This window comes from Rana temporaria, chromosome 3 (genome assembly GCF_905171775.1).
Source record: "Rana temporaria chromosome 3, aRanTem1.1, whole genome shotgun sequence".
NCBI lineage: Eukaryota > Metazoa > Chordata > Amphibia > Anura > Ranidae > Rana > Rana temporaria.
Genome location: NC_053491.1, coordinates 135,152,945 through 135,441,302, shown reverse-complemented (window position 1 = coordinate 135,441,302; position 288,358 = coordinate 135,152,945). Strand labels below are relative to the sequence as shown.

General features: G+C 41.8%; 1 protein-coding gene and 1 long non-coding RNA gene across 2 annotated transcripts; both read right to left on the bottom strand.

The window, feature by feature from the left end:
* Window positions 1-59,105: 59,105 nt before the first annotated feature.
* LOC120931737 lies at window positions 59,106-64,221 on the bottom strand. Its single transcript, XR_005747896.1, has 2 exons — window positions 59,258-64,221; window positions 59,106-59,176 (listed from the first exon to the last, which is right to left on the bottom strand). It is a non-coding gene; the product is annotated as an uncharacterized LOC120931737 (long non-coding RNA).
* Window positions 64,222-67,652: 3,431 nt separating this feature from the next.
* Window positions 67,653-274,264, bottom strand: SEMA3C (semaphorin 3C). Its single transcript, XM_040343452.1, has 18 exons — window positions 273,977-274,264; window positions 256,266-256,412; window positions 149,063-149,223; window positions 140,728-140,790; window positions 129,364-129,483; window positions 126,406-126,496; window positions 119,651-119,770; window positions 118,238-118,380; window positions 117,679-117,793; window positions 117,068-117,137; window positions 112,292-112,436; window positions 109,702-109,924; window positions 94,490-94,578; window positions 91,653-91,694; window positions 87,517-87,674; window positions 85,303-85,370; window positions 78,660-78,790; window positions 67,653-68,175 (listed from the first exon to the last, which is right to left on the bottom strand). Exons 2-18 carry the CDS (start codon window positions 256,366-256,368, stop codon window positions 67,765-67,767), a joined length of 2,253 nt encoding a protein of 750 aa, XP_040199386.1. The 5' UTR covers window positions 256,369-256,412; window positions 273,977-274,264; the 3' UTR covers window positions 67,653-67,764.
* Window positions 274,265-288,358: the final 14,094 nt, after the last annotated feature.

Genomic DNA, 288,358 nt, shown 5'->3' with positions numbered 1-288,358 from the left:
GGGGCCTATACAGCCAGCATAAAAAGGTACATTAACATAGATAGGTACTGAAATTGGTCCAAAAACAGGGTAGAGACCTAAAGGGGTCTTATGTCTAAGGACCGGAGGTATAGTTTACCTTGGTAGCCAGCAAAGAGCTTCAAATCCGGACCCAGGGGGAGCAAAGAGGGGGTGTGTTGTCTCTGTGTCGCACTTCCACGTGCAGCGACGGAACCGCAGAGTTTGTCGTCTAAAGAAGGCAGCGCCGCCGGAAGTGTGTCAGTACGGCTGGAAGTGACGTCAGCGCGTAGGGTCAGAGATTACCGCACATGCGCCAAAGGCATCAAAATGGCGGCACCCATGGCGTGATATGCCAGCTGGCGGACGTAAATCCATCCGCACCAGCGGCATAACCCCTATAGTGGTGGCGCGCAAAAGACGCAAATGCAAATAGGCGGCAAAAAACACGACAGTGAGAGCCCTAAAGAGGGGGGAGAGGGGAGAGAAGAAAAGGAAGAGGAGGGGGAAGGGGTGCAGGCGGCTGAACAACCATAACTGGCGCCATGCACGAGGAATAACCAGGCAGCAGGCAAACAAAATAAAATACAAAAGAGATGTAGATATGTATTAAAAAGATCACCAAATGGGGTGAATCTAGGATAAGGATAATTATACAATTAAGAGTCAACAGGGAATCTAAACGGAAAAAAAAAACTGATGATGAAATATTTGATAATGTAATAAACACATACTTAAAATAATACATCAAAGTAGATAACATAAGTAGGTAATAAATAGATAATGAACATCATAGATAGTGTGTATATAAATGTGTCCAAAGGCGGCCATATACTGAAAAAGTTTACCAGTACGTAGAAAAACCATCACATGGCCAACTGCAACCCAGATATCATAGACAGTGGTGATAAAGTGACAATAGTGCCCTCATGGGTAATTACATGTCACTAATAAAAGTGACGAGAAGGAAAGGGGGCAGGAAAATGAAAGATGTCAAAAAGAATTAAAAAAGTGAGAGGTGAGTAAAAAAGGGGATGGATGATAAACCTGAAAGGTTATATAGAATCAAGCTAAAGTGTAAAGTGTGTAACTTCTTAAGGTGCAGAAGAGCACCCATCAGTGGGTGAATGTCATAAAATATTCTATATTCTATATTTTATGAAATTCTCTCACTTTTTTCATTCTTTTTGACATCTTTCGTTTTCCTGCCCCCTTTCCTTCTCGTCACTTTTATTAGTGACATGTAATTACCCATGAGGGCACTATTGTCACTTTATCACCACTGTCTATGATATCTGGGTTGCAGTCGCCACGGAGCTGGGTCCTTTGCCACTTTGCCTCTTATGTTGGCCATGTGATGTTTTTTCTACGTACTGGTAAACTTTTTCAGTACATATCAAGACATACTGTTACATATATGGCTGCCTTTGGACACAGATGTTTGAGCCAACATTTATATACACACTATCTATGATGTTCATTATCTATTTATGACCTACTTATGTTATCTACTTTGATGTATTATTTTAAGTATGTTTATTACATTATCAAATATTTCATCATCAGTTTTTTTATTTTTTTTTGCGTTTAGATTCCCTGTTGACTCTTAATTGTATAATTATCCTTATCCTAGACTCACCCCATTTGGTGATCTTTTTAATACATATCTACATCTCTTTTGTATTTTATTTTGTTTGCCTGCTGCCTGGTTATTCCTTGTGCATGGCGCCAGTTATGGTTGTTCAGCCGCCCACACCCCTCTTTTTCCTTTTTTTTCTCTCTTTAGGGCTCTCACTGTCGTGTTTCTTGCCGCCTATTTGCATTTGCGTCTTTTGTGCACCACCACTATCCGGGTTATGCCGCTGGTGCGGGATGGATTTCAGTCCGCCAGCTGGCATATCACGCCATGGGTGCCGCCATTTTGACGCCTTTGGCGCATGTGCGGTAATCTCTGACCCTACACGCTGACGCCACTTCCGGTCGTACTGACACACTTCCGGCAGCGCTGCCTTCTTTAGATGGCAAACGCAGCGGTTCCGTCGCATACACGTGGAAGTGCGACACGGAAACAACACACCCCCTCTTTGCTCCCCCTGGGTCCGGATTCAAAGCTCTTTGATGGCTACCAAGGTAAACTATACCTCCGGTCCTTAGACATAAGACCCCTTTAGGTCTCTACCCTGTTTTTGGACCAATTTCAGTACCTATCTATGTTAATGTACCTTTTTATGCTGGCTGTATTGCCCCCCCCCCCAAAAAAAAAACTCCCCCCCTTTCTTTTAGGAGGGCAGGATGGGTTACCACCCTCTATATGCTAAGGGTGGAGTTTTTTTATTTGTTCGTTCTTTTTCTTCCACTATTATTTAGCCTACAAGCTATCCAGCTATTTGAGCCACAACAGAATCTGGGACTCAATTCAGGGACCCTAGTCGGAGTCTCCGTTGCCGTTCGCCAACTATTACCTTCACAAACCGTGCATTAGCCAGAAGTTTTCTACCTTCATATACTATGGTGAGCTCCTCTTTGTCTTGGTTTCACTCTTTGTGCCTTTCCTTTTGCATTCCATTCAATCTCCCTCTACACCTAGGATTACACCTAGTACTCTGACATGAGGGGAGGGATTGATGGTTGCATTATTGACCTAGATGGAAAAGTCATGGAGCTTGATTTTAGAGTTATTTAGTTTAAGGTAGTGGTGCAACATCCATGCAGATAAGTCGGTTAGTAATGCGAGAGGAGACTGAAGGAGTGAGGTGAGGAGCAGAGAGATAGATGTAGGTGTCACCGGCGTAGAGATGGTATTGAAAGTCGTGGGAGGTTATCAAGTGACCAAGGGAGGAGGTGAAGATAGAGAAGAGAGGGGTCCAAGAACAGAGCCTTGGGGGACCCCCTACAGAAAAAGAAATGGAGAGGAGGAGACAGAGTTGTATGTAATACTGAAGGAGTGTTGTGATAAGTAGGAGGAGAACCAGGATAGAGCAGAATCCTGAAGGCCAAGGGAACTGAGTTTATTGAGAAGAAGCCAGTGATCAAAAGCCTTGAAGGAGGAAGAAAGGTCAAGTAGTAAGAGTATGGAATAGTGGCTATTGGTTTTAGCAGTTAGTAAATCATTAATGAGTTTTAGTAGGGGGGTTTCTGTGGAATGGTTGTAGACTATGCATTATAAAGGTTAAGAGGCGAATGGGAAGCAATTAGATGGGTCTTAAGTTGTTCAGATGGGGGGGGGGTCCAGTGAGGGCTTTTTAAGTATGGGAGTGATCTGTGTATGCTTTAGAGGGGAGGGAAAGCTGCCAGTAGAGAAGGAGAGATTAAACATATGAGTGAGGAAGCATATGGTAGAATAAGAGGGTGACCGCTGTGCAGGAACAGGATCCAGGGACAATTGGTTAGGTGGGCATCTGAGAAATGTTTTGCAACCTCTCCAGTAGTAGCCAGTTCAAACGATGAAAGTGTTGACTGTGAAGTTAGACAAGGCAATTGGGAAAGATGTATGCACAGTGGAGGTGGCTTCACATATTGCATCAATCTTGTCTTTGAAGTGATTGGCAATCTTTTGGGCAGTGAGTGAGTAAGTGGGTAGAGGGGGTGGTGGATGAAGCAGAGGGTTAAAGGTAGAGAAGAGCCAACAGGTACTGGATGACAAGCATAGGTGTGCATCCGGGCTGTGCCTGGACACACCCTTATCACCCTGTGCTGCTCAGATTCCCCCTGATTGCAGAGAAAGACTGGGGAATCTCTGTCCTCAGTCCCCTTCTCTGTCTCAAAATTGAAACATCAGGGGTCTGTTTAGATCCTTGATATTTCACCAAAGCCCCCCAATGGGGCTCCTAAAAAAAAAAATGATTAAAAAAATATAAAAACAAAAAACTAATTAAAGTAAAGAGCAAATATTAAAAAAAAGAATTATAATAAACTACAGACACCAATCTATGCCCTACTGACACTGCCCACTGCTCTACTGGCACTGTCCATTGATATATATATATATTTTGTGACAGGACGTCAGGTAAATCTGTGGGTGTTGTCACAGACGGGAGATACATTTCTGCCTTGTTTAGACAATACACCAATTATTATCAGGTGTCGGCTGCAGAAGTAGCCAGAAAGATTTAAGGGAGTTGGAAAACTTCAGCTGTTCAGAATGAGGCAATTAAGGCCTCTATAAGTAATCCAGAGGATTACTACTGATTGCTGCATCCTGAGGCTTTTTGAGTGAAGGAGAGCAGTGAATAGAAATACTTCTGAAGATGTGAGGTGCTGTTGATTTTTCTGTGTGATAAAAATCAAAAAGACTATTTGTTTTTCTGCTGTATGACCAGCAGTGTCTGCTCAGCAGTAGGCTGTGCCAGACTCCATAGATAGGTTCCTGTGTGGTGAAGGTAGATGCCCCAAGTGGCCAGGGTTTATTTTATGTTTGATTTTGTTTATGCTGTTTGGATGCTTGCACTTGTTTCCAGCAAGATGGAAGAATAAACCAAATTCTTTGTTTTCAACCGTCTTCGGCTGTTTCTCTGTATCGTTCCGTGTGTAGTGAACCCATCCAGGGGGTCACACACCCCGCTACCGAGCTAACCCCTTACAATATATATATATATATATATATATATATATATGACGCATGTATGTTTGAGCTTTGGGGTGCACATCCTAATGCAATAGGCTGCTAACACCTATGATGTCAAGGTATTAAAAAAAGAGACAAAGTTGGTTTATTTGGCATCATAGAGGAAGGGATTGTATTTTAGGAGGGCAGATTTATATAGAGTGAAGTCCTTCCTGCAGAGATTTGGTTTTACACCACAGTTGTTCAAGAGCACGTCAATGTCTCTCGAGTTTGTGTTATTGTCGGTTTGCCAGGGTTGTAACATAATTATCAATTACACAACCACTTTCAGACATTTTGCAATACTTGACATGAAGTTGAAGTAGCCTGTCCTACCTGCCTATTTCTATTGTAATGACAACTTTAATTCAGTTAGTGCACAGGACAGAAAGTGGGTATTTAACTGTCTTTTGCAGTGTATATGTGAAAGAACAGCACATATACAAGTGCGTTTACATTTTGCTATGCACACAGAACTGGGCATTACTCTGAATTAGCACTGAAATTTGTGTCACATCAACAATTATATGTTACATAGTTGCATTGTTAATCTGGTTGAAAAAAAAAAGCCATCCAGTTCAACCAACACAGAAAAAAAACAGACACAAATAGAAAACCTCCATATACATTATCCTAGATGTGAATTCATAATTACTTTTTATTTAATGCAGTAGGTCGACATGTCACAATGCACCAATCGCCCCCCCCCCGTCCTTGCATCCAGCCCCCTATGGATCCCAATGGGGGAGGGGGGGTTTAAAGCATGTGATTTTAAGCCAGAGGCCTCTGATTGTCCAAAACGCCAGGCGATCCTTTTGGATGCCTAGCGCCTAGGAGGAAGAGAGAGGAGACTCTATCTGCCATGCTGGAGGAGAGGACACAGGAGCCACTGCCCGTAGCCCACCACCTAGATGGGGTAAGTGCTGTAGGTAGTGCCGCAGCTACCGGCCGCTCTGTGGTGGTGGTTGTTTGCCGCCCCCCCAAAAAAAAACACCAGCCACCACTGCTGTGCACATAAGACTGTGTTTTACTTCATTAGCAGGCTTGGTTATGTATAGAAGTATGTCGTCCGCATACGCGGCCACTTTATACTCCTCGTCCCCCACTCTGACCCCTCCTATATCCACATTTTTCCTTATTTTTTTCCAACAATGGTTCCAATGCGATTACATACAGGAGGGGTGATAGCGGGCAGCCCTGTCTTGTGCTGTTGAACATCTCAAACGTGGACGACTTCCATTCACCTTAACCCTAGCCGTAGGATGCTTATAAAGATTTTCAACCCATCTCATGAATCTTAAGCCCATGCTTCGTAGTTTATCCATCAAAATATATTCCATTAGTAATGACACTCTGTAACTGAGCTCTACCAGGACACAGAGATCCAAAATAGAAATACCTACAAATGAAAGTAATGTCTGAACTTGTTGTGTTGCTTTCCTCATAAAGCTATCCTATACTTATCAGCATATTGCCATATGCCCTGCAGCCTGCTTAAAGTAAAGTGGATATAAACAGGTGTATTAATATACAGGCACTATAATGCAGCTGTATGACAATGCTAATGAGTGGCCAATCGCTAATGAGGCTGAGGAGTGATGTCAGGGCACTATTACCATGGAGATCTCATTGGGGGAATGGGGGATACGTTACCAAAAGGAGATGGTGGAACTATTTTAATGGCATTTGCAACCCGGGAAACCCAGGGCACCGGGCAGGAAACCCAGGACATGTGTCTTAGGTAAAAGGACACAGTAATACCAATGCCTACTCAATTGGAAAAGTCTAACAAATGTGATCTTTGTACAAAAAGCGTTCATTATAAACTTGAAAGTAGCTCTTGAGAGCTGGTAGGTTAGTACTAATAACTGCAAGTGTGACAGTACTATGTCAGTCAGAATTTAAGAAGCTCCTTGGGGGTTGAACATACAAAACATTGATGGTGGTATTTATCATTTTATTTTTTTTGTTCCATAATATTATTTTTAGAAAGTAAGTACGTAACAGAAAAACAAAAGGACAAACAGAACAAAATGCCCCAGCGGGACTCCTTTGAGGTACTGGCACAGGTATAAAAGTCCTCTGGACAACCTACGGGGCGTCATCTGTCTAGTAAAATCAAACAGAAATATAGGGAGTCTCATTTTAAAACAATGCAGGCAGCATAAAAACCATGTCCACATGCAACTGAAATGGAACTAGTTATCCTTACAAACTATCTTTCCACTATGTCATCCGTAGTGGTGTGTTGTCAATCTTACATGTCTTGAAGAAACAGTATCTGGAGGAGTGGTTGTTTAGGCAACTTAGAGCAGTATGTTTATGGTCAGCCATATTCCACTGAGCAGACAGATGATACAAGAAAATGCAATAATGGTGTTATCAGGCTGGGTATGTAATGTGGCAAGGTTGTGAGAGGAACAAAAGTGTCTCAAAAGAATTACCAATATTTTCACTGCTGAAACAACTTATGAATATGTATTCCAATTGTACATTTACCTATATAACTGAAACACCCATTTAAATAGATACAAATGTAAAGGGATATTACATGTTGGGATGTATCAAAATATCTTTTGTTAGTAACAAAAATATCTTTACAATGGCACACTGGTGCTTAAATATATTATTCTTCACTGTTAGTGCAAAACGAATGTTGATAAAAATATAAATCAAAAATAGCAATACTGTACTTGAGTCTTGAGTACAGTAAAACCTTGGTTTGAGAGCATTTTTAATACATTTTGACTTGATATACAAGCAATGTCTTGGTATAGTAGTATATCATGTCACAACTGAGTATAAAAGAGAAGAGAGGCGCCTCTAGGTGTAGCAAGTGTAGTAATATGGTTATATTTAATGAAAGTACAACATTTAGCAACATATTGCTACACGTAAAGGCGCCTCTCTTCTCTTTAATACACTGTAGCTCCTGCTGCATTGTGCTTCTAATCCCCTTGTGGAGGCTTCCATTTGTGGATGGACATTTTATGATTACACAACCTGGTTGCTATAATCTTTTTATATGGACTATAAACTGAAGGACCTATGAATAAATGGTTGTGGAACTAATCATTTGAGTTTCCATTATTTCTTATGGGGAAATTTGCTTTGATATACAAGTGCTTTGGATTACAAGCATGTTTCTGGAATGAATTATGCTCGCAATCCAAGGTGTTACTGTTTATTAAAATATATTTAAACCCTAAATGAATAACATTGTGTATGATAGATCACCATGGTAACAAACTATTGCTATTGAAAAAAAAAATAGTTTTCACCTTTTTTTGCAATGTGTGTTAAATTGGACACTTGGGGCCAGATTCACATAGAATTGCCCTGGCGCAGCGTATCAGAGATACACTACGCCGCCGTATCTTACCTGCCGCATTTTCAAATCCAGGAAGATTTTGCGCCGTAAGTTACGGCGGCGTAGTGTATTTCTCGGTGCATATTTTAAATTGGGCGGGTAGGGGGCATGATTCATTTAAATGAAGCGCGTCCCCACGCCGATTTAAATGCGCATGCTCCGTTTCGAAATTTGGGCTCACCGACGTCATTTTTTGAACTTAGACGTGAGTTACGTCCTTTCCTATTCACGGACGACTTACGCAAAAAAAAAAATGCAAAATTTGGCGTGGGAACGACGGCCATACTTTAACATGGCAAGTCTATCTATACGCCACAAAATAGCAGCTTTAACTATACGCGGGAAAAGCCAACTAGCGACGACGTAAGAGAATGCGGCGGCCGCGCGTACCTTCGTGGATCGACGGAAAAAGCTAATTAGCATACCCGATGCGGAAAACGACGCAAACTCCACCCAGCGGGCGCCAAAGTATTGCACCTACGATCCGAAGGCGTACGAATGTCGGATCGAAGCCAGAAGCCGCTGTATCTTGGTTTGAGGATTCAAACTAAAGATACGACGCGGCAAATTTGAAAGTACGCCGGTGTATCAGTAGATACGCCGGCGTACTTGCTCTCAGAATCTGGCCCACGTAGTCTCCACTGGGGGCCTGTGTGTTGCAGGGGTACAATCGGATGACAAGGACAGAGCAATATCACCCTACATCAAAAAGTGCCTGAAGAAGGACATTTGTGACAGATATACTGTGTGTCATGTTAATGCAAGCAGCAAATGTATATGGTCTATAAACTGAAGGACCTATGTATAAATGGTTGTGCAATGAATCATTTGCGTTTCCATTATTTCTTATGGGGAAATTTGGTTTGATATACAAGTGCTTTAAATTAAAAGCATATTTCTGGAATGAATTGTGCTCGCAATCCAAGGTTTTACTGTATATTAAAATATATTGTATGTAAACCCTAAATGAATAACATTTTGTATGCTAGATCACCATGGTAACAAACTATTGCTATTGAAAAAAAAATTATATTTGTTTTCACCTTTTTTGCAATGTGTGTTAAATTGGACACTTGCAGTCTCCACTGGGTGCTGCAGGGGTACAATCAGGGGACAGGGACAGGGCAATATCACCCTACGTTACAAAGTGCCTGAAGAAGGACATTTGTGGCAGATATACTGTGTGGCATGTAAATGCAAGCAGCAAATTGAAATATTTTGAAAAAGACTCTTAAAATTACAAAAACGTGTTAAGGCTTATATGAGATTCTAGTGATTAGATTTACATATACTATAATGAATGCATGCATATTATGCAGATTATTCTAAAAATTGGTGACAATTTGCATGGTGAATCGCAGACTTGCTTCTTAAATTACTGTATGCATGTGTTTTTTTTCCTTGTTATCAATTTATTGCATACAGAACAAAAAACAACTTGCATCTGAAAGAGTTGTTGAATCAATGCCAGTGTCAGAGTACCTATAAAATAATTGATTATGCATCTTATCATTGGAGTCAAAGGCTGAGCTGATATCTAGAGATTGTCTTGTTTAGAGTCACATCATACTAACCTTGAATACCTCTGAAATCTTAGATAAGTATATTTGAGGTGAGTTTCAAAACATGCAATTAATTTCAATAGTAACTAAATAGATAACCGAACCCCTGAAACATTTAAGGTGAGAAACATGTAGACATATTCTTTGCAGTTTACTGTTCTGAGTAGCTAATCCAGTTTTGAGTAAAACACTTACTTAATCTAAAGTTGGGGAAATCCCAAATTTTGGCAGCAATAGAAAGAAAATCTTCCTGTAGGGACACTTTTTGGGGGGAACAACCCTCATTTTGGTTCCTGTTATTCCCTGTTGTGTCTAAAGGATAGGAGATGAGGGGAAATGTAAAAGAAAAACCTGCCAATGATTAGTCACTCTCTACTTTTCCAAAATAAAAAGCTTTGGCTGTAGATATACCGTATATACTCGAGTGTAAGCCGACCTGAATATAAGCCGAGGCACCTAATTTTACCACAAAAAATGGGAAAACGTAATGACTCGAGTATAAGCCTAGGGTGTTCATCTGCGTGCCTCACTGTGCCTGTGCCTCACTGTGCCTGTGCCTCACTGTGCCCATGCCTCACTGTGGCTCACTGTGCCCATGCCTCACTATGCCTCACTGTGCCCATGCCTCACTGTTCCTCACTGTGCCTCACTGTGTCCGTGCCTCACTGTGTCATTGCCTCACTGTGTCCATGCCTCACTGTGTCCATGCCTCACTGTGTCAATGCCTCACTGTGCCTCACTGTTCCTCACTGAGTCCATGCCTCACTGTGTCCATGCCCCACTGTGCCTCCCTGTGTCCATGCCTCACTGTGTCCATGCCTCACTGTGCCCATGCCTCAATGTGTCCATGACTAGACTTGCATTTAACATGGGAGTCTATGGAAGGGGTGTCCGGCTTTGAAAACTTTGCACACTTGTAGAGGAAAAGTGGGGCTATATGTATGCCAGTTTGGGGTCCAGGGGACCTACGGCCGACCGGTACCAGGTCCCCAAAGTCCAGGAGATCAGGCGCAAAAAGGTGACACAAGTATAAGCCAAGGGGGCATTTTCAGCACAAAAAAATGTGCTGAAAAACTCGGCCTATACTCGAGTATATACGGTAACACTATTATATAAAACATCCCTCCTTGCCTTTCCTGATCCTTTCTTGCCCTATCCACAGGTCACCCATCTGGGTTAGGGTCATTACACATAGCCCTTTATACAGTACCGGCCCAAGACATTGTGCTGCCTGGTACCAAGAATGAAATGCTGCCCCCCCCCAAAAAAAAAAAAAATTACGCCCACCAAAATGCCCCCACATCCATTATTTTGTATCATGATAACTAAAGTGGACCTATCATGGCTCTATACATGTATATAGGAGTATAAAAAGGACCTGTTATGGCTCTATTCATGCAATTAACCCCACAGTGGAGCGGAGAGTGGAACGGGAGGAGCGGTCGGGCGGCAATTAGCCCCACAGTGGAGTGGAGAGTGGAGCTGGTGGAATGGGATGGTGTGCAAGGCAGGCCTTTATACAAAATCATTATCGTGGAGCATCATTTCAAGTTATTGGTTTGGTCATTTTTAGCCCAGCCTTGCCTGTCTCATACTGCCTGTTTAAGAAAAATATGTTAATGACGATGAAGCTGAATATAGTAATGCTGCTAAGTATATAGAAGAAATGGTTTACAGGACACGTGTAAATGTTTATAATACTGATACACTATACTGTGCAATAACCACAAGGTATAGAGACAGTTTAGATTTTTTTGGAAGATTGAGGCTGTTGGACTTTAAAGGTACCGCAATAATAAGATACACAGTTTTATAAAACAAAGTCAGCTTTTATTAATCTAACATAGACACATTAAAACATATATTTCATACAATTATTGTATCTCTGTCTATTCAATCAAAAGAAAAAGGGGAAGAGCTGAGAAAGATGACAATACCAGTTCACCCTTTTCATTACTGTGCTCAACATGTTTCGTGAGTATTCACCCCTTCTTTAGGAGCTTGTTTTCAAATAACAGTTTTTTATTTTCGTAAAAGGTCAATACAGAATATAGCAGCATTTCAAGTGTAAGAGAAAAGAGGAGGTACAAAATTACAGCTTAGTGTACTTACACAGTGGCTTCATACTTGTTTATACGATCAGTAACATGTAAAACAACTAGAGATCAAAGAAGATGGAAAGAAGAAGGAGGGGATGGGGTGAGAAGAGGGAAATGGGAAAGAAGGAGAGGTGAGAAATAAAAAGGAAAAGAAGAGAAAGGAAAGGGGGGGCAGGCAGGAAGGTCGGGGGTAGTAATGTACCTTGTCGACCTGTCGTCGGCTCACGGCGGGTCCTCCTCCACATGCCACCTCTCCCAGACAAGATCATGATCCTCCAACCTGTCCCGGATCCTAGCCGTCATCTTTTCCATGAGCTCTACATCCTTGACCCTAGCATAGAGGGCTTCTTGGGATGGGGGCATTGGTTTCTTCCAATGAAGCGCTATCAAGCACCTCGCAGCTGTGGTAACGTGTCTTAACAGTTTCTTGTAGGGTTTAGTTATGCAAGGTTGGGATAGGCCCAGTAAAAATAGCTTCGGGGAGAGGGGTATAGGCGCCTCCAGGAGGCGAGACAGGAGCTCTCGTGTCTGAGTCCAAAACGGGACAATCAAGGGGCAAGTCCAGTATATATGGAACAGTGTGCCCTTGGCTTGGTTGCAACGCCAGCATCGGTCAGAGGTGCTTTAGGAGCTTGTATTGCATAATGTGAACAGAGACAATGTATAAGACTACAAAATTAAAAAAAAAGAAATGTGTCAGGTTAATCATAGTATAAACATGAGCAGTAAAGCATCGCAATAGGTGATCAAAATTGAGAAAGGCTGAATGTGGCATCCCCTCCCCAAAGCTTAACCCTTACCGGAAGCAGCAAACCGGACTGTAGAGAAAGAGAGTGGGTGTGCCCCAGTGGACAGGGGAGCCTCCCGCAGACAAGAGGGAAAGGCAGCTGGAGGTCAGTTATAAAGTAAAGGAATTGTAAATCTAAAATGAAATAAATATTTGTGGCCTTAAATGGCCATAGATGTACACTAATAGATAATAAGCCGTCATACAAAGATAAGTCAGGAGACGGCCAGTCTCCTGACTCCATTTGAGGCAACGAAGATTTATTTCATTTTAGATTTACAATTCCTTTACTTTATAACAGACCTCTAAAGAAATGTTGATGCTTTTCTTTTTGTCACCTACCTTATCAGATATTTTGGTGCTAGCATATATTTATTTTTCAAACTTAAGAGGGACCGGACAGTCGGAGTAGAAAAAGACCCAGCATCAGAGGGAGTAAACAATGCCCCAAGCTTGGTGGTCAGTGGGAGTTAAAAAATTATACAGTGCCTTTGGTAAGTAAAAGGAGAAATAATGCCCCACTATTGGTGTAAGTGGAAGGAATAGTGCCCATGATTGGTGTCAGTGGGGGTAATAGTGCTCCATCATTGGTGTCTGTGATGGATTTTGAATATCCCAGGTGGGCACATCCGCCAGACCTGTGTCTCCTGTGCTCCAAACGCACCCGCAGCCTGCAGATTCGCCATAACCAGCCCTTAACCCCTCAATCACGAGACAATCAACACAGGTGTTGAGGGTTAAACATGCAGAGCACAAACTGTTTATTAAATCCAAAGCATACAGTTTTACACACAGTTTGGGACAATCCCCTTAGCCTTGTCAAAGAGGGGAGGGGGTGAGGGACAAGAAACAACCAATGGGAACTGAACATTTGTACATTGAAACAGGCTACAGATAAACATAATGAGATTATGGTAAGCAGGCATCCTCTCAATACACATCCCCTGCGGAGAGACGCTTCTAGTCCAGACCATTGTCTATGTGACATGAATCAACAATTAGACACAGCAACAAGGGGGGGGGATGGGGGAGAAGAGATGTAGCATTACATTACATTATCTCAATGCCAGCTTGTCCCGGGTCTCCAGCCTCGTCTGGGCCATAGTTTGTGGGTCGGAGGCACGCGCACAGTCCCTTCCAAAACAAACAGTGACAGTGGGTTCTGTCACAGTGTCAATGGTATGAATAATGTCCCATATTGTCCCATCGATGGTGTCAGTGGGAGGAACATGTTTGGCCTCACTGTGGAGTCTCTAAGGTTAAAATACAAAACTTCTTAACCAACTCAATATCAGCATGTTGCATCACGATCCTTTCCAGGCTATTTTTCCTTTATCAATGCCAGTGGTGGCTGGTGTTTTTATTTTTGCCCCCCCCCTCGGATGGCCAGTGGCACTTAATCACCCGACCCCCTGCCCGCTCGCCCGCTCCCAATTGGTCCGGCACTTACACCATCTAGGTAGAGTGCAGCAGGCTTCGGGCAGCGACTCCTTTTCTCCTCGACTCCTGTTCTGTCTTCTCCTCCGTCACAGTGGCTTCCATGCTTCTCCTCCTCCTAGGTGCTAGGCGTCCAATAGGATTGCCTGTCCTTTCAGCCATTTGGGTGATGGGACTCAGACCCGCTTCTTGATTGACTATTGATTCACTATTCTAACACAACTGGGTGGGCTGTGAGCACACTCTCCGTGCCCTGAGTGCAGTTCAAGCTGGCGAGGTGGCAAGCACAAGTAGTGTCCCACTGCCACCAAGAAGAATACAAAGGCAGGCCCATTGTGCCCATAGTGCCCTTCCTGCAGAATTCGCAGGAAGGGCACTATGGCGCATACATACGGTCAAAATTTCCGACGGAGGCTTGCCCATGGAAAAGTCTGACCATGTGTACATGGCATAACTTTTTTTTGCGGGGGAATGACCCCATGCTTCGGCAAATATATATTTTAGGCACAGGCTGCGTTAATTTTTTTTAAATTTTTTACTGTTTTTTTTTGTATTTGCTTTGCAGGTATGGTATGGTAAAGTCTTACTGTTACACTGTAATGTTACTTTGTTTTAATGTTAACCATCATTTGCTTAGCAGGTATGCCATTCAGTTGCAGCGCGGATTTATTTATCTTGACAGCAACATCGTTTTCTCCCACGATACATAAAGCTGTGACTCCAACGCTGTAGGAGGTGATTTCACCACCACAGTTAAAAAAAGAGCATATATGCCGAAGCATAGGGGCAGCAGGGGCGGAGGAGCGATTTTGCTCCTAATGCCGCATACATACGGTCAAAATTCCGACGAAGGCTTGCCCATGGAAAAGTCAGACCGTGTGTATGCGGCATTACTTTTTTGCGGGAGGATGCTCCCATGCTTCGGCATATATAAATGGTGCATGTATGCTCATCATTAGATCCTAGTGGCTAATTAGCCTCTAGACTGCTTTTACAAGCAGTGGGAGAGAATGCCCCCCCAGGTTATAAACAGCGTTATTGGGAAATTGGGAAAGCATTTTATCGCACCGATCTTGGTGTGGTCAGATGCTTTGAGGGCAGAGGAGAGATCTAGGGTCTAATAGACTCCAATTTTTTTTAAACAAGAGTACCTGTCACTACCTATTGCTATCATAGGGGATATTTACATTCCCTGGGATAACAATAAAAATTATAAAAAATAAAACAAAAATGAAAGGAACAGTTTAAAAATAAAATAAAAAAGCAAAATAAATAATTAAAAAACAAAAAAACATCGGTCTGGCGTCATATGTAAACAGCAATTGCACCATGCATGTGAGGTATCACCGCGAAGGTCAGATCGAGGGCAGTAAGTTTAGCAGTAGACATCCTCTGTAAATCTAATGTGGTAACCTGTAAAGGCTTTTAAAGGCTTTTAAAAATGTATGTAGTTTGTGCGCAATTTTAAAGCATGTCATGTTTGGTATCCATGTACTGGGCCTAAGATCATCTTTTTTTTATTTCATCAAACACTTGGGCAATATAGTGTGTTTTAGTGCATTAAAATAAAAAAAGTTTATTTTTTCCCCAAGAAAACTTTTTGGGAACCTAGCCAGGTACGGGACCCCAAAAACCAAGCACCGCCTTCAGGCTTTCTAAGGGCGTACATTTTTGATTTCACTCCTCACTGCCTATCACAGTTTCGGAGGCCATGGAATGCCCAGATGGCACAAACCCACCCCCCCAAATGACCCCATTTTGAAAATTAGACACCCCAAGATATTTGCTGAGAGGTATGGTGAGTATTTTGCAGATCTCGCTTTTTGTCACAAAGTTTTGAAAATTGAAAAAATAAAAAATAAAAAAATAAATATTTTCTTTCTTCATTTTCAAAAACAAATGAGAGATGCAAAATACTCACTATACCCTAGTTTGTAGATGTTATAACTTTTGCGCAAACCTATATATACGCTTATTGACATTTTTTTTACTAAAGACATGTGGCTGAATACATTTTGGACTAAAATTTAGTTTATTAGATTTTTCTTATAACAAAAAGTAGAAAATATAATTTTTTTCGAAATTTTTGGTCTTTTTCCATTTATATCGCAAAAAATAAAAATCACAGAGGCAATTAAATACCATCAAAAGAAAGCTCTAATTGTGGGACAAAAAGGGCGCAAATTTTGTTTGGGTACAACATTGCACGACCTCACAATTACCAGTAAAAGCAGCGCAGTGCGAAATTGTAAAACAAACTCTGGTCCTTAGGCTGACAAATGATCCGGGGCTGAAGTGGTTAAATATTTGAATAAAAAAATATATTTTTTTACATACTGTTGCCAGTAGTATTCCTGACCAGTGGCGCCACTAGGGTTTGTGTCACCCGGTGCGGGAAAACATGGTGTCACCCCCCAGCCACCAACTGTAATCGCCCCTTAGTACAGACCCCCCCCCTCCATCAGTGCAGACCCCCCTCATGAAAAAACACCCCCTCCATCAGAGCAGACCCCCCCGGGGATAAACCAACCCCTCCATCAGTGAAGACCCCCTCAGGATAACTCTCATCAGTGCAGTTCCCCTCAGGATAACCCCCCCAATAAGTGCAGACCCCCTCAGGATAAACCCCCCAAATGAGTGCAGATCCCTCCTCAGGATAAACCCCCATAAGTGCAGACCCCCTCAGGATAAACCCCCCTCCCCAATAAGTGCAGACCCCCCAGGATAAACCACCCCCTCCATCAGTGCAGGCCCCTAAGGATAAACCCCCCCAATAAGTGCAGACCCCCCAGGATAAACCACCCCCCTCCATCAGTGCAGACCCCCACAGGATAAACCCCCCTCCCCAATAAGTGCAGAACCCACCAGCATAAAACACCCCCTCCATCAGTGCAGAACCCCCTCAGGAAATCCCCCCCCCCATCAGTGCAAACCCTCCTCAGGCTAAACACCCCTCCCCAATAAGTGCAGACCCCCCCAGGATAAACCACACCCTCCATCAGTGCAGACCCCCCTCAGGATAAGCCCCCCTCCCCAATAAGTGCAGACCCCCCAGGATAAATCCCTTCACTCCATCAGTGCAGACCCCCCCAGGATAATCCCCAATAAGTGCAGACCCCCCTCAGGTTAACCCCCCAATAAGTGAAGACCCCCCTTAGGTTAACCCCCAATAAGTGCAGACACCTTTCAGGTTACCCCCCCAATAAATGAAGACCCCCCTCAGGTTACCCCCCAATAAGTGCAGACCCCCCTCAGGTTAACCCCCCAATAAGTGCAGACCCCCCTCATGCACCTGGGCGGCAGGCAGAGAAGGCTTTCGTGTGCAGCTGCCCGGAGAGTTGCTTGTTCAGACTGTCACTCTCCGGGCGGCGTGCCTGTGTATAGTGATAGGAGGGAGCTGCAGCAGCAGCAGTCTCACTCAGGCAGGGATAGTGTGGCCTACAGGACCCTCCGCCACACTCGGGGTGGTGTCACCCCTCGGAGGGTTTCACCCGGGTGTGGGCCGCACCCTCCGCCCCCTGGCAATGCCACTGTCCCTGATCACCACCACACCAGTCACATAATGAAGCTGTACCATTCCCCATCAGGAAAACTCTCCTCCCTAATTCAGGAGCTTGCCCATTGCTTTCTATGGATTTCCTGGTTCCCATGTTGATTGCAACATAGCAGAGTATTTCTTTCCACTCTCTGGCTGCATATTATATTGCTGATCAAACTGACCACATTTTTATTTATTTTCCTTTGCCCTCTCTAGTTGTTTAATATGGACAATTTGTACATGTGTGTTCAACTCGGAGTGAGCTGCACATAGGACTCCTTAGTCAATAGAGTCAAGGCAATTTTTATCAGTTTTTCTGCAAAACAAATATGTAACTCATTGATCAAGATTGCTTCCACTGTAAAAAAGGATCATGGGACTAACAGTCTGAGCAAACTAATTGTGGAATATTAAAAAGCCTAACAATGTCAAAACAATATAGAGCAATAACATTTTGAATAGGCATTATATGGATTACTTTACAGCATCTTTATCAATTTATGTTATCTTTGGCCTCATTTATTACATATGAAATATAACACAAGAGAGGCAAAAGAGAGGTGTGTTTCAGGGGCAGCAAATCACAGGTGGAATTCAAGATCTATACTATGACTAATAAACAACTATGAAAACCAATGACTGTTACAAGTTAAAAAGATAAAACATGAACCATATGTTGTTTTCTGTGTAAAATAAATACAACTAAACATATTTACTATAATGTGCAGTGTGATCATAAATAGTGGTGTGCTAAGGACAAAAACTAACCATACACAGATAGCTTTCTTTAGGTAGGGGGTTAAAAGTGATCAAAACACTGATTTAAACTATAGGCACCATCATCCCTTATAGTAGACAAAAAAGAAAACCCATATTGGGAAATGTGGGACTTTATGGGTGCTTGTTACTACAAATGTATATACCACAATACATTTAGTAAAAAAATATATATTTTTATTACAGAAAAAATTGCGTTTCAAAAGTCACTTCCTTCATACAATTTTCCACGCAGTCGTTCTACATGTTTCATAAGGTATGTATTATAAAGGAAAAACTTGCGCACTACTATGTTCTAATTTTTAAATACATATAAACCATCAACCTTCAGTGAATATAGTGAAAATAAACTCAGAAAAAAAATATATATAGTACATGTATAGTGACCGTGAATTAGCTGCAACCACTTAGTAGTGTACTCAAAAGACACTGCGTAAGAAATGTAAAAGAAAAAGATGGGAATGAGGCACTTATTTAATAATGTGCCATAAAGTAACATACTCAAAGAAAAAATATGATGAGTATCCAAACATACAAATAAATAAATAAAGATGAATAAAGTCAAGTTAAAGCCCAATGGTAGGAGTTGGTTCATATAAAGGCAAAAATCTCATAGAGATAACTTGATAGAAGAAAAAAACAGATAAAACATCTATCCAAACATCGACTGTTAAATTTATGAATTGGCCGCTCACCTCCACCAATGACCCAAGGGTCAAACAAGGCTCATCAGATAGTCAGATAAGGAATCCTGCTGATGGATCTGTAAAGGCATCCAGGTTCCAGGTGAAGATGAAGAACTACGTTCCAAAACTTATTGGGTAATTTCACTTATAGAGGAAACAGCTTGCTCCGAGGAATGGCACTTCTTGTATAAATGGCGCTTAAAGAAAACAATGAACAGCCATAGTGCAATATTGTCAAATGAAAAAGAAATGTATTTAGTAAAAGAACTGCTTACATCAAGTAAGGATAAAAACCGCAGTAAAAAACAATGGGAGTAGTGACACACAGGCCTCCTCACCGTACTTCTGTTAAAACACCACCAGAACTGACATCACGAAAGTCCACCCGACGCGTTGCGTCACTGGTCACATGACTTCCTCCACATATTTCACCTTGCGGCTTCCTCAGGAAATGCGTGGACTTTGTTTCTAATTAATAGATACAAAAAACAGAAAAGTACACGTACAAAATAAAAAAATAATGAAAATAGCATCAAAAACATATATACATACATTTAATACATACTGTACATGGATGCATCCGCATAGATGGCAGGAGTTTCCCAACCAAAGGTCCTTGTCTCAATGTTTTGAGGACTCAAACAGGGTTTATAGTAGAAGGGTGAAGTCAGAGTGAAGTTCAGGACACAAACAATCCTGCCGACCACAACCTCTCAAATATGCTGGATCACCCGCATAGAGAGATATAAATCAATGACATATATATTTTAAAACAAGGTGTCCTGTGATTCAATCAGAATGTTAACCACTTAAGGACCGCCTCCTACACATTTACGTCGGCAGAATGGCACGGCTGGGCACATGTACGTACAGGTACGTGCTGTGCTGTGCTATTGTCCAGCCGTGGGTCGCGGACCCGATCGCCGCTGGAGTCCCGCGATCGGTCCCCGGAGCTGAAGAACGGGGACAGCTGTGTGTAAACACAGCTTCCCCGTTCTTCACTGTGGCGGCGTCATCGATCGTGTGATCCCTTTTATAGGGGGACACAATCGATGACGTCACACCTACAGCCACACCCCACTACAGTTGTAAACACACTTGAGGTCACACATAACCCCATCAGCGCCCCATGTGGTTAACTCCCAAACTGCAATTGTCATTTTCAGAATAAACAATGCATTTTAAATGCATTTTTTGCTGTGAAAATGACAATGGTCCCAAAAATGTGTCAAAAATTTGTCAAAATTGTCCGAAGTGTCGCTCTATTTTTGTTTATAGCGCAAAAAATAAAAACCGCAGAGGTGATCAAATACCACTCAAAGAAAGCTCTATTTGTGGGAAAAAAGGATTTTGTTTGGGAGCCACGTCGCACGGCCGCGCAATTGTCAGCTAAAGCATCGCAGTGCCGAATCGCAAAAAGGGACAAGGTCCTTTAGCGGCATTTTGGTCCGGGTCTTAAGTGGTTAATATGACATGCCAACCTTGGTGCATTTCTATATATAGACTTGAATAAGATACTAGGTCTTTCAAACAGAAGAGAAGTTGTGCTTTCAAAAAAAACGTATTTTTAATGGATAGCTGGGAGCCTATGATTTGCTGCTGACAACAGTGATTACCTGGCCTGTGTATGGCCAGAATCTGAACATTAGATAACATAGGGACGGCTTGCCTTCATGTACTATTTGATCCGTGGGTACAATGACTCCAGAGGAAAATGAGGCATAAATGTGACAGCTTTCCTTTGACCAATCTAGAGTGAATCTGACACTTCCTCTCTCTCCTCAGAATCATATGTTCCTATTGGCTCATGTTTCGATGGAACTTCAAATATTTCAAAGCAAAAAAAACGAGGGTGACAACAGCACACACGGACAATCAAGAACAGCGCTCTTTCCGAATAAGGACAAACGGTCACGTTCTCAGCGATCACAAAATCGCATGGTATTGGTCACACCTAATCCGAGTAATGCACTGAATAACACTTCCTTGTCACTTTCCACACCCACGGCCAGCATTAATTCAGTATCAATGCCAGCGGGTCCTCTAATACAACACACTCATGACTTTGCACTCAAGGACAAGGTCCCATATCTGATATCTGCACGGCACCTATATTTAATACTGGTGTCTCTATAGACCCTAGAAAAAAAGCCACAACTGCACCTACACCCTCACATTCATCAACTCAAATCCCAAAGTAGATGGTCCTGTCCTCTATTCCATTGGGGGCCAGGAAACATATAATATTCTAAATCTGTCCTTTGCCCTCTATTGGTTGACGAGTGCACAGTCTTGTGACTGGGCCTCACCTTCTGTCCAGATCAAGAGGCAAACCAATTCGAATTAGTCCAAGACTTGCACCTTTTCACTAGAAGATTAATGTATAAGGTTTTATATGACAAGAAACAGGACAACAAACTTCTTGCCTCTGACAACTCTGTATTGAAAGATATAACCTTTGAGGAACTCAGAGCCTTTCAGGACTTGATGGAGCTCTGGGATGAAAGTAATCCCGAGGAGGAAGGGTGGACTTTCAATGCACCAGGGGTGGCTTTCGGTGCATCCACCTATCCCTGCATACCTACCTTTGATCTGCCAAAATCAAACAAATCCAAATCTCAATCATTTCCCATCTTACAAGGGAACCCCAATATGTGGGCCTTTGTCATACAAGTGACAAAATAAATCACAAATTGGAAATCAGGACCTCTGCCCAACCTTCCACCTCACCTAAAACGAGCATTGAACTCTTTAAAAATGAATACGAGTATTGTTATTAAATCTTCTCATAAAGGAGGGAACATTGTTATTATAAGTACAGAAGGTTATGAGAAAATGTGTTACGACATTATCCATAACAGGAAATGGTATAGACCCATACCAGCATCATTTGTGATACAGAGTACAAAGCAGTGCAGGAACATTCTCATTCGAGCTCATAATAGGGGTCCCATTGACGTCAACACATTTACATTTTTAGACACTACTAACTCCCATATTCCAACATTTTATGCACTGCCCAACGTGGACAAAGGGGAGCTACCCCCACCTGGGTGTTCAATCATATCTGGCTGCCGCTCTCTGACTGGGAACGCCACCCAGATTATAGATGAGTACCTTTACCCACATGTAAAAAGCCTGTCCTCACACGTTAAAGACACGATTGAACTACTTAAAATTATCTATGGATGTCAGGTTCCAGAGGGAGTTTGGTTAGTTACTATTGACATTAAAGCACTATATAATTCCATCATACACAAGTGAGGAATATAGGTAATACATGGATTCCTCGATGAACGAGACTTAGGCCCCATACACACGATAGAATCCATCCGCAGATAAATCCCAGCAAATGGTTTTCTGCGGATAGATCCTATGGTGTGTACACGCCAGCGGATCTGTTTCCGCGGAGAAATCTCCTCTGGGATGGATTCCAGCAGATCGGATATTTGCTGACATGCACAACAAATCCATCTGCTGGAATCCATTCCAACGGATGGATCCGCTCGTCTGTACAGACTTACCGGATCCATCCGTCCAAAGGGATTCCCCGCACGCGTCGTAATGATTTGACGCATGCGTGGAATTCCTTATATGACAGCGTCGCGCCCGTCGCCGCGTCATAATAGCGGCGACGGCGCGACACGTCATCGCCAGAGGATTTCAGCGCGGATTTCAATGCGATGGTGTGTACACGCCATCGCATAGAAATCTTCTGAAATCCTCGAGAGGATTTATCTGCGGATACGGTCCGCTGGACCGTATCTGCGGATAAATCCTCTCGTGTGTATGGGGCCTTAGACTCTTGCAAATATAATGATTTCATAATAGAAAGATGCCCAGGTCTAAACAAGGGCATTAGCTACAAGCCGTCACATTTATGCCTCGTTTTCCTCTGGAGTCATTGTACCCATGGATAAACTAGTACATGAAAGCAAGCCGTCCTTATGTAAGCAGGAATCTTTGACCTTATTAAATCAATCAATAGGGGACTTTCCCGCAACCATAACCTTTCCTTATTTTCCAATGTTATCTCATTTTCAGATTCCGGCCATACACAAGCCAGGTAATCACTGTTGTCAGCAGCAAACCATAGGCTCCCAGCTAACCATTCAAAATAAGTTTTTTATGTAAGCACACCTCTTCTGGTTGAAAGACCTAGCATCTCAATCAAGTATATATATATATATATATATATATATATATATATATATATATATATATATATATATATATATATATATATATATATATAAATGCATCGAGGTTGACATGTCATATTAACACTCTGATTGATTCACAGGACGCACCGTTTTAAAATATATATACAAGTCATTGATTTAAATCTCTCTCTGCGGGTGATCCGGCATATTTTATTTGGGAGGTTTTGGTCTGTGGGATTGTTTGTGTCCTGAACTTCACTCTGACTTCACCTTTCTACTATAAACCTGGTTCTGAGTCCTCAAAACATTGAGGCAAGAACCTTTGATTGGGAAACTCCTGCCATCCATGCGGATGCATCCATGTATGTATTGATTTGTATGTATATATACAGTATGTTATTTAATGCTATTTTCATAATTGTTTTATTATGTACTTTTCTTTTTTATTTTTTTATTTGTCTTTGTATCAATTTATTAGAAACCAAGTCCACGCATTTCCTGAGGAAGCCGCAAATTGAAAGATGTAGAATGATTGCATGGAAAATTGTATGAAGGAAGTGACTTTTTTAACGCTATTTCTTTCTGTAATACATTTTTTTTTTTTTTTTTACTAAATTTATTGTGGTATATCTATTTGTAGTAACAAGCACCCATGAAGTCCCACATTTCCCAATATGTGTTTTCTTCTCAGGTTTCTTTAGTTGAGCCCCATACAGGCTGAATGAGAGCAATCACTTGACTCCTCCATACACGCTAAACAGTGTCAATGGAGGAATCTTCTTGATGGCTATTGTATTTTTACAGACACTGCCTCCCCCACAGCTGTAAGACTGTGCGCTCACCTTAACTGTGAGCACAAATTGTACAAATTATAACTTTTTTTATTTGGTTTTGTTTTTTATCCCTGAATATCCCATTCTAAATTCAGAAAATTAACTATAAGTCTACAGGAACTGTTAAGAGATGTCACAAGGCCATATTTCAATAGAGCACAAGACAGCTCTTTTCTTCCTCTTTCATTAACTTCTTGTTGCCCACTGACAGTACATTCACTGCAGACAGGCAGCACAGCCAGGTTAGATGACATACCTACTGGTATGTTGCCTAGCACATGCGCTCTAGCGTTCCACCTGTCGCGTGCAGTGGATTATGGTGCTTGGTACCCACTGTGAGTGGCCATGGTATTATGTTATAAGTGGTCATAGCGATCACATGATTACAATGTCAATAAAACACTGACTGAATTGTGATGCTGTGTTTGGAGCACAGCTATCACATGGTGCCTGGGCCAATCACAGCACCCCATACTATGGGATTAGCTCTAGCCAATCACAGCATGCTAACAATAATCAAGCTGTCATGAATGGAAAGTCATGACAGCTTGCTATTAATAGTGATCATCCCTGTTATAAGCAATAGCAGTGTAAAAATAAATCCCTGATCACCCCACTAGAATAGTACAATATCACTGAACGACTCTGATGAAAGTATGGAAAGATTTGTAAAAAAAATAACAAAATGTTAAAAAATTGAATAAAAATGCATTACATTTTTTTTTACATACTGTCACCAGTCAGTTCCCCTGATCATTGCCACGCCAGACATATGATATTGCAGTTCTGTGAAAATGTGAAAATAAAAACACATTTTTTTTATTTTTCAAAAAGAATTGTGACAAAAAATTACAACTTTAAAAAACTCACAATGCCTCTTACTAAATACCATGGACTGTCTTTTTTTCCAAAAAAGGGTAGTTTGGGGAGTATTGGTCCTAGCATTTTAGAGCCTCAAGAAATGCGGCAGTCAGTACATCCAGATTGATCAATTTTTAAAGATACAGTATATACCATAGTTTGTAAACTCTATAACTTTCACACAGACTAAATAATATATACTGATTTATGTTATTTTTACCAAAGAAATGTAGCAGCCTATATTTTGGCCTACATTTATTTAAAAAAGATTGTTTGCAGACATGTATAACAGAAAATGGTAAAAACGTTTTTTCTTTTTCAAATTTTCTGAATTTTTTCATTTACAAAAAAAACAAGTGGTGATCAAATACTACAAAAAAAAAATATTTGTGTGAAAAACAATAATTAAAATGTTATTTGCATACAGAGTTGCATGACTGTGAAATTGCCAGTTAAAGTGCTGAATAGTGAAAAATGCTCTGGTCACAAAGGGGGTAAAACCACTTTGGGGTTCTAGTAAGGGGTAGAAATTGACTAAAACATTTTTTTAGTCGAGTCGAGCTTTAATTACAGTTTTTGTTTAGTAGGGTAGTGTATTTGTGGAGACTGCATTTTGAAAGATGTGTGAGTACATGTACCTTTTCCTGTTTTGTAAACACTCCTCTGATAACGCTCTTTATAGTTTCTTATAGGAGTACAAATAGGATTTCATTGGTAGAATGATATAAATAAAATAATATTTTAAAAGTCTCAACAAATGTGAGCTTCCCCAGTTTTTTGGTGAATAATTTGCATCCCTTTTTTGAAAATAAACTTTACTTTTTATTTATTTAAATAAAAATGTTTCTAAAGCAGTATATGCATGTATTGATGGTCAGCAAGTTCAGCGTGAACCAGATGAATTTCAATGTGTGTAAATCCCTCTCAGTTGAATGGTCCTGCTGGAAAGCCAGCATTCAGTCAGTTGCTGTAGCCAATAGCTACAGAGCTAATCTGTGTATTCTGACAGGAGGAGGAGTCCACACTGTCAGAATACAATAGCACAGCAGGGAAGATCTCTGAATCCAAATTGCTTGTGTGGATACAGGGATCTGTGTTTTTTTTTTAAATCTTTCAACTCTTTGGTTGAACGAACAAAAAACGTTCAATGTATACCAAGCATACCACTGCCTGATTTCTGATGCTGAACAATTAAGCCTAGCGCTAAGATGGTGCAGCTTCAGGAATCGCATTATTACAGGTAAGCATATCAGTGAAATCAAATGACAGCAGAAAGAAAATCTTCCAATGTGGTAGCACTTGTGGCTGGAGAATAGTGAGGAAGAGCACAAGGCTGCATTAAAGTAGATGTAAACCCCATTTATGAAATTTGACCTATACACATATATCTGTAGTGTTTACCTATCTCTCTCTGCCCTAAGTCCTGTGTCTTTCGGCTGCTTCGTTCCTCTGTTATCAGAATGATAACTTCTGACAAGTTCTCCGACACATGAGATAAATGCAGCTGGAAATTTGTGTCGGGGAGATAACTTATAGGCAGATAAGCAGAGAGCTTGTCTTTTCACAGCACAGCTCTGCAAGTTTCTTTGTTCCTCTGCCTATGTGGAGGGGGGGTGTGTCCCTTTCTTCCAATCAGCTGTCACACAGTGTAAGCCCAGACTCCACACCCTCAGCTGGAAGAGGAAACAACATTTGTAACACGATCTGCACTTTCTAAAGAGTGTAGAAAGAGAAAGACAGCAGATTTACATGTAAAACTTACGTAGTGAGATTTGTTTCTTCCCTGTGTATCATTTGAGGCTGATGTGAGGGTTGTCCAAGGGAGGGGGCGAGCACAACACTCCACACCAGGGAGAAAGCCTTGCATTACTGTGTGGAGTTACAGACAGAAGAACAGGAAGTGAGGATTTCTCAGAAAAAATAAGGACATTTAACCCCTTAACGCCCGCCGCACGACTATTTACGTCCGCAAAATGGCACGGACAGGCAGAAGGGCGTATATATATGTCCTTGCCTTCTAGCGGGCGGGGGGTCCGATCGGGACCCCCCCCTGCTGCATGCGGTGGGCGGATTCCCGCGGGGAGCGATCCGGGACGACGGCGCGGCTATTCGTTTATAGCTGCTCCGTCGCGATCGCTCCCTTGAGCTGAAGAATGGGGAGAGCCGTGTGTAAACACGGCTTCCCCGTGCTTCACTGTGGCGCCGTATCGATCGAGTGATCCTTTTTATAGGGAGACTCGATCGATGACATCAGTCCTACAGCCACACCCCCCTACAGTTGTAAACACACACTAGGTGAACCCTAACTCCTACAGCACCCCCTGTGGTTAACTCCCAAACTGCAACTGTCATTTTCACAATAAACAATGCAATTTAAATGCATTTTTTGCCGTGAAAATGACAATGGTCCCAAAAATGTGTCAAAATTGTCTGAAGTGTCCGCCATAATGTTGCAGTCACCAAAAAAATCGCTGATCGCCGCCAATAGTAGTAAAAAAAAAAATAATTAATTAAAATGCAAAAAAACTACCCCCTATTTTGTAAACGCTATAAATTTTGCGCAAACCAATCAATAAACACTTATTGCGATTTTTTTTTAACAAAAATAGGCAGAAGAATACGTATCGGCCAAAACTGAGGAAAAAAATGTTTTTATATATGTTTTTGGGGGATATTTATTATAGCAAAAAGTAAAAAATATTGCATTTTTTTCAAAATTGTCGCTCTATTTTTGTTTATAGTGCAAAAAATAAAAACCGCAGAGGTGATCAAATACCACCAAAAGAAAGCTATATTTGTGGGGAAAAAAGGACGCCAATTTTGTTTGGGAGCCACGTCGCACGACCGCGCAATTGTCTGTTAAAGCGACGCAGTGCCGAATTGTAAAAACGCCTTTGGGCATTTAGCAGCATATTGGTCCGGGGCTTAAGTGGTTAAAAGCAAAATCGAAGGATGAGGTAAGTGAAGAAGGACTGCACTAAGGTAAAGGAAGCAATATAGTTTTATTTATTTTTTACCTTTACAACCCCTTTAACTTAGCTGTGCATCATTATTGTAATGATTTCCAAATTAACATATAATGCTGTATAAAAAAATGCATGTCTATAATTTACATTATGTTTCACAAATTAGAAACAGTATATGAAATGCATATGCAGCCAGCTGGTAAATCATTCAGAACAGCAATAATGTTAATTTAAAAAAAAATGGTTGGGTTGTATGTAATCATGATCTCGGTGTATGTACTTGCATTTTTAAAATTTTACTTTTTCAATATAACTAAGGCTAGCAAACCCCTAAAACACAAAGGTTTTGCAACTCAGGGTCTCTGTAACCTAAAGAAAAATCCCTATACTGTAGTCCTGCAGGATGTCAGCATTTGTTAGAGCAAAAGTTGGCCAAAAAGAAAGTTATGCAACTAAGATTATGGCTGTTTGCGTCACAGTCATCTAAGACTTATCAGATGCAGCAATATCAGGAGAAATGATGTCCTTGACCATTTCAAAATGCTTTGGAGATATCTAAGGCAATATAACTGATATGAAACATATTTTCTTAGCAGGTTCTGATAACATCCCTGTAACGACTAAAGTAAAATAATGGTGGCATACTGAAGAAGAAGGTTAATATATAAACATAGAATATAGATATGTTTGAGTATTTACAGCAGGGGTGACCCAGATGTGAATGATAATTGTCTGGGAATGTTTTATACTGTATGTACACAAACATAAATATACTCTATACCTTATACTGCAGGTTAGAACTGGGTGCACTACTTATAAAAATATAGTATGGGTATATATATATATATATATATATATATAAAAATATATATCACAGACTTATTCCTGCTGTATTTTGTCAGTTAACTGCCACATTTGGAGGACACCAAACATGGAATTACAGTGAAACATGTCTGTTATCATAAGTAAGAATAAGCCTAAAACCCCATACACATGGGCCGAATATTGGCTGAAATCAGCTGGTGGAGAAGATACCAGCCAAAATTTAAACCATGAGAACGGGTCCTTGTTTGACAGAAGTCAATCTCATGGATGGCTTTTGTTCAACAAGCTTGTTGGAAAACCAGCAGCCAATCAGCATCTGAGAAGCGTTCTCAGCCAATGACTGAGTGTGTTTTGGAGGGGGGGGGGGGCAGCCCCCCTGTCAAACTAGACTTGTGCATAACGGAAAAATTTGTTTAGTTTAGTTTCTTTTCGGTCCTTTTGATTCGTAATCATCCGTAATTTTGCTAAACGGGATATTCGTGTTCGGAATAATTTTTTGTTGAATCGGAATGATTCGTATTAATGAAAAGTAGAGTACATTGTGGTTCGTCGATTCTTATTTTCCGTGTCTCTAACTCTGTCACAATGGCGCTGCCTAACGTGCTTCAAATGGATTCGTAATTTTCTAAATACATAGCGGTTATTTGTAACGATTCAAAATCTCGTGTTTTACTTTCGTTTTTGACATGCGGCTATAGCCTCCGCACCTGTACACCATTTTGAGAGGAATTTCAGCACAGTGAGGGAGGATCAGAGAGCAGAGCAGAGAGTGTTATTGTTGGATGTGTGGATGTGTGTAAGCTCACTAGGAAATAAAACGAAATAAAACAAATCAATTTGAATTAACACAACAACGAATTATGCCGAATGTACGCACTTCCTGCCTAAATTTTCAGCTGACAGGTACTCTGATGGGCTGAGACAGGTACTCTGGGGCTGGTGACAAGTACTCTGATGCTGGTGACAGGTACTCTGATGGGCTGAGACAGGTACTCTGGGGCTGGTGACAGGTACTCTGATGGGCTGAGACAGGTACTCTGATGCTGGTGACAGGTACTCTGATGAGCTGCAACAGGTACTCTGGGGCTGAGGACAGGTACTCTGATGCTGGTGACAGATACTTTGGGGCTGGTGACAGGAACTCTGATGCTGGTGACAGTTACTTTGATGGGCTGTGACAGGTACTCTTGGGCTGATGACAGGTCCTCTTTATTTGTGGGGCAATCGGGGGTGGATTGCTGTACTGTTGCAATTTTTTTTCTTCCAGGTCTCCTTCTCACACACTAAGGAGGAGAACCGGAAATGGCACTACAGCCGTTTGTTGACATTTATGACCTTCTGTGATTGGACACAACCAGTCACGTGGTAATCCTGATTGGGGATGGGCTGTGTCTGAGTGCTGAATAGCAAATAATGCCCTGGTCACGAAGGGGGTAAAACTTTCTGGAGCTCAAATGGTTAAACAAAAAAGACTGACAGCATTTGCCTTCTACACTGAGCAGACTGAGAGCTGACTGATTATTCATGTGGTTGCTCTGCTCTCGGATTTAGAGTCGGGATAGGGCATCTGCAGTGTTAAAATGATGCTGCAGCATAAAGGTGAGTATGTATGCTTGTTTTTTCAGTAATCCAAAAGTATTCCTTAAAAGAAATGAACTGATTATTGGTCAGTTTGCAATTATAACATCCATTTTTTTACACCCTTCTTTTTCTGTATAATATACTTTTTCCTGTTACATAAAGGTAGCAAATGTAAATTAAACTGTGTAACTATGTAATAAAAACTTTTCGATAATATATGCAATAGAGTTACAAGTATTGGAGGAACTGGGGTTGATTTACTAAAGGAAAATAGACTGTGCACTTTTCAAGGTGCAGTTGCACTCTCCAGAGCTTAGTAAATGAGGTACACCTTCACTTTGCAAAGAAAACCCAATCACGTGCAATGGAAATAAAAAAAAAAAATGCATTATTGCTTGCACATGATTGGATGATGAAAATCAGTTAATTTATTAAACTTTGGTGCAACTGCACTTTGCAAAGGTCAGTCTAATTGCCTTTACTAAGTCAATCCCACTGTGTCTATTGGAAACAAGGTAATTGTGCATATATATTAACGTGTTCCCTATGCTCTGCTTTATTTACCTGTTATTTTGATGTTTTCCAGGGACTCTTTCAGAATGTTGTGCTTAGAGGTTCTTTGTATTAAACTGCATGCCAGTTCCTGTTAAGTAGACTTCAGAATATTGTGCAAAGAAATGATGCAAAGAGTTCTGATTGTCTTATTAGCTGTCAGTCCCTGATGAGTTTATCATCAGGGGTTTCACCTTGCTGTAACAAAACAGCTAAGCCCTGTCCTGGAAGGATCCTTGCTGGGGTCAATCCCTTGATACAGGGCTTGAAAAGTGCTTCAGTAATAAGTGACTTAATAATAAAGTGATCACAGTGCTGCAAGTAGATTGACAAAGTTGTGTACCTTAAGGATGGATACCTGATCGACTCCGATACTTTTATGAAAATCCTAAACAATATATAAAAAGTGATTGCAGTGCATGTACAAAAAATAAGTAAAATCCTGTGTCTCAAAGCTGGACAGCAAATCATAAACACATTAGAAATGTGTAAGCATGAAAAATGACCATTCCTTCTATCAAAAAGTCCTTCATAATCGGAATGCTTGTGCATGATCTATCCCTTCACCATTGAATGTGAAAGTCCATACCCCTGAAGAAGTCCAGTGACGGTGACGTAATGTGCAGGGTGCGAGTGGAGAAGTTCCGGAAGTGACTCTGCATAGGAACAAGTCCGGCACTTGTGGATTTTCACGGGTAGTACGATTTACTCATGGTAAAGGTCTACACCCAGGGTTCATAACAAAATAGACTCAAAACCATCAAGCAGGACTCTGTTGTGTTGTGGTAATGCACATGTTAATGCAATGGTCAGCAACACACATTGTTGATTGACACCAAATCATAAACACATTAGAAACGTAAAAGAAAAATCTGCATTTTTGCTTACACATGATTGGATGATGGAAGTCACCAGAGCTTTGGAGCAACTGCACTTGCAGAGTGCAACTGCACTTTGCAAAGTGCATAGTCTATGCATCTTTAGTAAATTAACCCCACTGCATTGTTCTGCACTGCAACGCACCACACATTACACCAGTGTTGTGGTGTGAATGGGGCACATAGTATAATTGTTTTATATAGTGCCTAGCAGTGACCAGCATTTCTCCAGTGTGAAAAAACACAGGTCACCACACATAGGGGGTTATTTACTAAAGGCAAATCCACTATGCACTACAAGTGCAAACTACAAGTGCAAAGTGCACTAGAAATTGCACTGAAAGTGCAGTTGGAAGTGCATTCGCTGTAGGTCCGATGGGGAACATGCAAGGAAAATACAAAACAGCATTTTAGCTTGCACATGATTGGATGATAAAATCAGCAGAGCTTCCCCTCATTTCAGATCTACCCCTCAGATTTACAGCGACTGCACTTCAAAGTGCACTTTCAGTGCAATTTCAAGTGCACTTTGCACTTGTAGTGCAAAGTGAATTTGCCTTTCGTAAATAACCCCCATAGTGTGAATCAGCGCCAAATCAAGTCAACAAGTTCACTAATTTGTCGTTAAAGAAAACTTGTACCAAGAGAAATATCTGGACTATCATAACAAACTTCTGTTCAAAGTGTAAGTTGCCTGGCTGTCATAATGATTTAAATAGCTTTATCAGAGTCACTGACCCAAAATAAGTATTTATCTTATACTTTAGCCACATGAAAGCTAAGCCTATCAGGTACCTAGAATTTTTAGAAGGTCTGCAATGAAAGCCTACTTACTTGTCTCACTTACAGTTTTTTTCTAATATCTTTTTCTATTTTTGCAGACATTTCTTTCAAGCCATAACTAATAGAGTACAGGGTTTTAGCCTCAGAAGGTACAATGTATCAGTAGATTTATTTAATAATTGCTATATCCTTGTGCTTATTTGTAAGTAAAGCAAGCCAAAGATCAATGTTGAGGTGCAAAGTGCAATAGTCCACAACAACAAAACACATTACAGCTTTAGAGGCCTTATTATAATAATAAGGGATAAATACTGATTTATTTTTATGATAGTTATCAGGGTTACCATCTGATCAGTATTTTAGCAGCCTAGCTGATAAAAATGGGACATGCTGCAACAGAAAAAAAAAGGAAAATAAAAACATTTTTAAAATAGGAAAGGCTGGTATGTTTCTTACAAAGCAAAGATAGAAGCTTTAAAAACTGAACACCAAGGACGGAGAGAGAAGACACTGCAGGAACTTGCAGCAGAGAAGCTTGTAATACAGCATACGAGTATACGGTTTACCAGATGAGTGTCCAGGGTGTCCGCTTTGGGTCCGAGGTCCATCCTACACAGTACACAAGCTAAAGGCCGCGGCTATGTCATAGCCGACTGTGCTTTTTGGCTTATTTTTGGTAAGCGGCCAATTTATCTACAGTGGTGGGCACTTCGGTTTGCAAGCACTGTGGTGTCACCTGATTGGACTTTTGGACTTGTACAATCTAAGGTCTTTCTGTGACTTTTTGCTTTTTATGATATATTGGCACCATTAGTCACTTTTGGGATTGCTACTTATTATCAGTTATTTTTTTCTTTCTTAAGCACTGATTCAAATAAATTTCTATTGGCGCAGCTCTTCTTTTATTTATGTACATTTTGTGTTTATCCCACTAGTGCTGCTGCCTTTGTTTTTTCCTTTTTCCTTTCATATGGGCAGACCGATCGGGTCCATCTGTCAGTTTTTTAGGCAGACCCGATCGGACCATCCATTGCCCTCTGTGGAACGGTGGGTGTCAACATCCATCTAGCGGATCCGATTGGATGGCCATTGGGTGTAAACAGACAGGCAGTCTATTCACATCCGACCTTCCATGGAGGACAGCAGGCTGTGTCTGCTCTGCATAAGCAGAGTAGACACAGACAAACTATCCGTCTGCTCAGTGGGGATCAGTGAACAGATCTCACACTGAACAGACATGTTTATGGGGCTTGAATTTTATTTCATCAGTTTGGCTTCTTACAGCTAGATTCACGTACAGCGGCGTATCTTTATGCCGGCGTAGTGCATCCCATTTGCACTACGCCGACGTAACTTAGTGAAGCAAGTACTGTATTCACAAAGCACTTGCCTCCTACGTTATGTCGGCGTAGCGCAAATGGCCCGGCGTAACCCCGCCTAATTCAAAAGGTAGGTAGGGGGCGTGTTGTATGTTAATGAATCGTGACCCCATGTAAATGAGGGCCGTTTGTACTGCGCATGCGCGCGCATGCTCAGAATCACGTCGCAAATACTCCTAGCTTTCGACGTGAACGTAACCGACGCCCATACCTTGCATGGGCTGCGCCATCTTTTTGGTGGTTTATCTTTACGCCTGAAAAACGCCTTACGTAAACAGCGTATCGGCGCAAGTACGTTCGTGAATAGGCGTATCTTGCTCATTTACATATTCTAGGCGTAAATCAACATACATGCCCCTAGCGGCCAGCGTAAATATGCAGCTAAGATACGACGAGGTAGGAGACTTACGCCGGTCGTATCTTAGCAACATTTAAGCGTATCTCAGTTTGAGAATACGCTTAAAGATACGACGGCGCGGATTCGGCGCGGATTCGGACTTACGCCGGCGTATCTACTGATACGCCATCGTAAGTAATACTGAATCCGGCTATTAGTGTTTTTCTAGTATACATTTCAGTCACTAAATGATCTTATTTGAGCAGCTTGGTCCTTTACAAGTGTATTTATAAATCCCCTAAAATGACACCAGACCTTTTGAGTCTGGTATTGTTTTTAAGGGAGTACCGCACACAAAACAAAAAAAGTGTGAGAGCCGTCTGTGGATGGGGGACTTTTCAGAATATGGAAGCCCTCATTATTAAAGGGGCACCTAGTATTCTGCAAACTCCATGTGATTAGGTATGAGGTTCACCAAAAAGTTTTAACCTAGAAATAAAGACACCCAAACGTTGACAAGTTCTTTATTAAACCAACCGCTGAATAGAAAAAAATGCTGTTGCTGAGAGATATCACACGCATTTGCTTGTCAGCTGCAAAATTAGCAACTACCTCAGTGACGTCACTGCCCATATATTGTCATGTCCATACATGGTGAATGACGTCACTTGACCCTGGGGTAATGTATCAATGCAAAAAAAGTTTTAAAAACTGGAATTTTTTCGGGAGCAGTGATTTTAATAATGCTTAAAGTGAAACAATAAAAGCAAAATATTCCTTTAAATTTCATACCTAGGGGGTACACCTGTGAAGTAGCGCTTGTTTCCCATGCATAGAGCAGTGATTTTAATAATGCCTAAAGTGAAACATTAAAAGTGAAATATTCCTTTAAATGTTGTACCTGGGGGGGGGGGGTGTATAGTATGCCTGTGAAGTAGCGCTTGTTTCCTGTGCTTAGAACTTTCCCTGCACAAAGTGTAATTTCTGAAGGAAAAAAAGTCATTTAAAATCACTCGCGGCTATAATGAATTGTCGACTCCTGGCAATACAGAAAAAAGTCATTCATAAAAAAAAACGTGGGGGTCCCCCAAATTCAATTACCAGGCCCTTTAGGTCTAATATAGATATAAAGGGGAACCCTGCATCAAATAAAAAAACCTTTGTCCAAGCATGCAACCTGGCAGGCCGCAGGAAAAGAGGGGGGGACGAGAGCGCCCCCCCCTCCTGAACCGTACCAGGCCACATGCCCTCAACATTGGCAGGATAATTTGGGGGGACCCCCAAGCTTTTTTTTTTTATGATTGACTTTTCTCTGTATTGCCAGGAGCCGACAATTCATTATAGCCGCGAGTGATTTTAAATGACTTTTTTTCCTTCAGAAATTACACTTTCTGCAGGGAAAGTTCTAAGCACAGGAAACAAGCGCTTCTTCACAGGCATACTATACCCCCCCCCCCCCAGGTACGACATTTAAAGGAATATTTCACTTTTAATGTTTCACTTTAGGCATTATTAAAATCACTGCTCCCGAAAAAACTGCCATTTTTAAAACTTTTTTTTGCATTGATACATGCAGGACCCGGTCCCCAAACACTTTTTAGGACAATAACTTGCATATTAGCCTTTAAAATTAGCACTTTAGATTTCAAACGTTTCAAACGTTCGAGTTCCATCGATTTTAACAGGGTTCTAAAGTTCACATAAACTTTTGGTCTGTTCGCAGGTTCTGATGCGAACCGAACGGGGGGATGTTCGGCTCATCCCTAACAGTCAGTCTCCTGCTACAGTCAACTACAGTCCGTCCCCTCTCCAACACCAGTCTTCCAAAGTCTGTTACAATAAGTCTTCTCTCCAGCTACAGTTTGCCAAAGTCTTGTTTCAGTCACTTACTAGTCCAACTACCATCTGCAACCTGTCCCCTTCAGTACTGTTCAGCTAATTAGCCTATGACCCAAACCACCCATCCACACTAGTCTACTTCCAGTGCAAGTTCTGAAAACAGTCTGCTACATCTCTGCTTCCTGTTTGCTGCCAGTAAATTCAATACATATTCTACCAGTGGCGGCTGGTGAAGTTTTAGGATGGGGGGGCGCAAGACCCCGCCCCTCCACATTTGGTACCTCCCACTTCTCATAAGCCACACCCCCTATAGAATACACCCACTTTGTCCCCTGAATTCCACTTGCTTCCACTCATAGTGTCAGGAGTATACAGCTCAGCATCACAGCACAGAGTATATAGCCCCAGCATCACAAATCATGGTATACAGCGCAGCCTTACAGATCGGCGCAAACAAACTAAAAAATTACACTGTTAGTTATGAAGGACTCTAAATGGGCATGAGATTATCAGAGACTGCGCACATACTGCACAAGATTACCAGAGACTGCGCACATACTGCACAAGATTACCAGAGACTGCGCACATACTGAACGAAATTACCAGAGACTGCGGACATACTGCACAAGATTACCAGAGACGGCAGACATACTGCACAAGATTACCAGAGACTGCGGTCACACAGCACAAGATTACCAGAGACTGCGGTCATACTGCACAAGATTACCAGAGACTGCAGACATACTGCATTACTTGTCCTGCGACTTGGGACTTCAACGTTGCATGACAAGTCGTACCCCATGATTTCCAATGAGAACCGTTCATATCTGTGCGACTTCAAGTCACAGCGACTCAAAGTAGTCCCTGCATTACTTTGGTCCCACTTTGATGCAACTTGAGGTCCATAGACCTCCAGAATACACAGGCATTGCTTTAAGTTGCATCAAACTTTCAGACTGTGTTAGCCTGAAAGTCGCAAGATTCTGCCACAATTTTTTGCGGCGATTTTGCAGCGACTTGAAGCAATGCCTGTGTATTCTGGAGGTCTATGGACCTCAAGTCACATCAAAGTGGGACAAAAGTAATGCAGGGACTACTTCGAAGTCGCTGTGACTTGAAGTTGCACAGATATGAACGGTTCTCATTGGGTCCGACTTATCCTGCAACTTTCCAGTCCCAAGTCGCAGGGCTCCTCTTTACATTATGGTACACCTTTACAATACAACCATAATATACAACACTGCCCCCTTTTACATGGCAGCCCCCCTTTATATTGCAGTCCCACTGTTTACATTACAGCCCTCATTCTAAATTACAGCTTTCTTTACATCACAGCACCCCCTTTTACATCACAGCCACCACTTTACTTTGCAGCCTCCTTTAAAATACATTATAGCACCTTCCTTTACATTAGTCCTGATTTGCATCACGCTCCCTCCATATACATCCCGTGCACTGCCTGATCCCCACCCATCCACCTCAGAGCCTGTTATTGTAGTTAAACTGCTGGGACTTGTAGTTCTCCATCTTCTCCTGGGGCTCATGGAGAAGATGGAGATTGGAGAACTACAAGTCCCAGCAGATTATACATACAATAAGGCTCTGAGGTGGATGGGTGTGGATTGCATGCACCTATCAATCCCCGGGGGGGCAGGATCGGATAACAGTGTTATCTGATCCTGCCCCCCCCCCCATGGGGATTGATAGGTGCATGCAATCCACCACACCCATCCACCTCAGAGCCTTATTGTATGTAAAACCTGCTGGGACTTGTAGTTCTCCAATCTGCATCTTCTCCATGAGCCCCAGGAGAAGATGGTGAACTACAAGTCCCAGCAGTTTAACTACAATAACAGGTCAGAGTGATCGGTATAAGGCAGCCATCCAATTGAATGGTCAGTCCGATGTGATTTAGTGCTGTGGTAGCTGCTGATATAAACTTCAACCGTCTCCAAAGTTCTATCAGTAAATTTTGCTGGTCAATGTGAGCCAGACAGGCAAACAGCTGAGCTATAAACACGCCTGCAAACAGCTATAAAACATCGAGAAAGACACAAAGTAACAAATGTGACAATATCATCCCACAACAGAAGTATCTGGATCAAACGTCTGTAAATCTAAACCCACCGAAATCTCCCTCAGGCTTTCTCTCTTTCTCCATCTGCTCAGCTCCGCTCCGCTCAGGCTGTGTAAAGTTGTGAGCTGCCGCGTGACGTCACTTCCGTTTTTCGTCTGTAAGACGAATGGCCGGAAGTAAGGCGCCCATAATAGCACTGGCACGGGAAGCTTATCAGCGCTTTCAAATGCGCTCAATAGGCGGGATAACAGCCCGCAAATGAAGCGCCATGTATGCAATCTTAAGATTGCATTGACGTGGCGCTTCATAGGGAAATAGTGGCCGGCGCTCAATATAATTTAAAGTAAAGGAATTTTTTTTTTTTTTAGTTTCTTAAAGGGGCCACTGAAAAAAAAAAAAAAAAAGACATATATATTTTTTTTTTTTGTGCCTACAGGAGGGGGGGCGGCGCCCGGGCGCCCCCTATGGGCGAGCCGCCACTGTATTCTACCTAGGTCACTTGCTACTGATACTATACAAATGCCTTTACAGCTCTTGGTTCACCTATTGTTCTCTGCAGCCATGAGAAGCTGTTGCAGTTAAGTCTAAATTCCTGTGAGGAGTTCCCTGGGGGCACACCAGCTATCTCTTAGACTCCAACCCCAGTGAAAGACGTTATGTTAAGATGACGTTCTATATCTTCAGTGCGATTTACTCAAGGTAAAGGTCTACACCCAGGGTTCATAACAAAAGAGACTCAAAACCATCAAGCAGGACTCACACTGTTGTGTTGTGGTAATGCACATGTTAATGCAATGGTCAGCAACACAGATTGTTGATTGACACCAAATCATAAACACATTGAAAACGTGTAAGCATGAAAAATGATCATTCCTTCTATCAAAAAGTCCTTAATAATCTGGATGATTGTGCATGATCTATCCCTTCACCATTGAATGTGAAAGTCCATATAATTAGGTGACTTAAAGGTGTTGTTTCACCATAATGCATCCTATGCATTAAGGTGAAATAACTTCTCAGTCACAGGCTCACCAGCCCCCCGTTTCACTTACCTGAGCCCTGGAATGTCCCACGCCAGTATACAATATGGCTCTGACACTTGGTTCTGCAGTTCTGGTCCAGAGCAGGTCGAAACCATCCAAGTGCCTGCTACAGTGTATTCAGGTGGCGCTGGCAGGGAACGGATCTGGAGGAGGCAGTGCCTGAGCGTGCCTGGAGCTGTCATGGTGCAAGGGAGCAGAGTAGCTGGAGCTTCGTGTGCAGGTCTGCGGGATGGAAGCAAGGATAGCTGGGAGTGAGACTGTCGGTGCTGTTTGGCCTGGAGTGGACTGAAGGGACCACCTGTTATGGACTGAGACTCAGAAGGGTACGTGTTGTGTCGGTGAGGTGTCATCATCCTCTGTTTTTCTGTGAGAGTCAATTTCATGTGTCTGCCTGTCCATTCTAATTTCTTGTCCTCCCGAGTCCTGTCCCTGAGCTACTTACTTACTATATCAAAAATAAAATAAGAAATATGTTTTTTGCCCTAATATCTACCTTAAATCACATTACTAGTTTGCATATTGTACTTGTTTGTAGCCTAAATACTGAAATTTGCACTTAACACTGTAATTTTGTAACTTTTGGAAATGGCAGTAAAAACTTGGCTGTGCCAGTAAATTGTGTGTGTCATGTCGATAAATTTCAATCTGGTAGGTTGTCAACACTGCTATGTGATACCTTAAAATAAAGTTTAAAAAAATAAATTAAGCGAAAGGGAAAGGTTCTGGGAGCAAAGAGCAATTGTGCTGACTTTGAATACCCAGTCAAGTACAATTTTAACATGATTTGATCAGTGATGTGAACATAGCATTGCATTATTTACTAAGCTAAGCAAGCTACCTTGAACATTATTTGCTCTATAAAAGCTTGCTTTAATCCTTCAGGAAATTATCCCCAAAGGATCAGCAGATGGCAGTGTAACACAGGCTTTAGGTCCCATCACGTCTGTTAAACCTTGAATTAGAAAGACATATGCTAACGAAAATATTCTCGATTTTCCATTGTCTAATTATTATCCAAATATTTAATTTATTTAATATTTAATATATATATTTTATTTCTGTATTTAAATCAAAGACCTCTCTCTCTCTCTCTCTCTCTCTCTCTCTCTCTCTCTCTCTCTCTATATATATATATATATATATATATATATATATATACAGTAAAACCTTGGATTGCGAGCATAATTCGTTCCAGAAACTTGCTTGTAATCCAAAGCACTTGTATATCAAAGCAAATTTCCCCATAAGAAATAATGGAAACTCAAATGATTCGTTCCACAACCATTTTTTTTTAGGTCCTTCAGTTTATAGTCCATATAAAAAGATCAGTGTTGGTTGTGTAACAATGTCCATTTACAAATGGCAGCCTCCACAAGGGGATTAGAAGCAAAATCCAGCGGGAGCTACAGAGTATGAAAGAGAAGAGAGGCACCTCTAAGTGTAGCAATATGTTGCTAAATGTTGTACCTTCATTGACCACTTAAGGACCGCCTCCTGCACATATACGTCGGCAGAATGGCACGGCTGGGCACATGTACGTACAGGTACGTCCTGTACTAGTACCCAGTTGTGGGTCGCGGGCGCACGCCCGCGGCTCGCTCCCGCGACCAGGTCCGAAGCTCCGTGAGCGGGACCACGGGACCCGCGGACCCAATCGCCGCTGGAGTCCCGCGATCGGTCCCCAGAGCTGAAGAACAGGGAGAGCCGTGTGTAAACATGGCTTCCCCGTTCTTCACTGTGGCGGCAGCATCGATCGTGTCATCCCTTTTATAGGGGGACACAATCGATGATGTCACACCTACAGCCACACCCCCATACAGTTGTAAACACACTTCAGGTCACATATAAACCCATCAGCGCCCCCTGTGGTTAACTCCCAAACTACAATTGTCATTTTCACAATAAACAATGCATTTTAAATGCATTTTTTGCTGTGAAAATGACAATGGTCCCAAAAATGTGTCAAAATTGTCCGAAGTGTCCGCCATAATGTCGCAGTCACGAAAAAAATCGCTGATCGCCGCCATTAGTAGTAAAACATTTTTTTTTTATAAAAATGCAATAAAACTATCCCCTATTTTGTAAACGCTATAAATTTTTTGTAAACCAACCGACAAACGCTTATTGCGATTTTTTTTACCAAAAATAGGTAGAAGAATACGTATTGGCCAAAACTGAGGAAAAAAAAAATTTATATATATTTTTGGGGATATTTTGTATAGCAAAAAGTAAAAAATATAGATTTTTTTTCAAAATTGTCGCTCTATTTTTGTTTATAGCGCAAAAAATAAAAACCGCAGAGGTGATCAAATACCACCAAAAGAAAGCTCTATTTGTGGGAAAAAAGGACGCCAATTTTGTTTGGGAGCCACGTCGCACGACCGCACAATTGTCAGTTAAAGCGACGCAGTGCCGAATCGGAAAAAGGGGCAAGGTCCTTTAGCTGCATTTTGGTCCGGGTCTTAAGTGGTTAAAGAGGAAGTAAACCCTATCTTAAAAAACAAAAACAAAAAAAAACCCTGCAACACAAAGGCATAATAAGCTAGTATTCATAGAATACTAGAGAACGAAGCCCCCGCAGCGGTCCTCAAACACCTCCTCCATCACCGGCATGATACCCCGGAGTGACTTCTGGGTATCCCTGCTCCGGCGCTGTGACTGGCCGGAGTAGCGATGACATCACATCATGAAGTCATGCGCGCAGGAACCGTGCTCCGGCGCTGTGACTATCCGAAGTAGCGATGACATCACATCATGGCGTCATGCGCGCGGGAACCGCCACTAATGGCATGATGCCAATAGTAGCGGCACGCTCAGTGCGCCTGCGCGCTGTTGTTTATGGCGCATGCATCGTAGACATCTGTGCCATCTTTCTTGGAAATATCTCCTTAACCGTGTAGGTTAAGGAGATATTTCTTGCGCCTACAGGTAAGCCTTAATCTAGGCTTGCCTGTAGGTCAAAGTAGTCTGTAAGGGTTTACAACCACTTTAAATGTAACCATATTGCTTCACTTAGAGGCGCCTCTCTTCTCTTTCATACTCATTTGTGACATGACGCTACTCGTATATCAAGACATCGCTTGTATATCAAGTCAAAATGTATTAAAATGTTTTGCTTGTCATGCAAAACGCTCTCAAACCAAGTTACTCTCAAACCAAGGTTTTACTGTATATTCAGTCCTGATCAAAAGTTTAAGACCACTTTAAAAATGGCAAAAAATCATATTTTACATTGTTGGATCTTAACAAGGTTCCAAGTAGAGCTTCAACATGCAACAAGAAGAAATGAGAGTGAGACAAAACATTTTTTGAGCATTCAATTTAATGAAAACAAAGAATAAACTGAAACAGGCTGTTTTTCAGCTGATCAAAAGTTTAGGACCACACCTCCAAAAAAAAACGAAACCCCCCCCAAAACAAAAATCCAACTTCCAAACATAAACTCAGTAATGAGTAGCTCCGCGGTTATTGTTGATCACTTCAAAAATATGTTTCGGCATGCTTGATGCAAGCGTTTCCATGAGGTGAGTGGGAACATTTCTCCAAGTGGTGAAGACAGCCACACGAAGGCCATCTACTGTCTGGAACTGTTGTCCATTTTTGTAAACTTCCCTTGCCATTCATCCCCAAAGGTTCTCAATTGGATTTAGATCAGGGAACACGCAGGATGGGCCAAAAGAGTGATGTTATTCTCCTGGAAGAAGTCCCTTGTCCTGCGGGCATTGTGTACTGTAGCGTTGTCCTGTTGAAAAATCCAGTCGTTACCACACAGACGAGGGCCCTCAGTCATGAGGAATGCTCTCTGCAACATCTGGACATAGCCAGCGGCCGTTTGACGCCCCTGCACTTCCTGAAGCTCCATTGTTCCACTGAAGGAAAAAGCACCCCAGTCCATTATGGCGCCCCCTCCACTGTGGCGTGTAGAAAACATCTCAGGTGGGATCTGCCAGTAACGTCAAAGAATAAAACTTTCTTCCACCTTTGAATGTCCCATGTTTGGTGCTCTCTTGCAAAGTCCAAACGAGCAGTTCTGTGGCGTTCAAGGAGACGAGGTTTTCGAAGACGTTTTTTGTTTTTGAAGCCCTTCAGTCTCAGAGGCCGTCTGATGGTTATGGGGCTGCATTCAGCACCAGTAAGGGCCTGAATTTGGGTTGAGGATCATCCAGTGTCTTGACGGACAGCCAATTGGATCCTCCGGCTCAGTGCTGGTGAAATTTTTGTTGGGTCTTCCACTTGACTTTTTTGTTCCATAACCCTCAGGATTATTTAAGAAATTCCAAATGACTGTCTTACTGCGTCCCACCACAGCAGCAATGGCGCGATGTGAGAGACCCTGCTTATGCAGTTCAGCAACCCGACCACGTTCAAAAAGGAGAGTTTTTTTGTCTTTGCCATCACAACGTGTGACTACCTGACAGAAAATGACAATGAATCCACATCTTTGCACAGATTTGGCCTTTTAAAGGCATGTGGTCCTAAACTTTTGATCAGCTGAAAAACAGCCTGTTTCAGTTTAATTGTTATTTTCAATTAATTGAATGCTCAAAAAATGTTTTGTCTCACTCTCATTTCTTCTTGTTACATGTTGAAGCTCTACTTGGAGCCTTGTTAAGATCCAACAATGTAAAATATGATTTTTTGCCATTTTTCAAGTGGTCTTAAACTTTTGATCAGGACTGTATATACTGTATATATTATAATGAAAAAAAAATTAAGGTTCATCTGCTATTACTTTATGTTCCTCCTTTGCACTTGTATATTTTTGGTAAATACATGTGAAATGCCACACAAAAGGATCTGTGCCATTATGTACAATAGTACTATTTCTTCATGCACTTTCAGTCCCATATCTCATTATGTTGTGTCACATGCGTGTAACTTTACCAAAAAGGCATCAGTATGAAAGCAGCCTTAAACTACAGGAAATTTCGAAGATAAAGTACAGAAGCGGCCCAATTGCCATTGATTATAATGGCAGAGTTAATTTTGTGTGTAGTTTATGTATGTGAACAAGGCCTAAGAATACTTGACCTCTGAGTTAATACCAATTTTATATGGCAAACCTATAAGTAAATGCCTTACCCACTGGGTTTTAAAAGCCTCCTAAAGCTTTTAACCTGCTTGGTTCTTTTTAAGAATTCTTGGCCTCGTCACCTAGATGTCTTATTCTCGTTCTTACTTCCTAGTGACTGACGGGAAGCATTGAAGTTTCAAGTAATTGATTTATGTGAAGGTTGTGTGGTTATTTTGTCTACTACAAATTAGCTGCACTTCATCACATGTCTTTATGTGTGATCTCACAATTTCGGGCAAATTTATAAAGCATCAAAGTTAAGATGTGTGAATGCAAAGTGTTATGTACAAAAGGCAGTCTGTTGGTGAATAAGTGGTTGATATACGTAGAACAGCTTTAGTTGCACAGAAAAGGAAAAAAAGGAAAAAAGGAAAAAAGGAAAATAAAATGATGTTATCGTTAACCAAAAAAAAATAGTGTCCAGCTTTCATCCAGTGGTATGTATAAATAACCACGGTTGTGTGGTGCTGTACCCCAAAAAAATGTATGTATTTTATTTCTCACAAATACAGCTTTCTTTTGGTGGTGTTTGATCACCTCTGTGGTTTTTATTTTTTGCGCTATACTGTAAACAAAAAAAGACAGACAGTTTTGAAAAAAGAAAAACAATATTTTTTATTTTCTGCTATAAAACATATCCAATAAAAAAAATAAAAATAAAAATCTTCTTAAATTTAGGCCAATATGTACTCTGCTACATATTTTTAGTAAATCAAAATTCCAATAAGCGCATTGCTTGATTCGCACAAAAATTATATTGTCTACAAACCATGGGATATTTTTATTTATTTATTTATTTATTACTAGTAATGGCGGTGATCAGTGACTTATAGTGGGACTGAGATATTGGGGCGGACAGTCGGACACTAACTGACACTTTTTGGAGACCAGTGACACTAATACAGTGATCAGTGCTAAAAAATATGCACTGTCACTGTACTAATGACAATGGCTGGAACAGGGTTAACATCAGGGATGATCAAAAGTTTAACTGTGTGCCTAGTCATTGCTTGTGTACTGTGTGGGAGGTGTTTTGACTAGGAGAATGCATTGTTGCATGCTCCTGCTTTGCAGGAACACAGGATCAATGCCTTTTCTACTGACAGAATGGTGATCTGCCTTGTTTACATAGGCAGATTGCCGTTTTGGCTCTCTGCCTAATGATCGATGGGTGCTGATGGACACGCAGTCCGCCGTACCCACATATCAGCTCCTGTTGTGTACGATCACAGAAGGAGCGGGTCGCAGGCCATGCGTATGCACACCCTAGACCCAGAAGCGTCAGATCACGTACTTGGTTAAGGATGTTGTAAAGAAAGAATGGAAGGTACAAGTGAAAACGTGACACATTTATGTTTATGTAAATATGTAGCTAAATAATTTTTTTGTATTTTTGGGGGATTTTGTAGGAAGCAGTGGGCTGTAGTCAGTCTGTCCCCCAGCAGGAGTGGTCTTTAAGCACAGATTATATTTTTTCTGCCACTTGCTGTTTGAGCTTACTGCAATATGATGTGCTAGAGAGAGGTGTCATGCCCAAATATATATTACTTATTCTGTGTGACGCTGTCTCCCGGAAGTTTGGCCCCCCTCCTCCTTCCTCTGCCTTCGAACCAATTAGAAAGCGCAGCGTGCTTCACGCATGCGCAGTAGAGAAATGGCTAGGAACCGGAAAGGCTTCATTGCTGGGATCCCTCACCAGAAATGGCAGCAGCTGCACCTGACAGTCAATCCAAAGATCGGCATCAGTGCCCACATCGCGGGCTCCCTAAAGCAGTAACACTTAACTCTGATTCTTAAGGCCCTCTAGCAATGGCTTTCCTCTCATCGGGGGTAATTTACTAAGGGGATAGAGACTGGTAACTTAGTAATACTTATAGCTACCCAGCATATCTTCTAAACCTGAACAGTTTAGGAGATATCCCGTCCCCTGCATGTGCCGATGTCATCGGCACATGCTCACTAAAGCACTGAAGCAATGACTTGTATGTGCCGTTGCTTCAGTCAGTTTGCCGTTGCAGGTGCGGGAGTGACGTCATTGCGACTCATAACAGAGCCGGAGCCCGCCATACCCGGAAGTCACTCTGGGAGAGATGACGCCCTGCGGAGGGGGGAACGAGGACCGCTGCAGGGGCTTCAATGTAAGGTAAGTAATGCATAATGGGCTAGTATGCTATGCACACTAGCTCATTATTCCTGTCTTGCAGGTTTTTTTTTTTTAATAGGGTTTACAACCACTTTCACTTCCATTACCCAATCATGTGCATGAAAATATATATTTTTTTAAGGTACATGATTAGGTATTCAAAGTGAATTCTACATCGCCTAAGCTCAATCAGCATCCACTTTATCCTAACAGCCTCGACTCCTTTTGTAAACCAAATATCCATTATTTCACCTGTGCTTCTATGCAGGGAACTGAAAAGTGTGCACTATTATCCACAAGAGAAATAGTTTCATTTAATATAGGGCTTTTTTTTAATGATCCAAGAATCTTTTTTTAATGGTTCCTGACTTTTTTTTATCTGATTACATTTTTATCAAAAGTCAAAAAAAAAAAGTCAGTAAACCTGTTAAGAAAAAGCTGCATTGATGGGTTGAAAAAAAATCATAGGGCCAGATTCTGATACATTTACGTTGCTCCACGGCAGCGTAATGTATCCCATTTACGTTACACGGCGGCAGGTTTACAGCGTAAGTGCCTGATTCACAAAGCTCTTACCTGTAAACTTGCTGCGGTGTAACGTAAATCCGTTCGGCGCAAGGCCGCCTAATTCAAATGGGGCGGGCACCATTTAAATTAGGCGCGTTCCCGCGCTGAACGTACTGCGCATGCTCCGTCGGGTAAATTACCCGACGTGCATTGCGCTAAATGACGTCGCACGGACGTCATTTGTTTAGACGTTAACGTAAATGGCGTCCAGCGCCATTCACGGACGACTTACGCAAACAACGTGATTTTTTAAATTTCGACGCGGGAACGACGGCCATACTTAACATGGCTTAGAACACCTAGGGCTCAGCCCTAATTTTACGCGGCGTATCTCGACGGAAACGACGTAAAGTTAGATCGACGGGCAGCGCGGACGTTCGGGAATCGCCGTAACTAGTCATTTGCATATTTTACGCCGACCGCAATGGCCTCGCCACCTAGCAGCCGGCCTAGAATTGCATCCTTAAGATCCGACAGTGTAATTCAATTACACCTGTCAGATCTTAGGGCTATCTATGCGTAACTGATTCTATGAATCAGCCGCATAGTTAGGACGGGCGGATCACAGAGATACGACGGCGTATCAGGAGATACGCCGTCGTATCTCTTTTGTGAATCTGGCCCATAATTCTGCAAGGTGTGCTTTATATCAGTTGTTTTTATTTTTATAATAGCAGGAATCTTTTTCTGTAAAAAGGTATTTGTGTAATTGTTACAGCACACTCGAAGGTATTAATGTGTGTCTCAACCTCTTTCAGTAGCACTTTTGCTGAACAGCGTGGTCTGTGTCCAAATTTGGAAAAAAAAATCATTTGAGGATTTCCAATGTTGAATACTATCATTACATGGGATAAGTCTATGCAGCTATCAGAATCAGGTCCGGATCTCTGCACAGCAAACACAGGCTGCGGCTATCAGTAACACATTCACGTGTTTTATACAAAGTTCTAGACTGCCTCCCCGCCTGCCAATGAATTCCGGCCAAGGCCTTATTGTTCCCATTGTTGTCATCTCTGCACTGTGAATTTTTATTGGTGAAATACTGTACTGTGCTGATAACAAGTGAAGAAAAGTTAATCATTTTATAAATTGAAATGATAAATTCTTCTTCTTCACCAACCAATTTATTTCTTTATTTCACTTTATCACTCACTCTATTTAGTAGATTTAGACAAAGCCAAACTTTTACACGTTCTTTTTGGATACACTGCAAGTGACAAATTAGCATTAAAATGAATGTGTCCACTGCACATGTTGGTGACATCATTTTGGCTCCATATGGCGTGTAGATGTTGTTCAAGTACACAGGATTTCCAAAACTAATACTTAAAGCTATGCAGCGTACAAGTGCCTGTCATCATCTCATTGTCAAATACACATCCTCTTGTGGTTTGTTTGTCTTTCCTCCAGGACAATAAACACGGCTGGAATGCAGAACTTGAGGAAAAGGATGAAAGAAGATGAGGTAAAAGGATAATTTCCCAACAACAGTTTGGGTGGATCTGATGCTCAGACATGGTTAGTGGTATCTCAGTAGGAGCTAGACATTGTCGCCTAGCCTTTGGTTTTTCAATGGCATTTATTGTCTTGTGAACTTCCTTATGGTGCGAATCAATTTTAGGCAGTGCTGTCTGAACCTATCTTGCTGTGACTGTTATGTTTGTATGTCTGCCTCTCCTCCGGCTTCTTGTTTCCTTCAGAGCATAGTGATATTCCACATCTAAAAACTCCAATAACAAGCCAAGTTTTAAAAGCAAATGAATCATAGATGTAGCAGTCAAAAAAACTTTGGGATCGATTTATTAAATGGATAAAAAGGTCACTTAGCTTAGTTAACCAGAATTCACTTCAAATATCCAACCTTATGCAGAAAAAAATATAAATAAAAAATGAAAAAATAATATATACGATTTTATCTTGCACCTGATGAGGGCCAAGGTCCAAAACTGTTTAAATAAGCATTTATTAATCTTCAACAAATTAAGTAAAATGTTTCTGAAAGTGGAGGTTCACCCAAAAAGTAAATTTTTAACATTAGATTGAGGCTCGTTTTGTCAAGGGGAATCGGGTGTTTTTTTAAAATCGAAGCAGTACTTACCGTTTTAGAGAGAGATCATCTCCGCTGCTTCCGGGTATGGGCTGCGGGACTGGGCATTCCTATTTGATTGACAGGCTTCCGACAGGCTTCCGACGGTCGCATACATCGCGTCACGATTTTCCGAAAGTAGCCGAACGTCGGTGCGCAGGTGCCGTATAGAGCCACACCGACGTTCGGCTTCTTTCGTCTACTCGTGACGCGATGTATGCGACCGTCGGAAGCCTGTCGGAAGCCTGTCAATCAAATAGGAACGCCCAGTCCTGAAGACCATACCCGGAAGCGGCGGAGAAGATCTATCTCTAAAACGGTAAGTACTGCTTCGATTTGAAAAAAAAAAACACCCGATTCCCCTTGACAAAATGAGCATCAATCTAATGTTAAAAAAAAAAATTCGGGTGAACTCCCGCTTTAAGTTGCATAGTAATTAGACAAATTATACATGCATACCCCACGTTTAGGTACACAATGGTGTTTAAATACTATAGCTGAAAATTGCAAAATCAGGCTCACTTCTGCATAGAAACCAATGAGCTTCCAGGTTTTATTACCAACGCTTAATTAAACAAGTTGGGGTTAGAAGCTCAATAGTTTCTATGCAGACGTGAGCCTGATTTCGCACTTTCCGGCTTTAGTAAATAAAACCCCATTGTGTACTTAAAAGTGGGGTAGTACACCAAACTACTGTATTTTTCGCTCCATAAGACGCACCTGACCATAAGACGCACCAAGGTTTTAGAGGAGGAAAACAAGAAAAAAACATTCTGAACCAAATGGTGTACTAAAATATTTACCAGTGCCCATAAATGCAGCCTTACCAGTCCCATAAATGCAGCCTTATCAGTTCTATAAATGCAGCCTTATCAGTCCCATAAATGTAGCCTTACCAGTCCCATAAATGCAGCATGACCTGACATCATCACATCCGCCTGACAGAAGACAGAGGAGCCTGAGCGGCTGCCAAGGCTGCACTCCATTCCATTCTCTACTCTGTCTTCTGTCTGAGTGACAGGGTCAGCTGGGAGATCGCCTGGCACTCGCAGGGGCTTGAGATGTCCGTCCTCCACTCTCCTGCCTCTCTTCTGCCGGTGCTATCATGGCAGCAGTGGCGGGGGGCGGTGCCTGGTCAATATTCGCTCCATGAGATGCAGAGACATTTTTCCCCATATGCTTGGGGGGAAAAAGTGCGTTGTATGAAGTGAAAAATACAGGATGTCTTCCAGAAACTGATATTTAAATTATATATGGAGCTTGATGGGTTGAATCACTTGCTTCATACTTTTATCTCTGCAGCTTTAAGATGTCTCTTCTCCTGTTCATGACTCGTGTTCCTGCTGCACCATGAAGTTTTGGATATTTCCACTCACCTTTACCTGTTCACAGGCTTCCTTTTATATTCTCTATTATATGAAATAAAGTGTAAAAAAAAAAGATAACAATTTACTTTTCTTATTTGACCCCTTGTGGTGTGTTATATACCATTGGAAGCATTTTGATGCAACCGTTTGATAAGTGTAAAAATACCTGATGCTTTTGTCATGAATTCATAGTTGTCCAGTGTTGTCTGCACACATCCTGTGATATCTCAAGGACCCTCCTCCAGCAACCAAGTTCTACTTTGTACTACATGTAGCGCCTGGTTACTTTGAAGAACCGGTGCTATTTAAATTTAAAGGGAGATCAGAGTGTATTTAAGCTCTGATCCAAATTGTTATGCTTAACCTCCCTGGCGGTATGATTATTTCAGAAAAAAGGTGCTGAAAGCGGTACCATTATTTGCAAGGAAATTTGGCGTTTTATACGGTAGGTCTGTAATTTTTAGGAATACCTCACTTAAATCTGACCAAACAAGAGACTAGGAGGCATCCCGGGTATGACATTTTTTTAAAAACAAAATTATAAATTATAATATAATAAATAATTATAAATAATTATAACAAGTAATAATATAATTATAATAAAAATTATTCAATAATGTAATCAACTCAAAATCACTGAAATTTGCTCAGTTGCAGAATTGTCGCTGTCATTACTTTTATTTTTTTATGACGAATTTCCCCACAAATCGCTATCGCACAATTCTGCAAGTGATTATAATTTATTATCGCTGTTTTCTAGCTGCTCTAAAACCCTTTTTGACATAAAGGGACACTTTTGGTTGCTATGGACAATCTACAGTTTGCAGGGAGAAAGAACCGTTTTTATTATATAAAAGTACATGTAGGGCACTGGGCAGACCACTAGGGACAAGGTGGGGTGTATTTTTTACATACAGTACTGTAATCTATAAGATTACAGTATACTGTATGTAATGTGTTTGTTTCCGCAGGGAACGGAGAGCGGCGGCACAGGAGGACACTGTGTGAATCGAGCGAGGTCCCGCTCGCTCACACAGCGCGGTGGCATCGCTGGATCCAGGGACAAGGTAAGTAACTTTGTCTGCTGCTGCAGTGAGGCAAGCCCGAGTCTGACTCGGGGCTACCGCTTTTGGTATGAAAATCTCACCCCGAGTCAGACTCGGGAATACCGCTAGGAGGGTTAAAACAGGGTATCTGTCTCAGCTTGGCTGTGCTGTGGGTTCATTCTGTGCAGTAGATGACAGCAGTGGAGTCAAGGTTTGGGTGCTCTTCCCCAGCAGCCAATCAGGAGGGTTTAGCCTTGCTGTGTATGCTGGGGGAGGGTATTTATGAGGCAGATGCCATTGGTTCTGGGTCTTCTTCGTCCAGTGTGGCACCCACCTTTAGGGTGGCCACATCACAGCACCCCGGCGTTATGGCCTACCTGGCCGGGGTGTGCGTGCCACGCAGTGTTCCTGGTTCCGGGGGCCATGTTGGCCCAGAACATCTGAGCAGCAAAGGGGATCCAGTAAGCGACTGGTTCCCACCTTTGAGGATCTCAAGTGGTATTGCTGTTCGGTGGGGAGTCTATCTGAGGAGCGCCAATGAGAGGCTGGCGATCCAAAAGGGTTTCGACAAACCACCGGGGATCAAGGTAGCTGGGCACTGAAGGATTTATCACCTGTCACTCAGTGTAACGCTATTGGCGTTATGTTGAGCAAAACGAGCGCAGCCTCACCTGAAATAGAGAGCTGCGCTCATCTCCCTGTCTCTGCAACGTCACTCCCTGTGCGCCGCGGCTTGCGTTCCACGCTGGAACGCGGAAGCGCGCCCCAGCGAGTTTCCTGGTTTCCCGCGTCGCACGGGCTATTTAAACGTGCAGCGATGACGGCAGGGTGTTCCGCTATTTTGTTGGACCCCTGCCGTCACCTGGGACCTTCTGCCTCACGCCACGGTCTGCTGCCAAGCACCCCTGATGCCTCTGAAGCTCAGTCTATGAGCCTCATTACCGGATCCTCACCGCCTAATAGAAACTGGACTTCCACCTTGCTACAGCGCTCCCAGCAAATCCTGCAAACTTCAGGAATTCCCTGCAAACATCATCTCCACTACTCGGAGTCCATACACCTACTCCAGGATTCATTCCAATCTTCTACAACCGCAGATTGCAACAGAACCGCAAGTATTCCTATATGAGCATAACATTACTAAGTTAATTCCTGCAGTACTCATCTATAGACTTTGTGCTTATTAACCCTTATGCTGCATACTTGGGACGCTAACTCTAACAACAGGATACCTTTAACATTGCTGCTGCTTCTGTGCTATTGCTAACCATAGACATTGCTGCTGTTTCTCTTGCTATTGCAAACCATAGACATTGCTGCTGTTTCTCTTACTATTGCAGACCTTAGACCTTTCTATTGCTTCCACACACACATATGATAGCTTATGCAGTAATAAGCTTGTTATACATTGTGATTCTCATATAGAGGTTGTGATGAATAAAACCCTAAACTCTTTGACCATATAAAAGAGTGAAGTAGTGGTTATATCAGAGAAACCTCCGCATTTGAGATCCTATTTCAATCAAATTAATCACAGGAGTGTTACAGTCAGTACCTGGGCGACATTAAGAAGGAGATCCAGGCGTATTTTACCTAAGGAGGATTAGCTCCGCAACTGCAACCAGAGAGGGCCTGTGGCAGAGGCGTCTCCCTGAGGTCCATTCATGAGGGTCTGAGGCAGAGACTTTATCCTACAAATGTTCGAGTGATACTCCGGTTGCCAGGTCAGTGAGAGGGGCCTGTACGGGTACACTAAACCCACTCAGGCAAGAGTGGTACGGAAAGTGTTACATATGGGAACAGGACTGTTCCAAATACTACTCCTGAATCTGCTGTTCTCCTTCTTCCTGCAAACTCTATCCCTTTCATCACCAGTTCATTGTTTTTACCCTGCTGGGTAATAAAGAGCACAGCAAAGACACTTGTTGCGGACATTCTTTTACTATTGCTATATGCACAATTCACCCCTAGGAATTCGGAAGAAGCACAAGGTAAATGTGTCACCAAAAACAACCAGCAGCTCCTCCTGGTTGTTTTCTACATAAAGATTAATTGACTTTTTTTTTAAGCTGGCCATAGATAGACCAAAATATGGCCGGTTCAGCAGAGACTTTCAGGGAATTTCTGTTGAAGGCACAAAGTTGGAAAACTTGTCTCAATCAGCTGCTTCAACCAATGTGGATGGAGCAATCAGCTTTTTTCCCTTCAGCCTGCTGGCATATATATATATATATATATATATATATATATATATATATATATATATATATATATATATATATATCACCTATAGCCAGAGATCAGATAATGGGAGTGAATAGTTTGATTAATTTAGCAAAAGACAACAGCAGGACTGACAAAGCTCAAGACGGACAAAAAGCTCTGTGCTATGAGTGCTCAGGTAAGTAAAAAGGGGGGAAGTTGAGGAAGGTTGCTGACACCTCAACAATTTTTTCCTTAATGCAAGGAATGCATTAAGGTAAAAAAGGTTTAGGGTTTACAACCACTTTAAGGATTCCTGAAGAGCCCTTTGGCTCAGAGTTGTTACCGGACCTTCCTATCATAAGTGGGTTATGGCTTTTTGGTAAGTCTTCCTGTATCCTATCTGGTGTTGGATTCCATATTTTATCTTCAGGTCACATTTATCACCTTCCTTACTTAGAATAGAATTAGGACTTAAGGAACCCCAAATCACGATGAAAGTGGAGGTCACGCAAGGCAGAGTCTTGACTAGTTTCGCGACTGAGTCGCTTCGTCAGGAGAATTCTAAAAATTATACATTTATAAGTAAGCCACACAGCGCTTGTTCCCCTAAGTATTCCTTTAATGTTTCTGTATATATTTTGATACTCCAATATTTGTTTGTTGACACTTGATTGGCCCATGCATGTTCATGTATATGTATATACAGCCCTATGTGCTAACAACTATGTATCATTTTTAGAATTCTCCTGACGAAGCGACTCAGTTGCCAAACTAGTCGAGACTCCGCCTTGCATGACCTCCACTTTCAGCGTGATCCTCCCCTTGGGGACTACTCTAGCCCGGTGATTTGTATGGCTGGTCTCGCTATATGTTCATTGTCCTGTATTATTGTTTTGATGTATTTTATGACTATGCTTGTCTTTTTGATACCATGTTAATAAATTGATATATATCTTTTACCTAACTACTCTCTGAGTTTACCTGTCTATACAGTACCGATATAGTCCTCTTGCCCCCTTCTCTTCTGGTCTTTTGGGTCTTTGGGGTCCCTTAAGTCCTAATTCTATTCTAACTGACTTTTAGGATTATGGTACTACTATTTCTTTATTTCTCATACCAAGAGGTTCTCATTTAAATCACCTTCCTTACTTGAGTGGACTGTGACTTCACAATCTTTTTGTTGGATTGTTATTCACATATTTGTCGCTATTGGGACTCTTTTTAAATTGCACTTGTTTTTATAATATATAACTGGATTAATATTCACATGTAATTTAGGCTAGCGCAACATGTTTTTCATACTCTAATGGCCTTTGTTAATATTGCATAATATGTTTGCTGCTTTCCCTTCTTACGCACTTTAAATTTCATCTTGCACCACAGCGTAGTTTACACTTTGCCTTTTTGTTAGTTATGAACTGATATGAGTTTAGTTAGTTGTCTCAAGCAAGAAGCAAATGTTTGTTTTTTATGTTATGTATTTGTTGTGCAATGCTTTCTTGCATTGAAACAATTTGTACTGCCTTGCATAATAAAAGTGCAAGACAAACCTACCTAGACTGTTATTGTGCATAGTTTACTGTTGCCAGCACCAGCTGAGCTTGTCCGCACTTGCAACATGGTGCTCAGATGTGGGCAGCGCTTTAAAGAAACAGACACTTGAATGAAATGGAGGAGCTTGTAAAAAATGGTTTTAAAGGCAATTGCTAACTAGCCACCAACTAATTAGCTACTGCAAGAGGTTACCCACCTAGCCACCTGACCGATGCAACAGCTGATTGAAGCCCACCAGGGCTTCCTTAAAGGGAAACAAGCAAGTGAGCCTCTCTATGCAGCAGCAGATACAGGCCCTATCAAAAAGGAAGAGATCTCCAGGATCCTTTCCAGTAATCCCTAAAAACAGGGAAATGTTGACCGCGGGGGACTGTTCCTCTTTATTATGCTCTTGGGAACTGGATACCCCCAGCTTGTTGGTAAGCGCTTAGACGCGAGTTTCACAACTCGCATTCGGCGCTCTATAAGTATTTATTCCAATCCAATCCAATCCAATCCAAGGAGTAATCTCCAAGGCCAAAACATGGCTCTTTTTTGAGAGAGACAATGCATCTAAGGTGCTGGCAGTGCCAAGGACTGGGACATGTGGCTGTCAACTGCCCCATATGAGCCTCTGGAATGTGACCTGGGGAGGCATCTATCACTATTTGCTAAGCCTGTTCTTGCAGCACACCTAAGAACTGGGACTTGGAGGCAGTAATGTCATAATGTCATCACCATAGAAGGACATCCCATGGATGCATTATTAGACTCTGGAAGCCTTGTTATATAGCCATTCTTCTGATGGACCATGTGACAGGGTTTACAGTCCAAATGTAATTGCTAAAAGACTACCCTACTGCTCTGTTCTCAGTGTGGATGGCTAGTGGAACTGTAAAGCATGTAATTGGTGTGGTTAAGAACTTGCTACACATTTTAAAACCTGGGATCTGTGAGGGGAAAAGCAGGTATCTAGTCCTTAAAGTGTGTCTAAAAAAATGTTGTTACAGTTTTGCTGAACTTGAGTGGGCAGTTGTTGGGGGAGATTCAACATCCCTATCAAGCTGTGTACAGTGTATATGTGACTCAAGTTTCTCATCAAAACATGGTAAACGGCTCCAGGGTTTGTAACCAATATAGCGAAAGCAGACATTTTATTTTCTTAGAATTTGAATACATCCTGGTCTGGGTCCTGTTGGCTTTGAAGAGCTTTGGGTGGAACAAAACCTCCATTCCTAGGTCAATATCCAATCTGGTATCCAGACCTCATTAATTTGTCTCAGCAGTCCACAGGTCTTGTTATGTAAGCTGACTGATGCTTAGGGCTCTCTATCTTTCTGCTGCGTAAAAAGGCTGTCTTCTGACAGAATACTAAAATGTAGGATGTTTGTTTTCAGGAACCCATTAGGAGGCAATGCTTTAGTCAGCAACTGACCGGAGCTTCGTTAATGGTTCATATGGGCAGATGTTCTGTTTGTTTTATGCTATGGAATTACTGTATAAAGCCCTTTTGCTTTAAAGTGGATGTAAAACTGAAAATGTTTATTTATTTTTTTGATGTCACAATGTAGAGCAGGGGTGCCCAACCAGTGGCCCGCGGAGCCTTCTGATGTGGCCCGCAGAGCCCTCTGATGTGGCACGCGACCTCCTGCTCTGGGATGGAATAGAATAGAATACTGTTATTAAAGGTCAGTTTATTACTAAAATCACAATGTATATATGGGCGTATCTGTTCACCAGTGGTTACTGGGCTACTTTCAAACTGACCCGCAGGTGCAGAGCAGTTTTCCTGCAGGTTCCTGCACTGAGTCATAGACTTCTGTTATTACCTGCGGGTTTGGTGTGCTTTCAAAAAGTGCAACACACCTGCAGGATATAATAGAAGTCTATTGCAAAGTGCAGGAAAGCCAAGGGTACACTGCGTTGCACCCGCGATGCGAGTAAACCACAACACATCAGTGTGAAAGGGGGGTCCGACCAATTGGACCCTCCATTCACCTCTAAGTAGTGGCAGACATAAACCGACTTGTGTCCTACCTCCAATCCGATCCGCTAAAAAAAATGTATAGCAGAGCAGACACAGACATGCCATTCACCCGCTCCGCTCATTGTGGCACGCGATCGGTTACCAAGTCACTTAAGTGGCTTGGTAAGTGGCTCTTCAAAAGGTTGGGCACCCCTGATGTAGAGTATACGATTTCCTATCACCTGTGCCCAGTCTTGCCACACAGAGTTAATTCAGCTCTGAGCAATCCTTTTTTATTGTTCAGTGAGATAAAATGGACTTACAGAGAAAAACCTTGGTCCATTCCGCCCCCTTGCTGTGAATGACAGGTTATTTACATATCCCTTGAAATAGCCTGCAGACAGGCATTATTTTTTAATTCCCACCCCCACTTCTTTTCTGAAGTTATGTGGTTACTTTTCTGGATTTTCACTGGATGTTAGTGATCATAGCAGAATTTAGTGTAAGGAATACACAGGAAAAAATGCATGTTGACAAGGGAAGTGTAGAGAAGGGAGGGGAGTCTACTGACATCACGACTCCACCCACAGAGCTCCAGACAACAGATCCACCCACAGAATCTGCAGTTTTAAGTTCTTATAACAGACAGAGGGGAGACATTTGACAGGTAAAGATACATGCAGGAGACATCTATATCCTTATAGATCAGCACCATGGCAGTAGTTTAGAAAGGATGAGAGTGGGTTTACATCCACTTTAAAATAGTTTGTGCTCCCTTACTGAATACTAATAAAGGAACTGCATAACCTGCTTGGACTGTTCCTGTGTGACCCTGTCTATGTCAAGGTTTACCTCTGCTGATAGAAACAAGTTTGTCCTTCATACATCTCTTATTTCAGGTTGGTGACTTAAAGTATTTCGGCTAAAAGTGGAAGAGAGGCCAGCGATAGCAGCCTCCATATTTTTCTAATCACAGATTTATTTTCAAATTTTATTTGTGAACTAAATTATTTCTGAAAAAAGAAGTACTGATAGAGAACAACATTCCCTAACTATTTTAACAAATGTGTCTTGCTTTGAGATAGAAAATATAAGTACCCAGTACTGTTTATAGTGTATGTTTATATATATATAAAAAAAAAATTGTAGTTCAGAAATACATAAGTTTATTGTATTGAAACAAGCTATGTATATAGCATGAAATAACTATTCAATTTGCTACTTGAACTTGTAAACACATTCATATTTACCATAATAACAGTTTCATCCTGCTATACATATCTGTTGTCTAGTTATATACAATATGAGGACACAGTGCAGACAGACTTTGTGGATCACACAGAACAAAATTAGTAAGTACCGACTGTAGAAAAAAACAAAAAAATTACATTGGCAGAATAATATGTGTGTTTGGCAGATATGTTAAAAGATATATAAAACAATCTATATACATCATTTCTGGAAGGGCTTAGGACTGACACATTAAATAGCACAAATACATTCTAACAATTATATTACAAAATTAAAGACATCTAAAACGATGAATCCACACAAAAGCAATATATTTAAGATTTTTTGATGGATGCTGAAAGAATGAAACTCCCAATGGCTTATATGTTTTAAGCAATATACAGGTGATATCTTCTACTTGCTTTCATGACTCTGCAGCTACTGTTACAAAGCCAAGCAAAGGAATCTTACTCTTCCTGCCTCCTACTTTATTAAGAATAAATGGAGATTATAGTGGCAAGAATCATAATCCTAGCAATGGCTGCAGGGAGTGAGGCATCTACAGCGTTATAAAGAGGATTTATAAAGAGAGAGATAAGAAACCAGTTAGAGGTTGACCCTACCTGCATTCATGTAACGTTAAATATCAGTTTTGGGTGGATTTAACTTTTAGGAAATACATTTATTAGTAGACAAACATATTCTTGTTTCTCAAATAATATTGGAGAAACCGTCAGTGACAAACCATAGCAAATTCTTTGCTTAAGCATTAGCTTATAATAATCGAGCTTACTGAAAATATGCATGGCACATGTACATTAAACAGAACATATCTACTATTAAGTAAACATCCTGCACAAGTACTACTAGGGGTTTGATATTATCTTTGTCAGCCCAAAAAATGTCCTTTGTATACCTACCAGATTTAGCTTCACTTAGTTACTAGGGGCTTGACTTTTCAGTATTATGGACTAAGCTCCATCTACCTGCATGGTTAGACTAGGAGCACCATCAAAGCAGAGAGAAAACCAATCCCTCTGGTCCTCAGTGATAGGGCTGGCAGCAACCTGCATATTATGGACCATCCACTACCCAATAAAAGTATTGTTAGAATGTTTTATTTTAACTGCGGTCACTCGCTTTGGGCAGGAAGGTGAAAGGTGGACTATGTTTATCTGATAGAAAAAAAAGCCAAGTCCCAAGTAACAAAGTGAAAATATATAAGGGGTACACAGAGGAAAGTTTTCAGGCTAATAAAGATAATAGCAGATACCTAGTCTTGGGCACAATTGTTTTAACAATTAAGATGGCCTTGCACGTTTTCTTAAATGCCGAGACTGTAGAACTAGTAAACTATTTTATGAAAGGCACCAGCAGGAGAACATGCCATCAAATTAGCCACACTGTACACATGATGCCCAATGGCAACTATTTTGAAAAGCCTTTATTCACAGGATAGTTTGGGTAGAGTGTAATGAGACAAAAATGCAAATCTACCCCCTATTTTCTAGACATAAAGATTTAACATACATTTTATGATCTATAATCCACAGTGTTCATGGTATATTCCCATGTCTGCGTGGCAGAGGACTACCATTGAGACAAATGGGTCTGACACACAAGCGGATCGGATTTCCATGGAAATCTCACAACATGGGTATTAAAAACAGGGCATAAATTGCTCAGCTTTTAGAATGTCAGAGTCTTAATATTTTTTTCTGATATATCTCACCAGAGTGTAAAACCCCCTGAAGATAACCATGACAGCATTGGTTGAAACGTGTCAGGGTATTTATATGGACACCAATTTCACAATTGTATACAATGTATTGTATTGTTAAACATTTGTTAATATTGATTGTACATCTTTTAAACTGTCTGTAACCAGAATAATTTTTTAAGAATTTAATAACAATTTGCATTTGCATTCGCTGCACAATAAAAGATCACATTATATTATTTTTAATCTCATTGACTATTACACCATATCGCTACAAAACCCCCTGGGGGAATTCTCCCGTTTTTGTAAATGCTCAGCTTTAAACCATCATGACCCAGCAAAAAAATAAATAAAAATCAATGGTTTTAGGTCATGGTCTTTTAAAAAAAATGAATTAAACTGTAGAGTTAAATGAAAAAATGAATTAGTAGTAGTAGTAATAGTATTCTTGTTCCTTACCTATGAATTATTTTTATACAGGTGTATACATTAGAAACAAGAATGTACTACACAATGCAGTCATAACTTGTATGCAGACTGCAAGATTTATCTAGCTTTGTGTTAGTAGTGATGTAATATATTTTTTCTAGTAATTCATATGGGGCACTGTGGTAAATTAAGAAGTCTGTTTGTAACTGAATTGCATGCAGAGTATAGAACAAAGCTATAGGAGAGCAACAGTTTTGAAGAAGAAGATTGCTTCTTTGGGGTGATATATATATATATATATATATATATATATATATATTATACTGTGTGCCCTAGCTCCTAGCTTTGAACAAATCTGTTTATGTTTTGTAGCTACTATGATGGGCTACTGCAGTGTAAAACCTCTCAAATGAGTGCTAGGTGGAATTTTTCTTTCTTTCGTAATCACAAGATCTGTCCCGTATTATAGCAAGAAACACTATATGCCTCTCACAACTGTAGACTTGCAAAAATAAATGTACAGATTAAACTTGTACAGCAATCAACTTGAGATAATTGCCAGTACTGTCATATTCCATGCAACACGTGCTGCCTGTAGATAGACTTAAGTTCCCTGCACACTTCTGTGAGGGTAGTGAGGCAATTACAGGAATAGGGAAGTAAGGATTCTTAGAAACCTTGTCAGCAAATTAGGAACAAGCTGTTGTTACAATAGCAAGATACACTGAAATGTTTGTAGTTATAGTAAATAATGCCAGCACTGATAACTATCAGTCAAATTCAACAGATAATATAGTAATATCTTGAAAAATGTTTAAGCAGACCTACAGTTTAAAGTGGGGTTTATGCAGTGTGTGCACCTTCTTCAGTTACAGTAGCAACTTAGAACAGCTTTCAGCACTTAATGCATATACCTCTAAGGGGGTGAAAGGACTCACACATTCATCACCGAATACCTAGACTCTAAAACCCAAGTATGAAGCCTATTGATTATGAGACTTGAGATTATGAGATTATGAGAAAATTAGGAAAATTCAAATGTGACTTCATGAAGTCAATAACTAGCTTAGTAAGTAAGACTTATTGTGCAAAAACATGAACCCCCAAAAGGTAATTCATAGCAAAATGCATTTTGTATTTACAAATAGGTGAAGCTAAAAGCAATTCAAAATATAGTTTGCTAGCACAGAAAGATGAAATAAATCCTGGTCATATTAAAGCCTAATGATACCTACAATGTTGGTCTGGGCTTTAACCAATCATGTTTACACTTTTTTTAGAGAATTAATATATATATAGGCTTTTCTCTGCATTAGTGTGGGATTAGTGGCTGATGGGTTCCCATTTTTAGGATCCTACTGTATATCGAGTTTGTTAAAATGGAGTTTGTTTTTGTCATACGTGTTGATTTGCCCCCACATTTCTGTTCCACAGCAAAAACAGGAAGTTACAGAAAATCCCTCCAAAGGGATCTCTGTTTGTCACCGGGGTCACCCCCCCCACCCCCCTTGGAAGATTTCCTCGTTATTCCTGTTTTCATGACAACTTAGGTGTTCTAATCCCTCTCCACTCTATCCTAACAAAATACAAGTTTTGCATTTAGTAATACACTAAGTAAGGCAACAATTGTTTATGTAGATCCAATATTAAAACCATACCTGGTCATACCTTTTCTTTTCATACCTTATTCAAATATAATGTAGCAAGACATACCTTTAAGGACTACATATTTTAACAATTATGCCCCGTACACACGATCTGAATTTCTAATGGAAAAAGTCAGATAGACATTTTCCATTGAAAATTCTGACTCAGTGTATGCCCCATCTGAGTTTTTCCATTGGATATTCCTAGGAATTCCATCAAAGTTTAGATAGAGAACATGTTCTCTTTTACTCCAATGGAATTCCGCCAGAATTCCGATGCGAGTTTGGCCGGGCGAAATTCCGATCATGTGTACAGGGCTTTAGGAGGATTAGCTACCACAAACAGGTACAAGGAATCAAAATATTTTCTAACACAATATCAAAAGTTGCAAATATTGTTGTGAAATAAGAAAAAAAAAATCTTCACACACATATATAACAACACCTAGAAACTCTTCATTGATGTCATGAAAATTGGGATGTGGTATAACATAAGCATTATATAGCATACAAATATCTCTAATCCAGACGTTACCCAGTTCCAATGTACAAACTGAAGAAAAGACCCAGTTAAAGGTCACCAAAGACATAACAAACTTGACATTCACTCTTATGTAGCTATATAAGGTCCTTTTTCAGACTTAACTGTTCACTGTGAAATAAATCATATTTCAGACAACTGTTGTAGCATTTAGCCTCATGCATGAAAGTGAACATTTTCTGATCTAAACTCCCAATACAAGAGGCTGCTGCAGGATTATCCTATGATACTTTATTAATTTAAGTGCAACTGCATAGCTCTTGTATTGCAGTGCTTGACTGCCATAGTGACTGTAGACTCCCAAGCACAAATAAAAAAGTGGGTTATATTTTACTTGTGTGGTGTGGGCATTGCTGATTTGAATCCCTGGCTCTCAAAAAGCTATGTCTCTTTTCTTCTGCTGTGTAATGGCTCCACATGTGGAGAATTCACATATGCATAAAAAAATAACCATTTTTGTCAACAGAAGGCAAAGACAGTAGTTGAAACATTAGCCATGTTGTGTATAACATAAATGGCATACCTTGGGAATGATTTATAAAAAATTGAGAAAACATAATTACAAAAATGGAGCTCTTACCAACAGCACATAAGCCCTGTTTTTTTTTTTTATTTACTTTTCTAAAAAGAAAGGATGCTACTGACACTAGCTCATATTTTGTTCTATCTACCATAACTCAGTTCTCACTTGCATACTGAATAATATGACCCTGTTCTCCTAATTTTACCGAAGGTCACGTATTTGCCTGGAGCCCACAACCAGCAGTGTATTGGGAATACTTTAAACAATATCATGTCGAAATAAGGTCTGTGCCTACATAAAGCATTTCAAGACAGATACACCCAAACTACTTCTTTGGTTTCGAGGGTCCATCAATTGATTGAGTGACCTGTCTAATTTTTCTTGATATCTCTTAGAAATTACAATGGCATGATTACCAAGGAAAGCAAAGGAGTTTCATTTTAAGGTAAAACCAGTAGAGAATACTGTGACCAGTGTCAGAATGGTTTGTTATGGCTTTAACAGGTGGGTGGAGCTAAAAAACCCATGCCTGTAAAGCACATCACCAGAGTTTCCTACAGATATAGGAAACATATGGATGATTCACCCGGTAATATTTATGGAAATTTGAAATTGGCAAACTAAATGGACCACTTGCTCTAGTTTTATGGTTATATAGTCAAAATAATGTTAAAAAGCAGCTATACAATGAAAAATGCTTAAAGTGGAATTCCAGCCTACAACTAACTAATCCTAAACTGTTTCCTCTTCCCCCTAACACATATGCCAACTAACCTGTGTAAGAAAGATATATACACTTGAGAAAGAGCAGACAACAGATGGGCTATTGAAGTCTATAGGTGAGGTTACTACTTCAGGCTTTAAAGTGTTAGTAAACCCACAAGAATAACATCAGTCTGTATATGCAGTAAAATATGCTTCTTATACTCACTGTGCAACCTAAGGGGCTAATCCTTTTGCGTTGTGTAAAAATTCTGTCTTCTCTGATCCACCCCTAGTTCCACAGTCCCCAAACTATCTCCTGATAGAAAAGAGCTGAGGGGGGGGGGGGGGGGTTCTTGGAAGTGTGCATGTGACCAGCACAGGCCAATCAGCCCTGTCCAGGCAGAGGGTCAAGGGTCCTGCAGCCTCATAAAATAATCAGGGTAGAATGAAAACTCCTCCTACAAACTTTAACCAAACATGATAGAAGTCAAAAGACTGCTCTAACTGCTGATGAGCAAAAGGTATTTAGCAGTTTATAATTACTAAAACTATTGCATTTTCATGTTTTGTGTAATGTGAAAGATCATATATAGTGAATGCAGGGTCCTGGGTTTGGTAACACTTTATAGCTGTTGTCACAGTACTTCCTACTCTCTCCTGCAGTCACCGCTGGCTGACAGAGGGAAAATCACATGACGGGACCTGAACAGCCTGAATATAGGCAAGTATATACATATTTTCTACATAAGTTAGTAAACATAGGTGTAATGAGAGGGAAGGGGACAGTTTTTAGGCTAGTTAGGTGTAAGCTGGAATTCTGTTATATAATGTAAAACACTGTTGAATACTGTTAAATAATGTATATCAGTGACCCAAAATGACACGTGAGACATCTAACTAAAATAAGACCTTAAATATGACATTCAAGTGAATGCATAGTGTTAGTTGTAAATCCCATTTGTTATGACAAACAATAATAATAACTACGAGTATTAGTTTTGGTGATACTGAAGTCGAGATAATCTTTTTACACAAAACAACTTAACATATCTCAAGAAAAGATAATTGAGGACATAAAGTACAAAGGGCAGCACCATTCTGTGTGTAGCAATACATTTTAAAACTATTTATTCTGTAAGTAATGCTCTCACTAGAAGGTAGTGGTATACAGGCACATCAGATGAAGTATATCAGATGATTGCAGAGTCCCAATCTTGCACGCAATTTTGCCTGATGAAGGAGCATGCATGCTCCGAATGCATGCACAATTCAGTCTTCCCCTCAGTGATTTCCTGCTGACGGCTTCTTTCTGCGCCTCTCACATTCAGCCCGGGACACCGGATACCACCGGCGCCACTGGGTGTGATGACAGCGTGCCTCCTCAATGCCTCCTGGGATCTCTGCAACCAACTTATATACTTCATCTGATGTGCTTGTATATCACTACCTTCTAGTGAGTGCATTACTTACAGAATAAATTGTTTTAAACTTTATTGCTACACTCAGAATGGCACTGCTCTTTGCCCTTTATTTTTATATCCTAGACTCTCTTCTGCCCTCCACTGTGCTGCAAAATAACTAATTTGCTACTCCAGTGGTTATACCCAGGTTGTATGGACTTTGCATGATATCTCTTGTAATACTCCAGTATCCACTATTTTATACCCTATAAACTATATCAATTTGCCCCTATCACCCATTTCCACTAGATAATTCTTGGGCCAAAAATAGAAATAGAGGTGTCTTTTGCTTTTGCTACAGATATACCTGGCGCAACATTTTTTATTGTTTTTATAATTGAGGACATACAAACTTAAATCAAATTCTGATTACTGGAGTATATCATAAAATAGAATCCTGGACATCAAAAGTACACATGCAGCCCTGACGACATATACCACATACCCACCAGCTGACAGCAATGATATCAGCAACTGGCACATTAAACTTTATTGGAAGTGTGTGTAGCAGCCACAGCAAGCTAAAAGCAAAGCTTTTCCTTATGTTTCATGGAAATGAACAGCAGGATTATTGTCCAGCATTGAAATGCTGCACAAAGGAGAGCTTTCATTACTTTCAGACAGTGATGAATGTTGTAGTAATGTGACGGAAACACTTTCCCTTCAAAGAAAATGTTCTTCTGTCAGCACTCCTGTAATCTAATAAGTCTATTATTTTTGTTATTATGTTTGCATGATTAATTTTACCTTTAAATATTATTACGATTTTTTTTGTAATATTTTCTCATTAACTGACATCTTTTTTGTCACCAGCCCTTTGTAACAATTTGAAGATTAAAAAAAAGACATCTTATCTTTACAATCTCTCCACAGTACTTCCTTATTCACACCAATGCATTTGCATTAATATTACAGTAGAGTTAACTGAGTTCTTGGACCAGTGAAAAGATACATGCATAAAAAACTGCCATTGATATCATTTGAGCAGCAAAAAGTAGTAAAACAGTTGGTGCTTTTTTGCAATTGTATCCCTTTTAACAGTAAAAACATTTGCTGCTCATGTTTATAACTTCCATCACTTTCAAACTTTGCTCCATCCATTTAACAAATATGCCTTATTTATTCCCATATTTGTGTATTTTTCCCACATTATGCTGGTAATGTTCCTGGTTGAACCCCTTCAAACAATACCTAGATCCCAATCCTGATTTTCCTGGGATCTGACATTCTGGAGGCCTAGGTCATCTCCTCATTCCTCCTAATCCTGTTCACTTTCTGCTCTCTCGAGTATGCTTCTGCTCCAGGGGTCAAGTCCTGGGGAAAAAAGTGTGGGAACTCCCACCCAAGATCCACTCCCCCACCAAAAAAATAAATGATATGCTTATATGCATAATTACTAAACCGCATGTTTTTTTAAGCAAGTTCTTTCTAAATCCCGCGATTACTCGCGGCAGACCTCCGCAATGTCTCCTCTGAACAATGACAAAAGCTCCCAAGAGACATTGCGGCATTGAGGAAGTGACGGAATACCCGCACACTACCTGATGAATCCATATACAGGAAGCGGCCAGTAACATAAAGGATTACTAAGGTTCGCCTGTCCCTGACATTGACTCGAGCTGGTCATCGCCACTTAGTGAAGGATTGGCTCGTGCGGCTCGGCTGCTCTCGGCTGTTCTAGTCCTGCAAAGGGAACTGTGTTCCTGCTGTGAAAAAAGTGCAGGGACTCCGTTCACACACGTTCCCGCAGGACTTGAGCCCTGTTCTGCTCTCAGTGTTTTATTACATGGCAGCCTGCTGATTTAAGTAAGAACATTTGGTCTACAGAAGAGTAAACAGCAGCAACGGATTTTACATTGTCCTCTCTTCCTGTTGGAAAGTATTCCTTCAAAAATGTAGCAGAATTACCTTTGAACATAACATAATATCTTAATATAAATTAATGCATTCATGCATGCTTAAAGCAAATGTATATAGTGACAAGTTAATTGTGTGTTTTTTTTTAACATTTTTTTCAAATGATCATTTTACTTCCATATGTATTCAACTTTCAGTATTTGAGAAATGCAAACGGTTTCCCAAAAAGTCTAATTTACATTAAAAGTGCCTTTCAATAACATGATGCAAAGACTGATGATGTGTTGCAGCCTATGATATTCACTTTTTTGCATTTGCCAACAGTAGTTAGACTAATACAATTAGATAACTGATAGTTTTCTAAGGATTGCAACCCAGTATTTCTATGCAACATTTGATAAGACAACAGTATAAACATAAACTCCTTAAGAGCTATCTTTTTTTTTTTTTTGCATACAGCAAATTGTCAACAAATTCAATTTATTTCCATGTTAATAAAAAAAAAAATCTAATAAATAAGGTGTAAAAAAAAAAAAACTTCAGTTTAAAAGAGCCCAAACAAAACTTAGGACTGAATCTTCTTTTGCTCTACCGAATATAAATAATCCTTGCATTTTTTAATTTTCATACTTTTTGCCTAGGTGACTTGTAACAACATTTTAAATTATTTGGCTGTAATCATAAGAAAAATGCTTAAGACCCAGGTAACTGATTTCTCCGATTTCTACTTTTTCTGGTATTCATGAGAACTTTTAATTTGCCGTAATCCCCTTTAAGTTTTGGGACTTCTGATACTTGGCTTTTTTTCTGTCTGCTTTCTTTGCAGTACTGGTTAATCATCTGCATCTCTGAGTGACTGAATGATCCAGTAAGGTCCTTGGGATGAAATTGCAGGCCACTCAATGTACTTGCCCAGATCCACTGAGATTTGTCAGTCATAAAACTCACAAGTTCCGGTTCTAAGATTTTCAAATTGATTTTGGCTACCGTTTGCTTAAAGCCATTTTCAGTTGCTATGCAGTGATACATTCCTATATCAGAGTCTTGAATGGAACGGATCAGAAGTCCCTGACCAGTTGAAATTAACCTTTCATTTAATTTCACCTGTGAATAAAAAATGAGGCTTTGTTTAAAATAAATAAAAACAATTATAACTAGAATAAATAACCTAAAATATAATTGTATCTTATGTGCATTTTACAAAGGGATATAGATTTCAGACATTAATGCACTTGTAAAATGGAATTAGACTTGTCTTATCCTACTAAAAAGAACATTTACATACATACCTGTGCAGAGCATGAACTGTGGGGTGGAAGCCATTTCTCTGCAGAGGTCCGCACACATCCTGCTCAGTCATAGTTAAAGTGTAACTAAAGGCAACACTTTATTTTTTTTAGTTTAGATAGAGTGGAGGGGGATTATAACACCTGTCAGTTTTTATTGCTGTCTATGTCCACATTAGGGAGAGTTACCCTCTCTATTTGTTTTGTTTACCATTATCATTGAAAGTGAATTTACAAGAATGATGAAGAAAAGGATGGCAGCACTTCCAGCATAAAATTATTATTTTATTGAAATTCTTTTAAAAACGATGACATGACATGACATGCAGCCAGCTCAAAAACTGAACTGAACTTTTTAAACTGGCTTCATGTCACGTCCTGTCCTTGTTTTTAATGGAATTTCAATAAAATAATTTTATGCTGGAAGTGCTGCCACCCTTTTCTTCATCATCCTACATCTTATGGCTCTGAACCAAGGCTGGCACCTGGATTGCTTTATGGCAGTGGAGACCTGATGATTTTCCTGGAGCGATACAATCTCTTTGTTTTACTGGAATTACAAGAACATTTCAAACTTTGGGTTGTCCCCAGAAAAGTAATAAAAGGGAAATCTTCCAATGGGGTCACTAGTTCTGGTGACTGGGGGGGTCCCCAAGGGATTCCCTTAATTTTCAGCGATTTCCTCTAACTTCCTGTTCTGGACTCTGGGGCAGGAAGTGAAGGGAAATCTCCCCAATGGGTCAAAAAAGGAAAAAAATAGCTGACAGGGGTTAAGACCCTCCCTTACTCTATCCAAAATGAAAATAAAATGCCTATAGTTCTATTTTAAGACCTCATGTACACTGCTGTTGGACATTTAGGAGCATTTGGGCATTTTTTTCAGCAGCCCCAGAACTCTCCCCAATATTATCCTATGGAAACATGTACACTCAGGCGTTCATTGTAGTCTAGAAGCAGTTGAGTTTAGAAGCATTTCTGTGAAAGCAAAAATTTGCGTTCAGGACAGAAGTTCAGGGGCTTTTGAAATGCCAAATGCTTGTCACAGTGTGTAAACGCGTCTAAACATGTTAACTCACATTTTCTGTATAGGTGTTTTCAATGAGGATCCATTTCTGACCATTTGCAATATTAAAAAAACAGCCTTCCCAGAACCCTTGTATATTGTGGACTGCAAAGGGGGGGAGAGAGAGAGAGAGAGCGAATGCGAGAGATAAAGAAAGTGTGAGAGAGAGAGAGAGATGCCTGCATTGTAGGCATTTGACTGCATTGTAGGCGTTTGGAAGGGTCTACTGATCTATAAAATATGTTATCTGTCAAAAAAGCTTCTAAGTGCAAATGCTCATGGACGCTGCAAAGTGTGCATAAACGCGGCATGTAAAAGTGGCAAAACTGACATTTTTAGGTTTCGGTTACTAGCTGTCAAGTTCCATCATTCAGAAGAGGTTTTCAAATGTCCAGTGTACATGAAGCCTGAAGCCTCGTACACACGTACGGGTTTCCCGGCGGACTTTTTACCACCTGAAAACCCAAGGGGAAAGCTGAGAACTTGCTCGGTCAGTCTTTCCCCCTACACACGGCCGGGTTTCTCGACAGGAAAACTGCCATGAGAGCTTTGGTCGAGAATCCCAGATGCGTGTATGCTCCCCGGCAGGCTTTCCCCATAGGAAAACTGCCGGGTTAAAAACCACCGGGAATACCGGTGGGGAAAAAAGGAGACATGTTCTAATTTTTCCCGCCGCGATTCCCGGCGGTTTTCCTGTCGGGAAAATTGCCATGGAGCAAACACACGCCCAGTTTTCCTGGCCAAAAGCTATCATGGCAATGGAAAAACTGGTCGTGTGTACAAGGCTAAAAGCTCTTCAATCAGCAAACCTCCTGCTTTCTGCTGACTGGAGAGATCTAACTCTCAGCAGGGAAGGAGTGTCAGCCCTCTACAGAGAGATCACAGGTTCCACACAGAGAGCAAGGTGTAGCATTCTGGCAGAGGCAGAATGTTCTACTCAGGCTGTGGTTGCCTTCTCCAAAAAACGAACTGTAAGGCCCCATACACACGGCCGAGGAACTCGACGTGCCAAACACATCGAGTTCCTCGGCCAGTTCAGCCCTGAAGCCGCCGAGGAGCTCGGCGGGCCGAGAGCTCCCATAGAACAACGAGGAAATAGAGAACATGTTCTCTATTTCCTCGCCGAGGTCCTCGTCGGCTTCCTCGGCCGAAAGTGTACACACGGCCGGGTTTCTCGGCAGAATTCAGCCAGAAACTCGGTCGGAAGCTGAATTCTGCCGAGGAAACTGGTCGTGTGTACGGGGCCTAAGACTTTGCACACACTTTGTTTTATTACACCTGTTATATATTTAGCTAATTTAAACTTAAATTGCAGTTGGACTTTATTTTTAAAATGGGTGTAGTGTAAAACTAGTTTCCAATAGCTGTTATGTTATGCTTGTTAAAAATATAATTTTAGGATAAATATCTTACTTTTAAAATAAAGCGTGCATTTTGACTATCAATTCCAACGTTTTTCCCCAATACATTCATATACAAGCTATTAAATGTTTAAAAATTCTAAACCAACAAAAATTCAATTTTAACAATATTACTTTTAGTAAATTTGACTGTATAAGCTAGAATGGTACATAACATAGTAAGAATACCTGTCAGCAGGTACTATTTAGTTTTATGGCTATGCTGTCTCCTGGGCTAAAAGTGAATATTAAACTTCTGGCAGCATGACTTCTACTAAAAAAAAATATGTCTATCGCTTTTTCTACAGTTATATATAAACTATTTCACTAAACTACATTAGTAACTTTTTTTTTTTACTATGAAAAATGCATTGAGTCTGATCAAGTAATTATTTTTGCAGGTCAGATTATTCACTGCAGATTACCATGCAGGGGTCAAGTCCTGGGGAAAAAAGTGTGGGAACTCCCACCCAAGATCCATTCCCCCACCAAAAAGAAAAAAAAATGATACACTTATATGCATAATTACTAAACCACATGTTTTTTTTCGATCCACTGTACCTTAGTAATCCTTTATGTTACTGGCCGCTTCCTGTATATGGATTTGACGGGTAGTGTGCGGGTATTCCGTCACTTCCTCAATGCCGCAATGTCTCCTGGGAGCTTTTGTCATTGTTCCCAGGAGACCTTCGCAATGAATCCGGATGAATCCATATACAGGAAGCAACCAGTAACATAAAGGATTACTAAGGTTCGCCTGCCCCTGACAGTGACTCGAGCTGGGCATCGCCGCTTAGTAAAGGATTGGCTCGGGCGGCTGCTCTGTCCTGCAAGGGGAACTGAGTTCCTGCTGTGAAAAAAGTGCAGGAACTCCATTCCCACGCGTTCATGCAGGACTTGAGCCCTGTTACCATGGATCACTGAAGTCCAGATAAGAGTAACTTTTTTATGATAATGTGGTGCAAGAATTGTTGTGCCCCAGGATGAATGAATGTTGAACCCCTTTACCAATTTCTGAGTGGTTCAAAAGTTTGGACAATCCAACATATTTTTTCATTTGTGACAAATTAATCTAAAATGTGATTTCTTGTTTTAGGTTAAGTTATTATTTAATTTGCCATACTGTTAAAGTAATCTGTATAATGGTAACTAAGCATAGTACACAAAATGTGAGAGTGGCCCATATGTAGTCTAAAGAAAAACTGTCTCTTTCTTCCTGCTAGCTTCTCAAATCCATGCTCTATATCCATCAAATGAAGACTGCTTTAGGCTGCTTTGGGCAACACAGACAGTCTTTCCTTCCACATACAAGAATCAAGAACTGCATTATATCAGAGATACGCTACGCCGGCCACAACAATGCGCCGATGTACGTGGATCTGCCCCTTAGTTTCTACATCATTTAGTCACTATCTAGCGCTACAACTTATATGTTTTATATATATATATATTTATATATATATATATATATATATATATATATATATATATATACAGGCATACCCCACTTATAAGTACACAATGGGTTTTATTTACTAAAGCTGGAAAGTGCAAAATCAGGCTCACTTCTGCATAGAAACCAATCCGCTTCCAGGTTTTATTACCAAAGCTTAATTGAACAAGCTGGGGTTAGAAGCTCATTGGTTTCTATGCAGAAGTGAGCCTGATTTTGCACTTTCCAGCTTTAGTAAATAAAACCCATTGTGTACTTATAAGTGGGGTATGCCTGTAGTTCAGTATAGTTCAAACCAGGGTTGCACCAATACCAAGTAATTGTCAATACCTGAAAAATGAGACCATGGTGCAGTTTGAGCCCATACAAAATGAATTGGCTAAAATCGCACAGCAAATAATCGCATGCGATTTGAACAGGACTGCAGTAAGATTCCTGTCTGAATCACATGCGGTTTCCCGCACCATTCCCGTGTAAACTAGGGCTTGTCAGTGATTTCAGCCTGGGTATTTCAGCGAAAGGTATCTGTACTCAGTATCGGTGAGTACTTGACCGAAAGTATCGGTACTCATGCTCACAGGTAAAAAAATGGTATCGGTGCAACCATAGTTCAAACACCTCTATAAGTAAACAATTCAATTGATACTTGAAAACTATTAATTACAAAAACAAGTTAAATAGTATACTAATCACATAAACATTAGATGCAACAGACAGAGTATTACAGTAGGCCTTAAAAATTTATGACAAAAGTAAAAAAAAAAATGGTACTGTACATGTTGAATTGGGTATTTTCTCTGAAAATAAATATGTAATACATGGTGTAAATTTGAAATGTATACATTTTATGTGATCATGGAAAAGTGTGCATTGCAGGATACGACTACTGACATAAGTGTGAATATCCTGACTGTATATATAGGATGATTTTATATTTGCGACCCTTCTGTACAAAGACCCCATTGTATGATAGAAAGGACTTATACGCTCAGTTTCATCACGTATTCCATCTGGTTCTAAATAATTCCCAATCTTAATGTTCACTCAGAAGATCGCAAAAAAATACTTGGACGGATTTCCCCCTGTAAAATAAGCCAGTAACATTTGTTTCTTGGCAATCAGAAGACTAATTTCCAGACAATGATGCTGACATTGTCTAGAAGGAAAGCGCAGCTGCTGATTTGGGTCATACAGTAAGGTTAACAGCTCTAAATTGTAGAAGTCCCCAAAAAAAAAACAGCTTCTATGGGAAATCAATAATAACATCAATTTAAAGCCCAATTAAACTCTCAGTGCAAATGATAGAATATTATCAGGGTGAAGCAAAATGGCTTTATACGTATTATAGGTCTCCTATTTATATAATGGTCATACCAACGTAATCTGTCCCCCCTTTCGTATGACATGAACCCCATTCATTGTTACAGTATATATCAAACTATAAAAGAAGGTGCAGTGAATGTGGCCTATTGTTGCACTTCCGGCGCCAGGTAGCTATATAACCCCTCAACCAAAGTGATAGTGAAGTGGTAAGCACTATTAGGCAGTATAAAGAAAATACCAGTGGTGTAGGTGGTATTGTTCTTAAAGTAGCTATTTAAGTTAAATGGAGAACCATCTAAAAGTATACAACCAAAGTTATCAATAAAACGTGAACTAATGTTCAAAAGATAAAAACAGCGCTGTGAGTGGATAAAACCAGCTCAAATGAAGTGATCCTGGAGGTCAGTGATGATGAGGTAGGTGATCAAAGAGTCGTATATGTGCACCAGATACCTAAAGATACACCATTAAAAGTGGATTACTCCCCCAATTGGGGTGCAGGCTTACCACAGCAAAAAAAATAATATTTTGCTCTCAGACCATCAGACTGCTTAGGCGGAGGTACTTGAAAAGCAAATATATAGAACTAACATAGTGTAATATTGCACAGTAAATAGCCCCGACCAAGTTAGATATAAAAAACACTAGTTAATATATTTGGTTTGTAAGTACCTCTGCCTAAGCAGTTGAACCCGTGCAATACCTGGATGGTCTGATGGTCTGAGAGCAAAATATTAATTTTTTTGCTGTGGTAAGCCTGCACCCCAATTGGGGGAGTAATCCACTTTTAATGGTGTATCTTTAGGTATCTGGTGCACATATACCACTCTTTGATCACCTACCTCATCATCACTGACCTCCAGGATCACTTCATTTGAGCTGTTTTTTTTTATCCACTCACAGCGCTGTTTTTATCTTTTGAACATTAGTTCACGTTTTATTGATAACTTTGGTTATATATCAAACTATACACATGGTCAATTTGTAAAACTTGAATTCATGTAGGTTTTATTTATATATATACAGGCATACCCCACTTATAAGTACACAATGGGTTTTATTTACTAAAGCTGGAAAGTGCAAAATCAGGCTCACTTCTGCATAGAAACCAATGAGCTTCTAACCCCAGCTTGTTCAATTAAGCTTTGGTAATAAAACCTGGAAGCGGATTGGTTTCTATGCAGAAGTGAGCCTGATTTTGCACTTTCCAGCTTTAGTAAATAAAACCCATTGTGTACTTATAAGTGGGGTATGCCTGTATATATATATATATATATATATATAAAACATATAAGTTGTAGCGCTAGATAGTGACTAAATGATGTAGAAACTAAGGGGCAGATCCACGTACATCGGCGCATTGTTGCGGCCGGCGTAGCGTATCTCTGATACACTACGCCGCTGTAACTTACAGCGTAATTTCCTTATCCTCAAAGAAGTTGCGCCGTAAGTTACGGCGGCGTAGTGTAATTTTGGCGGCGTAAGGGCGTGCAATTCAAATCAATGTGATGGGGGCGTGTTTTATGTAAATACGTCGTGACCCGACGTAAATGACGTTTTTTTTTAACTGTGCATGCGCCGTCCGTGGGGGTATCCCAGTGCGTATGCTCGAAATTAAACCGGAACAAGCCAATGTTTACGACGGTGACGTCATTCTACGCAAATCCCTATTCGCGAAAGACTTACGCAAACAACGTAAAAAATTAAAAATTCGAGGCGGGAACGATGGCCATACTTAACATTGAGTATGCCTCATATAGCAGGGGTAACTATACGACGGAAAAAGCCGAACGCAAACGACGTTAAAAAATGCGCCGGCCGGACGTACGTTCGTGGATCACCGTAACTAGCTAATTTGCATACTCGAAGCGGGATTCGACGGAAACACCACCTAGCGGCCGCCGGAAAATGCACCTAAGATCCGACGATGTACTAAGACGTACGCCTGTCGGATCGAGCCCAGATGCATATATAACAAATATAAATCACCAGATATGTGAGGTGCAATCAAAAGCAATAAAGAACAAATGTAAAAAGTCCAAAAGGTCATGTGTAAACTGGGTGAAACTTGAATGGTGATTTCAACTGGGTGAATAATTCTTGAGTGAGGAGAGACCATATGATGTTCCCACACTTTAAACGTGACACACACTTGTGACAGAACCACCACCGAATCCACAGAGGATTAGCAGACGTGTTGAACACTAAAAAGCATACGCTCAGAGGGTCAACAAAGCTTGATATAATCAATGGATGTATCAACACAAGATCCAATCTTCAACGACAATAACTGAAAAGTCCACCAATCAAATGGAGAAGATGTAGGATACTTGAAGATGATGACCCATAGACGGTCAAACCATGAACCCGATATGGTAGCAAAGAGTTGAACAGAAAACGCACATAGTGAAACACTGTAGGCAGTGAGTATTTAATAATAGATGGAAACACTTACATGAAAAGTGGAAAAAGACACTTTATCTAATGTGTGTGGCAGCAGTGGAGTCTCCTAACATGTTTTGCAATATGTTGCATCGTCGATAAGCCTATATAAATCGTTGCGCACCGCACACCCAGGATTAAATCGGGAGGGAGCGTTGAGTCAACATCGGAAGAAAAGAAAAGAAGGCAGAAGGCGGCAAAGAAGACCAGGCTGGCCGCCGCTATTAAGAGAGATTCAAAGAAGATAGCAGCGGCCAGCCCTGAAGAAGGCACCGGAGAGCGAGCGGGAGAAGATCCAGGGAGCGCCGAGACGACACCGGAGAGTGGAGAAGATGGAAGAAGACCCCCCGGAGAGCGGAGAAGACCCCCGGAGAGCCCCGGAGCTGACTAATCAATTATTTTATAACCCTGTGTTGTGTGTTCATTTTATTGACACTTTTCCTCCAGGTGAATGGGTAGGGGTACGATGTAATCCATACTCATTCACCTAGGGTGGGGGGCCGGTATCTGGGGGTCCCCTTATTAAAGGGGGCTCCAGATTCCGATAAGCTCCCCCCGCAGACCCCTACAACCAACGGCCAGGGTTGTCGGGAAAAGGCCCTGTCCTTATCAACATGGGGACAGGGTGCTTTGGGGTGGGGGGCCGCAGGGTGCCCCCCTGCCACAGAGCACCCGCGGCCTGGTATGCCTGGCACCCACGGCCCACGGCCTGGAATGCGGCCTGGTACGGCTCAGGGGGGGGGGGGTGCGCTCGCTCGTCCCCAATTCTTTTTCTGACCGGCCGGGCGGGGTGCCTGGATACGGGTCTGGTATGGATTGTGGGGGAACCCCCACGTCGTTTTTTCAGCATAGGGGTTCTCCTTACAATCCATACAAGACCTAAGGGCCTGGTATGCTCCCGAGGGGGAACCTATGCCCGGTTTTTGATGATTCGTACCAAACGCCACGGCTAGAATTGGCAGGAATACAAGTCGGATCCCCGTCGCTTCTATGTCGGCTTTTTCCCATCGCCGCAAACCGAGAAAGGGAGCAAGATTGACACAATATCCCGGTCACCTACTGTACCCTGGAATGTTTGGCCTTGGTACAGACACAGAAGGTGGCACACAAAGGCTAAAATGGCAATTAAAGGTTAATTTCCCACATTTGTGGCTTTTTAAATCACAATTACTGTCTGTGTATAAATAGTCAATGAGACCTGCGTAACAAGGTAAGGAAACTTTCCAAAGATGGAAAAGGATATAAAAAGATATCGCGAGCCTGGAGTGTTTCAGAGAGGTCACGGGTGGATCACCCACTGGTGGCATACAAAGCTCAGAGCTTCCAGCTGGTATGTCTTTACAGCGCCACTGATTAGCCATTTGCAATTTTTGTCAATGATTTTTATCTATATTACCGGGCTCCCACAATACATTACAGCCGCAAGCAGTTCTAAAGGAATTTTTTTCCTTTAGAAATCTCATTTTGTTGTGGTACTGTTATAAATATGGGAACAACGCACTACTTTACAGGCAGACTAAGGACACCCCCCATGCACAATATTTAAAGGAATATTACATTTTTATTGTTTCACTTTAAGCATTATTAAGATCACTGCTCCTAAAAAAAGTCAGCTTTTAAAACTTTTTTTGCATTGATACATTTCCCCTGGAGCAGGACCTGGGTTCCCAAACACTTTTTATGGCAAAAACACGCATGTAAGGCCGAGTACTCACGGCAGGACATGTCCGATGAAAACGGTCTGCAGACCGTTTCCATCGGACATGTCTGGCCGGGGACTTCTGTTCGATGGCTATACACACCATCGAACAGAAGACCGCGCGTAAACAATACGCGGGGCGTGTCCGCGGTGTCGACGCGTCGATGACGCGGTGTCGCCGCGACAATGACGCGCCGGCGTGGGCGGCCTGCCTTGAAAATGCTTCCACGCATGCGTCGAAGTCATTCGACGCATGCGAGGGATGGCGGGCGGCAGGACATGTACGGTAGGTCTGTACAGACGACCGTACATGTCCGGGCGGACAGGTTTCCAGCGGACTGTTTTAAAGCAAGTCCGGGAAACAGTTGTCTGCTCAGAAACGGTCTGTCAGACAATTGTTTGCTGGAATCCTGTCCGCGCGGCTGTACACACGAGGGAACATGTCTGCTGAAATTGGTCTGCCGACCAGTTTCAGCAGACATGTTTGGTCGTGAGTACGGGGCCTTAGCCTTTAAAATTAGCACTTTTGATTTTTCATCTTTGTGTCCCATAGACCTTAACGATGTTCACACAAATTTTTTGCCTGTTCGCCGGTGTTCGGCTCATCCCTAGTGGGGACCCAAACAGTCAGTAAAAGCCATGATGGGAAGTTAGCAACCACACAGAGTTGGCTTTCAAAAGGAGAACATTTACAGGGTTCAGGGCAGGTAACAAATACTGATAACAAAGATAAGACTTTTGCTTCCCCTGATTTACCTACTCTGCCCCCATTAGAATGTCTACAGCTGCCCCTCCTCTGGGAATGCTTGTGGTTAGCCTGTGAAATATTACTTTGACTTTATTTTTATTTGGTTGGAATATACTGAAACATTTATAAATTAGTCATCTTTGTTGAGCTGTATATTGCAGGACCATAACTCACCTCTTTCCTTCTGTCATTATCCTTCTGAAGCAGCCATCTGACAGAGGCCTGTGGAGATTTTGAACTGCACTCCAAGAAAGTTGTGTTATTTCTTACACCATACTGTACAATTTCTTCGGTGCTCCTGTAGCCTTATAAGAGTGAAAGAGAAGAAAACACTTCAAACCATGCCAGAAACATCAGTTTTTCCAAATCTGTTAAATATATTTAGCCATCTTGGACACAGCCAAAGGAAAAAATTAAATATAGCGCAGCCACATCATTGGGTGCAAACCATTATGAGCTGGACAGCACCTTGATCTGTGGGCATACATCATCAATTATTACTGAACCATGACTTTATTCTGCAATAAATGAAATGTAAAGTGAAAAGCCAGGGGATTGAAAATCGGAAACTATGCTTTCTATTTTCAGATTTTGTGGTGAACAACATTAACAACAGTAATATTTTCCTTTTTAAATTGAAACACTATCCAGTGAGTTGTAAAATAACGTAATTCCATAAAAAATGCCCAAAAAAAGTTTATATTTTTCATTAAACTGTTGAATATTTTGTGGATTTTGGAAATAGTATACTACAGTGGTTATTATGTCTTTTACAGTGGTTAGCAGTAGGATTATTGGCTTTTAGACTTTTGCATTGACTTACACTAAATATAGTAAGTGGCAACTGTACAGTCTACAAGCATTTGTATGCATTTCACTTGACCACATGAAGGAAACTATTCATGTGTACTAAGTTACACTTGCTTTATTTCTTATTTAGTATTGATGGCAAATTTGTGTTAGCAGTAAAATTGACAGCTTTAACTTACATTATAATTGACTGTAACTGCACATAAGCAAAGAGTACATGTGACATGTGACATGTCAGCTGCATCTTAAATTAGAATTCTAAAAATAAAAAGCAATTACTTATCTTGCTTTTCCGGCACACTGATTAGATATTTACTGCCACTGAAGTCATTCAACTTTAAGCAGACATATACTTAAAATCTAAAGTTTGGCTGTCTTTCAGAAAATCATTAACACGGTTTAATGTGCCAAAAAAAATCAGTAAAATGTACCTTTCACATATAATTCCCATTTATAAGCAGGAGAGAACTTCTGCACTTATAACAGTGCCAGACACTCTGTTTTCTGGCCTCACAGGAACCTATTAATGATATCATTGATGATGTCAGAAGGAACCAGGAATACTGCACATAGCCATAAAGTGCTGTGGAATGGATGAAAAAGTGGGCCTGAGCACAGAAAATGCCATATCACAACTGAGTTGCCGGGGTCTAGGTTCACTTTCAGTGTCTTGCTGCATCATACTTGATAAATTGGGGGAGATTTACAAAAACCGGTGCACTCAGAATCTTGTGTAACTGTGCATGGTAGCCAATCAGCTTCTAACTTCAGCTTCAGTACAATAAAACCCGGAAGCTGATTGGTTTCTATGCAGAGCTGAACTGGATTTTACACTATACAGTTTTAGTAAATAAACCCCACTGTTTGCGTATACACTATATTCTTTATAAATCCCTTTGTATGCACTTTGTTTCCACATAACTATATATATAAAAAAAATTTTTTTATAGTATTTGCAAACACGCAAAAAACAAGTTTTCTATTCTTTTCCTCCTAAATACCCAAGGCAGGGAGACATTTTCCATTATAATAGACAAATATTCTGGCTAAATGTTGAAAAAATTGCAATGTGGTATACCTAATTAAACGTAGTTAACCTGTGTTCACCAGGGGAGGTCAACTGGAGCTCTTGACATTACCAATGGTAACACATATTATCTTGGTAATCTGAGGCCACGTACACACGGTCAGTCCATCCGATGAGAATGGTCCGACGGACCGTTTTCATCGGCTCATCGCTGAAGCAGACTGATGGTCTGATGTGCGTACACACCATTGTTTCAAAAATCGATCGGGTCAGAACGCGGTGACGTAAAACACACGACGTGCTGAAAAAAACGAAGTTCAATGCTTCCAAGCATGCGTCGACTTGATTCTGAGCATGCGCAGGTTTTGATCCGATGCTTTTGTGTACTTACCATCGGTTTTGACCTATCTGTCAGCCGTCCATCGGTTAGATTTTAAAGCAAGTTCTCTTTTTTTGACCGAAGGACAACAGACCGATGGGGCGTACACACAGTCGGTTTGGACCGATGAAACTGAACTTCAGCCCGTTTTCATCGGTTTGGAGCGGTCGTGTGTACGCGGCATAATGCTACTGATGATTGTCAGAGACTGTACATATACGTACAACAGGAGAAAACTTTAAAAACTGTAGAATTGCGACAGAAGATTATATGAGATTGCTGAATTGCTACAGGAGATGGTCAGAGACGACAAGCATACAAGATGAGATAGAATAAAAAATAAAATGTATCCTTGCACTTGGTCTAAAACTACTGAGTGCATCAACTGAAAAAAACCTGAATACCAGACTTGAGTTTCCTTTCCTGAAGACGCCTACTATGGGGAAACGCGATGGGTGGAGCTGTATCTGTGACATCATCCCACACGCATACGCTGGCAGGTCTGTGCCTGGATATGTATATACCGCTTGTTGATTTCTTTATCATGTTAATGGAGCAGTAGTTTATTAAACGTTTTTATCTTACTGCACTATGAAGCTTCTCCAATTCTTTACTCTTTAATGGTACATACGCTTGAGAGTGAGACTTACGAGAGCTGGCTTTTGAATTTCCTTGTACTGACACCATTGCTGCAACCTGCCTGTGGGCTCATCTGCGTAGCTGGAAGCCTGATGATGGAAGCATCAGCTCTATGCATTGAAAAGCGCTTATGATCTCCTTAGGCCCCGTACACACGACCAGTTTCCTCGGCAGAATTCAGCTTCCGACCGAGTTTCTGGCTGAATTCTGCCGAGAAACCCGGCCGTGTGTACACTTTCGGCCGAGGAAGCCGACGAGGACCTCGGCGAGGAAATAGAGAACATGTTCTCTATTTCCTCGTTGTTCTATGGGAGCTCTCGGCCCGCCGAGGTCCTCGGCGGCTTCAGGGCTGAACTGGCCGAGGAACTCGATGTGTTTGGCACGTCGAGTTCCTCGGCCGTGTGTACGGGGCCATAGATTGAGATCATTCTTGTCCAGTAAGAGGCTCTGAATGTGGATAGTCCTTTGAACACAGGAGCACCTGCCTTTACAATTTTGGGAACTGAGCACTGTACATTTATGAACTTTCTTATTTTAAAATTTTGATACATAATTAAGGATTTTCATATGTTATGATCCACTATTAATTTGCAAGCATACAGTATATGCACTTATGTATTGCTGGAGTATTACTTCACTTGTATTGCTTATACATTTGTATTGATATTCTGATTATTTATATTTGAGTTGTTTCTGATGTTGATTTTGCCAAATATTTAAAGGGACATGCACACTTTTTCTTTTTTTTCATTTTATACTACATGAGATGTTCAGAGACTACAAAAATAGAACTGCAAACATAATGCTGGAGATGGTCACATACTAGAGAAATACTACAGGAGGTCATCAGAGACTGTGGATCTACTGTAAGAGACAGTAAAGGCTTAAGAAGTACTAGAGAAGGTAATTAGAAACTGCAGGCATATCTTTAGAACTGTAGATCACGGCCATCACTGCCCCTTTACTTCCATTCTGATTACTGACTACTGGGGTCAGAATGCCACACAGTTTTTATCAAAGAACTTCAAGGACACCATGAACATATACTAAGGGAACATTGTGTATTTGCTTTTTCACTAATAGGTGAACAAAGGCGTACACTCTGATATCAGCATGATATGTTCATGTCCGCTGTGCCAAGCTGAAATCTTTAGGGGGAAGTAACACAATGTTTTTTTTAATTAAGTTAACAGTTTAAGAAATAGCATAGCCTTAACAGCACTTCCATGGCTGTGCCAATTTAGACCTCACATCCTTAGCATACAAGGAAAATACAGTACAGTGCCTGATGCAGAATAACAGCAAAATCTGGGGTAGAGCGTCTTTTTTTAAATGTTTAGCCCCCATTCGCACCTTAGCTGAATGTTTTTCAGACAATTTTGAAGCATTTTTTTATGTGTGCAGACATCATCTTGCACATAAATGCACACTCAGACATTTTTGTTTGGGTGAACGAAAATCAGTTTAATCTGTGACATCATATGTAATTGTCTTCCTATATCTTCTCCCTGGTTTGTGATGTAGTGTTGTTTTCTTTTCTCAGAGCTCTTGAGCTATGGGCACTATTTCATGTGTTTTGGTAGCAGCTGCAGCTAACTGTGGTGTGCACCTCAATTATTTTCCTTAATTGGGCATCCTGGGCGGGAAGGGATGAGGAGGAGGAGCAGAGGAGAACAGTAGTTCAGATGCAAAAATGCTTGCGTTGCATGTTTACAGGAGCCTCCATTAATGTCTCTGGGGCCAGGAGTGAGACACACCCCAAAAAAAAACTAAATTTCAAGATTCAAGCTTCAAATCAGTGTAGAGATGTAAACAGCCACAATAGAAAATAATACGATATTTGATGTTAAGTGTTTTCATGTGCAAGGTAAATGCATGAAAAAGCACAACAAAATGCTCAGGGGGGAATAGGGGCTAAAATGTATGTTAAAGTGATATTAAAGCCTTGTTTTTGTTTAAAAAAAAAACATAACAATCATGGTATACTTACCTGCTCTGTGTAATGGTTTTGCACAGAGCAGCCCAGATCCTCCTCTTCTTGGGTCCCATGCTGGCGCTCCTGGCTCTTCCTTCCTGCTGGGTGCCCCTACAGTAAGCAGCTTGCCCTGGGGACACCCAAGCAGGCACGCTCCTGAGCCGTGGCTCTGTGTGTCTCCATTCACACATGCAGCTGTGGATCGGCCCTGCCCCATTCCCTTTGCAAAGGAAGTTGCACAATGGAAGGGAAAATTGCCTTAGCTTAGTGGATAAGGTAAAGCTTTTGCTGACATCCATCATCCTACCATATGCAAGCAAATATACAATTCTCTTGCATGTGATGGATATTCAATGCAAAGTAAAATATTTTGCTAACGTGAACACCTTATTTGCCTTGCACCCAAAAAGAATCAAAAAAAGTTAATGGTCAGGGTTCATATGCACATTAGGCTCACCTTGATTCATGTTTAAATTCACTTTCAATGTCCCAAAGGCCAAGTTTTTTTTTTATGGAACTCAATAAGAGTCAATGGTCAATGTAATTAATTGCCTCTATTGCTATTTTCTCTGTATTATTGTAGCTGTACCTTCAGCATTGTCTCAATAAGCGTTTAAAATTTAGCACTGTTGACCACATTGTCTGTACGCCCATCTGCAGTTTTTGGTGTGCAAAGAGGCAGAGTGTTGTTGGAGTACAGAGGCCTGTCTGTATTTCAGTTCATCCACCATCAGCCTTGTCTCCTACTCAGAGCTTTTTTTCTCAGAAAATAGCTGCAGGAACTCAACCGCGACCCGTTCAGATTTCAAAAACAGTAGAAGGGTCTTAAAGGGGCATTAAATACCAGAATTGCATTACATACAGAGTGCAGAGTTCAGGGGGTTACACACAGAGTGCAGAGCTGTCACTTGTAAACACAGAAACCAGACTTCTGTGTTTACAAGTGATTGTGGTGAGCAGGCACCAAAGGGTCTGAGCCAAAGGTGGTGGAACTGAGTTCCCCCAAGTTCCCCCAGAAAAAAAGCCCTGCTCCTACTATTCGGACCTCCACAGCGTCCAAAAGCAGCGGAAAGCATTCTCTAACTGTGCTGAACACTCCCTCTCTCATTGTCAGCACATGTCTACAGGAACAGAGCGTAGAAGGTGGCCTGGGAAATGTCATTCACTGCTCACATCGCCATACAAGTGCTGGTGACCTAGACCATTTGGCTGCCTCTGGCTTTTTTCACCATCCGTTGGTATTTATGGCTATCATGTTTAAGATGTGACTCGCAAAAGTTAGTGTTGTAAGTGAAGAAAAACTAGTAATAAACATTACATGTTATAGAAAAGTTGTGTAGACTAAATTACATTAGATACCGAAAAGTGCTTTGAAACTACAACTAAAGACTCGTACACATGTTCGGTTTACTTGGCAGGAAGCCGGCAAGAAAACTGCTGGCAGAGCTTTATTGCTGAGTATACCGAGCGTGTGTACGAGGCTTTCAGGTTTTGCCCAGAATCTAGACGAGAAAAATAGAGAACATGTTCTCTATTTTCTAGTTGTGAGATTCTCTGCAGTTTTCCTGCCGAGAAACCCAAGAGTGTGTATACTTACCTGGTCGCCATGGAAACCCGCGCATGCTTGAAATTACTTTGACGCATTCGTGGTAGCTTCCTAGGCATAGGTAGGGTGCAGCAAGATGGTGACGACGGCATCGAATGTGACGAGCGCATGCTCTTCGTATGCCATAATGTCACCGCGTTCTTGCCTTTCAAGAGAACCGCGGTTCTTTTGAAAATAGAGTTTGTACACTCGGTGCGGCAAGAGACTCTTGCCAAAAAAACAATGTTTTTTTTCCTGACGAAATTCTTGCCCGTGTGTACAGGGCTTAAGTCAGTAAACCTTGGTTGAGGTAGTGATTAGCTAACCAGTGGAAGTAATGTAAATTATTATTTCAACATAGAACAATTATAAAAAGACAAATGAAGACAATGTGTTATGCACCTTTCAAGTTATATCCACGGCACTGGGTAACTGGATTTCCATGTTTTATGTCCTGTCTTCTACTTCTTCTACAACACAGAAAAAAAAGGCAAGATTTATTTATATTCTATAAATATTTATTTTTTTGCAAAGTCACATGCAAACATAGTTACCAAACCTCAGTAAAACTTAAGGTACTTTTGTTGGCTTCCTATCACTTACAGCTACAGCCATTATGGTTAAACTTTAGTCACATGGCCACAGCTGGGAGCAATTATTGTGAATACTGATGCGTAAGCTGCTGTGGTATGATAGCCAAGCACAGTGGTACAAATTAATGGAGCAGCATGTTTTGGCCGTACAATGTGAAAACTGATATTTCGACACATATTCTCTGTTTTCTTGGTACAGGCTTCTTTAAAGGATTGGGGGCTTAAATGTAGGTGTCAAATATAGGGTTAAGGCTAGAAAGGGAGATAAAATAAAGTATTAGATTTAGGATAAGAATGCGTGTTAAGGGCTAGCCCAGTATGCATGTGTACCGCTGTTTGTTCAAGAGAAGCCGGTCTAACAACCAGCTTCTGTCGAACGGTCTTGTTGGAAAACCAGCATTCGATTAGAACTCTCAGGCAATGGCTGCAAGCACAGATCAGTGTATTGTGATGGGGGGGAGTCCAGGGAAGATCCATGCTTCACACAGCGTTGCGTTGGATGCAGGGATCTGTGAGTTTTTTTGTTTTGTTTTTTAAACCTGCTGTGCTGAGCACAACAATAAAAATTAAATTCCAGTGTATACCCAAGTTTAGGATAAAGTGGATGTCACAATGTAGAGAATAAGATTTCCTATCATCTGTGCCCAGTCTTGCCACACAGAGTTAATCCAGCTCTGAGCAATCCTCTTTTTATTGTTCAGGGAAATAAAACAGACTTCCAGATCAAAACCAAAGTCCTTGCTTGAGTGACAGTTTATTTACATATCTTGTGCACTGCTTGCAGACATATACAGCTTCTGTAAAAAGTGCTCAATTCACATCCCCCTCCCCTCTTCCCTCCAGCTCTATGTATATTCTGATGGCTGTTGCATTTTCTCATGGCACTGAACTGTGACTCACCCCATATTTTGAAAACATTTAATCAAAACACAGGGGAGGGGATGTGAATTGTGCACTTTTTTCAGAAGCAAGGACTTTGGTTTTTATCTGGAAGTCTGTTGTATTTCACTGAACAATAAAAGCTGATTGATCAGAGCTGGATTAACTCTGTGTGGCAAGACTGGGCACAGATGATAGGAAATCATATACTGTACATTGTGACATAAAAAATAAATAAAAAAATGTTTGGGTTTACATCCACTTTAAGTGTGGAGGATTAAAATTCTGGTTACAGCTTATTTTGAAATGATAGGTGACCAGGTAAATGGGTTCATGTAAAGATTAGAAGGTGGTAGAGTTAATGCTTTAGGAAAGGACTCATGTTTTAGTTAGGTGGCGGTTGGAGTGGAAAATGTGTGCTTGTATAGAAACTGAAGCTTGGTGCCAAGTGTACTTCACCACAGTCCTGGAATCAAAATGTAACATATTAAATATTCTTAGAAATTTTAAGAAATTAGCTGTTACTAGACATTTAGTCCCACTTCTCTATAGATACACACAATGAAACAGTACGGGGTCGATTTATATATAAAAAAAAATTCTCAACATTTGCGGAAGCATAAGAAATCATTTCCATTATGTTTGTAATATGTGTTTTAGTTTCCTTGTTGTGAATGTAACAACCCCTAACATTCCATCCCAGGAGAAAAGTAACTCATGAACATTTGAACATAAAAGTTGATAGGCTAAAAACATTTGACCAATTGCTTTATGATTAGTCTGAAAATGTAGATAATTCAGTAGAGGGGTAGATCCACCCAAATCTCTTAAAGACCCCATCTTTCCCCAAATCCATCATGAATAAGTACAATCATGTTATATAGTAATTAGAGAGAGTGCAGGTTAAGCAGCATGGTGTCTTCTTTTTTTACCCGCTACTTCTGGTTTCTCCATAGGAATACTTTAAGGTAACGGCAAAGAACCATCACAGCACTAGGTCTCAGACCGATGTTATAACTCCTTAATCTTATAAAACTGAGTTCATTGTTAAAACGGAATGATGATAATTTATGGAAACTGGGTTATACAATATTTACATTGATCATAATGTTGCTTAGGTGCATATTACCTTCCAGATTCTCACCTTTTCCCTGATGGATAAAATCTGGAACAATCTTTTCCATCCCAAGCACAGTAGGGATCCCTGGCAAGGCAGCAGTCGGCACATGCAGATCCATAGATATGGCAGCGATGTAAAGATACTTGGGTTACTCCCTCTTCTGAACTGACATATAGTTGTTGCTGTTAATAAATAAATTGGATTTTTAAGCAAACCTTGTTTTACTATGGCATATTAATAAAATATAGCTGTTATAGGACAGCTTGTTTCCATGTTCATCAGCCCTTATCAATTCATAAAAAAATAGATAACATTGTTCAGAGGTTTGTGTTAAAGGGACATCGGCACTGATAATCAGGGCAGTGTCTTGATTGTCAGTGCGGTCTCAACATTGCCCACCAGAACTGCCAATCAGTGCCCACCAGTGCTGCCAATCAGTGTTCATCTGTGCTGCCCATTGTGCCTCTTTTTTATTGGTGGAAGAAGGGTATTTATATATGTGTGTAATTTTTGATACGTTTCTCCCCTGGTAATATCTGGATGAACCGTGCGTTAAAGTAATTTTTGCTGTAATATTTGGCAAAGTCATTACTATATCTTTAGACAGGTCTGTTTTTTCGTGTTATAAAATAGCCACTGTCATTCTCTGATGTTCTTAAAAGCGTTACTCTGGTATTCATCTATCAAACCTTCAAATTGATGACACCCCTCTCCCAACAGCTCAAGTTCCACACCTTTGTAAGAATACTTGTCTATTCCTAATCCAATATTTGAGCCAAATGTATCTAAAAATAATTGTGAATAAGTAAAGTATTCCCACTACATATGACATATGTTCTAACAAGACCATTGTGATATGTATGTACATTGTATTATGTTTGGAGTGACAGTGAGATTTTTTTAAGCAAATTATGTATATGCTTGTATACAGGGGCAGACTGACAACTCATGGGGCCCCCGGGCAATAGAATATTATGGGGCCCCTGGGCTTACAGATGGCCACCATGCCAGGAGGCAGTGCAGAGGCGGGGCAGCTAAAATCTTGGGATTTTCACATCAAAAGCATGTCGGTTTCGGACATATCAGGGACAGATGTAAAAAAAAACACAGATTTTTACATACTGTCCCTGGTTTTACTGAGCCTGGCAACCCTGATGGGGCCCCCTAGTGGCATGGGGCCCTCGGATAGTGCCCGAGTGCCTCAATGGTCAGTCCGCCCCTGCTTGTATATATGCAAAAAATAAATATAGTTAACTACATGTAATGGGGTGGATTTACTAAAGGCACAGACAAAGGAGTTTGCAAGTGTGGTTACTCCAGAGCTTAGTAAATGAGGGTGATCTCTGCTTGCTTCCACCATCTAATCATGTACAAGCAAAAATTATTATTTTTTATTTTCCTTGCATGTGATTGGGTATTCTTTGTAAAGTAAAGTGAAGCTTTACCTCATTTACTAAGCTCTGGTGCAATTTGCAAATTGCACAGTCTATTTGCCTAAAGAACTATGAGCACAGCTATTTTTCCCGTCAGTTTTTTTTTTTTGCCATCTGCGTCCCATTGGAAGATGTATTCTACTACTTCCCTGTGGACAACCCAAAATTTGAAATTTTCTTTTATTTTTACTTTCAATGATAATGGTAAATAGGACAAATATAGAGGTTTAATCTCCCTAATGGTGGCACAGACAATAAAAACCTGACAGTATTCTAATCCACTTCTACATAAAAACTAAAACGAGTTTTTCCTTTAATTATAATTATACTAAGTAAATCAACCCCAATGATTTCCCTATCTCCATATTTAGCTTTCTATGCATTACTGTTCAGAGAACGGATCCAAAAAAACACAGACTACTCAAAATTGGAGATTATATTTTCACATTATTTTACTCCTTCATGCTGACCGTATGCAAATATGCAGCTTTGGCTTGAAGGGGTTGTACCGGGGTGTTGCCTGTAGCTTTTTTTGAGAAAACAGACGGCTTTCTTGGGATGGCAACCAATGCGGCTAGCAGCTGCTCAGCTGTTATCCCAAGGAGCCGGAGGGGACTCCTGCCACCTTGCGTAGCGCGCCTCCCACCGGGAGGCCCGAGCCACCAGCCGGAACAAGCCCAAGACCAGCCGGCTGGCCCAAGACCCGAACGAAGCTGGAATCGGCTTTGATCGGGTCTCGGATATAGTAACCCGGAAGTGATGTCATAACATCTTTTTTGGTTTATGGAAGACTTAAAGGAACCAAATTTAAAAAAAATGACAGCCTTCAAAACAGTCAAACTTGGCATTTTGAATGCTTTTAAGTGAAAAGGAGGGATTTGGGGTCTTATAGACCCCAGATCTCCCCATAGAGAGTACCTTTCACTGACTATTGCTGTCACAAGGGATGTCTATATTCCCTGTGACAGCAATAGAAATGATCACGCAGAAGCAAACACATACGTAAATGTTAACGGTTTTCAAACCACACATGTGAGGTATCGCCGCGATAGTAAGAGGAAGAGCAATAATTATAATTTTTAAATCGTAGTTTGCCGCCATTCCACGAGTGTGCACAATTTCAAAGCATGACATGTTATGTATCTATTTACTCAACATAACATCATCAATCACATTATACAAAAAAAAAAAATGGGCTAACTTTACTGTTCTTTTTTAAATTCATGAAATTATATTTTTTCCAAGAAAACTGCGTTTGAAAGACTACTACGCAAATACCTTGTGACATAAAATATTGTATTGTCTAGGTTCTCTGCTAAAAAAATACATATAATGTTTGGGGGTTCTAAGTAATTTTCTAGAAAATAATACAAGTTTTAACTTATCAACACATGTCAGAAAAAGGCTTAGGCATGAAGGGGTTCAATACTGCATACCTGGACCACTACTTAGTTGCTGCATGCATTTCATTATTTATTTCCTTTTATGCATTGGCTTTAACCCCTTTTCATGCTGTATTTACTGATAGTTTTGAGCGTTTTGTGGCAAATACCACAGTGAATTGACAGTTTCCGGGTCTCATGCGATATTTAGGGAAATGTGTCCGGACACCTAAATGCCACATGTGAGATGCTTTTGTGGATGGAGCCCAATATTCTTTATATAAATAGCCAGCAGGAACTAGTTCTCTATTCTGACAGTTCTTTCTCAAAGTATATATAGATAGCAGCTGTGGAAATGCAGTGTAAAAATGTACTTCCTTCACACCTTCTTTTTTTCCTATTGACTGAAACATTTTATTGATACACAGTATATTTTTACAGTATTTTAAGATAAAGAACAAATATGTTTTAACAAGTGAAAATTTAAAACTACTCTAGTAATCGTAACTGACACTAAGTTTTAAATGTGCCTAAAATGATATGTATATTTTCTATCAAAAGAGGAATCCAGCCTTCTGCTACCAAAAAACATCTCCTTGTCACTCCCAAACACCCTCCCTCCTGGTCTTTTTAATTTACAAATGTATCTTTTTTCCAATGTTCTAGCTGGTCCAGTGACCTCACAGTAGCTTTCCTTTCTTCCTGGTGGTGGCAATCATTCCTCTAGGACTGAGCAGCACTCATATAATAACATATTCTGGAGTACTGCAAGCCTAGCCAGCAAGATGGTGCTCCCCCTAGGGAGTGTCTAAAGAAAAGGCTGGGCATACAGCAAATAGGAACAAAAATATGGATCTTGTTCTGCCCCCAGAGGACTGCTGGAGCTGGGCCAAAATGGGAAAGCCAGGGACAGCGATGGGGTGTGGAGAGGTTAATTTAAACATGGCAATGCCTTTTTAATATGGGGTGAGGGAAGAAAAAGCCAAAAAATAATAATAATAATGTATTATAATATAGCTTAGGGAATTAATTATTTTCAAGCTCAAACTGTAATTATAGTCTTACAGTTATTGGCAAAATGGATTTAATCTGTCACTAGTCTTCATTAAATAAATAGAACCTTAGAGTTGTGTAACACTAAGCTTGTGGCTACAGCTCCCATTTCAAGCACATAAAATTAGATAAAGCTGTGCTGAGAAAGAGCCATACATGGAATTCAGAAACATCCAACATCAAGACAATTAATATGACTTTCATGCTACACAGTTCAGCTGCAAGTTTTGTACACCTCGTAAAAATAAATGTGTATCCCAAGTTCAGTTTGAGTCAGGTTAAAGAGCATTACCTTTTTTGAAGAAATCTTCATTGAGGTTACTGGAGCTTGACTCTAAAGATTGAGAAAAAAAACATTCTAGTGAGAAATAAAACCACATGTCAATAATTTTCTAAATGAAAGGAGGTTACATCCCTATCACTACAACTTTAAAATAACAATAATAGGCACTGTGTACTCATATGACAGTAAGGGATCGTGCACATGGGCCTAATAAAATATGCCTATGAATCTTGCAGCCAGAAGCTGGCTACGAGATTCTGCATAAAATATTGTCTGTATGCTATACATACATGTTTCTTCTTTCTTTTCTTTTTAACATTTACATGCATGCAAGCACATGTTGCCAATGTGCACTATTAGCTGCTGGAACTATAGGGGGCTCAAGCCACCCCCATCAGAGAAATAAAAAATTGGAGGGGTCATCCCCAAACTGTTCCTACAAAGTTGGGAGCATGACATTTTTCAAAATGTCTTGGTATGCTGACGTCTTAGGCCTCGTACACACGACCGAACATGTCTGCTGAAACTGGTCCGCAGACCAGTTTCAGCGGACAGATTCGACCGTGTGTACAGCCTAGCAGACAGGTTTCCAGCAGACAAAAGTTTTAAAGCAGGCTTTAAAACTTGTCGGCTGGAAACCCGTCCGTCCGACATGTCCGCTGGTTAGTACACCTAACCAGCGGACAGAAATCTCCCGCATGCGTCGAATAGATTTGACGCATGCGTGGAAGTATTTTACTTCCTGGTTTGAGGACGTGGCGGCGTCAACGTCACCGCCACGTCACCGTGCTGTCTGTCTGCGGGGATTTCGGTTTGAGGTGTGTACAACCATCAGACCGAAATCTCCGAGCGGACATGTCCGATGAAAACGGTCCGCGGACCGTTTTCATCGAACATGTCCCCTCATCTGTACGGGGCCTGAAGGGTTCCCTTAACTGGAACAAAAGGGGCAAAACCCAACCCCTGAAAAATAACCCCACACCACAATCCCACCCCCTCCACCAAATGATTTGGACCAGTGCACAAAGCAAGGTCCATAAAGACATGGATGAGCAAGTTTGGGGTAGAGGAACTTGACTGGCCTGCACAGACTCTCAACCTTAACCCGATAGAACACCTTTGGGATGAATTAGAGTGGAAACTGCGAGCCAGGCCTTCTCATCCAACATTAGTGCCTGACCTCACAAATCCGCTTCTGGAAATATGGTCAAACATTCCCTAAACCTAAACCTTGTGGATAGCCTTCCCAGAAGAGTTGAAGCTGTTATAGCTGCAAAGGGTTGGCCAACTCAATATTGAACCCTACGGACTGGGATGTCATTAAAGTTCATGTGCGTTTAAAGGAAGGTGTCCCAATACTTTTGACAATATAGTATATCTACAATGGGCATTAGCTTTGCCCACACAGTGCTGGACTAAAGGACTCACTCAGGGCCAACGTATTAATGGTGTGTATGCAACAGCCCAGGTGCTGCTGGCAATACACTGTTGATATTTATGTGGTCCTGGGCAGCAGTGGCCAATAGGGTACATTTGTGCAGTACACATGTAAACATTAGCATAACTGTACATGCATACATCACAAACTACACCAATGCGCTCCTCCCAAAATGTGTTTTTTAGGTGTTTACGTCCCTGAATACCGCCTGAAAGCAACATGTTTGGTACAGTGTGCATGAGCCCTCATAGAGATTTACCCCACTGAAGTATGCAACCCACAGAGTCCAATAAAAACTAAGCATAGATGATGTGACAGAGGCCCCTCTGATTATCACTGGCAACAATCAGTGTATATAACAAGCAACTGACACTGATGAGTTGATTTGCTAAAGATGTAGAAAGTTCTTACTTTGCAAATAAGATTAGTACACAAAGTAGGCTATAGTGAAATCCTCCCTATCCATTTGAAGAGCAATACAAATCTTGACAAAGATACAAATACTTTCTCATATTGCATAAAACTTTTTAAGTGTTGTCGGACATTAAAGTGGTTGTAAACCTTCACAGTATAGTGACTGGGCTCAGATGATATACGGAGATGAAACAAATCCTCCTACATAAATTGTACCTGTTTATCTGCAGACGTGCAGAATTTATAAAGCTTGTCTAAACTGTCAGAAAAAAAGGGGGCGGGGCACTGAAATCACACTCTTCAGAGCTCAGTGAGGACAGCTCTGATAGTTGATTGGAGAGAAGGGACACGTCCCTTTCAAGCAGCACACTGAAACAGAGCTGAGGCTGTCAGTCAGCTCGAGGTCCCTCGGATGTCACCTTTTTTCTCTTTGTGTTAGAAAAACTTGTCAAAAGGAACTCATGCAGATAGCAGAAGAACAAAGCAGCAGACAGAAATTACACTTAATGTTTTGGATTGAGACAAGTACACACTGTAGAAGTATATGCTGTGTTTATAGTTCATGTCTGAAGCTAACAACCACTTAAGGGGAACTTTTTAAATTTTATATAAAGATACATCACATCACGGAAGCGGATGGTTACATCGTTGACAATGGGTACCTCATTTGGCATGCACAAAATAAATAATAATAGCATAATAAAAACAATGTAAATCAGATTTTACGGACAGCCAGCTAAGAAAAACAATGTTGTTTGCGATCCTGCAATGGCTATACACAGGGATAGCTGAATTTATCTTGTCTGACATCAGGTCTGAATATGCTCACTGAGGTCATAGTTGCAGTTTACCAAACATTACGTTATTTTGAGGCTGGTTTCTTGTAAGTAAAACACTTATTACAACACCATTTCTATAGTGTGATTTACAATGCCCAGATTGCCAGATCAAAGCTGTATGTAAACACTTTTAGAAACAGAAGCTTGTGCCAAACCTTGAAAACCTCCAGCTCTTCCAGAATCAGCTCACTGCTTGTGGAGCTATTACCAGGGAGGACCACCACTTTCTGTACTGTTCCCTTGTCTAGAAGAGAACATATTAAAGAAAAAAATTGTTTAAATCACAAAACATGTAAGTTACAATTTCAGTTATGTTTACATACTTTAAAGGCTCATAGAGGTGGGAGGTGGCAGTGTGGTTACCTACATTTGCTTTATCCATTCAATGATTGTACTATCAGCAGCAGTCCCTGTGCTGGCATGCTACTGGCCCAATACAAGGAAACAGGCAGACAATACATTATCCTTTTAAGCAATTTTTTTGCATTCAAATGTACCTCGGACTAAAAGGAATTCTACATTTTTGTTGAATGTTAAGCTGGCCACAGATGTGTAGAATTTTGAATGAAAATTCTTGGGAAAAGAATGTTCTAAGAAAGTTCATTCACTTTTTTCAATCATTAGTAGGTGTTACGGAAATATTTATACCTCACTTAAATAATTTAAAATAAGAGATTAAAACCTACATAGGTCTCCTCTCCACGTTCCCCGCGTTATCACTAGAGAGACCCACAGATTTTGAGCTTTTATGTGTAGCAGGTCCCTATGCATCTAAGCAGATTTCATCAATATATAAAATTCTACATGAAACCCCCCCTCTGACGGACTCCACGCATAACTATATGAACAAATGGTCTACTATACTAAAGTGCCCGATTTCGTTGCTGGATTGGGGGAAAATATGGGCTAATACTTCAAAGATTTCGCGCTGTGTAGTGCATGGGGAGACTGCCTTTAAAATTTTGCTATTTTGGTATAGGACCCCAGACCTACTGCATGCCCGTGACCCTACCCTCTCTAAGTTATGCTGGAGATGTGTAGGGGTCGTGGGCTCTCTTTTTCATATTTTCTGGGAATGCCCTCTCATTAGCCCTTTTTGGATAAAGATTCAAGAGCTCCTACAGTAGCTGCTATCCCATCCCGTACCCTTATCGCCTTTACATTTCATATTGGGCCTACCCCTTACGGGTCTGTCTAAGACATCACAGAAACGTGTCTTTTGTCCTTTTAGCCGCAAAGAGAGCCATCCCTAGGCTCTGGCTCTCTACTTCACCCCCTACTATTCACCAGGTTCTTTCAATTATAATAGATACACGTAGGATGGAACATTTAACTGCTAAGATTGAATATACCTTGCATTTATTTGAGAGCATTTGGAAAACGTGGGATGATTCCGAGTTCTCATCTGGTTTCCTATCTGAATCCTCTCAAGAGTCTTGATTCCCATGGTGCATATTTTATTTTATTTTATTTTATTTTACTTTATTTTTTATTCTTTCTTTCTTTGTTCTCATTTCTTGTTCTTTTATATCTTTTCTGGTAATGGCTGATTTTTTTTTGTAGTTCTGTCTGTTTTGGACTGTGGTTAGCTTACATTGCCTTGATAATTGATTATCCTGCATGTTTGTGTCAGATTGTGCCTGTATCTCCACATTGTCTAAGATTTGTCAGCTATGTATTACCAAAAGTTGAATTTACTTATACATTGTCATACAATGTATACTATTTTTGAAAATTTAGAAAATAAACAATTAAAAAAAAAAAAAAAAAACCTACATAGGTCAAACCAATGTTTGTTTTTGACTGCTGTGATGATAAAATTCAAAGGAGCAGGATGGTAATTTTTTCTCGGGCAAAGGACTTTCTAACAGTGTATGTGGTTTTTGTTCGGTAACGTTCATTTATTCCAAAATCAAATGTTAAAAGCTAACAAAATTTGTGAATGACAAACAAATGTTCTGCAAATTTTTGGTCGAAAGACTATGCCTAAGAATTTTTTCATTTGAAATTCTATCCATCTATGGCCAGCTTTAGTACTGATGTTAAAGCGGAGTTCCACGCATTTAAAATTCAGCAGCTACAAAAAGTGTAGCTGCTGACTCTTAATAATCAGACACTCACCTGTCCCATGGTCCAACGATGAGGGTGCACAAAGCCATGCTCCTTTCTCCCTTCTCTCCATGGCGCAGGCATTCTAACTGTGGGCACCTGGCTGTGGCTTTACAGTCGTGCGAGCACTGCGAATGCCGTGCTGTGCGCTGTGAATGGTTGAGCAATCTTTTGGGACCTGTGACGTGTGCTGAAGATTGCAGTGAGGGAGGGGGTGAGGTGAATTTCCTTTCGGTGCCGCTGAGTCAAATTAGGAAGTGGGAGCTGGGTGCCGTAAAAACTTGGTACCCGCTCCCCCCCCAAAAAATTACATGCCAAATGTGGCATGTCAGGGGGTCACCATCACTTAAAGCAGAAGTTCCATTTTTGGGAGTAGTTTTCTGATATTTAACTAACATGAATGTGTATAGTAACCAAACCATGTAGAATACTCCCCTGTGCCCTAAACACTTTGGCCTCTCACGATGTCATGCCTGATACAGCAGCTTCAATTAGGTTGCTTGTTATTCTGATCTCCCTATCTTATTATGTGTTATGCGGCCTATCAAATCCTTCATCTTTTCTTCTTCTATCCAACCTATCCTCTCCAAAACGATACTATAATTTGCCACTGTTACTTTTTCATTGGTAAAGTATTTCTTTAATCTTGAATTGAACTGAACAGAGCATGCTCTAGTAGTACCATCCCACCTCCAGCACACATACCGACTGATCTCACTGTATACAGTTGTGCTCATAAGTTTACATACCCTGGCAGAATTTATGATTTCTTTGCTATTTTTTAGAGAATATGCCAAAAAGCACAGAGACAAGACTCAAACCTTCTGGCACAAAGTCATTTGGAGTGATGAGACCAAAATTGAGATTTTTGGCCACAACCATAAACACTACATTTGGAGAGGAGTCAACAAGTCCTATAATGAAAGGTACAGAGGTGGATCGCTGATGTTTTGGTCAAAATTGTTGGCCAGATGAATGCAGTATGTTATCAAAAAATACAACTTAATTTACATTCATCAGCCAGGAAGCTGCGCATGGGATGTACCTGGACATTCCAATATGATAATGATCCAAAACACAAGGCCAAGTCAACCTGTCATTGGCTACAGCAGAATAAAGTGAAGGTTCTGGATTGGCCATCTCAGTCTCCTGACCTCAATATCGTTGAGTCACTCTGGGGAGATCTTAAATGTGCCATTCATGCAAGACAGCCCAAGAATTTAGAGGAACTGGAGGCTTTTTACCAAGACGAATGGACAGTTTTACCATCTGAGAAGATAAAGAGCCTCATCCACAAATACCACAAAAGACTTCAAGCTGTCATTGATATTAAAGGGGGCAATACACGATATTAAGAACTGGGGTATGTAAACCTTTGATCAGGGTCATTTGGGTAGTTTCTGTTAGCCATTATGATTTAAAAAGCGTAAACACAGTTGATTTATAACAAATGGCTTCAGCCAATCACTAACCATGAGTGAAAGAAATGTTTTTGTGTTATCATTCATATTCTCTGAAAAATGGCCAAGAAATCATAAATCCTGCCAGGGTATGTAAACTTATGAGCACAACTGTATATTGTGCCTAGCAACTATAAGGCCTCGTACACACGACCGAGTTTCTCGGCAAAAAACAGCAAGAAACTTGCTGTTTTTTTTTTTTTGCCGAGGAAACCGGTCGTGTGTATACTTTTCGACGAGGAAACTTTTTTTCCTCGACGGGAATGGGGAAATTTGGCTCGCGAGATCCTCGACAGCCTAACAAGGAACTTGACAAACAAAACGATGTGTTTCGCCCGTCGAGTTTCTCGGTCGTGTGTACGAGGCTTTACACCTACTAACAGCTCATGCCTATTAATGTTAACGTATGCAATATATTACCAACCAGTAAAACCAGTTTGCTGTTGGAGGATCAGGCACCCTTTATCCAAGGGACACCTCTAGTTGGTCTGCATGTTCCCATGAGATGTATGTCTCATGAAACATTGAAAACATAAAACCCCAGATTTTTTTCTACAAAATGATGTCTCATTTACACCAATGAAGTTCTAAGGACAGTCTGAAGTTCTGCAAGTCACTGTTTGATGCATAGTTCCTAATCTGATTTCAGGTCTGCTGTTTTCTCTTTAGCTCTTGCGCATCCAATCTCAGTTTTTTCCTGTGTCCCTGAACCCAAAAGGTCCTAAATATCACTCAGTACAGCATCCAACTCTGTCCAGCCGCAGCATATTTCAGTCATTAATAAACTTTGACATGCTGCAGGCAGCCGAGCTGGATGTTCCACCTGTGCCTAGAATTGGGACACACAGGGGCTAAATGGCATGCATGTGGCCTTAAAATCGTTTTTTTTTTTTTTGATATTCCATACAGCACTAATCAACTCATCAAAATAACATAAATTCTATAACATATACATTTACACAAAGGAAAAACATTTTTTTTTTTATATTGAACATTCCAAAAGCACAAAGCACAATCAACAACCTGCACACGACTCTGAATATGGCCCCATTCATGACCAGGCACACATTTGCAAGTATGAATAGTGCATCAAATAAAACAAATGTTGCTTTGGGGGCTGGGACTTCCTAGTCTTGCCAGCTGTGTAGTATCTATATTTTAATGCCAATGTATCTGAACCCTATTGATACTGAGTTTACACAATAACTGCAGACAAACAGAGCTGACACAGTTCATTTGGCACCAGGCTATTCAAATCAAAGCCTCCTGTAAGTTTTGGATCTATTCCCCTTGTGATTTTGGCAGCACTACACTTCTATTATATCACCATATTAGTCCACCATCTTCAAAATGTCAGAAACTGTATAAACGAAGTTAGCCTTGCTTGCTTGTGTAAAATCGGAACAGCTTATTCCAAGTGTAAAAGAAGTAGAATTTCTTCTCTTGTGATATTTTGTTATGTTAACATGCCAACTGCTACATATTTTAACAATATACTATATTTTGTTTGAGGCTCCTGTTTCACTTCAGAAATATAATTGCCATAAACTATAAGACCAGAAAACGCTGTTTATTTAGTAACTGTCCCCACCTGTGTAATTCGGTATATTTAACAGTATTTATGGATTAACACAAATCCAAAAGGTTTTGCCATTTCAGAATCTTACTACTAGATTTACTTTCTGGAAATTGGATTAGGATACTGCCTGGCTGGCAAGCTACAACATGAATACACTGCTTTCTTACTAGAAAAGACTGCTTGAACGTTCTTAATTTCTTTTATATAACAGTGTTCATATATGCCTGCCTTATGCTGAAAACACTACATGTGTTAACAGATACTAGACAGTGCAGTGATACTAGGCATACGGCATACCATTATTATGGGGGTACCCTTCAAGTCAATTTCCTTCTAGGGGCCAAAAGAAGCATACATTTATTCAAGCTCGTTGATGAGGTGTAAACAGTGTGGTTTGAAAGATTCCCGTTGCATTATTAAAGCTTGTGTATTTTAGCCTTTTATACTAATATACTCTATAGCAGATAAATCAATTATACTTTCACTGGAAGAACAGTTGGTGGTGGCTTGGAAAGTTCTGCCCCACTACAGACACACCTGGGTCTTTAGAGAGCAAGAAGCTCTCAACAAAGAATAGAACCCAACTAATGGACCCCAACAATAGGTGATAAATGTGTGGGGTATCTCCTACCTATTCTAGTAGCCCTGACTATTTTGGCATAATTGAAAGACCATCTAAAATGTATTGGTAGACATCTTTGATCATGTAATGTCCACAGGCCATGATAGGAGTTCTCAAACACTTCAAATATTTATAATATTTAGAGTCTTTCCATGACCATGATATTTTAGGAAGTTCACAGGTAGTAGTGGTGGCCATAAGACATTTCTGTATGCTCGAAGTAGCATTGTGGATACTTTGTATTTCTAGGTGACCTTGGGTCTAATGTGAATACTGGTGTTTTGAACAAAGTGCTTAGGAGTGCCTGCTATTTCCAAAGTCTTGGTTTTCAGTTCTTGTATTTGTCAAGATGGAGAAAACCTGAAAAAGTAGTACAGGTGTAGAATAAATGGTTCTATATATAGGATGCAGGTGTTACATAAACCTGGGTTAGTTTCCTAAAATCATATCTAATTTTTACCTAAAAGTCTGAGGCCTCGTACACACGACCGAACATGTCCGCTGAAACTGGTCCGCGGACCAGTTTCCGCGGACATGTCCGACCGTGTGTAGGGCCTAGCGGACATTTTTCCGGCCTAGCGGACAGGTTTCCAGCGGACAAAAGTTTCTTAGCATGCTAAGAAACTTGTCCGCTGGAAAGCTGTCCGTCGGACATGTCCGCTGGTTAGTACGTCTAACCAGCAGACCGAAATCTTGCGCATGCGTCGAATTGATTCAACGCATGCGTGGAAGCATTGCACTTCCGGGTTTGAGAACGTCGGTGTCGTCTACGTCACTGCGTTCTCTGTCCGCGGGGATTGTGGTCTGATGGTGTGTACACACATCAGACCAAAATCAGCCAGCAGACATGTCCGATGAAAACGGTCTGCGGATCGTTTTCATCGGACATGTCTGATCGTGTGTACAAGGCCTCAGAGTTAAACCCCCTATACTTCCAAAAATAAGGTTCCCTTTTACCTTGTGTTCAAAATATATATTTTTTAATAACACAATTCTTCTACTTTGCAATTCTTCTTTTTACTTTTTAGCATCAAAAGACATTATTCAGCATTTGTGTGTAAAATCGTGTGTGTTCAAGTGGCTTCTTTGGAAGAAAAGGGATCATGAAAGCTTTTGCAGAACACATAGCTTGTCATCACTTGATAAATGTAAGTGGGAATAGATGGAGTTTGTATGAAGCTCTTTTCGCTTGAACCTCTTTGTGATAGCAATTCCATAAAATTTAAACAGTATGACACAGTCTGGTTCAACACTATACTGTTATCCAATAGGAATGTTAAGCCTAGCAGTGTCCTAATGCTTTGGCACACAGTAATAAACATGCCTAGCTAGCTATAAAGCTAATGTCGCTGAAGATGGGAAATACACTCTACACATAATTCTATATCACTGTCTGCCACGGATTTACAGCAGAAAAAACTTAAAGCCTTCTGTGATTAACTGCATTATATGAAATGAGTAGCCAATACTAACATTGTTTTTATTGCGAGGAATGATAAAATTTTACTAATGTGTCTAAAATCAAAACAGTTTTTATATGTGTAAATATTTTGTATAATCTGACACCTTACTTTGCTGAGTTTATATTTGCTGCAAATGTTTATCATTGGTTAACTTAATCACCATAATATTTCTTTCCCTATTCAATAAAAGGCATTGTGGTTTATTTAATAAAACTGGAGAGTGCAAAAGCAGGCTCCCTTCTGCATAGAAACCAATCAACTTCTAACCTCAGCTTGTTCAATTAAAGGAGTTGTAAAGGAAAACATTTGTTTTTCTGAAATTACTGTTTACAGGGTATAGAGACATATAAGAGTCGGCTCTCTTTGCGGCCACTAAAGGCACGTGCGCACCGCCGCCCGCTCGTCCGTGACTCCCGTGCGGGTGCCTGGCGGGCACGATCGCCGCCGGGCACTCGCGATTGCTCATTACAGAGCGGGGACCGGGAGCTGTGTGTGTAAACAGCTCCTGGTCCTGTCAGGGGGGGAAATGCTGATCTTCTGTTCATACAATGTATGAACAGAAGATCAGTGTTTCCCCTAGTGAGTCCACCCCCCCCCCCCCGACAGTAAGAACACACCCAGGGACATACTTAACCCCTTCCCCTGCCTTAAAATAAATAAACTCAAAGTAAAAGTAAAAAGTATAATTTTTAAAGTGTTATTAAACCCAGGACCCTGCATTCACTATATCTGGTCTCCCACAGTACAGTGGAAATGCAATTACTTTAGTAAATATAAAATGATAAATAACTTTTATTATCAGCAGTTAGAGCAGTCCTATGACTTCTATCAGTGTCCAATTTCATTCTCCTCTGACCCCTGACCTGCTGTCTGGATAGTGCTGATTGGCCTTGTGCTAATGACATGCACTCTCCCAAGAAAAAAAAATCTCTCTAGCAATACACATCAAACTGAGCATGTGCAGTAAAGGGGGAGATCAGAGAAGACAGGATCAAACAGCTTTTTTTATACAATGCAAGGATTAAACCCTTAGGTTCCACGGTGACTACAACAAGCATGCATTACTGCATATACAGACTGATTTTACTGTTGTGGGTTTAGTAACACTTTAAAGCGGGGGTTCACCCTATCGACGGGAAAAAAAAAAAAAATTTTCTTTTACCCTAAAATCAGGCATTGTAGCGCGAGCTACAGTATGCCTGTCCCGAATTTTTTACCCCCGTACTCACCTTGTAGTCGTCCATCGAAGATACCGGGGAATGGGCGTGCCTATGGAGACGGAGGATGATTGACGGCCGGCTCTGGCGCGTCACGCTTCTCCGGAAATAGCCGAAATAGGCTTGGTCTTCACGACGCGTGCGCATAGCCTGTGCGCAGGCGCCGTGAAGAGCCGAGACCTACTCCGGCTGTCTTCGGGGAGAGTGACGTGCCAGGGCCGGCCATCAATCAACCTCCCTCTCCATAGGCACGCCCATTCCCCGCGGGAGCCGAAATCTACGATGGACGACTACAAGGTGAGTACGGGGTTAAAAAAATCGGGACAGGCATACTGTAGCTCGCGCTACAATGCCTGTCTCGATGGTACAATGTGTCGGGGGGGGGGGTGAACTACCGCTTTAAGTAATATTCTTTTTATCTAGCAGAGGCAGAAAGTGTGCTTTAAGTGTCAGTGAGCCAGTGAGTGTTGCTACATTACATTGTTATTATAAAAAAAACAGAGCAAGTACATGTTTATATGGCATAATTTAGCAACACTATAGGAGAGATTAACTAAAACCAGTGCAAACAGAATCTGGTGCAGCTGTGCATAGAAACCAAATCAACTTTTTTGCAGTAAAAGCTGAAATGCACAAGCTGAAAGTAGGCTCTCATTGGTTACTGAGCACAGCTGCACCAGATTATGCGTGCACCAGTTTTAGTAAATCTCCTCCTCATATGGCTTCACAAAAATATATTAGATCCAGTCCTAGACAGAATTTATCCTGCCTCATAACCCTCTGAGATGATAAAAGGGGATCCACTGTCATTTTGTATTGTTTGTAGGGAACTGATTTATCATCCAAAACAATTTTACAGTTTTTTTTAGTGATATGGGCCACCTACTGGTAAATTCTATGTCAGGGTTCACACAGTTCTCATCCAGAGTTGTACAAAGTGATTCACTCACTTCTACTAGTGTAGATGCTATGCAGTAAATGTAGTGTGTTTTTAGCATATTATGATTTATTAGATCTCTAAAGGAATGTAGCTGCCTAGATACTCTCTATAGCTATGTATCAAACTCTAAATTGTACAACAGAGCTTGGTTCTGCAGTTTACAATGTGGCAACAACAGGACAGATCAAATGTAGTATATGGCAGAACATAACAGAAATGTTCACTCTCTGATGTAATTAAAATTGTATTTCCATATGTAAATATATCCTTAAATAAACTGAAAACGTACATACCGTAAGCATATGTGTACAAGATGAACTCTGAGACAGCTACCAATCTTATTATGTTTTAAAAGGGAACACATTATCTAGTTTAAACAATAAGACAGATGTGTATAATACAACATTCAAACTCGCCACACACAGAATACTGGCCCAATATCACAATATGTGATCCCAAACTAACAAAACACAGCCTGAGATATTTTAATTACATTTCTTAAAGAGACATTCAATTCAGGAAAACCACAAAAAATGGACATTGTGTACAAGCAAAATCCTCTATTTTGAATTACAGCCAGTGCTTAGTTCCATTAGCACTTTTTATGAGAATTTACTTCTCATACCATTTTTTATTTATTTTTTACTTCTTTAAATTAATACATATCATTGTTATGGCAGCTGCTAGTTGCCATAACCCCTGTATTGTTTATTCCATTAGGCAGTTGGCTTTAAGATTAAAGTGGTCCTAGCTGCGGCAGATTCACTGCAAGATCACTTTTATAGGTGGTAGGAGAGGTGCCCCCCGCTGCTTCCCGGTCAATTCCATTTCCGGAGCCATCAGTAACCTCGGAACTGATCTGGATTTAATGTGAGGGTAATATAGCCCCCATTCAGCTCTATGCCATTGGAGGACTGGAGCAACCTCCAACGTCACGTATTATCTTCGGGCAGATAAACAGGATTTTTGAAATTAGGAATTCTGAAACAGTAGATAATTCCAAACGTTGTTCAACTGAGGTGTGGGAAATAGCAACTGGGAGGTTCAAGTGATGTTGAGACCATCCCACAACAGAGTATTTAAAGGAATCAATGCCAAAGTCAAAACTAGATGATGAAAAAGTCATAGTTATAAAGGGAACTGCCACAATTAAGGGGAGCGTAGGAGGATCATCCTGAGGCTCCTGACCAGGACAGAGAATAACAGCTAAGGGATAGCTAAATTAGATGACTTATTCTTGGGTCTAGGCTGAAGGCTACTACAGGTGACTTCGAAACCCAAATTCAATGTAGGAAAACTACCCAGGGACACAGCAAGACAAACAAACAGGTGGGGGACACTTTCATGCAGAAGGCTGTAGAAGGGTTAGAGAACCTCTGGCTTCGAGTCCTGTTGCTTGTGAGAGAAAGGTTGCAAAATTCATCCCCTAAACTGGCAGGAGCATACTCCGATCACCAGTGGCATTGCTAAAGATTGTATCAAGAGCAGGTACGAAGAGGTGACTTCCCTCGAAGAACAATTGAGTCAGATGTTCCTTGGATGTATCATCTACATTCCATCCCAGGCATGTAGCCAAAATGCTCTATGAATGTGCACAGATGTCATGAGAGAAAAAAGCTTAGATATTTGCTACATGCAATTACAGCTAAAGCACAAAGCTCAAAAACATTTGCTCCCAAAACAAAATGAAACATAGGGGTTTATTTACTAAAGCCCTGTACACACGGCCGGAAATCCCATCAGGGAAAAAACTTTGCTTTTCCTGATAGGATTCTTGGCAAACTGTTCTTGCAAAGCCGTGCATACAGACATTCCTCCAGTACCTCTGTTCTTTTGAATGGCAAGAACGCGGTGACGTCATCGACTACGACGAGCCGGCGCTTGTCACATTCAATGCCGTCGCCGCCATCTTGCTACACCCCACACTGTGCCTTGTATGCTACTATGCATGCGTCGAAGACTTATCGAGCATGCACAAGTTTACCATCGAACAGGTAAGCATACAGACGACCAGTTTTCTCGGCAGGAAACACTCTGCGGGGAAACCCGATGAGAAAATAGAGAGCAGGGTTCTCTATTTTCCTGTCGGATTCCCGGCTGTTTTCCTGAGGGGAAAACTGCTAGGGAGTATACACACGGCCGGGGTTCCCGGCCAAATGCTCTCCCGGCAGTTTTCCTGCCAGGAAAACCAGTTGTATGTACGAGTCTTGAGAGTAAAAAATCAGTCTCACTTCTGCAGAATAGCCAATCAGCTTCTAACCTCAGCTTGTTCGATTAAGCTTTGACAATAAAACCTGGAAACGGATTGGTTTCTATTCAGTAGTGAGACAGATTTTTCACTCTCCAGCTTTAGTAAATAAACCCCAAAGTGTTCTCTTTAAGTGATTCAACTTAGCATGCAACTTGCAGACATACGTCAGCAGAATGGCACGGGCAGGCAAATGGGCGTACCTGTATGTCCCTTTGAATTTGCCGCCCAGCGGCCACGCGAGTGCCTTGTGAGTGCGCCCACGGTTCCTGGGAACTCAATGTTCCTGGGCAGCCCGTGATTGTGGTCGGCAAAGGCAGAACAGGGGGATGCCTTTGTAAACAAGGCATTATCCTGTTCTGCCTAGTGACATGTCAGGGATCTACTGCTCCCTGTGATCGGAAAGCATTGATCGCTGACATGTCACTGGTAGCCCATCCCCCTAACAGTTAGAATCACTCCCTAGGACACACTTAACCCATTCAGCGCCCCCTAGTGTTTAACCCCTTCACTGCCAGTGTCATTTACACAGTAATCAATGCATTTTTATAGCACTGACCACTGTATAAATTACAATGGTCCCAAAGATATGTCAAAAGAGTCCGATGTGTCCGCCATAAAGTCACAGTCAGGATAAAAATCGCAGATCGCCGCCATTACTAGTAAAAAAATAATAATAATAAAAATGCCATAAAACTACCCCCTAATTTGTAGACGCTATAACTTTTGCACAAACCAATCAATATATGCTTATTGCGTTTTTTTTTATCAAAAATATATATATATACATTTTTAAAATTGGGATATTTATTATAGCAAAAAGGAAAAAATGATGTGTTTTTTTTCAAAATTTACGCACTTTTTTGGTTTATAGCGCAAAAAAATAAATCGTAGAGATGATCAAATAACACCAAAATAAAGCTCTAATTGTGGGGAAAAAGGGGCATCACTTTTGTTTGGGTACAGCATCGCATGGCCGCGCAATTGTCAGTTAAACCGAAGCAGTGCTGAATCGCAAAAAATGGCTCGGTCATTTGACAGCCAATTCTTCTGGGGCTAAAGTAACATAGCTTTACAAATCAAAGTCACCTCCAACACAGGGCAAAGATTAACTCTACATAATTCAAATTGGGATCTAAGCAGGGAATCTAATTGCCTGCCAGTGAAATTCAAAAAAGAGAGAACACCATCAACCTGTTTAGTAGTATGGCTGGGGAATCGTAACAGAAGTCTTTCATGTGAAGGCCCAGAACGGTCAAAGCTAGGTTCTGGGAATGGACAGGAACTCACTTACAGCCTCTGTAAGCAGACTGCACTTGCAAATAGGCACAAACAGAAAACATTTTAAATGTGAACAAGGAGGTCCTTGTGAACATAGGTGAGACCTTGGCCTAAGAAGCCTCTGAAGATGATGACCCTATAATAATAGTCGTCTCAGGTTCTGTAGTACAGGTGTTGGTTACTTCCAATGATACTGGATGAATGCTCCCAGAATGTATAAAGATGTGGAAAACAACTAGGCCCAAAGTGAGGGAAGGCCTAATGTACTCACAAACCCAAACAGCTGGTTCAAAACACTGTCACCGATGACGGTCAATGAGTTTCCTCAGCCTTAAATAGGAGTTCCATCCACTTTTGAGAGGTGGTCTTAAACAAAAGTTTTTTGGAAGTACTAAGAGTACTTCTGATCAATGGCCCAGGACGTCATGTCCTCTTCTGTGGCGAGCCCCCCCCCCCCCGCCATGTCTTCTGGGACCTGAGTGTGTTCCATAAGACAAGCTGGCCATTCACAAAGCACTGTGTGACTTGCGCATGCACAGTTGGAAACTGGCAGTGAAGCCGCAAGGCACCACTGCTGGTTTCCCTTAGTTTGAATGGCGGCGCCTGCACCCGATCCGATGGACAGATCGACCTCAGGGGGCTGACATTGTGGGCTCCCTGGACAGGTAAGTGTCCTTATTAAAAGTCAGCAGCTACAGTGTTTGTAGCTGCTGGACCACCGCTTTAAGCTTCACCGTGGTGAATCTGGCAGTGGCAAGAAATTTGAAAGGGGTCCTAATGGAACCAATTGTGAGGTATCTACTGGTGCTTCATCTGGACCAGCCTTACATGACATGTGACTGGCCTTGGTGTCCCACAGCTGTGGACCTGGAAGGCACTATTTACACCATACAAAGGAATGGAAAGCACCACAATGAAGAGCCCAATACCCAAAGGTCATACACCAGACTAGCCCTGCTAACTTTCAGTCCAGTGGGGTTTGCAGCAGTCTCAAGCAGTAGTGTGAGTTAAGTAAACAATGAAAAAAATATATATATATCAGCCGTGTATTAACAATCTTGATTTAAGTCATTAACCACTTCATGCCGTTAAGACGTACTGGTACCCAATGTCTTCTACAGGCAGCAAAAGCCCCCCCCCACCGCTGCTGTTCTAGGGTTCTTTGGTGCGATTGGGGAACCCAGAATTTCTGCGACCTGGCTATATGGCTGAACATAGAAGAAAGGCAGGTACATCCACACTCATCTATCTTCTGTGATGAATGGAGACAGAAACAATGAGCATTTTGTCACTTCTGGTCTCGGTTTGTTGTTTACAAGCTGTTACTGGCTTGTAAAGCATCTGATCAAATCGATCTTGGTTTGATCAGATGCTTTTGAGGGTACAGGAGAGACATACTTTCTCAGTAAAGGGTACCTGTCACTGCCCATGCTATCAAAAGGGATGTTGTTCATCTCTTGTAAAGCAATAAATTGATCCCAAAAAAATGAAAAGGCAAGTGTTTTTTTTAAAGCACCTACACTCCCCTGTGCTCACACGCAAATTCAAACATGTACATAGGTCCTGCACACTAATGTAAACCATATATATGAGGTATCATATATGAGGTCCTGCACAACAAATATGAGGCATAATTGCGAACGTCACAGTGACAGCAATAATTCTAGTGCCAGACCTCCTGAATAACTCCAAACTGGTAACCTGTAAAGGCTTTAAAGCATCACCTATGGAAAATTGAATGCAGTGTGCAATGTTACATGTTGCGACATGTTAAGTATCTATTTACCAATAACTTGGTTTATATATTGTATTTGTGTGCACTAAAATTCATTAAAGTATACTTCCTAATTTTCTGGCAAAGAAATGCAAATTTTAGCAAATGTCAAAATTGGCTCGGACGGCAAGAGAAAAGAATGTGATGAAAACAAAAGCCAGAAAAAAATAATTTTTTTCAGCAGAGCTGAGGTCTCTGGCGAAAAACTGTGCCATTATGGGTAGAGGCAGGGTTATACACAAGATGGCTTCAAAGTTTTTAATTTGCCAGTGTCCCAACCTACTGTAGATGGCGATATACTTCCTAAATCTTTGTGTCCCGATAAAGACATATGAATACAAAACCACTATCCATTCACTATAACCTTATTCTTTACCTATACAAATATTTCTGAAGATACTATAATTATGAACTCTCCTAAAGTAGCTTCACCACTCAAAAATGCACATATTGAGAAGAGGTTGATGTGCCATACTGCTCTGGTCTCCCTTTCATTTTAGCAGCCTGTCCAGATTTTCTTATTTTGCTAACTGCATATTTACACATAGCCAATGTTAAATATATCTTCAGCTATGGCTCAATATACACACATGTGCACACACACACGCAAACAGACTGCTCAGGCAAATAAATGTTGATGTTTAGCTGTTTAGCATTAATTGCATTTCTCTTACCTGTTCCAAGAAATAGGACATGGTACTTTCCATCTGCTGCATACACTCTGTCCACAGCTATCTTTGTGTACTTGTAGTCTGTTCCTGTCCTTACTAGAAGTGGCTTCTTATGTTCCGGATAAATGGAGTTGAACATAAGTGGATGATTTCTTATAAATGTAACAACATCATCTGGGAATTCTTTTGTTGTCAGTAAGGTTGGTGTAAATGCACCTCCAGGACACTACAAAGAAAAATACAAGTATTACATTACTGAATATATGTATTCTAGCACTCTATCCTTAAAGTAAAATTAAAGTAAAAAATTCCAGGGTTGAGTAACGAAGGGCTAGAACTGTCAATATTTTACTGCTGGATCAACTGTGAGGTCAATGGGAAAAGAAGTGTGCAGAAACCTTTACAGTCTGAGACAAACAAAACATCTCCATAGTAGAGTGGAAGCATTAGACCCTCTGACAAATGTTAATGGTGTTTACCTGTTGGGGAATCACTTCTTTGTGGTCATCAAGACAGGAAGTGAGAAAAATATTCCCCTACGGCAGTGGTCATCAGCCCTGTCCTCAGGGCCCACTAACAGGCCAGATTTTATGTATTACCTTGGGGAGATGCAGACAAGAAAAATGCAACCACTGAGCAGCAAATGATATCACCTGTGATGTATTTCAGTTATCTTGCAAACCTGGCCTGTTAGTGGGCCCTGAGGACAGGGTTGATGACCACTGCCCTACGGTAATAGGGACAGAGGCAGCAATAAAAATCTGAGGTTCTGACCCTTCCCCACAACATCTCTCTTTTGGTGTTCAAATCTATGTGTAAGCTCAAGAATAAATTTGCAAATTAGAGTTCCCTGGGTTGGGGATCCCAAAGAAATAAGCATCTATGTGAAGTGACATGTATAGACGAGGGTGCCTGTGTTGCATTTATTATGGAAGCATAACTTTTTTATTTACTGACATGTTTCCTCTAGAAGTCTACACAGATGTTTAATATGCTTAGTAAGAATGTACCTACAACTGGTTGGACACATAGGAAAAAAGATGGCAGGTGAGACGCATGCTGCAAACATCTCCACATCACTTATTTACATAGGATATACATTGGGAGTCTCCACATATTTTCCTTTGCAGGGGTTGAGGAAATCAGGAATGGTCGAACGGATACCCAAGCTCAGAAATAATATGCAGTAATGTTTTTCCCCCTTTTTCTTCAGCAGATCATAAACCATAAAAAAATAACACAAAACCACAGAGATATTCTAAGCCAAGTTTTATGCTTCTCTTTTGGCATAACCAGGCAAAGGCTGCCGTGAATGACTACGGCTGTGTGCTGTTTTTTCAGATGGTTTCTATATTCTCGAAATACGGCAATCACCCACACGTGAGTTCAATTCCATGTTTTTAAAGGGAATCTGCACAGAAAATTTATTGGGGCTTCCTTTGATGATGTCTTATGAAAATGCTAGTTCCTTAGCTATCACGTAAATCCAATGTTTCAGTACTATATGAGTCACAACTTGGAATTCTAAATAACAGTTTATTTACAGGGTAAGATCAGGGTATGAAGCCCATCTCCACTTTCAATGAAAGAGTTAATGCCCATGATAGCTTATTACAGGGTAAGATCAAGGTATGAAGCCCACCTCCACTTCCAATGATAGAGTTAATGTCCATGATAGCTTGGGTTCAAAGCAAAGGATTTTACCTGGGAAATGGGCAGCAGCCAGTGGCAGAGGATGACATGGAGAGTTATGTTGGAGGAGATGAGCAGTACAATGAAACTTTTTTGGACACATGGGGGGAAGTGTTTTGAAAAAAAAAAGAAAAAAAAGAAGTGGAGATGGGATCTGAGTGTAAGTGCTAGAGAGGGTTCAATAATTAAGGTTTACATTTAGGAGTTAAATAAGTGTTATAGCTAGGGTGAGGCAGAGGTTAAACAAGTTAAGCCTAGGTTCACATTGGAGCCATTTGTTATGCGATTTGAGAGATCAAATCGCATGACAAGTCACAGCCTATTGGCCGGCAATGGGACTGTTCCAATTGGTGCAACAACCAATTTTGCGGTGCCGTACCAATTTGCAAAAGTAGTTCTTGCGCTACTTTAGCCAATTTCAGGTGCGACTTCAATAGACATCTGTGTATGAAGCCTCACAGATGTCTATCAAGTAGCACCTGAAATCACGCTAACCTTGCTACTTTGAAATTGGGCTATTTCAAGTGAAGTAGCGCAATATCAATGTAGCATCAATGTGAACCAGGGCTTAAAGTTAAGGTTTAATGTTAGGGACAGGTGATTTTTGGGTGGCATGAGTGTTTATAGGTAAATTAACATTTGTTATCAGTGCCAAAAGACCCATGTTGAAATGTGCTTTATACTCTATATTTCCTAATAACTGAACTTCTTTTAAATTATCTCTGAATTTATATCTTATTATTTGCTTTTCTTTTTTTTCCATCTGTCATTTTTCTTCCTGATTACCAGAGGCCTAACTGACATAAATGTGTTTGAACTCCAATGAGAGAGACAAAATATTACCATAAAAAAATAAAAAAAGGACAAGAGTGGTCACATGGACAAAAAAAAAAACACTTACTGTACCAGGCCTTGGATATGGGATTCGGCCCTGATAAGGAATCAGCTGATGGTTGGGTCCTTCTTTGTGAGCAAACGGTCCATTGAACACCGTCTGAATGTCAGACATGTGATATACACATACTGCAGATCCTTTGAACACAGAGCTTAAAAAATAATAATAAAAACTGTATATAAATGGCAAGTAAAAATGCTACAATTGCTGCATCGACTGCAAGTATTTAACATTTTTGACTGATTCCAACATAGGCACCCTGCTAAATATTAAAAAAAAATAAAAAATTGCTGTTACCAATAATCAAACTGATATATATATATATATATATATATATATATATATATATATATATATATATATATATATATATATATATATATATATATATATATATATATATTTATATCAGTTTGATTATTGGTAACAGCAATTTTTTTTTGAATATATATATATATATATATATATATATATATTTATTTAAATGCTTCTAAATAATATATGCAAGCAGGTATCTACAAACCACAGTAATTTATATAGTTCATGCAATATATTTACTTGGAATCCCATATTGATTGATTTTTTGCAGATTAGACAAGTCTACATGAAAATATTGAAGAGAATGGTTGAATTGTAATTCTCATTGAACTATTCCTATGTATAATGGATTTTTTTAGAGAATACAGTTATATTCTCAAAGTCCTGATTTTGCATTGTTTAGTAAAGACAGGCATATAGGGGCAGATTCAGAAAGAGATACGACGATACGACGGTGTATCTCCTGATACGTCGTCGTATCTCTGAGTTCTACCGGTCGTATCTATGCGACTGAATCAGTTACGGATGGATATCCCTAAGATCCGCCAGGTGTAAGTGTCTTACACCATCGGATCTTAGGCTGCAATTCCAGGCCGGCCGCTAGGTGGCGTTTCGTTTTTTTTACGCGACGAATATGCAAATTAAGATTTCCGCCGATTCAGAAACGAACGACCGCCCAGCACATTTTTTTTACGTTGTTTGCGTTCGGCTTTTTCCATCGTAAAGTTACCCCTGCTATGTGCGGCGTATCCTATGTTAAGTATGGCCGTCGTTCCCGCGCCGAGTTTTGAATTTTTTATGTCGTTTGCATAAGTCATTCGCGAATACGGATGGACGTGATTTACGTTCACGTCGAAACCAATGACGTCCTAGCGACATCATTTAGAGCAATGCACGCTGGGAAATTTTAGGGACGGTGCATGCGCAGTTCGTTCGGCGCGGTGACGCGCCTGATTTAAATTTTACATGCCCCCTACCCGTGGAATATGAATTCTGCCGGGGGATTTACGATACGCCGCCGCAAGTTTACAGGCAAGGGCTTTCTGAATAAAGCACTTGCCTCAAAAACTTGCGGCGACGTAACGTAAATTAGATCCGCTCACCTATCTGAATCTGGCCCATGGTTGCACTACAGCTTTAATATAACAGCTCCACCTGAAGCCTTCTGCTTCTCATGAAACCCTCTTAAGTGATTTGAATTTTCCTGGGTGTTGGTTATAAGCTGTGCCCCAGATTTCATAAATTCTTCCATATAAATTTGTCCTTATATTTATTGTACTGCCCACGCTTTATACTCAAGAGCAATATTCATTCAACGTGACCTGTAGCATGGTTTGCCAAGGAATTTCATTCTTTCCTTCAAGCATGCCACGAAGCTTATGTCTGGACACAGTAGCTTATTTCACTTTTTCTTTAAGGTTGTTTCACTCATAGGTGAATTCCCTCTCGGATTAAATCCACATGTCTAAAGGTTTTTATAACAAAACCTGAAATTCTATCTACTGGCTGGCAACTAGGTCTCATTTCTTAACAATTCTGTCTTTACTCCATTTAAAACACTTTCTATTTACATTTGTTAAACATTGGAGGGCTGCTTTCTTAAATAAATTCTTTTTTTTTAAACAGATACTGGAAAAAGCGCTGCCTTTTCTCCAAGCAGACATTGCTTAACAAAAGTAAAAATGAACACACTGTGCTGTATTTAATCTTTTTTAGAAAGCCCACACACAGCTTGAAATGGAGTATATGTAGCTGTCATGTCATTTGCGTGTTTGATAAGACTCCTGCACAGACTTCCATATGCACTTAAAACTTAGAAGGATAAAAGAGAAAATGAAAAAAATTTTACAAACTTATTAATGAATCACTTTCCATAACATAGCTGGAAAAATGCCATGTAGCCCTTTTAATGCTCTATATCTAATGACTGATGTTTTTATACAGTCTCAGAATGGCGTTTAAGTGGATCACTTGGAAGATGTACATAAATGTATTTTTTTTTCCATCTGAAAAGCTAATTTTAAAGTGCAATTTAGAAAATTATGTTAGCATTTAAGAGGAAGCTTGTCTTCCAGGCTAATACATTATGTATTCTATACTGTAAGTACTCTGACTGCCCATTTCCTACTTTTTCTGCTTATCGCCTTAGAATAGATCACAGTGTCAACAGACTTCTGTTCAAACTGCCAAATAAAACTGGAGTGTCGGCAGCTTTTGGAATGCATCAGTATCTGCCTAAAAACATCTTAATTATAGTGGACAGATAATATATGACATTTTAGACAGTATAAGCCACCCACTGCTGAAGATGCAGAGAAACTACTAAAGCACACTATTGGGATTCATGGGAATGGGAATCATTACTGAAAACACAAAACAAACATTTTTGAATGGAAATTAGTAATTCCTCTGGTCAGATAAAGCCGATAAGTTAAGGGAAATGTACAGCCAAAGCTCGTTTGACTGTACTCCTCCTATGGATATCCTATGGATAGTTTGTTCTGCACTACTAGGACCCATTTTTAGCAGACAGCAAGCTGAAGTCTGTCTGCTGAAGTCACAGAGCTGGTCCAGGCTCGGGAAAGATCGTGACAATGGAGTCGTGATCTGCCCACATGTCTGAATCAGCACTTGGCTCAGCCTCTCAGCGAGCCGATGAGAGCCTGAGACAGCCGCTCTCACCCACTCTACAGCTCAGCCCTCCAATGAGTGAGGAGGGGGCAAAGCAAAGAGCGGTGACTGACAATCACCAGATCTCTGTTCATGGAGCCCTGAGAACCAAGCGATCAGTGGTGTTTGATCACTCAGTTCCCAGTGTTCGGGCCGGCAGGGGACAGATGCAGCATTGGCCCAATGCTGCATCCACCTAGTAAGTATTAATGCAATTGCTATTTCCATTTAATCTATTTCCTTAAAAGAAGGGGCAAGGCCTGTCCTATGTATTACATGTGAAATGCATAAAGAGAGCACCCCCACCCTCCGTATTGCTGCTAATAACTCTGTTGCCCCTTTTCTTTTTCTTTCCCATTGTTTTGCTTCATCATTCTGGTGTCTACCCGTATGAAATGACAGATCGATTATTGCATTTTTGTAATCTTATAGTTATTGGAGTATTCTGATGTTATCTTTATCTAAATGTTTGTTTTCTGCTGCATGTTTAAGTGTGTAGGGTGTTGTCCATCCTTATATTTCTTTTTCACTGGTTTAAGTTTTACTTGATTCATAGTAGAAGTGGAAAAAGGTAACATTTGATTTCAGAATTCGTGCAACCTACTATAGGAAAACATAGGTGTGGTTTACCGGTTTAGGGTATTATGTATGCATCAATACTTCATACTTATTCTTAATGAAATAATGCCCTGCAACCTATTTTCAGTAGAAATGATCAGGGCACTATAAACCCACCCACACTACTCATACTATACTCTACTGTAATCAGGAATAAGAGTAGGGACAACTGTTTCCATTCCAATTCATAATGTGGCACAAAGTGAAGGGAGGGAAGGGAACTCTGTGACACTATCTCTAAAAACAATGAGACCTAGAAAACAAACAGACCTCTCACAAACTTTAAAGTCTGTGTACAAGAAAAAGAAGTCTGGCAGCCCCTGAACAAAACCGTGAAGCAGAGCCCAAAAACAAAATATCCTGATGTTTTAGATTTGTTAAATCTATGTTTTCCAAAAAAAGGTTTGACAAAAGATTACAGGGAACTAAGGAGCAGAAGCTTCCTGCCTTCGGTCACTACTCTGACACATTCTGCTGTGTATGAAAATATAAGCTTGAGCTATTAAGCTCTGTAAACACATATTTTTATAACAAAGGAGTTAAGCAGACAGAGGAAAACATACAAAAAGGGGTTTAACACTTCACTTACTGGATGGATAAAGGACTACATAAGTTGGATATTAAGGTATAACTAAACCCTAAACTATACTTTTCCTATCCTGTTGCAAACTTCCCCTAGCAGTCGGCTTGTAGACTTTTTTTATTTCCTAAATACTTACCATTTTGGCTTTTAGAAGTCCAGCATGAAACTTAAAATTATGCCCCATAATACATACAGCAGACAAAGGCTACTTGTACAGGGATTGTGTATATTTAAATTCTCTTATAGATTTTGATGATAAATATCCAACATGTAACACAAAGAGCTGTCTATTTTCTGCCTATAAATCTACTCCTCATGGGTCATAACATACCCTTGCACCTTCCTTTCTTCTGCCTGTTTTTGCTCGCCACCATGCTCCAGCAACAATCCCTGACCCTACACATCACTCCTGACAGACCCTCTTGACTGGTTGCCTGCTTTCATAAACAACAGTGAGGATACTTTCATTCTGTTGCTTGCTACAGTATTTTTTTTTCACAATAAACCCATTAAGCCTTCAGCTAAAAAACAACATTTTCACATTGATTTCAAAAATGTTATTTTGGAAATGATCATTATTATTAGTATATTACCTTGAGGTTGTGAAAATACCGTATACCAGAGTATTCCGAGGATTGTCAGCATCCAGTAGAAAAATGTCCTCTATAATAAAAACATGAAAGTAGAATATAAAAATCTTCTAAAGAATGAACACGAAAAAGATTACACATGTCACAAACACTGGATTAAGATTATATCTAAATATTTCTGCATTCAGCTCACTCTGTAATTGAGCTCTGTATAATACAGTGTGCAAAACTCATATAGACAACAGCAAGTGTTAATACTTGGATCATGTATTGATCTCCTTTGTAAGTGTGGCCAATGATCAGTAAAACCACAAAGAAAAAATCTTTGATCCACTAGTCATAAACTCAGGACATTGGGACTTCTCTAGGCATAGTATGAAATGCTGCAAGTACAAGCCTTTATTAAGATTATTTGAAAATGTAAAGGCATTCACTAAAATCACTATCAATTCAATGGAAGCTGAGAATTCAAACCTGTTATTCCCAAGACAAAGACACAACATCATTAACATGGGAGTCACTGCGGAACAATATACATTTAAAAAATATCTGAATATGTAAAATGCTCTAAATCCATAAGGTAGAGCAGGCATTATTATTCATATTGATCCTACCCAATTCATCAAAATAGGTTTCAGTTCCATCATCATCCATCACTGAACACACAAGCCGTGCCTTTAAGAATGTCGTCCACTTATTAACAAGACTTCTTTGTCCACCAATGTCATTCTAAAAAAAAGTAAAGAAAAGAGAAATAAATGACCCCATTAGTAAAATACCCACAGACTTTATTTGTAAAAAAAGTGTAAACTATCTTTCTACAGCATCTCAACCTTCTAATCTTGTAGCTAGAGCAATAGCTACAAAGCACAATGTTGGTTTGTAGTACATATATATTACTATTACTGTACTGGCTTTCAATTTATAATTCTGATTTTCATCTAAACAGTTTTACTTATACAGTATTTATAAATATGAAATAATTAAATGCTTCAGATAGGAGGAAACAGACATTGCAAAAGAGATTTGAACTAAATAGATGTAGGAGTGCATGACCTCATTCCTGCGCTCATCAAGAACAGGAAATGCATTTAAACTGTGAAAACCAGATGTACTTAGTAGACTTTATTATAAATGTCAGGGTCTGCTATAGGAAAACACAACACAACTTACTGGGCAAACTCTTGCTATCATGGAGTGAATCTGCTTGGTGCTCCCACTGTTGTCAGTTAGTCTCTCTTTCAAAAAGAAATAAACTTTTGCATCATTTGGGTCTGATCCATCTGAAAGAAGCTGGGCATCCACAAAAATTGGCTCTAGAAGGCAAAATATTTCAAGAATTTATTGAAAATGCTACTACATCCATTGAACAAAATATTGATGCGTTAGTTTATCAAAAACAGTGTCAAATATTGCACTAGTTTTATGCTACCCTCTTTTACAATAAGAAATATTTCAAAAAATTTAGTTTTATAACTCAGATAGGTACATCATTTATATCAGTGATCATTAACATGTCCTACTATAATATAATAACTATAATAACTATCTTTATTGTTATGGTATTGTATGTGTGGCCCAAGACAGTTCATCTTCTTCCAATGTGGCCCAGAAGTCAAAACGTTGGAAACCCCTGCACTACACTGTCAAATGTTCGTGGACCATCATATCTATTGTATTCAAGCTTGATCAGAGGAAAAGGAACCCGCTGCTCTAGATGTATGTAGTAAGCCTGACTGGAACCTAACTAGGAGTGCCAGCTCTGGCCCGCCTCTGTGGAAATAGCTGAAGATAAGAAGAAAAGGCTGCACATCCAGAGGTTCCAATTGCCTTTATTTAATTACACCAATGGCACCAGCAAACAGTCACGTAGACGCGTTGTTGGACATCCCTTGATGTTCCCTGATAGTCGCCGCATTCATGTTTTTACATATCGGTATATAAATGTTAGACAGTCTGTCTCATTTTTTTTAAATCTGCTCTACATACTGAGGGATTTGGAGGATTTTTCCAGTCACTTAAACAGTGAAATCTTTTTATTAGCTGCAGTACCCTGTACAGGAAAAAATGTCTTGATAATAGATTGCAGACACATTACATGCGATGCTGCACTGAGGTGCCATTATTTTGTCTTTAATGCACTCATGCAGTGCACCTACACTGCAGCACACCACAACACATAATGCATTGGCAAAAATGGTGCATGTATATTTTTGGCACATTAGGGTGGTTTCCCATACCAAGGGTGCAGCGTAGTGTACCCACAGGGTTTGTGCGGGTACTTGATACCTGCGCTTTGCCATTGACTACTATTAAATTTTTTATTGATTTATGGCAAAGCGCAGGTAACCCGTGAGTACACTGCACTTCACCACATCAGTGTGAAAGCACCCTTAGGGTGCATGGCAGCCCATTCCTTTCAATGGTTTACCTCAACCCCATGCAAGTCAATGTACACACATGTGCATTACATGCCACAAAAATGTAAATGGCCCATCAATCTACTGTTGACTTTATTTGACACTAATCTAACACCTAGGTACAATTTCCTTTAAAAAAAAAGAAAGAATTTGGAAAGGCACTTACCGCTTAACCACTTTGAATTATGCTGATCAGTTCGTACAGCATTACGTTTTGTTAAACTTCTAAATATAGCCGAGTCTGTACCCATAAAATCTATATACATTCCAGAAAACAGCTCTTCATCTATAAAATAAATAACAACTATGTCATTAGAAATTAAATGCCTGCATTCATTTGGAACTTGCATAGAAATATGGCTTGCACTTCCTCTGAATAATAACATAATTGGCACCACATATAGGGCCAGATTCACATACATTTGCGGCCGTGTAACATAACCCGTTTACGTTACACCGCCGCAAGTTTCCAGTTTTAGTGCCCGATCCACAAAGCACTTACCTGGAAACTTGCGGCGGTGTATCGTAAATATGTCCGGCGTAAGGCGGGCCAATTCAAATGGGCGTGTGCCATTTAAATTAGGCGCGCTCCCGCGCCGGACCTACTGCGCATGCTCCGTTTCGCAATTCCCGTTGTGCTTTGCGCGCAGTGACGTAATTTTTTCGAACGGCGACCTGCGTAGCGTAATTCCGTATTCCCGGATGGCTTACGCAAACGACGTTAATTTTTAAATTTCGACGCGGGAACGACGGCCATACTTTATACAGCAATACGATTGCTGTGTAAAGTTAAGGCAGGTCAAATAACGACTAACTTTGCGACGAGAAACTAGACTAGCGGCGACGTAGCGAACGTGAAAATCCGTCGTGAATCGCCGTAACTCCTAATTTGCATACCCGACACTGGTTTACGATGCAAACTCCCCCCAGCGGCGGCCGCGGTACTGCATCCTAAGATCCGACAGTGTAAAACAATTACACCTGTCGGATCTTATGGATATCTATGCGTAACTGGTTCTATGAATCAGTCGCATAGATAGAAACAGAGATACGACGGCGTATCAGAGATACGCCGTCGTAATTCTTTTGTGAATCTGGCCCATAGTTCCTGACAATTCAATGTCAAATACATTGTTTTATCAAAGAATCATCAATTGATATTTCTGTTATTTTACAGATTTCTGGAGATAGTAACAAACAAAAACAGCAACTTCTATCTATGAGAATCTATCCTTATTTTATTTCTTTTTTAGTCACGTTGTATTGATGATAATTTGTTTTCTAACATAATATGCATCCGTCAAGTTTTTGGTCCACCTGGCATTACTTGTATGATAAACACAAGACATTTTATGTGAGTTACCTTCAGAGAAGCCTTGGAAAATGTAAAGTGTTATTTTACTATAGAATATGACAAAAAGGTAACATTGATAATATTTTATGATGTGTGTGTGTGATGCTCAAGACATCTGGCACTTTCCTCAAGCAATTAGTGTTTTTAATGGTTTGTCTGAACTTCTGCACCAATGTTCAATCCAGGAATAATATATCAATCAGGCTCGAAATCTTAACATAATATCACATGTCTGTGAACTGATATGTTATTTGTTCCAAATGCAATTTATTCTGTTATCACAAATTTTATTTTCATCCATGTCTTTTCTACGTCAATTTATAGTAACCCTTAATTTACTATTCAATAAAGAGTATTCATTTACATTCAGTGTCCCATAAACTGGTTTTCTTCTAACCTTCAGCGGGGTTAAAGAAAGGTTAAAGGTATAAATAAGTGTCCATTGCCCATAGGTTTTTTTGGCTATTAGAGTTAAAAGAATAATAAAAAACACCCCATTTGGCAATTTGTCTGATTCTTGCTTATGATCTCATTGTCTAGGATTGAATCTTGCTATCCAAAATTGTCCATGAACTCTTAGGTGCCAAACTAAATATTTTCTCAGATGAAGGTAGCATTCTAACCTGTCCCAGTAAACTGGTGACAGGTCCAGTGGACATCTTTCTCATTTACAGTAACTTCATCTTCATTGATGAAGACATGTAGTGTAGGATAGCTAAAGAGAGAAGATCCAACCTGATGTACATTTTGACCTTTCTAATTTTTTTTAACCAATGTTTTTGGGTCCCTCATCACAGTTCACAAAGTTAATGTACAAACTTAAAGTGTATCCAAAGCCCAAAAATGTTTTGTTTTGGGTAGATTAGGGAGAGGATCGAATCCCTGCTAGGTTTGTATTTATGTTTCAAATATTTTTAATGCTGTCCCTACCATATAGATTTTCCTTCTGTACTTGCCCTGGTATACACTGTCACGGGAGAGGTAGAATCTAATATTTCGAGTTGTCATCAGAACAGAAATAGAGAGGACATCTTCTTTTATGTACAATTAAGCCAATGACAACTATCTAAGAGCAGATTTCATCTTACTTCCTATTGTTTGTAAAGGACAGCAAGTGAAGGGAAATATGCAAGAAAAAAACCTGATAGGGGTTTGATGATTCCCTACTAAAAAGTTTGGGATTTAGATATAAGTTATCTTACATAAAGTCACAATACCACCTCCACTTTCTGTGGACAGCTTTGAGTAACCTAACATTGTTGGCTGATGTTCAAGAAAGGAAGGGTAACCCCTGGAAGTTACTGTGAAGGACTTTTTACCTATATGCTTCAGGTTAATCCTCCCTGCTTGTTTAAGGCTGTTAATGGTATTTGCCCTTCTGCAGCCAGTCCTGTTTCAAATATTAATTGTTCTTGCCCTGTGTTTACTGGTTACTGTGTTTAGATAAGTGGCTCATGTTAATTATGCTGATTGCTTCATTGTGGTAATTATCTCTCTATATGCGGAGCCGAACCGGCTAGATACTGATTAGTTCAAAGAAATATCTTTATTTCAAGGGAGCTGTATTGAAGACCCCCCACTGTGTAAGGGGGGGCGGAGATTTGTCATTGTAACAGTTGTAACCACATATAAGCTCTGGTTTTTACTATTAAAAGTCTGTGTTGTTCCAGCCTTAAGCCTTGCCTCATGTATGGATGCTTCTGTGATGTTCTTGTATGGAGAGGAGGGAATGCTTGATGGGGATATCATACCAATACCGTCACAAATTGGTTGGCAGCAGCGGGATTTTCCCTTCTACTCTCCTTTACACCAGGATTCCAAGCAGACACTGGGAACAGTGAATGGAAGGCTGCTACACCCTGCTTAAAAGAACTACTGGAAGTTCGTGGAAGGATTGCTAGCAACAAAACCAAGCGGGTCATCATAGCAGAATTAATGGAGCTAGACCAGGAGGACGGGATTGCAGCAACGCCAGCAGTACAAGAGATGGAGACACCAGTGATTCAAGAGGAGGAATCACCAGCCAACAAGCTAATGAGAGAGAAGCTAGCGTGGTTCGGCCCGAACCCAACGCCGGATGTGGTGCTGAAAGTGATGGACCTGTTAGCGAAGGAGGATAAACACATAAGAGACGCAGAACTACAGGAGGCTAAACAAATAAGAGACGCAGAGCTACAGAAGGATAAACAAATAAGAGATGCAGAGCTACAGTTAAAACTGGCAGCAGTCCAACAAGCAGCCGCACATTCTCCAAACAGTGAGTACAGCACAGCAGACGCAAGGAAGATTCCGTTTAGCGCTTTTAAAGCTTTTGATGAAAAGGACGGTGAGATTGATAACTACATGGCGGATTTTGAGCGACAATGTAACCTGCACCGAATCGCTAGAAGAGAGTGGGTTGCAATATTGTCAGGCAAACTGTCAGGCAAAGCTTCTGATGCTTTCCGGACCGTGCCAGATCAGGATATCCATAGCTACGCCAGGGTTAAAGAAGTGCTCCTGGCTCATTATGCAGTAACCCCAGAGTCCCACCGACAGAAGTTCAGGGACTCACACAAAACCACGAAAGACTCTTACGCGGAATGGGCATGCCAGTTATCCCTGTCGGCCTCTAACTGGGTTAACAGCAGCCAGGCCACCACCGCAGAGGACATTTTGCAACTAATGCTCCTGGAGCAATTTTACAATCACATCCAGATGGACGTCAAAGATTGGGTGAGAGATCGCAGGCCCATGACTCTACCAGAGGCCGCGAAGTTGGCGGATGAATATGCGGATACTCGCAAGACAAACCAGGTCACACCACGGGTACAACCTCCACGACCAACAGCGCCCTCACACCCACCAGCCGCTAGATACCAACCGCCTAACAGACCGATGACATCTAGCCCTCGCTACCCACGCCAGGAGGACAACGAACAACGCTGCTTCCGGTGCAAACAGTTGGGTCACTTCAAGCAGAATTGCCCCATGAATGACAACACCAGGTCAAATTGGTCTCAACCTGGGTACCGCCCACCAGCAGCAGCCCATTGTGTAGACTCGGCTAGGGATCCCCAGGAGCTGGGTCAGGAAGAACCATTGGGCACCCCTTACGAAGCCCTCATGGTACAATCTGTTATTACGGACAACAGGGAACACCATTGTCAGCTGGTCATGGGCGACAGCCATGAGCCGGAGGGACCTTGGAGGGAGCTGGGCAGAAAGAGGCACCGCCAGCTACCCTCCAAGAAGAAGAGGTCCTGGAAGTCATATAACCAGCGGACCTGGGAGGAGAAGAAGCGACTGGAGGAGATGGAATCGCAGCGGGCGCCCCAGATGCGGGCCGAGATGTTCGCCAAGGGCCCACCGGTGGCCCCTTACACCACCACCCAGTTCCTGATGATGAAGGACCACGTGGAAAGCCTGCAGGACATGAGCAAGCAGGATCTGATCCGTGAGTACATAGAGCTGGAGGAGTGCATAAGCCGCATGGAGGAGGAGAACAACCACCTGAGGTCACAGCGGGCTGACCCCCCCAGGCTCCATGAACTGGAGATGGAGCTGGAGAAGCTCAAAGAGGAGAACCGGCGGCTGCGGAGGGAGCAGGGGGTGGCTGACCTTATGGGGCTCTGAGTCCCCTCCCCCCCACCCCCGGACTCTGAACACCAGTGCTACAGCATTTCAACAAATATAACTTTTCCTTTTTATGAATCTCCTGTGATTGTCACTTCAGAGCCATAACCTGCCCCTCCCATGGCGGGACACCTAGACGGCGGCGCACAGACCCATTCGCCGTCTTCACACTGACTTCTGGTGACTCTGCAGATCGCACAAAGACTTGGGGACTGACCGGCGTGTGATCTGACGACCCGGTGACATACCTAAGTCGGAAGCAGTTGCCAAGGGAGGTCAGTCACGCCAAACGGAGTTAACCTCGGACTAAAAGCTCTGAACCCGTCAACCCTACTGGACCAGGGAAGGTCCAACCGGGTTTGCCGGAGCAGGGAGAAAAAGGGGGGCCATTGTGAAGGACTTTTTACCTATATGCTTCAGGTTAATCCTCCCTGCTTGTTTAAGGCTGTTAATGGTATTTGCCCTTCTGCAACCAGTCCTGTTTCAAATGTTAATTGTTCTAGCCCTGTGTTTACTGGTTACTGTGATTAGATAAGTGGCTCATGTTAATTATGCTGATTGCTTCATTGTGGTAATTATCTCTCTATATGCGGAGCCGAACCGGCTAGATACTGATTAGTTCAAAGAAATATCTTTATTTCAAGGGAGCTGTATTGAAGACCCCCCACTGTGTAAGGGGGGCGGAGATTTGTCATTGTAACAGTTGTAACCACATATAAGCTCTGGTTTTTACTATTAAAAGTCTGTGTTGTTCCAGCCTTAAGCCTTGCCTCATGTATGGATGCTTCTGTGATGTTCTTGTATGGAGAGGAGGGAATGCTTGACGGGGATATCATACCAATACCGTCACAGTTACTATCTATGGTTTCCCACTGCAATGAATGGAGTGGCAACCTCAGCCTGGACTCCAGCCAGGCCACGCCCCAAATGTGTTTCTTTTCGCCCCCAGAGCCTAGTCATGGGGATTGTTGTCTGATTTACTTTTACATTATGTCCCAGAGAAACAGCAGGAAGTGAAAGGAAATGTATTTACAGTGAGGGGAAACCAGCCCTCAACAACTGTGACCAGAACAGGAATCTCCATTAGAAGATGTACCCTCTTTTCCCATTCAGGTTACAACTATAACTACTTGGCGACTATAACTATTTGGATTTTACAAAACTTTCTGTCTCAGTGGTATAGTTACCAGGACATAAGGAAAGGTAAATCTCTCCAGCTGAGACAAAAACACAATAAAACCTCATAGGGGATTTAGAGTGACTCTATCAGCAAAGGGGAGACTCCAGATGGCAGTGAGGAAACTGGTATTTGACCCATCTGACCAGATAAATACCTACAGCTTCTGGGGACCAGTAAAGGGATGGCATTTCAACAAACAGGCCTCTGGAGAGGTAAGTACAGTGACTCTTTTGGTAGGCATATATTTCTGTACAAGTGACTCTGTGCTGACAGTGTCCCCTTCAAACTTGCACACTTTAACCAAAATTAAAACATTTTAGCCTATAAATAAGTTTTAATACCAGATAAAAACATACAAAAACATTACATTTACAGAATGCCAGTTCAGCTCTTATTAAGTACCTGTAAAATGCTAAGTTGTTGATAAGATACCGTAAGTAAATAATATTCAATACTGAAATTCTTTACTCGAATTTAACAAAAGAAATTCATACTAGTTATCAAATGGTGCAAGTTGGATGTCAACGTCAGTAAAAGGCAAAATTTACAATGCAAATGCATAACTTTGTGGTAAGCCTTTAACACTCTGAATCAATAAATAACCGCTTAGAAGGTTTTGCTGGAGTCCCTCACAGAAAAAATAAACAATATTTCAGACTTTAATAAATGAGATGTCTTTAATCCCTAGGAAGATTGCTCCAAACTAACTAGCAAGCGTCATTGACATGCTGCAGTAAACCGTGGCATAATATAAGAGTTAATTGATACTTACTGATCATAACAGACACAGTGTTTACTTTTGGGTTAAAAGAACAGCGGCCTTTTCCAGATTCATTTTTGGAATCAATTAAAAAAACACGATCCTGAAATGAAACTCATTTATATAAGTAAAAAGTAATATAACTTCTGTAACATATGTCTGGATAAAAAAATATCATTTTATATACCCATCTGCCTGATTTTCACAGCAAACTTTACTGCCATATAATGAATGTGCAGAAGTGAAAAATCCCTAGTGATTTAATGTCATTGACTAGCTACAATGTTTAATAGGTTCTCGCAATCAAATCTGCAGCACATGCTTTTAAATAGCCTTCTGTTCTTTAAATTATGAATAGTGTCTTTGATTTTAGTGTGACTGTGCAGAAAGAATGTTTCCTGTGACCTTTTGTAGAATACATTCTTGTGCTGTCAGACATGAACTAGTGTGGAGGACAGACTAGAAAATGTCTATCAACATATAATGAAGATCTGAAAACTGCCCAAAATATTGTCTGGGTTATATTTTCAATCGACAATTTTTTTTTTTTTTAAGTGGAGGACGTATTTATGCCTTGCTGCATCCATTACTATATGAGTAGTACTTCACATACAGTTATTTCAAATATTTAAATGTTAGGTCACAGTATCATTGTGAGAACAGAAGTTATTCGAAACTAAATTAGAACTGTATTTACTGAAATCAAGTACATTTCTATTTCCGACTCCTTCTCTCCAAACATTTATGTCCCAATTATTCAGCCTCCAACCATGTCAATGCACCAGCATCCTCCCAACAAACTTAACATCAAAACCATGACAATATTATATAAAGTGATTTTTAAGGATTTTTTAAATTATAAACATATCATACTTACCTGCTCCGTGTAATGGTTTCACATAGAGTAACCCTGATCCTCCTCTTCTGGGTTCTCCTGCCAGTGCTCCTGGCTTCTCTCCCCCCTCTGAGTTCCCCCATAGCAAGCCACGTGCTATGGGAACACTTGTTCAGGACCACTCCCAAGTAGCACTGTGTGTGTCCACTGACACACACAGCACGGTTTGTACACCCCCCCATTATATTCTCACTGGCTGTGATTGACAGCAGCAGGAGCCTATGGCTCCAACTGCTGCCTAGATCTCCTAAGAAGAGAGAGAGAGAGAGCTGCAGCTCCCAGGCACAGAGCTGGATCGAGATGTGGCTCAAGTAAGTATAGGGGGGGGGCTGCATACAGGAGGTTCTTTACCTCAATGCAGTAAAAAAAAACTTCTCCCTTTAAAACCCACTTTAAATCACCTGACACTCTTTGTAGCTTTACTACCATGTAATGCTCATATGATACAGGCAGCATTTTGGAAAATAGACAGTTGTCAAACAAAGGGAAGATCTTACAACAGGAGTTGCCAAGACACATACAAAATAAACATTAAGTGTCTCAGCTACATGTGATAACATACAAATATGTGTGATAACATACACAAAACAGTTAAAAAAAATAACAACCCTATGAAAAAACGACTTTATGGCCCCAACAACTATACACATAAAAAATAAAGAAAAAAAAATTTGGGAGGGAGGACGCAGACAAACTAAAATGCTTAGACTTCTTTTAAATAAATCCTCTCATTTATTAAGTACATCACTTTAAAAAAGGAAATGGAAAACTGGTGTAAATAGACAGATGAAAAAAATTATGGGGAAAAAAAAAGAATTTATGAAAAAAATACAATGGCAAAATAGAGGTATTATGACAAATTGGGACACCATTTCAATGAAACATCTTTCTCCAGTGGCCTTCTATTGAAAATATTGGATAACATTTGTGTTGAAATATTTGTAAAATATTTTTTTCAGAACTGTTTTAGCTGGGTCATGTTCCCCTAACTTAATAACAACCGATTGAGGAAACTTCCCATAGCAATTGTGCCCATTAATAGTGAAAAGCTCATCTCCAGGTAAATTTGGTCTAGAGGCCAAAAGTATGCCACCACTGAAAAGTGCTCATGTCACCCAGACAGTTATGGATGTAGACATCAGAAGAAAGACAGCCCCATTCTGCTATAGGAAGAAGAGAGGAAACACAGGACTTGGCAATTTATGTCATGATCAAAAATGTAGGTAAGTAATTGTAGCATATCATGCTGTGATCAGTTGTGTGTGTGTGGGGTAGATCATGGTGGTAAGCAGGGCTCAAGTCCTACAGGAACGCGTGGGAACGGAGTACCGGCACTTTTTTCACAGCAGGAACGCAGTTCCCTTTGCAGGACTAGAGCAGCCTCGAGCAGCCAAGCCGGCCGAGCCAATCCTTCACTAAGCGGCGATGCCCAGCTCGATTCGCTGTCAGGGGCAGGTGAACCTTAGTAATCCTTTATGCTACTGGCCGCTTGCTTAAAGTTCTTTCTAAATCCCACGATAACTGACCTCCGCAATGTCTCCTAGGAACAATGACAAAAGCTCCCAGGAGACATTGCGACATCAAGGAAATGACGGAATACTACCCGATGAATCCATATACAGGAATCCATATACAGGAAGCGGCCAGTAACATAAAGGATTACTAAGGTACAGTGGATCGGAAAAAAAAAACCATGCGGTTTTGTAATTATGCATATGAGCGTATCATTTTTTTTTTTGTTTTGGTGGATCTTGGGTGGGATTTCCCACACTTTGTTCCCCAGGACTAGACCCCTGGTGGTAAGAGTGTACCCAAACAGGAACTTAACACCTTTGTAAATTGGCTTTTAACTGTGTCCCACACTGACTCTGCGTGACATGTCACATTAGGAACCGCAGTCATCTCCTTGACTCTATGAAAGCTGTTGTCTCTCTTACACATTCTGAAATGTAATGACAACTGAAACTCATGTTACAGACAAAAGTAATGGGCTACAGATATTTTGGAGACACGTTGTACATTAAAAAGGAATCTGACACAGTGTTCGCTAATCTTAGTAACATCATGCAATGTACCTCAGATCTCCGGCCTCGGTTGACATATGTGCATATAGGACTGAAGGCTCCACTTCCACAAACATATAAGTGAGTTCGGTTGAAGCTCTGAATAACACGTACAAAATTACCACAGCCATGCTATGAAAAATAAAAAAAACATGTGTTAATCCATAAAAATGCTATGAAAGTCCTGACTTAGTAACAGCATATTATTATTTGTTCTACAAATATATTTAGTTATGTTCCCTATCTGGGTGACCCACCAATAATAATTAATACATAATTAATTTCCATTTTCATTTTTCTATTTCTTAACAGATAAAATACACTATAGATGTCATACACTTCCCTTTTGAATAAAAGCTCAGCAGATATTCAATCTGTCAAGGCTTCAGTGGAGTATTAGAAGAATGGTCGCCCCTGCCTTGCTGATACCAGCAGGTGACTTAAAAAGGGTATCTGAAACAAATTATGATAGGTAGCCCAATCAAATTAGAGTCTTCAACTCAGCTGATTTGCTTGTTTCTATTCTTGAATAATTGAAATCTCTCATTATACAATACTTTGCTTGCCGATCCTCTGCACCTTCTTTAACTTCATCATCTTTTTATATACATTTTTGTTATGTGTGCCACTTACCCTAATTTATAGTGATCTGGGAAACCAGGTGTAGAGCATATCCCCTTATGATTGTTTATTTTACATTTGATAGGTATTTAAAGTGTATTAAACCCCCCCCCCCCCCAACAAAAAAAACTGTATATTGCAGACCTTAGATGTAGTGGCTGCATTTGCTTTTTTTTTCATTTGCAACTGGTGATCCTGTCAATAACACGCTACCTGTCCTACAGTATGATTTTTTACTAACTGTACTATATCTATAGAGGGACATTGTTGCCACACTAGGAAAGGTAGTGTTTTAGGGCTACAGAACACCTCTTCATCACCTCATCTCCATAATATGGAATGAGTTGATCTATTGTCCACAGACAGAACAATGCTGATTGATAAGGCTTCATGTACACACATCCTACTTTGACCAACCGGGGTGGGAAAATGCAAAAAGTGCAAAATTTTGCACAATTTTGCTGCGGTTCTACTGCACTTTTATGGAGTTGAGTTTAGGAACTTTAGCAAAAAAATGCCAAAAGCTCCTAAACTCAATTTTTGGAGCTGCTAGTGTACATGAAGCCTATGGCCTCGTACACACGACCATTTTCCTCGGCAGAATCCATCAAGAAACTTGGTGGGAGAGATTTTTTGCCGAGGAAACCGGTCGTGTACATTTTTCATAGAGGAAACTGTCGAGGAACTTGTCGAGCCAAAAAGAGAGCATGTTCTCTTTTTCCTCGACGGGAATGGAGAAAATTGGCTCGTCGATTTCCTCAACAAGCCTAACAAGAACTCGACGAGGAAAACGATGTGTTTCGCCCGCTGAGTTCCTCGGTCGTGTGTACGAGGCCTAACAATGAAGTAGTGGCTAATTGCACAGGAAGTTAACAGCTTACTGGATTTCCATCGGGATTGACAAGTATTTTTTGCACTTAGCAAGTATAACAAAATGTTTTCAATATTTAAAATCCTAAAAGGGAATAATTTGAAGAAAGTTAATATTAAAGCTTTCCAACATTTTAAGGATAGCCCTGGTACCACCTAGCTGTTAGTAAATGCAAAGGAGATTTTACAGACACTGTGGTCAGCTTTACAATCCTGTCCGTGCTATTTCATTTTTAATTTAACTTCTGTAGAAACAATTATTAATTTTAATAGCGGCCTGTTCTGAAAAAATAAATTACAGAGGCTTTAAAGTGGTTGTAAACCCTTACATACTGTACATAGTAAAGTGACTGGCCTCAGGTGATACTCAGAGATTCAAAAAAAAAATCCTCCTACATAAATTGTACTACTACAGCCATTCAAAATTAAAGTAACATTATTACATAAGCTATGATAAAAAAGGCAATGGGTGTAGGGTGCTTCTGCTTGCAGCTGCATGCTACTCTGCATATGGTCAACAAATTAGCACATTACACATTCGACTAATAAACACTATTGTATGTGTTACTACTTATTTTTTAAGTGATTGTGAAAGCTGAGCATTTTTTACTAAAAATAATAAACATGTTATACTTATATGCCCTTTGCAATGTTATTACACAGAGGGGTGGCTTACCACCTCTTCTGGGGTCCCCCGCCTTTGCTGTCCCCTCCTCCTCTTCTGTAAGTGCCCCCATAGCAAGCCGGCTGCTGTGGGGGCATGTGTATGGGTACACTCCTGTCAATGGACACACACAGGACAGTGCTGTCCCCCCACTGCCCCCCTCCCCTCTATTTGATTGGCTGCTGCCACTGTGTCCTATGGGTACTGGAAGAGAGAAGAGAAGAGCTGCATAGCGCTGGATCGATAGGAAAGTACTTAACTACCTAACAGGTAAGTATTTAAGGGGAAAGCTAGTATTGTAAAAAAAATATTTACCTTTTTGCAGAGGATGTTTTAAAGTAAAACACCTTTTGCATTTTGAACCACTTTATGTTTGCAAGTCAACAAAAAATTGTCAGTTAAAAAACTGTGAACTTTTGTCTGTTTAGCATTTGTAATATAGCACCAATGTTAAAAAAAAACCCAATAAGAATGGAATAAAGGCTAACATTTTATTATGGAATAGAGACAATACTCGCTATTTACATTCCATCAGCTTATAACAGGTGCACTTTAAAATTATATTTTAAAAAAAATACTTTATATTTATATTGTGTCGGTGCCACAAAGTTTTACCATATTTATGTAGACAATAAAATGTAGCTTTTTCTGAATAGATGATTATCCCAGTATATTTTAGAATTTTGCATCAAATCCAGATGATTGCAAATTAAAACGTCTACTAGGTGTAATTTGTCAAAGTCTCACAGGCTTCAAGATAAACTGGTTTGTTTTTATGATCATTCACATAGTCGAACATGACATATTACACAATATATCAAAGGAATTATTCTGCTACATTTCACGTGGAATTTTATGATATAGCTAGGGAAGGAAATTAGACTCATATTGGCCAACTTTATACATAGATATTGTTCTTCATAATTAATTATCTGAAAACTTAAAGGGAACCTGTTTCAAACTGAAAAGCCTATTTGAGAAACCACAAGCTGAAGCTGCAACTCTCCAACTTCTAGGCTGCATACTAATTAAATTGAACTCATAGAGCTTCAGTGGGAATTACATAGCCTCCCAAAGCCAGAAGGTTTTTTTTTTTTTTAAGAGATATTACATGTTGGGTTTTTCACTGAAAAACCACATGCGTCTCATATACATAAAATCAAGTTTTTACTGCCTAACCTTCAAGGGCCAGTGCAGTGGTTTCCCAGCTCATGCTCCCTGTTGTTTGGAAAATCTTGCATATATGCATTAAGACTGGTCACACAGAGTAATCACTGTCTTACAAAGAAACAAGAGCTAAAATGCAATCAATTGTGGCTTAAATCCTTAAATGTGCTGGCTGCCTTATTTTTTTTATAAACTAGAAACATTTTTAGAAAATGCAGAAAATACCTGTTGTCCTTGCCAGAAATGCAATGTCCTTGTTACTTCCTGTGAATTGTACAGACGAATAGAGATGTGCATGACAGAAAAATGTGTTTTGTTTTGTTTCCATTAAAGGAGAAGTCCAGCCTGAGCTTTTTAGGCTGAGCTTCTCCTATGGGTCACAGGAGTGCAATTTGTTTTGCACTCCTGTGACCCGATTTACTTTTTTAGCAGGCCACTAGCCATTTGTGCTGCACTCTCAAAGAGACAGCTACACGTGCACCACCTTACAGAAGGGCCCCAACAAAAGCTGGCTAACACTAATATATAGGAGCCAAGTACTTCACAGTAGCCTCCAGGGGTACCCCTTAATCAGGCAGGAACACATACACCCACCTGCTATTGGGACTGTATGAACAGGACCCTTTTGTGCAGGACCCTTTTTGTTTTTCTGGGTTAGTTAATGCCGCTACATTAACTCTGTTGCACAGGTTATGACTTGGTTGAATGTTACTATAGTTCAGTTGATCGCCATCTTATGGGTTAGTCTTTACTTAGTACAGCATCTTTGAACCTGTTTGTTTGCCTGCATAATGATTTATACATTATTTAACTGCATTGCCTTAACATGTCTATTTAATCTACCACCAGTTGCTTGTGGCCTATTTACTGTGTAGTGTTATAGAGTGGTAGCATACTAACGCTTAAATTGATATTAAAGCCCAACTCCGGCAAAAAAAAGTTTTGCCCGCACTGTATGGGCCAACCGCTCATTTTGTCTAGGGGTGAGGAGAAAGCTTATACTTATCCGATCCTTCATTCCATTGGAAAACAGGCCTTCCCCACGATTAAAGATTCAATATTTTTTATAAAATAATAAACATGTTATACTTACCTGCTCTGTGCAATGGTATTGCACACAGCAGCCCCACTCCTCTTCCTCTGGGGTCCCATGCTGGTGCTCTTTGTGCCTCCTGGTGCCTCCTCTTCAGTGAGTGTCCCCATAGAAAGCCACTTCTATGGAGACATTCATGTAGGCTCGTTCCCCAACTGCCCTGTCTGCATATATTGACACAGACAATGCAGCTTGACCCCATCCCACCCACCCCCCCCATTCCCTTGTCACAGGATGGCCCTGCTGCTCTTGCTGGTTCGAGATCAGGCTTAGGTAAATATAAAGGGGACTGGGGGATGCTGCAGCACATAGGGTTTTTCATTTTATGCATTAGGTAAAAATCCTTAATGCTACTTTCACACTGAGCTGTGGTCGCATTAGCACTAAATTGCCGCGTGTTTTAGCTGCGTTTTAGCGCAGTTTAAGTGGCACTTTTCACCTTTCTTTCACCCCTGCTAGGGGCCAAAGAAGGGGTTAAAAGCGCCGTGTTGAGGCGCTTCTGAAGCATTTTTCTGGGGCTTTGGAAGAGCTGCACATTATTTTCAATGGGCAGGGCGTATACAGCGTTCCCAAACCGCCTCAAAGATGCTGCTTGAAGGACTTTTCCTAACATCCTGCAAGTGCACTACTCTGATAGAGATTTGGATGACAGATAGTTATCCTAAACTCAATGGCTCAAAAACAGAACTTCTCCTGTTTCACGCCAACCGAAAAAGACTTGCCACGACAACATGGACACCCCCGCCCATTTTGGGACAAACCATCACCCCTAGCACCAAAGTCAAAAGTCTTGGAGTCACTTTTGACTCCGACATGACAATGGATGCACAAATAAGTTCAGTAGTCAGCGGATCCCACCATCTGCTGCGTCTGCTACGAAGACTCATTCCCTTTATCCCAAAAGAAGACATAGCAGTCGTGGTGAGAACGATAATCAACTCCAGACTCGACTATGCAAACGCCCTTTACCTCGGACTCCCAAAATACCAAATCACTCGTCTACAAGTCATCCAGAACAAGGCGGCATGACTTGTAACAGGAAAAAACCCTGGGAATCAATCTCTCCCTCTCTTAGGTCCCTTAACTGGCTGCCCGTAAAAGACCGGATCACGTTCAAGGCACGAAAATGGATCCCTGAGACCGTTTAGCTGAAGCTACTGGGTACAACTGCATGGGTGGTGGGCAGTATGAGGGAACCAACTCAGATCTTGCCCAAAATGATTAGGGTGGATTTTAGATATTAATGGTAAAAGCAAAAAGAGTGAGTTGATGTGACATTAGTAGAGGTAGTGCTCAGTCCCCAATAGTGTGCACACAACAGAAAACAAAATGACCCATGGGACTTTTGCAGAGTCACATCGCAGACAACGAGAGTAAAATTTCTAAAGAATTTAATTGTGTATAAAAAGCATTAAGATGAATAGTTGGACATTAACATTGAACAGTGACTGAACTAAAGAGGATGATGTTTAGTGAATTGAGGTGCTACTAAGTATTTCTGAGCTCAAGAGGGAGCAGCACAGAGAGTTTGAGCTAAAGAAGGGGCATCCCAGAGGATTAAATATACCTTTGTTGAAAACTCCTCCCTTTTGTTATTCTAAAGAAATCTAATGGGAGTGGTTCCATAATTATCAATCAGGTGCTGCACCTACAAAGCTCTAATGAGGAAAATTGCAGGGTATGCATCCCTTTAGACATGATTTCCTATTAGGAGTATCTCACCAAAATGACATTTTTGTTGCAGGGGATGCCAAATATCTAAATTGTATCTTAGTGCAGACTTCTGGGAAAATCAATGAGCCAATCACACAAGCAGGAAATGACATATCTGGGGCGTGTTCTGTACACATTCTGTGTACAGAACACCTCCAGGTAGCCATATTGCATTGCATTTTACAGAAAATTAAAGAACTGCAGATTGGAAAGGAAAGGTAATTTGTAATAACATTCAATTACAATATAACTTGTGTTGCAATTGTATATGCTATATTATTTATATAATAATATTGCTATATTTTTATTTTTTTGTTTGCTATTTTTTGTTCCCCACGAAAGTGGAGTTACCCTTTAAATTCGTACTTTTTACATTTATTAAAACTTTTTGTAAAGATAAGCTATGCAATTGTGACTTTGATTTACAGTGTAAAAGAAGCATTTCATTGTTTTGAACTCAACCACTCACTTCAAATAAAATGTTAATCCAATATTCCGACAATGACTTACACATGAGAACTGACCCTGTCTTGTTGTTTCCTGCTCAACTACACAGTTTTGCATGCAAATACCACAGTTATGAGTTATTTGGCTTCTTAGGCCAGAATGTAACGTCAAACAAACTTGGCATACCGTTTTCACTGTTTTCAAAACACATTATTTTTTTATATGAATTAACACATGTGGAATTATACAACTGAAAATATATTTCATATTCTAGGTTCTTCAAAGTAGCCACCTTTTGCAGCAGACACATCTCTAGAACTGTTAAGAGGAGACTGTGTGAATCAGGCCTTCATGGTAGAATATCTGCTAGGAAACCACTGCTAAATAAAGGCAACAAGCAGAAGAGACTTGTTTAGGCTAAAGAACACAAGTAATTAGACCAGTGGAAATCTGTGCTTTGGTCTGATGAGTCCAAACTTGAGATCTTTGGTTCCAACCCATGTGTCTTTGTGCGACGCAGAAAAGGTGAACGGATGGACTCTACATGCCTGGTTCCCACCGTGAAGCATGGAGGAGGAGGTGTGATGGTGTGGGGGTGCTTTGCTGGTGACACTGTTGGGGAATTAATCAAAATTGAAGGCATACTGAACCAGCATGGCTACCACAGCATCTTGCAGCAGCATGCTATTCCATCCGGTTTGCGTTTAGTTGGACCATCATTTATTTTTCAACAGGACAATGACCCCAAACACACCTCCAGGCTGTGTAAGGGCTATTTGACCAAGAAGGAGAGTGATGGGGTGCTGCGCCAGGTGACTACCTCTTGAAGCTCATCAAGAGAATGCCAAGAGTGTGCCAAGCAGTAATCAAAGCAAAAGGTGTCTACTTTGAAGAACCTAGAATATGAAATATATTTTCAGTTGTTTCAAACATTATTTGTTATGTATAATTCCACATGTGTTAATTCATAGTTTTGATGCCTTCAGTGTGAATCTACAATTTTCATAGTTATGAAAATAAAGACAACTCTTTGAATGAGAAGGTCTGTCCAAACTTTTGGTCTGTACTGTATATTTACTTTGAGTGTGGCCATGCAATAGTATTTATAGAGGGAAGACTATTTTGATTCAGTATATTAGGGATGATGGCATAATTTTCAAGCATCCTACTATATAACTATACACACTAAATATTGATAGGTGGTAGGTGTGCAGACAGTTGTAACAGTATTTCATGCTACTGATTCCTACCCATCACCTGTGTAATGCTGGGTTCTCTACTCACAAAACCTGCCCTGAGAGACTCTGCAACTGCAAGCCATGCAGCACCTTCCCAGCAGCCACCAAAGAAATATTCTGTTCACGGAAGGTACAGGCAGAAAGATTCTCAACAGGCCACAGGAAAGGTGTCACATGTCATGTGGAAGCACATGTTTGACACCTGTAACCTAGAGGAAACCACATAAAACACAGGGAAAACTTAAAAGCTCCATATAGAACCGAGGCCACATTTACAATTCATAGTTTTGTAAAACCCCTTTAAGCATTTATTAATAAAAAAATTCACGGTAGATAAACTCTGTAGTTTATGGAGTAATTATCTGGCCATTTAATGTTAATATAATATGCAGACAATTAACTGTTTCAGAGAGGTGTCATAAAAACACCAAATAAAAAATGGAATGTTAAGGAACACAAGATCACCAGCTGTGAGATAATAAATATATTGTACTCTTAAAGGCTATTCATAAACTAGTTCCTAAAACAAACAGGTAATATTCTGAAACTAGAGGAATGGAATTGTTGGGGACTTCCAGAGCTTTGTCATGCAGACATAAACTATAACAGGCAACATTTATGTTCTGGAACAGGTTTCAACTGTAGTAGATTGAGGCAACAGTTAAAATGAAAATCTGTTTGCAACTTTTTTCTTATTCTAAAGGATAGATTTTTTAATGTAAAAGAAAAAAAAAGTTGTACCTATCTGCTAGCACTCTCGCCTCTTTCTTCTAACGAATGATCCCTCAGCAAGCCAACTGCTTAGGGGGCCCCCATGCGGGTGAACTCCTGAGCCAGCCGTTGTGAATCTATAGACACACAAAGCATGGCTCAGCTTGGTATATACTAACCAATTATGCTTACCTATTTTCAGGTTACTCTGGTCTGGTCACCAGCCAGTGGTGGCTGCAGGGGAGAGGAGAGAGTGCTTTCACAATGGCTAATAAAGCCTGAAGTGGTGACATCACCCATAGGCTATATTGGTCCATCTGATGCCAGGGCTTCCTCCTCTCTCCTGCTACCATGCTGGCTGACACTGGAGCCAGGTCACGAGAGAGGCCAGGGCTTCCTCCACTCTCCTGCTACCATGCTGGCTGACACTGGAGCCAGGTCACGAGAGAGCCAGGTCACGAGAGAGGAAAGTATTTCTTATACAGGCTAGATAGCATAGGTATTAGGAGGTGGGAGGGGACATTTTTAAGGCTAGTTAGATGTAAGCTGGAATTTCACTTTAAGCAAAAAATTTGCCCATAATAATTAGCTACATGCAATAACTAAATATGGCTGAAGGTATATATGCATATAGCAATACATATTAACACCTCTACTGTTCCAGAAGCAGGTGTGCAAGCAAATGTAGGCTTCCTTTATACCAGGGATCCTCAAACTACGGCCCTCCAGCTGTTGTAGAACTACACATCACATGAGGCATTGTAACACACTTACATTTACAGACATGACATACCAGCTTCCGGGTACTCACTCCCGCGAGAGTAGGCGTTTCTATGCTGTGCCGCAATGTCATCTGGGACTTCGCCCAGATGATTGACGTCCTTGAGAAAAAGTTCCTCCCGGCGGATAAGGCCCCCCCTATTGCATAAGCGCGTCACAAGTCACAGAGTTTCTGAAAGTAGCCGAACTGCGAGTCAGCTCTATACGGCGCCTGCACAGTCAGTTCTACACGGCTCCTAGTCCGTGCGCAGGCTCGCAGTTAGGCTACTTTCGGAAACTCTGTGACTCGTGACGCGCCTACGCAATAGGGGGAGGGCCTTATCCGGGGACATCAATCATCTGGGTGAAGTCCCAGATGACATTGCGGCACAGCATAGGAACGCCTACTCCCGCGGGAGTGAGTACCCGGAAGCCGGGTGGAAAATAGCCATAATAAGGTATGTACAGCCAAAAAAAAAAAAGAAAAAGGGCATACTGTACATGTTGGAAGTAAAAAGAATATGATCTTATATACATGTTATTTGGGTGAACCTCCGCTTTAAGTAGAGTAAATAGCCAATTTATGAGATATAGGGTATAAAGCATGGGTCTTCAAACTATGGCCCTCCAGTTGTTCAGGAACTACAATTTCAAAGGCTTTCTCCCTGGTGTGGAGTGTCGTGCTCGACCCCTCCCCTGGAATACAGGAGAGTCAGGATGCCCACTAACACACAGCTCCTTTCTCTATCTGTAACGTAGAGAGTGTCCTGACTCTCCTGTATTCCAGGGGAGCACGACACTCCACACCAGGGAGAAAGCCTTGCATTACTGTGTGGAGTTACAGACAGAAGAACAGGAAGTGAGGATTTCTCAGAATAAATAAGGACATTTAAAAGCAAAATTGAATGGTTGAGGTAAGTGAACGAGGACTGCACTAAGGTAAAGGAAGCTATTTAGTTATTTTTTTTACCTTTCCAACCCCTTTAATTTGTTATCTCTAGCTCGATTTTCTTATCACATGGTTTGATATAGTCCAAAATTATAAAACAATACCAAGCATTGAAATTGTATTACTCTAAGAATATTAGAGCTTTATCAACATCATTATGTAGTAAAATGAATGTGTTATTTGTTGGCATATCATTAAAAAACATCCATGTTTATTTTTCCTAACAATTATTCACAGGTGAACCAAATAAAAGAGGTAAAAGTTTATTAAAAACAAGCTATTCTTTCCAACAAAAAACATGATGTGCCTATGTATTAGGGAGGTCTGAAGCCTCGTACACACGGCCGAGGAACTCGACGTGCCAAACACATCGAGTTCCTCGGCCAGTTCAGCACTGAAGCCGCCGAGGAGCTCGGCGGGACGAGAGCTCCCATAGAACAACGAGGAAATAGAGAACATGTTCTCTATTTCCTCGCCGAGCTCCTCGTCGGCTTCCTCGGCCGAAAGTGTACACACGACCAGTTTCCTCGGCAGAATTCAGCCAGAAACTCGGTCGGAAGCTGAATTCTGCCGAGGAAACTGGTCGTGTGTACGAGGCCTGAAAGTGTTTTTACTATTAGAAAGCGCATGAAAGATCTACAGTTTATCTTGCTTCCATCCATATCAAAATATTCCAACTCCATAGGAAGACATCCTGAACAACTTTCAAAAATAAGGTCATGAGAGGAAGGAAAACATTTTTGTTCCTCTTTAAATACTACTTGAAATAAAAGGTTTTATGTGAAATAAAATTAAAAGAAAATGTGTAAAACCAGGCAAAATAGTATGAGCTAACATAAATACAAAATAAATATTTTGAATAAACAAAGTACATTTTACTGGAATATGTTTTGGAAATTTGTTAAAAAATTAACAAACTCCATCTGCTTTAGTTTAGTTTAGTAAATACACATTATTACACAGTAATATTTGTAAGCAATGATTTTAAATTTAACAGGTCCATTTGCAAATGCATGCAGTAATGCCATCATTCCACGGAGGATATCTAGTAGGAGCTACACCCTTCATTTTATTGTTTTTTTTCCCTCTGGCTGCAAAGACCTTAACCTGACTCAGAGCGCAAGCATTCTCCTCAATGACTTACTGTGGGATCCTTGCCAGCCATCTTGCACTCTTCAACTTTGTGTGGTGTAGCCGGCCAGAAAACCTAGTTGAAAAAGAAAAAGAAGATAGATATAATAATATTTAATAACAGCATAGATACATTAATTCACTTTAGTATGACCAGTATATTATTTTTACAGCCGGTAAGTTAAAAATACTAATATTCTTCATCACAGGATTCTTTCTATCTTTATATTAATGTAGACACCCTGAATTGTTGTAAAATGTGATTGGTATGTATTTTAATATGTCCAATGTAAGCTTAACCTTAGTGCTAAAAACAGCAATTAAATACAAAAAAAAAAGAAATGGCTAGCAGATGTTCAACAGCAAAGTTAGAATCAATACAACATAGGATGAAATACAAGCTTGTGCCATTGAATGCTGAGAAATCGTGAAATCAGGTGTGTGGCATACAAATATGCCTACAAATAGCATGCTGATAGGAGAGATGGGTAAACAGACAGCTTGCCTCATCAGCCTCTTTCTGCTCTTTCATTGTCCCGTCAACAGACGGGACAATGATGGGGGAACAGAATATTATGGGGGAGATTTACTAAAACGGATGCACACAGAATCTGGTGCAGCTGTGCATAGTAACCAATCAGCTTCTAACTTCAGCTTGTTAAATTAAGCTTTGACAGTGAGGCTGGGTTCACACTACTACACTACTTTCATCCTACTTTGCTCTGTGTTCAATGTTTCCCTATGAGAGCGTCTTGTAGCGTCCTACACAAGTCAGTCCGACTTTGAAAATGCTCCCTGTACTACTTTTGATCCTACATTGATCCTACTTCAGGCCCATTGAATATCATTAAAGTCGGACCAAAGTAGTATCCTGTTCATGAAAGTAGGATGGATGTAGGACCAATGTAGGATAAATGTAGGACCAATGTAGCAGAGCAAAGTAGGATGAAAGTAGTGTAGTAGTGTGAACCCAGCCTCAGCCCACGTTCACATTGGGCCGATTTGACATGTCAATGGCACCGTCCAAATCGGTGCGACGCTGACATTGCGGCGCCGCACCGATTCCCAAAAGTAGTTCCTTTGGAGGCGATTTGAATAGACATCTGTGCATTAACCCACACAGGTGTCTGTCAAATCACCTCCGAAGTCAGACTGCATTGCCAGTTTGAAACCCACATCAATGTAAACCTAGGCTTAAACCTGGAAGCTGATTGGTTACTGTGCGCAGCTGCACCAGATTCACCAATTTTAGTAAGTCTCCTCCTATGTATGTAATATATATTCCATCTATAACTTTAACAGACATTCCATCCACCTGGATGTACTGTGTGGAATTGCTCACAAATGGATGGAGAGAAATACAAATACGTTTGCTGTAAAAAAGCCCTCATTCATGTATTTAAATTTGGCATTTAACTGTTTATCTGTATTTTAGCTTTATATCTTTACAGATAGATTTGTTTATCTGTATTTGTGAATACCAAACATACCACAAATGATATCAACCCAAAACACTAAGAATACGGTAGAATACCCATGAGGGTCCTCTCAGCCATTTTGAGAAGATGATCAATTTTCTGGCCAGTTTGGTCTGGGCCTCATGGTCACATGCCCTCTAAACATGGGAATAAAAACGCCCACATATGCATGGTATTGGGGTGGTTTTATTGGTCCAATCTGTATCACATCTCAAACGATGTTTCAGCTTACTTATGTCTAAAACAGAATGGTAAATGATTGCTATTGGTTGTATAATATATTGCATAAATCTCTGTTTGCAATAAGGAGAACTTTCATTATATGCTCTGTTCCCAGATATAGAAATGCACAAATTGGGCCTCAATGGGTAAAAAATGTGGGAGGGAGGGAGGGAAGAAGGGACAGATATGGGAACACAGTGTGGCAAGGGAAGGGTGGAATCGGGGGTGACACTTCCCCCTAAATCATCACAAATAGTCTATATATTATATTGATTTGATTTTTGTTTTATGTGTTTTTTGGTTTTCTTTTTTTGGCTTACTTCACCAACACAGGAAGCAAGGGGTGGTTGGAGGAGTTAGAGGATGGGAATCAGGGGTGTGGAGTATGGGGAACAGGGATTAGGTAGAAAAACCTGGCAACCCCTAGACTTAGAAGAGTATCAGTACTTAGAAGAGGGATGTCTCCACTTCTCACATGTCACCTGCTTCCTTTCTTGGGGAAGAATTAGGATATTTATGGCTGTAAGGATAAGCTTCTAGAGCAGGAGTGTCAAGCTCAATGTCATTGTGGGCCACATCAGCATTATGATTGCCCTTAAAAGGGCCGGTTGTATCTGTAACATTAGATGTCCAGCGCATTCCCTTCCCCTTTACATTAGATGTCAAGAGCCACCCCACCATCAGAAGTTGAGTCCCCCACTCTCCCTTACATCACAGTGCACCCCCCTTTCCTTATGCTGCTGCTGGGAAGAAGCTGGATGCATTGCTTGAAAGCAGAAAGTAAAGGTCTTGAGTAGGACCAGAGGAGGGCTGGAGCATGAAATGGCCTGGAGGGCCGGATTCGGCACGCGGACCTTTTGTTTGACACCTGTGTTCTAGGGGATACACCTTTCAGTATATGTTTGTAACTACAATTTATTTGTGGTGTCCATGAAACCCATATGGTCTTTTATGCCCTGTCCGATGGACCGTTTTCATCGGATGAACCGATCGTGTGTGGGCCCCATCAGTTTTTTTCCCATTGGTAAAAAAATATAGAACCTGCTTTAAAATTTTCTGATGGTTCAAAAACTGATCGAAAAAATGATTGTCTGTGGGGAAATCCATCGGTCAAAAATCCACGTATGCTCAGAATCAAGTCGACGCATGCTTGGAAGCATTGAACTTCATTTTTCTCTGAATGTTGTTGTGTTTTACGTCACTGCGTTGGACACGATCAGATTTTTAACTGATGGTGTGTAGGCAAGACTGATGAAAGTCAGCTTCATCGGATATCTGAAGAAAAAATCCATCGGTCCGTTTTCATCGGATGAACCGATCGTGTGTACGTGGCATTATTGTTTTCTTTTCTTTTGCTTATTCTATTGTCTGGGTTTTTGGTTGTGTTGTATTGTTATGGTTACTTTTTTAAAATTAATAAAAAAAAATTATAATAATAAAATTGTTATGTCTCTCTAAATGATTACTCTTTTTTATATCGTTTCAAGTGCTTCTTGAAAATTTAAGGCTACAAAGCATAAACTGTGATAATATTATATCTTCAAAACACACCTACTATATAAATAATGTGCTATCTGCATAACACACCAACTGTGTAAATATGACCAATGTCATACAAAGAGAACTTATAATTTAAATCTTAGTTTAATAAGTGTAATACAGTTCTCAAGTGTATTTATACAAGTCCCTAACCTTGACAACACATGATACTACTCACCTTTTTACTGGATTTACTGTGCTACCCTGTAATATTTAAGATATATAAAGACTTCTTCCTGGCAGCCCCGTGTTTATTATCATAAATGTATTCTGCTTCACATCCTTTGATATCGGCAGTAATATCAAGCTATTGACCCAATAAACCAAAGTCATCTGAGGACAACGCTGAGGCCAGTTAGTCATCAGAATCAATAGGATGTGTACAGTTTTTTTTTCTTATGGTTTAAACAATTCCAGAAGATGACTGCTGAGGATCCATGTTACTCTACATGTGTGGTTACGGTGCAATCAGCAGTGAATGAAACCATACATTCTTTTAGTAATAGTTAGGCTATTTTTTCCTTTTACACTAGGTTGATTTACTAAACGCAAATAAGACTGTACACTGTGAAAATGCAGTTGGATTCTGCAAAGTGCATTTGCTCCAGAGCTTAGTAAATGAGGTGAAGCTTCACTTTGCAAAAAAAATCCAATCACATGCAATCACATGTCTACGGACGCCAAATGAATGATTTAAGAGCGCGCCCGCAAGTAATCCCCCGGGAGAGCGTTTCTCCTAGGGGGTTAACTGATACGGGGAGGAGCCATGAGAGCAGCCGAGGGACCCCAGAAGTTACGGATTGGGCCACTGTTTGTTATTTAAAAAAAAAGATTTACAACCACTTTAAGCTACACCAAAACCCCTTTTTTCTAAATAAAATGAATCAGATTAGGGTGTTACTGCTGTTTTAAACCAAGATTATTTGTAAAAAGGAACACAAAAAATCTATTCTAGAGCTAAATATGAGCTGGCTCAAGTCCTGCGGGAACGTGCATGAACGGAGTTCCTGCACTTTTTTTACAGCAGGAACTCAGTTCCCTTTGCAGGACTAGAGCAGCTGAGAGCAGCCGAGCCGCCCGAGCCAATCCTTCACTAATCGGCGATGCCCAGCTCGAGTCACTGTCAGGGGCAGGCGAACCTTAGTAATCCTTTGTTACTGCCCGCTTCCTGTATATGGATTCATTAGGTAGTGTCTCCTGGGGGCTTTTGTCATTGCTCCCAGGAGACATTGCGGCATCGAGGAAGTGACGGAATACCCGCACACCACCCCATGAATCCATATACAGGAAGCGGCCAGTACCATAAAGGATTACTAAGGTACAGTGGATCGAAAAAAAACATGCAGTTTAGTAATTATGCATATGAGCGTATCATTTTATTTTTTTTGGTGGGGGATTGGATCTTGGGTGGGAGTTCCCACACTTTTTTCCCCAGGACTTGACCCCTGCCTGGTGCTACATATTTAAAAAAAAATGTTGGTATGGGTGCATATCCTCCATGGCAGTGCCTGGCGTTCTATGCCAATTTTTTTTATGGCTTGCCTATTAGCTGCAGAAATGGGAAAAATGACCCCCCCCCCCCCCAATAGATTCAAAGCCATTTGCGCCAGGTTCAGATGCACTAATCACCATTGACATCTAACCAGGACAGATTAGCTCATTGCTAGTGACCATGAGAAACTTTTTTGACACTTTAGTATATCAGTGTTTTTGTATGTAAGAGACAGCAAGAATTCAACGATGTGTGCGTGGGAATACCTCTGCTTCATTACCGAAAACAAAAGGAGTTCCCAGAGACCGGATTACTGACAAAAGACAGTGTGGTAAAGCCAGTGCTATGCTTGGAAATAAAATTAAAGCTCTGGTTAGTTAGGCTATGGCTCTGTATGTGTTTTTCTTTTTAATAAAAGTGAAGCTGTGAACAGCATATGGATATTTAAATATTTGCAGATCCTTAGCAAGCGGTAAATTAGCTTTTAAACAAGCCCTGTCTGAGCTTTGTACGTGAAAATGTGGAGAAATGAATTGTCAAAGTTCATGACAGAAGTACTGCGGCTGGGTTCACACTTTTGCAATCTTGGGGTGTCTTTAACTTTGCCAGTGTGTGATTCAGGTGCGATGTGGGAACAGGCACTGAATCGCAGGGTTTCCAGCATCGCACAAGTGTGAACCAGGACTGAAGTCCTTAACCAGCATAGCTCCCCCTGATCCCCCTCCCAGCAGTTGAAAGTCTCCCAGCCTCCTAATCTTAAAGGTAAATATAAAGAAGGGGCTTCTGGCAAGGAGGAGCAGCATGAGACGATAAGAAGTAACTCATGATTTGTTTTAAATATAAATGACTGCTATATTTTTTTGATACATGGGCTCCCAGGAGGTTTATGCCACACTGTGCTAGTATGCACCACATATTAGCACAGTATGGCACACTTACCAGTCAATCGATGCCCTCCAGCAACCAGTCAGTGATCCTGCTGGTCATGGGCACTTTGCTTTTATCCCGGTCTTCCTTCCGTGTTCTATCTTTTTGGCCGCTGGAATGGCAATGACATTGCTCCTATGCCTGCACACGCGAGTCACATCATCACGGCACAGAGCAGTGTTATAAATGTATGCTGAGTTGCACATACACGGCTGTGTCCATTACCACTGACGGGCAGGGAGAATGACTTAACATGGAAAAGACCAATAGGCCTGTTAAGCTGCGTACACACGATCAGAACTGATGAAGCTGACTGATGGTCCGTCACTCCTACACACCATAGGTTAAATAACCGATTGTGTCAGAACGCGGTGACGTAAAACACAACGACGTGCTGAAAAAAACGAAGTTCAATGCTTCCAAGCATGCGTCGACTTGATTCTGAGCATGCGTGGATTTTTAACCGATGGTTGTGCCTACTAACGATCGGTTTTGACCTATCGGTTAGGAATCCATCCGTTAAATTTAAAGCAAGTTGGCTTTTTTTTAACCAATGGTTAAATAACCTATGGGGCCCACACACAACCGGTTTTGACCGATGAAAACGGTCCATCAGACCGTTGTCCTCTGTTTAACCGATCGTGTGTACGAGGCCTTACACACGGCTTCAGCTTGTATAAGAGCAGTGTGAACAGCAAGCTTTTACAAAGCATTTGCAGAGCTCTCGGCAAGGTTTGTTGAAGCTTTTTTTATCTTTATTTTTATTGTGTTTTTATTGAATATAGAGCATAGTACAGTATAGTACAGAAACTAAAAATGCAGAGAAAAGCACATCTGGTACACTAAAATTCAATAGAATCAATTGTATATCTAGTAACATCTCGTTGAAGCTTTCAAAATACCATTCAGTTTTAATTTGTAAATGTTGAACACGGATCCCAATGGGAGCACTGATTGCCACTTTAAACAAGCTGCTAGAAGGCTTCAGCACTACTTGAATCTTGTTGAAAGCCTGCTAGCAACTTGTTTAAAGAGGCCATCAGAACTCCAATTAAGATCTGTGTAAATGCTTAGAGAAAACTGATGAAAGCTTGCCGAAGCATCATAAAAGCTTGCTGTTCACACTAATTTTATACAAGCTGAAGCTAGTGTGAAAAAAGCCATAGAGTCTCTTTTATTATAACAACCCTACCTGTCAGATGTTTTTTCATTTTTTTATTTTGATTGCCCAGCGTAGAATGTCTGTAGTTGGGTTGTAGGTTCACTTTAAGCTTTATTTTTAATTGCAGTCTACTTATACTTTCTTCTTGGCTTTGATTGGGTGCTTAAAGTGGGAGTTCACCCATAAATTTTTTTTTACCCTTATATTGATGCTCATTTTGTCTAGGGGAATCGGCTAGTTGTTTTAAAATCCGAGCAGTACTTACCGTTGTAGAGAGCGATCTTCTCCGCCGCTTCCGGGTATGGGTCTTCGGGACTGGGCGTTCCTTCTTGATTGACAGTCTTCCGACAGGCTTCCGACGGTCGCATCCATCGCGTCACGAGTAGCCAAAAGAAGCCGAACGTCGGTGCGGCTCTATACTGCGCCTGCGCACCGACGTTCGGCTACTTTCGGAAAATCGTGATGCGATGGATGTGACCGTCGGAAGCCTGTCGGAAGACTGTCAATCAAAATAGGAACGCCCAGTCCCGCAGCCCATACCCGGAAGCGGCGGAGAAGATCGCTCTCTACAACGGTAAGTACAGCTTCGATTTTAAAACAAATAGCCGATTCCCCTAGACAAAATGAGCAGGAATCTAAGGGTAAACAGTGGTATTTCCGGGTGAACCTCCACTTTAAGAGGGCCATGTATATGTGGATTAGGAGACATGAATGTGCTCTAAATGTGGGTTCACACTGATGCAGTGCAGGATTCGCAGTGAATTCTGTGCGGTTTCTGCTCTGCATTAAAATCGCACCGGTTTATGCAAACCGCAGCAGGTGTGTATGTTAAGATAACAACACCCCAAAATCAGTTCACAAAATGTATATGCAAAATCGGATTGCATGGGTGTGAACACCCATGCAATCTGATTATGGTGCAAAAAAAAAGGGGGGGGAGGGTCCTGCCTGATTTTGGTGCGGATGCTGTGTGATTTGAGCCAATTAAATGAATGGCATGTGATTTGAACAGGAATGCAGTGTGAACCAGCACTGAAACTGGTCAGCTAGCTCGTATTTCAATAAAAGAACAGCTAAACCTTTGTATAATTAGGCCTAATTAGGCAATTTTCAAATAACCCAGTAGTGCAAATAGATCTTAATAAACAGGTTTCCCTTAATCCGTCTCTACATGGCATATTTATGTACAAATTAAAGCTTAAAGGAGTTGTAAAGGCAGACGTTTTTCTTATCTTAATGCGTTCTGCATTAAGCCTTACAGCTTTTGTGGTTGCTCATCAAACATGTTGGAAATTGTTCGAAAACTGCTTTTGTATTTTGCCTTTATCTGGCCATAGATAATAGATGGAAGTTAGGAAAAAGATGCCTGAGATAACTGTAAAATCCTCCTCCACACATCCATACTAATATTGAGCGTGCCCTGTATTTTATACTTTGTGTGTCATATCCTGGAAAATTAACACATCCTGCAGTGGGTTGAGGAGGTAGAAAACCAAAATATACAACCAATCTTATCTTATTGACTTACACTGAGAGGATCATGACTAATGTTGTTAATGTTCAATGATAGAATATGATCCTTGCTGCCCACATAGATTCTGTCCTGGTCTTCATCCATTAACAAAATCCTGTAGTCCAGCGGGCTCTGTGATATAGAATAATACTCAGATGTCTGCGTGTCCTTAAGTTCTGAAAAAAAGGAGAAATAGATTCCTCTGTAAATATCCTATGTATATAATTATAATAGCCGTTCAAAAAAAGAGTACGCAGTTTGGATGTTTAGAGTTTCTTTAAATGAATGTTTTAGAGAAGGCGCAATAATCGGTAAAAGGGATGGCAAGTCAGTTACTATTTCATAGTTTAACAAAACACACTGGTTGGAAGTTAATGAAGTAGTAAAGTGTATCTACACCTAAAACCAAAAAGTAATATATTGCAGCTCACCAGTCCTTTTCAAGATTATTTTGCTTTATTTTCACCTTATAAACAAGCAGAAAACACACTTCCTGCCTTTGGATGTACATGCCACTATTCCACTGTACCTATGGAGGGAGCCGTGGTTGTCACCTAGGCTGCTCTCCTGATATGGACTACAGACATGTCTGTATAGCACTACCCCCGGAGGAGCTGCTGGTTTGTTTTGGGTGGCACATTTACCTCGTGGCTCTCCGAATTCCTAGGGGTGTATGGTGCATATAGCAGAAGTAAAGGAATGTCCGCAACAGGTGTCTTTTGCTGTGCTCTTTATTACCCAACCGGGTAAAAACAATAAAACTTGTGGTGAAGAAGGTAGAGTTGAAAGAAGAAGGAGAATAGCAAATTCAGGCGTAGCAATAGGGAAACAATCCTGCTCCCACGTGTAACACTTCTTGCGCCACTCTTGCTCTTGCTTGAGTGGGAATAGCGTACCTGGACAGGCCTCTCTCACTGACCTGGCAGCCAGAGTATCGCTCGAACCTTTAAGGAAAAGTCTCTGCCACAGACCCTCCTGGAATGAACTGGAACATTTTGGAATACGTCTCTGCCACAGACCCTCCTGGAATGGATTCAGTGAGAAACCTCTGCCACAGGCCTTCCTGATTGTGGTTACGGAGATAAACCTCTTTGGTAGAATTACGCCAGGATCTCCTTCAAGTTGCTTTCAGGTACCGACTGACAGGTGACCAGCCTCCCAGTGTCCGGATACCTCGATCCCCGGTGGATTGTCGAGACCCTATTGGATCGCCAGCCTCTTATTGGCTCTCCTCAGATGGACTCCCCACCGAACACCTATACCGCTTGGGATCTTCAGGATTGGGAAACCACCACCGGGTCGACCACTGGGTTCCCTGCCACAGCTCAAATGTTCCGGACCAACATGGTCCCGGAACCAGGAACTCCGCGTGGCACGCACGCCCCCGGCCTGGTAGGCCATAATTTAGACCAATTCTCACCATGCTTCCCATTCGACTTGCTGTGCACCTGATCACTATGCTCTGATCTCTTCTCCCACAGCTCTCCCTTTGCTATTGGCGACACCAGTATAGATCTGTTAGTGATCATACTTCTCAGTACAGACACTATACTAGTAATGGTGGTGATCAGCAACTTATAGTGTGATTGTGATAGTGTGGAAGGCAATTTGGCTCTAACTGACACTGTCTGGAAGGAACACTAACTAACATTGACATCGCTAGTGACATTAATACAGTGATCAGTGATAATACTGTACACTGTACTAATGTCACTGGCTTGGAAGGGGTTAACACCAAGGGGGCAATCAAGGGGTTAACTGCGTGCCTAACAAGTGTAATTTGTGTAATGTGTGCAGCTTACACTAACAGATCTGTCTGCTTTTTCACCATTTTCAGGGAGAGAAAACAGTCAGATCGCTGTTTTTGTACAGAGTTCTGTGTGCTGTGATAAGCCACCGCCGATCAGCAGGTGTACAGCCATAATCATTGTCTGTAACCTGCTGACAAACTTATGCTGTGTCCAATTGTGACACGGTTCAGCAGGGGGTGCACGCATGCATGTCACAAACCTGGAACATGTACTGTTATGTTGCCTAGCTTGCAGCTGTCGCCCATGCGCAGTAAATGTACTGTGGGTGGGGGGCAAGCGGTTAAAGAGATAAAACACAGGGAAATGTTAATTTATTGCTGAGATACATATTTTATTTTTATTTTGCCTTGATATATACTTCAGATATTACCCTCCCATTTATAAAGAACCTGTACATACATGCAGCATCTTCTGCATTTATGTCAGGCTGTTTTGACAGGCAAAGCTCAAACACTTTTAGGTTGTGTAAAGAACTTGTCACATGCTCCTGAACCTGCATATTTTAAAGGCCCATAAATATGATCTAAAGCTTTGTCTGTCAGAATAGCCAGGTATTTTGCCATAAAGCAGGTTGTTAGAGGATGCTGCAGGTATAGCTCTAGGGGCTTGCAGCATATCTAGCTCTTATACAGGCGGCTGGTGCTCCATTTTTTTTGGGGGGGGGGGCAACAAACAAACCACCCATCCCACCATAACCCCCTTTCGGTCGGCCAAACCCCCCCCCCTGTTCTGTTGGTCGGTCCGTCAGTCAAACCCCCCCCGTCAATCGGCAAACCACCCACCAACCTCCCCAATCGCTCGCTTGTCCGCCCACCAGCCCCGCACTTACCCCACCTAGGTTGCGGGCAGCTTCGGCGGCTTCCCCCTGGGTCTCCTCCTCAGCAGCCATTACGATCGCTTCTCCTCTCTGCCAATCGGGTCCTGATTGGCCGGGAGGAGAAGCAGGAAGACAATAGCAAATATTAATTTGCTGGTGTCACTCAACTGGGTGGGCTCAGGACGCAGTGCTATGCGCCGTGAGCCCACTCTTTCTTGAAGCCAATTAGAGCCTCAGGCTATAATCATGTGCTTCACAAAAAAAAACATTGAAATCCATGCGTCCCTGCATGAAGATTAGGTGCCAGGCGCATGGATCAGAGGGGCAGCGCCCCTGCGCCCCTATAGAATCGGCCGCCACTGCTCTTATATAATAACAAAAAAGATATATGTTTCAGGAAAGGGAGGAAGAGGTAAAGTCATTTGATATAGAGGCTAATATGCCAGAACACCTGGTCAGCCAGATTTTAGTAAACTAGTCAAACCTATCACTCATTACACATATTCCTTATGTGGGTTCCAATACTGTATTTAGCTATGTTACTAATTTATCACCATCGTTTAGTAAACTTCAGGGCCTCTTTCACACAGCTGATAAAGATAGTTTACCAAGAATCAGCGTAAATTTGTGCAACCATGTATTGAGCGGTTATATGTTATTAGGGACATATGAGTGGCCCCGGATGCAGAGGGACACTCTTCTGTCCCTAACTGCATATAACTGCTTGATGTGCATTTACGAGCAAACAGCTGCAGCATCTGTCAGCTTGTCATTGATTTGTATATCATCGCACACACCTTCAACCCACAACACAGATTTATGCAGATTTTTGGCAGTTCCTACCTGAGTGTGTGAATGAGTCCCTAAGGTGTGCTAGGCTATGGTGATAACATATGAGTAGCATAGCTGAATACAATATTAATGAGGCCTAGCACTACACTCGTGACATGTACTTTATATACCAGTGCTGCTAATTAGCCATAGTATATACATCACACAAGTAACATTTACTGTAAGGAATGTGTTCTTTTACCTGAGTGTCCTTCAGTCATCACAACTTCACTGCACCACCATGCAGAACAAAGAGCATGCTGGTCACCCCTGTCACTGTGTGAAAATATATCACCAGCAGCTCATAAATCATTGTATTGAGCAGACTGTGTGTTGGCATAACAAAGATCCTTTAAAGTTCTTTTCTATATCAGGCTATGGAGCAATGTGTAAGGATGCATTCTCCTGCCTGACTTGTTGCTGAGAGTTGCTCAGATCCTAATTGCTTAAAGCGGAGGTCCGGCTTAAATTTTTTTTTTTAAATAAAAGTCAGCAGCTACAAACACTGTAGCTGCTGACTTTTAATAAGGACACTTACCTGTCCAGGGTGCCCGCGTTGTCGGCAGCCAAAGCTGAGCAATCAATCGGGTCTCGGCTGCCCCACCGCCATCCTCGGTGAGGGAATCAGGAATTTAAGCTATGCGGCTTCACTGCCCGACTCCCTACTGCACATGCACATGTGAATGGGCGGATGTCTCCTGGGACACACACAATGGTCCCAGAAGATACCGCTCCACATTTACCAGGAGGCAGCGCGAGGAGGAGAAGAAAGAAGACCACTGCGGACAAGGAAGTGGAAGATTAAGAGATCTCCCGTCTCATACTTATTCTGAGCATGCACAGGTTTCTAAGCATACATACGAACGTGTTTCTCGTTGTAAACCAGCCCGACGAGAAACACGACGAGGAAATTGAGATTCCCGACGAGAAAAAAGAGAACATGTTCTCTTTTTTTCTCGTCGAGATCCACGACAATTTTCTTGACGAAAAACATACACACGACCGTTTTCTTCGGCAGAAAAGCTCTGCCACCAATTTTCTTGATGGATTTAGCCAAGGAAATTGGTTGTGTGTACAAGGCCTTACCTACACGGTCTCGGAGATATTTGCAATTTCCCCGAGCGACGACTTCAAAAGCACATACGCTGTCTTGAAAGGGGACGCTGCGCCGTTTCAAGCCGGGGTCATGCCATGAAAAGCGGCTCCCACGCGCATTTGCGGGAGTGACGTCACGCGACTCTGGCCAGTCAGAGAGCCGGAGTTTGCCGCCCGCGGATAAAGAGGGGTGAAGATGGATGCTCGCTGACAGCGTGGAAGACAGGGACATTGCAGGCTTCTACTGCAGGTAAGTGTCACATAATGGGCTACTATGCAATGCATAGTAGCCCATTATGCTTTACCTATGCAGGGAAAGATGGAGGAAGTAAACCCCATCAGGGGTTACTTCCTCTTTAAGTTTGTAGTTAAAAGTCAACTCAAGAAAAATAAACTGTTATAATAACCTTTTTCAAGCTGACCAACGTCTCTTTGGGGGTTATTTACTAAAGCTGGAGAGGGAAAAATCTGGTGCAACACTGAATAGAAACCAATCAGCTTCCAAGTTTTATTGCCAAAGCTTAATTGAACAAGCTGAGGTTAGAAGCTGATTGGCTACCATGCAGTTCTGCACCAGATTCTGAATGCTCCAGTTTTAGTAAATCAATGCATTTGTGTCACCAGGAGAGTTATTCAAAATGTGGTGACCAAGAGAGTGTCAAGGGGTGATCAAATACCACCAAAAGAAAGCTCTATTTGTGGGGGGAAAATGATAAAAATGTGGGTAGTGTTGCATGACCGCTCAATTGTCATTCAAAATGTTACAGTGCTGAAAGATGAAAATTGGCCTGGGCAGGAAGGGGGTGAAAATGCCCTGTATTGAAGTGGTTAAATATTTTTTACAAGCCTCCAAACTATTTTTCTCCTAACTTTTTAACAAGAATAATAACAAAAAGAACTTAAAGCCAATAAGAATTGTAGCCTGCTTCATTGTAGTCTTCATATTCACAAATTAAACAGAAAATGAGTCACTTCAAAGCTGAACAATGCTTCAGAAAGACAGGAATATTTATTCACGTTGAGCTTCCTAGGGTTAGATTTTCCTCTGGCTCAGCGAGGTGTTCCTATTTACGCATTTCCAGATTTTCAGTAAGCACAATTCTAGTACAGCCTTTTAGCAGCTGCAAGGGATTACGTCTTCCTTGCTGGTGTTCTGCCAAGAGATAGTATGAGGTGGAAGTCAGATATTTTAGATATATTCCTACTTAGAGATCAGTCGTAAGTTACATCATGTTGTGACAAATGAAAAAATGTATAAAACAACCTGCAAGTTTTCAACATCTTTTCATATAAACCAATAAAACATTAGCACAAAAGCAAAGTACTGCTTACTCATTAACTAGGAAACATATATTTTATCAGGCAATACTGAAGAATAAACAACTAAGATCCAAATAAAACACAGGAGATCATAAAAGGACATTTTTACTGAGAGAAATATGTGGAATGCCATTGTTGACCTTTATATGAAAATGCCAGTTTCCTGGCTGTCTGATATTACTACATTTTGAATCACTGTTATGGATGAAGTGCAAAGTCAGTAAATCCACAGCTTCTGATCTCCAAACTTGCTCTAGAACAAGGATTCAAAAAGTATAAAAGTCAATGAATCAGTGAGTTAGACTTTTTAGAAGGAGAGGTCAGCAATTGCCTCCATTTTTCCATAATAATAGGTTTCCTGTAACTGAAAAAATACAAATATTTGTATGCTTTTCTTGCAATTGAAAATCAGCTATTTTGAAAGCCTGGACATGAAATTAGTATATCGGTAATATGAGGTGTGATAACATACAAAAACGTTCCCATGCATTTTATGAATATTTGCACTTAAGAAAAAGTCGGCATTTTCACAATAATTTCAGATGTAACATAATTTACAGACATAGTTGTGGTTTGGGATTTATATATATATATATATATATATATATATATATATATATATATATATATATATATATATATGTATTCCCAAAAGTATTAGGATGTCTGCCTTTACACTCAGGCCTCGTACACACGACCGAGTTTCTCGGCAAAAACCAGCAAGAAACTTGCTGGCAGATATTTTTTTGCCGAGGAAACCGGTCGTGTGTACATTTTCGTTGAGGAAACTGTCGAGAAACTCGACGAGCCAAAAAGAGAGCAAGTTCTCTATTTCCTCGACGGGAATGGAGAAACTTGCCTTGTCGAGTTCCTCGACAGCCTAACAAGGAACTCGACGAGGAAAAACGATGTGTTTCGCCCGTCGAGTTCCTCGGTCGTGTGTACGAGGCTTGACATGAACTTTAATGTCATCCTGGTTTTATGTCCGTAGGGTTCAATATTGAGTTGGTCCACCCTTTGCAGCTATAACAGCTTCAACTCTTCTGGGAGGGTTGTCCACAATGTTTAGGAGTGTGTCTATGGGAATGTATGACCATTCTTCCAGAAGGGCATTTGTGAGGTCAGGCAACAATATTGGACAAGAAGGCCTGGCTCTCAGTCTCCACTCTAATTCACCCCAAAGGTGTTCTATCAGGTTGAGGTCAGGACTCTTTGCAGGCCAGTCAAGTTCCTTCACTCCAAACTCGCTCATCCATGTCTTAATGGAGCTTGCTTTTGGCCATCCCCAAACTGTTCCCACAAAGTTGGGAGCATGAAAGTGTCCAAAATGTCTTGGTGTGCTGATGCCTTAAGAGTTTCCTTCACTGGAACTAAGGGGTCAAGCCCAACTCCTGAAAAGAAACTCCACACCATAATCCCCCCCCCCACCAAATGATTTGGAGGGGTGGCCCAATACTATTGGCAATATAGTGTCGATGAGCGAGTTTGGGGTGGAGGAACTTGACTGGCCTTGACTGGTCCTGACCCCAACCAGTCTGGAGGAGTGGGCATTTCTGGGCAGACTGCATTTTCATGCCCTTCTTTAGTGTTAGTATCAGAGGAAAAAAATATATATTGCAAAAATATTTCAATGTCATTCTTTTCATGAAAAAGCATGAAGAGATCGGAGTTATCCTGAAAATTTGTATCTATAATAACTAAATACTTTAGCCGATAAAGGGTATCACTTAAACAAATAAATGCAAACTTTTTGCATTTATTAGTGGCTAACATGGTGAAAAACTCTACTACTGTGCTATTAAAAGGTTTACAATTCCCACACTGTTTCTTTGTGTATGCAAATATTGGTCATTAAATGTGGCATTGAGCTGCACCATTCAGAATGTGACCAATCAGGGTGAATTATTGGACTGCAGAACATGATGAGATAAATGGTTGTACCATAAAAACAGAAAGAGCTTCCTCTGGGTCAGTAATTTTCCTTAGAGCATGAACATGGTCTTTGTCAGTAAATGGATTGTTCACAGCGTCTAACAACAACATGGGAAGGAAGAAACTCATTCCCTGCATTAGAATTTGATCACCCCATGATTTGTTCATACCTCCCTGACACCGTTTCGCTCTGCCTTAATGCCCCCCCCCCCCCACTAAATTATCCCAGTCATATATATATATATATATAGCTATATATCTATATATATATATAGCTATATATATCTATACCTATAACTTTCCCGACGTGCATTGCGGCAAATGACGTTGCAAGGACGTCATTTGCTTCAAAGTGAACGTGAATGGCGTCCAGCGCCATTCACGAATCACGTACGCAAACGACGTAAAATTCAAATTTCGCGACGCGGGAACGACGGGTATACGTAACATGGGCTGCCCCTGCTAATAGCAGGGGCAGCCTTGCGCGAAAACCGACGTACGTAAACGACGTAAATTGCGTACACAGGGCTCGCGCAACGTTGTGAATCGGCGTTAGTATGCAATTTGCATACTATACGCTGAGCACAACGGCAACGCCACCTAGCGGCCATCGCAAGAATGCAGCCTAAGATATGCGGGCATAAGAGCCTTATGCCGCGCAGATCTTAGGCTGCAGTCGGCGTAACAAGGTTCCTGAATCAGGAGCACTCGTTACGCCGGGGCAAGTAAGCAATTGCGCTGTGTAACCTATGGTTACACAGGCGCAATTGCTTCTTGAATCCACCCCAGTGTTTTTAGGCCCCCCCATGTTCAAAGGCATTTTGCTATCATTAACACAGTAGGGTTTTGCACACCCACAGGCCTCTTAGATCAGTGGTCATCAACCCTGTCCTCAGGGCCCACTAACAGGCCCGATTTTATGTATTACCTTGGAGAGATGCAGACTAGAATACTGCAATCACTGAGCAGCAAATTATATCACATGTGATTTATTTCAGTTATCTTGCAAACCTGGCCTGTTAATGGGCCCTGAGGACAGGGGTGATGACCACTGACTTAGGGTGTTTTCATTGCTGTCTCTGCCCCTGTTATGGAGATTTACTCTCTCTACCGTGCCTTGAAAAAGTATTCATACTCCTTGAAATTTTCCAAATGTATTCATGTTGCAACCAAAAACATGCAGTAAATGTATTTTATTGGGATTTTATGTGATAGACCAACACAAGGTGGCACATAATTGTAAAGTGGAAGGAAAATTATAAATGATTTTCAAAAATGTTTACAAATAAATATGTGAAAAGTGTGGCGTGCATTTGTATTCAGCCCCCTTTATTCTGATACACCTAACTAAAATCTAGTGCACAGGTGTCAAACACAAGGCCCGCGGGCCGAATCCGACCCCCCAGGCCATTTCATGTCACCATCGCACCTCTCCTGCAGCTGCAGGAGAGCTCCAGCCCTCCTCTGGTTCTACTTTCTGCTGTCAAGCAATGCATCCAGCTTCTTCCAAGCAGCAGCATAAGGAAAGGTAAGGGGGGTGCACTGTGATGTAAGGGAGAATGGGGACACAACTTCTGATGGTGGGGTGGCTCTTGACATCAAATATAAAGGGGAGGGGATGCGCTGGACCAGTGGCGGCTGGTGCTCCATTTTTTTGGGGGGGCGCAAACAATACCACAACCAACCCCCCCCCCCCCCCGATCACTCGCCCGCAATAGGGCCTACAGACAGACAGGTAGATAGATAGATAGATAGACATGTAGATAAATAGATAGATAGATAGAGGAGACAGACATGTAGATAAATACATAGATAGATAGATAGAGGAGACAGACATGTAGATAAATAGATAGATAGATAGATAGAGGAGACAGACATGTAGATAAATAGATAGACAGACAGATAGATAGATAGATAAACTAGAGAGACATACATGTAGATAGATAGATAGATAGATAGATAGATAGATAGATAGATAGATAGATAGATAGATAGATAGATAGATAGATAGATAGATAACTAGAGAGACATACATGTAGATAGATAGATAGATAGATAGATAGATAGATAGATAGATAGATAGATAGATAGATAGATAGATAACTAGAGAGACATACATGTAGATAGATAGATAGATAGATAGATAGATAGATAGATAGATAGATAGATAGATAGATAGATAGATAGATAGACATGTAGATAGATAGATAGATAGATAGATAGATAGATAGATAGATAGATAGATAGATAGATAGATAGATAGATAGATAGATAGATAGACGATAGATAGATAGATAGATAGATAGATAGATAACTAGAGAGACATACATGTAGGTAGATAGATAGATAGATAGATAGATATGAAGATAGATAGATAGATAGATAGATAGATAGATAGATAGATAGATAGATAGATAGATAGATATGAAGATAGATAGATATGAAGATAGATAGATAGATAGATAGATAGATAGATAGATAGATAGATAGATAGATAGATAGATAGATAGATAGATAGATAGATAACTAGAGAGACATACATGTAGATAGATCGATCGATAGATAGATAGATAGATAGATAGATAGATAGATAGATAGATAGATAACTAGAGAGACATACATGTAGATAGATAGATAGATAGATAGATAGATAGATAGATAGATAGATAGATAACTAGAGAGACATACATGTAGATAGATAGATAGATAGATAGATAGATAGATAGATAGATAGATAGATAGATAGATAGATAGATAGATAGATAGATATGAAGATAGATAGATAGATATGAAGATAGATAGATAGATAGATAGATAGATAGATAGATAGATAGATAACTAGAGAGACATACATGTAGATAGATAGATATGAAGATAGATAGATAGATAGATAGATAGATAGATAGATAGATAGATAGATAGATAGATAGATAGATAGATAGATAGATAGATAGATAGATAGATAGATAGATAACTAGAGAGACATACATGTAGATAGATAGATATGAAGATAGATAGATAGATAGATATGAAGATAGATAGATAGATAGATAGATAGATAGATAGATAGATAGATAGATAGATAGATAGATAGATAGATAACTAGAGAGACATACATGTAGATAGATCGATAGATCGATAGATAGATAGATAGATAGATAGATAGATAGATAGATAGATAGATAGATAGATAGATAACTAGAGAGACATACATGTAGATAGATAGATAGATAGATAGATAGATAGATAGATAGATAGATAGATAGATAGATAGATAGATAACTAGAGAGACATACATGTAGATAGATAGATAGATAGATAGATAGATAGATAGATAGATAGATAGATAGATAGACATGTAGATAGATAGATAGATAGATAGATAGATAGATAGATAGATAGATAGATAGATAGATAGATAGATAGACGATAGATAGATAGATAGATAGATAGATAGATAGATAACTAGAGAGACATACATGTAGGTAGATAGATAGATAGATAGATATATAGATAGATAGATAGATATGAAGATAGATAGATAGATAGATAGATAGATAGATAGATAGATAGATAGATATGAAGATAGATAGATATGAAGATAGATAGATAGATAGATAGATAGATAGATAGATAGATAGATAGATAGATAGATAGATAGATAGATAGATAGATAGATAGATAGATATGAAGATAGATAGATAGATAGATAGATAGATAGATAGATAGATAGATAGATAGATAGATAGATAACTAGAGAGACATACATGTAGATAGATCGATCGATAGATAGATAGATAGATAGATAGATAGATAGATAGATAGATAGATAGATAGATAGATAGATAGATAACTAGAGAGACATACATGTAGATAGATAGATAGATAGATAGATAGATAGATAGATAGATAGATAGATAGATAGATAGATAGATAGATAGATAGATAGATAGATAACTAGAGAGACATACATGTAGATAGATAGATAGATAGATAGATAGATAGATAGATATGAAGATAGATAGATAGATATGAAGATAGATAGATAGATAGATAGATAGATAGATAGATAGATAGATAGATAGATAGATAGATAGATAACTAGAGAGACATACATGTAGATAGATAGATATGAAGATAGATAGATAGATAGATATGAAGATAGATAGATAGATAGATAGATAGATAGATAGATAGATAGATAGATAGATAGATAGATAGATAGATAACTAGAGAGACATACATGTAGATAGATCGATAGATCGATAGATAGATAGATAGATAGATAGATAGATAGATAGATAGATAGATAGATAGATAGATAGATAGATAGATAACTAGAGAGACATACATGTAGATAGATAGATAGATAGATAGATAGATAGATAGATAGATAGATAGATAGATAGATAGATAACTAGAGAGACATACATGTAGATAGATAGATAGATAGATAGATAGATAGATAGATAGATAGATAGATAGATAGATAGATAGACATGTAGATAGATAGATAGATAGATAGATAGATAGATAGATAGATAGATAGATAGATAGATAGATAGACGATAGATAGATAGATAGATAGATAGATAGATAGATAACTAGAGAGACATACATGTAGGTAGATAGATAGATAGATAGATATATAGATAGATAGATAGATATGAAGATAGATAGATAGATAGATAGATAGATAGATAGATAGATAGATAGATAGATAGATAGATAGATATGAAGATAGATAGATATGAAGATAGATAGATAGATAGATAGATAGATAGATAGATAGATAGATAGATAGATAGATAGATAGATAGATATGAAGATAGATAGATAGATAGATAGATAGATAGATAGATAGATAGATAGATAGATAGATAGATAGATAACTAGAGAGACATACATGTAGATAGATCGATCGATAGATAGATAGATAGATAGATAGATAGATAGATAGATAGATAGATAGATAGATAGATAGATAGATAGATAACTAGAGAGACATACATGTAGATAGATAGATAGATAGATAGATAGATAGATAGATAGATAGATAGATAGATAGATAGATAGATAGATAGATAGATAGATAACTAGAGAGACATACATGTAGATAGATAGATAGATAGATAGATAGATAGATAGATATGAAGATAGATAGATAGATATGAAGATAGATAGATAGATAGATAGATAGATAGATAGATAGATAGATAGATAGATAGATAGATAGATAACTAGAGAGACATACATGTAGATAGATAGATAGATAGATAGATAGATAGATAGATAGATAGATAGATAGATAGATAGATAGATAGATAGAGAGAGAGATAGATAGATAGATAGATAGATAGATAGATAGATAGATAGATAGATAGATAGATAGATAGATAGATGAGAGAGAGGGAGATGTATCACTGTCCTTCACCAGGGATTTAGTAATGAATAGGAGAAGTATTAGATCAGTCCCCCATGGCCCCCCTTCTCTCCCCTCTCCTGCCTGACACATGTCTCTCTGACACAGCAGCACACTGTCGGGTGAATCTCTGATTTTAGGGCAGAGTTGATTCCCGGGACACAGAAGCAGATCTCCCTCCACCACCCCGCATACCAACCCCCACACTCCACTGCACATGATATATAAAATATAATGATGGGGAAGGCTTCAGTTCCTTCCTACCTCGTTGCAGCAGATCCTCTCAGGCGGAGCAGTATTGAGCTGCAGATCTGACTGAGGTGACGTCACTTCCCGACTGTCCTTTGACTGTGTGAAAGAAAGCACCGCCCACTGGGCGGTGACATAGTTCTATCACACTGTGTGCACTCGCCCGGCTATAATACAAGCCATCGCGCCGGGAACAGTGGCGCGTCGGTTTGCGCCACAAAGGCATATTTTAGCTGCCGTCTGCTACTGCAATCTTGTGATTGCACAGACGTAGCGCTACAAAATACCGCACTGTGCCCGGCGCCCATACACAGTGCAATAAGGACTTTAAAAAAAAAAAATCGTTTCTTAAAGGGACATGTTTAAAAAAAAAAAAAAAAAAAATTCGATTTTTTTTAATTTTTTTTTTTTTTTTTTTTTTTTTACTGCCTGGGGAGGGGGGGGCGGCGCCCGGGCGCCCCCTATGGACGGGGCGCCACTGCGCTGGACATCTAATTTTACAGATACAACTGGCCCTTTTGAGGGAAATCATAATGCTGATGCGGCCCATGATGAAATTGAGTTTGACACCTCTGATCTAGTGGAACCTTTTGCCTTCAGAAGTCATCTAATTAGTGAATAGAGTCCACCTGTGTGTAATTTAATCTCTGTATAAATACAGCTGTTTTGTGAAGCCCTCAGAGGTTTGTTGGGGCGCAAATTACTTGTCTTGCCTTGGATGCTGACAACCCACGCTACCAACATTTTACTGTTAGGGGTCCCCACAACTTGGGAAATGTTATCAAGGGGTCACGACACTAGAAGGTTGAGAACCACTGATCCAGATCCAGAGATGTTGCATGAATGTCTCAACTGACTGGGACTCCCCTCATTGGCTAAGAAAGCAGCATGGTGCCATTGGCTCCCACTGCTGTCAATCAAAGTCAGTCAGCCAATGAGAAGAGAAAGGGGAGAGCAGGCCGCAGATGCTTTCTGTAGGGGCACTCAACAGGAGGGAGGGGCCAGGAGCGTCAGCGAGGGACCCGAGAATAGGAGGATCTGGGCTGCTCTGTGCAAAACCCCTACACAGAGCAGGTAAGTATAATATGTTTGTTATTTTTAAAGAAAAAAAAAAGACTTTAGTATAATTTTAAATCACATCCATACAGAAAACTTTGGTGTCTTGAAGTCAGTGAAGAAAATTTCCTAACACTAGAGCTGTATACTATAAATAAAGCATCTTAAATATAAACCTAGTCACTGTTACTTTGTTACTATGTGTAACACTTTACATAGATGCAATTATTTGCTGGCTTTAAGATTCAGACACATAAATTCACTGAATCTGCACAATGTAATTCTCAAGTAACACAACGCTTAGAGACAAATTATGTACAAAGTCATGGAAATGTATCTATATTGGTATGTTTTTGTATTTTTAGAACAGTGTTTATTATCCATTGCTTGGATGTGACAACAACTTGGCTAGTTCAGGAAGCCATGCATACATTTTAACCAGCATGCTGCAAGTCCCTTCATATCCTATTTGTATTAATAGGCCTATTAGACCTCCTTATTGTGAGAGTTTGATAACTGATAAGTGTTTCTTAAAAAAAAAAATTAAAGAATTCCAAAAAAACAAAAATCCAGCTTACCTTTTTTAGATGCTCTATTCTGGACCCTCCAGAAAGTAAAAATTCTACTTAGTCCTTTTTGTTTATTACGGAGCTGGGGAGCTGTGTATGTCATAAATTAACCTGTCTGTACTTTGCAAGCAGATCTTCACTATCAAATGTAACTAGATTTGAACATGGTCTGTCCTAAAAAAAAAGGGTTAAAGACGTAGCGGCTAGGCCTTTTCTAGTGTATGTTAATAAGGACCAGACCTGGGACAGGCTCACTCTAACATTGTCCAAAAAAACTTACAATCAGCCATGATACCTTTACTTCTGAGGAACATCTAAAACTTAAATATTTTTAAAACATATTTTTGGGCATGCTGTGTGTATCAGAACACATAACAAACATATAGTGGGGTTTTCTCTTTATTTTAGGAAGAGTGGTTTGATATTCAGTTATGCCAGTCCTTTCCACTAGCGGTGCAGACTGCAGGGGAGAGAAGATAATCAGTGTTGGTAGACATTTTGTTTTCACTCATCTTAGAGTGAATTGACAGAAACTTAAATGTACAGTACCCTCAAAGTTAGCGAAGGATGCTAGTTACATCTAGTTTAGTTATTCTGTAGTCAGTGAAACAGTGGTTGATTATTTTAGTCTGCTCAATGTTTCACAAGCTGTTGATCTGGATATTTCCCCCTGCATTCTAGTGGATTCTGGAATCACAGTGGAAGAAAGAATAGAAGGGCAGTCTGAATATTAATGGGGATCCAGAAAATCCCTGGGGAGGTGTGTCCAGAAGGTGGCTGGAGAGCTGATAAATAGGCTGAGGCCTGGAACAGAGTGGGTAGGGCCTGGGTCCAGACCTGAAAGAATAGTCCCCTGTCTAGGGGCTCTGCCCCCAAGGGCAGGCTGCAGAAAACATTGCCTGGAGGTCATCAAGGTCACAGCTGGTGCTAATGCTGGGTGGCCTATAAGTTTGATCTGGGAGTTTATGGTCTGGAGAGCTCACTGAAAAGTACCCAGTGGAGGCTGGGGGGGAGAATGTCCTGCTGTCCTGAGGTTTGGTGAGTCTGTCTTTCTCACTGAAGAGTGCTGGTGGTTATTGGAAGGAGGCAACCAATAACTCTGTGGCATTGGCTCAAGCTCATGGCACCCCCCCCCCCCCCCCGCTCATCCACTTTGATTGGTGGGAACCCAACCCCCTCGCTCAACTTCTCGGCACCAGGGGGCCCCTTCAATCAACACTCAAGCCCAGGGGCCCCCACCACCCTAAGTCCTGCCCTCTTGAGTACCAACCTAAGTTTGTGACTGTGTGTAGTTCTCAGGTATTCAAATGGAGGTCCTGGGCACTGCTCAGCCACTGAATAATTATTTTATTATGTCAGCTCAGTGTGGAAAGAAGGGTCCTCAAATAAGTCAGTTTAATATCTTTGGGGTGTCCCATGCTCCCCTTAATCCCATGCAAGTTTAATTCAGAAGTAAAAGCACAAAAATACACCACTAGACTGTTTATCTGAGCCAGTGAGGAGGAAAATGGTGTGTGCCTAGCTGTGTGTGCATTAAGTTTGGGGAAAGGGTCAGACATAGCCAACTGGTCCTGCGAGAGTGTGCTACAAACATGTTTTCTAGCCAGCCCTATCTATTGTTCTAGTGTTGTGACAGAAGTCATCCAGCAGCTGTACATGAGTCCTATAGACAGCAGATAGTTTCCCGTTGCCACTTGCTTTCAAGCAACTATCCTCTCATGCCATAGTTTACACAACTTTATTCTTTGGGGTATCCCATACTCCCCTTAATCCCAAACAAGTTTAATTCAGCAATAAAAGCACAAAAAGACACCACTAGACTGTTTATCTGAGCCAGTGATAAGGAACATGGTGTGTGCCTAGCTGTGTGTGCATTATGTTTGGGGAAAGGGCAGGGGCAGACTGACCATTGAGTCACTCGAGCACTGCCCGAGGGCCCCATGCCACTAGGGGGCCCCATCAGGGTTGCCAGGCTCAGTAAATCCAGGGACAGTATGTAAAAATCTTTTACATCTGTCCCTGATATGTCCGAAACTGACATGCTTTTTATGTGAAAATCCAGAGATTTTAGCTGCCCCGCCTCTGCACTGCCGCCTGGCGTGGTGGCCATCTGTAAGCCCGGGGGCCCCATAATCTTCTATTGCCCGGGGGCCACATGAGTTGTCAGTCCACCCCTGGGAAAGGGTCAGACATAGCTAACTTGACCTGCGAGAAGGCGCTACAAACATGTTTTCTAGCCTGCCCTATCTATTGTTCTAGTGTGACAGCAGTCAGCCAGCGGCTGTACATGAGTCCTATAGACAGCAGATAGTTGCCCGTTGACACTTGTTTTCAAGCAACTATCCTCTCATGCTTATGGGTAACCTTTTGCCATAGTTTACACAACTTTAGTCTTGGCTTTACAAATTGATATCACATTAAACTATTCTATTAAATCAGATTTACTGGAATTCAAGACAGGCTTTTTTTCACGTCAGTACCGAAAATATCTTACATTTTTAACAGGAGACCTATCATAAAAATTATTTTACAAACCCTTCACCTGTCAGACATCAGTGTACAGTAATGAAAGGAATGTTGCCTTTTGCACGGATTGTAAGATTTTTATAGGGTGCGTGTTATGATATTTAAAGTATTGAATTGCAACCACCTGGCAAAAATAGAAAAGCAGGAAAATCGAATTTATGAATAATGATCAATAAAGAATGTAGACTACAGATTAATAGTTCCTTGGCCTTTTATTGCACACACAGTTCCTCTGTATGTAAAGTTTTGAATTGTCAACTGTCAGGCCTCGTACACACGACCGAGTTTCTCGGCAAAAACGAGCAAGAAACTTGCTGGGAGATAATTTTTTGCCGAGGAAACCGGTCGTGTGTACATTTTCGTCGAGGAAACTGTTGAGAAACTCGACGAGCCAAAAAGAGAGCAAGTTCTCTATTTCCTCGACGGGAATGGAGAAACTTGCCTTGTTGATTTCCTTGACAGCCTAACAAGGAACTCAACGAGGAAAACGATGTGTTTCGCCCGTCGAGTTCCTCAGTCGTGTGTACGAGGCTTCACACAAATTGTCCACCCTGGATTTCTTTAGGTGGGCAAAGAAGATGATTCTACAGAAAATTAAAGTGCTTGTGACACCCTGCTAGAGGATGTGTAAGGCAAACATTTACTGAAAAGACGACTTTATTTATTTGTAGTGCAGGCCTACGCAGCAACAAACGCAGACCACAAAAATGTAGAAACATTATGACGTGCGCAACCAAACACCGGTCCACAAAGCGCTGTTATGTCCCTTTAATCAGCAAAGATGTGCAAACATTCTATAACAACTCTACCCAGTATAATATAATCTTCTCTACTGGTAGTAAGCAATAAAAAAAACTTACATAACAATGTTCCAGAAGCACAGGATCTATCATCTGGCATTTGTTTTGTCTTTGTCTAAGCTGGTGGTGATAGCTAGGCCTCATATCACAATGACAAATAACACAGATTACGCCACAGACACTGAAAATACCTTTCATCAAGAATGTTAAGCTATAGATTTGTGCACCAACCCCCAATCAATCATTGATACTGCAGGGCAGTGTTGAAGCTTATTTTGGGTTTTTACAGCTTTATTTGTTATACGCATATTTAAAAGTTTTTTTTTGATTGCACTACATACAGTATTTAACTACTGTTGATTTAGAATGTGTTTCTATATGCTGCCTCTATACTTGATTGATCATCCATTCTTTATTATAATATATATATATAAAATCTCTATTAAGGAAGTATAGGGGGTGCGATTGCCAACCACCCTTCTGAAAATACTAGTTGCCGGACTATCCGTAGTTTCAGTGCTTAAGGAGTCAACTGGGTTGATTTATTACAGAACGGAGTATATGTTTATATATATATATGTTTTAAACCTGACTGATGGTCCGTCGCGCCTACACACCATTGGTTAAAAAAACGATCGTGTCAGAACGCGGTGACGTAAAACACAACGACGTGCTGAAAAAACGAAGTTTAATGCTTCCAAGCATGCGTTGACTTGATTCTGAGCATGCGCAGGTTTTTAACCAATGCTTTTGCATACTAACGATCGGTTTTGACCTATTGGTTAGGCGTCCACCTACACACGATCGGTTTGGACTGATGAAAACAATCCTTCAGACCGTTCTTCTCTGGCAAGCCTATCGTGTGTACGCAGCCTACGTTTACCTTAAAGCGGACCATCAGTCATTTTTTTAGCTTTCCATATATTAAATCTTCTGCCCTTGTTTTTTATCTTGATTAGTACATTTTAATTTTATTTTTCTGTTTATATTTTTCATTCCCGGACCCTCCTCAGCATGCTCATTAAATAAAATCTTTCAATTTTCATTACATACACAATGTGGTCCTCGTGAAGCCATCATGGCTGATAGGAGGGGCTGACAGGGTGCTTTGCATAGTTTCCAGCAAGCACCACAGTACCCAGTCTCAGTACTTCTCTTAAGAGCCCTCAGCCACAATGCATGCAGGAGGCTGGCTCTTGGCCAGAGTTATGCAAATATCAAAATGCCTTAAAGTGGATGTAAACCCACTCTCATCCATTCTAAACTACTGCCATAGTGTAAGTATAGTATAAGAACTAAAAAACTGAATATTCTGTGGGTGGATCTGTTGTCTGAAGCTCGGTGGGTGGAGTTGTGATGTCAGTAGACTCCCTGCCCACCTCTACACTCCCCTTGTCAACATGCATTTTCTCCTGTGTATTCCTTACACTAAATTCTGCTATGATCACTAACATCTAGTCAAAATCCAGAAACGTAACCACATGACTTCAGAAAAGGAGTGGGGGTGGGAATTAAAAAATAATGCCTGTCTCAAGCTAGTGCATGAGATATGTAAATACCCTTCATTCACAGCAAGGGGGAAGAATGAACATAAGTTTTCTCCTGTTTGTCTGTTTATCTCACTGAAAAAAGAAAAGAGGATTGCTCAGAGCTGGATTAACTCTGTGTGGCAAGACTAGGCACAGATGATAGGAAACCTTATACTCTACATTGTAACAGCAAAAAAAAAAAATTCGGGTTTACATCCACTTTAATGGGTGGATGCCAGTCTGGAGAAGTGAGCGTTTCTGGGCAGAATGCATTTGACTGTACATTACTGTAATCTCATTGTGACACTTAATCCATTATTTAATTTAGCGCCCCTCACTCTATATCACATTCTATGGAAATTCAGTTTTCTGTAATTTTTTAGGGAGCAGCTTCACTTAGTAAGTCACTTAATTAATTAAGTATTTATTTAGTATAATTAATTTGGCGCAATATTTTTCCTTTTCCAGAATGCATTTGCATGCAGAGCTTAAAGGGGTTGTAAAGGTAAATTTTTTTTTCCCTAAATAGCTTCCTTTACCTTAGTGCAGTCCTCCTTCACTTACCTCATCCTTCCATTTTGCTTTTAAATTTCCTTATTTCTTCTGAGAAAGCCTCACTTCCTGTTCTTCTGTCTGCAACTCCACACAGTAATGCAACACTTTCTCCCTGGTGTGGAGAAAGCCTCTTGAGGGGGGAGGGGCGAGCAGGAGCAATAATAATAATATTATTATTATTTATGTATTATAACTCCCCCATGGCTAAAATTCTAAAACAGTAAAAAACTGTATAACACCTACTAACCAGAAGTTAGAACCTTTACACCTTTTAGTTGGTCAGTACAGTCTATACAGAATATGTGTTTGCTTTGCAGTATCCATATGTTCAGAGCAGTGGCATTATGGAGCCTATTTTAAATGGAGTTTGGCCACTGTAATTTTACTCTCCACCATTGCTTTTTTCATTCACAAAATGCAGGCTGTTGTGAAAAGCATACAGTGTCCCATGGAGTAATGCAGTAAAAGAGGTCAGTCAGAAGTCACGTCCCTGGGCTCCCCTCCTGAATTTTTTTCTTTATATTCCATTCATTTTAGTAGCGCTCTGCTTGCTTTGGAGTCCCCATGCATACAGAGTGCTAAACACATTCGTAAAGCACACTTCCTACTATATTCAAGAATTCTAGTAAAGTACATTGCTAATATTCATCCGGCATGAACTGTGTGTAAAAAAATATTCCTAAAGTTCCCATCAAATGATAATCCTCAAATGCAGTTAATATGAATGAAATACAAAAATATAAAACAAAACAGTGAACAATGTCCAAATAAATCAAACATGCACAGCGCACAGACACATAAGTGAAAAGAAATAATAAAAATCTTGCAAACATACAGGGGTAAATAGTATGACGGTGATTATTGCAGTATTTACTGGGTGTTTTTAATTTATGCAGTGGTTCTGTGAATGGAGCCCAGTGACTCCTAGCCAAATGTAGTTAGTTCTAAAACTAGCCACTTTTACATTGTGGCTCAATGAATGCTCTAAATTCTAAATAAAATATTGACAGTTTGTATCTTACGAACATGGAGCTAATTAAGACTAATGCCGCGTACACACGATCAGTCCATCCGATGAGAACGGACCGATGGACCGTTTTCATCGGTTAACCGATGAAGCTGACTGATGGTCCGTCGCGCCTACACACCATCGGTTAAAAAAAACGATCGTGTCAGAACGCAGTGACGTAAAACACAACGACGTGCTGAAAAAAAATGAAGCTCAATGCTTCCAAGCATGCGTCGACTTGATTTTGAGCATGCCTGGATTTTTAACCGGTGGTTGTGCCTACTAACGATCAGTTTTGTCCTATCGGTTAAGAATCCATCGATGAAAACGGTCCATCAGACCATTCTCATTGGTTTAACCGATCGTGTGTACGCGGCATAAGGCAGGCCACGGGGGGTGTAAAAATCCATGTGAAAATCCAACATTCTGGTTGTACCCAATTTAATCAATGGATCGACTTGGGTACAACCAGCCTGCCCATAGATGGATAGAATCCTGGCTGGCCCCTGCTGAACTGGCTGAGATTCAAACCATCTAACTTAACTTTATTGGCATACAGACAGAAACTGTCACAGAGAGATTTTGTGACAATGAAGCCTCGTACACACGACCAAGGAACTCAACGGGCGAAACACATCGTTTTCCTCGTCAAGTTCCTTGTTAGGCTGTCGAGGAACTCGTCAAGGCAAGTTTCTCCATTCCCATCGAGGAAAAAGAAGACATGCTCTCTTTTTGGCTCAACGGGATCCTCGACAGTTTCCTCGTCGAAAAATGTACACATGACCGGTTTCCTCTGCAAAAAAAAAATCCCAGCAAGTTTCTTGCTGGTTTTTGCCGAGAAACTCGGTCGTGTGTATGAGACCTGACTCTTGTGCAGTCGAAAAGTGTGTCAAATGTGAGTACAAGTTCTAGACAGCTATTGGTCAAGCTATCCAGCCCTGCAGGTGCTCTTATTACATGAATGAATGAAACAACCGGCCATTCCTACCATGGAGCCTTTAGCCATGTTTATCTCAATGAGACAGTAAGCAGTTCCTTTTTGGCTCCAGTGATTTTCCACTCGGAAAATACTCTGGTATAACAAGTGACATTCTGACTTCAGTGAAACCTACAGGGCCTTTAAACAATCTTTATGCATAATGTGTATTATGACTTCCTTATATTGGTAATACTGCAAAACTGATTAGGAAAGTGGTGAAATGTACTGGATTGTAAATTCTAATTACTAGATGCTATGTAGTAAGGATCCACATCTATGCAGATATGAAATGAAAAACTCTATCAAGCAATCCTAAGTATACTAAGTATGTTGGTAGGAATGTCTAAACATTTCTGCTTATCAGTTTTATCACTAATTAGAAAATGGCCTTGATAATTCCTGCGCATTAAATTGTCACTTTGAAAAACCCAAGTATGATGTGATGAATGCCGACGTGATTATTCCATGCTCTTCTCCATTACTCTTCCTTAACGGATTCCTTCTATTCCTAGCACAAACACCCATCACCAAGTAAACAAAAAGGAGGTTTGCATTACATGAATTATTAAAACAAATTACGGCTGCAGACTACTTGTTACAAATAAGATATAATATTTCGCTCGTCTTTCTGGAGAAATGTTCACAGCTGCTCATTTGCTACAGTCTTTGGGTCACTAGCAGTTTTTCTTCATTGGCAGCGATTACATCATAGCATGGCGGACAAACTTATCAAGCATGCAGCTGTTCAAGTGATGACAGTATCCCATCTGTTAAGATGATGCCCAGGGATTGTCAAGCCAAGCTGTGCCATGGTGTGATCACACGAAGGATAATAAGGTAGAAAGATATCCCATACTAACTTCAGTGTAAATTTACTGTAATACTACACTCACATCTTCCTCACACCTTTTGTGTGAAAGAAATTGTAAAAAATTAGAACAGAGAAATAAAATGCAATGCAGAATCTGCAATGGAAATGTCATAAAACTGATTTTAAAGTCCTAGGCTTGCATTCTAGTGCCCGCTGGCACATATTAAAATAGCCAATAGTACTAAGAAGGGTCCACCCCTCATTTCTGCAGGATGGTTTCCTAAAAGAAAGCTAAAATCTCATTAGCTGCAACACTTAGGCCCCGTACACACGGCCGAGGAACTCGACGTGCCAAACACATCGAATTCCTCGGCCAGTTCAGCCCTGAAGCCGCCGAGGAGCTCGGCGGGCCGAGTTCTCCCATTGAACAACGAGGAAATAGAGAACATGTTCTCTATTTCCTCGCCGAGGTCCTCGTCGGCTTCCTCGGCAAAATTGTACACACGGCCGGGTTTCTCGGCAGAATTCAGCCAGAAACTCGGTCGGAAGCTGAATTCTGCCGAGGAAACTGGTCGTGTGTACGGGGCCTCACAGTCCTACTGTCCATTTATTTTCAATATAGGTGATAGAAAAAAAAAGATGAAAGCTTTGTCGGAACTACTAATCTACACTGTTTTTTTTATTATATGCTTGAGATAGGAATAGTGGAATCTAAAGGAGAAGATTTACCAAAACTGCTGCACATACAACAGGTGTGCACAAGCTCTGCCCCCGTCCATCGCCGCCTCCCCTATCCATGCGTCCGATCCCTTTTAGGACACCGGCGCATGGATTTCAATGCGGTGGGGCTTTTTTTTGAAGCACAGAGGCTCTAATAGGCTTCAATATAGGGTGGGGTTTTATAACACTGATCCTCCTCCGAGCCAATCAGGAAGTGGGTTTTCACACCGGTCACATCTTTTGCTGAAAGGACAGGCGATCCTATTGGATGCCTAGGAAGAGGAGGGGAGGAACTGGAAACCGCCATAGAGGAGAGAACTCAGAGCCAAGACGCTGCCCCAACCTTGCCTGCCACCAACCACAATAGGGTAAGGGCTGGACCAACCGGTAAACAGCGGGGGGTGTCGTTCATCGGGATGGGTGGTTGTTTGCCCCCTCCCCAAAAAAACACCAGCCGCCCCTGACAGAGGATCTGGTGAAGCCAAGCATAGTAACAAATCAACCTCTAGGTTTTATTGTCAAAGTTTTATGGAACAAGCTGAAGTTAGAATCTGATTGGTTACTATGTACAGTAAAACCTTGGTTTGAGAGCGTTTTGCAAGACAAGCAAAATGTTTAATACATTTTGCCTTGATATACAAGCGATTGCTTGATATAAGAGTGGTGTCATGTCACAACTGAGTTTAAAAAAGAAGAGAGGAGCCTCTAAGTGTAGCAATATGGTTACATTTAATGAAGGTACAACATTTAGCAACTTATTGCTACACTTAGAGGTGCCTCTCTTCTCTTTTATACCCTGTAAAAAAAATGCTTTGATATACAAGTGCTTTGGATTACAAGCATGTTTCTGGAATGAATTATGCTATCAAACCAAGTTTTTACTGTACAGCTTTCATCTTATTTCTAGACAATTTGTTAAGAAAAAAAAAAATCCACACAACGTACATACCTAAAGTCAAATGAGCATTAAAGCGGGGGTTCCGCGGGTTTAGCTTTTTTTTTTTAAATCTCAAAAGCCTTGTAACAGTGCTAGCTAGGTACTACTCACCTGCTAGGCGCTGCTACGTCCGTCCGCTCCGTTTTTGTTTGAAAGAACAAGTTATAAAAAATCCTCCAGGGCTTTTCCATCTTGCTTGTGGGCATTTTGAATCCCACAAGCAAGCACTTCCTGAATTTCTTCAGGGGAATGCCCCCATCATGCACCGCAGGATCTCCCACATGGGATGTGTTGGCGGTGAGTAGCGTGAGCCTCGCCGTCAACACTTCCTGATTACAGTCAGTACCATGACAACGGGTGACATCATTTAGAATACACGCCCCATTGTACTCCCAGGAGACCTTGCGCCCAGATCACATTACGCAGAGAGTCGTCGGGGAAAAGGAACGACACACCCACTCCCCGCAGGGAAGAAGACCCGGAAGTCATCTAGAACACAGGTAAGGATACACATTTGACACAAAATGACAACGCAGCAGTGATAGATTAAGGTAGGAGGTAGGTGAGCTATAAAGTTCAATATAAAGGTGAACCCCTGCTTTAAAGTGTATGGCTGGACAAAGTGAGAAAGAAAAACTATGCTATCTGCTACTCTGTCTGCCTCTGAGTGATCCCCAAAAACTAAACTCTTTAGGGAAGCCTGTCCAGCCTTTAAATACCAACTACATTTTACTTTCTTGACCCGCTCACAACCACCATTACTATGTTTTGTATCACTGGGGTTGATTTACTGAAACTGAAGAGTGCAAAGTCTTAATGGAACTTCAGCTTGTTCCATTAAGCTTTGACCAAAAAAACTGGGATCTGATTGGTTTCTATGCAGAGCTGCACCTGATTTTGCACACTCCAGTTTTAGTAAGTCAACCCAACTTGTCATTGCCTTTAGAATAGCCTTTTACAAGCTAAGGTTTCTTCAGTCATGCCTTGGCAAAATACCTAAAAATTGGTCACAAACTGTGTTACAAGCCAGCAGGTAGATAAAGTTTTATTTTAGTTACATAAAGCAACAGGTTTTTTTTGTGCAGTACTGCAACCTTCTAGCTGACAGTGATCTAACAATCAATGATGTCATCAGTTGTTAAGGAGGATATTGGGCACCTGCGCAGCATCCTTGTTTTCCCTTCCCTGTCCCTGTCCATCAGCACTGAGAACACATTAGCTGAATAAGGGAGAGAAGCACTGAAAAAAGGTGTGTGCTTCGGAAGACTATATCATCTCTATTGTTGGGTGTCCTTTTTTGTGTGTGTGTGTGTGTGTGATCGTTGCTCTGTTGTTTAGAACCATTAGGTTTGTTTTTTATATTTTAGAATGGGGTGTCTCGAGATTGTGCAGAATTTTAAGGGGTACCATAACTAAAAAGAGATTGAGAAACACTGCTTCAGATTGTAGGCTGACATGAGCAGGACTCTCCTGACCATCTTGTCTTGAATTGTACTATAACTGTACGGTCTCCCTTTATTTTGTAAAGCTCTGCGCAAGCTGGAGAATATGTAAATATACATTCCCTTAATTGAGACAATGTGGCATGGCATGAAGAAAAGCTGTTTACACAAGGAATCCTAGAATTAACAATCAACTTAACGTTATGTAAAGAGGAATGGCCTAAATTCTGTCTAAATGTGTGTAAGGTTGATGAGAAGTGACAAAAAAGTCTAGAGAAGCTTATTATTGCTGAAGGAGGTTTAGCCATTAGTAAATACAAGAATTCACATATAGTTCTATCCAGGACTGTGAACTTTAACCTTCTCACTGCCAATGACATGTACCACACACCATGGCAATGAATGGGCTCAAACAAGCTCAATTCAGGGTTCAGAGCTGTCAGATCCTGGCACAGTCTCAGAATTTTCCAACGTAAAAAAATTCCTATCGGAAAATCCGAACGTCTGTAGCAATTCCGATGCGCAAAATTCCGGAAACAATTTGATGCATGCTCGGAAGCATTGAACTTAATTTTCTTGGCTCGTCGTAGTGTTGTACGTCACCGTGTTCTTGACGGAACTAAAGTTCAGTGAACTTTTGTGTGACCGTGTGTAAGCAAGCAAAGCTTGAACAGAATTCATTCTGCAAAAACATCCAAGGGTTTTCCGATGGAAAATCCAATCGTGTGTACGCGGCATTAGGCTTCATGTACATGGGACATTGGTTAACCTCTCCTGAACGATTTAACGTGGCAGCTAGAAACCGACATCTAAAAACATCAGTTTAGCTGCGTTTACATGCCACGTTTAGGCGCGTTTGCGTCTAGAAGCATTTTTTTTTGTCACAATGAAAACATCTGTAAATAAAATGCTGCTAAACACAAGTTACCGCATTTAGCAGCGTTTACAAGCTGTTACAGGCACTTGGCATTTCAAATGTCTCTGAACATCTGCCCTGAATGCATTTTTCTCAGTTCCAAAAAATGCTTCTAAACTCAACTGCCTAGAAACTACTACAAACGACCCTTTGTACATGTACTGATAAGATAACACAGAGGAGAGTTCAAAGCCGGTTCACACACAGGCGGCACGACTTTGGGGGCGACTCGGCAAGGCGATCTCAAGGCGACTTGAGAGGCAACTTGCAAAATGATTTCTGTATTGAAGTCAATGCAAGTCGCCCCGAGTCGTCCCCAAAGTCGTACAGGAACCTTTTTCTAAGTCGGAGCGACTTGCGTCGCTCCTATTAGAACGGTTCCATTGACTACTCCGAACCGCGACTTGTCAGGCAGCTGAGTCGCCTGACAGGTCGCCCCTGTTTGAACCGGCTCTGGGGCAGCTGAAAGAAATGCCCAACTGCTCCTAAACGTCCATTTACCAGCAGCAGTGTACATGAAGCCTAATAGTCCATCTCTGGACAAAGAGTGACACTGTTTACGTTGAGATATTTATGAAAATGAAGTTCTACTATGACAGATGATTGCAGTGTGATTACATACTGTACGCATACTTTAATACATAAGTCCTTGTGTAAAATTTTCACACATTGAAAGGTTTTAAAATGACCAATGTAGACTAAGGACTGATATGGCAGGAAAATGTCCAATTAGAGGGTAGTTCTATGTTAACTAGTCATTAACTATTTAGGTATGTTAAGTATATTATTGGGATACTATATAGCACATTTTTTTCAAAGCAAAGTATTTATATGTGGTCGTTCTCAGTTTGATTTTAAATAAACTCGAAACACTGTATGTGTAAAACAAATGAACAATAAAAAAAAAAAAGAAAAGAAAATAATTTTCTTTAGGAAAACAGGAGACCACCCAACAGCTGTGATCCTGGAGGCGTTTCAGTTTAAGATTGTAGCTAGCCTTTCAAGACTCGCCCTTGTTTTTTTTAAATCTGATACAAAACAACAAGGAATGAGCCAATTCATTCTTGTTTAGATGATTGTTAAATATGTGCTTAGCACACTGTTGTGTATGGCTAGATCAATAAACGTGGCAGTCAGTGTTCACAGGTGCATTTAAAACAATAGTCACCAGAACATCAAAAGAAGCTTGCTGTCTTGTTAAAAAAAAGGTGTACAAGACAACAAACTGAGTTATCAAATCAAGAGGAGCAAACAGTGTGGTCAGGTAGTGGGGAAAGCAAATATAATTCTGGTGCACTTCATTAGAAGGATCACCAGCTGGAGGAAGGATTTCTAAGTTTTCATGCAGCAACATTCAAGAATTACCGGTATGTTGCATTAGAATTGACATGCTTGAATAGGTTCTTAGAAAACTGTGTGCAGTTCCAGACGACTTCACTTGCAAAAAGATAGAATTGGTCCAGAGACAGGCAACAAAAATGGTGAAAGGTTTGAGGGATAAAACATCAGGAAAGACTGAAGGGACTTAATATGAACAGTCTGGAGGAAAGAAGGGAAACGTGAGACATGACTGAAACCTTTAAAATATATTAAGTCGTACCTGAAAGCAAATTTACATACACCTCTGCATGCTCAGCAATAAACACATTAAACTTGTAATGCAAAATGATGTTATGCATGTACACTTGCTGCTTCTTTCTATCACTTTTGCCTCTCTAAGAGGCACTGACAACATAGCCAGTGCTCCCCAGCCGCCTCTTGATAAGGGTACATCACCAGGGCCTTCCATGAATTCTTATAGTTAACCTTAAGCCCTGTACACACGATCAGTTTGTCCGATGAAAACAGACCGATGGACTGTTTTCATCGGACAAACCGATCGCGTGTGGGCCCCAACGGTTTGTTTTCCATTGGTGAAAAAAAATAGAACATGTTTTAAATTTTTCCTATGGATAAAAAAACGATAGAAGCCCATCGGTCAAAAATCCACGCATGCTCAGAATCAAGTCGACACATGCTCAGAAGCATTGAACTTCATTTTTCTCAGCACGTCGTAGTGTTTTACGTCACCGCATTTTGGCACAGTCGGATTTTAGACTGATGGTGTGTAGGCAAGACTGATGAAAGTCAGCTTCATCGGATATCCGATGAAAAAATCCATCGGATTAGATTCCATCAGATACCTGATCGTATGTACAGGGCTTAAGAGTTCTCATGAGATTTTGCAAAATCGTGCAAGATCCCAGGAAAGAACATTATTGAAAAAATGTGCATTTACAAGACCTGGTAGACCTCAACAGTGGTCGGTCCAGAGAACTAAAAAGCAGCAGCCAGGCACCGTTGACATCATGGTCTTTCCTGGCATGGGGTGGACAGAGCACTGAAATTTGGGAACAGGAACAATTATGAGGCAAGTATCAATAAGATTATGCATTTGTTTCCCGCATTATTTCATTATTGTTGGCTGTTTGGTAAAAGAGGAGGGGGTCTGCTTTAATGGTGTTACTATGGTTCAAGAGAGCAGTAATTTTTAGGCTGAATCTAGGATCATAAACACGGAGACAACGGCAACAAAAAATAAAAAAGTGGTAGACCCATTTGACCACTTGTTTTTTTTCTGTCATTACTCTTCTGTGTTTCTATAACAATGTTCAAATAAAAGTTTGGTTGCCCTTGTTCTGTAAGAGTGTTGTAATGTATCAGCATTTGATAGATGCTGGTCAGTTAAATGTAACCCTGTCTGTAAAACACACAGACAGTTGGAGATTTGCTCTCTGCTGAGAAGCAGTGATCTCTTTGCAAAGGTCCAACATGCTCCCCGCTGCGTTAGTGCCACAATTATCCAAGCAGTGGGAGGGATGAGCTCTGTTGATTGGTCTAACTCTGTAGGGGGCATGCCAAACTTCTGAAATGAGACAACTGCATCCACACAGAGGGCACTGGTCCAACTGGACTTTATTAAACATTTGATTCACTAAACTTTCTATTTTTACAGCTATAAGAACATGCCTTCAGCGGGCATACAGTTTACAGTAATTGACCTGCTAGCTACAACTCATAAATTAGAAACGTTCATATGCAATATGTCATATTTACGTGAAAAACAAGAATACTCCTCTTAGCCACAATCCCTCACCACTCTGTAAATCTGTAAGGGCATGGAGAAATATAATATTTTTAGGTATTGCAAAGCATGTGACCTTCTCTCCTTCCTCCCAGAATGCTGTGCCCAAGTCAGAGCAGCCAATCACTGGGCCCAAACAATGTCACTTAAGGGAGCAGAGAAGGTCATCACGCATTAAGTTCTTACAAGTGGTTTGGATTTGCTGTTCCCACAGGAAAACAGATTTGCAGGGGAGTATTTGGAAGGTTAGTATCAGTCAGGAAGCAGTGCAGAGCTCTATCAAGGGAACTTTTCCCAGCATGCCCCACAGGAACCCTCTATTCCAGGCTAATGATCATCTATGATCTACCTACCCTGGACTGACAGCCATTTTTCATTTTGCCAGAGTTTACCTACACCATGAACCCCCATTAAACTGATGAGTCCCTACAATTACCTCGCCCCCCCCCCCCCCAAATCATGTAAATATCCAAGACTAACCACCAATATGAACATACACTATATTACCAAAAGTATTGGGATGCCTGCCTTTACACATACATGAACTTTAATGGCATCCCAGTCTTAGTCTTTATGGTTCAATATTGAGTTGGCCTGCCCTTTGTAGCTACAACCGCTTCTACACTTCTGGCAAGGCTGTACATAAGGTGTAGGAGTGTGTCTATGGGAATCTTTTACCAAAACATTACATTTTTCCAAAAGCGCATTTGTGAGGTCAGGCACTGATGTAGACGAAAAGGCCTGGCTCACAGTCTCCACTCTAATTCACCCCAAGGGTGTTCTATGAGAGTGAGATCAGGATTATGTGCAGGCCATTCAAGTATCTCCACCCCAAACTCGTTCATCCATGTCTTTATGGACTTTGTGCACTGGTGCGCAGCCATGTTGGAACAGGAAGTGGCCATCCCCAAACTGTTCCCACAAAGTTGGGAGCATGTAATTGTCCAAAATGTCTTGGTACGCTGACACCTTAATAGTCCCCTTCATTGGAACTAGGGGGTCAAGCCCAAACCCTGAAAAACAACCCCACATCATAATCCCCCCTCCACCAAATGATTTGGACAAGGCAAGGTCCATAAACACATGGATGAGTGAGTTTGGGAAGCAGGAACTTGACCTCAACCCAATAGAACACCTTTGGGATGAATTAGAGTGGAGACTGCAAGCCAGGCAGGTGTGCCAACTCAATATTGAACCCTACAGAACAAGACTGGGATGCTATTAAAGTTCATGTGCGATAGGCAGGCGTCCAAATACTTTTGATAGTGTATACTGTACCTTAGTAAACCCCACAACCATTTTTCCCAGATCAAAACTACTGCATCTGTATTATTTTTCAACACCACTTAACCACTTTCACTGTTTTCATTTCCAAAGCATAAGCAATAATTGACTGGTAGGTCTAAGGTTCTAAATGGACCCTTTGCTATAACACAGGCAGATGGCACAGCTCTGAATTTCTGATATAATGAACATTTTTTTTTCGCACTTGTAAAACTGATGCAAGAAAATTCTTTCACTTATATATATTTAACAAACCAAAAGGGAGCAAAAAGTGAAGTGAACTGTTAGGTTTATACACGTATGATACAATGCACCAATATGTAATGTTCTTATCATGCATGATGGACACATCGTTTTCTCCTTTCTATATTTTTACATTCAATGAATAGGTACCGTCTTGTCAGTTTATTTTGAAGAAAAGACACACCATGAGTATGTTCTGCAAGGGGAAAAAAATGCCATACACAATCAGTAGTTATTCTAAGAGTGTATAAACCATGGGCAGCAAATCAAGTAAAAAGTCCCATGGCACCCCATGCAGATGTAAGAAGTCTTTCCATAAAGCAAACCTTATTAAACATGTTCTTAAACTATGAAGGAACCCCAGACCTCCACCTATGTGCTGTCTGATGTCTGGCAATAGAGCGGATAATCAGAAACAAAATATGCCTATTCAAGTCAAGTCCACTCACCCGAGGACCGGAAAACAATGCCCAGGGGGAAGTTCAAGGCTGGAATGTGAGGGAGTGAGCAGCTGTCTCAATAAAGTAAGGATCCTACTCTATAATGTCCAGATTAGAATTCTATGGAGTTTGAAATATATAAAACTTTATTTTATAGAAATTCAAATGTTTAATTAGAACATGTAAGGGGATTTTGTATACTTGGATTACCAACATCAGAGCAGAAAGGTGATCGTCCTTCCCTACTACATGGCATCAAATAGCACACTGTAATCAGCAACTGTTAAATCAGTACAACCAAGTATCTGTCTACCAATTATTTCTAAGATTCCCAAAAAGCTGATGCTTCTTAAGTAATAGAAAAATTGCTGGGTGTCCATATCCCTGAATTATCAGGGACGGGATAATGGGATTTTAAAGGTGCCAAACAGACAAATAGTATTTTAAAAGTTACAGAACTTTATTTGGAAATTTTAAAACCATTTTGTATAAAACATCATACAGTAATCCATGCAACTATGGTAGAGATGCAGTGAGCTTGGCTCTACATGTTTCGCCAGACTATGGCTTCTTCAGGGGACTTTTAGAAGTACTACATAATCACTAAAAGGTAAAGACAACATACTAGTCACATATGTGACTGGCATTCAGCATACATGCAAAACAGCACAGTAATATGAACTGAATCATAGCAATAGACAATTAGCTAGATTCAGGTAGAGTTAGGTCGGCGTATCAGTAGATACGCCGACCTAACTCAGAATCTGCGCCGACCTAAGTTTAAGTGTATTCTCAAACAGAGATACACTTAAACCAATCTAAGATACGACGGCTTGCGCCGTCCTATCTTAGGGTGCAATATTTAGGCTGGCCGCTAGGTGGCACTTCCATTGCGGTCGGTGTAGAATATGTAAATCACTAGATACCCCTATTCACGAACGTACGCCCGGCCGACGCAGTACAGATACGCCGTTTCCATAAGAGATAGGCCGCCTAAAGTTAAAGATGCCCCCTAGGTGGCGTAGCCAATCTTAAAGTATGGCCGCCGTTCCCGCTTCGAAATGCGAAAATTTTACGTCGTTTGCGTAAGTTTTCCGTGATTTAAGTCATTTAAGTCCACGTCGAAATCAATAGGAGCGTGCGGCGTACTTAGCCGCAATGCACACTTGCAAATGTAGGCGGACGGCGCATGCGCCGTTCCAAAAAACGTCAATCACGTCAGGTCAAAGCATATTAACATAAAACACGCCCCCTCAGTCTATTTGAATTAGGCGCGCTTGCGCCCGCCGCATTTACGATAAGCCGCCGTAAGTTAGGAGGCAAGTACTTTGAGAATACAGTACTTGCCTCTCTGACTTAAGGCGGCGTAGCGTAAATACGATACGCTACGCCGCCTTAAAGTTGCGGCAAACTATGTGAATCTAGCTAAATATTCTCAACAATGAATACAATTGAAGATCATCAAAAAAGACCCACTTACCTGAATAATACCCCAAAGTGAATATGATTCCCTGCTTTTATGTAATCTATCGGGGGTCCTCTACTGGATGTTTAAAAAACTAAAGTATATTTAACCATCATGAATGTGATTATGCTCCTTGGCATTGTCTCATCTTGTATAGATATACTGATAGGTTGAATCTTTATTTCCCTGGATTGCTGGTATACCGTCACCAGTGAACCCATTACTTATTGTTGATTTCCTTCCCAGTCAGCCTAACCTTGGATCCTGTATTCTCCCCTGCGGTTTCACTGATATTTCCTTGAAACACCCTCCTGATATACGGTCCACTTTATTGATTTTATCATCTTTACCATATTCACTTTGGGGTATTATCCAGGTAAGGGGGTCTTTTTTGATAATCTTCAACTGTATGCATTGTTGAGAATATCGTCTATTGCTAAGATTCATTTCATATTACTGTGCTGTTTCGGACTTCTGCTGAATGCCATATTGCATATGTGACTAATATGTTGTCTTTAACTTTTAGCAATTATACATGCAGTACTTATAAAAGTCTCCTGAAGAAGCCATAGCCTGGTAAAACATGTAGGGCCTAAGTCATTGCATCTGTACCATAGTCACATGGATTACTGAAGTGATGTTTTATATCAAATGTTGGTTTTTAAATGTCCAAATAAAATGTTGTTACTTTTATATTTTATACTTGTCTGTTTGGCACCTTTAAACTCCCATTTTCCTGTTCCTACAAATATTTTGTTTCTTAAGCAATGTTCCTAGGTTTAAACTGTTAGATGGAAGTGAATATTGTTTTCCTTACTGACTTGTTAAATTTACGGCTATCTTTTATTTCATTATGGACAGTACAAATTATGCATTTTTCCTCTTAGGCGCTTTCCAATTTAATGCAGCTTGGCAGACACCAGACACTGTATCAGAGTTTTATTAATAAAAGGATAGTTTTCAACACATTTTTAATTAAGATGTCTAGAGCCAAAACAACAAGCTCTTTTTGTGAAACCTAAAAAAACACATGTTGCTCTTTGGAAAAATATTAAGTTAGTGAAGCATTGGCTTCAAAACAATAGAAAGCCTGTTTTAAAACAACAAATGAAAAACATTTTCTCTTCCTTGGAAGCAATGATGTAGGTCTGAATATGACCCTACTTAGGACAGTTTGTGGCAACAGCTTAAAATGTATAATACAATGTGCCGTACAATAGGTTACATTAAAGTATTAACACATGGATAATTCCAGACTTTACTTGTAAGGACTGCATCACACAAAAGATTTGTTTGTGATGAGGTCATTATCTGACAAAGGACTTGAAGTACCATTGGATTCATTCTTGCTCTTGAAAATGACCTATATAGTCGTCCTTTTGCAAATTCCCTGCTGTCTCTGTATGTGCCCAGACAGTGCAGAAGATGCATGTGAAATGAAATAGGGAATTTTTTAGGAGGCTGTCCACTAAAACTGTTATTTTATAGTCATGGTAACTGCTGGTTACATGCAATTCTTGATTTTCATACAAAACTCAAATGTGTGCTCCATCTGGAAGCTCACAAGCTTACCTATTACTCATTGAGCCTGCCTAGTAAATTAAATGGCCAATAGGGATGCTTGATAGCAGGGAGGTGCTTTGCTTTCCTCACGTTTGACAAAATCAGCAGAGGTTGTTAATTATGTAAATGTAATAGTTGTAAAAGTAACATTTTAGGTTGTTGAAATTAGTAATACTGCACTCTAAACCAGGGTGGATTTGATTTAAATGAAGTCGATTTAAATTATGATTTAAAGTGGGGTTCCGGGCATAATTTTTTATCAAATATTTTTTTGGGGGGTTTTTACGGCCACATTGTGGCTCTGAATTGCTGGGAGGCCGTCTACATATGGCCTCCGGCCTCCAGGCCACTGGGGGGCCATGCGAGCGCCGCCGCCGTTGCGTCGCCAGGCACCCACGATCGGTGGTCACAGAGACAGGGACATGGAGCTCTGTGTGAAAACACAGAGCTCCACGTCCTGTCAGGGAGAGGAGACTGATGGTGTGTCCCTTGTACATAGGGACAACCATCGGTCACCTCCCCCAGTCACCCCCCCCCCCTCACAGTAAGAATCACTAATTAGGGAATACATTAACCCCTTCCTCGCCCCCTAGTGTTAACCCCTTCCCTGCCAGTCACATTTATACAGTAATCAGTGCATATTTATATCATTGTTCGCTGTATAAATGTGAATGAGTGAGTGAGTGAGTGAGTGAGTGAGAAACTTATATAGCGCAACAAATGCGAACTTAATCGCCTCAAGGCGCTTGGCATCCAGAGTTGTACAGGTCTTTCAGAAGAGGTGGTCCCAAAAATGTGTCAAAAGTGTCCGATGTGTCCGCCGCAATATTGCAGTCCTGACAAAAATCGCAGATCGCCGCCATTACTAGTAAAAAATAAAAAAAAATGTCATAACTCAGGATAGGAACGTTTTGACCACCGACCACGGGAAAACGGGAAAACAGGGCAAAATCGTTGCAAAAAACACTTGTTAGGCCCCGTACACACGACCGAACATGTCCGCTGAAACTGGTCCGACGGACCAGTTTCAGCAGACATGTTCGGTCGTGTGTACGGCCGACCGGACGATTGTCCGGCGGATCGAACAGTTTCCAGCGGACAAATGTTTCTTAGCATGCTAAGAAACATGTCAGCTGGAAGCCTGTCCGTCGGACATGTTCGGTCGTCTGTACAGACTCACCGGACATGTCCGATCGGCCGAAAGCCCTCGCATGCGTCGAAGTGATTCAACGCATGCGTGGAAGCATTGGCCTTCCAGGGCCGCGCACGCCGTCGCGTTACCGTCGCAGCGAGGGAGCGGCCACGTCACCGCGTATCGTGTCCGCGCGGATTTCTGTCTGACCGCTTTCAGCGGACAGATCCGCTGGTGTGTACGAGGCCTTAAACGATTTAGCTAAAATAAGACCCAGAATCCTGAATTATTAACTAAGATTATCTTTATATGACAGCACACAAAATAACATATATCCTAGCAGTAACATAAATAAAATATATTTTGCTACAATAAGTTTAAGTAATACAAAAAAAAGCTAGTGTATCAAAATGATGCCCATTTCTTATGAAGAATAGAGATAAAAAAATAAAAAACATAATTACCGAAGACCTATGACACTGTGATCTAAGCAATGTTATTAAAAAGAACAAAGTGATAAAGAGAGGCAGAACAAAGTTTAATTTATTATATTCAATGTTTTTCTATATGTTTGATCTCCTCTGATTGTACCATGCCATTTTCTTGCCTACTGATGTCTAAAATTTTAATTAAAAACCAGCTTGATACCATCAAACTCACTGCACTTGGCATTCTGTCGAGCCTTTGAACTTAGCTTTGAAAGGTGAAAGGCTTGTGCAATAAACTTACTTTATCCGTATTACTCACTATCAAGCTTTTTCAAACAAATGGAAATTAAATTATAATGTTACAAAAGGGTTTCCTAAAGTAAATATACATAATGTCTGTTAATTATGACCATGGTGATGTCTTGCTTACCATATTTTCACATTATGGTGCAATGCCCTGATACGCTAAGCTGGAAATCTGTCTGGTCAAAGGGGCTAATGTTTTGGTGACAGCTGCAAATAAACTGTGAAAAGACAAATGTGTCGACAGTAAAGGATTTCCTTCACAGCTGGATGTTGAAGTGGCTCTTGGGCAGCGAAACAATCCAGGGCCTCAGTTAGGCATGACCTCTACACTCATCATAATATTCATCAATGCACTTTATTCTCTATTAACAAGCCTCAATCTCATCCAAATAGAAAGACTTCAAAGCAGTTTGGAGTTTGGAGGCAGCAATGGCTTTTTTCCTGACATTTTTTTTTTTTTACGTATCAAATACAATCAGGGAGCTCTTGCAAGCAAAGCACTTGGATGATGAATTCACTGCAAAGACCAACAAAAAGGGAGCAGTGGGTTATTCAATGTGTGCTGAGAGTCTCTGGAGAGGCTAGAAGAATGTTCCTAGTGACTAGGTTCCAGGGTTACACCCAGTCACACGCCAGCGTGTGCTGCACATGAGCTAAAACAGATTATTTGGCTATCGTTTCCTATTATTTATTAGCCTACTTTAACACAGAATTCCCTGTTTGCATAGATCTGACTAAGTAAACTGAAAATATCTTAGCATTATTCCCTTGTCAAAAATAACAGTTAATGCATATCATGACACTGTCTTTAACAGAAGAATGTAACCTCATCCCCTAATTGTGGGGTGGTTTACTGTGTTGATGTTACTGGCCACAGTACAAAGGGCTAATAAGAAATCCCAGTTACAGTCATACATCTGGCAGCCCTGTTTTTTACTGATGAATCATAAAAACTCACAGGACAAATGGTACATAGTGTAATTTTTATATAAGTTAGTGGAGCCAAAATGATGTGCAATTCATCTTTGTGCAAAGAAGTTCACATTTAAAGAGACTTTAAAGTATAACTAAGGGCAACCTTTTTGTTTTTTGTGGAGATGGATTAGAACGCTTGTCAGTTTTTATTGCGGTCTATGCCCTCGTTAGGGAGATTCACCCTCTATATTTGTCCTTTTTACCATAATCATTAAAAGTGAAAGTAAAAGAAAATCCAAAATTTTGGGTGGTCTCCAGAAAAGCAATAGAGGGGAAATCTTCCAATGGGGACACTAGTTCTGATGATCTGGGGGTCTCAAAGGAATTCAATTAAAGCGGAGGTTCACCCTAAAAACATGTATATAACATTACATTCTGCATACTTCCAACATTTACAGTATGCTGTTTGTTTTTTTTGCTGTACATACCGTATTATTGCTATTTTCCACCCGGCTTCCGGGTACACACTCCCGCAGGAGTAGGCGTTCCTATGCAGAGGCGCAGTGTCATGTGGGACTTCGCCCAGATGATTGACATCTTGAGAAAAACTTCCCCTCGGCGGATAAGGCGCGTCACGAGTTTCCGAAAGTAGCCGAACTGCAAGTCGGCTCTATACGGCGCCTGCGCACCGACTAGGAGCCGCGTAGAGCTGACTGCACAGGCACCGTATAGAGCTGACTCGCAGTTCAGCTACTTTCGGAAACTCGTGACGCACCTTATCCGCCGAGGGGAAGTTTTTCTCAAGACGTCAATCATCTGGGCGAAGTCCCACATGACACTGCGCCTCTGCATAGGAACGCCTACTCCCACGGGAGTGTGTACCCGGAAGCTGGGTGGAAAATAGCAATAATACGGTATGTACAGCAAAAAAAAACAGCATACTGTAAATGTTGGAAGTATGCAGAATGTAATGGTATATACATGTTTTTAGGGTGAACCTCCGCTTTAATTTGCAGGGATTTCCTCTCACTTCCTGTTTTGTTTTTTGGGCAGCAGGTGAAGAGAAATCTCTGCAATGGAGCACAGATGGTGAACAAAAATTGACAGGGGTTATAACCCTCCCTAGCTCTATACGAAATGAAAAAAAAAAAAGTTTTGCCTATAATTCTACTGTAATAAAAACCAAACCAGATTTCAACCTTCTTCCATGTAGAGCTGTCTGACTGTAAGATAATTGCTGATTTGTTGCCAGGAGTGACAGCAGTTCACCTTACATTTACATTACATTTTTTGTTCTTGGGCTTTGCTATCCTTTAGGGAAGTTTAACCACTAGGCTACCGCCCGCTGTCAAATGACGGTGGGACGATAAGCCTCTCGTTCTGGGGGGACGTCATATGACTTCCTCGCCTTCCCGAGCCACTAGGGATGTTATAAATCTATCCCCTATTTTCTAGCCGCTATAACTTTTGCGCAAACCAATCAATATACACTTATTGCGATTTTTTTTAACAAAAAAATGTAGAAGAATACGTATCGGCCAAAACTGAGAAAAAACTTAGGTTTTTTTATATATTTTTGGGGGATATTTATTATAGCAAAAAGTAAAAAAAAGAAGCTTTTTTTTCAAAATTGTCGCTCTTCTTTTGTTTATAGCGCAAAAAATAAAAAACGCAGAGGTGATCAAATACCACCAAAAGCAAAGCTCTATTTGTGGGGGAAAAAATATTATTTAACTTGGGTACAGTGTTGCATGACCGCACAATTGTCATTTAAAGTGTGACAGCGCTGAAAGCTGAAAAATGGCTTGGGCAGGAAGGGGCGCGCTCCAGAGTCCAGCATTTTGTGTCCATAGCCGCCAAATGCAGGACTCGGCCCCACCCCCTGGCGCCCGCATCATTGGATTAGATTGACAGCAGTGGGAGCCAATGGCTGCACTGCTATCAATCTATCCAATCAAGAGCTGAGAACCCTGGGCAGAGAGACAGAGCGTCCTCGCTGTGGGACATTCCAGGGCTCAGGCAAGTAAAACGGGGGGACTGTGGGGCCTGTGACCTGACAGAAGTTTTTTCACTTTAATGCATAGAATGCATTAAGGTGAAAAAACAGGAGGATTTACAACCCCTTAAAGCGGTAGTTCCCCCTCCAAATTTGTTTTACCCTTAGTCTGATGCTCATTTTGTCTAGGGGAATCGGCTAGTCGTTTTAAAATCGACGCTGTACTTACCGTTGTAGAGAGCGATCTTCTCCGCCGCTTCCGGGTATGGGTCTTCGGGAGTGGGCGTTCCTTCTTGATAGACAGGCTTCCGACGGTCGCATCCATCGCGTCACGAGTAGCCGAAAGAAGCCGAATGTCGGCGCGGCTCTATACGGCGCCTGCGCAATGACGTTCGGCTACTTTCGGAAAATCGTGACGCGATAGATGCGACCGTCGGAAGCCTGTCGGAAGACTGTCAATCAAGATACCATACCCGAAGACCATACCCGGAAGCGGCGGAGAAGATCGCTCTCTACAACGGTAAGTACAGCATCGATTTTAAAACAACTAGCCGATTCCCCTAGACAAAATGAGCATCAGACTAAGGGTAAAAAAAAATTTGGAGGGGGAACTACCACTTTAAAACAATAGTGTTCATTATGTGACAGGTTCACTTCTTTAAGTTTGGGAGGATTTGGGATAAGCGTTTCCTGCTTATAGCCAGATTGATGGAAAAAAGGAGACATTTTTATAACTGGAAACAAATTAAATTTGAAAGGAAAAACAAGATCCACTTGGATAGCTCATGATTGCTGGCAATAGACAGTTCAATGACTTCAGAGTTTAAACTTTGGCCTGTTTTAAAACAATCTGACATTTTACATTCCTTTCACTTTACCTTTCAAACACCTAAAGCTGTACGCTGATTTCATGTCTTATGGAATAAACTTTTTATCTTGTCTGGAAACTCAGCCTGGCTTTCAGCAATTGTCTGTCACACTCAAGCAGTCCGGATACTTCCTGCAGACATGTAGAATTCAGTGATCTCATCTCGGACTCTTAACTAAGGCATTCAGTGACTCCTTAGTAGGTAATGAAACCTGACTATACTGCTTTAAATGTTCCCAAGTCTCGTGTATCATAACTTGGCTTAAGCTAAAACAAATAGCCTTTCCATCTGAAGTGCTTTTATGAAAAGGTATGCTCTGATCACAACAGCAGAACACTTTACAATTTCTAAACTAATTACAAAATTTCTAAAACCGCTATCAGACACAGAACATTGCACATAAACACAACAGTGAAAATACCTGAATACAAGATAAATATGCTTGTACATGTTGCACATGGCCAGTATTACATTCTTGAATTAACTCACATAACATCTGAAATTTACCATAATAGATTTTTTTTATGCTATAGCAAACAATCTCTGGAACTAAATTAACAGGCTTTTTCCCTTCGTAGACGACACCTGTGAGGCCTGTGTTTTAATACCTTAGCTGGGCTGCTGTATAGCATTGCATTTCTTAGCAAATTTCCAGAATTCATTGAGGTTTGCATATGAGTATGAGGGAAAGCAGTCAAAGCTTCCTGGAATAGTTGTGACCATCAATGGGGGCCTGCTGGACCTGCTTGTTCAGCAATCTTTCTGCTAGAGAAATGCGTGGGGGAAGTCACTATGCAAAACCTAAACTATACCTGTTTGCTAACATAGACCCCAAAAGAGGCTTACAGGAATGGGGTTTTGAGCAAATATGCTCATGTTGTGAGTGATTTTGAGATTACCCTTCAGATTTGAATTTATCAAGAAATATTAGAGTAAAGTGATCTATCAGCACAATCCTACCAAACAAATAAATTAGGTGTTCAAAAAAAGTAATTATACAGGGTGGGTCATTTATATGGATACACCAAAAACAAAAGTTGGATTCAAAATGGCCGACTTCAAAATGGCCACCATGGTCACCACCCATCTTGAAAACTTTCCCCCTTACATATACTAATGTGCCACAAACAGGAAGTTAATATCACCAACCATTCCCATTTTATTAAGGTGTATCCATATAAATGGCCCACCCGTGTGGATCCATATAAATGGCCCACCCTGTATATATATATATATATATATATATATATATATATATATATATATATATACATACAGTATAAATCCAGTTGCTGCTTACACTGAAATAAATGTGCTCACTACATTTCATGTAAACATAACCCATAACGCTCCCAGTGAAATGATCATATAAGATATCTTACATCAATAAAACAAATTAATAAACATTCTTTAGTGATATTAAGTCCATAATAGTAAGTCCATATGCAACCCAATGGCAAAAAAAAAATCAAAAATGAAAATAAGCAACCACAAATATTCAAAATGCAGAGAAAGATTCCTCAGCTTGCTTCACCGATTAGTGCACAAAATTCTCAAAAAGTGCAAGTGCTTGCCTCCACCAGTGTGCTCTGGCCACTCTGAGCCCTGTTTTACCGGTGGGTCAGATTAAGCAGGTCCCTAGAAAGGGTAATCAAAAGATCGCTTTGGTGTCCTGCTGACTTCTCTATGTGTCCTACTCCTTCCTGATGGTTCGCTCCACCTCGAGTCTCCCCCAAGGATATTGGGTATATAGGAACAAAATACCAGATCTAGTGTTTAAAATGTTATTGCTTCCACATAATTAAAAAAAACAATTACTCACAATCATAGCAGTGCGGGAAATTCGGGCAAAAACAATTGAACTCCCCCAAAAAACTGTAGGAGCGTTGCAAAGACCAAACAGCATTATGAGGTATTCGTAATGTCCTGTCCTGGTGTTTAACGCTTTTTTTCATTCGTCACCCCCCTTGATCCTCACAAGATTGTACGGCCCTCTCAGATCGAGCTTTGTGAAAACCGTTACTCCCTTGATGCGGTCAAATAATTCTGTAATCAACGGAATCGGGTAGGCGTTCTTAATCGTGATGTGAATGAGACTAGTATAATCGATACAAGGTCTCAGTTCACCACTCTTCTTTTTCACAAAGAAGAAGCCAGCACCAGTAGGAGACAAGGATTTGTGGTTAAACCACAATGCGTCAGCAACAAAGTCCCCCATATCTTTCCCCCCGCCTGGCTACAATAAAAGCACAATCTCTCCCTCCTCCTAAAGGCCCTCTCATCTGTTGGGAGCATAAAGTTGTCCAAAATGTCTTGGTATGCTAACGCCATAAGAGTTCCCTTCACTGGAACTAACGGGCCAGACCCAACTGCTAAAAACCAACCCCACACTATAATCCCCCTTCTACCAAATGATTTGGACCAGTGGACAAAGCAAGGTCCATAAAAACATGGATATGCGAGTTTGGGGTGGAGGAACTTGACTGGCCTGCAAAGAGTCCTGCCTCAACCCAATAGAATCACTTTGGGATGAATTAGAGTGGAGACTGCAAGCCAGGCCTTTTCGTCATACATTCCCCTATACACACTCTAAACCTTGTGGACAGCTTTCTTAGAAGAGTTGAAGCTGTTATAGCTGCAGATGGTGAGCCAACACAATATTGAACCCTACGGACTAAGACTGGAATGCCATTAAAAGTTTATATGCGTGTAAAAGTATGTGTAAAAGCATACTTTTGACATAAAAGAGTGTGTGCGTGTGTGTGTGTGTATATATATATATATATATATATATATATATATATATATATATATATATATTTATGGTAGTTACCCTCTGACCGAGAGAGATGTGGATCACATAAACACGCGACAAGACTTATAACATAAATAGACCTGAAGTGTGCCTTGGTGGTCTGGTCAATATGCCAAGAAAAGGGGGCATACCCAAGGTAAGTAATGGGTAGTTAATTAAAGAAGGATATGCTGAGAAGTGCCCTGAAAAAGGGAAGGGCGGGAGGGTGTCGAATGCGATTGAATGTGCAGACTCACGGACATGAGGTGAGCTGGAAAGAGTCGGCCCAGTGACGTGTAGTACCGCACACTGAACCGACAAAGAGCATGTGTGAGTGGGCTGCTTAAATACCCTCCAGGCTCCTCCCATAAACTCAGGCCACCATACTGGCCTTCTTATATATTATAAATATATATATATATATTTTTTATATATATGTATACTTTTGACATAATAGTGTGTGTGTGTGTGTGTGTATATATATATATATATATATATATATATTATAATTATAATATATATATATATATATATATATATATATATATATATACACATACACATACAGTATATTCACATATCCAGTAACAGTATGTTAACCATGAAGCATATTAGTGTCACGGGGTCATAGTACTAACCACAGTTCCCAAATGCCCCTTATTTCTTGTTTCCTGTTTTGAAACCAAATCCTTCTGTCCCTCTTTTCTTCTCTGTTGCCCTTCTTTTTTTTGTATAAAGACCCCCTATATTAAATATACTATTTAATTTCCAAAAGCATTAAATTATTCTTCCGACCTCTAAATTACTGCATGTGTTACTTAAAAATACGGAAATATAGTACCAGCCACTAAATAACTGTGCTTAGAATCAAAGTGCTGTCAAGGCAATAATTTATATAACAAAATATATGTTCATATATAAACACCTAAATATCTCATAAACACAGAATTTATTAGTCTCCTTAATGTCATAAAAATCCATACTGTGTTGACAGTAAAAGCATAGGACTTTGGTCAGCAGGTGGCCTTCACAAAGAGGAAATCTTTGCAGTAAAAGTAGACAAAAAATATTAGGCTGTTACTTCTGTTTTTCCAGATGTGTGAATGGCCTGAAAAACACTGTGATACGGTAGATAGAATTCCTCTACAAGCTCATTAATAATCTCCTTGTGTACATACACAATAATGCCAACTGTTCTGCTGCCTACACAAGTGTAATATATGCTATCCTGTGTCAACCTCTCACTACATCCTCAGTCGTGTGAAGAAAACCAAAATATTTTTGTAGTACTTGGACACCCACTAGCTACAAATGTTTTAAATCCTTAATACGCTCAAAATGCTTTGAATTTGCTTATAGCGTAACTCCACTTTTGTTGAGGAAAAAAACATTCCCCTCTGAGTGATCTGTGTACATTGCAAGGATTATAACAACCTTTGTTGCAGATTCCTACCTTTTGGTATTCTATAGAAACCAATGTGTGTTTGTCTGTGCCCCTGTCTGTCTAATGGGAATTGTTTCATAATCATTAGTAATGAGGAAAGCTGCGAGGCCTGCATCCCTTTAGGCGTGTTTCTATTGGGACTATCTCACCAAAAATGACATTTTTATTGCAGGGGATGCCTGAAATCTGACTTGTGTCTTAGGCAGACTTCTGGGAAAATTAGTGAGCCAATCACGCAAGCAGGAAATTATGTTTCTGGGGAGTGGTCAGTACATACTCTGGGCCAGATCCACAAAAGAATTACGCTGGCGTATCTATTGATACGCCGCGTAATTTCAAATTTCCCGCGTCGTATCTTTGTTTTGTATCTACAAAACAAGATACGACTGCATCTCGGATCGATCCGACAGGCGTACGTCTTAGTACGCCGTCGGATCGTAGATGCATTTTTTACGCCGGCCGCTAGGTGTCGTTTCTGTCAAATTCCGCATCGAGTATGCAAATTAGCTAGTTACTGCGATCCACGAAAGTACGTCCGGCCGGCGCATTTTTTTACGTCTTTTGCGTTCGGCTTTTTCCGGCGTATAGTTACCCCTGCTATTATGAGGCGTACTCAATGTTAAGTATTGCCGTCGTTCCCACGTCGAATTTTGAATTTTTTATGTCGTTTGCGTAAGTCGTTCGCGAATAGGGATTTGCGTAGAATGACATCACCGTTGGAAGCATTGGCTTGTTCCGGTTTATTTTCGAGCATGCGCACTGGGATACCCCCATGCGCCGTTCAAAAAAAAACGTTGTTTACGTTTGGTCACGACGTATTTACATAAAACACGCCCCCATCACATCCATTTGAATTCCGCGCACTTACGCCGCCAAATATACACTACGCCGCCGAACTCTTTGAGGAATCGAAAAAAAAAGTTACGACGGCGTAGTGTATCTTAGATACGCTACGCCCGGCGGATTAATGCGCTGATGTATGTGGATCTGCCCCTCTGTGTACAGAACAATTCCATATTGCATTACATTTATAGAAAATTACAGCAGCTATAGATTGAAAAGGTCATTTTTATTAACATTCAATAGCAATATGACTTGTGTCACAATTGTACACGCTATATAATTTTTTCTTAATTTGCTATTTTTTCCCCCTACGAAAGGGGAGTTACCCTTTAACAGGTAATGTGTGTGATCAGGAAATTTGGCATTTCTAATGGAAGCAAGACCTGTAAACAGATTATTTGCTTTGCACTGGTTTAGTGCAGGGAGACGTAGGGTAGAGTATCTGGTTATACTTCATCGTATATGTGCCTAAAGCCGAACCCTAAGCAGAAACAAACTAATGCAGCTCTATAATCATTAATGTGCTATTAAAAGAGAAATATGGGATTTTCTGGAATCATACCTTCCAATGCTGCATCTGTCTCCCGCCGGCTCTAAGACTGAGAACCGAGTGATCAAAGACCGCCGATTGCTCAGTTCTCAGAGTTTAGTGAGCAGAGTGCTGGTGACTATCAGTCACTGTTGTATGCTCTGCCCCCCCCCCCCCCCTGCGCTCACTGGAGCGATGGGCTGTGGAAGGGACAGGAGTGCTTGGCTAAAGCTCTCAGCGGCTTACAAGATTTGGCACGAGAAATGTGCTGTTTCTTATTCACGCTCCAATTATAGTTTTAGGGTGGGCTCCTGACTATCTGAGCGCAGAGGAAGCTGGTTGAATGATGCTGGGTGTCCTTTGACCAGGAAGACTGAAAAACATCCTCTGGCACAGAAAAAATACTGGGATGTGCAGCTCTGAACTGAATGTGAGTATTGCAGCAAAAGCCATTTAATCTCTGTTTTACCTTTCTTGGGCTATTCATTTTTTAATTCATTTTGGAAGCAATTTTGCTTCAAAGAATTTGTATCTGCAGAGCCCAAATCTACTCCAACCCCCTTCTTCTTTCTACAACATGCCTAAGCATTATTGTGTACTTTTTACAATAGTGAGGAACAGCTCAAATTTCCACTGTGACAATAAGAAGTTGTAATATTCTTGCAGGGGCAGCAGGGTACTCTAGATTTTTTCCCACTAATGTAGGCATCCCCCCCCCCCCAGAACTACAGCTCCCGAGACCTTGTTTTCTCCTCACACGAGTGAGCGAACTAATAAAAGTGAAGGGATTAACCCCTTCATGGTGGAAGGTATACCAAACCTCAAAGTAGACTTACACGCAAATACTTAAACTTGCCTTAAACCTGCTCCCACTCCCATTCTAAACCTACTCTAACTACCCCAAAAGGGAAAGATGTCAATGGTTACCTATTCTGACAGTGCACCGGTCTGGTCAAGAGGAGGAGAGGAAAGATCGGCAACAACAGCTGCAGAACCCGGGCAATGACATCACCCATAGGCTTACTATCGGGCATCCGTTGTCAGCTGTCCCTCCTCTACACTGAAGCCAGTGCTGGGAGCCGATTGTGTGACCGGAGCGACTTTAAAATAGGTAAGTATAAACATCTTTTCTTTACAGGGTGATTAGAATAATGGCTGTAAGGCTTCTTTCACACTATGGATTGTATGTCCGTTTTATAATATCCGTATTACACCTATTAACGGACGTTTATTAACGGATTTAATAACGGATACATACGGATAAATATTTTACCATTCTTCCTTTATTGAAAACGGATAATGTTTATCCGTATACATCCGTTATATCATTCCTTTCTAACGTCCGTTAATAAAAAACATTTCACCCTTTCTTGAAGTCCAGCTCCAGAAGTCGTATGGATATTCAGGGGAACCCCGCCGTCAATTTAAAACAAAAATGACGTGCGGTTCCCGGTAAATATCCATAACCAGACCCTTCAGGTCTGGTATGGATATTCAGGGGAACCCCGCCGTCAATTTAAAACAAAAATGACGTGCGGTTCCCCCTAAATATCCATAACCAGACCCATTATCCGAGCACGTTGACCTGGCCGGCCGCAGAAAAGAGGGGGGGACAGAGTGCGGCCCCCCCTCTCTCCTGAACCGCACCAGGCCACATGCCCTCAACATGGGGAGGATGTCCCCATGTTGATGGGGACAAGGGTCTCATCCCCACAACCCTTGCCCGGTGGTTGTGGGGGTATGCGGGCGGGAGGTTTATCAGAATCTGGAAGACCCCTTTAACAAAGGGGACCCCCAGATCCTGACCCCCCCCTGTGTGAAATGGTAATGGGGTACACTGTACCTCTACCATTTCACGAAGGAAGTATAAAGTATTGTAAAAAAAACACACTGACACAAAAGAATAAAGTCCTTTATTAAAAAAAAAAAAAAAACTCCAGCGCTGAAAAATCCACTCGTTCCCGGCTTCCTGCGTTGTCCTGATCCTGCAACGGGTGCGGGTGATCTCCCACGATGAGAAGATCCAGCGTCGGGTGATCTCCGCTCCAGCGATGTGAAGATCCATCCATCCGGCGCAGCAGCATCCCGGACCTCCTCTCACCGCTGGGCACAGCCCAGCGAATGAGCGGCTGAAGCTGTGACATTTCTTATATAGAGGAGGCAGAGCCACCCGTCACGTGACCCTGCCCCCTCTGACGTACCTCTGCTACGTCACTGGGGAAGACCAAGAAGAGGAAAGACCTTTCTCTTCTTGGTCTTCCCCAGTGACGTAGCAGAGGTACGTCAGAGGGGGCGGGGTCACGTGACGGGTGGCTCTGCCTCCTCTATATAAGAAATGTCACAGCTTCAGCCGCTCATTCGCTGGGCTGTGCCCAGCGGTGAGAGGAGGTGCGGGATGCTGCTGCGCCGGATGGATGGATCTTCACATCGCTGGAGCGGAGATCACCCGACGCTGGATCTTCTCATCGCGGGAGATCACCCGCACCCGTCGCAGGATCAGGACAACGCAGGAAGCCGGGAACGAGTGGATTTTTCAGCGCTGGAGTTTTTTTTTTTTTTTTAATAAAGGACTTTATTCTTTTGTGTCAGTGTGTTTTTTTTACAATACTTTTTACTTCCTTCGTGAAATGGTAGAGGTACAGTGTACCCCATTACCATTTCACACAGGGGGGGGGGGTCAGGATCTGGGGGTCCCCTTTGTTAAAGGGGTCTTCCAGATTCTGATAAACCTCCCGCCCGCATACCCCCACAACCACCGGGCAAGGGTTGTGGGGATGAGACCCTTGTCCCCATCAACATGGGGACATCCTCCCCATGTTGAGGGCATGTGGCCTGGTGCGGTTCAGGAGAGAGGGGGGGCCGCACTCTGTCCCCCCCTCTTTTCTGCGGCCGGCCAGGTCAACGTGCTCGGATAATGGGTCTGGTTATGGATATTTAGGGGGAACCGCACGTCATTTTTGTTTTAAATTGACGGCGGGGTTCCCCTGAATATCCATACCAGACCTGAAGGGTCTGGTTATGGATATTTACCGGGAACCGCACGTCACTTTTGTTTTAAATTGACGGCGGGGTTCCCCTGAATATCCATACCAGACCTGAAGGGTCTGGTTATGGATATTTACCGGGAACCGCACATCATTTTTGTTTTAAATTGACAGCGGGGTTCCCCTGAATATCCATGCTCAGTAAAATTAACGTCCGTTAACATAACGGACATTTACGGAGACATTTACTAACGTCCATGTGCCATAGACTTCAATGTTAAAATATAACGGACGTTAATATATCCGTTACTTGCAACGGACAAAAAATTGACAAAAAATAGTGCAAGACCCGTCACATATTCCGTTATAACTAACGTCCGTATGTTATAACGGACTATTACGGATCTTTACGGAACATAAAAAAATCCCATAGACTTTAATGATATTTTATAAAGGACGTATAACTTCCGTTTTTTAACATTATCTGACGGATTTTAAAACGGATTATTAAAACGGATTTATTTTGTAGTGTGAAAAGGGCCTAACACACGGGCCGAATGTCAGGTGGCATCGCCTCACCAATAGAAACCAGCCGACATTCGGCCTGTGTGTATGGCAGCTGGTCCGACAGAAGCTATCTTTTGTCAAATGGTCATGACCGGAAAATGTCTGTCGATCGTCTCCTAGTCGGTGCTCCCAGGCAATAGCTGAAAGCACTGACCGAAGTACTCTGATGGGGAGGCCATCCCCTGTCAGAACACAATAGCTCAGAGGGGGAAATTGCATTAGTAACATCGGATTCTTAGTAAAGTGGCTCCAACCTGAGCTGTCAGTTTTTTTTTTTATCAAAGCTTAATTGAACAAGCTGAAATTAGAAGCTGATTGGTTACTATGTACATCTTCTCCAGATTTTGCACTCTCCAGTTTTAGTAAGTCAACCCCATCATTGCAAATACATAGTGGGCCAGATTCACATAGAGATACGACGGTGTATCTCCTGATACACCGTCGTATCTCTGACTTAGGCCGATCGTATCTATGCGCCTGATTCATAGAATCAGTTACGCATAGATATGCCTAAGATCCGACAGGTGTAACTGTGTTACACCGTCAGATCTTAACTGCAATTTAAAAATGGCCGCGGGGGGGCGTTCTCGCTGATTTACGCTGATAAATATGTAAATCAGCGAGATACGCCAATTCACGAACGTACGCGGGCCCAACGCAGTGTTGTTACGATGTTTAAGTATCGGTTTTCCCAGCGTATACTTACCCCTGCTTCTATGAGGCGCAGCCAATGTTAAGTATAGCCGTCGTTCCCGCGTCAATTTTTTATTTTTTTACGTCGTTTGCGTACGTCGATTTTTAAACGCGCTGGACGCGAGTTACGGTCACGCCGAAACCAATGACGTCCTAGCAACATCATTGGGAGCAATGCAGGCCGGGAAAATTCGCGGACGGCGCATGTGCATTTAAATCGGCGCGGGAACGCGCCTGATTTAATTGCTACACTCCCCCTAGCCGCGGAATTTGAATTCCGCCGGGGGATTTACGACCCGCCGCCGCAAGTTTGGAGGTAAGTGTTTTGTGAATTACCCACTTGCCTCTCAAACTTGCGGCGGCGGATCTTAAATCACATAGGTCACGCGCATCTAAAGATCCGCTGATCTATGTGAATCGAGCCCAGTGTATTTAGGTGAAATTTACCTTGCTTTGTTCAGAACAAATGGTGAACATTTTGCAATATTTATCCTACCTGAAACACACTGATGCTAACATTTAATAAAAAAGCTTTTTTATCCTAACTGAAGCACACTGATTGATGCTGACACTGACCCTCACAATGACCTTAAGCCTAGAACACACAGGCTGAATGTTGGGCGACATCAGCAGGTTCAATTAAAACCGTCCGACAAATGTGTACGGCAGCCGGTCTGACAGAAGCTGGCCTGTAAGCCAGCTTCTGTCAATGGGTCATTCCCAAAAAAGGTCTGCCGATCGACTCCCGACCAGTCGGATTTTATTTATTTTTATATATAGTATATCTATCGAAATAGATAGATAGATAGATAGATAGATAGATAGATAGATAGATAGATAGATAGATAGATAGATAGATAGATAGATAGACATATCTATCTACAGTATCTATCTATCTATCTATCTATCTATCTATCTATCTATCTATATATATGGTCCCTTGACGGGCCATTTGACAGTAGTGATGGTAACTTTTTGGCACTAAGAAAAAAAAAGGAAAGGTGAGAAGATATAGTAACAGTTTTTAATGAACACTGGCAACTTGCAGATATACTGTTAGGGTGATAAATGATGGTTGTTTATGGCACTTTGTAGGAAGTATAAATAATCTAGTTCAAATCCTGAATTAATTTGCTTTTCTGTATTAAAGGGGTTGTAAAGGTAAATGTTTTTTCACCTTAATGCATCCTATGCATTAAGGTGAAAAAACATCCGACGGTATCGGCCCCCTCCGAACCCCCGTTTTACTTACCTGACCCCTCGAAAGTCCCGCGTGCGTCCACGTGATCAGCTTCAGTTCCTAGCCTGGCTGTTGATTGGCTAGGCTGGACGGATTGATAGCAGCGCAGCCATTGGTGGATGACGTGGCGCGCCGGGGGGCGGGGCCAAGTGATACAGTGATACAGTCGGCGGCTATGCCCGCCGCTGTATCACGGGAGCGCGCTCGCAAAAGCTTTCCACCATGCAAGCTCACTAGCATGAAGGTGGAAAGCTTTTGCGAGGAGGAGCTGAGACAGCCGCCGAGGGATCCCAGAAGACAGGGTTAGGGGACATTCTGTGCAAAACGAGCTGCACATTGGAGGTAAGTATAACATGATTGTTATTTAAAAAAAAAAAAAAAGCCTTTAGTGACCCTTTAAGCAGGTAAAATTAAAAAAATATATTTACATGAGTTTAAAAAGTTTTACAAATGTTTTAGATAAACAACAAAAATCCATCTGCACATAATCATGGATAATCTGTTCATTATACAGTACATAATTAACACATAAAATTACTTTCTGAAATAAAACATCCTACAAAGAACATATTGCAGTTCTTGAATTGAATGTGATAGAAAGAATCTTGGAATTTCGTGACTTTGTCTCAAGAGAAACACATTCCAATGATCAACTCAGGCACCTGCCAAAGAATTACTAGCATACTCAAGGCAATCAGTTTCTGACCCACCCTGTTGGCAAATGTTTACTGGCATGAGGACAATGTAGCAGATTGTTTCAGCAGAAAAAAAAAACATAAAATATTTACTACACATAAATAAAATAATGTGCTAACAAGAATGATGTGCTTACTTTTTTTTTTTTGAAAATGCGATATGTGAAAAAAACAGGTCAATTTTTATTTATTTTTTTCTATTAAAGCGGAGCCACATTATTATTATTATTATTTTTTTTTATTGTTCCGAGCATAATTAATTCTTACATAAAAAAACGATTATATCATTTTACATATGGATGTTGTTAAAATGTAAATTTACTACTTACTAGTTTGTCCCTCCTGTTGTGGCCGGTGCCATCCTGATTGTGGGCATGTGAAGTCCAATCAATAACTCTTCCTGGATAACCGTAGGGGAGGTGCGTGCTGCGTAACCAGCATGCACCTCTTGATCTCGCGCATGCACGATTCACCATAACAATGGGCGACGATGGAGGAAGGTCCTGCCCCCGTTGTTATGGCAACATGGATAAACACACCTCGGCGCTGTGATGCACCCTGAATCGTGCCATTTCATGCCAGGAAAAAACATGATTTTCAATCGCAGTGCTGCCCACAGACTCTTGGGGAAACACCAGTGCAACATACAGATGAAGTAGCATTTGCTATTTGTTATATGCCCTCTTGACAAATTAACTACACTTCCTTTTAAACAATCTGGAAGCATTACTTAGGCAGTAAATTACATATGCAGTATAAAGGGTACTAAGGCATCAGAAAAGATGTTTCCACTGCACAAACCTACGCAGCAAAATAAGCTAAAAAAATTACCCTACAAGGCTACCCGGGGAATTATCAAAGCTTCATGCACCAATATACCAATCAAAAATCAGAAATGGTGTGTGCCATATTAATAAGGGACTGCAGTCTGCTCCTATAATTTGTAAAAAAAAAAGCTTCCCTCCAACCACTTTGCATATCATTTTATATGTACTGTGATTCTGGATTTGCCGAATATGCTGCAGAAATCTCCCTCCACTAAGTCTGCAACCATTTTATCTGCAGGCAGCAGAAGCTGCTGCCTGTTCACTTCCTGGATTTACACAGACACACAGAGGCACGCCTCCAGATCTGCAGCTCTCATTGGCCCTCTTATGACTCACCCCCTCCCTTTCTGGCAAACTCTCACAAGAGTGAGAGAGAGCTGTGCATGATGTCATAAGCCTAAGCTAATGACCAGACAAGAAACAGGGAGTGGGATGTATAAGGTATTTACTGGCAGAAAAAAAATGTTTTACAATCCAAAGTTAAAACAAAAAGGGCAGAAGATTTATTAGATGGAACTATGAAAAAATTACTGAATTTCCACTTTAACCAAGCAGATAGACATGTTTATCTGCACCATCTGCACCACCTGTGCCACTTTCTATTTCAGAGTGAAACAGAAACTTGCGCAGATCTATCCCTCTTTAACGAAGGGAATGTGGCAGATTCCTGCCAGGTGTGACCTTGTTGTATGGGATGTGAGCTATCAGCAAACAGTTCACTTCCCTCTCTCTGCTACTGCAGTGATCACATTACATGAGCAGAGCCTGTGGATGGATGGCAGAGAAATTGGAACATGCAGCTCCAGTTTTCATGTTCTCTGTGCTACCTTTCAAAGACACGGCAGAAAAGAGTACTGACTGATCCTAATAAACAAAGAGGCTTGCACCCCTTTAGTTGAATAGGAGCAGCGACTGCTCCTTTTTTTATGTTTAGAAGAGAACTATGCTTGCATCACTCTTTGTTAATTCATCCTAATATGTGCAATTCTATTCTTCCGAAACCCTCAGGAGACTAGCATTTACGGTACCCTTCTCGAATGTTATTGTGTAAAAAAAATGCATACGAAAATTTACTTGTGAAATTAAATAATGAAAAAAAAAACACAATAAGTAAAGTGAACAATTTTTTAAGCTTCGAGTTCTAAGGCCTCAAATTGTTAAAAAAAAGAATGTGCATAGCCATTTGTCCATTGAATCTACATTTACATTCGCACAACAACAAATATTGTTTGGGCTATTTTCCCTTCTGCACTATTGTTCTTTTATTATGGGCAGTAGCAAAATACCACATTATGGTCACTAGATGGAGCTGAGGAGCATAGGAACTACGAAAATAAAGAAATATGGAAGGCGCTCACACCTAGTTCATTAGCAATTGAATTTATTGAATAATAAAAAGAATAACAAATTGGTGCTAATTAGCATACCCGATGCGGAAAATTACGCAAACTCCACCCAGCGGGCACCGAAGTATTACACCTACGATCCGAAGGCGTACGAAGCCGTACGCCTGTCGGATCGAAGCAAGAAGCCGTCGTATCTTGATTTGAGGATTCAAACTAAAGATACGACGCGGCAAATTTGAAAATACGCCGGCGTATCAGTAGATACTCCGGCGTATTTCAGCTGTGAATCTGGCCCTGTGTTTTTTTTTTGTGGCTCATTTGAGATTTGCACTTTGTGAGTACCCATTTTTTACTCTTTTTTTACTATTCAATAAATGCCATTGGTAATGCACTAGGTGTGTGAGTGAGTGAGTGAGTGAGTGAGTGAGTGAGAAACTTATATAGCGCAAACAAATGCAAACTTAATCGCCTCAAAGCGCTGGCATCCAGAGTTGTACAGGTCTTCAGAAGAGGTGGGTCTTCAGTTTTTTCCTAAAAACCCGATGGTTTTCTTCCAAGCGGATAGTCGTGGGTAGAGCATTCCAGAGCCGTGGTCCTTGGACCGAGAATCTACGTTCTCCCTTCGATTTGTAGCGAGATTTGGGGATTTGGAGAAGGTTTTGGTTGGTTGATCGGAGCACGCGCTGGGTGACGTAGGGTTTTATTTTTTTTTGCATAAGTATTGAGGAGCTTTACCCTGTATACATTTGTGGGTGAGGCAGAGAGTCTTGAATGTCACCCTGTCCTGTACGGACAGCCAGTGGAGGGACCTCAAGGCCGAGGAGATTGGTTCCCACGGCTTTTTACCAGTTACCAGTCTGGCTGCCGTGTTCTGGACGACTTGTAGACGTGTAATCTGGTATTTCGGTAGTCCTAAGTAGAGGGAATTTGCGTAGTCGAGTCGTGAGTTGATGATTGTTCCAACCACTACTGCTGTGTCCTCTTCCGGGATGAAGGGGATGAGTCCACGTAGCATGCGGAGCAGATGATGAGAACTGCTGACGACTGATCCTATTTGTGCATCCATCGTCATGTCTGCGTCAAAGATGACTCCCAGACTTTTGACTTTATTGCTTGGCGCAATGGTTTGTCCGAGGATGGTGGGTGGTGTCCATGTGGTCCTGGAAATGGATTTACTATTTGCGTGAAGGGTGAGTAGCTCTGTTTTGGATCCGTTGAGTTTGAGGGAGCTTTCAGTCATCCAATTGTCGATCAGTGTAAGGCACTTTCCTAGTTCATGAAATTGGTCTTTTTTGTTGGTGATTCGAAGGTACAGCTGCGTGTCATCCGCATAGGAGTGGTAGCGCAGGTCCTGTTTGCTGATGATTTTGAGGAGCGGGCGGATGTAGATGTTGAAGAGTACAGGTGAGAGGGGTGATCCTTGAGGAACTCCGCATGTAATGGTCCGTGTTTCTGATGTAAAACCTCCAAGTTTCACGGTCTGAGTGCAATTTTCTAAGAAAGATGCGAACCACGGTAGGGCCGAGTCAGAGACTCCTGCTACTTCTTTGAGTCGCGTGAGCAATACAGGGAGTGCAGAATTATTAGGCAAATGAGTATTTTGACCACATCATCCTCTTTATGCATGTTGTCTTACTCCAAGCTGTATAGGCTCGAAAGCCTACTACCAATTAAGCATATTAGGTTATGTGCATCTCTGTAATGAGAAGGGGTGTGGTCTAATGACATCAACACCCTATATCAGGTGTGCATAATTATTAGGCAACTTCCTTTCCTTTGGCAAAATGGGTCAAAAGAAGGACTTGACAGGCTCAGAAAAGTCAAAAATAGTGAGATATCTTGCAGAGGGATGCAGCACTCTTAAAATTGCAAAGCTTCTGAAGCGTGATCATCGAACAATCAAGCGTTTCATTCAAAATAGTCAACAGGGTCGCAAGAAGCGTGTGGAAAAACCAAGGCGCAAAATAACTGCCCATGAACTGAGAAAAGTCAAGCGTGCAGCTGCCAAGATGCCACTTGCCACCAGTTTGGCCATATTTCAGAGCTGCAACATCACTGGAGTGCCCAAAAGCACAAGGTGTGCAATACTCAGAGACATGGCCAAGGTAAGAAAGGCTGAAAGACGACCACCACTGAACAAGACACACAAGCTGAAACGTCAAGACTGGGCCAAGAAATATCTCAAGACTGATTTTTCTAAGGTTTTATGGACTGATGAAATGAGAGTGAGTCTTGATGGCCCAGATGGATGGGCCCGTGGCTGGATTGGTAAAGGGCAGAGAGCTCCAGTCCGACTCAGACGCCAGCAAAGTGGAGGTGGAGTACTGGTTTGGGCTGGTATCATCAAAGATGAGCTTGTGGGGCCTTTTCGGGTTGAGGATGGAGTCAAGCTCAACTCCCAGTCCTACTGCCAGTTTCTGGAAGACACCTTCTTCAAGCAGTGGTACAGGAAGAAGTCTGCATCCTTCAAGAAAAACATGATTTTCATGCAGGACAATGCTCCATCACACGCGTCCAAGTACTCCACAGCGTGGCTGGCAAGAAAGGGTATAAAAGAAGAAAAACTAATGACATGGCCTCCTTGTTCACCTGATCTGAACCCCATTGAGAACCTGTGGTCCATCATCAAATGTGAGATTTACAAGGAGGGAAAACAGTACACCTCTCTGAACAGTGTCTGGGAGGCTGTGGTTGCTGCTGCACGCAATGTTGATGGTGAACAGATCAAAACACTGACAGAATCCATGGATGGCAGGCTTTTGAGTGTCCTTGCAAAGAAAGGTGGCTATATTGGTCACTGATTTGTTTTTGTTTTGTTTTTGAATGTCAGAAATGTATATTTGTGAATGTTGAGATGTTATATTGGTTTCACTGGTAAAAATAAATAATTGAAATGGGTATATATTTTTTTTTTGTTAAGTTGCCTAATAATTATGCACAGTAATAGTCACCTGCACACACAGATATCCCCCTAAAATAGCTAAAACTAAAAACAAACTAAAAACTACTTCCAAAAATATTCAGCTTTGATATTAATGAGTTTTTTGGGTTCATTGAGAACATGGTTGTTGTTCAATAATAAAATTAATCCTCAAAAATACAACTTGCCTAATAATTCTGCACTCCCTGTATGTTGTGTGCGCCTTTCATTGTGCTTTGTTTTTGTAGTTTCTACTGGATTACCCCATCTGAGGAGGGCAGCATCCACCTAGTCTTGGAATACTGATGCCCTTGTTGCTCTGTACAATAGAAGACCTCTGAGCGCTGGAAGTGACTATCTTTTTATGTCTATCTGAGAAGCATAGGAAATACAAAAGTCTTTGTAACAAGAGATACTATGAAGCAATTCTAGAGGATGCTGGAGGTAATTAGCAAGTAAACACAGGGCCTTGAAAGTGTTCATACCCCTAGAAATTGTCCACATTTTGTCATGTTACAACCAAAATTATAAATGTATTTTATTGGAATTGTATGTGATAGACCAACACAAAGTGGCACATCATTGTGAAGTGGAAGGAAAATTATAAAAGTTTTTCAAAATATTTTACAAATAAATATGTGAAAAGTGTGGCATGCATTTGTATTCAGCCCCCTTTACTCTGATACCCCTAAGAGCCCATTCACACTGGGGCGGCAGGACTTTGGGGGCGACTCGGCAAGGCGACCTGAAGACGACTTCAGAGGCAACTTGCAAAATGACTTCTGTATAGAAGTCAATGCAAGTCGCCCCCGAAGTCGTACAAGAACCTGTTTCTAAGTCGGAGCGACTTGCGTCGCTCCTATTAGAATGGTTCTATTGAATAGAACGGGACGCGACTTGTCAGGCGGCTGAGTCGCCTGATGAGTCGCCCCAGTGTGAACCGGCTCTAACTAAAATTTAGTGGAACCAATTGCCTTCAAAAGTCAGTTAATTAGTCCACCTGTGTGAAATTTATTCTCAGTATAAATACAGCTGTTCTGTGAAGCCCTCACAGGTTTGTTATAGAACCTTAGTGAACAAACAGCATCACAAAGGCCAAGGAACACACCAGACAGGTAAGGGATAAAGTTGTGGAGAAGTTTAAAGCAGGGTTAGGTTATAAAAAAATATCCCAAGCTTTAAACATCTCACAGAGCACTGTTCAATCCATCATAAGAAAATGGAAAGAGTATGGCACAACTGCAAACCTACCAAGACATGGCCGTCCACCTAAACTGACAGGCTGAGTAAGGAATCAGAGAAGCAGCCAAGAGACCCATGGTAACTGGAGGAGCTGCAGAGATCTGCAGCTCAGGTGGCAGAATCTGTCCACAGGACACCTATTATGCCGCGTACACACGATAGGTTAAACTGATGAGAATGGTTTGATGGACCGTTTTCATCGGTCAAAACCGATCGTGTGTGGGCACCATCGGTTAAAAAAAGCAAACTTGCTTTAAATTTAACCGATGGATTCCTAACCGATAGGTCAAAATCGATCGTTAGTAGGCACAACCATCGGTTAAAAATCCACGCATGCTCAGAATCAAGTCGACGCATGCTTGGAAGCATTGAACTTCATTTTTTTCGTGTCAATATATCTTTATTGTGTAATAGTAACAAAAAGTATACAGAATTTTCAGATAGTATTAACATATATAGAGGAAAATTCTTAAATATAGTATAATGAAGCATTACTTCTATATCACATATAATCTCTATTCTTGAAAATGTGATCAAAATAAACTCAAAAGAAAAACTGAGAAGTCAATTAACGCATAGTCCTGGATATCTGAGGTCTTGCAGCGTAACTTATGGACTCCGTTCCAGGCGTTGTACTGCTTCCAAGTCGTTAGAGGCATCTAGTTAGTGTTGTAGTTTCCTAATAACTTAGGTAAATATAAGTCGCAAATGCGAGATAAAAAAGAAAGACAAAATCAAGAAAAATAAAAAAAATTAAATTAAAAGAGGGGAGGTAAGGGAAGGAGGGAGGGGTAGAGGGATCTGCAGGACTAGACCGGGGATCTATCAGTATTTTGGTAAAATAAATCAGGCCACCTGTACAATGGTTGGACTACCATGGCATCATTACCGCATTAACAAATGTGTTCTGCATTGTGAGATTAATCCAGGGTTCCCATATACATTCAAATCTGGCGATCGTGTCCGTTTCAATGGCCGACATTTTGGCATACATCATTGCTGTGTTCATTCTATTGACAGCTTCGCTCATTAATAAATTAGGAGATTTCCAAGCTTTCGCTATTGTTTGTTTTGCCGCCGTAAGGAGCTGCCTAATCAGATTGAAATGCATATGTGACATATTGTTTGGTTTTAAATTAAGTAATGCCATTTTAGGATCCAAAGGGAAGAAAGTTTTAGTGAGGGCTTCTATTGTTTGGAAAACTTCCGACTAAAATACCTGTGCCTTTGGGCACGACCACCATGTATGAATATATGTTCCTGTACCAGAGCAATCCCTGAAGCATTGATCAGAATAATTACTAGAGAATTTAGCCACTCTGGTCGGCACCAAATACCACCTAGATAGTACTTTGTAGTTTGCTTCCGCTGCTAGCACATTAGAGGAAGCTGTTTTAGTATTGTTCCATATTTGCTCCCATTCCCTCTCATTCAATTCTGTACCCAAGTCCTCTTCCCATTTACGGACATATGATAGTTTCCCTTTGTCTGGTTGCGAAAGTAGTTGGGAGTATAGGGCTGAAATCACATTTCTAGCGTGGGGATTCTTATCACATACATTTTCAAAAACGGTGAATTTGTTCGGCAAGAATGCTGAGTTAGTAGGAGGTTGGAAAATTTTTTTTATCTGTAAATATCTAAAGATTTCCTTCGGTGGTATACCATGTGTTTTACACATAGATGGGAAGGGGGTCATTGACGTTGAATCAAAAAATTTGTATTTGAGTGTACAGTCCTTTTCCACCCATTCTTTAAAGGAACTGGGGGAGACCCAAGCTGGGTAGAATGCCGGGTTTTTATTAAAGGACAGCAACGGGATTAATGGAGACAAAAGGTGATGTTTGGATTTAACTGCATCCCATAAGGAAAGCGAGTGCTTCGTGACTGGATTGGTAATATGCTTACGTAACTTTGCAGAGATCCACAATAAGTTAGATATAGAAATAGGGTCGCTTTCCACTGCTTCTATTGATACCCAAAGTGGCACCTCTTTTTTGGCATGATATTTTGTTAACATTGCCAGTTGTGCTGCTTGGTAATAACGGGCAAAGTTGGGATAACCGAGTCCACCTGAACTTCATTTTTTTCAGCACGTCGTGTTTTACGTCACCGCGTTCTGACATGATCGTTTTTTTTAACCGATGGTGTGTAGGTGCCACGGACCATCAGCTTCATCGGTTAACCGATGAAAACTGTCCATCGGTCCGTTCTCATTGGATGGACTGATCGTGTGTACGCAGCATTAGTCGTACACTCCATAAATCTGGCCGTTATGGAAGAGTGGCAAGAAGAAAGACATTGTTGAAAGAAAGCCATAAGAAATCCCATTTGTAGTTTGCTAGAAGCCATGTGGGGGACACAGCAAAAATGTGGAAGAAGGTGCTTTAGTCAGATGAGACTAAAATTGAACTTTTTGGCCTAAAAGCAAAAGCTTAGTGTGGCAGAAAACTAACACTGCACATCACCTTAGACACACCATCCCAACCGTGAAACATAGTGGTGGCAGCATCATGTTGTGGGGATGCTTTTCATCAGCAGGGACAGGGAAGCTGGTCAGAGTTGATGGGAAGATGTAGCCAAATACAGGGCAGTCTTAGAAGAAAACCTGTTTGCAAAAGACTTGAGACTGGAGCGGAGGTTCGTCTTCCAGCAGGACAATGACCCCAAACATACAGACAGAGCTAAAATGGTGTTAAAATGGCCCAGTCAAAGTCCAGATCTAAATCCAAGTGTTTACACACGGCTCTCCCCGTTCTTCAGCTCCGGGGACTGATCGCCGCACTCCCGGAGCTTCGGACCGGGTCGCAGGAGCGCGCCGCGGGCGCGCGCCCGCGACCCATGGCTGGGTACTAGTACATGTGCCCAGCCGTGCCATTCTGCCGACGTATATGTGCAGGAGGCGGTCCTTAATTGGTTAATACATATTGTAAAGTAAAATATATATTTGTACACTGTCTTTATCTTGCTGTTGCTCCCATATGAAATCGTTAATTCTTAATCTTAATCGTTAAATCGTTAAGAGTTAAAAAAGACCAGATGTAAAACAAAAATCCTGCACCAACCTAAGAATATTAGCAAACCCAGTTTTAGTTACGTCTGTTAAATCTTTAGAGAATAGGAGTGACCTTAAGCATTACTGGGCATTAAACCAAAGAAGCAAACAGAACAATATTATGTTGTATACCAAAAAGAGGAAGAACATGCATCTCATAAAGAGGACATAACGTGATTTAAAAAGCAATTTCCTATCCTCCTCCGATCGGAAATGTTACAAACAGTGCAGTGCTATTCAACATTCTCTGCATGACTGTCTGTGCTACAGGCCATGTTACAGATACAGTATATTTCTGGGGCCAGGTGCAGACTGCCAGTCTGGGCTGGTAACAAGATTACGACTACAGAACACCTCTCTATAACAATTATCACTGAAAACTGTCTGCAGGGACAGAGAGTACATGATATTATCAACTCACAACCTTTCTGACAGAATCAACAAGTACAGTGGAACCTTGGTTAGCGAGTAATGCGGTTAACGAGCGTTTGGAAAGACGCGCAACTTTTTTTTTTTTTTAATCCTGACTCGGTTTGCAAGTGTTGTCTCGCAAAATGAGCAGAATTCAAGCAAATGGGGTGTGCAGTACCGCATTTGGCCAGAGGTGCAGGGGCATCGGTGACACTCAGAATGGTTCGCCGCCGTTTAGAAATACTAGGATTCACTCAGAAATACGAGAAAACACTCAGAAATTCTCAGTTCCAGAGTGTTTCCGAGCCTTTCTGAGGGTTTCCGAGTTCAGCCGGGCCATCCCCGTATATTTCCGAGGCTCTCTGGTGCCCCCCTTTCTCTGGCCACATGCGGTATTGCATGCAATAGAAGTCAATGCGGAACAAATTATCTTTGTTTCCATTGACTTCTATGGGGAAACTCGCTTTGATATGCGAGTGCTTTGGATTACAGGCATTCTCCTGGAAGGGATTACAGTATGCTTGTAATACAAGGTTCCACTGTGTTAGATTTTGGGTCAGCAAGGAGCCTTATTACAGCAAGTCTCACACTTGCTGCAATAAGGCACTTCAGTTGGCTTTGAAAGAATAAACGACTGTTTTTCATGACGAGAAGAATGCAATTTTTGAAATTGGTCATTAAAAACGCGCATGCTCAGAAGCAAGTTATGAGACAGGAAATTAGCATAATCAGCCCAAAGGGTGGCACCATTCAAATGGAACTTCCCCTTTATAGTGCCGTCGTATGTGTTGTACGTCACTGCGCTATGCTCGAGCATTTTTTATCACGATCGTGTGTAGGCCCGGATTTACTCCCATTGCCACCCCAAGGCCGGGTCCTTCAATGCCACGCCCCCCCCACCAAATAAAAAACAAAAGTCATATATATATATATGGGTAGACATTGGTGAGGGGGTACCTGCTTCTCCATGCTCTCCTAGCCCCCCCTGCCTACTATAGGTGGAGCCGTGGGTGGGGGGGGTCCTTTCGCAGCTGGCACCCTCCAGCATGTATAGTCCAGAGGCATGCCCAGGATGCAGGCCAACCAGAAAATGTCAAGGACAACATAAAGCAGACAGGCAGTGTCAGCAGACATGGCCAGCCACCTATCCCTCATCTAAGAGTAGAAATGGAAGGCGAGGCACTTACCTAGGATGAGCAGTCTATGGGTCTGCTTGTACTTCCTCTTCTGCTCCTTCATTGCCCGGTCTATGCTCTTGCTAACTGTCTTGGCCTCCTTCTCCTCCAGTCAGATTTTGTCCCATCCCTTCTGCAGAGGATGTTGCTCTGTTGATGGTGCACCTGCTGGCCCTTGCTGGGCTTGTGCTGCCTCCCCCATTCTGCAGTAGTAGAAGCAGCCCGTCCAGAACTTTCCCCTCTCTAGTCGGTTTGCAGAGCCCCCCCCCCCCCGACGCGGTTTCCCAGATCCCCGTACCTCAGGTCCCCGGCTCCAGGGGGCTGCTCGGTGTTTGAGTTGGTGGGGGTGTTGGAAATGGAGCCGCTGGGATTACCAAACAGCCGCTGTCGGAGGCTGTAGCAGAGGCGGCCCATGGCTCTGGAGATGTGCTGAAGCTCGGCAATGAATCAAGGGATCCCGGGAGAATCGGGGAATACAGAGCCCAGCAGCCTTTCACATTGCCAGCAGCCCATCGTGCATTTTCTCTGCTCAGCTCCATACACACAGCACCGATCGCCTGACACCACCGGGGACCTCAGCAGGCTGGTCCACCTTACAGTAATCACCGCACACGGCGCTGCCCCTGCACCCACTGCCGCCCCAAGGCCTGGCCTGAAGAAACTTGAAGGCACCCTGGTTGAAAAAGACTGCTCTAAAGCACTGTCCTCCACAGTAATTTCATTCTACTACTAGATGTCCTCAGTCTTCTAGCCTGACTAGCACCCAGCTCCATTCAAACTGGAAAACTGAGGATATTCTGTAAGTACAGGCCATCATGGAGCCACCCCCTGAGTGGGGATTTTCATGGAGCACTGCTGGGGGGTAAGGGGAATCTTGAAATTGGGTTGTAAACTTCATCTATGGTAGTTTTTATTTTATTTTTTACATTTATCTGGGCATAATATAATGTTTTATGTGATTACAGTCTCTCTTTATACTTTCTTGCTTTTCTTAATTAACCCCCCAATCTCTGCATCAGTGGAAGGTTAGTTGTCGTAACAGCAGAAATGGAGGGTGTCTATTGACAGACCAGTGTCTGAAAGCAAACACGGGTAGCACAGTGGTTATGTGGTTAGCCTATTTGCCTAGAAAGACTAGGGTTGTTGGTTCAAATCCCAACATCGGTACAACCTACCTGGAGTTTGTATTCTCCCTGTGCCTGCATGGGTTTCCATTGGCTCCCGCTGCTGCCAATCAAATGCTGTAATGAGGGAGCAGGAGGCAGGGCAGGGCCGAGCTGCGTGCTCTGTGTCAATAGATGCAGACAGGGCGCCTCGGGAGCGGCTTTCTGTGGGGGCACTCGCCAAAGAGGAAGAGACTGACAGGGGACCCCAGAGGAAAAGGATGAGGGTTGCTCTGTGAACAGAGCAGGTAATTATAACATGTTTATTATTTTAATGTAAAATAAAAAAGTTTTAATCTCATTTTAAGCTATGCATGAGAATGTTTTATAATATGATGCAATTGTTATGTTCTATATTTGCCCAACCTTTATATACGTGTTTGGCAACATTTAGGCTAAAACTTGTAGTGACAGCTCTTCTCAACGGAAAGGAAAGGGGAATAGGACATCATTTTCCAATGAAAAATATTTTAGCAAAAGTGGTCTGCAGAACATTATGGTTTTTAGTACCCCATATATTAAAGGCCAGATTTATACTTCCGGCCACCCCTTAATGAACTGGCTAGCTTTAGTATAATACTAATAATATCAGACTTAAAGTGATACTAAAGTTTTTTTTTTGTCTTCTCAGGTCCCTCGCTGGCGCTCCTGGCCCCTGCCTCCTGCTAAGTACCCCCATAGCAATCAGCTTACTTTGGGGGCACCCGAACTGAGCCGCTTCTCTGTGTGTCCATTCAGACATGGAGTCGCGGCTTGGCCCACCCCCTCTCTTTCACTGACTTTGATTGACAGCAGCGGGAGCCAAAGGCACCCACTGTGTGTCTCAGCCAACCAGACAGTCAAGTCTCTTCTGCAACATACCTGATCAAGATGGGGCTCAGGTAAGTATTAGAGGGGCTGGGGGGTTGCTGCACACAGAAGTTTTGTTTATTATCTTAATGCATAGAATGCATTAAGATAAAAAAAAAATCTGCCTTTACAACCACTTTAATGGTCAGACAAAGGCATTTTTTTTTTTTTTTCAAAATATTTTATTGAGTTTACAGGATATACAAGGAATAAAGAAAAGCTGAGACATATTATCCAATCTACTGGTATTTACAACATTACAAATGGTGGACATTGATATCTATAAAGGCAAGTAGTTTAGAGCATATTAAAAGTGTAGGAATGTCAGCTGTTTTACATTTGCTTTGTAACCAGAGGTCGGTTTTCCTTAAAAAGGTTTAGATAGAAATAGGTAGAGATAGAAAAAAGAAAAGAGGGAGAAATAAAGAGAGGGTACAGAAGGAGAGGAGGTCATTGCGTGTAATTGTTACAAAGCATCTGGGTCGATAACACATTTTACAGAATATACATGTATCCAGTTAGACAGTGGTAAGGTATTACGGGTGGGGGGGGGGGGTGGGGGTGGGGTAATACAATTAAGCTGTTAACCCTTGGGTAGGGGGGGTTTAGATAAGGTGTCTGGGTCCCGGAAGACAAAAGAACCGGAAGACAAGGCACTTTTCTCTGGAGTGGATAGGCAATGCGTAATGAAAGCCGACCATCTGAGATCGAACTTGACTTTGGAGTATGAGGGGGTAGAGAACATGTCCAAACTTTCCTTGAGTAACAGCGATTTCAACTCCTTTATCACGATGGAGATGGTGGGTGGAGATGAGGCGATCCAAAGTTGGAGGATAGCCCTGCGGGCTGTGAGCAGGGCTAGAAGTATCCAGTGTCTGGTGTTTTGAGGCAGCTGGATGTAGGTGGAGGAGTACGGTTCCATGCGAGGAGGGCATCCAAAAATTAAAAGCGTTGGTTCCAACATAAGGCAGAATTGCGTTACTGTGTTCACAAAGCGAATGACTGAGGACCAGAAGATGACAATTTGTGGACAATTCCAAAGTCTATGGAGTAGGGTCGGTTTGTTTGTCAAGCACCATGGACAAGCAGGGCCTATTTCAGGCGACTTTAACGTGGAAAAAGGGTAATATGCTCTGTGCATGATCTTGAATTGGGTCTCTCTCCAAGATTCACATTGAATGACAGACCTAGTGAGATTGTGGCCACGTATAATATCTTCTATTTCCAGCGCACCTGGCAGCTCTTTGACCCAGGATGACATGGACGTATTTTGCAAAGGGGTTGAAAGTTTATTAAGCAGGGGATTGTAGATAGCCGAGATTGAATAGTTCTTAGTCTTAAGAAGGACATCAATGAACGAAGTTTGGAGACGGGCTGTCTTTTTTGGGCAGACTTTAGTGACAAAATCTACATATTGCATGTAGGGGAAATAATGGTTTTGGGGAAGGTGGAATTCGAGCGATAATTGAGAGAATGACTTAATAGTGCCTGTCACATCTTGAAATAGGGAGTGGATTCCCACCAGCCCCTTGTCTTTCCATTTAGCGAAGGGTTCGTACTGGAGACTGGGTGTAAACATAGGATTACCACATATTGGGAGGTGCTTAGAAAATACGGGGGATTTCCCGCCAGGCCTGGTTTCCCGCCAGGCCACCAAAGTGTCTTTAAAAAGTGAATTGTGTTTGATCATCGCTGGTAGTTTCTGGAGTGAGCAATGGAGCACAGCTGCCAGATCATACGGCTTAACCAGTGAGGATTCTAGCTTGAAATTAGAGTATCTTGACAAACCCAGTATCCAGTCCAACCCAACTCTCAGTAGGCAAGCCAAGTTATACATCCTTATATTGGGTAGGCCCAAGCCCCCCTCACGCTTAGGGAGAAATAGTTTGGTCATAGCTATCCGCGGCTTTGCCCAAAGGCATTTTGAAGCTGGGGCAGGGAAGCTGAAAGACAGTATTGTTATTTTTGTGCTAATGCATTTAGAAATGATGACTGCAGGCAGTTTAGTTCTAAACTCAGAGTGGGTGATCTGTAAACGGTATAAAATGTACTTTGCAGGAACAGCAGCATTGGAAACCCAAATGGATTTCACTAGCAGGTAGTGCAGCAATCTAGGACCATTCATCATACATAGGAATTGATGACTGACAGCAGCATGAATGGCAGGAAGATCTATGCTGCCTTTAGCTGCCCAGGCACCATAGACCAAGGCCCATGTTGGATTTACAGATATCCAATACTGCTTAGCCTGCCAGAAAGCTCACAGCTCAAATTTATTTACTGTTAAAGCGGAGGTCCACCTGAATTATATCAGCATATCGGCATACAGGGACGAACAATCGCTCGCCTCTCGGATTCTGCCGCCGCCATGCTCGGTGAGGGAATCAGGAAGTGAAGCTTCACTGCCCGGTTCCCTACTGTGCATGCGCAATTAGCGCGGCGCGCCATCACTGGTCCCTCTCTCTCCTGGGAACAGTGTGTTTCACAGAAGACACCGGCGAGGTTGACGCAATCTTTTTTTTATTTTTAAATAACAAACATGTTGGGCCAGATCCACAAAAACCTGACGTAACTTAAAAAATCCAATTTAAGTTACACTGGCTTAAAGTTTCTACCTAAGTGCCTGATCCACAAAGCACTTATCTAGAAATTTCAGGCTGTGTAACTAAAATTCCGCCGGCGCAAGGCGTTCCTATTCAAATGGGGCGAGTCCCATTTAAATGAGGCGCGCTCCCGCGCCGGCCGTACTGCGCATGCGCGTCGGCCGTACTGCGCATGCGCGAAGTTACGTTACGCCGAGTTTTGAGGATCGCGACGGCTTAAAGTTGCGTCGGGGAAAAAAAAAATGACAGCGGCATGCATTCCTGAGGGAGAACTCCATGCCAATTTTCAAAGAAAAAACCGGCATGGGTTCCCCCCCCAGGAGCATACCAGGTCCTTAGGTCTGGCATGGGTTGTAAGGAGACCCCCCCACGCCGAAAAATTGACGTAGGGGGTCCCCCTACAATCCATACCAGACCCGTATCCAAAGCACGGTACCCGGCCGGCCAGGAAGGGAGTGGGGACGAGCGAGCGCCCCCCCCCTCCTGAGCCGTGCCAGGCCGCGTGCCCTCAACATGGGGGGGTTGGGTGCTCTGGGGCAGGGGGGCGCACTGCGGGCCCCCCCACCCCAGAGCACCCTGTCCCCATGTTGATGAGGACAGGACCTCTTCCCGACAACCCTTGCCATTGGTTGTCGGGGTCTGCGGGCGGAGGCTTATCGGAATCTGGGAGTCCCCTTTAATAAGGGGGCCCCCAGATACCGGCCCCCCACCCTAAGTGAATGGATATGGGGTACATCGTACCCCTATCCATTCACCTGGAGGCAAAAAGTAAAAGTTAATAAACACACAACACAAGGCTTTTTAAAATAGTTTATTATTCTGCTCCGGACGCCCCCCCTGTCTTCGTTATTAGCTCAATTACCAGGGGGGGCTTCTTCTTCCGCTCTCCGGGGGTCTTCTTCCACTCTCCGGGGGTCTTCCGCTCTCCGGGGGGGCTTCTCCGGACTCCGGGGGGGCTTCTCCGGACTCCGGGGGGCTTCTTCCATCTTCTCCCCTCTTCCGCTCTTGACTCGGCAAACCTCGGTTCTTCTGCAGCTCTCCGGTGCCTTCTTCTTCAGCGCTGGCTGCCTGCTATGTTTGTGTGTTAGCTCGATTTCAAACAGGCAGCCGGCGCGGTCTTCTGTGACGTCAGGGTCTTCTGGTCTTCTGTTCTTCCGATGTTGTCTCGTCGCCTGTTGTCGCTGTAATGATGGAAGCGCGCCTTGCATCACATTTATATAGGCATCACCGTCCCATCATGCTCCGGTAGGTACCCACGTGGTGGGTGCACGTGGGTAGGCACCCACCACGTGGGTACCTACCGGAGCATGATGGGACGGTGATGCCTATATAAATGGGATGCAAGGCGCGCTTCCATCATTACAGCGACAACAGGCGACGAGACAACATCGGAAGAACAGAAGACCAGAAGACCCTGACGTCACAGAAGACCGCGCCGGCTGCCTGTTTGAAATCGAGCTAACACACAAACATAGCAGGCAGCCAGCGCTGAAGAAGAAGGCACCGGAGAGCTGCAGAAGAACCGGGGTTCGCCGAGTCAAGAGCGGAAGAGGGGAGAAGATGGAAGAAGCCCCCCGGAGTCCGGAGAAGCCCCCCCGGAGTCCGGAGAAGCCCCCCCGGAGAGCGGAAGACCCCCGGAGAGCGGAGAAGACCCCCGGAGAGTGGAAGAAGACCCCCGGAGAGCGGAAGAAGAAGCCCCCCCTGGTAATTGAGCTAATAACGAAGACAGGGGGGGCGTCCGGAGCAGAATAATAAACTATTTTAAAAAGCCTTGTGTTGTGTGTTTATTAACTTTTACTTTTTGCCTCCAGGTGAATGGATAGGGGTACGATGTACCCCATATCCATTCACTTAGGGTGGGGGGCCGGTATCTGGGGGCCCCCTTATTAAAGGGGACTCCCAGATTCCGATAAGCCTCCGCCCGCAGACCCCGACAACCAATGGCAAGGGTTGTCGGGAAGAGGTCCTGTCCTCATCAACATGGGGACAGGGTGCTCTGGGGTGGGGGGGCCCGCAGTGCGCCCCCCTGCCCCAGAGCACCCAACCCCCCCATGTTGAGGGCACGCGGCCTGGCACGGCTCAGGAGGGGGGGGGGCGCTCGCTCGTCCCCACTCCCTTCCTGGCCGGCCGGGTACCGTGCTTTGGATACGGGTCTGGTATGGATTGTAGGGGGACCCCCTACGTCAATTTTGCGGCGTAGGGGGGGTCCCCTTACAACCCATACCAGACCTAAGGGCCTGGTATGCTCCTGGGGGGGAACCCATGCCGGTTTTGTTTTTTACAAATTGACGTGGAGTTCTCCCTCGGGAAAGCATACCAAATGCCGTCGCTGCAATGGGCCTTTACAAGGTGTGACTAACTTTACACTTTGTAAAACGAGCCCTAATTTTACACTTGCAAAATAACACTTACGGCGCAAAAAAGAAGCTAGAAAGCTTTGTGGATCGCCTTAAGTGCTAATTTGCATACTAGCAACGGCATTTCGACTCGAAATGCCCCCAGCGGCGGATGCGGTACTGCATCCTAAAATTAGGCAGTGTAATTCAATTACACATGCCGGATCTTCTGTGTAACTTTGGAAAAAGCCTTTTGAGGATCGTTTCCAAAGTTACACACAGACTGAACAGCACTTAAGTCGGAGTATCTCTTTTGAGGATCTGGCCCGTTATTCTTACCTACACTGTCCAGCTAGTTTTGCACAGAGTGTCCCCTAACCCTGTCTTCTGGGGTCCCTCGGCGGCTGTCTCGGCTCCTCCTCGCAAAAGCTTTCCACCTTCATGTGAGCGAGCTTGCATGGTGGAAAGCTTTTGTGAGTGCGCTCCCGTTATACAGCGGCGGGCATAGCCACCGACTGTATCACTCGTCCCCCCCCCCCGGCATGCCGTTTCATCCGCTGTGATTGACATCAGCGCCAGGCAATGGCTGCGCTGCTATCCATCCATCCAGCCTAGCCAATCAACGGCCAGGCTGGGAATCGAAGTGGATTGCGTGGACGCGTGCGGGACTTTCGAGGGGTCAGGTAAGTAAAATGGGGGTTCGGGGGGGGCGGTACCGTCAGATGTTTTTTCACCTTAATGCATAGGATGCATTAGGGGGAATTTTTTTTTACCTTTACAACCCCTTTAATACCCATAAGTGGTGCAAATACCTGTTTTATACAGGTATCTGCCCCCCCTCCCCTGAAAGGTGACAAATGTGACACCGGAGAGGGGAGGGTTCCGAAAAGCGAAAGTTCCATTTTTGGATTGAACTCTGCTTGAAATAAACTTTTTAAACTAATGCTAATGCAAAAACCAGTGGCTATATAGGTTTGCTCCGTATCTGAGCAGTCGTATTATTTGTGTCAAATGAAATAAGTTTATAACTGTAGAGCAAGAATGTTATCAACCACAAAAATAAATATAGCAGGTTGCCAAATAAATAGCAAGCAACAATGATTTCCCAAAAATCTGCAGAACACATTGGATATATCCAACTGGAATGCAACATTCAAAAGTATGGATTACCGTCATTCTCCACTTTGTGATTTGCATTACCAACTCACTCCAGTACAAACACAAATACCATAAACAGTTACATGTGTGTGCATGGAAAGAAATGACTAGGGTTCATTTAAAAATAGGTTATCTTTTGAAAATGTAAAAAAAAAAAAATGAGATTGATTATTCCATCTATTTTATAATCGGGGGACCAAGTCTGATTTCTTTAATTCCATTCTCTGAGAAAAATCTATTTTTCATAAAAAGTCTGCAACAGCCAAACTATTATCTCTATATTCGGGAAAAGCAGTTGACAGAGCTCTGTCTCTACAAAGTCAACTTTCCATGGGAAAGTACTCGCAATGCTCAGTGATTTTATTATTGTTCTGGTTATCTGTTTATGGTGGAAAGCTGGTTTATTGTCACGCATCGCTTCTTGTAAAAATCATTTCTTTTTGCTCCAGCAACACAAGGCTACTCAGTTTTCCAGCTTTTCAATGTAGTTTCTTACAACCATCTACAAGATAAATATTCTAATCCATACATCCACAAAACACAGATGTGATAGTCATGGTTGGCTGTAACACAACAATGGCAGTGGCTTTCTTGTGTAGTATACAATATCTAAATGCATCCTGTTATTGTGTAAAAAGTAATCTGAAATCAGCAGTCTATTATACATTATTGATCTTCAAAATGAAAACATTTCATATGCTAAGTCTGCGTATATATCACAATGCATAGAAATTCAATTACGGTTATGATTACCGGTAATCTGTATTTTTCCAATTTGCGCTGGTACAGTTTTGATAAATTCATATTCTGGTGAATTTCATGCAGCCATTAAAAAAACACAGCTAAAGCCTCCATTATGTATGTAAAGTATATGTAAACCCTAATAATAGATTTGCTGTCTTTTCCTGTTATATAAACCACATACAGTGGAACCTTGGATTACGAGCACAATCCGTTTCAGGAGAATGCTCATAATCCAAAGTACTAGCATATCAAAGCGAGTTTCCCCATTGAAGTCAATGGAAACGAAAATAATTTGTTCCGCATTGACTTCAATGGCATGCAATACCGCATGTGGCCAGAGGTGGGGGGGGGGGGGCGCTGAAGAGCCTCGGAAACGGACAGGGTTTGCCGAGGTCAGCCGAGCTGTCCTCGGGCCTTTTTCCGTGCATTTCTGAACAGCGGCGATCATCGCCGTTCGGCTTCCGCTCGGCTTTGGTGCCCCCCACTTCAGGCCAAACGCGGTACTGCACACCGATTTGGCCTGAATCCTACTTGTTTTTGCGAGACAACACTTGCAATCCAAGTTAGGATTTTTTTAAATACAGTGCTCGTATTGCGAAACGCTGTTTAACCGCGTTACTCACAATCCAAGGTTCCACTGTACAAGTAAAACCTTGGTTTGAGAGTAACTTGGTTTGAGAGCGTTTCGCAAGACAATCAAACATTTTTTATAAATTTTGACTTGATATACAAGCGATGTCTTGATATACAAGTTGAGTCAAGGCACAATTGAGTATAAAGGAGAAGAGAACTGCCTCTCAGGCCCTGTACACACGGTCGGACAAAACCGATGAGAATGGTCCGACGGACCGTTTTCATCGGTTCACCGCTGAAGTGGCCTGATGGTCTGATGTGTGTACACACCATCAGTTCAAAATCCGATCGGGTCAGAACGCGGTGACGTAAAACACACGACGTGCTGAAAAAAAAGAAGTTCAATGCTTCCAAGCATGCGTCGACTTGATTCTGAGCATGCGCGGGTTTTGAACCGATGCTTTCTGTACTAACCATCGGTTTGGACCGATCGGGCAGCGGTCCATCGGTTCGGTTTTGAAGCATGTTTTAAAATTCTGGACCGAAGGAAAACAGACCGATGGGCTATACACACGGTCGGTTTGGACCGATGAAACTGAACCTCGGTCCATTCTCATCAGTTTTGTCCGACCGTGTGTACGGGGCCTAAGTGTAGCAATATGGTTACATTTAATGAAAGTACAACATTTAGCAACATATTGCTACACTTAGAGGCGTCTCTCTTCTCTTTTATACTCTGTAGCTCCTGCTGGATTTTGCTTCTAATCCCCTTGTTGAGGCTGCCATTTGTGGATGGACATTTTATGGTTACACAACCTGGTCACATTGCTATAATCTTTTTATATGGACTATAAACTGAAGGACTTATATAAATGGTTGTGGAACGAAAAATCTGAGTTTCCATTATTTCTTATGGGAAAATTTGCTTTGATATACAAGTGCTTTGGATTACAATTATGTTTCTGGAACGAATTATACTCGCAATCCAAGGTTTTACTGTATTTATTGTTTTGATGTATCTATTTGATAAGTGCAAAAATATACCTGTTGATCCTACCGGAAGTGTATGTGCTGTTAATTCCCTGTGCTCTCTACCTCTGATGACTGTTTACACACACATATCCACGGTCTGCTCCGTTACTCTCCACTTCGTCCATTTAGAGAACGCTTTGCATTCCTTTTCAACAGTGCAAAATATTCCCTAAATGGTACCCATGCTGAGTGAGTGACCTCTTGTTTTCACAGGAGATCCCTGTGTTAGCTGTGTCTACTACTGAGATTTTCAGCTTTCACAAGGATCTCACAGGTATGGAACTACTTACATTGTTCCAAGCTAACCAATGTAACTACTGTATTTGCTGGCATATAAGACTACCTTTTAGGCCGGGTACACACGAACAAACATGTACGGTGAAAGCGGTCCGTCGGACCGTTTTCACCGTACATGTCTGCCAGAGGGCTTCTGTACAATGGTTGTACACACCATCGTACAGAAGTCCGCGCGTAAACAATACGCGGGGCGTGTCCGCGTCGTCGCCGCGACGATGACGCGGCGATGACACGGAGACGTGGGCGGGCCTGCCATTTAAAGGCTTCCACGCATGCGTCGAAGTCATTCGACGCATGCGAGGGACGGCGGGCGCCTGGACATGTACGGTAGGTCTGTACTGACGACCGTACATGTCCGAGCGGGCAGGATTCCAGCGGACAGTTTTAAAACACGTCCAGGAATATTTGCCCGCTGGGAAAAGGCCCGGCGGGCAAATGTTTGCTGGAATTCGGCCCGCTCGCGCCCACACACGACCGAACATGTATGCTGAAACTGGCCCGCGGACCAGTTTCAGCATACATGTTTGGTCGTGTGTACGGGGCCTTACACTTAAAAAAACTGGCCAAAAAGCAGGGGTCGTCTTATACGTCGGGTCAGCGGCTCGGATGCTTGCTGGATGTGGGGTAATACTGTATGTAGCTTCAGCTACATACGGTATATACCGCTTAGCCAATCCCGGTGAGCGATGAATTCAAATGAATACAGAGCCTGCTCAGATTGGAGTAACAACCTCTGCCAATCCGAGCAGGCTAAATACAGTAGCCTGCTCGGATTGGCTTTGAGAGTCAGAGAGGCGTGGGCTGATGATGTTACAGCCTCTGCCAATCCAAGCAGGCTTTGTATTCATTAATAGAATACATCACTTGCCGTGATTGGCTCCAGCTCCAGAAAGAAGGAAGAAGAATATGGCTCCAGAAGGAAGAAATATGAAGCGTCAGAAGCCTCGGAAGGGGGGTCGTCTTACACAGTGAGTACAGGCAAAAAATCTTTAAAAAAATGTAAAATTAGGGGGCCGTCTTATACACCCGGTCGCCTTATACACCGGCAAATACGGGTATGTAAAAACTGCAATACCTAAACGTCAGCTCTAATAAAGCTAAGACTACAATATTACAGTTTTGTACCTTTTTGTTAACTTATAATCAGACAGAAAAATCAACAATTTTGCATAACATTCTTGAAGTATCTATCATGCTTAGTAGTCAAATGTACAGTTTGTTGCTGTATCAAAATGGTAGCTACATTGGAAAATTGTTTATCTAGTTTGACTCATGCCGCGTACACACGATCACTTTTCGGCATGAAAAAAGTTTTTCGGCATGTAGAAAAAACAAAGTTTTTCCAATTTCATCATTAAAACGACGTTGCCCACACACCATCGTTTTTTAAAAATGCTCTAGCAAAGCGCGGTAATGTACAACACGTAAGACGGCACTATAAAGGGGAAGTTCCATGCGGATGATGCCACCCTTTGGGCTGCTTTAGCTGATTCCGTGTTAGTAAAAGACGATTCACACTTTTCTGTCTGTTACAGTGTGATGAATGTGCTTACTCCATTATGAACAGTAGTTTTACCAGAACGAGCGCTCCCGTCTCATAACTTCTGTTGTTGTTTTTCAGAAGCCGAAAAAAAATGATGTGAAGCCTACACACGATCATTTTAAATGACATTTTTTTAAAACAACGTTTTTTTCATGCCGAAAAATGATCGTGTGTATGGGCATTTTTTGAGTACCATATTTCTTAAAAGTGTTTATCCAGCCTAAACTATTTTCTTTGTTTTAGAATGGGGATAGGTTAGAATCCCTGTTGGGATTTTACCTTTATCTGAGGCTCTGATAGAGAGATTCTTTCTCACTTTGGGGTTGATTTACTGAAGGAAAATAGAATGTGCACTTCGCAAAGTGCAATTGCAGTTTCTTCCTATCACTTCCTATGATGATCAACTCCCTGAAATCAAAGTAAGTAGATGGGAGGAATCCAGTGTTGGTCGAATCTGCACCTTTTTATTGTCTGGTATTTGGTCTATTAATCCTGGCACACATAGAAGCAGTACATCCGACAGACTTCATTTCCTGCTGCAAGCTGACAACTTAACAACATTATGCTTTCTGCCAAACAGCGCATCAAAAAGCAGGCACAGGTGAAAAAGCTTTAACAGAATGGGTAATTGGCCGGATAATCAGACAGAGAGTAACTGTAACGCATAGTTTACTAAACAGGTGCAAACTTAGAAGGAATAATGTAAAACAGGTCCAGAATGCCAAAAAAAAATATACACTGCATAATAATATAAAACAGGTTCAGGATGATAGGAAACACACATACACTGAAGAATAATGAAAGGATGAAAGCTACACACATATGGACTATTTACAGCAATGTCTCTGTAACTCCATCGGGTGACATGTGACTGCATAGCACTGTCTCTATAAGACTCTATAAACAGAGAGTCTAGCTGAGAATCACCTCTGGAGGTGATCCAAGGGCTGGATCTGGAGGGATCTAATGCCCTGGGACAAAGCACCACACCACTGGAACTGCAGTACTCTGGCAGCAATGGGACTCTCCACGCTAGCTGTGTCTTATGGAGAATATCTGTGCTATTAGGCTCTGGCCTGGCTGCCCATATGTTGGTTCTGACAATGGAGGGATGCTCACTTGGCTGCAGATCATGCCCAGGTAGCTCTGCCTCATCAGGTGTGGCCTTTGTGAGATGATGAGAGATCTTATTTTTCCTGGGCATGTCCAGGAACCAGCAGAGTTGTGGCAAAAGCAGTTAAAGGGGTCTGCGCTGGCATCTGAGCATGGTGAGTAAATTAGCACTTTGCTAAAAAAACATTTACTTGTGTAGTGCCTTGCTCCCATTGAGGGGGCACTATGGGTTAAATTATAGTTGTCTGAGCAATAGTTTGGCTCAGAAAGATTATGTTACATTTACGGTTCTGTTTCAGTTTAGCTGGGTTGCATGATTTTCCCCTTGACGGTAGGTGTCGCTGTCACCGCAGGTCATGGTTGGAAAGGCAACAGGCTGGATGCATTGGGTACCTCTTTCAAATAGCAGCCCAGGGGATGTGGTCAACCCGATGTGCATTCTGGCGGAGGGTACTTAAGGAACGGACACCGTTTTGGCGGGGTCTTCCGATCCTGACCTGATGGTCCTCCTGGCCTCAGGTGATGCGTGAGCTGTTTTATGGCCTCTGGGCAGGCTGGCCCAAGGCTTCATAAGTGAGAGTAGGCCCAGAGGTTGCTGGGGCCTACTAATCCAGGGAGGGTCCTTCACTGTCTCGTCTACGCCAAGGGAGCTGAACCACTGGGATTGATTTAAAGGACTTATCCTGTCAGTTTTACCTCACTGTGCTGCCGGGTTGGCTGAAAGATTCTTGGCACCGTGAGTCGTGTACTCTATTGAAATTTCTACAAAGTGAGTGAGTAGTTGCACAATCTTGTGGCAGAAGATCGTGGGACGGCCTGACGAACTTATCGAGTCTGTGGCAGAGACTTTAGCGAGCTTCACACCAGCTGCTAGGCCGGTGAGAGTAGCCCTATCTGGTGGTTGCTGGAAACTAGTGTGGAACCAAATTCATCCTCTGGATCTAAGTTTGTACCTGTGATCCGCAAAGCAAAGGTACCTGAGTCTCCCCATCCCTCAACCCTCTGTTTATTGAACTCTTGTTCAATAAAAAATTTTAAAGAGACTTCGTGTTGGTGCAGACATTTCTTATGGATAACTCTTCAAGGACAACCCTGAGACGAGTGCATGGAGCAGTAAGGTAACAGCAGGCCCAAATCTAAACCAGAAGCTCCTTCGGGGGTAGTGCTACACTTGGTACTGGCTTTGCTTGGACTCCTAGCAGTAATGGACAAGACAAACATGTATGATGTCATTAAGGTGGTTCTTTAATAAGGTAGCTGCTAACTTTTAATAAAAGTACACTAGTACCATCTTCACCTGGGCCAGTTCGTCGCTAATCTTTGGGTCAACGTCATCAGAATGTTAACTGTGGGAATCCGACAGTGACTCTTTGCAGCATCACAGCCGACTTCCCACTGTGCATGCACGAGCAGCCCTTCACTTTGTGAATGGCCCCCCACCCTTCTAGGATCTATGATGTGTCCCAAGAGGTTGTGGGTGGGGAGACTTCCAATGGAATTGCATAGGTAGTCTGAGCAGAAGCAAGAGCAGGTGCCTATTAAAACCAGACACCCGCTTTCCCCATCCCCAAAAAAAGGTCCAAAAGAACAAGACGAGGGGGAAAGGGCATAGAGTAGAACTTCCCCTTTACGGTAAAGTTCCACTTTTACTTGTTTTAAAGATTGAGCTTGGCAGGGTTTTAGAGTTCTGCTTCCACACATGTAATTAGCCAGGTATGAATTATATATGGCATTTCGAGCAGGGCCCTCTGATCCCTCCTGTAATAAATTGTATTGTAACCAGGGCCGCCATCAGGGGGATACAGGCAGTACACCTTTTTTTTATTTTAGGGGTCTGGAGGTCCCCAGGGCCCCGGATTGCAACCCCCTCTTTTTTAATTTATTTTCTTATAAAAATATATTTTTTTATATATTTTTTTATTTATTTTTTATTAAAGGGCCCAGAGGTTTCTTTTTTCTTTTTATTAAAGGGCCCAGATGTTTCCAGGGCTCCAGACGGCTACCCCCTTTTTTTAATAATTTCTTTTATTAATGTATTTTTCTTTATTTCTTCTTGTAAAGGCCTCCCCCCCGCTTCTTAATTTGCGGCAGCCCCCCGCTTCTCAATTCTCAATTTCGGGCAGCAGCACCCCCCCCCCCCCGGTTCTCTGCTCCAGGGGGTCCATGCCTGAAGCTGTGTAAGGGGCCCCAAAATTCCTGATGGCGGCCCTGATTGTGACTGTACTGTCTTCCCTGATATAAAGCGATGCGCAAACAGTTGGCACTATATAAATCCTGTATAATAATAATAATAATCTCAACAGACTATAACTTTGTACCTCTGACCTAAATGTTATGCTCAATTTCCTTGAAGCTGAAGAGTACATTATCACAGATGTCATTATCTGTTGAACTGGTTGCACTTACATGTCTAAAACAGCCAAGCATTCCAATAAACCGCTTGGAACAAACAATAACAATGATAATTACATGAAATTTCAATGACAGTCAATGCAATTTTCAAGAAATCCAAAACCATAAAAAGTATATTGTTAAAAGATATACCAGTCTGAATTGATGAAAAGAAGCCCAAAAAGACATTTTGAAATTTCTGCACGGCCATAACTGGAACAGTTACCATAGTTTCTTTCTGTCTACAATCAAACCCCGTGACAGATTACACAATAAGAACTATCAGCTATAAGAATCAGCAAACTTCCTGACATGATCAGGCAAGGTTGTATTACAACTAAATGTGATCTTTCATGGGCCCATCTCCAATTTATAAGATTGTACTGTAGATAAAAATGGGTTTGTTTATTAGCAAAGTTAGGTAGCAAATTAAAAGTTGCTGTCAATTCACACTACTGAAAGCTAATATTTGGTTGTTTTCAGTGAGGCTTGGGCACAGTGAGACATGGACACAGTATGACATGGACACAGTGAGACATGGACACAGTAAAACATGGACACAATGAGGCATAGGCACAGTGAGGCATGGACACAGTGAGGCATGGACCCAGTGAGGCATGGGCACAGTGAGGCATGGACACAGTGAGGCATGGACCCAGTGAGGCATGGGCACAGTGAGGCATGCACATGGACACAGTGAGGCACAGTGAGGCAAGCAGATGGACACCTTAGGCTTATACTGGAGCCAATAAGTTTTCCCATTCCCGTTTGTGGTAAAATTAGGTGCCTCAGCTTATACTCGAGTATATATAGTATATCTAAAATCTTAAACCAGATTCCTCTCCACTCCAAGCTGCCAACTCAAATGCCAGGTGCTGAAAGTCAAACTGAGCTGTCCATGCAGGAATAAAAGGCCGCTGCACGCTGGTGGGGTCACCATAACCCACGTTTATGGCATGGATTACTGCCCTGGGACTGCAACTCTACACATTTCATCCAATATTGTTTAGTCATAGAGCAAGTCTCTAAGGGCAGGGACTGTCATTGCTATGATTATGGTTGTTCCATACAGTAAATGTGGATTCCAGTAACCCCACCAGTTTGCAGTGGTCTTTAAAAGTGGCTGTAAACCACAGACATGAAATTTAAACAAGGAAAAGGAAAGGAAGGCGACAGCACTCCTGATAAGCAAAATTAATCTTGTGTACTTTGCTCAAAAACATGACAATTAGAACAACACCAACACAGCTCTATGCAGGGAACAGCAGAGACCGGACTGGCACCCTGAAACACAGCGGAGGTATAGACTTCCGGAGAGCCCACCTGGAGCAGTGTGCAACCAGTCACTTTTCCTAGATGAAATATGAACAAAGCATATCCCTCTGTAATGTGTACTTGTCTCAATTAAAAACACGGTGTTACTTTTGTCTGCTGCTACATTCCTCTGCTATCAGCATGAATCACTTCTGACAAGTTTTCCTGACACCAAGAGAAAAATTGTGGTGGGGAGGGACCTGCATCTGATTGACAGCCTCAGCTCTGTTCCAGTGTACTGTGTGAAGAGGGGTGTGCCCCTTCCCTCCAATCAGCCTTCAGAACTCTCCACACTGAGCGCTGCATAGTGTAACTTTAGCTCTCCGCCCACTTTTTCCTGAACTCTCAGACAAGCTTTAAAATTTGTCACTTTGAAAGGATGTAGAAAAGAAATGCCTGCAGGCAGACAGGTACAACATATGTAGGAAGATTTATTCCCTCTCTTTATATCACCTGAGGCCGGTCACTTCACTAGGTATATGTAAGGGTTTACAACCACTTTAAACCCTGCATGTATGGTTCAACACAGAGTTATAACAGAGTTATGCCATGTACACACGGTCAAAATTTTCAACAAATGTTCAATGTGAGCTTTTGGTCGGATATTCCGACCTTGTGTAGGCTCCATCGGACGTTTGCTGTCGGAATTTCCGACAACAAATGTTTGAGAGCTGGTTCTCAATTTTTCTGACGACAAAAGTGTCTTGTCGGAAATTCCGATCGTCTGTAGCCAATTCCATCGCACAAAAATCCTACGCATGCTCAGAATCAATTTGACGCATGCTTGAAATGATTGAACTTCATTTTTCTCGGCTCATTGTAGTGTTGTACGTGACCGCCTTCTTGACGTTTGGAATTTCCGACATTTGTGTGTATGCAAGACAAGTTTGAGCCAACATTCCGACAGAAAAAAAAACATGGTTAAGTTGTCGGAATGTCCGATCGTGTATATGCGGTATAACACTATATGCGAATACCGTACACCAGGTTTCCCCTGCAAGTGATGATGTAACTAAAATGGGAAACAATGGCAATGGATCGTAGAAACAGGATAATTACTGTAAGAACGTAAATCCAGGTCGGAAGCACGGAGAACAAAAGTGCTGGAAAAAACAGGATTTTATTTACAAATGAAATTGGAGCCACATCTAAAAACATGACGAAATCTGCAATGGAATTAAACGTTTTTTAATCAAGTGCATGATTTACATTTAACTCTGAAGCAAGGCAACAACCTTCAAAGTACACAGCTGTAACCCAGCTCTTATCATTGTGCAGAAATGATCCTGACTTGGAAGCACATCAGTTGTTACTTTTTTTCTGATTTAACTTGTGTGTGAAATGGACAATAACACTACGGTACTTGTTCTGTTATCTAGACAGATAAGTAGCTAAAAGCAGACTGTGCAACACCAAAAGGAAATATTAAATATGGACCAAAGGCATTAGCATTCAGTTGTGATAAACCCCCTTCTGTGTTACACTTTTTACTATGAATGCTTCAATGATACTATAAATCTCTAGGTGCCCTGGCTTTAGAAACCTGGATGTGTACTGAATGCATAACACAATTTCCTTTCTTTGACCGCAGTAAAAAGGCTTATTTAACATGAAATAAAAGCTACATGCAAACACACACATTCAACACACACATAAAAAACACATGAACTTTTAAAGTTACGATTGTGCGCACATTCCCACTCGGCCTGAGGAGTCCAATCTAATTAAGATGCACATACTCATTTATGGGGTTGTAAAACTTTCTGTTTTTTTTATATGTAAACACCAGTGGTTTTTTTTGCTGTCACAATGTAGAGTAAAAGATTTCCTATCATCTGTGCCCAGTCTTGCCACAAACAGTTAATCCAGCTCTGAGCAATCCTCTTTTATTGTCCAGTGAGATAAAACGGACTAACAGAGAAAAACCTAAGTCCGTTCCGCCCCCTTGCTGTGAGTGACAGGGTATATACATATCTCATGCACTAGCCTGGAGACAGGCATTATTTTTTAATTCCCACCCCCCACCTCTTTTCTGAAGTCATGTGGTTACTTTTCTGGATTTTGACTAGATGTTAGTGATCATAGCAGAATTCAGTGTAAGTAATACACAGGACAAAATGCATGTTGACAAGGGGAGTGTAGAGGTGGGCGGGGAGTCTACTGACATCACAACTCCACCCACCGAGCTCCAGACAACAGAATCCACCCACAGAATCTGCAGTTTTTCAGTTCTTATAACAGACAGAGGGGAGACATTTGACAGGTAAGGATACATGCAGGAGACATCTATATCCTTATAGATCAGCGCTATGGCAGTAGTTTAGAAAGGATGAGAGTGGGTTTACATCCACTTTAATGCATGCTATGCATTAAGGTGAAAAAACACCTTACACTGTCCGGCCCCCCAGCCCCCCGTTTTACTTACCTGAGCCCCGAATTTCAGTGGGCGCAATTCCGCGTCGCTCTCTCCACTGCTTCTCGGCTCTTCATTGGCTAGATTAATAGCAGAGCAGCCATTGGCTCCCACTGCTGTCAATAAAATCCAATGATGCAGGCGACGATGGCGGGGCCGAGTCATACGCTGTTATGGACGCAGAGTGTATGACACGGGAGGGCGCCCACAAGGTAACCCCCTCGGGAGAGAGCTTCCCAGAATGGGTTATCTATTGCGGGGAGGAGCCGGGATCTCTGGGGACCCTGATGTGAGGAAGGGGATCTCTGGGGAGCCAGATGTAAGGCAGGGGCTCACTAGGAATAGGAACCCTGATGTAACGAGGGGGTCTCTGGGGACCCTCATGTAAGTGGGGGGGGGCTCTCTGGGGACCCTGATGTAAGGGGGGGCTCTCTAGGGACCCTGATGTAATGAGGGGGGCTCTTGGGACCCTGATGTACGTGGGAGGGCTTTTTGGGGACCCTGATGTAAGGGAGGATCCACACTCAGATATGTAATGATATTTTATATAATATATATATATATATATCTATAATATATCTATATATACACACGTGCACACGTATATTATATGCATGTGTATGCCCGCCCAAGCCTATGATTTTCTTTACTTCGCTGCTATGGGCTCTAGCCCCAGATATTTTGTAGACCTACAAAAGCCCCTGGAAATGGGAAATTGGCAGGCAGCATTAGCTGCAGAAATTTACGTTCAGGCATCCCCATTGAGGAGTCAGGGCAGGATAAACAGAGGCAAGGTCACTATTCCTGCAGGTGAAAGGGTAACAGCAAAGCAGAGTAATGCAGAAATTACAGGAAGCTGATTTTCCATGAGAGGTTTAGCAATGTCACAGTGGTTTAGGCAAGGAAAGACAGGCAGCCAGTGAACCCAGGAACTGAGGTTGTGTGCGGGCTAAATCCTCAGAGCTGTGGGTTTTATGATAAGTACTTCTGAAAGGCTGGCCTTTTGTAAATATCCAAGATCTTTCTAATGTTCTGGCTTTAATAACTGTCACCATAAGTTACTACCATCAAAAAACCTATTCAACCATTTCGGTCCTATAGCTCTATTTTGGAAATGACCTTGATGATGTTGTAACCACTAAGAAGTTGTGTGTGAGCTTTCGCCTGAATCACATTTATCATGCTTTAGTAAACCTTCAAAATGTTAGCTGTTAAATGTGAATTAGCACGCTAAAGAACTTGTACTGTAAGGCCTCGTACACACGATAGGTTAACCAGAGGACAACGGTCTGATGGACCGTTTTCATCAGTCAAAACCGATCGTGTGTGGGCGCCATCGGTTAGTTAACCATCGGTTAAAAAACAAGCCAACTTGCTTTAAAATTAACCTATGGATTCCTAACCGATAGGTCAAAACCGATCGTTAGTAGGCACAACATTGGGTTAAAAATCCACACATGCTCAGAATCAAGTCGACGCATGCTTGGAAGCATTGAACTTAGTTTTTTTCAGCACGTCGTTGTGTTTAACGTCACCGCGTTCTGACACGATCGTTTTTTTAACCGATGGTGTGTAGGCGCGACGGACCATCAGTCAGCTTCATCGGTTAACCGATGACACCGGTCCTTCAGACCGTTCTCATCGGATGGACTGATCGGGGGTACGAGGCTTTAGAGCTCATGCCCTACCATCTACTATAATACTCATGTACAATGTCAAATACACAGCAAAGTACATATGTAAACTGTAATGTAACAAATTATGATCCATGAGTGGGCAGGGAGATTGTTCTAATGCTGGTCGATCGGCTTCTGTACAACCACCCTTTTGGATGCTCCCGCTCGATCGGTGCTGCAGGCTATAGCCTTCAACACTGATCAGTCTCTCCGCTGTCAGGATACAATAGATATAATAGCTCCACAGTGGTAAACAATCAAAAAAACAGACTCATGTATTGGCTGCTTTATCTATGAAAAATTAACCAATGCTTATCTTAAATGGAACCCCATATTTAAAGTGGAGTTCCACCCATTTTTTTATGTTTGTCTGTGCTGCATGCTCTAATCTCATAGTGTTCAGAATGAACAATTTTTATTTAATTTGTTGCTTGTAAATACCTTTATTTTGTAGTCCTTCATTACTTCCTCCTCCTTATTTGCCTAGGCTATTTGCAAGGGTTTCTGGGATAGGCATCATGTTTCCCAGTAGTCCTTGCAAACCTGACTGAAACCTATTACATTGCTTGTGCACTGAGCATGTGCGAGATATGCAAAGCTGAAATCCAGGAAGTCATACAGTCTGGCTTCATGATGCCCACACTTAAGATGGCCACGGTCTATTTCTAGATTATAAACTATTTAAATGCTGTAACAACCTAACAAAACAGACCTTAGTTTACAGACTAACTTTACTAGAATACATTAAGCTTGTGTATTACAGGGGTATTTATATTTAAAAAGTGAAATTGTGGGTGGAACTCCCCTTTAACTTGTTGTAAAACCCCTAATGCAAATTCCCTTTATCCAACTTCATACCAGTCCTAGAACTATGGGGCAGTGAAGCATCTACAATACATATGCCTGCCCTAAAAATAATATATGGCCTAGATTTCCACAGCAAAACCTTCCCAGACAGGTGTACAGACAACAGATTCCCATTAAAGTGAAGTCAACATTTATTTTTCCACATAACAACCTGTCAAATACAGAACATACAGAGTACATAAAATGGAATACTTATGAATCACCATGCAATTACTTTACAGCAGAAAGTCAGAAGGACTCTAATCATGGAAAATGTAATTATGAATTACTGTCTACTGCAAATATAATTCATCTTCATTGCATACAAAAATAGGCCTTCTGTGCCTGCATACAAAGTGAAAGAACCACAGTACACAAGGGTCTTATATCTGCTGCCAGACCATAGATGATCCTATTTATCCAAAGTCTTGTCTGTTGTTTCTATGAGAAGATGTACATTTGTACTAAAGCTGAACTCCAGAATTTATTTTAGTCTTGCACAGTTGCATAGGCTACTCTCTTGAACTAGCATTACTTATTCTGGTTTCACTGCACACTTTAACCTTCTCTATACATTAGAAACTGCACCAAGTCAGATACCTGCCTCATTTCCTGGCTTGAGGACAACCATCATTGTATTTCTGAGACCTTGTACATGCGACTGAGGAACTCGTCGTAAATGAAACATCGTTTTTCTCAACAAGTTCCTTGTTAGGCTTGTCGAGAAACTTGACAAGCTTTCTTTGCGTACACACAAGACCAAATCTCCTCGTTCTCAAACGTGGTGACGTACAACACATACGACGGCAGGGGAAGGTCAATTCCACTGGCTAAACCCTTGGGGCTGCTTTTGCTAATCTCATGTTACTCATGTTACTGCGTGTTAAGTAAAAGTTTGGTAAAAGACGATTTGCACTTTTCAGACTGTTACAGCGTGACGAACGTGCTATCTTCATTACAAACGCTACTTTTACCGAAGGTGCGCTCCCGTCTCATACTTTATTCTGAGCATGCGCTGATTTCTTAGCATACACACAAACGTGTTTCTCGTCGAAAACCAGCCAGACGAGGAACATGATGAGGAAATTGAGACTCCCATCGAGGAAAAAGAGAACTCTTTTTTTCTTGTCGAGTTCCTCGACAGTTTTCTCGATGAAAAACATACACACGACCGGTTTCCTCAGCAAAAAAGCTCTGCCACCAAGTTTCTTGATGAATTCTGTCGAGGAAAACGGTTGTGTGTATGAGGCCTAACTCTAAAGCCCTGTACACACGATTGGTTTGTCTGATGAAAACGGACCGATGGACCGTTTTCATTGGACAAACCGATCGTGTGTGGGCCCCATCGGTTTGTTTTCCATCGGTAAAAAAAAATAGAACATGTTTTAAAATGTCCCTATGGATAAAAAAACTATAGAAAAAAATGATCATCTGTGTGATCAGAATCAAGTCGACGCATGCTCGGAAGCATTGAACTTAATTTTTCTCAGCACGTCGTAGTGTTTTACATCACCGCGTTGGACGCGGTCGGATTTTTGACTGATGGTGTGTAGGCAAGACTGATGAAAGTCAGCTTCATCGGATATCCGACGAAAAAATCCATCGGATTAGATTCCGTTAGATATCCGATCGTGTGTACAGGGCATAACTCTTATGCCGCGTACACACGATCGTAATTTCCGATGAAAAAAGTCAGATGGACTTTTTTCATTGGAAATTCCGATCATGTGTGGGCCCCATCGGACTTTTTTCCGTCGTGTTTAGAAATAGAACATGTTTTATTTTTTTTCCATGGAAAAAAAAACGATTGGAAATTCCTATCGTCTGTGTGCAACTTCGATGGAAAAAAAAAAACACGCATGCTCAGAATCAAGTCGACGCATGCTCGGAAGCATTGAACTTAATTTTTTCTTGGCTCGTCGTAGCGTTTTACATCACTGCGTTTTGGATGGTTAGAATTTGGTCTGACAGTGTGTATGCAAGACAGCTTGAAAGGAATTCCGACTAAAAATTCCATCGGATTTTAGGCCATCGGAAATTCCGATCGTGTGTACGGGGCATAACATCTAACTCTTCCATCATTGTGTTTTAGTTATCTTATCTATGAAGGTTAAGCATCATGTGTGGTGTCACCTTGGACAGTCTACATAAAAATACAGCATGCTTGGGAACACCAACTCTTCCAGACCGACTGCCACCCACCAAGGCAATTTTGTATAATGTGGATGGGACCATCAGAGACAACAGCCCATTGCTTGCATTAGGGCTAAGGGTTCTTGAGAGGAGTACTCAGGCAGGGTGCTGTAATACTTTTAGGGAGCTATGTATAGCACCCTGTTTGCCACTCTCACCAGCCATGGACATGCCCAGAAACTCAGTAATGACCTAAATGGGTCTAAAATATGGTATATAATGAAAAAATATATATAGCTTGTTGATGAGGAGTGAAAGGAGAAAGCAAGGAATGCACAATAAGCAGATTAAACTTCAGATTTAGGCTCATGAAAAAGACGTGTACAAGACATACCTAATTGCATGTTCTAACAAGAAGTGTTACAAATGATGCCTAAATGTATTGACTAGACCAACTACTGATCAATTTTCTTAAAGAAGAGTCAACCTCCCTGAATCTCAAATCAATAACACATTTAGGCGCAGCTGTTTTGTAAACTCTTTGAAATATTCCTTTACCAATATCTCATCAATTTTCAAACATCAGAAGACAATGCAAAATTTGCCAGTTAATATGTTCCCATTCACCTTTTTTAATGGAATGCTTTGCATTCTTTATTACCCCGAATAAGGTTTATTTAAACAAAAACAAAATGATACTGAGTGAATAAGGTTACATTTTTTGTGAAGCAAAAAAAGTATTTTAAAACAGAAGGTTTCTGCAGGTCTCACTCTAACTGCTGCTTTACACCATAATACCAAATTTCAATGTATATTGTTTTTTACAAAATTTACTCCAAACAATAAAAAAAAAAAATATCGGCTTAAAACAGTGCCTTTACTATTTTGAACTGAACAATACATTCCTCATTGCAATATTTATGAGCTGTTAACTTAATGTGATTTTAAATAATTAATAATAAAAAAAGTTTTACTATCTATTCTTGCTACTTTTCATACGAAAGGTCGTAATTGCAAAAACAAGAGCTCAGCAGAGCTTAGCATATGTCTAACACACATATGCACATACTGTAGATGTGAAGTCTATTTAACTTCCATCTAATGCATTGAATAAAGAAAATGTGTCACATTTGTGGTGCATGTTGTAATAGTAGTTGCACCACAAATGTGACGGAGCGGTCACATTCATAATATATATATATATATATATATATATATCAGTACTAATTAATTACTCTTTATTGAAGGGTATTGAAGAAGTAGGACACATTTTTAGGGACTGCATGCATAAGGGGAAGCTTATGGATATTTGTCTTTGGAAAACATAAGCTAACACTACATAGAACAGATGGAAAAAAGCCAGAAAAACCATAAAATGTCGGTCTCTTTGGAATACAACTAGAGGCTATAACACAATGTTCCTGTAAGCATGGAGAATCATAATGATGCCAACTCACACTAAGGGTCATTGGAAAATTGCTTATGAACCGGGATAACATGTGAGGCCATGGGTCTGATTTACTAAAGGCAAATAGTCTGTTCACGTTGCAAGGGAATTTTCCCTAAGCTTTATGAAGGCAGTGAAACTTCACATTGCAAAGAACACGTATTAAGGTGCAAAAACATAAACAAATCAAATTAAAAAATAAAACAGTATTTAGCTTGCACTTATTTGGATAAAGGGAGTCAGCACAGCTTCCTCACATTCACTAACTTGAGGGAAAATGCCCTTGCTAAGTGTAAATTCACTTTCAAAGTAAACAGACTATTTGTCTTTGTTAAATCAACCCCAATGGGTCTAATTTATTAAGAATTGAGGCAAGATTAAATGCAGTGCACTGATCCTACTGTATGCTTAAGGATTAAATAATTTCCCTGCACAATTGACTGTTTACACTCAGTTCACTTCACTGTTGTCTCCCTTAATTGTCATGCTACTTAAAAGAGAACTTCAGGTTTTGAAAAAGACCGCAGATCGCTAAGTTCTTGGTCTTCAGTGAGCAGAGAGCTAGTAACTGTCAGTCACCGGCTCCCAGCTCTGCCCCCCCAGCGCTCACTAGAGTGCAGGGCTGTGAAGGGGTCAGGAGCTGCTGGCTCAGGCTCTCTGTGGCTCGCTGAGAGGTTAAGTGAGCTGCAAGTCATGCAATCGAACCATTTTCATCAGACGAACAGATTGTGTGTACAGGGCATTACAAATTGTTAACAATCTAAAGCCAATCTAAAGCCAAACCTTCGTTCTTTGATTTTGGATAAACTAGGGAAGGATCAGAACCTTTTTTTTTGTCTTTTTTTGCTCCAGTTGGAGAGACTATCCTTTACTTCCTGTGGCCACGACACTAAGACCCTGTACACACGAGGAGACATGTCCGATGAAAACGGTCCGCGGACCGTTTTCATCGGACATGTCTCCTGGGATATTTTGGTCTGATGTGTGTACACACCATCAGACCAAAATCCCCGCGGACAGAGAACGCGGTGACGTGGCGGTGACGGTGACGCGGCGACGTGCGCAAACCAGGAAGTTCAATGCTTCAATGCTTCCACGCATGCGTCGAATCAATTCGACGCATGCGCGGGATTTCGGTCCGCTGGTTAGACGTACTAACCAGCGGACATGTCCGACGGACAGGTTTCCAGCGGACAAGTTTCTAAGCATGCTAAGAAACTTTTGTCCGCTGGAAACCTGTCCGCTAGACCAGGAAACCTGTCCGCTAGGCCGTACACACGGTCGGACATGTCCGCGCAAACTGGTCCGCGGACCAGTTTCATCGGACATGTTCGGTCGTGTGTACGGGGCCTAAGACAGAAAGTAAGTGGAAATATCTTTTAAAAAAAGCCAAACTCTTTTTAGCAGATTCAGGAAGGTTTAGGACATCTATCTGGTATCATTACTACTGTTGTCAGACTTTATATTGTTGATTTTTATATCCTCTACGAGAACAGGTATAGTTAAAAAATGAATACACAAAACAAATAACGAAGTCCAACCAATGTGAATTTTGTGTAACTCAGGTTAAGTCAATGTCTTTGATTTCTTTGATCTCAGAATCTCTTTCTTTCTTTATAAGGAAGGCCGAAGTTTAGTTATTGCGGTCTTATCACAAAGCTAGAGAAAGTTAAAGATTAAATGGATCAGCTAGTGAATAGAAATTCCATTCGTGCTACATAAGATTCTGATGAATTGGCAGTGAGATAAAAAAGAAATTAAAAGAAAGCATGACTTCTCCCTAGAGTATTACTGACCACAAAATGTGAAAATGGTTTTGTGGCTACCAGTCTTTAGGGACCAAGTATTCATTTCTCCCCAGTCTGTTACACAATCAACAAAAGATCATGGATTCAGAAAAATAGGGGTAGAATCTATGAGCTGTAAGCTGTAAATAAAAGAAAAATGTCTGCTACAACAGAAGTAGGGTGTAGAGCTACTGCTCAGATATTATTGGAGGATGAGAACTTGAGATGCTCACTAAAGCCGGGTATACATGGATGGAAATGTGTCTGGTTCCACAAGGACTGGGTGAAGTTCAATCCATGTACAGTATGGGCACCCTAGTTGTACAGAAGTCAATATACTGATCCACTTATGTACAACCAGCCTGTCGGGCTTTACCTGATTGTTGTTTAAAACCTTTAGACCCCTTTCACACTGACACGTTTTTTAGGCGGTTTAGCTCTAAAAATAGCGCTGCTATACGTCCTGAAAAAATTGTGCCCTGCAGGTTTCAATGTGAAAGCCTGAAGGCTTTCACACTGAAGCGGTGCGCTAGCAGGACCGCTCCAAAAGTCCTGCTAGCCGCATCTTTGGAGCGGTATAGGAGTGGGGTGTTTACCGCTCCTATACCGCTTCTTTCCATTGAAATCAATGGGAAACCACGGTAATACCGCCCGCAATGCGCCTCTACAGAGGCGCATTGCGGGCGGTTTCGGCCGCTAGCGGGGGTTAAAACTGCACCGTTAGCGACCGAATATCGCGGTAAATACGACGGTATATCGCGCTAAAAATCGCGCCGCTATACCGTCACCGCACCTCCACTGCCCCATGTGAAAGGGGCCTTACTTACAAATAAATAGTTTTAACAAGCCAAAAGCATAGGTGTATTCAAAGTGTTACTAAACCCACAACAGTACAGTCAGTCTGTATATGCAGTAAAGCATGCTTGTTATACTCACTGCAGAACCTAAGTGGTTAATTCTTAGCATGTCCCCAATCCATCTCCTGATAGAATCGAGCCTTTGGAGTCACTCTGCACATGCTCAGTTTGGTGTTTACTGCTAGAGTTTTTTTTTCTTGAGAGGGTGCATGTGATCAGCACAGGGCCAATCATCACTTTCCAGACAGAGGGTCAGGGGTCCTGCTCTCATAGGACAATCAGAGGAGAATAAAAACTCCTCCTACAATCTCTAACCAGAAACGAATAGAAGTCACAAGACATAATTGCATTTGCATGTTCTGTGTATTTTGGGAGACTAGATATAGGGGGTTATTTACGAAAGGAAAATCCACTTTGCACTGCATGTGCAGTCAATTTAGATCCGAGGGGGACATGCAAGGAAAACAAAAAACAGCATTTTAGCTTGCACATGATTGGATGATAAAATCATCAGAACTTCCCCTCATTTCAGATATACCCCTCAGATTTACAGCGACTGCACTTCCAAGTGCACTTGCAGTGCAAAGTGGATTTGCCTTTCGTAAATAACCCCCTATATAGTGAGGTTCCTGGGTTTAGTAACACGTTAAGATAATAAACAACTGCATAATTATACAGTAAGACCTAAGCCTGGTACACACAACGAGAGGATGATGAATGATCATGCTAATCTCATATCGAAAATGAAGAGGTTACTGCGGTTACGAAAATTCTCGTACAGCAGAATACAAGTTCAGAAGTAAAGTAATATGTGGTATCATATTGTAATGTATTTGTTCGTCTCTGAGCATGTGTGGTCTTAGGTTTCCGATTTTGTTTACGGGCTAATACTGTACTGATTAGGTGAGAATCGCATGTTCTGGTATCATATGAGAATTTTTTCCGATAATTGTGCATGAACTGTTATGATCGACTCTCCAAAGCTGTGTACTAACGGTCAGATTTTCGTATGAATGCTCCGAAAGCAGTATTTTTCTTTTCGATTTTATGATCGAGTGTACTAGGCAACAGGTTTACTTAAAGTAGTTGTAAACCCTCTCATATACCCAGTGAAGTGAATAGCCTCAGCTATTATACATTGTGTGAGAGCTGATTGGAGGAAAGAGACACTTCCCCCCTCCCCCACATAGGCAGAGAAATGAAGGAACTTGCAGAGCTGTATTCTGAATAGACAAGATATGTGCTTATCTCCCTCCCAGTCACACCATTTATCTTGTGTATTGTGATAACAGAGGAAAGAAGCACAGGAGAGAAATGACACTAAAGCCGGGTACACAATAGTAGTTTTTTTCGTTCAACTACGCTGGTTAAGGGTAAAAAAAATGTCAGCTCTGGTCGGAGCCGCTCTACTAACCATACAAGGTCAGGTCAGCTATCTCCCCCACTGAGATGTTCTGGCAGGGGGGGGGGGTGGGGTTGGTCAGCTGCTTGTTTTCCAGCATGCTCCTCTGACAGAAGCCGGCCAAACGGCCAGCTTCTGTCAAATAGACCGACATACACACAGGCTGAATGTCGACCAGTTTTTTTTTTAAAATGGCAAATGTCTACCAACATTCGAACCCATGTGTACCTAGCTTTAGAGCTTCGGAGAGAGACAAATAAACACTACAGATATATGTGCTTTGTTCAAATTTCATGACTGGGGTTTACAACCACTAGTTAAAACAAAAGGGAAATCGGGAAACCACTTACAAAATCTAAAACAATCAATGGAGGAAAAGGATACTGAAGAAGTATTGGCAGCATGTGTTTATTATTTTGTGTTTTTAACTTAAAGCGGTGTTCCAGACACATTTTTTTAAGTCAGCAGCTACAAACACTGTAGCTGCTGACTTTTAATAAGGACACTTACCTGTCCAGGCCGATCCGTCCATCACCGCCGGCACCGCCATTCGAACTAAGGGAAACAGGTAGTGGAGCCTTGCAGCTTCACTGCCAGTTTCCTACTGCGCATGCAAGAGTCGCGTGTCCCAGTAGACAGCGCACCTCCATTTTACAGAAGACAACGCGAGGAGACCAAGAATGAAGAGCTTCACAGTATAGGACGTGGCAGATTAGGACAACTGCCTATTTATTTAATTTTATTTATTTATTACTATTTGTTTGTTTGGTGGTGCCAAAGCGCTTTATGACAGATTGCCCGGATGTTCTGGCGAGGGTAGCATAAATAAACGCAACTGCTGCAGGGCAGAGGAGGAGATAGAGAAAAAGAGAAGAAGAAGGGAGAAGGGAAAGAAAGATTTAGAAGGCAGCGAGTGGATGAACAGAGGAGGATTGACCTAGGATTGGAATGCTTGTAAAAATAGCCAGGTCTTGAGCTTTTTCCTAAACGTATATAGGCTTGGGGAGATGCGAATGGTAAGCGGGGTTTGGTTCCAGAGAGTTGCCCCCGCAGAACCAATCCGTTTACCTCCTATGGAAATTAGCCTATCGGTATTGCCAGTGATTAGGTCTGACAGGAACTGTGGACCCAGCTGGTGGTAACCCCTGTAGCAACAAGCATTTCTGGTAAGTAAAAAAAATATATTTTTTTCAAATGTTTTTTAATGTATTTTTAGGAGCCTGTTTGTGTAATTTTTTTTTTGGATGGACGGTCGTTTTATGCGATGTAAAAAAAACGACGTTTTTAAAAACGTCAATTTCATTGACCGTGTGTGGGGGAAAACGTCGCTTTATGTCTTGTAAAAAACGTAAAAAAAAAATTGAAGCATGCTTCAATTTTATGTGTCGTTTTTCAAAACGTCGTTTTTTGTGTCACAGAAATTGACCGTGTGTAGCAAAAAACAACGTTTAAAACGACGTTTTTGAACCCGCGCATGCCCAGAAGCTAGTTATGAAGCGAGCTTCAATGGAAAAAAGGTGGTGAACGTAACCTCGCTTTGCTAGAGCATTGGAAAAAAAACGATGGTGTGTAGGCAACGTCGTTTTTGAAAATTGTAGTTTCAAAAACGTCGTTTTTTACTTCACAGAAAACGTCGTTTTTTTACATCGCATAAAACGACCTTCTGTACGCGGCATAACATTTATAATAACTGTGGAAAAGGAAACTCAACAGAAATGTTTTTTTTATTAAAATAACAGTAAAAAAATTAGGGCAGGGAAGTCGCTTCCATCTTTATCAATAAGGCCCAGTGTCATCTCTCAAATGACCTGTATATTTATAGAGGTCTCCCAAAAAAAAAAAAAAAAAATCGCACTATTCTTTTCTCCTATACTGAATCCCCAGCAATCTAGAAAACGCGTATTGCTGAGTTTAAAAGAACTTCTCCCAGACACTTGAAAAGAATTCCAAGTGACAGAGCAGGGCCCTGCGTTCTGTGACCTCACTGATATGTATACATGCTGCATGTTATGGCACACATCCAAACTCATGATGCAGTTAATATAGAAAGCAAATACCATTGAGAAACTCCTGTGCTTGGAAAGCCATCTCATTGCTGATTAGCCACACCACTCACACACCCAGGCTTAGGAGAGGCCACAGGTCAAGTGTATTCTGCCTTTGTACGGGAGACTTTAATGAAATTTCGCAATGTGAAAATACGCAGGCGCCTAATTCTTTTAATTAGGTTGATGTGGGAAAAATCAACAAAACATAAATGTATTTTAACATACAGCCCTAATCTCAATGTTTTTCTAACAATGTATTGATCATTACAATTATTTTTAATTCCATGAATACGTATTATTCTAAAATGTCCTTTTGATTCTATTAAATTATTATTTGTTTTAAAGCCAAATGTTACAACCATAATGGTACTTCCTACATTTCTAACATTTCACTAGAAAATTGTGGAAATACTTAATACAATATATACAATTTTTTTTTTTAACCACTTCCGGACCGCCCACCGTCATTAAACAGCAGCTCTTTGAAGTGGAATATCGTTGTTATGGTAGCAGCTAGCTGCCATAACCCCGGTATCCGCTTCTTCAGCGGGCAGTCCGTTTTAAGATAAAAGTGGTCTCAGCAGTGGATTTGCCACAAGATCACTTTTATCGGTGGCGGGAGAGGCCCTCCCCCCCGCCGCACTCCGGTGCCCTTTGCCGCTTACCAGAGCCGCAGACAGTGGCGGAGGCGATCGGATCCTGTCACCTGCTTTAATTTTTAATGCGCCCGTCCCACGGAGCTCACATGCAGAAGCGAACACATACGTGAGTAGCGACCAGCATATGAAAACGGTGTTTAAACCAGATATGTAAGGTGTCAATCACCGTGATCATTAGAGCAAGAGCAATAATTCTAGTCCAAGACCTCCTCTGTAACTCAAAACATGCAACCTGTAAAAAAATGTAAACGTCATCTATTGAGATTTTAAGGGTAAAAGTTTGTCGCCATTCCACGAGCGATCGCAATTTTGAAGCTTGACATGTTGGGTATCAATTTACTTGGGAAAACATCGTCTTTCATAATATAAAAAAATCGGCTAACTTTTCTGTTGTCTTATTTTTTTATACAAAAAAAGTGTGGTTGTAAGACCACTTTGCGCAAATACGGTTTGACAGACTAAAGTTACATTTATTAATTTTTTTAAATAACAAACATGTTATACTTACCTCCACTGTGTGGCGAGTTTTGCACTCAGTGGCCCCGATCCACGTCTTCTGGGGTCCCTCGGCGGCTTTCATGGCTCCCCCTCCGCAGGAGCTTTCCACCTTCATGTGAGCAAGCTCGCATGGTGGAAAGCTCTTGCGGGAGCGCTCCCGTGATACAGCGGCGGCCATAGACGCCGACTGTATCACTCGCCCCCCCCCGGTGCGCCGCATCATTGGATGTGATTGACAGCAGCACCAGCCAATGGCTGCGCTGCTTAAATCTATCCAGTATAGCCAATCAACGGCCAGGCTGGGAACTAAAGAGGATGACAGGGACTAGCATGGGACCTTCGAAGGGTCAGGTGAGTAAAACGGTGGCTGGGGGGGATACTGTTGGATGTTTTTTCACCTTAATGCATAGGATGCATTAAGGTGAAAAATAAATTTACCATTACAACCCCCTTAAAAAATATATATATATATATATATACTGTATATACTCGAGTATAAGCCAAGTTTTTCAGTCCTTTTTTTAAGGCTGAAAATACCCCCCTCGGCTTATACTCGAGTCAGTGTACCTGAAATTCTTCACAGGCTGCAGGCATCCATTGTTAAAAGACACGGTCTCCGAGGATAAAAGGACCTCCGTGATTGGTGGAACACTGAGCACAGTGTCTGCTGGGAAACGCCTATCACGGAACGGGGCCAGGAGGAGACTGCGACTTTTAAACAATGAATGGACGCCCGCAGCCTGTCAAGAATTTCAGGTACACTGACTCGGGCACAGTAAGGTTGCAAGGGGCACAGTGAGGATGGGCATAGTGTGATTGCAATGGGCACAGTGAGGTTGCAATGGGCACAGTTATGGGCACAGTGAAGCTGCAAATGGGCGTTGTTGACCCTCTTTTCCGCTTACAGTAGCTGTTGCATTCTCACCTTAGGCTTATACTCAAGTCAATAAGTTTTCCCATTTTTTTGTGGTAAAATTAGGTACCTCGGCTTATACTCGGGTAGGCTTATACTCAGTGCCGATCCTGACCTCCCTGGGGCCCTAAGCAAAATGATATGTCTCATTAAAGTTGAGAAGTGGGTGGGGGGGCACTGCCGACAGTGACATGTCACATTAAATCTTAAAGTTGAGAAGCAGGGGGAGGGGGTGTTCTGCTATCGGAACTGACATCTTACATTAAAGTGAGAAGGCGGGGGTGCTGACTTCTTACCTCTTCTCCCATGCAGCCAGCGAGTTGAGAAGCAGGGTGAGGGGCCAAAAATGACTTCTCACCAGGCGGGCCTCTAGTAATTTAGGGGACCCCCTGCAGCTTTGCGGGGCCCTAAGTGGCTTGCATAGTGAGCTTATAGGGTGGATCGGCCCTGCTTATACTCGAGTATATAAGGTAATGTTTGGGAGTTCTAAGTAATTTTCTAGCAACAAAAAAAATATATATATATTTTAACTTGTAAACAACAGGTTTTAAAAAAGGTCCGATCCTTAAGTGCTTAATTTGGGGGGAAAAAAACGAATAAACATCCTGAAGGCTAATTAAAAACGGTATGTACCTCAAGAAGCAATTAGCCATCAAAATTCCTCTCCGTATCCTTAAGAGAACACTTAGAACCAATTTTATGTATAGATAACAAAGATGAATAGGCCTTTAGATAGACCTCTAATCAGAAAAAGCAGCCTAGGCACAAGAAGGACAGTCTGTTGTTGAATTAGTAATGCCTAACTTACCCAGAATAATAGGCTGTGCAGATATGGCTGACCTTTGTCTCCTCTCTTGTTCTTCCGAACAATTGAACATGCAGATCATTTATGAGGGCATTTGACTCCTATTATAAATACTCACGTTTAGTTGTCGCTATAATTAAAACTGTTGCCTCATTGGAGATTTTTTAAGTACAGATGTCTGAAATGTGCAGACACAACCTAAGATTCTTTTCTCACTCCACTCTGCCGTATAATTATTGTTGCCATTTTGACTACTAGAGCAGGTTCCGGGCTAAAAGCCTTTTATCTCTTTTCTATTATAACACCTCTGATTTACAAAGCACTTTCACCCGGATCTCTTTTTCAACTGTTCTCAATAGCTGAATTGTTGAAGCCCGTAATCCAATTTGTAGTATACTTCTTGAGACTTTAAGAGTAAAGGTTTCATTTCCCCAAACACGTAATCCTTCCGATCTGTGATTTCTGTATATAGGGGTATAGAGTGTCTTTGATAATTTGTGATTTGTATTATATATCCTAGTAAACGTCCAGTCCCGAAAAAAACTAAAATTTTTAAAGCACACACTAATTTCTACAGAAGAAATACACCCGAGAAGGATTACAAAGTAGTTAATGAACGTCTGCTGTTACTATTCACTATTTGACATTTAGCTCAAAATAGAAGCTCCATAAAACGTATTTCCCCTGCCTTCTCAGTAGAGCCTTGGCAATCTATTACCCGCTCTAATGCGGTTCACCCAGAATGTTTTAGGCATATTAAAAGCTTTAATTTCGGGCAGCAATCAATTAGTGACCTTGGCTCAGCAGGAAAGCTCATGGCTGAACAATTGTACCCTCTACACATTAAATATCACACTCCTCCGCTCCTCACATTAGACTTCCCAGTAACCTTCAAATCAGAAGGATGAACCTGGCCTTTTTAATAAGTATCAGTAATGAAGAAGATAGTAAAAGAAGCATGTTCATTTCAGTCAGGCAGCTTCTAGGAAGGAAAGGGCCTAGGCTACACTGTAAAATCAATAAAGCTTCTGAAGAGCTCCCTTGTGTATTCTTTTACTGCACCCCATGCAAGGGACTTGATTGCACAGAAGCCCATCCATAAACGGCACAGGCAACCAGCATACCAGAGCTGGCTGTACATTCAATGCTCAACAAAAAGCAGCACTCAATGGAAAGAAGGCATAAAACTTTATAGTATAATCAATTGACATAGATATTGCATAAAATTAGGCACACAATAATGTTGGGCACACAATATAAAATATATATAATATAATGGTACCATTATATTATATATATTTTATATATATTTATATATATTTTATATTGTGTGCCCAACATTATTGTGTGCCTAATTTTATGCAATATCGATGTCAATTGATTATACTATAAAGTTTTATGCCTTCTTTCCATTGAGCGCTGCTTTTTTGTTGTTGTGTCTTCTTCTCCATTTTTCCAGTGGTTGGCGGCTGCACTGGTTATCGGCTATTTTCAACTCAACAGGTTGGGCTTATCACGCTTATGCCGTGTACAGACGGACGTTTTTTGTGATGAAAAAAAACGACGTTTTAAATCATGATATAAAACAACGTTTTTGAAACTTCATTTTCAAAAACGACGTTGCCTACACACCATCGTTTTTTCACAATGCTCTAACAAAGCGAGGTTACGTTCACCACTCTTTTCCATTGAAGCTCGCTTCATAACTAGCTTCTGGGCATGCGCGGGTTTAAAAACGTTGTTTTAAACATCGTTTTTTGCTACACACGGTCAATTTCTGTGAAACAAAAAACAACGTTTTGAAAAACGACACAAAAAATTCAAGCATGTTCGAATTTATTTTTTGTCGTTTTTTTTAAGACAATAAAACAACGTTTTGCCCACACACGATCATTTTAAATAACGTTTTTTAAAACGTCGTTTTTTTTTCAGCACAAAAAACGACCGTCTGTACGCGGCATTAGTGTGTTTGTAGCGCCCACAGGAATTTTTTACTTTGTACATTTAATGCTAGCTTTCTGTTCAACACTCACAACAGAGAATAATCTGCAAAAGGCAAATTCCACCAAATATACCATATAATGGACTACCATGGAACCAGTCTGCTTCCATTCCTTCCAGATCACACACACCGCAATTATCAATAACCACAAAATATGTGCCTGTGTATGTCAACTCTTAAACCGTATCTAAATCCACCATTAACTTCTCTTACTTGGTCCCTTTTGATTTGTTATAGTAGTAATACATGCTCAGTTCTTTAATTAAAGTGGTATTAAACCTAAAAACAAAACTGTATTGGCAATTCTGAAATGTGGTATCTGCATTTTTTTTTTCTTTTTTAGGGCTTATGTACACACTGACTACGTTGACCGTCAGCCGTGGGAAAATTGTGCCGCAATTTTACCGCAAATTTGAGACCGGCTTTTAAAACGTTCCTATCCTGAACGCGATTCTTTTGTATTCAGGAGGGAGATTGAACCTCCCTTAACCACAGCTGCTCCTAAACTCTTGTAAAAGCCTCAGGGGGTTCTTTATGAAAGGCAAATCCACTTTGCACTACAAGTGCAAACTACAAGTGCAAAGTGCACTTGAAATTGCACTGAAAGTGCACTTGGAAGTGCAGTCGCTGTAAATCTGAGGGGTAGATCTGAAATGAGGGGAAACTCTGCTGATTTTATCATCCAGTCATGTGCAAGATAAAATGCTGTTTTTTTATTTTCCTTGCATGTCCCCCTCGGATCTACAGCGACTGCACTTCCAAGTGCACTTTCCGGGCAATTTCACATGCATTTTGCACTTGTAGTTTGCACTTGTAGTGCAAAGTGGATTTGCCTTTCGTAAATAACCCCCAGTGTGTACATTGACACAAAAGCTTTTATTGAGTTGAGTTTAGGAGCTTTAGCAAAAAAAGGCAAAAAGCTCCTAAACTCAAGTTACATGAAGCCTTATGCCTTATACAGACGGTCGTTTTATGCTGAGTAAAAAAACTACGTTTTCTGTGAAGTAAAAAACAACGTTTTTGAAACTTCAATTTTCAAAAACGACGTTGCCTACACACCATCGTTTTTTCACAATGCTCTAGCAAAGCGAGGTTACGTTCACCACGTTTTTCCATTGAAGCTCGCTTCATAACTAGCTTCTGGGCATGCGCGGGTGTAAAAACGTCGTTTGAAACGTCGTTTTTTGCTACACACGGTCAATTTCTGTGAAGTAAAAAACGACGTTTTGAAAAAGGACACATAAAATTGAAGCATGCTTCAATTTTTTTTTGTCGTTTTTTACAAGACATAAAGCGACGTTTTCCCCCACACGGTCAATGAAATTTACGTTTTTAAAAACGTCGTTTTTTTACATCGCATAAAACGACCGTCTGTACGCGGCATTAGACTTTTTCCTTTTTTTTTTTTTTTCTATCACCAGGTGATCCATCCAGTAAGTATGGTATTTTTCAACTTACTTTAATAGACCAAGCTGTTCAGACAAAGTAGCAGTTATAGGCTTGAGACAAACTATTTACCACTGACAGAGAGGGGAAAAAGCCTGAAAAAAAAGAAAAACAAATGCAGTCACCACATATAAGAGTTGGTAAGCTGCAATATATATATATATATATATATATATATATATATGTATATATATATATATATAAAATTGGGGGTTTAATACCGCTTCAATCCCAATCTGTTAAGTGAAACATTCAGCGGTATGTGGTTAAGTGAATACTTTTGGCCGCCTTTTTTTTAATCTGTTCCCAATCACAAGCATACTGAGATTTTGGGAGGGGAAAAGTCCATTGGGCAGCACAGTCTGAGGCTTCTGTCAACCTGGTAGGGGGAGGAATCATCTGATTCTGTTTGGTAAGATAAAAAATACCTGTTGATCTAGCCAGAAATCTGTGCTCTTTGCCAGACTGTTATCAGGTACATTGTTATGCATTCGCTCTGAAGACTACAGAACCATGCCCCTGTATATTATGGACCTTAGCAGAAAAGAAGGGTTGTATGGCTCTATTTTGGTTCTGTTGTCCTGATACAGAAAGGTAAGTGAGAAATGGTAAATTTGCAATATATTACTTTTTGGCTTAGACACACGGGGGGATTTAATAAAACTGCAGCTTGCAAAATATGGTGCCGCTCTGCATAGAAGTCAAACAGCTTCCAGGTTTTATCGTCAAAGCTTAAAAGTGATACTAAAGTCTTGTTTTTTTTGTTAAAAATAACAAACCTGTTATACTTACCTGTTCTGTGTTGTGGTTTTGCACAGAGCAGCCTGGATCCTTATCTTCTCGGGTCTCTCTTTGGCACTCATGGCCCCTCCCTCCTGTTGGGTGCCCCCCAAAGCAAGCAGCTTGCTATGGGGGCACCTGAGCCGTGCTGCAGCTCACTGTATATATTCAGACATGGAGCCACAGCCTGGCTCTGCCCCTGTGCTCTCCTTAGTGGCTTACTGACTTTGATTGACAGCAGAGGGAGCCAATGGCGCTTTGCTGCCGCCTCAGCCAATGAGGCGAGAGATTCCCGGAAAGCCGAGTCTCTTGTGCAACATCGCTGGATCGGCATAAGACTCAGGTAAGTATTGGGGGGCTAAGGGGAGCTACTGGACCCAGAAGGCTTTTTATCTTAATGCCTTCTGCCTTTAAAATCACTTTAACTGAACAAACTGAAATGAGGCATGGTACACATGGGCACATATGTGCAGTAGGCTGTTCTGACAGAAGCTGGCCAAATGTCCAGCTTCTGTAGACTGGGCATGCCAGAAAAACAACTGCCAATCAGCACCTGATCAGTGCTCGCAGCCAATGACTGAAAAAGCTAACCGGTGTGTTCTAGCGCGGGGGGGGGGGGGGGGGGCGGTTAGAAAACAATAGCTCGGCGGGGAGATTGCTTAACTAAAATCACATCGTTAGTACAGCGACTTCCTCCAGAGCTCCTCAGTTTTTGCATTTTTTAAATCGTAGCTCACCCTATCATGAGGGATACATGGAGCTGCCTAATTCTGCTGAAAATACTGGTTTCCGTGTAGTTAAAATGTTGTCTGACTTCCCTGATCAGAATTCCTGTTCCAGGTGCAGGGGCGGGCTGACCATTCAGGAACTTGGGCACTGCCCGAGGGCCCAATGCCACTAGGGGGCCCCATCAGGGTTGCCAGCCTCAGTAAAACCGACAGTATGTAAAAATCTGTGTTTTTTTTTTAAATCCCAGGATTATAGCTGCCCCGCCTCTCCAGTACCTTTTCAGTGTGTGTATGTGTATTCTGTGTATATGTATACTGTGTGTGTCTATTGTGTGTGTATACTGTGTGTGTCTGTGTGTGTGTATACCGTGTATGTATACTGTATGTGTGTGTGTGTATACTGTGTGGCCCGGTAATCTATTGCCTGGGGGCCCCATCATTTCCTATTGCCCGGGGGCCCCATAATCTCCTATTGTCCAGGGGCCCCATAATCTTCCCATTGCCCGGGGGCCCCATAATCTCTATTGCCTGGGGGCCCCATAATCTTCCTATTGCCTGGGGGCCCCATGAGTTGTCAGTCCACCCCTGTCCAGGTGAGTGACTTAGAAATGATTAAATCCAGACAACCAGGCAACATGTATTTTTACAATGAGGTGAGCAATGGCAGCCCCTGTAGTTGTCTCATGACAGCCATGTATAACACTGAAGTTATGTGAAGCACAGGCAGACGCATGCTCACGCCATGTCAGTGTGTAGGCAGGAAGAAACTCAACAGAACAGAACCATTTTCTTTTTCAAATTTCCTTCAAGTGCATAATTACTGTGTACCGATAGAAGCCTTTCTTCTAAAGATAGCATTGGCCTTTCAGAAGAAAGTTGCAGGTTAGACAAAAGACTAAATGATGGAATTAATCAAGTGACTTGGCTAATAATCAGTGTTACTATTCTCACTTCACCTTATGTGGCAGCAGACATAGCAGCTCATAAATATATTCAGCAGTGGGAAGCCACTGAGCTGATTTTCATGCAAAACACAGTCCATTAGAGAGCGGCTTTCTAGGCACTTCTGGGCTGTGCAGGGAGTAATTGGGCGAATGGATAAATGTAGGCTTTCCAAATCCAAATAGGATTTGACAGACATTACAGCGTTCTTACCACACATATTTTAAATGGCACACTTAGTTACATACCTCCTGGCTTATGCAAACGCTTAATGTATTAGTTCTAAAGCATCACAATTGTTTTAGAGCTGGATCAAGAAGAAAACCCTTCCTGGGTTCTGTTAGTGACATTGCATTTGTAACAAACAATGCTTAATTAGTAAAGCTTCAGGTGGCCCAAGTGTGTATTTTAAAAATAAAGGTAATTTTCTTCACAGCAGGTTGTAACTCACAAGCCTTAAAGTGAAATTCTATTAAAGTACTATTAAAGGTTAATTTATTTGTGTTTATAAATAACAAACATGTTATACTTACCTGCTCTGTGCAATGGTTTTTCACAGAGCAGCCCCGATCTTCCTCTTCTCGGATCCCCCACCGCCACTCTCGGCTCCTCCACCCTGCCGAGTGCCCCCATAGCAAGCCACTTACTATGGGGGCACTCTTGCATGCTCTCTCCCGAGCCAAGCTCTATGTATTCATAAGACACGCAGAGCAGGGCCCGGCCCTTGCTCTGATTGCTGTATCTTAGCCAATGATGAGTGCAAGAGAGCCTCAGCTCTTGTGCACCTCATTGGATCAAGATTAGGCACAGCTAAGTAGTTAAGGGGTCTGTGGGGGAAGTTGAATGCATAAGGTTTTCATATCTTACTGCATAGAATGCAGTAAGTCTAAAAAAAAACTTCTGCCTTTACAACTGCTTAAAGCGGGGGTTCACCCGAAAAACACATTTTTAACATTAGATTGAGGCTAATTGTGGGAAGCACAATCGGGTGTGCAGTACATACCGTTTTAGAGATAGACGTTGGGCTACTTTCGGCAACTCGTGACGCGCTGTATGCGACGGTCGGAAGGCTGTCAATCAAATAGGAACGCCCAGTCCCGCAGACCATACCCGGAAGCCGCGGAGAACATCTATCTCTAAAACGGTAAGTACTGCATTGATTTTAAAAAAAAACACCCAATTGTGCTTCCCACAATTAGCCTCAATCTAATGTTACATTTTTTTTTCCGGGTGAACCTTTAACTAGTCTTAAAAATGGCCCCACCATCTCTTAACACCTATGCTGAATAAACTGTGTAAAAATGATGTATACATTTACCATTTTTCAATCTGCTCTGTTCTTGTCACATGACCCGGCTCCCCTGTGTCAGCCAGCGGCAGCTGCAGTGGAGAGGACCGACGACGGATGGGCCTTAGGAGCCTATGGGTGATGTCACCACTCCAAATTTTAGCAGCCACGCCTCTCACCTGCAGCTGCCGCTGGCTGACATAGGGGAGATCATATGACCGGATCATTTGGGTACAGTGTTGTATGACCGCGCAAATGTCGTTCAAAGAGCGACAGCGCTGAAAGTTCTCTATCGCTTCATCAACCTTCTTGCTTTACCTCATGTTGATGTTGGCCATATTGGGCCTGGAAATAAAGCATTCAAAAACCTTCATTTATTGACTGGACATTCGCTCACTACTCTACTCATCAACTCATACCTCCCAACTTTCTGAGATGGGAATAAGGGACACCTATCAGCAAAAGTATGCAGGCATAAGACACACCCCTTGTCACGCCCCCTTAAAGGAGAATTGTACAAAAAAATTACATTGGTTGAAGCCACAAGTGCTTTTTTTACCACTACTATTTCTTTATATTGGCTTTTGAAATTTACAAATGCAGCAATTTAGAAATCAGATGAAAGGTTTAGCACTGGGAAACACGTTTTGATAGATAAAAAGTGCATTTTATATACATCTATATAGATCAGACCAAAATGAGGGACAAATGAGGAGAATGAGGGACAGAGGGACATTGCTCCAAATCAGGGACAGTCCCTTAAAATCAGGGACAGTTGGGAGGTATGTCAACTGCACCCCTAGATAACGGTAAGAGGTAACTTAGTATGCCGATCCCAAAACCAAAACCAGTGGCTCCTGAGGGGGTAGCGCTACATATGTGTGTTAGGGACCTTAGGTTGTAAGCTCCATAGGGACTGATGTGAATGTACAATATATATGTAAAGCGCTGCGTAAATTGATGCGCTATATAAGTACTGTACCTGAAATAAATAAATAAATCTGCACACTGCCCATAAAAAAAATAAAAAATAAATAGCGCAATACTTAAATAAATGCATTTATTTTAGAAAGTTTAGCTTTGACGTAATGTGAAAGGTTTCAAACTCAATTCATTCTTTTGTTCCACATTTCTGTTCCTGGGGTTTTTCTTCATACATACTGTAGATTTCCCCAAAGTGTATTCAGGTTTTAGGAATGTTTGTCTTTTTCATAATGTAAAACTTGATTTAATATTAAGCGGCAGAACCCTGCCAAGTCTAGACTGCCTACTTGAATGCAATGTACACTATACGTCTCGTTATAACCTTGAATCAAATCCAACACGCAGTAGCAGAAATATCAATCAAAAGCAGACATTGCAATGACTAGGCGCGTTATGCTAGCATGACTATCTGCTCCCCACTTTCCCCCTGACTATGATTTATACATTAATGTATAGCTCTCGTTTCACATTGGATATCTACACATCATTTTTTAAAGATTTTTTTTTCATTGCCCAGAACTGCCATTTGCTCTCGCACCATATGAAATAAAAGCCAGTGCTTTTAACCTTTGTAGATGCGGCTTATATATCTTACCGTTGAGTGTCAGGAGGACTCTTGCTTGAGGCTGCAGAGATTCCACCACACTGATGGCGTAAACGGCGAGCCCAAACAAAACGCGGATCCCCACAAAGTCCATTTTGACGTAACGTTAGATTCTCCTTTAAAACCAGACCAAGCCAACTGTAAAAGAAATATGTTATGCAATTAAGTCCGATGTTTCAGACAACATATAGCCATACACATGCTGACCTCTTGTCAATTATGAAAACTAAGATACAAAAATAGCACAAAGTATTCACAGAGTAGCATACTTCTACAGATTGTGATCATTCCATTCACCTTCTGAAAACAATGAGGTTGATTTATTAAAGGAGTAGAGACTGTTCAGTAGTTAGAGAGGACCTTGAATCAAAAGACAAGGTCTGCTTATGGGCTAGACTCCCACCACCTCCCCCAATAAAAAAACAGTGCAAAAAAAAAAGGAACAAAACAACACACACACCTATGGAAAAAGCATTAAAATATATTTAAAGGAGACGTATGAGGAAGTAAAAAAATAAAAATCCATACTCACCTATATGCTGCAACATCTGTGTAATGCTGGAGCTGCCCCACGTCGGCTCTAAGACCAAAAACTGAGTGAACCAATGACCACTGATAGCTCAGTTCTTGGTCTATTCGGAGGGGAGACCATTGCCTGTCAGTCACCACTTTCTGTTCCACTCCCCCAGCGCTTGCTGGAGCACTAGACTGGGTAGAGGGGGGATCAGACAGCTAGATGGATCGAGACAATATTGTTGGGATCATTCCAAAGCTCCTATATACCACAAGAAAATTACAGCCAAAAAAGCCTTGGCCATACTGCTCTTACAACTTACACCCGAGATTCATCCCACAGCACCTAGGCAAGGGAGGCATCATCGTTCCCAGGATCCTACAGATGCAAAAAAAGGAGAATGGCTGGTTCCATGGAAGTTGTATGCTAAGGCCCAGATTCTCAGAAAAACGTCTATCTTTAGGCGGGCGTAGCGTATCTCAGATACACTACGCCGCCGTAACTTAGAGCAGCAGGTCCCGTATTCAGAAACATCTTCCGCTCTAAGTTACGGCGGAGTAGTGTATCTGATACGGCGCCTAATTCAAACTAGGCTGGTAGGGGGCGTGTTGTATGTAAATGTTATGTGACCCCACGTAAATTACGCTTTTATCGAACGGCGCATGCGAGCACATGCTCAGTATCACATTGAATTTTCAAATTAAATTGCGCCCGCTCAATGCCTAGTCGACGTGAACGTAACTTACGTCCAGCCCCATTCACGGACGACTTACGCAAACGACGTAAAACGTGAAAAAATTTGACGCTGTTCCGACGTCCATACCTAACATTGGTATGCCTCATGTACGCCTCATAGAGCAGGGTTAACTTTACGCCCAAAAAAGCCTTACGGAAACAACGTAAAAAAATGCGCCGGGCGCACGTATGTTTGAGAATCGGCGTAACTAGCTCATTACCATATTTGACGCGTAAATCGACGGAAGCACCACCTACCGGCCAGCGTAAATATGCAACTTAGATACGACGGCGTAAGGGACTTACGCCGGTCGGATCTAAGACAAATCTATGCGTAACTGATTCTAAGAATCAGGCGCATAGATACGACGCCTCACACTCAGAATTACCAGCGTAACTCCTACGAGAATCTGGGCCTAAATATTTTTTTTTTAAGCTTTTTAAGGGTGGGCAGGTTTACTAAAACTGGAGAGTGCAAAATCTGGTGCAGATTCCAGGTTTTGAACAAGCCGAAGTTAGAAGCTGATTGGCTACTATGCACTGCTGTACTAGATTCTGAGTGCTTGTGCTCCAGTTTTAGTACATCTCCCTCACTAATTCATTATTAAATGCAAGCAGTTTAAGTACTTGAATCTGACTTGGTATCAGCCCCGTTATAGTTCTCATATAGCAGGTTAGAGTGTGAGAGGAAGAGGCAGCATGAGGAGCCAATCAATTCACATGCTGACAAAGAGTATGCTGATAGGAGGAGAAAACAGATTAACAAAGAGATGACCTCATTCGGGCCCTTTCACACAGGGAGGATCCATGTGCGGGCTCCGCTTTGCTCAGTGGGGATCGCTCTGTCGATCCCGCTGAACAGGTAGATGACAGGTCTGTCTCTGCACACTGTCATACCTCCCAACTTTCTGAGATGGGAATGAGGGACACCTATCAGCAAAAGTATGCAGGCATAGGACACACCCCTTGCCACGCCCCCTTAAAGGAGAATTGTACAAAAAAATAAGATTGGTTAAACCCACAAGTGCTTTTTTTACCACTACTATTTCTTTATATTGGCTTTTGGAATTTAAAATGCAGAAATTTAGAAATCAGATGAAAGTTTAGTGCTGGGAAACACTTTTTGATAGATAAAAAGTGCATTTTATATACATCTATATAGATCAGACCAAAATGAGGGACAAATGAGGAGAATGAGGGACAGAGGGACATTGCTCCAAATCAGGGACAGTCCCTCAAAATCAGGGACAGTTGGGAGGTTTGCACTGTGCAGGGACCGACCTGTCAGAGCGCCGCTCTCCCCTATGGGGGATCGGGTGACGATGGACCGTAGAGTCCGTTGTCACCCGATCCGCCAGACGGAAGGAAAAGTAGGGTTTTCCCCCGTCACACTTTGGCGAATCGGAGAGGGTCGGATGTCAGCGGGCTGACATCCGTGGCTCCATAGAGGGCTCCCATTCAGGCCCACCTAAAAAACTGGCAGGTGGACCTGAACGGTGTGAAAGGGCCCTTACTCTTCCTCCTCCCCTTTCGCTGCCCAGTTATAAGACAGGGGTCAACCTGGGATCAGTGAAAGTGGGTTAAATGATGCTAACCATCTGACTGAGAACATCTAGTGGCAGGAGAAGGTACTGCAAGGGAAATCTTTGCCTTGAATATTACAGCAAAACTGTTCTTGTTTTCCCTTCTATCTCTTCTCTTCTGTATATTTTGTATTTTATTTTTGGATAAAGTTCTGCTTTCACCAAACTTAGTGAATTAGGTGAAGCTAAGCCGACTACTTATTAGCGTATAAGGGCAACCAAAAAACTTTTTGCTGGTTATTAGATGATTATTCCCAAAATTAATTGTTTTTACTTTAGCAAATCATCTGCAATCAGTCTGTGCTCAAATAGAAATGTACAACATCTGACTAATGTCACACAAGTGACTGCGCTGACAAAACGTACCTTTTCATTATAGATAAGTGCAGTACTCCCACTTTCTGTTGATTAACATCTACAAAGCAAATATTTAAAGTGTCACTAAAGGCAAAATGTTGTTTTTGGATAGAGTGGAGAGGGATTAGAACACTGGTCAGGTTTTATTGCTGTCTGGGCCGACCCCCCCCCCCCCGTACAGCTTCGTTAACCCACGATTGCAGAATCACAGCAAAACACGGGCCGCGTTTGCGATGCCATTAACACTTAATAGCACCCCATACGTGGTGTGATTTTGCGAAATTGCCGTAAAAATTAAACCGCCAAACACTTCTGGCACTGTGCCAAGATTTGGTACAAGAGCTTCTTTGTAGAGGTCGACCGATATGGGTTTTTCTCTGGCCGATACCGATGCCGATATTCCAAAATTGGGGCGGCCGATGGCCGATATTTTAGGCCGATTTTTGCGGCCGATATTTTAGGCCGATTTTTTTTTTCCATTATATCAGAAAATCTAGGTTGGGGAGGAGGTTATTGTTTAGGGTGGAGAGGTGGAGTGCAGCCTATCAGTGTCCATCAGTGCCCACCAATGCAGCTCACCAGTGTAGCCTATCAGTGCCACCTCATTAGTGTCTACCAGTTCAGCCTGTCAGTGCAACCTCATCAGTGCCTACCAGTTCAGCCCATTAGTGTCCATCAGTGCCACGTCATTAGTGCCCACCAGTGCAGCCCATTAGTGCCACCTCAATTATTAAAAAAGAAAAAAAATACACTGGGCATGGGTGGGGATGCATTGTGGAGAGGGGTGGGTGGTGATGCATTGTGGAGAGGGATGGATGGTGCTGGGGGTGGGGATGTGTTGTGGAAAGGGATGGATGGTGCTGGGCGTGGGTGGGGATGGGTTGTGGAAAGGGATGGATGGTGCTGGGTGTGGGTGGGGATGCGTTGTGGAGAGGGGTGGGTGGTGCTGGGCATGGGTGGGGAAGCATTGTGGAGAGGGGTGGGTGGGGATGCATTGTGGAGTGGGATGGATGGTGCTGGGTGTGGGTGGGGATGCGTTGTGGTGATGAGTTGTGGAGAGGGGTCGATGGGAATGCGATGTGGAGAGGGATGGATGGTGCTGGGTGTGGGTGGGGATGCGTTGTGGAGAGGGGTGGGTGGTGATGCATTGTGGAGAGGGATGGATGGTGCTGGGGGTGGGTGGGGATGTGTTGTGGAAAGGGATGGATGGTGCTGGGCGTGGGTGGGGATGGGTTGTGGAAAGGGATGGATGGTGCTGGGTGTGGGTGGGGATGCGTTGTGGAGAGGGGTGGGTGGTGCTGGGCATGGGTGGGGATGCATTGTGGAGATGGGTGGATGGTGCTGGGTGTGGGTGGGGATGCGTTGTGGAGAGGGGTGGGTGGTGCTGGGCATGGGTGGGGATGCATTGTGGAGAGGGGTGGGTGGGGATGCATTGTGGAGTGGGATGGATGGTGCTGGGCGTGGGTGGGGATGCGTTGTGGTGATGAGTTGTGGAGAGGGATGGATGGTGCTGGGCATGGGTGGGGATGTGTTGTGGAAAGGGATGGATGGTGCAGGGAATGCGTTGTAGTGGGGTGGATGGTGTTGCATTGTGAAGATGGATGAGGATGACTCTGTGTGGGGATGAGAGTTACATTGTGAAGAGGATCTCCACAATGTAACTCTCATATCCACCCAGAGTCATCCTCATCCATCTTCACAATGCCAGCCTCAGCCAGGTTTCCCTTTTTAAAAGGAGTTTAAATAAATTCTGCAGGGGGGCACAGTAGCACATAATTTGGGCAACTTACCCTCCATACATGCTGGGTATCATAATCCAATTCTATCTGCATGCACCTAATAGGCTAGGTGCATGCTGATGAGCGGATCAGCCAATCATTGTTCAGAACTTGGTGTAATGCCAGCAGGCTCCGCCTCAGCAGGGAAGGAAGACATTCCTGCTGGGGGGAGTTACATTAGTCAGGCGGCAGTTGTAAGACAATGATTGTTTCTCCCTGTCCCTAATACAGCACGCTGAGGGGGCGGGGCACGGCGGACGGCGTGATGCCAGTGAAATCTATATCCCTTCTGTGGTGGCCGTGCAGATAGGAGGAATCGGATACATGGGAGCGGGGTCAGTACTGCAGGGCAGGTGGCCATGCGGGCCGGACACATTAGCCGCGAATCGGCCGATTCTTTCACAAAAATCGGCCGATGCCGATTTCACAAAAACGGCCAAATATCGGCCGATATATCGGCCGACCGATATATCGGTCTACCTCTACTTCTTTGGACCGTTTTTGGAGGGGAGGAAAGCCCATTCAAATTAATGGTGTCGCTCCACAAAAAAAAACACAAAAAAGCTTAAAAAAACAGGGTGCGTCAGCTTTCGCTGCACTACGCTCGGGTGTGAATGGAGCCTTATGCCCTGTACACACGGCCAGAATGTCTGGAGACATTTGCCGGTTCAAAAAAAACACGGTCAACATTCTGCTTGTGTAAATGTTGGGCTGTCAGACATGCATGCTGGAAACCAATAGCCAACCGATTCCCGATCAGCGCTTTCTGCCATTGGCAGAAAGTGTTCTGCCTGGGGAGCCTTCACCCTGTCAGAACACAACAGCTCAGTGGGGGAGATCACTGGACTAACATTGCATGGTTAGTACAGCGGCTCTAACCGTAGCTGTCAGTTGTTTGTGTACCTGGCTTTAGGGAGATTTACCCTCTCTATTTATCCTGTTTACAGTTGTCATTGAAAGTAAAAGAAAAAAAAGAATTGGACCAGATGGGAATTCTTTCGGTGGGGACACGCCAGGATTGCAGCACTTTGGAGGGATTTCCTCTCATTTTCTGTTTTGGTTATGGGACAGGAAGTGAAGGGAAATCTCACTAATGGGACACAGATGACAAAAAAAACACTGACAAGGGTTATAAACCTCCCTTACTCTATCCAAGTGGTTCTCAACCTGGGGGTCGAATAATGATTTGCCAGGGGTCACCGAATTCTGGGCTGTTCCTGAAGCACGCACCACTCTCCCAGCGTTTTTGCGGACACCCAGCAGGGCTATCCCTGGAGCCTGTGGCCACCCAGCTGGGCTGTTCCTGGAGCACGCAGCCGCCCACTTAGCCTTTTCGCAGGTGCCCATTCAGTTCACGGCATGCCTGGGGGGCAAAGACTAGAGGTCAGCTGACTAGAGAGGAACATGAAGTGGGAGGGGCTGGAGGAGACCCTATCTCCTTATTTTGACATAGGTGTCACTGCTACCAGACACCACAAAGTCGGAGACACAGTGAAGCCAGAGACACAATGAGTAACACTACCTGTGATTATAGTTGCCATTAAAAGGACTCGGGTAGCACTAAATGCCTTGTGGGTTAGGGGTGCAAATTACTTGTCTTGCCTTGGGTGCTGACAACCCACGCTAAGAAAATTATTTTACTGTTGGGGGTCCCCACAACTTGGGAAATTTTATCAAGGGGTCACAGCACTAGAAGATTGAGAACCACTGCTCTATCAAAAAAAAAAAAAAGTTTTGCCTTTAGGGCTAGTTTACACTTACTTCAAAACATGGTTTCGGACACGCTTTGTTAAAGCTCTCTGAATGCCAGTCAAAGCCCGTCAAAGCTTAGGCCTCATCGTTTTCCTCGACGAGTTCCTTGTTAGGCTTGTGGAGAAACTCGACAAGCTCGGTTTGCGTACACACTGTCAAGACAAAATCTCCTTGTTCTCAAACGCGGTGACGTACAACACATACAACGGCAGGGGAAGTTCGATTCCACTGGCACAACCCTTGGGGCTGCTTTTGCTAATCTCATGAGTTTGCGTGTTAAGTAAAAGTTTGGTCGGAGACGATTTGCACTTTTCAGTCTGTTACAGCGGGACAAATGTGCTATCTCCATTACAAACGCTACTTTTACTCCCGTCTCATACTTTATTATGAGTATGCAAGGGTTTCTTAGCATACACACGCTCGAGTTTCTCGTCGAAAACCAGCCTGACGAGGAACACGACGAGGAAATTGAGACTCCCGGCGAGGAAAAAGAGAACTTGTTCGTTTTTTTTCTCGTCGAGTTCCTCGACAGTTTCCTCGATGAAAAACATACACACGACCGGTTTCCTCTGCAAAAAAGCTCTGCCACCAAGTTTCTTGATGGATTCTGTCGAGTTTCTCGGTCGTGTGTACGAGGCCTTACAGTCCTTTTTACAACTTGCTTTTGCTTGGTTCTTCGATGAGACTTCGGTGAGTCTTTGGTGGGGCTTTAATGAGGCTTCAGTGGTGCTTCAATTGAGCTTTGCCATAGGCCCCGTACACACGACCGAGTTTCTCGGCAGAATTCAGCCGAGAAACCCGGCGTGTGTACACTTTCGGCCGATGAAGCCGACGAGTTCCTCGTCGAGCCAAATAGAGAACATGTTCTCTATTTCCTTGTTGTTCAATGAGGAAATTTGACTCGCCGAGATCCTCGGCGGCTTCACACAGAACTCGACGAGCAAAATGATGAGTTTTGCCCCTCGAGTTCCTCGGACGTGTGTACGGGGCCTCAGACTTCTATGGAGGCTTTGAAGACGCTTTGAAACTAAAGCTACATGGGGTATAATTTTTGAAGCAAAGCAAAACAAAGCAAAAAGCAAAGCGTAAACAGGACTGTAAGCTAACCATTTTATTTAGAGACAGAAGCATTGACTAGCGTTCAGAGAGATTTAAAGCGGTTGTATACCCGGTCGTGTGTACGCAGTCGTGTGTACGCGGCATAAGGAGACTTTTGGGTCACCTTGTAGAGATCTCGCTCTCCTTACACCAGCATGGGGACGTAATCCAACGTTGTAGCTTTTTTCTATGCACAATGGCAGTTGTCACAATTCTCCAGATAAGAGTATAACACAAAGCCAGCTAAATCATGATACTGTACGAAGTCCTAGAAGAGTTGTGCTATATGACAGATATGTCCACCTGCTGGGAAATGAGCCTCCCGGGACAGAAAGAGAAGCCGGCCAAAGCTGAGAAGGCAGAATGTCTTGTGCTGGTGTTCCATTAGGTCAGCTCATACCCCATGTTATTACAGGATGTTCCAATGTTGTATAATAAACAAATACTACCTGTGTATTGTGTGAACAGGCTGCTCTTGTTTATAATCCACCACAATAAACTTTTCTATTAAAGTATAAACACAAAACGCCTTTCTTTTTTTTTTCAGCTGCGATAACATCTCACAGACTATTCATCAAACACAAAGTACACATTAGAAGCTCATCATCTGAAGACGCGCTAAGCTAAAACAAACCGAGTATCAGTTCTGTTCAAACATGAACCTAAATCGGGGGGGATTAACATTCACCGGGTGTATCAGCGCGCCAATCTCTGCTGCAACGTAATGGGAAAAAAAAAAGAGCCAATGGACCGGCGACAGCTACAATGTAACGAGCGTTGGCCTGTAGGCATGACTCGTCTATTTTATATCCCCAATCACATTTTCCAGCTCTGACACACGCAGTAAATGTCAAGGCTTCTGATTTACAGTAATAGGCACATGTGCACTGGCTCTCTGCACAATTGAAGCAGTGTGTCTGCACTGACTTGCTTTGTAATTACACTACATAGGGAGACGTTTGCCATTATTTACAAAGACAGCGAAAGGATTAGTGGGAAAGATTAATCCTGACAGGCAGGGGTTAATGCATTAACCACTTCAGCCCCGGAAGGATTTACCCACTCCCTGACTAGGCCATTTTTTGCGATCGATTTAACTGACAATGTGTGACGTTGTACACAAACAAAATGTATGTCCCCCCCCCCCACACACAGGGCCAGATCCACATGTATTTAGATAGGCGCAGCGTATGTGAGATACGCTACGCCGCTGTAACTTACTTTTGAATTCTTCAAAACCACAAAGAATTTGCGCCGTAAGTTACGGTGGCGTAGTGTATCTCTTGGCGCGTAATTCAAATCGGCGAGTAGGGGGCGTGTTTCATTTAAATGAAGCGCGTCCCTTACGCCGAATGAACTGCGCATGCGCCGTCCCTAAATTTCCTGCCGTGCATTGCGCTAAATGACATTGCAACAACATCATTTTTTTTAACTTAGACGTGAATTACGTCCATTCCTATTCACGGACGACTTACGCAAAAAAAAATAATAATTCAAATTTCGACACGGGAACGACGGCCATACTTAACATGGCAAGTCTAACTGTACCCTTCAAAATACCAGCTTTATATATACGCCGGAAAAAGCAGACTAGCGACGACGTAAGAGAATGCGACAGCCGTGCGTACGTTCGTGGATCTTCGGAAAAAGCTAATTTGCATACCCGACGCGGAAAACGACACAAACTCCACCCAGCGGACGCCGAAGTATTGCATCTTAGATCCGAAGGCGTACGAAGCCGTACGCCTGTCGGATCGAACCCAGATGCCGTGGTATCTTGGTTTGAGGATTCAAACTAAAGATACGACGCGGGTAATTTGAAAGTACGCCGGCGTATCAGAAGATACACCGGCGTACTCTCTCTCTGGATCTGGCCCACAGAGCTTTCTTTTGGTGGTATTTGATCACCTCTGCGGTTTTTATTTTTTGCGCGATTAACAAAAAAAATAGAAATTTTGCAAAAAAACAAAAAAACAATGGACATATCCACATTGCGCTACAAGTGCAAACTACAAGTGCATTGAAATTGCACTGAAAGTGCACTTGGAAGAGCAGTCGCTGTAAATCTGAGGGGTAGATCTAAAATGAGGGGAAGCTCTGCTGATTTCTATCATCCAGTCCTGTATGATTCTGTTTTTTATTTTAAAAATTAAGTTTTTTATTTTCCTTGCATGTCTCCCTTGGATCTACAGCGACTGCGCTTTCAAGTGCACTTGCACTGCACTTGTAGTGCACACTGGATTAAATAATCTTCCTTTGCTTAAAGTGGTTGTAAACCGCATAAACTTTTTTATTTTGTTTAAAACCTGCAAGGCAAAAGGCATAATCGGCTAGTATGCACCTCGGAACTTACCTCGGAACGAGGTGAACACCACTTACCTGGTCCATGCCGAGCAGGATGTCATCTTGCTCCGGCGTGTCTTCCGGGTATCGCCGCTCCAGCGCTGTGATTGGCTGGAGCGGCGATGACGTCACTCCCGCGCGTGCGCGCGGGAGATTTAAAATCGGCAGGGTCCGGCGGATGCCGGTCCTTTCGCTGTGGATTCCCCCCTGCGCATGCGCCGCCCGCATTGCGAGAGGAATATCTCCTAAACCGTGCAGGTTTAGGAGATATTCTCCTTACCTACAGGTAAGCCTTGTTATAGGCTTACCTGTAGGTAAAAGTCAAAAAAGTGGGTTTACAACCACTTTAAAAACATAATTATTGCTTGCACATAATTGGATAATAAAATCAGCAGAGCTTCCCCTCATTTCAGATCTACCCCTCAGATTTACAGCGACTGCACTTCCAAGTGCACTTTCAGTGTAATTTCAAGTGCACTTTGCACTTGTAGTTTGCACTTGTAGAGCAAAGTGGATTTGACTTTTGTAAATAACCCCCCAATATGTTTTACTTTTTGCTATAATAAATATCCCCCCCAAAAAAAATATTCTTCATCAGTTTAGGCCAATATGTATTCTTCTACATATTTTTGGTTAAAAAAATCACAATAGGCGTATATTGATTGGTTAGCACAAAATTGATAGGCCCGGATTCAGGTAGAGCGGCGTACATTTGTGCGGGCGTATCGCATCTCATATGCGCTACGCCGACGTAACATAGAGAGGCAAGAACAGTATTCACAAAGCACTTGCTCCCTACGTTGCGCCGGCGTAGCGTAAATTGGTAGGCGTAAGCCCACCTAATTCAAAGTAGGAAGGAAGTGGACGTGATACATTTAAATAAAGCGTGACCCCATGCAAATGAATGGCCGAACGAACGGCGCATGCGCGCGCATGCTCAGAATCACGTCGAATATACTCTCTAAGATACGACGGCTCAATGCCCACGACGTGAACGTAACCTACGCCCAGCCCCATTCACGTACAACTTACGTAAACGAGGTAAAATACGACGGCTGCTCCGTCGTCCATACCTTTGCATGGGATGCGCCTCCTATAGGTGGAATAACTTTACGCCAGTCGTACGCCTTACGTAAATGGCGTCGATTACAGCGACGGGAGCAAGTACGTTCGTAAATCGGCGTATCTCAGTCATTTGCATATTCAACGCGTAAATCAATGGAAGCGCCCCTTGCGGCCAGCGTAAATATGCGCCCAGGCTCCGACGGCGTAGGAAACTTACGTCGGTTGGATGAAGCCACAATTCAGGCGTATCTAGCTTTAGGAATCAGGCACATAGATACGACGGCGCATCAGTGCACTTGCGCGGCGTATAGAAAGATACGTCGGCGTAAGTGCTTTAAGAATCCGGGCCATAGTGTCTACAAGATAGGGGATTTATTTATGGCATTTTTTTATTTATTTTTTACTAGTAATGGCAGTGATCAGCAATTTTTTGCGGGACTGCGACATTGTGGCAGACAGATCGGACATTTTTCACACTTTTTGGGGAACGTTAACTTTTATACAGTGATCAGAGCTAAAAATAGCCACTGATTACTGTATAAATGTCACTGGCAGGGAAGGGGTTAACATTAGGGGTTGATCAAGGGGTTCAGTGTTTCCTAGGGAGGGGCAGTGGACTCCCTCAGAGTATAGAGAGATTGCTGTTCCTGATCACTAGGAACAGCAGATCTCTCTTTACTTCCCTGACAGATAAAGGATCTGTCTGTTTACATTGACAGATCCCCGTTCTGGCTCTCTGAGGAGCGATCGTGGGTCGCCAGCAGACATCGCAAACGCCCCCTATAGCTCTTAAAGTGGCCGCCGTACACCTACGGCGATTTGCGCAGCCATGCCAAACTGCCGCTGTACAATGACAGTGGCTGGTCGGCAAGCAGTGAAAGTGATATTAAATAGCCCATAGTGTGCTGCTATGATAACAACCAGTTGGGCTCACATTCACATCTGCCGGAAAAAAAAAAAACTGTTACATTTAGACACGTGTTTTCTACATGAAAGGAGGGTTCTTGCTAGCAGAGCTACAAGATCCTGTGTAAAAAATGTGCCTAAAGTACTCGCGTTTATATGAATTTATGCACATGCGTGCGCAAAACCTGCGGATCTACATGCGTAATGTCTGCAGCTGTATCCAACTATTTTTGTGTGCGGCTAAACGCAGCGTACAGCTGTCTGTAGGGGCTCATTGATTACTATAGTGCTGCGCTTTGATGCGTACAAAACTTTCACAATGCAGCATTTTTCTGTTTGTGTGACTGAGCTCTTAGATGCCAGTTCAGAGTAAGATTGGCCATACATTATACAATCTGACTGTACAACCTCCGTACAATCTTAGGCTTAGTTCACATAACCATGCACGGATTTCATATTGCCGTCTTCCAAAAAAGTCCGGAGCTGGTTTCATTCACTGGTTCAGATGCGATTCGGGTGAGAATCTGTTAAAGCGGTGCTCCAGCAGCACCCACCCCACCACCAAAAAATTTCAAGAATTAAAAGTCGGCAGCTATAAATACTGTAGCTGCTGAATTTTAATATTGGGACACATACCTGTCCAGGGATCCCACGATGACGGCACCCCAGCCAATTTTCAATTAGCTCTCGGGTGCTCCCGCCGCCATTCCTTGTAGAGGTTCCCTACTGTGGATGCGTGAAACGTGCTGCGCTTTAAGAATGGCCCGGTGGGGGAAGGAGAAGGGGGCTGGACTTCCAGGGGACCTCGCCGCGTGGTCACATGGAAGTGGGGACTGGTACCTGTCAAATACAGGTACCCGTTCCCACCCGAAAAGGTGCCAAATGTGGCAGCGGAGACGGGGCGCAAGCAAACAAGCAGAGCTTCCCCTTTTGGTGTATGCCACTTGAAATCACACCTGACCCAGGCCTTAAATCATACCGGACTCTTTTGAAAAATGCACTGCGGCCAGCCCGCAGATATGTGAACCGGCTCCAGAGAAAGACAGTTTGGTTCACGTCATGCAAATCGCATGCGGCTCAAAATGCATCCAATTCGCATATATGTCAACCGAGCCTCATGAAGGCTCCATTCACATTAGTGTGACTTCAAAGTTGCGTGATTTCCAGTGCGACTTTGGAGCATGGATGTGATACGACTTCACACTCTCTGGATCAAAGTTGCATCAAAAATCACATCAAGTAGCGCAGGCATCTTTTCAAAGGTGCTGCAACTTTAAGCCGCACCGATTTAAATGTTCTGTGACTTGTCGTGTGATTTTGATGTCCAAAGTCGCATGCAAGTCACATATGTGTGAATGGAGCCTTAGGCCCCTTTAACATTGAGGCATTTTTCATGCGGTACAGCGCTAAAAATAGCGCTGCTATACCGCATGAAGAAATCATGCCCGCAGGCTTCAACGTGAAAGCCCGAAGGCTTTCACACTGAAGCGGTGCGCTAGCAGGACCGCTCCAAAAGTCCTGCTAGCCGCATCTTTGGAGCGGTATAGGAGCGGGGTGTTTACCGCTCCTATACCGTGCCTTCCCATTGAAATCAATGGGAAACCGCGGTAATACCGCCCGCAGAGGCGCATTGCGGGCGGTGTTAACCATTTTTCGGCCGCTAGTGGGGGTCAAAAACGCATCGCTAGCGCCCAAATATCGCGGTAAATACGACAGTATAGCGGCGCTATACCGTCACCGCACCTCCACTGCCCAATGTGAAAGGGGCCTTATAATTTACCAAAACTTTGAGGACGAACTCAAGCAATCTATTTAATTAGCATCAACGCAGGCAGGCACATGCAATCCATAGTTGATGGTGGATCTAAAGCAGATTGTACAATCAGATTGTACGGCATATGGTCACCTTTAGGCTGATGACACATGGGTAATTCTGACACTACAAACAAGTTGCCAGCAGGAAGATTGCTAAAAAAGGCTGCTGGTATCCCCTGATAGATGTGCTACCTCTATCAGAGATGCGGTAAGATGTCACTCTGTCGCCAGCACAAACGCTGATGAATCTGAATCTCACGGGGGATGGGTGGGACATCTCTGCCGCAACTACAGGGGAACGAGTCCAAAGGAAACACAGGCAGAATCTTCGGACAACTTATCAGCGGCAGGTCACCTGTGTATCATCCGAATAAGGAAACATTGTTGCTCATTGTTCATCCTGAGTGCTCACACTTGTCTTTGTCTTCTTTTCCATATAATTATTATTATTATACAGGTTTTTATAGCGCCAACAGTTTGCGCAGCGCTTAACAAAATAAAGGCAGACATTACAGTTACAAGAGGAATCAGAGGGCCCTGCTCATTAGAGCTAATAGGCACATAATGTTACTGTGGGCTAGATTTACTAAAACTCGAGCGTGCAAAATTTGCTGCAGCTCTGAGTAAGAAACCAATCAGCTTCCAGGTTTTATTGTCAAAGCTTAATTGAACAAGCTGAAGTTTGTAGCTGATTGGCTACTGTGCAGAGCTGCACCAGATTCTGAGTGCTCCAATTTTAGTAAATCCCTGACTTTGTTCCCTGAAGCCCGAAGCATAAACTAACTTCACACTTGTGCGTTTGCATTTTCATGCATTTTGCATGTGCTCCCATTAAAGTCTATGCTGCCAAAAAGTCACAATGTTACAGTGAAAGAAAATAACAAAATGATAAATGAAAAGCATAAAAGAATGCTCAGCTTATTGTACTAAAGGAGGGCAGAAGATCAAAATGCCCCAAACATGGATTTTAGAGTGAAGGTTCAGTATTTGTTGTACAATGAATAGTAAGGAGTACAATGCTCTGCTCCCTGGCAGGTGAAGAGAAATGTTCTGCATATTTGTCTACAACAAAAGGTCTGGAAATAGGCCACGTGGGATCGGTGATTGATGAGGATTCCTATATGTGTGTGTGTGAGTGCAGGATGGTGCAGGTGCCTGACCCTATATTTCACAGTCACAGGACTCACAGAGGGCACAGACCTATGGGACACACAGCCCTATGGGACACACAGACCTATGGGACACACAGACCTATGGGACACACAGCCCTATGGGACACACAGACCTATGGGACACACAGACCTATGGGACACACAGCCCTATGGGACACACAGACCTATGGGACACACAGACCTATGGGACACATAACCCTATGGGACACAGAGACCTATGGGACACACAGACCTATGGGACACACAGACCTATGGGACACACAGACCTATGGGACACACAGCCCTATGGGACACACAGACCTATGGGACACACAGCCCTATGGGACACACAGACCTATGGGACACACAGACCTATGGGACACACAGCCCTATGGGACACACAGACCTATGGGACACACAGACCTATGGGACACACAGACATATGGGACACACAGACCTATGGGACACACAGACCTATGGGACACACAGACCTATGGGACACACAGACCTATGGGACACACAGACCTATGGGACACATAACCCTATGGGACACATAGACATATGGGACACATAACCCTATGGGACACATAGCCCTATGGGACACACAGCCCTATGGGACACATAACCCTATGGGACACACAGCCCTATGGGACACACAGCCCTATGGGACACACAGACCTATAAGACACATAACCCCTATGGGACACAGAGACATATGGGACACACAGACCTATAAGACACATAACCCCTATGGGACACACAGACCTATGGGACACACAGACCTATGGGACACACAGCCCTATGGGACACACAGCCCTATAAGACACATAACCCCTATGGGACACAGAGACATATGGGACACACAGCCCTATGGGACACACAGCCCTATAAGACACATAACCCCTATGGGACACAGAGACATATGGGACACACAGCCCTATGGGACACACAGACCTATAAGACACATAACCCTATGGGACACAGAGACCTATGGGACACACAGATCTATGGGACACACAGACCTATAAGACACATAACCCGATGGGACACAGAGACATATGGGACACACAGACCTATAAGACACATAACTCCTATGGGACACAGAGACCTATGGGACACACAGACCTATGGGACACACAGACCTATAAGACACATAACCCGATGGGACACAGAGACATATGGGACACACAGATCTATAAGGCACAAAGTCCTATAGGACATACAGAGATAGCAAATACTGATTTATAGGGCATCCAGACATATAGGACACTCAGAACAGAGATATAGGACACACAGACCTGTAGGGCACACAGAATTTTTCACATATGAACCTGTAGAGTATATAGAACTTCATGGCACATTGACCTTTAGGGCACACAGGCTTATAGGATTCACAGACCTATGTGACACATAGAGATAGGACACTCAGACCTATGGGGCACACAGCTTTAAAGGGCACACAAACAGAACACACCGATGTAAATGGTGCATAGCCCTTTAATACTCAGAGACCTATAGGACACACAGACCTTTAATACACAGAAATCTATAGGGCACACAGACCTATAATACACAGAAATCTATAGGGCACACAGACCTATAATACACAGAAATCTATAGGGCACACATACCTATAATACTGAAAAATCTATAGGGCACACATACCTATAATACTCAGAAATCTATAGGGCACACAGACCTATAATACACAGAAATCTATAGGGCACACACACACCTATAATACTCAAAAATCTATAGGGCACACATACCTATAATACTCAGAAATATATAGGGCACACAGACCTATAATACTCAGAAATCTATAGGGCACATAAACCTATAATACTTAGAAATCTACAGGGCATACAAACCTATAATACCCAGAAATCTATAGGGCACACAGGCCTATAATACACAGAAATCTATAGGGCACACAGACCTATAATACACAGAAATCTATAGGGCACACAGACCTATAATGCACATAAATCTATAGAAAACACAGACCTATAATACTTAGAAATATAGGGCACATAGACCTATAAAACCCAGAAATCTATAGGGCACACAAACATACAATGCCCAGAAATCTATAGGGCACACAGACCTATAATACCCATAAATATATAGGGCACGTAGACCTACAATGCACATACATCTATAGGGTACACCGACCTATAATGTACAAAAATCTATAGGGCACACAGACCTATAATGCACAGAAATATATAGAACATGCAGACCTATAATGCACAGAAATCTATAGGGCACACATACCTATAATACTCAAAGACCTATAGGGCACACAGACCTATAATACACAGACATAATGTTTAGATATCTATAGGGCACACAGACCTATAATGCCCAGAGACAAATAGGGCACACAATCTATAATACCCAGAGATCTATATGGCACACAGACCTATAATACCCAGAGACATATAATGCTCAGAAATCTATTGGACACACAGACCTATAATACCCAGAGACATATAATGCTCAGATATGTATAGGGCACACAGAAATTATAGGACCCCAGCTCACTCCCCCTCTCCAATGCCCAGGCTGGCATTTCCACACTAGAACTTATTTAATTACTTACCCAACTTTAGAGGAGATCAGAATCGCTCAGCCATCAATGTCGCTCCCCACGTCCCGGATTATCAGACTGTCAGATTTCATTGAGATCCTTTTCTATCCCCAATCCCCCCTTTCTTAGTAAATCTCTTGCTCTGAGCCGCCCGCTGCTGTGCCTATGTAGAGTAATCCTGAGTGTGACTCTTCATAGGGCTGAGCTCCGCTCCTCTGTGACAGTGAATGGAAAGTAGCCGGGCTCCGATTACAGCGCTCCTCTCCAGTGTGTGTGTCCTCCCTCCGTCATCAGGCAGCACTGCTCCGCCACTCCCTCCTCCTCCTCCTCACTCCTCATCTCCTCTCTATACACCGATCTACCGACACACGGAGGGATCATCCTGCTGGCAACATCTATGGAGAATACACTTTAACCCCTTGCCTACTGGGCACGCACACCCCTTTCCTGCTCACACCAATTTTCACCGCTCTCACACTTTGAATGACAATTGCCCGATCATACAACACTGTACCCATATGACATTTATATTTACACAAATAGAGCTTTCCTTGGTGGTATTTAATTGTCACTGGGATTTTTATTGTTTGCTAAAGAAACAAAAAAAGACCGACCATTTGGGGGGAAATAACAAACATTTTTCATAATTTTTTAAACAAGTCATTGTTCTCCTTTACTGATGAGGCGGCACTGATGAGGCGGTGATCTGCCGTGCTGGTTCCATGTATCATGGAAGTTCCAGCGCATGCGCGAACTGAGGTGCAGAGATGGTTCCAGCCATCGGGAAAGTTCCTTCAAGCACTGCGCAGGTGCAAACTTGCTGACGGAAATCCCCGAACGGCGGCCGGCATCCAGGGCGACGTGGACTTCGAGGAAAGTGGACTTCGAGGAAAGTGGCCAGTCGCTTCGCTCGCTCGGCCTCCTGGCTCTTTTTTTAACATCCTCCAATCCACGGGGATGTTAAAGAATGAGCCTGGATGCCGGGCGAGGTTCAGGGATTTCTGTCGGGAAGTTTGCGCCTGCGCAGTCAGTGCAGGAACTTCCCCCATAGTGGAACATTCAGGACAAGTCAGCGGCACTGAATGGCACTGATGAGGCTGCACTGATAATCATATTCTGAGCATTATATGTCTCTGGGTATTATAGGTCTGTGTGCCCTATAGATTTCTGGGTGATGAGGCTGCACTGATGGGCACTAATAGGCTGCACTAATTGGCACTGATGAGGCTGCACTGATGAAGCAGCACTGATGGACACTAATAGGATGCTCTGATGGGCACTGATGAGTCTGCACTGATGGGAACTTATGAGGCTGCACTGAGGGCCGCCATCAGAGGGGTACAGGCAATACACCTGTAAGGGACCAGAGGTCCCCAGGGCAACCCCTCCCCCCCCCCCAAATCGTGGCACCCCCGCTTCTCAATTCGCGGCAGCCCCCGCTTCTCAATTTGAGGCGACAGCACCCCCCCCCCCGGTTCTCTGCTCCAGGGGGCCCATGCCTGAAGCTGTGTAAGGGGCCCCATAATTCCTGATGGCGGCCCTGGGTGGCACTGATGAAGCTTCACTGAAGGGCACTGATGAGGCAGCACTGGTGGGGACTGATAAGGCTGCACTGATAGATGGCACTGCTGGGCTCTGATAGGCGGCACTGAAGGGCACTGAGGTGGCATTGCTGGGCACTGATAGGTGGCACTGATGGGCACTGATAGGTGACACTGATGATAAGGCACTGATGGGCACTGATAGATGGCACTGGTGGGCACTGACTGGCACCACTGGTGGGCACTGATAGGTTACATAGATACATAGTAGGTGAGGTTGAAAAAAGACAAAAGTCCAACCTATGTGTGGCACTGTCGGACACTGATGGGCACTGATAGATGGCATTGGTGGTCCCTGTAAAAGAAGCTGGTTCCCGGCTTTCTTCTTTTCTCCTCACGCTGAGGCCCCGTACACACGACCAGTTTCCTCGGCAGAATTCAGCTTCCGACCGAGTTTCTGGCTGAATTCTGCCGAGGAAACTGGTCGTGTGTACACTTTCGGCCGAGGAAGCCGACGAGGAGCTCGACGAGGAAATAGAGAACATGTTCTCTATTTCCTCGTTGTTCTATGGGAGCTCTCGTCCCGCCGAGCTCCTCGGCGGCTTCAGGGCTGAACTGGCCGAGGAACTCGATGTGTTTGGCACGTCGAGTTCCTCGGCCGTGTGTACGAGGCCTGATTGTGAGAGGAGAAAAAAAGCCACTAACTGGCTTCTGTTTACTTCCGTGATCAGCTGTCATTGGCTGACAGCTGATCACGTGGTAAAGGGCAGCTGTGATTGGCTCTTTACCCTGTTCTGTGATTTGAAGGACTCGATGATCCCAGGGCGTGCTGTCCACGAGTCGCAGGGGGCATGCGAGCAGTGCAATCACAGGAGGAAGTCTATGGATGCCATCCGGGCACTGGAAGCCTGTGCTGTAGCCGTCTTTCAGCTATAGCGCAGGCAGAAAGTGGTTAACGGGGACCCACACCTGTGCCAATTCAAGCCCATTCCCTAAAGAGATCCAATGCTCAACAAGATCTCATCCACATCTGCATGTCGCACTCAAGCTTGTTTTTTTTTTTTTATGCCTTTTTGCTCTACAGCATACTGTAAGTCGTAGCTCATGGGGCATGTTGCCGCATTCTGATTTTAATGTGCATTTTGCCACGTTTGATGTGCATTTTCTCACATGTCAAAAGAGGCGTTTCCTTGCCACATTAAGACTCCATTCACACCTGAGCGACAGCCGCGTTCGGCGGTAGCGGCGTATTTGCAGCGAGTGTGAAACTTTCATTTTTTTTTTTTTTTTCAAAGCCTTGCCATTGCTGTCAATGGGCAAACGCCAATGTCGCCTGAAAAAAAGGGTCCGGGACTTTTTTTCAGGCGACAGGCGTACGGCGTCTGAGATGTGAACCATCTCCATAGACAGCAATGGGAATTCTCCCCTCTAGCGGCAGAAGCGTCCGGCGTCGGGCGTTTTTTGTCGCTCAGGTGTGAATGCAGCCTTAGGGTGTCATTTGCAGTTAAAGTTACTGCAAGCGCGACTTAACTTTTTTTTACTTCCAGGTATTACGCATCAATATGCATTTTTTCCCAGAAGATGCAAGTTCCCATTATAGATCCCCTGCACACACGTGTGTCTACGCCCTTGCAGGCTGCATTCACACCTGAGCATAGCGTCTTTGAGCATTTGCACAATTTGGACGTTTTCATACTGCGTTTCTTAGCTTTGGCATTTTTTTATCAGCCAATAGAGAAAACTATCATCTGTTGCATAATTTGATGCTACGTTTTTCAACTATTTTAGCTTCTTCATTAGCTTTTATTTCTGTTTTTATTATTATTATTCATTTATTATTATTATTTTTTCTAAGAGTCGGTTCACACTTTATAACACGACTTGAAGTTGCCTCCAGGACAGGGAATGTTAGAAGTGGCCAATCAGAGCTTCTAAGCTCTTTTGACATCATTCTTCCTGTTTAATTTCTTCTTCCCTGTTCCCTGGTTTTCTGTGTCCAAAATGCTCTCTGTGCGTTAAGTAATGTCAGCTGTCATAGCAGCTGGTTTGGCAGTATTGATCTATTGATCAATAAGGATCTATTGATCAATAAGGATCTATTGATCAATAAGGATCTATTGATCCTGCCAGGGATATACTGTTTTTAGGGATCTATTGTTGTTGTCAGGGGAACTAGTGTTACTGTCAGGGATCTACTGTTGTCAGGGATCTATTGTTGTTGTCAGGGGAACTAGTGTTCCTGTTAGGGATCTACTGTTGTCAGGAATCTATTGTTGTTGTCAGGGGAACTAGTGTTCCTGTTAGGGATCTACTGTTGTCAGGGGATCTATTGTTTCTGTCAGAGATCTACTGTTGTTGTCAGGGGAACTAGTGTTCCTGTTAGGTATCTACTGTTGTTGTAAGTGGATCTATTCTTCATGTCTTGGATCTATTGTTCCTGTCAGGGATCTACTCTTATCAGGGATGTATTGTTGTTGTATGGGGAACTAGTGTCCCTGTTAGGGATCTACTGTTGTTTTAAGGGGATCTATTGTTGTCAGGGGAACTGGTGTTCCTGTTATGAATCTACTGTTGTGAGAGATCTAGTGTTGTTGTCACATGAACTATTGTTCCTGTCAGGGATCTACTGTTGTCAGGGATCTATTGTTGTTGTCACAGGAACTATTGTTCCTGTCAGGGATCTATTGTTCTTGTCAGGGGTTCTAGTGTTCCTGTTAGGGATCTACTGTTGTTTTAAGGGGATCTATTGTTGTCAGGGGAACTGGTGTTCCTGTTAGGGATCTACTGTTGTGAGGGATATATTGTTGTTGTCACATGAACTATTGTTCCTGACAGGGATCTACTGTTGTCATGGATCTATTGTTGTTGTCAGGGGATCTATTGTTCCTGTCAGAGATCTACTGTTGTTGTCAGGGAAACTAGTGTTCCTGTTAGGTATCTACTGTTGTAAGTGGATCTATTGTTCATGTCATGGATCTATTGTTCCTGTCAGGGATCTACTATTGTCAGGGATCTATTGTTGTTGTAAGGGGAACTAGTGTTCCTGTTAGGGATTTACTGTTGTTGTAAGGGGATGTATTGTTCCTAACAGAGATCTACTGTTTTCAGTGATCTATTTTTGTTGGCAGTGGATCTATTGTCCCAGTCAGGGATCTACTGATGTTGGATGGGGGATCTGTTATTCCTGTCAGGGATCTACTGTTGTCAGGGGAACTAGTGTTCCTGTTAGGGATCTACTGTTGTTCTAAGGGGATCTCTTGTTGTTGTCAGAGATCTACTGTTGTCAGGGATCTATTGTTGTCAGGGGATCTATTGTTCCTGTCAGGAATCTACTGATGTTGTAAGGGGATCTATTGATCCTGGTAGGGATATACTGTTGTCAATGATCTATTGTTGTTGTCATGTGAAATAGTGTTCCTGTCAGGGATCTACTTTTGTCATGGATCTATTGTTCCTGGCAGGGATCTACTATTGCTGGCAGGGGATCTACTGTTTCTGGCAGGGGATCTATTGTTGCTGGTGTGTTCTATTGTTGCTGTCTGCAAGGTATCTATTATACTGCTTGTCTTGGTAAAAAGTTCTATACAAAACTGTTAGTACCACAAATCGCCAGAAGGGGTAGTCTTTGGAGGTGAGTAGGGGTTGGAAACAAGGCATGGTGCTCAGAGCTGGGTAGGGATGTAGACAAGGGGGAGTTCATGCACCCATTCTCTGTGAAAACAAGTGGCCTGTATGGAACTACAACCATCATGCCTAGTCCAGGAAAACAGACATATAATAAAGGTTACACTTACATTTGACAGTGCGGTTGCTCTGGGACAATACATCAACATCCTCAATGGACAGACGACAAATATCCAGCCAGGCATTGTCCCTCTTCAGTTGGTCCTTGTAATGTCTGTCTGTCTTGTTATACAGACATGGTCTCACTCTCTCCTTGATGAACCGTATAAGAGACTCATTACCCACAGCCTCTCTTCTATTCCCTTCCCTGACTCTGGTAGACATGGTGTATAGAGGTATACAGAGACAACGTCTAAACTGAAAGTAATCCGTGCCAAGAAGGTGGGGGCTGCCTAGGGACAGGGGAGTACCTGGGTGCTTCTGGGTAAATTCCTCTCTACTTCCTGAAAAGTTGCCTCTGAGTTGCCTCACTATGTACAGGGATCAGACTTGGAGACGACTTGCATTGAAATCAATGGGTACAAGTCGCCTAGAAGTCTGATTGAAGTAGTACAGCAGGGGTAATGAATTAAAATTCAAGGAGGTCCGGTCACTACATTTTTTTTACGGCCAAGGTCCGAATCACAAGTCTGTGCCATTAACGATTGTACATGTCTTTCTTCCCTTTTTTGGCGTAAGCCGCACTCTCTGGTGCTTTTCTTATGGTTTCCTCCACACGCTCTGATAATACTCTGTGAATGTAAATGTCCCCAATAGTGTTTCCCCTTACATCAAGTACCCCTACCAGAATAATCATTACATTGGGTGTCCCCATCAAAACACCCCCATAAATCAGTTGCCACCGTCAGGGTACCCCCTTATATCAGGTATTTCCATCAGGTTTCTTCATAAGACGGCTCCCCTACATCTGGTGTCTCCCATCAGTGTGCCCCCTTACATCATTTGTCCCCATCAGAGTGTCCCCTTACAGTAGGTGCCATCATCAGAGTGCCCCTTTACATCAGGTGTCCCCATCCGATTGTTCCTTTACATTAGGTGTGCCCATCAGAGTGCCCCTTTACATCAGGGGTCGCCATCAGAGTGGCACTTTACATTGGGGTCCCCATCACAGTGCCCCCTTTACATCAGGTGTCCCCATCACAGAGCTCCTTTACATCAGGTGTCCCTATTACAGTGCCCCTTTACATCAGGTATTCCCGTCAGTGTGCCTAATTATATCAGATGTGCCCTTAACATAAAATAAGGGTCACGCTGATGGGCACATTTTATATTAAGGAGCACTCTAATGGGCACAACAAAACGTGCCCCTTAACATAAAATATGCCAGAGTGCCCCTTACCATAAAATTTGCCCATCAGAGGGCCCCTTAACATAAAATATGTCCAACAGCGTGTCCCTTAACATAAAATTTGCCCATGGGCAAATTTTATATTAAGGGGCACTCTGATGGGCACAGCAAAACGTGCCCCTTAACGTAAAATCTGACCATCAGAGTGCCACTTAAAACAAAATGTGCCCATCAGCGTGCCCCTTAACATAAAATAAGGGTCACACTGATGGGGACCTTTTATGTAAAGGGTCACTCTGATGGGCACATTTTATTTTAAGGGGCACGCTGATGGGTATATTTTTAATGTGCACACTGATGGGCACATTTTATTAAGGGGCACTCTGATGGGCACAACAAAATGTGTTCATCAGCGTGCACATTAAAAATATAACCATTAGCATGCCCCTTAAAATAAAATGTGCCCATCAGAGTGCCCCTTAACATAAAAAAGGTGCTTATCAGCCTGACCTTTAACAAAATATACCCAGCAGTGTGCACAAAAAAATATATACTCATTAATGATCAGTACATCAGTGGCCCACATACCTTGCATGCAGGAGGGTACAACTGAAATAACGAATTGGCGGAAGCTGCAAGATTGCCAGGACTCGGGAACCGCGAGCAGCATCGGGGCAAGGCGCGCATTTGACGTCACGCCCCTACTCGCAGGGAGAGCTGCGAGCAGCAGGGGGGCGGGGCACGCACGTGATGTCACACCCCTACTCACGGCCCGTGTCAACTTCGACACCTGCGGTGAAGAGCAGGGGGCGGGAGCACGCACACACGCAGCGTCACTAGTTGCTGGGGAAACCCAGCAAACCAGCGCTGACATTTACAATTACACTGGCGGTCCGGGGAGAAGCATCACTCGGGCCGGACTCGGACCGCGGGCCGCCATTTAGTGACGGCTGTAGTACAGGAACCTTTTCTGAAGTCAGAGCGACTAGTAGTGTGTATTAAGATGGCTCCATTCACTTCCATTGCTTTTCTGGACAGCGCGACTTGGGGAGACTTGAGGCGACCTGAAGTCGGATAGCAGATCACCCTAGTGTGAACCGACTCTAAGGGTGAGGCCCCGTACACACGACCGAGTTTCTCGGCAGAATTCAGCCAGAAACTCAATCGGAGCTGGATTCTGCCGAGAAACCCGGTCGTGTGTACACTTTCGGCCGAGGAAGCCAACGAGTTCCTCGTCGAGCCAAATAGAAAACATGTTCTCTATTTCCTCGTTGTTCAATGAGGAAAGTTGGCTCGCCGAGATCCTCGGCGGCTTCAACACTGAACTCGACGAGGAACTCGATGTGTTTGGCACGTCGAGTTCCTCGGACGTGTGTACGGGGCCTTAGAGTTAATGTAATTGTAAACAATCACCTTGTAAAAAAACCCATGCAGTTTAAAATAGAGATGATAGGCAAAACATTTTTGTATAGATATTTAAAAAACAATTATAAATACATTTTTTCCCTTTTTTATATGTGATCACATTCTAGAGTTGGGTTTAGGAGAAGTAGCAGCCCACACAGTGAATGAGCTTCCCAGTGAATGGCTGTGTAGCAGGGGGCATGTCAGGACAAGTCTGCTCATTGGAGGAGAATAGCTAGAGAACTGGCCACGGTGTGCTTTCCTGCTTAGTTTGGTCAGTTTTTAATAGGAGAACAGGGGGACTGGCAGGAACACCAGGGATTTTACACAAAGGAAGCAATACAGAGAGAACAGGATACTTTCTCATATATAGGAATATGAAATGTTGGGGTAACAAACGCTTTAAGGTTAGGTTAGGATTAGGGGTTGGGGTTAGGATTATTAATTTAATTTTTTGTTAGGGTTACGACTACTACTACTACTACTAATAATAATAATAAAAATTAATGAATAAATGTAAAATAAATACATAAATAAATATTTTTTCTTTACAAATAAATACAATAAATGAATACTATGTAATAATAAAAAATAATTAACCCCTAACCTTAACCCCTAAACCTTAATTAAAAAAAAATCATAATAATAATAACAATAAAATAAAACTAAATGCCCTAACACAAAATAAACACATAAATAATAATAATAATAATAATAATAATAATAATAATAATAATAATAATAATAATAATAATAATAATAATAATAATTATTATTATTATTATTATTATTATTATAATAATAATAATAATAATAATAATAATAATAATAACAAAAATGTTTTTTGGTGTTTAGTTATTATTATTATTATTAGTAGTAGTAATAATAATATTAATAATATTAATACAAATATTATTAATAATAATAATAATAATAATAATAATAATAATAATAATAATAATAATAATAATAATAATAATAATAATGTATTTAATATATTTTTTAAGGTTAGGGGTTGTTTTGTATTGATTTATGTATTATTACATATTATTAATTTATTTTATTTATTTATTATTTATTTATGATGATTTTTAGTTACTTGTGTATTTCTTTTACATGTATTTATTCATATATCATTACTATTTTTTGAGCTACAAAAAAGGCACAGATCTTTTTGGAGCTTTAGGTAGTTTGGCTTTAGGTGACTTGAAGTAGAGATGTGAACCAACTCCAAAGAGAATCATTTATTTTTCTCTCCTCCAACGTTTTGGAGCATTGAGCTTGGTGTGAATGGGACCTCAGTGTAAATTGCAGCATTTTTCCACTGCTTTTCTTTTCAAGAAAAAAAGTGCATGCTGCTTTTTTCCTGCACAGAACTGTACTGGAACGCAGTAAAAAGCATAAAAAATGCATGAAAATCGCACCGGGCCCCCGTACAGTGAAAACATTTACAGAGAAAAAAAGAAAGAAAAAGCATTTGGAATTCATCTGGAAACTCATGAAAAACGCATAAAAAACAAAACAAAAATACACCGGGATGCTTCAAAAATGCTTAAAAAAATTGGGCCAGATTCACAAAAGAGATACGACGGCGTATCTCCTGATACGCCGTCGTATCTCTGAGATACGTCCGTTGTAACTATGCGCCTGATTCAAGTGCTTTGTGAATCAAGCACTTACGCTGAATACTTGCGGCGGTGTAACGCAAATGGGATACATTACGCCGCCGCAGCGTAGGGCAATTCTATGTGAATCCGGCCCATTGTTTGTATACTGTGTTTGTGTGAAGTTAAAATTAAATGTAGTGTAATGTTTACTGAAAATTTGAATAGATAAAGGTGTGGGATAATATCATATCATGTGGGATAATGTGACATAAAAAATGCAATTACCATAATTTTATTCTCCTGGGTCTTTGCTTTCAGAAAAAATATAGGCCCAGATTCACAAAGCACTTACGCCGACGTATAACAAGTTACACCGACGTAAGTGCAAATGTGCGCCGTTGTATCTGTGCGCCAGACCCACGAACTAATATGCGCCTAAAAATAGGCTACACCCCGCCAACGTATCTTGCTTACGCCAGCGTAGAGTGGGCGCACATTTAGGCTGGGAGCATGGTGCCGCTCCCATTGATTAGGCATTCAAACATGCAAATAAGGGAAATACGGCGATTCACGAACGTGCGTGTGCCCGGCGTTGTACGTCCGGAGTAAAGTTATTCCCCATAAAGGTGGTGCAACCCAGCAACAGACATGCTCAGGTCTGTACCAGGGAACACAAGCCGGCGTATTGTGCGTTGCACGTGTGTCAGGCTGGAAGTATGTTATGTTCACGGCGTACGCAGTGATCCGGCGTAGCTTAGGCAGTTGTGCCGGCGTGGTTGTGAGCAGGCACATAGGGGTGCGTCCACGTCATGGCGCATGCCCAGTTTGTAATACGTACCTGTCTGGCGCTCGGCCCATCATTTGCATGGGGTCACACCTCATTGGCATGGGTTCACGCCCATTTCCACCTACGCCGGCGTACGCCTTCGAAATCCACGCCACGCTGGAGCAGCGTTGGGAGCACTGGCTTGTTGAATGCAATGCTTGCCTCTCTGCGCGGCATTGGTGTAGAGTACGGTGGTTACTCTACGGCGGCGTAATGTGCGCCTTAACTAATCTTCAGGCTTAAAATGTGCATTTGGTCACGTGGGTAAAAAAGTTTTTTTTTTCTACAAGTTTTTTTTTTAAAGCACATGATTAGAGCCCAAGCTCAACCCAATGCCCCCCCCCTCACCTCTGCCCAATGCAGGCTGGCTTTTGGCCTGTTCCAGTGCTGTCTGACGGGCCTTAGTGACGGCACATTAAGGCTCCTTTCACACTGGAGCAGTGGTGGTGTCGGCGGTAAGGTGCCGGCTATTTGTAGAGGCGCTTTACCGTCAATTTCGCGGCACTATCCGGCCAATAGCGGGGCACTTTTATCTCCCACTAGTGGGCAAAAAAGGGTTAAAACCACCCGCAAAGCACCACTGCAGCGGCGCTTTGCCGGCGGTATAACCGTGGTGCCCATTCATTTCAATTGACAGGAGCGGTGGAGGAGCGGTGAATCCCGGCGGCCATTCCAGTGAATCCCGGTGGCCACTGTAAAAAGTCCCACCTCCTAGACTGGCTCCTATGATAGACGGCACGCTGATCCAATTGGATCAGTGTGCCGTCTATCATAGGAGCCGGTCTAGGAGGCAGGACTTTGCTACAGTGGCCACCAAACAGTTCAGACCTAAGCGGGAGATTCCTGCTGTGTGTGATGTAAAGCAAGGAAAGGGGCTGGGAGGGGAGGACTCTGGCAGTTGAGCTTCGGTGCCTGGGCCACAGCCAGCCCTTGGGAATCAGGGCTAATAATTCTCAATGAGCAATACGAGACCCGGGGCCCATTCGCGGCTATAGCCCGGGTCAGCCCCCCCCCCCCATGCCACTGGTATTCCTGTGGCATGTTAATTCTGAGTTACCCAATCTTTCAACTGATCCAGAGAATGTCCCCATGTTCTAAGGTATCTTGTCTGTCATGTGACTCCAGAATGACTTCTGTGTGCTCTATGTGTCTCCTTGCATCCTCTGAAACACCTGCATCTTACTAATACCTCTTTATATGTCTCCAGTGACCCCAGTGCTCTGTGATCTCCAGTGCCACTGTGGGCCCCAGTGATCCTAGGGGCCTTTGTGCTTATGAAGCTCCTTGGGGCTCAGCTACCCCATGTGTTCTAGCCTTCCTGCACCCATGAGGCCTGTACACTCCCAGAGAGCTTCCCACGTTCCAGTACCTGTGTGTCTTTATTACTACTTGTTAGCTGCCTACATTCCTGCTCCTGCGTGGCTGTGAACTCCTAGTGAGCTTTATGTGCTTCTCACTCACCGACCCCAGAATGTATCCCTCCTGAATGACTTGCCCCACAGTGCTCCCCATTGTTCTTCTCCTGCTCCTGTTCAGGACACCTCTCAATGACGATGTAGAGAGAGGCTCTCTCCCAGCTCCCGAGCTCTTGACTTAAGTTCGCCCCCCGCAGAAAGATGGTTCCCTCAAGGGCCACGACAGTCTAACACTCCATCATTCAGTTCTTCCACCCGACAACTCCTCCCACAACAGGCTGACCATGAATATATATAGGAGGCCTGCCCCCTGCCAATCCTAGTTGGGGATTGGTCAGGGCTCCCAAATACACCCCATGTCACTCCAGCCCTCTGCCCTGCCTCTTTTCCAGAACCCTCTGGAAACAAAGGAAGCGTCCGAGGGGTGAAGTGCATGTCAGTCACCTGCTGCTACACTAAACCACTCCCCAGCCACAGATCAATAACAAACAGGCCTAGCTCAAAGCCAGGCCTGCCTAAATTTACCTGCACTGGCAGTACAAAAAAAACTTGAATGTAATGCATAAATGGTTTTGGAAAAGTGTGTAATGTTTTGTATTTGTATAAAAACTTAATAAAAAGATATTAAATACAAAAACACTACTCTAGAAACCTACCTACCTGAGGTAGAGGGTACTACACTCATGACTTTTGTATATTACTGTATCTGGTCAGCTGTAGCCTGCTAGAGTGTGCTTTGGGGTCACAACATGGCAGCTGTCCAACAGTGCAATTTATCTCCACCATCAGGAGCTCTGGTGAACACTAGCTGTTTCTTAGACTCTGCGCCTTGAGTACACGGTCGTCAAGCCTGCAAGCTGCATGGTGGGTCCAGCTGTATGGACAGCATACATATTGCAGCTTCTAACACACCTGTGCAACACACCATAACACACATGCAGGTGTTAATTTACTAAAACTGGAGAGTGCAAAATCTGGTGCAGCTGTGCATAGTAGCCAATCAGCTTCTAACTTCGGTATGCTCAATTAACCACTTGCCTACTGGGCACTTTCACCCCCTTCCTGCCCTGGTCAATTTTCAGCTTTCAGTGCTGTAGCACTTTGAATGAAAATTGCACAGTCATGCAATGCTCTACCCAAACAACATTTTTATCATTTTTTGAAGACAGATAGAGCTTTCTTTTGGTAGTATTTAATAATCACTGGGTTTTTTACTTTTTTGCTAAACAAGTTTTTCTTAGTTTCTGTTATTACATTTTGTACAGTAAATAAGTAAGTTTTCTCTTTCACTGATGTGCGCTGATGAGGCTGCTCTGACGGGTGCTGATGGGCTGCACTGATAGGTTGAACTGATGGGTACTGATGAGGCGGCGCTGATGGGTACTAATGAGGTGGCACTAATATGTGGCATGGATAGGCAGCAATGACAGGCACTGTAAGGCCGCGTACACACGGTCGGACAAAACCGATGAGAATGGACCGAGGATCAGTTTCATCGGTTCAAAAAAAGCATCGGTTCAAAACCCGCGCATGCTCACAATCAAGTCGACGCATGCTTGGAAGCATTGAACTTTTATATAGCACATCGTGTTTTTGACGTCACCGCGTTCTGACCCGATCGGTTTTTGGAACAATGGTGTGTACGCACATCAGACCATCAGGCCACTTCAGCGGTGAACCGATGGAAATGGCCCGTCTGACCATTCTCATCGGTTTGGAACGACCGTGTGTACGCAGCCTTAGGTGGCACTGATGGGCACTGATCATATGATGTCCTCCCAAAACGAGAATGCTCTCGCCTATCTGCCATTTTACTATATGGTGGGAGGGAAGCAGTTAAGGTTTGACAAAGAAAAAAACTGGAAGCTGATTGGTTTCTTCCAGAGCTACCAGAGTTTGCACTCTCCAGTTTTAGTAAATCAACCCCACTTTTGTGCTGCAGTTGACATTGTTTATGCAATGATGTGCACTGCCATCCTATTCAATAGTAATTGGATACCCTAACTCTAAAATTACACATTGAAAAAAATGGGCGAAGCGGCGTGCTGTCGTCGCCCAACAGCTCCAAACGTTCCCCCAGTGGACAGGTGTCGGGGAATTTGTGTACCGGCCGGCACATTAGATTCGAGGCATTCTTTACTGCATGTTTGTAAGTGCAATAAAACTTTTAATAAATCTTTTTTACTCATTTAATGTGGAGCTGTTATTGTTTTTTACATTGTGGGCATTGATGTTGGTGAAGGATGTTAAGGATCGTATCTGTCTGAACTGCAAGACTGGGAGTGACTACCTATTATATGCTGTTCATGATCCCCTGTCATAAAGGATCATGGCGATTTGGCAAGGAGCCAATCTATAGTTTGGTGGAGGATTCATCACTTTGCTTTGGACAGGTTTTCAACTGATTTTGGAACTTGACACAGAGCATGGGTGTCTGGCATTTATGCTACAATATTTGTTTTATTTATATGTCTATATATATTTTCATTTGGTTAATATTTATTGATCTAATGACATGATCCAAATTGTTTTGATGTTCATTATAAATAATATCACTGTTTCACTGTTATTGAGGGACTTGAGAGTGCTATATAGTGCCCTCTAGTGGCTATCAACCTCTCTTATTTTT

Bases quoted from the DNA above. Each gene is read 5' to 3' on its own strand.
- SEMA3C (XM_040343452.1), bottom strand. From the start codon at position 256,368: ATGGACTTTGTGGGGATCCGCGTTTTGTTTGGGCTCGCCGTTTACGCC. The intron at 94,579-109,701 runs GTAAGAGAAATG...GTTCTCTTCTAG, and splicing joins TGTCCTATTTCTTGGAACAG to ACAAGGGAACAGTACAGAAA. The intron at 78,791-85,302 runs GTGCATAACACA...CACTCTTATAAG, and splicing joins CCGTGGATATAACTTGAAAG to GCTACAGGAGCACCGAAGAA.